This window comes from Cyclopterus lumpus, chromosome 22, assembly GCF_009769545.1.
Source record: "Cyclopterus lumpus isolate fCycLum1 chromosome 22, fCycLum1.pri, whole genome shotgun sequence".
NCBI lineage: Eukaryota > Metazoa > Chordata > Actinopteri > Perciformes > Cyclopteridae > Cyclopterus > Cyclopterus lumpus.
This window is the reverse complement of record NC_046987.1, coordinates 16814535-17054382: the sequence shown is the minus strand read 5'-3', so window position 1 is coordinate 17054382 and position 239848 is coordinate 16814535. Positions and strand designations below refer to the sequence as shown.

The 239848-nt window shown below is 40.9% G+C and overlaps 18 protein-coding genes and 1 long non-coding RNA gene across 29 annotated transcripts; 11 read left to right on the top strand and 8 right to left on the bottom strand.

Annotated features, from left to right (window-relative positions):
- Positions 1-4239: 4239 nt before the first annotated feature.
- On the bottom strand, positions 4240-10894 carry hhipl2 (HHIP-like 2). The gene is made up of 9 exons (XM_034525098.1): positions 10664-10894; positions 9077-9729; positions 8418-8561; positions 7422-7753; positions 7150-7276; positions 6158-6303; positions 5993-6074; positions 5320-5402; positions 4240-4793 (listed from the first exon to the last, which is right to left on the bottom strand). The coding sequence occupies exons 1-9, from the start codon at positions 10892-10894 to the stop codon at positions 4450-4452; spliced, it is 2142 nt and encodes a 713-aa protein (XP_034380989.1). The 3' UTR covers positions 4240-4449.
- Positions 10895-13539: 2645 nt separating this feature from the next.
- On the top strand, positions 13540-22248 carry wdr32 (WD repeat domain 32). The gene is made up of 7 exons (XM_034525180.1): positions 13540-14240; positions 15524-15637; positions 15811-16008; positions 16368-16570; positions 17233-17313; positions 17417-17562; positions 18302-22248. Exons 1-7 carry the CDS (start codon positions 13750-13752, stop codon positions 18671-18673), a joined length of 1605 nt encoding a protein of 534 aa, XP_034381071.1. The 5' UTR covers positions 13540-13749; the 3' UTR covers positions 18674-22248.
- Positions 22249-25455: 3207 nt separating this feature from the next.
- On the bottom strand, positions 25456-35466 carry LOC117751527 (probable carboxypeptidase X1). 2 transcript variants are annotated; one of them, XM_034563444.1, is made up of 13 exons: positions 35146-35466; positions 34272-34381; positions 33169-33308; positions 32956-33040; positions 32078-32228; positions 31891-31979; positions 30988-31111; positions 30018-30214; positions 29322-29501; positions 28136-28430; positions 27289-27428; positions 27091-27193; positions 25456-26677 (listed from the first exon to the last, which is right to left on the bottom strand). In XM_034563444.1, exons 1-13 carry the CDS (start codon positions 35432-35434, stop codon positions 26337-26339), a joined length of 2244 nt encoding a protein of 747 aa, XP_034419335.1. In that variant the 5' UTR covers positions 35435-35466; the 3' UTR covers positions 25456-26336. The 2 variants fall into 2 exon arrangements, with proteins under 2 accessions (XP_034419335.1, XP_034419336.1); XM_034563445.1 differs by lacking the exons at positions 34272-34381; positions 35146-35466 and having other exon boundaries at positions 33164-33233.
- A 2933-nt stretch (positions 35467-38399) lies between these two features.
- zmp:0000000662 (RING finger protein 145) lies at positions 38400-48343 on the top strand. The gene is made up of 11 exons (XM_034525506.1): positions 38400-38667; positions 38825-39196; positions 39483-39591; positions 40015-40106; positions 41104-41345; positions 41725-41900; positions 42027-42167; positions 43426-43608; positions 43711-43858; positions 44781-45137; positions 46321-48343. The coding sequence occupies exons 2-11, from the start codon at positions 39028-39030 to the stop codon at positions 46867-46869; spliced, it is 2166 nt and encodes a 721-aa protein (XP_034381397.1). The 5' UTR covers positions 38400-38667; positions 38825-39027; the 3' UTR covers positions 46870-48343.
- A 1141-nt stretch (positions 48344-49484) lies between these two features.
- On the top strand, positions 49485-55438 carry LOC117751368 (ubiquitin-conjugating enzyme E2 D2-like). 2 transcript variants are annotated; one of them, XM_034563186.1, is made up of 7 exons: positions 49485-49927; positions 50873-50936; positions 51563-51594; positions 51784-51861; positions 52190-52295; positions 52714-52807; positions 54875-55438. In XM_034563186.1, exons 1-7 carry the CDS (start codon positions 49904-49906, stop codon positions 54918-54920), a joined length of 444 nt encoding a protein of 147 aa, XP_034419077.1. In that variant the 5' UTR covers positions 49485-49903; the 3' UTR covers positions 54921-55438. The 2 variants fall into 2 exon arrangements, with proteins under 2 accessions (XP_034419077.1, XP_034419076.1); XM_034563185.1 differs by lacking the exon at positions 54875-55438 and adding an exon at positions 53339-54867 and having other exon boundaries at positions 49506-49927.
- Positions 55439-56682: 1244 nt separating this feature from the next.
- manba (mannosidase, beta A, lysosomal) lies at positions 56683-66720 on the top strand. 2 transcript variants are annotated; one of them, XM_034525437.1, is made up of 17 exons: positions 56683-56996; positions 57589-57683; positions 57754-57859; positions 57950-58123; positions 59157-59280; positions 59666-59835; positions 60006-60116; positions 60650-60801; positions 60894-61011; positions 61359-61445; positions 61680-61847; positions 62093-62311; positions 62755-62919; positions 63278-63422; positions 63553-63695; positions 64491-64748; positions 65890-66720. In XM_034525437.1, the coding sequence occupies exons 1-17, from the start codon at positions 56703-56705 to the stop codon at positions 66112-66114; spliced, it is 2754 nt and encodes a 917-aa protein (XP_034381328.1). In that variant the 5' UTR covers positions 56683-56702; the 3' UTR covers positions 66115-66720. The 2 variants fall into 2 exon arrangements, with proteins under 2 accessions (XP_034381328.1, XP_034381329.1); XM_034525438.1 differs by lacking the exon at positions 57589-57683.
- Positions 66721-67400: 680 nt separating this feature from the next.
- slc39a8 (solute carrier family 39 member 8) lies at positions 67401-77703 on the top strand. The gene is made up of 9 exons (XM_034563536.1): positions 67401-67404; positions 68089-68276; positions 68984-69146; positions 72266-72435; positions 72526-72648; positions 73299-73460; positions 75106-75313; positions 76226-76410; positions 77376-77703. The coding sequence occupies exons 1-9, from the start codon at positions 67401-67403 to the stop codon at positions 77520-77522; spliced, it is 1350 nt and encodes a 449-aa protein (XP_034419427.1). The 3' UTR covers positions 77523-77703.
- Positions 77704-79730: 2027 nt separating this feature from the next.
- Positions 79731-83580, top strand: nat8 (N-acetyltransferase 8). Of its 2 annotated transcripts, none has more exons than XM_034525288.1 (2): positions 79731-79887; positions 81112-83580. In XM_034525288.1, exon 2 carries the CDS (start codon positions 81121-81123, stop codon positions 81793-81795), a length of 675 nt encoding a protein of 224 aa, XP_034381179.1. In that variant the 5' UTR covers positions 79731-79887; positions 81112-81120; the 3' UTR covers positions 81796-83580. The 2 variants fall into 2 exon arrangements, with proteins under 2 accessions (XP_034381179.1, XP_034381180.1); XM_034525289.1 differs by having other exon boundaries at positions 81109-83580.
- Positions 83581-83589: 9 nt separating this feature from the next.
- Positions 83590-85643, bottom strand: LOC117725245. Its single transcript, XR_004608910.1, has 2 exons — positions 85423-85643; positions 83590-83762 (listed from the first exon to the last, which is right to left on the bottom strand). It is a non-coding gene; the product is annotated as an uncharacterized LOC117725245 (long non-coding RNA).
- Positions 83716-122463, top strand: dctn1b (dynactin 1b). Of its 3 annotated transcripts, none has more exons than XM_034525286.1 (28): positions 83716-83812; positions 91407-91658; positions 93627-93705; positions 96179-96210; positions 104344-104364; positions 105522-105692; positions 108401-108598; positions 109468-109672; positions 110208-110286; positions 111009-111168; positions 111364-111468; positions 112112-112303; positions 112390-112506; positions 112775-112927; positions 113063-113223; positions 113620-113788; positions 114396-114464; positions 115644-115856; positions 116007-116168; positions 116383-116514; positions 116768-116896; positions 117441-117583; positions 117662-117822; positions 118945-119069; positions 119440-119626; positions 120003-120076; positions 120166-120255; positions 120443-122463. In XM_034525286.1, exons 2-28 carry the CDS (start codon positions 91431-91433, stop codon positions 120578-120580), a joined length of 3693 nt encoding a protein of 1230 aa, XP_034381177.1. In that variant the 5' UTR covers positions 83716-83812; positions 91407-91430; the 3' UTR covers positions 120581-122463. The 3 variants fall into 3 exon arrangements, with proteins under 3 accessions (XP_034381177.1, XP_034381175.1, XP_034381178.1); XM_034525284.1 differs by lacking the exon at positions 83716-83812 and adding an exon at positions 87250-87323 and having other exon boundaries at positions 120443-122460; XM_034525287.1 differs by lacking the exons at positions 83716-83812; positions 91407-91658 and adding an exon at positions 93215-93230 and having other exon boundaries at positions 120443-122462.
- A 49-nt stretch (positions 122464-122512) lies between these two features.
- On the bottom strand, positions 122513-136180 carry alms1 (ALMS1 centrosome and basal body associated protein). Of its 3 annotated transcripts, XM_034525283.1 has the most exons (19): positions 135781-136180; positions 134481-134658; positions 134111-134231; positions 132102-133989; positions 131709-131868; positions 130225-131313; positions 129974-130089; positions 129034-129613; positions 128590-128844; positions 128174-128296; positions 127257-127412; positions 125702-126633; positions 124976-125093; positions 124606-124788; positions 124243-124481; positions 123642-123807; positions 123382-123439; positions 122897-122996; positions 122513-122801 (listed from the first exon to the last, which is right to left on the bottom strand). In XM_034525283.1, the coding sequence occupies exons 1-19, from the start codon at positions 135793-135795 to the stop codon at positions 122721-122723; spliced, it is 6558 nt and encodes a 2185-aa protein (XP_034381174.1). In that variant the 5' UTR covers positions 135796-136180; the 3' UTR covers positions 122513-122720. The 3 variants fall into 3 exon arrangements, with proteins under 3 accessions (XP_034381174.1, XP_034381172.1, XP_034381173.1); XM_034525281.1 differs by having other exon boundaries at positions 128590-129613; XM_034525282.1 differs by having other exon boundaries at positions 128174-128293; positions 128590-129613.
- A 992-nt stretch (positions 136181-137172) lies between these two features.
- LOC117751508 (RNA polymerase II-associated protein 3-like) lies at positions 137173-149163 on the top strand. 2 transcript variants are annotated; one of them, XM_034563421.1, is made up of 18 exons: positions 137173-137353; positions 137568-137620; positions 138407-138470; positions 139515-139675; positions 139784-139867; positions 139960-140016; positions 140127-140327; positions 141448-141642; positions 141970-142024; positions 142118-142208; positions 142296-142437; positions 142794-142898; positions 143233-143341; positions 143424-143610; positions 144116-144190; positions 144659-144761; positions 145345-145451; positions 145728-149163. In XM_034563421.1, exons 1-18 carry the CDS (start codon positions 137326-137328, stop codon positions 145861-145863), a joined length of 1953 nt encoding a protein of 650 aa, XP_034419312.1. In that variant the 5' UTR covers positions 137173-137325; the 3' UTR covers positions 145864-149163. The 2 variants fall into 2 exon arrangements, with proteins under 2 accessions (XP_034419312.1, XP_034419311.1); XM_034563420.1 differs by having other exon boundaries at positions 137174-137353; positions 145722-149163.
- A 23429-nt stretch (positions 149164-172592) lies between these two features.
- Positions 172593-174303, top strand: LOC117751539 (nanos homolog 1-like). The gene has a single exon (XM_034563458.1). It carries the CDS (start codon positions 172702-172704, stop codon positions 173386-173388), a length of 687 nt encoding a protein of 228 aa, XP_034419349.1. The 5' UTR covers positions 172593-172701; the 3' UTR covers positions 173389-174303.
- A 2849-nt stretch (positions 174304-177152) lies between these two features.
- On the top strand, positions 177153-180200 carry si:dkey-33c12.3 (uncharacterized protein LOC335380 homolog). Its single transcript, XM_034563632.1, has 3 exons — positions 177153-178305; positions 178719-178843; positions 179055-180200. Exons 1-3 carry the CDS (start codon positions 177301-177303, stop codon positions 179113-179115), a joined length of 1191 nt encoding a protein of 396 aa, XP_034419523.1. The 5' UTR covers positions 177153-177300; the 3' UTR covers positions 179116-180200.
- A 1048-nt stretch (positions 180201-181248) lies between these two features.
- mrps26 (mitochondrial ribosomal protein S26) lies at positions 181249-183103 on the top strand. The gene is made up of 4 exons (XM_034563633.1): positions 181249-181597; positions 182236-182382; positions 182507-182630; positions 182723-183103. The coding sequence occupies exons 1-4, from the start codon at positions 181377-181379 to the stop codon at positions 182852-182854; spliced, it is 624 nt and encodes a 207-aa protein (XP_034419524.1). The 5' UTR covers positions 181249-181376; the 3' UTR covers positions 182855-183103.
- A 2108-nt stretch (positions 183104-185211) lies between these two features.
- loxl3b (lysyl oxidase-like 3b) lies at positions 185212-208456 on the bottom strand. The gene is made up of 16 exons (XM_034563631.1): positions 208242-208456; positions 204142-204522; positions 203300-203463; positions 201365-201582; positions 198781-198846; positions 197483-197539; positions 196096-196303; positions 194766-194946; positions 192125-192279; positions 191227-191397; positions 188878-189037; positions 187674-187917; positions 187160-187275; positions 186685-186821; positions 186149-186260; positions 185212-186033 (listed from the first exon to the last, which is right to left on the bottom strand). Exons 2-16 carry the CDS (start codon positions 204512-204514, stop codon positions 185960-185962), a joined length of 2436 nt encoding a protein of 811 aa, XP_034419522.1. The 5' UTR covers positions 204515-204522; positions 208242-208456; the 3' UTR covers positions 185212-185959.
- Positions 208457-209406: 950 nt separating this feature from the next.
- Positions 209407-216327, bottom strand: pank2 (pantothenate kinase 2). 2 transcript variants are annotated; one of them, XM_034563679.1, is made up of 7 exons: positions 215962-216327; positions 215066-215418; positions 214247-214500; positions 213012-213188; positions 212324-212447; positions 211686-211811; positions 209407-211421 (listed from the first exon to the last, which is right to left on the bottom strand). In XM_034563679.1, exons 1-7 carry the CDS (start codon positions 216143-216145, stop codon positions 211371-211373), a joined length of 1269 nt encoding a protein of 422 aa, XP_034419570.1. In that variant the 5' UTR covers positions 216146-216327; the 3' UTR covers positions 209407-211370. The 2 variants fall into 2 exon arrangements, with proteins under 2 accessions (XP_034419570.1, XP_034419571.1); XM_034563680.1 differs by having other exon boundaries at positions 213045-213188; positions 215962-216326.
- A 639-nt stretch (positions 216328-216966) lies between these two features.
- mavs (mitochondrial antiviral signaling protein) lies at positions 216967-224119 on the bottom strand. The gene is made up of 5 exons (XM_034525405.1): positions 223989-224119; positions 222217-222339; positions 221467-221647; positions 218981-219546; positions 216967-218512 (listed from the first exon to the last, which is right to left on the bottom strand). Exons 2-5 carry the CDS (start codon positions 222337-222339, stop codon positions 217811-217813), a joined length of 1572 nt encoding a protein of 523 aa, XP_034381296.1. The 5' UTR covers positions 223989-224119; the 3' UTR covers positions 216967-217810.
- A 9168-nt stretch (positions 224120-233287) lies between these two features.
- LOC117751603 (G-protein coupled receptor 151) lies at positions 233288-238989 on the bottom strand. The gene is made up of 2 exons (XM_034563535.1): positions 238879-238989; positions 233288-234418 (listed from the first exon to the last, which is right to left on the bottom strand). Exons 1-2 carry the CDS (start codon positions 238987-238989, stop codon positions 233288-233290), a joined length of 1242 nt encoding a protein of 413 aa, XP_034419426.1.
- Positions 238990-239848: the final 859 nt, after the last annotated feature.

Below are 239848 nucleotides of genomic sequence, written 5' to 3'. Positions count from 1 at the left end.
AGATATTTCAAAGGTCAAAGTCAGCTTTATTTGTCATTTCTTCGATGTGCAAACATACAAAGATCTGAAATAATGTTTCTCCCCTTGTCCAACATAAAGTGATGAAAGTGATAATAATAATAATAATAATGATGAAGTGCAAAACATAACAACAAAGAACATGTAGACAACATATAAGTTAAGATTTTTGTACATATTAACTTTTTTGTACATATTAACATTAACTTTTGCTACTCGTATCAAATGTTCAGTTAATTTCATTTGATATTGTTTTCAACAATCTGTAGCTCTATATTGTGACAGTCAAATTGATTGATGAGAAGGGACTAAAAAGAAGAAAGTATCGGATAGAGAAAATCTATCGGCAACAAAAATGCCATAAACGTCCTTTTTAAATGACAAAAAATAAAAACTCCTCTACCGCTGCTTAAAAACATGCATCTTGTGAATTATGACATTTCTTTGAAGCATATGAATGTGATTCATGGTTGAGATTTTGCATAATTTCCTCTTTTGAAGTTTAATTATTTTATTTGTTTGTTTTTACTCTTAAATTATAATAGACCCTAACAGTACTCCATGCTGTGGTCCCTTTGAACATGAGCTCCCCTCATAGCCCACGTCACAGTAAGCGAATAGAGTTGGGGAACATATGTTCGGGTTCACCTAGAGCTTGGGAACCAGGCCCTTCTCATTCCTAGTTTGTCAAAAACGTACTTTTTCTAAACCATAGACGATATTTTCCAAAAACCTAACCAAGTATTTTTGTTGCCTAAACCTAAATGACACCAAGAGGTCCTGACCTATTGTCCAAATGTGACAAGTTGGGAATGACAACGGGGTTGGGGTAACATTGGACCCTGGGAGAGCACATAAGGAGATCTGGGAAACACAGACTCTGTGAACACAGGCCCCTTTCATTATTTGACGTCTACATCCTGGGAACAAAGGTGCCTTGCAACATAGGAATGACCCCTTAGCAGTGGCTAATTAGCACTAAACATAATAAGTACAGCTGAGGCTGAAGGGGATGTTGAAATTCGTCATAAATCAAAGTATCGGAGCTGATGCATAAACCAGTCGGGTTCACCAAAGTTATTAGGACCGTGAATCCTGGTAAGAAATGTTGTGCTAATCCAATCTATAGATGTTGAGACATTCCTGGATAAGTGAAAACTTTACCTGCCAAAAAAATAAGTAAAACTCAGGGGGAGACTCCAGCCCACCTGACTACATGTCTTTAGACTGCAGAAGAAAACCACCAAAAAACAGACGGTACACACTTGGAAATAAGTTAATTTCACTGGAATAACTAAAAAATAAATACAACTAAGTAAACATAACTTAAGACTAATAGTTATATTTACTTGACTTTTTTGAGGCAATCTGCACTCCAATTTGTTAAAAAAAAATTAAAAAGGCTCAAAAAGGATGTGTATGATCTCTACGTCAAGCGTTGTTGCATGTCAACATTACTGCGAGGAATTTAACAAAAATGATAAAACACTGAAACCTTTAAACATCCTCTTTAGAGGAGCTAAGTGCCCTTCAAAGGGCCGGCCCCTCCATCTAAACCGCCGCAGGTGAAGACAAACGGCTAATGGAGCCGTCGTGTCTTTAACTGGAGAGGAAACTGTTCTGTTTTTTTTTTTGTCAATCTATGTGTTAAAACATGAAGTCAAAGGTCCCAGAACCCAAGCAGCGCTTTTTAGTTTTTTTTTTAAATTGCAGATGTTTTAGCACAAATGAGTAGTTATGTAGGTCTGTAATTTGTGAAGGTCTTGAGTTAAAAGAACTTCAACATACACTTTAACCATGTAGAGGACACATGGTAGACTTACATTAAATCTGAGTGCAGCCCTGGATGTCTTCCGAACTACAAATCTAGACCCTTCTGTTTCTCATCACCATACTTTATGTTGTTGTGCATTTGCAGATGTGTTTCGGGACATTAAAGTGGTGAGGTGCTCCATGTGGGGTCCTACCAGGGCCCCGGAAGTTTCCAAACTAGCGTTACTTTATTTGTCCAGAGGCGTATAAATAAACAAATAAACTCTTTTTTCATACTACTACTTTGGTTTTAAACAAGAATACCCTTTAACTGTGAAAGGGAGCTGATAATAAAACGAGCAGATGAAGATTGTTTCTTTTATGGAGCTGCTGTTGTCTTCTTTTTCATTTCACGATATGGAAAGGTAAGTTCATGTCATGTCATCGTGTATTAATGTTATGTAACGATATGTCATTTATGCCATGTCATGTTAAGATGTAGTTTATAATGGCATGCAATGGCATACATGGTACAGTTACGATATGATATGTCATTTCAATGTATATTACTGTCATGCCATGCCCTAGCATGGAGTAGTACATGTATGCCGTTTCATGGTAGTATGTTAGAGTAAGTATTCTGTATATTATGATGCATTAAAGTTATGTCATGATATGGTATAATAGTACATTTATGCCATGTCATGGTATGATATAGTATCTTATGGTAAGTGTATGTCATGTCATGTGTATATTATCATATGTTAAAGTTTTGTCATGTTATAATATGGTATAATAGTAAATGTATAAGCCATGTTATGGTAAATGTATGCCATGTCATGGTATGATATCGTATCTTATAGTAAATTTGTGTCATTTTACAATAGATGATATAACTTCAATTGTTTGAAATCTTTAACATAAGTTTTCATGACTTGTCATATTTGTCGAAAAATGCTATTATCATGCTAAATGTTATCTACCTTAAAATATGACATCATATGACAACATTGTGTCATGTTATGGTATACATGGTACTGTATGTTAGTGTCACGTCGTGCTGTTATGAAATGTGTGTTACGTCATGTCATGAACTTTTCTTTCACCAAAGTCAAAACAACCGAACAAAAATGTAATGTTGGCCTCGTTCCAGTAAACATGAAACCCATAATGCATGTCTCAAGATTGGCAGCAGAGAAAACTCGTTTGTGTGACCTCTGGGTGCACAGCTGCACGTCGTCTTTACATTTACAGCAGTCATTATGCAAACACAGTTGCAGTTATGATCAATGGTGTGTAGATTAATTACAGAGAGCTGCAGAGACACACACACACACACACACACACACCACACTTTCTATTGTTTCTTTTTAACACTTGCATGTGTTGTAAAAAAAATGTACAGCAATTTAACTTAACGGCACTGGGCAGAAAGCTTCCAGTTTTCTGCTTATTTTTCCTTCTAACTTATTTGATATGCTTTAAATACAGACAGGGTGGTTATTAAGTTGGCTCAAGGATTTTACTACGGTCAAAAAATAAGAAGTAAAGGAAACAGTGTTGTCACATGCATGATTGAAAGCAACAGTTGTGGTTTGCACTTTAAAGGAGTAGTTTAATTAATTAATTTCAACATTTTGAAAAAAACATATTTACTTTCTGGCTTAGATGAGAAGATTGAGAGTAAACACGAAGCTCCCAAGATCAACCTGTTAGCTTAGGAGGAAACAGCTAGCTTGGTTATGTAATAAACAAACTAGCAATGACGTTTTAATGAGCTTTAAAGGGCCAGTGTGCAGCATTTAGGAGCATCTATTTGCAGAAATGGAATATAATATTCACACCTTGTTTTTGGAAGTGTATAAATGACCTGAAACTAAGAATTGTTATATTTTTGTTAGCTTAGAAAGAGCCCTTCATGGAGCTTCTCTTCACCACCATGTTTCTTCAGTAGCTTCCAAGCTAACCGGCAGCTTCATGAGAGTGGTATCAATCAATAAGCGCATAGCCCAAAATGTCAAACCATTCCTTTAAAACATGATATTCAACGAAGTTGGTATCACAAACAAAAATATACAAAATATAACAAAAATACACATTTTAAAGTGCTTCCTTCGCTTGCTTTCTCTTTCCCTGAAGTTTGTTTTGCATTGTTCGGTTCCTTCTCACATTCAAAGTTTGTCTTAGGCCACATTTACACATAGCCGGGTATTTACAGAAACAAATATTTCTGCCCCTCCGTTTTCAAAAATAACATTGTACACACAAGGTTGTTTTCAAAAAAGTTTCTGTTTATATGAACCCGCATAAATACGCCCCCGGGCGCCATCATAACTATGCCAAACAGGCCAAAAGGGTTTGCATTAACGCACAAATGAGCACTACCTTGACACCATCCATGATCAGTAGCCTAAGTAAACTAACATAGGACATAGGACGCTCACATGACGTGAAGCAGTTTTAGTCGCATACTGTGACGTTTGACAACCTTTGTGTAAATGAAAGGCCAAAACGCATGAAAATATATGCGTTTTCCCATCGTGTAAGCGATAGTTTTGTTCATGAAGGAATGATTTTGTTTGGCAGATTCTTTCAACTCAATGCTGTTTTTTCTGATGTCCGACTGAAGCAGCCACCTTCCTCATGGGGATTGTGCTTTGCTTCAGGCCGTTGTCTCTTTTAAAACAGCTTTGGCAGTTCCGTTACCCGTTGGTTTTTACTTTTCATCACCGCAGTCGTCTTTTTGGATTTCTGTCTCACGGCTTTCTTCTTCGTTCGTGCTTTAGCCAGCTGCTGCTTTTTTTTTAGCACTTTCTTTTTCTTCCACAGTTGCAACTTATTCACCTTCCTCGCTTTCTTATCCAGTGATTTCCATTTCGGCTTCACGGCAGCGCCCGTCGTGGCCTCGCTGGCGGCGGCTGTCGTAGGCGTGACGTTGCTCCTCGTCACCGTTGGTTTGGTGGGGAGTTTGAATTTTCTTGGTGGTGGTCTGGTCGGTTTTTCATTCGTGTCCAGCAAAGTCACTGAAATTGCACAGATGTCAGTAAGTAAGTACCCATTTTTACTCAACTCTGCACATATGTTGCATTTTTATACGCCTCGATTCAAAACGATGCTCCAAAAAAAAAAAAACATTCAACCGGAATGTTTGAAATGCGTTTCTTTTTTTGTCTCTTTCTATTTAAAGTCTGTTTGATGTAAAATAGGAGACTGCTTCTTCTAGTTTTATATAAGACCTAAGTGTGATTATACAATTTCGCCGCAAAAGAAAACATGAGTGTAGGCAATTTGTTAGCTTTCCAGAACGGATGTCTTCTTCCTCTAACCTCCAACATCAATTTAAATGTCTTGATAATATGTTGTGTGCATGTTGTTTATGTTTAGTGCACCTTGATTGAACCAAAAGAAATATTATAGTTCAAGGTACAATTTCAGAGGCTCCACTTTGTCTTCCAATTTCTCTTTCATATGGCTTCTGCACGTCATTAAAACGACTCATTAAACTTTTATGAAGCGATACAAACTCAAAGGTAAACTGACGTGACTTACATTCTCGCGGCACAAAAGGAACCGTTTTCCCCCTGACTTTGACAGGCAGCGGCTTCTGCTTACATTTTCCTGGAGGAGCTCTCCTGCAAAGGTCAACAAATGTCTCTTTATTAGAACAAATTACAAGTTTTTGTGGATTTGAAAAGGCAGAAATTACTGTAGTCAATGCAGAATGTTCATAACTCTCAATATCATGCACAATATAACTTCTGCTTTAGTTTCTATTATTCCAGTTTTGATATCTGTTGTAGTGTAGTTTTTAAATCATATTGCTATTTTAATTTGCACTTGTGTCAGTACTCATTCCGATGCACTTAATACATATTACTCTATTAAATGTTTATATTTTTACTGTATTGTTTTCTCTTATTCTTCTGTTGTAATCTTTGAAATCAATCTCTGGCACAATGATTTATTTGATCTTATCTTAAGAGAGTTTTGTCTCATGTTGAAGAGCATTTTTAACCATTACACCTGCCTGAAAACTCACTAATTTACCAATTGTATCCAGATTTCATGACTTTAATGAAAATCTTGAGACTGGAAAAGTCTTTACTTTAAATTAATAGTATTACAACATTTCCCACTTATCACCATGTTTCATTGATGATTTGTTGTATCTCCATTTGGCAAAATGTTAAATGTTAAATGTAAGCTGTGTCCGATACTTCACCTGGAGGGGTCCATGAATTTGAAAACAGTTCCATGAGGAGACGTGGCACTGGGGTACGCGGTGGCCAAAAAATAAAGTTCCCCTGAAACAAAAAAAAAACGGAAAACGGCTCATGAGTTCTGTTTCATTGGTGCAGAACTAGACGGCTGTGAGATTCACTGTTACCGGATTCATCCTCCGCAAACGAGATGATGAACTGGTGGTGGTGATTGATGAGTCCAGGAAATGAGCAGGTCTTTGTTTCCCCCATACAAACACGTCTCTCCTTCCAGTTTCCTGTTGGTTTATCTTCCTCCAACGCCATGACTCGACTGCGACATGGAACAAGAATCACGAACGGCGTCATAACCAACCAAAAACAATGGTTTATCACATTTAAGGCAGGAATCAATCATTTGTCTCTGAACTTTAACATTGTGAAGATGATGTAAACGCCAATAAAAAAGCCTGTTGACCGTGTTGTATGTATTGTATGATATACTAACTAGAACTCTCCACAAAACAAAAGAACAAAACCAAAGAACCACGGGAGAGGTTGCTTTCTTTACCTCACAAAACATGGTTTGAACCCCACTTCAAAGAATCCAAACTAACCCTTTTAGTTATTTTTAAACTTAGCACAGCTACGATGGACTCGACGAGTACCAGTATTCACATTATTCATAACCTTTTTGATTAGCTTCCTGCGGTAACCTACGTCACTGCTGAGTGGATGTTTCTGTTTCTGAAAAAACAGGAAAAGATGCTCCAGCCTTTCAGGAGGGTTCAGTGCAGCATATCATTCTGTAAAACTTTTTTATTTTTTAAATTACGAGCGCGTGGCTTTAGCTTTTATTTGTACTAGCTGTTTCCCTCTGTTTCCAGTCTTTATGCTAAGCTAAGAAGCTAGCAGGTGGCTTCAACTTCCTATTTGGCTTACAAACATGAGGGATATCAATCTATCAGTGGATCGACACAGATGGTCGAACAAAAGTAAAATTGTAAGTCAGTTAAACTTAATTAAAGTATTTTGAATTCCATCAGAAATGCATGTTTTTTTTCCAATAAATAAAAAAATGTGCAACAGCTGAGCAAACATGCTGTTCCTTCCCCCTTGAACAGTTTTCTTCCCACAACAGTTGGAGTACTCTATTTGGCTGAGATCAACACAATCTTACCCACTCATGAAGTCTCCAAAGATGTACAGTCCGTTCAGATTGGGTGACTCACATCCTCTGTACACATATCCCCCTGTCACAGACTTCCCAACATGATGGCTGTATGCAAATATGGGGAGGATGTCATCTGTGGTGGGAGAGAAAAAAACTGAGGCATCAAAATTAGATTGAAAGCGTGTCACTTTATGGCGGAAATAACATGGTGGTGAAAGTATGAAGTAAGCATTACAGATAGCTCTTGATTTTTATTCCATGAATAGGAAAATACTCACTCATGGAGGAGTTGTAGCACAGTTTAATATCATAGCACTCAAAGCCCTCTTTGGCTCTCCATCCGTAGTTTCCTCCCTTCACAATGATGTTGATTTCCTCGTAGCGGTTTTGACCCACGTCTCCACAGAATATCCGGCCCCTGCCGTAGCGGCTGACCGAGTCTCCGCGGTCCACAGAGCAGCGCCACATGTTCCTGACCCCGTATGCGTACAACTCTGGACGGGCCTCCGGGTCACGCAGGAATGGGTTATCAGGGGGGATCCTGTACTGCTGCCCACTGGAGTCACTTCCATCAACATCAATGCGGAGCACTTTTCCCAACAGAGTACTCCTGGGTAGGAAAGAAAATAGGATTCAGCAACAGGTGTGACTTTCTAGTGGAGTTATTCCCAACCTTGTAACCACAATCTATCTATCTATCTATCTATCTACATATATTGTCGGGGAAAAAGATAATTGCTAACTATTGCACATGAAAATTATCTCATACACCACACACATAAAACAAGGAAAACGCCTGAATTGAAGAGCACCTGCATGAAAGTCACCATACAGAAAATAAAAGCTTATTAATAGCCAAAACAAAAAAAGGGGAGGAACATCTGTGTGGCACACCGACATTTAGTTTTCATAATGTAGCTACAAATCTTTGGAGGAATCTTTTTTTTCTTCTTCTTATTTTGTAATGAGAATTTGTATTGAGGATTTTTGAAAGCGGCGGCTCAAAACAAACAAAAGAAGACAATTGTGAACCTTTATTTGGGGGGGTTGGGGATCCACATCATGATCAACAAAGGACACTTCTGTCACGCTGGATTAAAAAAAAAAAAAAAACGATTTGATGAAAAGTTTAGCGACGTCGTTTTTGTTAAAAGTGCATTTGGAACCTGATGGGGGTCGATGATGAAGGAGTACATGAGTTCATCCGCTGTTACTTCAGACAGAAAAAGGTTAGGAACTGTCTCTGTAACGAGGAGAAACCTGAAGCAGCTTACTTGTTCTGCGCGTTGCCGTACTTCCCAAATGGATCGCCAGCTTTTCCACCGTCTCCCGTGAAGATGTACAAACATCCATCGAGACCGAACAGCAGCTGGCCTCCGTTGTGGTTTGCGGCTGGCTCCACGATCTCGAGGATGGTTCTGAACGTACAAAGGAGGCAAGTTGAGAACAATCTCATCTGCTAAAGGTGATGCATATCTGCAGGTTTTCATGATTCTTAAGTCTGCCTTCAGGTCATGATTCATCCAGGAGTTACCTCTTCACTATGGATATTTTGGTGTAGCACAAACTTATTTAGTTTATAATAAATGACCACATTTGGGGTACGATAGCACTTTGGTATTTGGGAGCATTAGAATAACGTCAGCGACTTTAAATTCCTAATATCTTATACGGTTTTCCGTACTTTTGATATGTGCTTTCTTTTAATTGTTGCACATTAAATTGAGTGTATACCGTTTCTCGCATGGCCCCAAGAAAAGCTTGAGCAGACCCTGAAGTGATTTACAGTATTTATCTCAGAACATGTCTGTGCAAGGTTGAGTGCACGTCCCAGAGGAAGTATGACAGTGTAGTCAAAGGGTAATTACAGTAAAGATACATACTTATGCATCGTCAGCAACACTTCGATGCAATAAAAACATAAAAAGCTTACCTCTCTGAGTACGGATCGGCCATGTTCATATCGTGGGCAGACACCTTCATCTCACTGACTCTGACGTTCTCCCGCTCACTGTTGACCTGGATCGAGTAGTAGATGAAGAAGCGCCCGTTGTCCCGGTACTCGGGGTGGAAGGCCATGCCCAGGAAGCCCCTCTCGTCCCCCAGCCAGGGCGTCGTCATCACCTCCCCGCTCATGTCCAGGAAGGGCTGCTCCAGCCGGCTGCCGTCACGCAGGTAAACCCACACAAAGCCCACCTGCTCGGCGATGAACATGCGATGTGTGCCGTCGCTGCTGTGGAGCATCAACACGGGGTTCCTGAGGTTGTTGGCCACCTCTGTAAGGCACACCTGGAGACACCCTCTGGGGTCCTCCGCCACCCTTCCCAGGTTGCTGTTGAGGTTGGGGCTCTTCAAGACGTTGGGGTAGCAGTAGTCCCGGTCGGACAAGTCGACCAGGCTGCAGAACGTGGACGCGTCTCGCTCGGACGTGTCCTGCAGCAGCTGGTTCCCGGTTAAATATTTAACCGCATGGCGACATTTGCCGTGGAACTCGGAGCAGTAGGCGAAGCAGAGGCCAGGCAGCTCTCTGACAGGCGTGTAGGGGTCCTCGGCATCATAGAGGTGGGCGGCATACGGAGAGCACTCCTGGATGGTGCAAACAGGAGACACTTCAGTGTACTGACGGGTTTACACTGGTAAAAAAAATAAAAGCAAAGTTTTATAGGGGCCCCTTTCTGTCCCACCTGTCTTATAGTATCCCCATTAGCACGAGCACAAGTGTTGGCTGTTCTTTCTGGGGTCCACGCACACACACACACACGCACACACACACACACACACGCAGGCCGACTTAGACCACATAGACACAAGAAATCCAACTCATCTTGTTGAATCAACATCAGGTCCTGAATGGAAACTAAGTTGTGATTCTTTAACAAACTATCACAATTATATATCAGAATTCCTCTTTTCATTCCAAGAAAACTTAAAGAAAATAACTCCAAACGATTTATGGTATTTATAAACAATTCTCAGTCACACTTTCGGGACATGACGTTAGAACTAAGCTGAAGTGTCCCTTAGGTCAAAGACATATTCCAGCACATCACTGTTTTAGGAATATGGAAATATTTAAGTAATATTGACTTATTATCAAGGGGTAATGGGTCAGGCCTTCCACACATTGACAGTAGTTGCTGGAAGTTTTGGTAAATAGGATTTTTTACTTATTCCACTTTTTAAGTACAAACACTCTGGGTTGGAGTCCTTGTTTTGGGAATGGAAATCACGGGTTGCCCCCCTCGTTAAAATATAATCTCCTCTAAATTGTTTCTGTCCAACTGTTGATTACAATTTGGATTAAGAATGAAGAACATGAGTATCAATAAAACTATTGCAAATGAAATCAAACTAAAAGTTGCATGATGTCTAAACTTTGATATCTTTACAATTGTAGATCCATAACGTTAGATGGTTTTGATTAGGTTGATAGACTGAGCAATGTTTTATTCTGTGAGGTAACTTATTACACTGTTCATCGGGGACATCCTCAAAAGCATAAGAGCATATACATATTTACCTGGCACATGATTTCCTTCAACATGTCCTCACAGAGCTCGTGACCCGACGCATCCAGCTGGTCAACAATGTCCCAGTACCTCTCCGCTATCGTGTTGTCCGTGTTCTGGTCGCAGCAGCCAAACAGCTCGTACTGGGTGCAGAACTCCAGGTGCCACGGCGGTTTGAAAGGTGGCTCGAAGTCCAGACACTGAGGATGAGCGGACAGTGGCCGGACCACGACGAGCAACATCCCGGACATGATTAGGATGAACTCGGGAAAGCTCGCCGGCTTTTTGGATGACCTCGGACGCGCCGCCGTGCGTAAAAACGGGCAACGGGCTCCGCTTGGATGGAGCGCAGAATCTCGCAGACTTGTCATTTTTGACGTCTGCTGCCGAAGGAGTTCAACTGTTTGCTCTCCTTTATGCGAAAGACAAAGTCTACGTATGCGCGCGTGCGCGGCAATGCATGTGTTACGCGTGCGCAACGCGCCTCCGATGCAGCCGGCTGCTGCGCCTCATTTGCTCTCTGCGCGTCTCGCCACCTGCGCCATTCAGGTAAAAACGCGCCTCGTCTCCCATGATTTGAAACAATTAAAACTGAACAATTAAGTTCATTACAATCGTTATTTTACTCTTCGCAACGCACTCGCGAAGCAGTTGGCGGAGGAATGCGTACAATGGACTCGAAAGGGCACACTTTTACTCGCACAGAGAGAGAGAGAGAGAGAGAGAGAAACAACAGGGCACAGTGCCGAAGCAAACATCAACATACCACACAACACAAACTGTAATTTTGTCTATCGTTCATGAAAAGGCGCCTGCAGGCAGCAACATCGCGGCACCAGCTGTGCTTCATCCTACAGATCTGTGCTGCCCTGGCACGTCAACTGTCATTTGCATAGTCAAAGGTGTCTGTCATCATGTTCTGCTGGTGCCAATGGAAACATCAAGACAAACACGAATCTCTGTTTTTCTATCCCTGTTCTTTTTTTTCTTTCCCCTGGCAGAAGAGATGTTGTATCTCAACTGGCTTCAAGGTTGGAGGGAGAGAACACCAGGCGAGAAGACAGCTGGAGAGACTCCACCAAGGCAAAGCTGCAGGACTTGATGGCATCAGACCCCGGGTCCTGAAGACCTGCGCTATCCAGCTGTCGGACGTCCTGCAGCACCTCTACAACCTGAGCCTGAGGCAGGAGGAAGTCCCGGGGCTGTGGAAGATGTTGTGCCTGGTCCCTGTACCGAAGAAGATAACTCTATCTGGCCTCAATGACTACCGACCAGTTGCCCGCACATCCCATGTGATGAAGGTGCTGGAAAAGCTGGTCTTGGCCGACCTTAGACCGCAATTTGCTTACCAGCTTTGTGTGGGAGTGGACAACTCCATCATCTACCTCCTGCAACAAGCCCAGTCACACCTAGATGGAACCAGTGGCTCTGTGAGAATCACTTTCTTTGACTTCTCCAGTGCATTCAACAGTACAACTCGGGGTCATGCCATCTGCAGAAGTTCTCTGATGACTTTGCAGTGGTCGGGTGTATTAAGGATGGACAGGAATGGGAGTACAGGGCAGTAGTGGATGACTTTGTGGAGTGGGCCGGTAGAAATCACCTTCTTCTGAACGTGGCCAAGACCAGAGAGATGGTGATGGACTTCAGGAGGAAGACGACGGCTCCACAACCGCTGAGAGTTCTGGAAGAGGAGGATGTGGATATGGTGGAGGAGTACAGGTTCCTGGGTGTCTACTTCGACAACAGACTGAACTGGAAGGCCAACATCAACGCTGTGTACAAGAAGGGGAGGAGTCAACTCTTTTTGTTGAGGAAACTTCGATGTGTGCAGCAAGATGTTGGAGATGTTCAACCGGTCTGTTGTGGGCAGTGCTCTGTTCTTCTCGTAGTCTACTGGGGGAACAGCGTTGGAGCCGGAGACACCAACAGACTCACGAAACTGGTGAGGAAGGCCGGCTCCATCATTGGCTGCAAACAGGACTATCCGGAACAGGTGATGGAGAGGAGGACACTGAAGAAATGATTGTCTATATTGGATAACACGGACCACCCTCTCCACCACTTACCGCAGGGACAACAGACTGTCACAAGGACAGATACAGGAGAACATTCCTGAAAACTGCAATAAGACTGTACAATAAATCACCTATGACCATATACTCCTCATATGAACATCACTAAACCTAGCACTGCTTCACTTTTTACTTTAGATAAACATTTTTGACACATTTAATCAGTTTAGTCATAACAGGCTTAACAATATAGCCGCATTAATTAAATATATTTTCCTGAAGGCCTTGCTGGATCACAAACTGGGCAGCTTCCAGTTGCATCACACAATAACCAGTTCTAAGACTGGTAAGAAGAGGTTGTTGAAGTAAATTATATTTCATTTTTTTTATAATTAATTAATTAATTATACTTTGTTGTGATTCTCACAACATTCAATCAACACTGACATGTTTTTGCTGTTGTCCATCATGGAAAGAAGCAAAAGAACATATTTTTCCAGCAGATGGCAGCAACCAACCTACGAATGCATTTGAAAGTAGTCAGTAGTAGGAAGCGGAAACACGTATTTTCCTTTTATTTTGCGTTTGTTTTGGTGGGGAGGAAATGGTCAAGTTAGTTAGAATGATAACATTGAACTTCCGCCTAAACGCTTCAGCTTAAAATATTCATTGATAAAACTGTATTTTTTGGTACATAATTTCACGAGCAGAAACCGCAACAAATAAACACAAAAGCGGTTAACAGATAAATAAGTAACAATCGTAACGTGTTTTGTTTTAATTTAACACGCACACGTAGAATAAACTATTTTGAAAGTTTATTTTGAAGGCCGAGCCTGTCCTCTTCCGGTCACATTTAAGCAAACCGTGTTTGTGTTGACGCGCGCAGTCGCCAAGCCCGACAAAATACAACTTGAACGGAACCTATGCGGCGAAAAAACCCACCGCCATGGCGTCATAAACGGGTGGAGGAAGATACGGTTTTAATGCTCGGTAGGTGACCGGAGTCAGTCCACTTTGTTTCGCCGGAGACGCTGCGCCCCGAGACACAAACGGCTGTGTGGACGCCGGGAGAAGCTACAATGAGCTCGGAGCACCAGAGCGACAGCGAGGACGCGGACGAGTCGCAGGACAGGCCCAACAGCGGCGGCGGCGGCGGCGGCGGCGGCGGCGGCGACGACAAAGAGGAGGACCCCGACATCGACGACTCGGACGTGGAAGATGAAATCGCCCCGAGGGTTTCTCCCTCTCCGCCCGGGAGCGGCGGGATTAGGCCGGAGCGCAGAGCGAGGTCTTCGGCGTCGGAGGAGCGAGAGCCCCGCTGCGAACCGCCCGCGGCGCCGCAGACGGCGAGCGGCGAGGGCTCCTCTGGCTCGGACATCCGCAGGGGGAACAGCGTGTTTTCCTGGCTGCAGAGCAGGACTATACGGCGAGGGGTGTTTGTGGACCCGGCTAGGGATAACTTCAGGACAATGACCAGTTTGTACTCCTCAATGAATCCGGCTTCGGAGTCTGTCAACCTGAGCACTCAGACGCACGGAGCGGTGTTCAACCTGGAGTACTCCCCGGATGGGTAAGACAACACTCTGTATTTTAGGCCTTTCACCCGGAGAGCATGTTCACAGGGTTCTCACTATTCTGGAACATCTTTGAAATCTTAGACAGTGCACTTACCTGGAAAGTGCTTGAATTGCTCAAATCAAATCCATCCTCATCTCTATGGACACCTGACCGTCCAAGGACCACTTGTGTGGGGAAAGTCCACTGATTTTGATATTTATGTTAAAAACATTTGAAAGATTAGGCTCTAAACGGGACCTCAAAACATGACGGTTTGAAATTTCTCTAAACAAAACCTAGTGAGTCCTGCAGAAGCCACTCACAGCAAACTCAATGAATGACAACATGCGTGGTTTAAGCCTCGTGACCAGGCTGCAGACGTAAATCCTGCAGTGAAACCAGGTCAAGCTGTCCAGTCTGGGTCTGTTTTGATTTGTGGGCTGATTGTGACAGCGGGACAAAACGCATGCACATCCTGCACAATGTGGGAAATGCATGTGTTGGAGATGAAAACACCCAGAACCTGATTGGTCTCTGAGTTTTTCATCTTAAGGCCTTTTAATTATTCACATTATTACAACGTTTGGTATGCAATGCTATTGCATGGCAGTTTTTGCCAATAGATTTTGCGTTTTATGATGCGTTTCCTTATTTTATCTTCGGAGGGTCATTGATTATTATTATTATTCTACTATTATGTCCTTTCTGTTACCTCGGCAGCTGCGTTCTTGATCAAACCGGTGTCTTCAATCTAATTGTGTCCGGAAATAGAAAAAACAAGTCACTTTTTGTTTAGATATATTGCTAATACACCACCTACAATTATGGCATGGCATACGCTGTTATTTGAACTTCTGCCAATCACAATACCCAAAATGTGATATCTAACATTCAGATTGGACATCCGTCCTTAAACGATCTGGAAAGCACTTGCACATGTTGTATTAAAATGAAAGTTAGGCAGTAATACAAATTGGTAAACTGCCATTCTTAAGTTATGAGGAGGAATAGTTATTCATTTTGATACATTTATTATACATTTTCCCATCTTTCTTTCGAGATCTTTCTGCATCGCTGTCAACTGTAAGAAGAAAGATTGTTTCCCCTTCTACATATACACACAGATACTATGATGCTTCCCCATTAATACTTACACAATATTTTTCTGTGTACATCATATATGTTGGGTCTAAGTTAGAAGTTGTCTGTGTCTTTTTGGTTGAAAAGCACGATAAGACTCGACTCTTTCTCCTCTACCTGTATGCTAACGAGCACCTCTCTGATTCGTCCGCTCAGGTCTGTGCTGACTGTGGCCTGCGAGCAGACTGAAGTCCTGCTGTTTGATCCCATCTCGTCCAGACACATCAAAACCCTGACTGAAGCCCACGAGGACTGCGTCAACAACATAAGGTGCATTTCTCAAATCATCCTGGGCGGGTTTGTAAAGTTTCACCAGGCGAGTTGGTAAAGCGAAAAAGATTCAGGGTGGTGGCGCAATCTCTTAAATACGTTAGATGAAGCTCCTTGTCAGGGAATGCTTGATCACAATATTCCTTCCCCCCCCCACTGTCTGTGGCCTGCAGGTTTTTGGACAATCGTTTGTTCGCCACCTGCTCCGACGACACCACCATTGCATTATGGGATCTCCGTAAGCTGAATTCAAAGGTGTGCACGCTGCACGGCCACGCCAGCTGGGTGAAGAACATCGAGTACGACACCAACACTCGTCTCCTCGTCACGTCCGGCTTCGACGGCAACGTCATCACGTGGGACACTAACAGGTGCGTGTGGTTGGTGTGAGCATCAAAGTTTGAACTCGCGGACATTTCAAGAGTAAATATGAGAAAACCTGATCGATCTATTTGAGTCGGTGTCACCTCCGGTCTATCACGTGATGAGATGTAAATACGTGACTTATAAGATTATAATTACAACTGCAGCAAGTTATTATTTTCATTACAAATGTAATGATTAATCGCTATGTTTTCTACTGAAGAACGACTCAAAGATGATGATTTTCCGTAACTCTGTTTGTCTTTGAAGCCCTTTAACCAGATTTACACGTCGTTATTTAGGACATCGTACCTCCTGTTCCGCCTTCTGTAATCGTCCTCCCCCCCCCTCCCCCCTCCCCCTGCAGGTTTACAGAAGACGGTTGCCCGCACAAAAAGTTCTTCCACACCCGTTACCTGATGAGGATGCGTCTGACGCCCGACTGTTCCAAGATGCTCATCTCCACGTCCTCGGGGTATCTGCTCATCCTCCACGACCTGGACCTCACCCAGTCCCTCGAGGTGGGCAGCTACCGCATGCTGCGAGCGCGACGGACGCCCCTGAGCTCAGGTCAGACACTTTGAGACACAAAACATTCTGCCCACATGTCACATATTTATTTATCTCAGATTTATCGTTTTGGCCGGAATGTCTTTGGTTACGTAAAGCGAGTGTTCAATTAGTCAATTAGTTGATTACGACTTAAAGGCAGGTTACCGTCGCTGTCGCAGGCCTGAAATAAGCTCGTCCAATCATTCGAATGTCGAATCCTGCACGTGCACTCGTTGTGTGCCTCCGGAGTCTTTCGCACGCTGCTTGCTTAACAGCTGTGAGTACTGACAACAGTCACGTTTGCTTTTTTTATGTTATAACATAATGATCATTTTGGGGGGCGTGGCTTTGGGAGAGTTGTGCTCGTTCCTTTACGGTTGATTCGTTTCACTGATCAGCTTCACACAAAACTAAATGATACTACGACTAATTTATGCCAAAACTGCAAGCTTCATATGTGTAATTCAAAGCATCATTCCAAACTGGAACTTGACACATGTTGTACATATTTTGAAAATACTGCACGAATGAATTGAGAAGTTTTAAGTTCACTCTTTGTTTCCCATGTAACTTACCACGGGCATTGGTCATTATTATCGTCTCAATGGGGATTTAAAGTGAACATTACTGTTGATTATAGATTAAAGAAACTGATTTCTCACCCTGTTGTGACTCTGTAGATGGAGGCACGTCAGCGTCCAGGTCCGCTGGAACTCCTCGCCAGGGCAACGACTCCAGCAAGATCCACCCTCCTCGAGAAGGTCAGAAAAAAACAATGGCGTAAAACTAAATAATAGATGTTACCTGAGGCTCCGCCAAAATAATAAAGACTACAAATGTACCACTAACACTTTTATCTCGCAGGTCTCCCTCCGAGAAACAGCCTGGAGGTTTTGACTCCAGAGATCCCCGGAGAGAGAGACCGGGGGAACTGCATCACCTCCCTGCAGCTCCATCCGAAGGGCTGGGCCACGCTCATCCGCTGCTCCAGCAACATGGACGACCAGGAGGTGAGAAACGCCCGTCGCCTCCGACCCCTTTTTAAAGATGTGATCCGTGGTTTGATTTATTTAATCGCCTCACTGCACGTCTTCGTCTTCATGTTTTATAGATCTGAAAGCAAAATTAGATACCTTTTTTATGCATCAACGATGACGTCATCATCACTTGGAATTTACTAATGTCATATTGCACTAAAATATATCTATTACATATGGAGAAAAAAAAACTTTAGTTTTGGTACAAATACCTCAACAATACTTATTTTTAAAAATACTTTACATAAACGCGTCTTACTATATGTTTTATAGAGCGGGTTGAAATTTAACCAGAAGGTTGGCGGTTCAAAGTTGCTGGTGTACTTTATTATTTTAATAATAAATGATAATTCAGTAAATTTATAGCAGCTCATTCTGTCCAACCATCAACTATCTTTTTATTGTTTTGCATTTAACCTTAAAATCTGGTGTGAGTTTGTCCTCACTCTGTACCTTGTATGTATAACAAGTTAATAAAAATAAAAATAAAAAAAGACATGAGACCAAACCTTTATTCAAAACCGTTTGCTTTCAGTGCAGCGCTGCTGTTGTGTTATTCTGTGAATTGGTGTCTCATCACAAGTAGAAAGCCACTAATAGATGGTTGCTGTCACTGTTGGTCCAAGTGTCTTTGCAGTGACGACACCAACGTGATTAATAGTCTCTAGTGTGTGACGTTGACTTCACCTAAACCTGCGTCTTCTCTCTCCAGTGGACGTGTGTGTATGAGTTCCAGGACGGAGCGCCCACCCGCCCGCTGGTCTCCCCCCGCTGCTCCCTCCGCCTCACCCACTACATCGAGGAGGCCAATGTCGGCCGGGGCTACATCAAAGAGTTGTGCTTCAGCCCGGACGGACGTCTCATCTGCTCCCCCTATGGCTACGGCGTCCGCCTGCTGGCTTTCAACGAGAGCTGCGGCGAGCTGGTCGACTGCCTGCCCGTCCAGACCAGCTGCCTCAGGGAGGTCCGCTCCATCTACTCGCACAGCGACGTGGTGCTCACCACCAAGTTCTCCCCGACGCACTGCCAGCTGGCCTCGGGCTGCCTCAGTGGGCGCGTCGCCCTTTACCAGCCCAAGTTTTAGCCGCTGTCGGAGAACGTCGCGCCGCAGACCTGGGTGAAGAAGTGCTCATTGGGGGTTCCTGCAGAAATCTCCCAGAATGCTGTTCGTACAACCACGTTTCTATGATTATAAGATCCAAACATCTAATATATGCAGATATCTGCTGCCCAAGGACTCTATCTACAGAGTAATATGGCCATCCTGCTATCCTTTGTTATTAATTATATCAAAACCATCAAAGTAATTTAAGATTTTCAATTAATCTGCATCTTTAGAAACCTTGACAAAAATGTCCTAGCATTTGTTTTAAAGTGCTCAAGTGGACCAGCTGGGTGGGATTTACTGAATGCAGGTATTTCAAATAGTCTGACATGTGGTATAACTGGAATTTAGTGATTTCTCTGGACCCTCTGCCAGACTATCTGTTCGGAAAACTCCACCCATCTGGTACCCAAAAAAGGATTACAAATATATATATATATATATATATATTTGAAGCACTTCCAAACCCAGGTCTGCTGCTGTGAAAACGACAGTTTGGGACGGAGTTGTCAGCCGACACCTGAAAGGAAAATCAAAACAAACGAAGTTGACGTCAGTCTTGACCAGGCTGCAGGAGTGGATGCAAACTCTGACCCTGAAAAAATGACAAAGGAAGAATTTGGGGCTTTGAAAAGCAGACTCGCATCCAGAATGAAGAGCGTTTTGGAAGTCCAAAAAACAAATTGTGGCTCTTTTTCATACTAAAGATTGATTTTGGTCTTTAAAGCAGTAGAAAACTCTGATTTATTTTGAGACTTGACGGGACAGAAACACTAAGGATGCAAAACCCGGACAGATATTAACCCGACCAACAAGATCCGTCTGCGCGGATCTTCTTGCTCCGCTCTGCTCATGCCTTCTTCATAGGTGCTGCTTCTCTGCTCATACAATCTGAACTTTGACCCCCCCCCCCCCAACTTCAAGGACCTCATCATCAACGCCTTTACCCACCTGTTTCTCTTTGTTTTCCGTATCCACCCTTTTTTCTGCCTTCATGGTCTTTAGTGGTTCAGGTTTTTAGTGGTTTTATTGACGTATTAATGTCGGCACGTGTTCACAGTGTTCATTTGATTCTACACAATTCCCTTTTTGCCATCGTTTAGGTCGAGCTACGTTGGAATCTCTTCTCCTTTCTCTTCACAGTTTGTGTGTTTTTATTCAAAGCCTATTGCTGTCTGGACAATAGCAAAGTCCAGCTGATGTCATTGTCTCAGCTTTCAAAGTATCCCACCTCGACATTTTCCAGATCTATGCTATTGCAAGATTTTCATACTTTTTGCATTTACATATTTCTTCCCTTAAAGATAAGGCTGGCATTATTCTGCACGGTAGTCCGTATCTCGGGACCTCCCTACCTTCGCTGTGGCTCGCCGTCGGAAGCCCATTGATTCTTACTGTAAATGTAAATCTTTAAAAATGAAAAAGAAATCCGAAGGAAATTACTGAGCCTTTTAAAAACAATTAAACTGAGCATGCTGGCCACTGCAGTTTGTAGCAAACATTACTCAAACGGGAGTAAATTGTAAAGTTGTTGGGGACTACTTTCAGCTGTGGAGTAATACACAATTACTCCACATAGTATATAGGATTAATATAAAAACTACAATGACCATATCCAAAGAAGGGAGCGCTCTGGCACTGCATTTGGTCAAGCAGACAATATCAGTGTGTTTTCATGAGACTTATTGACTATAAGTAAAAATGTAGAATATTGCCAGCCTCATCCTTTAATCTAACAGCTTGCTTACTTTTTGGCCAACAACTTTCAGAAGAGGTTGCATTCATAGGATGAAGTGTTGCCAAGTAACATTGGACTTCATTTGGTTGGTTTTTGAGTGTTGACCCACATCAGTGTTGGATTTTTCTCTACACATTCCCCCCCCCATTTATTTGCATCACGTCCACTTTCTCATTTTTAGTGTTGTCATAAAGGTGACCAATCAGGTTTATTTCCCTCTCTGAGGGCCGAATGGATTTGCTTTGACTAGTATCGGCAATTGTTGCGTTTTATGTTTCCAACCAGTGTAGTATAGCTGCTGTAAGAGCCGAGCACGCGCATGGATGTCACACCTTACTGTCAACTGGTTGCAGTGAATACTGACTGACTGCAGAATAGATATTACGTAAAGAAAAAAATAGACATTAGCGTACATACTACTATGCATACAAGCCTTTATGAAGATTCACCGTTCTTATTTATGCCAGGGTGATGCTCTGTGTGGAACTGTCGGATGCCAAAATATATTTTGCTTGGACAAGGCAGTGCTTTTCCTCTGTAGTGTAATTGTGAGCTGAGAACTAAAGTTGAACATCTGCTATTATGGATTTGATAACAAAATAAATAGTCTTTACATATGGTAAAAGCTTGCATTGGAAAATAGTTTGGGGAATATTTTGGGAAATACGCTTATTCTCTTTCTTGCAGAAAGTTAGATGAGCGGATTGGACTTGAATATAGCTAACGCTGCGGCTCGCAGCCGGTTCGCTTGACTTTAGCGGTTAACGAGCGCCGTAAAAAGACGGTGATATATAATCCGCCTGCCAACACCTCTTACGGTCACTATGTCACATATTATGTATGTCGTTAGTTTTATCCGTAATAAAAAAAAGTGTTAAACTGAAAATTCGCCATTTTACGGGGGCCTATGGACCAGACTCAACCGGTTGCCTGTCAACCGAACGAGAAAAGTAGATAAATAGTCCGGGATACAACCCTGTAAACGGCTATTCGTTTTTATATTTCAGTTTTTTGTTCGGATGAAACAAACTGCTTATAATGTGTTTTAATTAGCGAGCTGAACATGTGTTGAGAGGGTTTTGTCACAGTTAAACAGAGCTGAGCTAAGCTAGCCGGCTGCTAGCTGTACGTAGCTAATGTTATATTAACCGTTGGTGTCCATCTTCTCGTCTATCCCGCTGGGTAAGATGGTAAAAATACACGATTATTTTAGAAATAAATTTCCATTTGAAGTAAAAAAAAATTAAAATGAAATCAATCTCAATACAGATGAAACTAATATTCATAATTCTCAGCTCGCAACACGTCCGACGTTCGTAATAAGGAGCGACGCTTTTAACACTTTGTACCTCAGTTTAACTGCTGTTAAAATGTGTGTATTTCAGTAACGAATGGAGTTCATTTAACTTTCAGTTCAGTCAATTCAAGGAACACCCATGCTGTATCAATGCTGCTTTTATTTCACTAAAAATCACAAGCTCTTTGGAGAGAAGTGTCCTATCTGCCATTTTCACTTCAGGTATAGCAACTAAAAACCGGGTTAAATTTGATGATTTTGTTCTTTTTCGGAGGGGGGGGGGGTTCAGTCTTGTTCTGGGTTTTAACCTGTATTCTGTTGTGTGGATTAACTGAATGTTGTCAGTACTTCTGGTGTTACCTGTGCACTAAACACAGGAGGAAGGGTGGAGAGACAGAAACGTGTTGAATTGCTCGCACCGTTGATCCCCTAAAATGGCTAAACGCAGCAAGTAATCCCAACAATGATACTAAAATGGTACTTATCATCACTGAAATAAAAAGGTTAGCTTCTTTTGCACTGCTGACTGTTTGGTGTTTGAGTCGAGTATTTCCGTGTTTCAGTGTTAAAACTGAGAATCGATTATATTAACTTGTTATACATACAAGGTACAGCGTGAGGACAAACTCACACCAGATTTGAAGGTTACATGCAAAACAGTAAAAAGATAGTTGATGGTTGGACAGAATGAGCCGCTATAAATTTACTGAATTATCATTTATTATTAAAATAATAAAGTACACCAGCAACTTTGAACCGCCAACCTTCTGGTTCAAGTTCAACCCGCTGTATGCTCAGCTGCTGCACGCAGTATGTTGAAGGGAATCAAAACCATCAGGTTCAGAGAGTAGGGCGAGGACCCGGAGCCGTTCGAGGACTAGCAGAGGACGAGGAGGAGGACAAAGACGAGAGACGCCCAACGAGGGACCGATCATCCTGGTGACTGTCGATTATGGTGGCCCAGCAACGTTCTCTCTACCAAGCCAATTTTTTTCCTCTTTCTTTCTTTTAGGTCGCGGAAACTAAACTCAATAGGAGGATGACACTAACGAAGAGGTCGGGAAAGCAAAAGGTAGGAGGAGGCGAGTGTCCTCCTACTTTTTGCTTACTCCGCCTCCCATTTACTAAGGAGTTAACTCCTTATTAATTAACTATTTATTAACTCTGGTTCTGTGCTCCGTGGCGTCACTGAGAGGTCACTGAGTTCACGTGATGTCACTGAGAGGCTACCTGGGCCTCTAGGTAGCCTTTGCAGACTAACACGGGAGCAAAGTTATTTCACTCCAAAAAGAGAAACGTGGACAGCTTAACCAGAGCTTTTAACCAAGAATGTACAGACTCTTATATATTTATTGTTCACAAAACATTTGTGTATAAGGACCTTCAGTAAATCACTACACAGGATTAAAACATTACGGTGGAGCGGCTTGCTGGAGCATTCATTTAGGATTTTGACAGCATTATCAAGAAGACTATTGCAACTCCCTCTTGGCAGGTCTTCCTGCTAATGCCATTCGACCTCTACAACTCATCCAGAATGCAGCTGCTCGACTGGTCTTCAACCGACCGAAATTTACCCACACTACTCCGCTCCTCCGCGACCTTCACTGGTTACCGGTGGCCGCCCGCATCCGCTTCAAAACACTGGTACTTGCGTACCGTGCTGCGAACAGATCGGGTCCGGTCTACATCCAGGACATGGTCTAACCTCACACCCCAGCCCGTTCACTTCGCTCGGCTTCTGCCAATCGGCTTGTAGCTCCTTCACTTCGAGCTAAATCACGACTGTTTGCTGTGCTGGCTCCTCATTGGTGGAACGAGCTCCCCATTGACATCAGGACAGCAGAAAGTCTCTACATCTTCCGTCGCAAACTAAAAACACATCTTTTTCGACTATACCTTGAATAGGTAGCACTTAAATGCCGTAGTAGCACTTAAATGTCCCTTACCGATAGCACTTTAGTAGCACTTAAATGGCACTTACGGATAGTACTTTGTAGTTTGACTTTATTGAAGAAATTGTACTTGCTTGATTCTTGTTGTTCTGAGTTTGGACTCACGGTTTAATGCACTTATTGTAAGTCGCTTTGGATAAAAGCGTCAGCTAAATGACATGTAATGTAATGTAATGTAAAGAGTTATCCATCTTCATGACGAAAATATTACTTGTTGATTGGCGACCAAAATCAGTGGGCACACGGTTCCCATTAAGATTCGACCCGCTGATCATGTCCTGCGTCTGACCCCATGTGTCTCCTGTACTACTGCTGAGCTTAGAAGAAACTGAAGCGTCTACAGAGTAGTATTAATGTAACACTCACATTAGTAAATATACCACTAATAATCATCATTAACCGCGTTTTCTTTTGTCACATCAACGTTAATGCACGTAGCTCACCACAGCGTGTGTTGCATCCCAGGCGAAAACAATATATACTTTAATGTATTTAAAATATACTGAAAATGTCAATAGTACATTTCAAATAAACTCAAAGAAGTGTACTTTCTGCAAATATATAAAAAGTATACTAAAGTCACGCTTTCACCTATTTTAAAAAGTATGCTTTTAACACACTTTAAAATAATTGTATGGTAGTATACTTTCAAGAAATATATTATAAGAAAAATATACTTTAAGTGTAAGTACTGTGTAATTACTTAAATGTACTTTGAACTTTGTTTTCTAACATATTTTTTGTATATTTCAAATATGTTCTAAATTACCATTGAAACAATGTATTTAAAGCACATTTGCTAAATATTTGTTGTAATTAGTAAGTAAACGTATTCTTGCTATTATTTTATATATGAATTGTGTTATAAATACATATGCTAAGTATATTTAATCTTAGCATACTTGAAGCCCTACTAATCATACTTAAAGTGTGCTATTTTGGAACCATTAATTTTGTAAATTTGTAATAAATTATTATAAATAGTAGTACCTTCAAGTATACTAAAGTATGCTAAGATCAAATATACTTTGCATATTTATTTTTCACCTGCAATCACATGTTTGATTTTGGCAAATGATGAAAAGGTTCACATTTTATTATTGTTAAAGCATTTTGTAATGTGAATGTTATATGCTTTGTTCTTCCAGTCAGCTTCTTCCCTCCGTGGCTTCGTGGTAGTTCAGAAGACACATTTTCAAACTGGTTTTGGTTTTTTGTATAGTGAACGGCACAACCTGGCATAGTTATACTGCGAGTATGGTCTCAAACAGCTTGCTAAACATAATTTAGTCACTAGCGTCAATTGTGTTTACTGCCAATCCCGTGAATCTGGCGTATATAAAGTATTGAGTATTGAATAATTCTCGCGGTACCTACGGTTCCTGAAGGCAACGTATAATAATATAATATATATATAATATAAAATCTGCTACTGAAAAATGACAAAATATATTTTATTTGAATCTAAATGATATTTAAAACACTTTTGATACACTTATTTTTATTTCAAATACATTATTGAATTTTTCAATGTTCAAGACCCAAACTTTTTTTCAAACGAACAAAACCATTGGTCTGGATTTGGCTCCATAAAACTCGACCAGCGGTTCCCAAACTAAGGGTCCTGGCCCCTCAGGAGGTCATGAGATGATTTACAAATTCAGAAGGAAAGGAAAATAAATATGTTTCCTAATTATTGCTTTTGTCTTTTTAATTAATGACTACTGTTGTTGCTTCATCCGCCCTTTTTCAAATAAGACAATCCCAGGATGAACGGGTCAAAATCAAACCATGAGGTGGCCGTTTGTATGCAGACATACTGGATTATATCTGCATTAGCACTTTGTCTTGTTTCCTCTTCTTTATGTCAATCATCTTGTCACCCTTCATTTTTATTTTATGACCCATTGAGGGGTCCGAACCCCCCGGCTTGGAAACCTCTGTTCCGTCAGCTTCTTCTACTATTCTTCACCCTTGTTTCCGATTTAGACTCTAGAATATAGATTAAGACAAATAAGTAATATTTATTTGAGATTTTTTTGGTCCTGTTGGACTTAAGTCAAACAAACAAGAACAGACACACTGTTAGAAAAAAGATGTCACACATCAGACCAGCTGACACTCGCACTCAGTCGTCAACAAACACTGTCACAGCATCATCAGCTATGATGTTGAATGAAACACTTCATGTACAAAAAACAAACAAAAACACAAGTGAATTTTAACTTTAACATTAAATGATGCCTGTCTATACATGTGAAGATGTCCATAATCCTTCAAAACGTTTCTGTACCTTTTTTTTTAGAAGTTATTCAGTTTGTGTCTTTTTTTGTTGTTTGTTGTGTATAAAACCTGCTTTTTAAATATGCTGTCAATGTCTTTAAGAGTTTGTGTGACGATTGTGGTTTAATCTGCCTTAAAGGGTCAATACACCCAAATACGTTGCTGTGTTTTTCTTTAATAATTAAAGTTGTGATGAGCACATACAACATCTCAGGGGCAGATATTTATATATCTGGGGCTATTTGAATTGGGTGAATTGACCCTTTAATGGTATGCTCTCTAGTAGGAACACATCACTATTCCCAGAGACTATTCTCCGTTTAAACTGAACTTCCTGAACCTATAACCCAGCTCATCTCTGAGACTTCTTCAGCGCCTCGTGCTAAATGCTCTCTGGCCTCCGGAGGACCAGGCTCTCCTCGCTCGCTGCAGCCGCTCCCTGCGCTGGTTGAGGACCTTGGTGCTGGCGCGAAGCATGCGGAGCCTCAGAGCGCGAAGACGCAGCTGCAGGTCCTGGGGGATCTTCCCTCCTTTGGTCTGGATCTCATTCAGCCTCTGAGTGGGCGTTTTGGTCAGGCCGAAGTCACAGATGGTGGCATGTGGCTCCCTTCCAACGCGGCACCGGCGCATGGACGGGTAGTAACCCTGGGCCCAAACCATCACTTTGTAGTCGCCCGGGTTCAGTAGACGCCAGTAGTCCCCGTCGGCAGCTGAGGAAGTAAAGATTAGACAAAAATAACAATTTATTTCACCTTCTCCAAAGCCAAAATGTAAATGTAGTGTATTTAAAAGTTGCTAAATGCGAGTTAGTGACTTCCTACATTTCCCAGAATGCCTGTCTGAGCATAATGGGGAGCTTATCAGAGTGATAGCCTAGAGCAGTGGTTCCCAACCTTTTAGTCATCCCAATGTCGCTGATATTTGGCCAATTATTCACACGAATAAGAGGAGTAACCTGGCATATGATAAAAATAAACACTTGGCTTTAACTTTGTTAATAGTTCTAGAAATATATCCTCGCGGTCGATGTACGTTTTGTAATTGTCCAGAGGATGGCCTTACAGTTGCAGTTCGTTAAACTCGCATTAATATTAAATGTAAAATATAAATTTGAGCGTCTTACCCGATCGGATGTCATGTTCGTGGTCCTCCACCCTGACGATAGCATCTTCTATTCCCTGTTTGGTCGTCTTGTCCCTGACCACACCCTTGATGCCTCTGTGAACCTGAAGAGGAAACGCTGCACGTGTGAGGCTCCCAAGAGAAGACTAAGGTGGAAATAACTGCTGGATTTTTTTAAGACTGACGCAGACTGACTGACCTGCTCCATGTAAATCAGAAGGGACTCCTTGTTGTTCTCCCACTCGATGGGAAGCTCACTGACATGAGGGAACTTGTCACAGGACAACTCCACTGTCACCTCGAAACAGTTGTTGTGCAGGTAACTGAAGTCATTCATACCTGCAGAAAAGACATGCAAGCCGAGAAATGTTGGAAAAATAGCTGTTTGGGAAGATTATTATTTTAGTCTATTATAGGAATGCAAAAAGCTGATTGCTTCTTTTTTTTCAGATGAGCTCAGTGCACGAGAGAAAAATAAAAATAGAAACAAAAAAATATTATTTACTACATTCTTTCAGTAAATGTAACATTCACAGACAACAATGTCAAAATAAAACTTCCCGATTTACTTTTTTTAGACAAAATAATACACTCTCTGTGCAAACTATTCCCACTTCCCCATGACTGTCCCTGTCCACCATGTTGCCCTCAGACGTTTCCACCTGTCCCAGTCCACCTGACTCCCACATCCACCTGCTCACCTGCGTCTCCTTCCGCTCAGCATCCCGTCAGTGCCAGATTGTCAGTGTTGCTTTGTGCCCTCCCCACCTGAACCCTGGAACCTGTACCTGTACCATGTTCACCTGTGGACTCCTATTTGGACCAGCAACCCATGCCAGTAAGCTTTTGTACCTCCACGCTTTCAACAATTACTTAACTGTCCTTGTAAGAACAGATTGTCTGCCTTTGGTTCCTGTCCCCTGTTACCTCTTAACCATGCCTGATAGTGATTTAAGGGTTTAAACACTTTGAATTTAAGAGTTTGGTGTTTTGTAAGGATAGTGTGCACATATAGTTAAATTCATTCATTCAAAGAGGGGACTCACTGCCGGGGACGGTGTGCCAGGCTCCGCCGTTGATGATGTTGTTGTGTGCCTGGAAGTCCTCGTAGTGGCAGATGCGGCGGTTGGGGTTGGACATCACCAGGTTAGTCGAGGCGTAGACGGTGGCCAGCCAGCGGAAGAAAGCGTTGTCCGCCGTGGGGGTGTCCTCCTGAGGGGCCCAGTCCCGGGTGCAGTCGTAGGGGTACGTGACCACCAGTTCTCCCCCGTGGAGGTTTGCACTGAGCACGAAGGGGATGTCCTGCATCCAGTTGATGACGGCTCGCGTCACTGGTGCAACCTGGGAGGGATGGACAATCTGGATTAGATTTGCGATGGCATTTTTTAGACACTGATGTGTGGGAAAGATTTTCACAACTAAACGCAGATGGTAAATGTGTTAAAATGTGATGATCTTTTTACTGTCCATCTGGAAGCAGAGTTTCAACATGTGTTCTGTTTAAGGGTCTCCAGGAAAAAAACTTTGTTTCCCTTTTCTTCAAAACTGTCCTCACACCACCCTCAAAAACACAAAACTCGCTTTTCTTTTTTTTTAAGTAGTAGAATTTGGTCCTTTGGTGCAGTAATCTGTATTTCATTCACACCTCTTCTCAAGTTTCATTTGTGTTAGCAATTCAATTCATAGTTCTCAGGCTGCCTAGAAAAGGTTTATACCGGAAAGTTGAGTTTTGGTGATTCTAGTCTCTTTACAGGCTGCCACTCCTGTGTTGTTCTTAAGAATACCACCAGATGGCGCCACAGTGATGGCTTTTTCACATCGTACACTTTGTTCTAACTAAATTCCTAAATGCTCAAATGCCTCATGGATTGTTACATTATTGTTACATTGCCTATAGTTGAAGGTGTAACTGATAACATGGGTTGCTCCTCAGGCTCTAGTTTCTCCTCCTCTCGTGTGATTGGCTGGTGACCTGCAGCCAATCATAGTCCACGTGTGGTTATACCGTGATTAGTGAGTTATTTTGTGGGAACACTCTTTTGTATGTTTTGGTCAGGTTAAGGTCAGAAATGTGGGCATGTTGCACAGTATAACTTCTCTTTTTGGGTAGTTTATTTAGTATTCAGTGTGGTTTTATTTCAAAGCGTTTACATCTGGCCATAAACAATTAAAATACTCCATATTCATCAAGTTGTATATACCTCTCCTCTCCCCTACACCACATGTCCTTACCATGGCGTCTTCCTGAGTGTAGTACTCTGGGATGGGGATGTAGTGGTTGGGGACTTTAGATTTATCTGCCGCCATCTCTTGGGTGTCCCACATGATGTTGTTCAGGTCTGGAAAGTTGTGATTCAGGTCGATTCCTTCAAAGTTGTATCGTCCTTCGGCCCAGCCGGCCAGTTCAGAGCCCTGCAGGGACATTCAAACTATTATTCCATCACTAGTTTTGTTGAAGAGACACTATGAAATGGGACTTCAACTTCCTGTTAAACAGGAAGTCGCTCTTCTGTAAACCTTTTAGCTGCCCTTCCCTCTTCTCCTTAACTAGCATTCCATTGATTCAAGATGTAAAGAGTTGCTTACAACATTGTGCACAAATTGGCAACGACACCATTTTTGTAAAACATTCGACCAGCATGCATGACAATGTTGGATGTGAGTTTAAATTAATTTGAGTGGGAATTAGGGCTGTCCGAAGTCTGTGCCTCGATCCGGCTAATCTGTGAATTTGAAAATGTTTTCCAATCTTATTATCCACCATCCCTGATTGACCAACCCCAACCTGCAATGCAACCTTTTTATCACCAAAGTGATGGACAGAAAATACAAAAGAAGCAGATCTGCCCTCTCTCCTTTTTTAAAACATCTTGGGTCAACTAAAACATGCCTGTCAATCCTGCACAAAATCCCCGTGACTTCACCCACCTTCTCATAAGCCTCTTCGTATCCATCAGGGTTCATGGAGGGCAGGAGGTGGATTCGAGTCTCGGTCACCAGCCGAACTATGCGCTGGTTGCCTTTCTTGTATTCTCTGCACAAGTACTGCATGAGGTTGAGGACGAGCTCTCGGCCCAGAGCCTCGTTCCCGTGCATCCCGGCCACGTAGCGAAACTCAGGCTCCCCTGCCAAGAGGGGAATAAAGGGAGTCGTTTCACTTGCCAAGCAAGGACATGTGGAGGGATTTATCTGGGCCCAACAGCAACGTGAGTCACACTAAACATGAAGCATTTGACATTTTGATTTTATTCAGTGGGTCAAAGTTAAAGCCCAGAGGCACATCAGGAACACATCTTGATTGTATTGCGTATTTGCCAATAATCATACATGGATTGGCCAGACTTGATGCCAGACATTCCTAACCCTGAGACTTCCAAAAGACCCACAATCTGAACTTGATACAGCTCCACAGAAATACAAATACAAAACCATTATTCCTCTTGGATTTGGCACCAGAGTTCGTTAACCATGAAACCACTGAATCGACTGTTGTCCATAATATAACCCAAATTCCCATTATTTCCAGTTTTGAAATATGTTCCCTGAGAAGAAAGAAAATCTTGTCCTCCGCCGAACTCATTTTTGGCAGATGTAATAAGGCCCGCATCTGAAAACAACACCACAAAGAAAATCTGTCTTTTTTGGATGAGAGATTGCCGTCTCCGATTTCAAATGGCCATCAGTTTGTTTATATGAGAGAGGCCTTCTCTAGAAGACACCCGAGGTGTGTTGCTGCTGCTGCTGCAGAAAAGAAGTCTGTATAAACACTGGAGGATGTTGAACTGGGTCCCCTGAGCAGCTGAACTCAGGGTAACCAGAGAAACAAGATGAACTCTGGTCCAGAAACGGAAGACTTTTAAGGTTTCAACTCGTGGAAGAAGAGTCGAAGCACTCTTACCTAGTTCGTGTTTGCCGGGGTTGTCTGAGATCTCCATGACGTAGAGTTTGAGGCCCAGGTAGCTCTTCCCGATAGTGTAGATGCGGGTGATGTCCGGACACTTCTCCGTCACAGCCTTCATGAGCTTCGGGGGTTAAGAACAGGGGTGGAGGAAATATTCAGACCCTTAACTGAAGTCAACATACTAACACCGTAGACGTGCTGTTACGAGTAAATGCACTGAATATGTTACATTAAGGCGCAGTGCGGGTTTTTGCAGCATCTTGTGGTGAAGATGTGCGTACGCGGGTCAAAGGTGTAGGAGAACTATGTAGATTTATGTAGAAGACACGATTCTACAGGTTATTATAAACTAAAGAAAACATACTTATTAATATTATATTCAATACTGAAAATATGTCCCTTTTAAATGTTAATTTATGTAGAAATGTGCAAGTATGATCAGGAAGATGTACTTAAAGTAATACAAGTAAAAGTACCCAATACAGAAAGATGTCCACTGTGACTTATTATTGCATTACGGGAAAGGCAGGATCTTACTGTAGCTCATTTTGAACTATTAACTTATTATTTATTTTTAAGGATTATTCTGCTCATTTTCTTTCTTCTCAATAAATCGATTGATTAAAAAATCAATTGTAAAAATAAAGAAAAATGTCCAATCGCCCCAAAGTGATACAGTAAAACATTTGTTTTGTCCAAACTGAAGTAGTAGAAGTAGTGTAAAGAGTCATGAAAAGAAAAGACTCAAAGTAGAAGTACCTCAAATGTGAGTAAATGTACTTGAGTTTGACTAAAATTAAACGGGGAGGAAATCTGCAAACTGTTAAGAGTCTGCCTAAAAACGTTGTCATTAGCTTTCGGGGAAACCAAAGTTCCTCATCATGCTCGTCACACTCGGACCTTTCTCATCTCTTTGTAGTTGTGCTGTCTGAAGTCCAGAGCGTCTTCTGATCCCGGTTCTTCCTCCGAGTAGAAACTGTTTGTTGGACCTACGAGGAAAGAGCACGGTTACCTCCTGAAAGACAACCCGGGCCTTCTGAAGACAATGGACAACAACGTACTGCGTTTGCTTCGTCCTGCAGCCTACCGTCGACTCGACAGCCGAGTATCTCGGCCCTGAGGCACACGGTGCCGTTGACGTACCAGGTCTGAGGGTTGATGCGGAGGAAGCGGGCGGCGGTGGGAACAGGAAGGAGTCCGAGCACCGGGGTCTCTGGATTCTGGTTTCCTTCAAATATCTGTACAATTCAACGTGTCGACGCGTCACCACACAGTGTTGAACATTTTATTGTTGTTATTTTGATGTAGAATAACAGAATCAGACATTCTCAGTCCACCACTCTGAAATATCTCAACAGCTACCGGACGGATCGCAGTTTGGTGGCGATATTCACGGTCCCCAGAGGATGGGTCCTAATGACGTTGGCGAGCCTCCATCACCAGGTCAGAAGTTAAAGTTAAGATTGTTGAGATGCTATAAGATAACCTCATGGCAGAAGAAATTACCTTAAAATGTTAATAATAAATATAATAATATTTAATTAATTAACCTCCAGCTCCTTGGTAAGATATCAGATGTTTAAAAAAAAAAACTGCAAACAAGTTGCAGGTTTGAATCAAACCTTAAATTTCTAATTTTCCATCTGCACGTTGCAGCTTACGTCAATGTTTTAGTTTGAATACACATTTAGTTTTTTGGCCACTGACATATGAGACGAAAGTATTTCTAATGTATATACTGTTACACTGTCATAATGCCAACCACGAGTTTCAGTTTCTTGCTCTCCTCCCCTCGTGTTTTCTCTCTTTGTCAGCGCTTTGGACTTTTTAGTTCACGGTACACTTTTCTTTTTTTTTACTTTGGCACAAACTCTTGGAAATCTGTTTTCCATCAGTGGGAGGTCCTCCGGTCACGGTCGCTACATTCCTTCATGTCAGAGAACACAAAAATAAATATGCTCGTACCGCTTCTTCTGTCCCATTCATGCAGGTCTCCCAGCTCACAGAGTCGTTGCTCAGCTGGACTTTGTAGGTGTGGACCCAGTCCCAACTGTAACAAAAGACCAAGATATGCATTTTTAATATGCAGACTTTAACCTGGTGCTCTAGCGTGTGTCTTTTGTGTGTGTTTTAGCAGCAGTTTTAAATAGCAAAAGCTGCTCAACCCTGATACCTGACCTCCAGATGGAGTTTCGGCCCTGCAGGATGACTCCGGTGAACAGGGTGAGGTGGATGGCGTCCACCTCCAGCCACTGGTGCCGGTCCTTATACTGTGCACACCAGGCTCCGTCGTACAGGTCGCCGTCCCCGATGCCAGACTGAAAATCACACATGTTACACAGAGGTTTTTTTTCTTCTTTTTTTTGGTGAACTGTAGAGTCCATTAAACGCTCTGCCTCAATGTGTGGCATTGCTTAAGATTTCGGTGTTGACCCTGATTGTGAAATAATTGCTTTCAGTCTGGATAATATGAAGGGTGGAGGGAGGGGGGGGATACAGATTATTATTTTTTCAGGGAATGTCAACCAGAGCTGGAGTTTTTATTAATTTTACAAGCTAACACAATCAAAGTAATAAAAAAAAGAGAGCTACTTTATTTTATAGTTTAAGAAAAATGCAGCTGAAATTATTCCCTTTAAATATAACATGATGATAGTGAATAATTTGCACAACTTTATAATGACGAACCACTCTTACTTACTTTAACATAAATGAAGATTTTAAAAATGTGAAACTTCACCTCTTTTGTGTGGACTTAAATATCTTATCTTGGAAGGACTGTTATGACATATTGTACCGATATTCACGGCCCCCAGAGGATGAATTTGAATACGTTTAGTGATCTTCTAACAGCCTCAGAGCTGTTATGTGCTCCAGACTCTTCCTCTTGGTCAACCAAAAATGCAAGATTTGCTACTTTCCTTTTGTCTTAGATGATGGTAAATTTAATATTTGTTTTTTTTTGTATGTTCTTTTGCCAAAACAAGTCATTTGAAGATATTATTTTGGGCTTCGGGGACGTGAGTTGATGAAATAATCCTTAGTTGCAGCCCTGTTATAATGGTATAGCTAAATTTGTTTTTGTGATCATCTCATAAACCTCAGCACGATCTTTCCAAAGGACAAAAAAAAAAAACTCGAAAGCTTCAGTATTTAGATGAAGTGACACTTCTCCTTGTGGAAACACACGCCCCCTTACAAGTTCCTGTTCCCTGTTATTCTTTAAACTCCCACAAGAAGCAGCTCACTGTACTCTGTGTTTGATCCAGATGTAGACCCACCTGGATATTCAGCCTCCCCCTGTGAGGACCCAGACCCATGCGCTGGTAGGAAGAAGCCCGGATCTGGTTGTCGTCGACCCGCAGGGACTCCAGGCCGAGAGGGGGGCAGTCTGGAAGGAGAGGGATGATCAAGTCCTCTGTGGGTTTGTGTGGGTTAAAAAACTCTCCCTGATGTGATTAGAGGTTGTTATGTGGAATATCTCTAATCATACCGGGTCAGTTCAGAGGAAGCCCGCAGGCCCTCTGCAGAGGAAACTGCAGATAAGCGAATCCGTGGAGGGTTTAAATGTAATTTGAGACAAAGTTGAGGCTTGAGAACCAAAAGGGAGTGAAGTCAAATGTCCAGCGAGGCTACAGCTGCAGGGCTTTTTATGGCTTTGTGAAGAAACAATAACAGCCCCATGAATCACATGCACTCAGGATCAAACCGTTCTCTTTCGGCAAAGGGATGTTTTCACTGCCACCTCTTTAAAATCAAATTTGATTTACTAATTTCACTAATTTAAAGACATTTTGATTAATTATTTCCACGTACAGCTGAAATAAGTAATCGATATAGGTGATCAAAAGAGTTTTTTCAGGTATTTTATAGACCAAAGACTCAATTGATTGAATAAGAAAACAATTTATAACAAGTGTAATTGTTTGTAAAGAAACTATTGGTTACTTTGGAGCATTGGATTAACTCAATTATGTAAAGTAATATTTATTTCACTCATCTTAAATGTTTTTACTTGATTTATTGTTTCACAGGTTTAGAAAAGCTGGTCAGGAGCTCAGTGGGTCCCTGATGGCGTCGTTCAACAAGTACACTTAACATTAATAATTGGTTTTAATCAACTTGTCCCAAGTCACAGTAAACGTGTTGTCCTACCCAGCTGTGTTCTCGTATCTTCTGTCTTGCTGTCATCTTCTTCTTCTTTCTTCTTCTTTTCTTCTTCACTGTCTCGGCTGATGTTTTTGGTGTCCAGCTGTTTGTCTCTGGACGACTTCGTCCTCGGTCGGTCTGTGGCGCGATCCTGCGCCTGCGCAGTGACAGACTCCGCTGCGCTCGTGTTGTTCAATAATGAACTGATCTCGGCTGTTGAATCGTTTCTACGCGCTGCGTCTAAAAATCCACCCAGAAAAACTACTGCAGCCAACGTGCACAGGGACTTTTCCATCTCCCTCTTTGTTTGCTGCTGCAGAGTGAGCGAGGAAAGAGCCAGACCTCCATCCACCTCCTCCTCCTCCTCCTCCTCCTCCTCCTCCTCCTCCTCCTCCTCCTCCTCCACCCCTCCCTCACTAAATTCAAACTGGAATCACAGGAGGAAAAATGGGATAAAAAAAACACTTTATTTTGATTGCAGTTTAGATGTGAGTTATTTGTACCCATTTATTCAACTGCCACATACAAATCTTAACTTTTGCAAAAAAAGTGTTATATTAAAATTGTACATTTCTGTACAATTTACACCACATTTGTTTCATCTTCTCTTCTTTTTCTCTCATGACAGGTTGGTGGAATGTATATTTTCGAAAGTACAAGTTTACTTTGTACTTTACTTAAGTATTTCCATCACTTCTGTTTGACACCCTGATTCCTTACTTTGCACATTCACATAAATAAGACAGAAAATCAGCTCCACTTTTACCAGCGTCTCTCACTTCACTTCAGAAACATTTGCATAATAAAGGACGGCCGCTGCACTGTTCAATTTAATTTGACCAATGCCATCCCAAACAACCTCAACGTTTGATATGCGTGATGAAAAAAGAGTCCAAACAACACTTGCCCCCAGTACAATATCAACCCTTCTAAAAACCTTTTAAACTGACATGTGGGAGTCTTTCCTAACTGCTGCCAGATGTTTGTGGGAGATCACATGTAACATTTTTACAAGAAGACAAAGACTCTGACATCTGGCAGGTGCATCGTGTCGCTGGTGATTCAGTGAACTGTCTTGTGTGTCACATGAGCAGCCATCAGTGTATGTGATGGTTTCCTTTGATATTAAACCACTCAGGATATTCATGTCTTTTTTGCCAAAGAGTGGGGACTTCTTCAGATAAATCTCTGATGGTTCAGTGTATTGTGTCAAGTTTATCAATTCTTTTCTTTGTTTTATTTTGTCTTCTCGCATGGTTCACTTTCTTCTCCATTTTACTGTTGACCTCAGGGTCATGTGGCACCATATTAGCCGATATCCCTCACCTTTATTTTGAAGGAACAGTGCCCTCCTCACCTTTTCAGTTTACTCCCAAGCTGCTTACTCTCCCACTCTGTGTCTGGACATGATCTTGTATCTGTCATGATTCACATCGTCCTCCACCTCCCTCCGCTGTCTGTAACTGAACTCCAGCTGGTTGTGTTCCCAAATCTCCTGCCGGAGACGGTTATATTTCTTCGGAAGAACCCATGCTGCACTTCCTAAAAAAAACAGCTGAAACGGTGTCAACCACCCAAATAACAACATAAAAAAACAGACCATAAATCCTCAGTGATTGTTGATGCATCTGGACCAAACTGTTGTGTATCTGTTGGTCTGGAGAGACGAGCTGAGAGTTATTATAACAACTGAAATGTACAGATTATTTTAAATTTAAAAAAACATCACACCCCTGTTTGTCTCCTTCCACCCAAACCACATCTTTTTCGGATCGTCAGCAAACCATCACATCTGTGTTGTATTGAACTCAAACCATCATGATCAACATCCGGTAAAATGAATAATGTTGCAATGCCAGACAGCATTAAGAGAAACAAGGAGTTTACTCTCTGAGATGCATGTGACACGTCCCCAGTTGTTCTGTCAGCATGTGAGCACAAACAGTCTAAACAGCGAGGCTTTGTCTCGTTTGTGTTTCCAGGTTGGACTCAGCTGTCCATCTCTCTAAGTGTGGTTATGATCTTCTCTTCAGTCAAAAAATACAGTGGAAATATTCCAAAATGCTGCTCCAAACCAGCTTAATGCCAGAAGTAAATATAGAAGTAAAATAAAAGAGGCAGAGAAAGCATTAAAAATAAATCTTACTTCAGTTTAGGTAAAGTGTGAGAGGATGAGGCAATGGAATATGAAACACATGGCCACATTAAATAGAGTATAAACACCTCATAATGTTGCACTTATTTAGTTTGTTAATGTGTGATTTTATAGCGCTTGCTCAAGTATTATAAATGGCATGCGAATATTGTACATGGCAGGGATTTTGGGAGGAATAGTTTTAGAGTTTTCAGTCATCAATCATTTTCAAAGATCATACATTCATCAACTGAAGGAGGTATGGGAAACATTGTTGAAGTCTAATAGTTTTTATTTAGGAGAGGATTTCTTTGCGACATGAGTAACCGCTTCCTTTCAATGTGCAGATAACAAACACAGTCAGGAAATGTTATTTTTTGTATATTAGTCATGAAATGCTCCCATTGCTTCTGCACTTTGCAACCAAATGTCATGACCTCAAAGATCCCGTCATGACAGAAAAGGCTTGTTCTGGGAAGTTAGCTGTAGGATTTCTTCCTCTGATGATATTCTATTGTGAGAGAACTTGTGTAGAGAAATCAGACAAATGCGGACAACGGGTGGATGATGGTAAGAAAGATGAATGCACTCACAGATATAACATGTCAATAAACACATTTTAAAGTTAATTATTGTGAAATCTCAGGTATCCTACCAAATGATGGTGATAAGTCCATCGTGCCTCATTATTTTCTCTCCATTTATTCAATCTAATCACAAAAATTACAAGAGAAGAAGAAAATACATTGTTTATGTAGACATGTAGACACAAAATGTAACATCAACAGATTTGGCTCTACATAATAACATATATGTTATTACTGAACTCTCCACAACTACATTGATTTCCATTTTGGGGGATTTAGACCCAATTAGACGAATAAAAGTAAAAGAAAACAATAACTTCAAGTATATTCAATGTATTTGTATATGAAGGAAAATTACAATATAAAGTGTAAAAATAGTGATTTTAAAGTGAAATTCCACATTACACCATGTTGCTAATATATGAGTAGTAGTAGTTGTAGTAGTAAAAGCAACAGTATCCTAAAACACGACTTTTATTGTGAAATCGAGAATACCCGAAGCTGATTGGTCCATTTCTCTCTGACGCTTCCACGGAAAAAATGGCCACGCAAGCGACTGGAATCACAACATTGCATTTGAAGTCTCTCTACTCGCCCTCTTATCATTTAATTCCAGCTGTTTAATTGACCCTTTCGCATTGAGGATGCTTCTAACTGTCGCTGAGGGGCAGCAATGTTACAGAAAACGTGAAGTCTTTACTTGCGTGTAGATGAAAACATGCTGCTGGTCGCTGTGAAAGCTAACCGACAGCAACACGAACTAGCTAGCAAACGGCTGTTCGGCTGTGATGTCTGTCACCGTGGAAAGTGAGTTAAATACTGTCGTTGTTTTCCAAAAGCCTTGTGATGCGTGCTGTTTAAAGTCACAAGATAGCCTCCATGGCATTACAAATACATTTAAAAAAAACAGCTATAATAATGTTCTGTTCAGAGGAAGTCATTTAAGTTGTGTGTTTTATTTCAGATGACAAGAAGACGAGGGAGACGGTTAGCTAGTTAACAGCATGTGACACACACACGCACACAAGCTGTCTGCTCACACACACACACACACACACACACACACACACACACACACACACACACACACACACACACACACACACACACACACACACACACACACATACCTCCTCCCCTCCCCAAAAACAAAGTTGGGTGTCAAAGATGCCTCGTCTGGAAGAGCTGGCCAACGTTGTCCTCAGGGTGCCGAGCATACTGGTGCTGGACCTGCTGTACAAATGTGACATTGAAGGCTTAACGGAGCACCTCAGGGCCAAGAATGACGACATGCTCTTCAAGTACAAATATGTCATCTGGAACATGTACTACTTTGGTAAGCATGCACAAGATACAGTGAAGAAACTTGCACTTGCATGCACAGTTTCAAACAGGGCAGCAGGGTTTGGACTCTTTGGCACTTAAAACTAAATCAGGGCTGAGCTGCTAAAATGTCAAGTATTGAGCCACTCAGTGTTCAGTCTGACTTAATGTTGATTCCTCCTGAATTTAAAGTCCTGTGAAGAAAAAAAGCAGACATTCAGAATTTGCCAAACATCTAATACTAATGATGATAGAGTTGGATGTGAAAGATAAAGCGAACATTTCCATTTGTCTCTCAGGTCATCTGCTGAACGTGGTGGTGTTGGTTCTGCCGTTGAGACACATTGTGACGCTCTACCTGCATATCCTCGCTGCTCTTCTCCTGTACATGGGGCATCAGATTTCCAAGTGAGATGCTATACTATTACTACTACTACTACTACTACTACGACTGCTTCATAGCTGGATCAGTTTTCTCTCCTCACAAAGCTTGGCTGCGGTCTCTGGGCCTCGTCTCTCTTTCTGTGTATCCAGTTTCCTTCAGCCCAATATTTAATTTTAGAAGACGCAGTATTGTATCATGCGTCGTAACGTGAGATCAAACAGTGGTATTTTCAAAGGCTTCAAGCTTGCTCTGTTAATTAATGTATTTTTTTATTTCTCAAACTGTTTTTAATTTATTTAAATAACCAGTAGTGATAATAATGTCCAAACAAGTACTGACTCCAAAAAACAAGCTAACGCTACGTAGGTTTTCTCTTCTTGGCACAAAACAAACAGCATACAGTGAATATATAATTATAAACCTGTTTATTTATGTTTATTTCACAGGGATTATGTTCGCGAGGAGCTGCAGAGCGGTTATGAAGGAGCGGTGTACCTTGATTCTCTGGCCTTCAACAGATTTGTCTCTGCAATGACGAGTGAGTCCCGGGTTGGAAAAATCCTCTTATTCCACAATGTCTGACAGAAAGAGATATTCTGTGTGAGCTTTTTGCACTTTTGAAAACTATCGGACTTTATGTTTTTGTGGCTGCATCCATCCATCAATATCCTAAAAGTCATGAGACTCGATTATACACATTTCTCAATAATAGATCCTGACATATGTTTGCTATCTTTGTAAACTTTAAATTCTAGAGAAGCTCAAGTTTTGGTCAGTGGGTTTGAACAGCAGGTCAACTGGTTCACCAGTACAGAATACAGAAAAGTGCAAACATTTATTAAGCTAAATGTGTGCACAAATAGAGGCTCTCAAAAGCGATATATATATAGTGTTGGAAATGCCTAAAAAGGCAGTTTAAGGGATGTGAGTCCATGCACGGATCCGATATCACGCTATCTATCTATTTAACCTTTATCATCAGCTCTGGGAAAATAACGATCGTTGTGTCTGATCGATGTTGGAAGCTGCTAACGAGTGAGCCGTCTTGCTTCTTACTCTGTTAAAAGTTGCACATGGGCAGTAACGATCGTACAGGTGCTTGCGGCCGACGCACACAAGTTCAGGTATTGAAATAGATATTGGGAATAAAATATTGTAGCTCTGTTGCATCTTCTAATTGGGATATTGAAAAACTCCCCCAAACGAAACCTTTTAACGGGAAAAAAAAGAAGATGGATGCCTCTTCTAGGACAGAAAGACATACACATGAGCAAATTATTATTGTGACCTGGGGGTTTGCCTGAAGTATACTGATAATACAGAAAAAGTGAGACACTGGGCTGCTCTTCCTCGGGACATTTGTAATACTGAAATATTAATTTCTACCTTGTTTTACCGCAGAAAACAGCGATGATGATGTTTTTAGTGCTAAAATAATCTAGTTATTAGTCAGCAGCACTCATGAATAAAGTTGTATTACATTTTTGTTTAGTCGTGAAAGCTTTACAGGGGTCCTAATGTTATTTTCTCTTCAGGTCAGATTATTCTCAGCACGCTGTGTGCCTTCCTGATGAAGACCAGAAAGGTGTGGTTGTTCTCCGCTCACATGCTCCCCCTGCTGGCCAGACTCTGCGCCGCTCGCCACGCCACGCTGCTGGCCGCCAACACTTTCTCCTTGGGACTGACTGGCGCGGGAATCACCGTGTTCCTCCTCTCGCATCTCTTCGTGCCGTATCGGCTCGCAAAGGCCGCCTATTCAGAGCTGCTGCAGCTGGAGGTGCTCTTATTCTGAAATAATAATATGATACATTATATCCTGTTGCAGAAAATGTCGAAGACATTTCTAAAGAAAGTTTCAATAAATTTCAACAAATATGTATATTATATTTATATATTTATACAATATATATATATATATATATATATATATATATATATATATATATATATATATATATATATATTATATATAGTTGAGGTAAATCAACACACCTCAGTTGACAAGTTAAGACATTTTGACTTTGTTAGTGTACTCAGGATGGTTCTTTAATCTTTTTAAATGGTTCATTCATCTTTTTTAAAGATACAAATATGCTGGTTATTCTTTATGTTTTTTTTTTCACACTCGTCTCGTCTCTGGTTTCCCTGTCTCTCAGGTGATCGAGCTGTACCGACTTCTGGCTGTGGGAATCTCCCTGTGGAACCAGTTTGCCGTCCCAGTGCTCTTCAGCGTCTTCTGGTTTGTTCTGTTTGTCGTCCAGCTGTGCTCGGACACCATGTCTCGAAAAACCTCAGCAGGCCATCAGGGAATCATGTTCTTTCTGCTCACGAGGTGTGATGTTATAATGCGGATTATTAATATTCCTTTGTGTGTGTTTGTAACACATGTTTAATTTAGTTTTTAAATATTTCGTGTTGAATTTAATGTCTTCTTTGATTGTTTCATTGAACCCTACAGTGTCTCCGAATGTTGTGCCACTCCGTACTCTCTTCTGGGTCTGACCTTCGTGGTGTCCTATCTCGCTCTTGGGCTGCTTAACCTATGCAAGTTCTACCTGGGAGGTTATGCAGCGGTTCAGAGCGAGAACGTCATGCACAGGTGAGATGCTGCCAACCGGTTTATATCCCCGATAAACTCCATTTTGGTCCACATTTTAATCTGCGATAACTGATTTTTTGGTTGGATTTGTGGCACAACATTGACGTATTATACAGCGAACATGTTTATTTATACATCCAGCAGTTATTCATTTGTTTCTATTTCTATGTTCTTTCTATTTTTATATCACCTTTTTAAAAACAAAGTTACATAATGCTTCATAGGATATAGATGCAAAAAAGAAAAAAAAGAAATGGGTGTCTCATTAGCTGCTAAATTCATCACATTGTTCACCAGCTAATCGCTAACTGTGACCGTCTGCTGTGTAGCAGGTAGCTGAGAAAGAATGAACCAAAATGATAAAGTTCATATCAGACATAAATAATGAGCTGAAACTCACTGAAGGGAGCTGCTGATTATATTTTGAAAGAAAATAGATGATTTAAGTATATTTACGTCTGTTGGTTTCTTCAATATTTCTGTTATTGTCCTTACTTATCTTTTAATTATATTACTCTCTATTTATTTACTATAGTATGTTCTTTGTTTTAATTATATTTTATGTGTGGATGTTCCTTTTTGCTTTTATTTATGTAAAGCATACTGTGTTCGAAATGTGCTGTAAAAAAGGTGTCAATTGCCTGTTTCTGATGGTGTCATGTTACCACCGGGGGGCGCTCAAGTCACAGAGTGGCTGCAGGTGATTTCTTGTAACTGCTCAGGGAAGGGCTCCCTTTTTGTCTACTTCCCAAATAGGAGCGTCACTGTGATCATTAAGATTAATATAACCAGAAGCTTAAATACATTTCTTGATTTATCGATTCTTGTTTTGTTTATAAAATTACATAAAATTGTGGAACATGTCAAAAATAATGTGTTTAACCAACAGTTCAAAACTCAGACACGCTACATGTCAGATATTTAATATCACATAAGACAAATAAAAACAGCCCACAGTTGAGAAGCTGGAAGTAGTTAATGTTGTATATGTATTCTTAAAAAATAATTAAATGATAAATTGATGATTGTATAAATAGCTAAAGTTATAATCAACTTATCGTAACTGCATCATTATTTTAACCCTGATTTATAAGAAGAAGAGCAGTTTTATTCATAAGAGATGAAGTAGCCAATAAGCACGCAGATCAAAGCAAAGCAAGCTAAACCATGTAATGGTATCACTACAGATGAACTCACCAGTATGTTACAGGTCTAAAGTTACGTCATGATTATAACTATTAACCCTCCTCTTCTTCAGAGGTGTGACCGAGGGCGTCACTCTGCTTCTGCTCGCTCTTCAGACGGGCCTGTTGGATATGCAGGCGCTGCAGCGCACCTTCCTCCTCAGCATCATCCTCTTCATCGTGGTGACCTCAACCCTGCAGTCAATGATTGAAATAACAGACCCGATTATTCTGGCCCTGGGTGCGTCCCGCAACAGGTAACGGTTACGGAGTTAAATATTTAAAAAGCACAAAGTACAAAACCTTTTTTGTAAAAAATAAAGATTTTGTTGTTCTCTTCGTTTCCTCTGTGCTTCCAGGAGTGTGTGGAAACACTTCCGTGGCCTCAGCATGTGTCTGCTTCTGCTTGTGTTCCCCGTGTTCATGGCTTATAAAATATCCAAGTTCTTCCACATGGACTTCTGGCTCCTTATCCTGGTGTCTAGCTGCATGCTGACTTCCCTTCAGGTATGACTTTACATGTCTTTCTTCTTGTCGCTTACTAAAATAAAATAAAGTTCCGTGACAAATAAATTAAATAACTAATAAACCTGCAACTTTAATTCTAACATTTATTCACATGTTTCTAACGGCTGAGATTTCTTTCTTGACATCCCATTTGTCAGGCATATTCCATCGCTTATTCTTGACAGTTTTCTCGCAGTCTGCTCAATCAACAACAGCAGTTTGAATGTGGGCAGTTGGATTGACACAGTCAGTGAATTATTTATTATATTTTCATGAAGAGTAACCAGACAGCGACTTGGTTCCTCTGACACATTGTAATGCCACTTTTACATAATTTACATTGATTTTAATTAGTTCATATTTTAATTAGTTTGCCTGAATTGACTGTTAACGTGTAGTGAATTATTGTAAATAATTTATAATATTTAAAATCACACCTAATCCAGAACCTTTGTATTTAAGAATCATTGGATCTTATTTCTTATATATTTATTAATTGACATCTTCACTGTAAGGTATGTCAAGACATGCTACACTGAAGGTTAATGTATTGTTTTACGAAACTTAAATGTACTCTTCATCAACAGAAATAAACAAGGAGATTATAAGAGGGAACATAAACATCTGTGTGGCGTATATGGAAAACCCAGATACCGTAAAGTTGCGCCCCTAAGCCTTGATGTTTACAATTAGATAAATCCTGACGCTGACGCCCCACAGTGGCCGTATCAAATATGACACTGTGGCGATAAAATGAACCCCCTACAAACAAAGATGTATGCCATTAGAAATAAAATAAAATTAAATCATGTAAAGATTCTACATATAGCACAACAACTCTCTCAAGTCCTCCCATTAAACGTTGCGAGACGCATCATATCCTCCACGAAGTGGATTATCTGTAATATTCTGTTGTTTCCAGGTTACAGGCACGATGCTGATCTACTCCCTCTTCATGGTGGAGCTGTTCCGCAGCGACCCCATCGAGAGCCTGGACGAAGTGATCTACTGGGTGAACGCTGTCAGCAGGGTGCTGGAGTTCGTGGTGGCGCTGTGCGTGGTGGCGTACGGCACCTGGGAGTCGCTGTTTGGCGAGTGGAGCTGGATGGGCGCCTCCGTCATTATCATCCACTCGTACTTCAACGTTTGGCTCAGAGCTCAGTCCGGCTGGAGGAGCTTCCTGCTCAGACAGGAAGCGGCGAAGAAGATCAACTCCCTCCCCAGAGCCACGGCTCAGCAGCTGCAGCAGCACAACGACGTCTGTTCCATCTGCTTCCAGGTCAGTCCCACTGGGAACTAACTGCACGACGTGATGACAAACATACATTTAAAGATTCATTCGAAAAAAATCAATTTTTTAATGTAAAAAAGGACATTTGGTTACAACACAAGATAATTATATGAACATCTAGATTGCTATATTACTGACAACATTATTGACTGATGTTATTGACTTATTGGCGTTATTATCTGAATTAAAGCTCAATGCGAAAACTTTTTATGACTAAAATATCAAAGTTTTCTTTTTCTCCAGTGTTGCAGTTAAAACTCCTCTGGTTCATAATGAAGCATTCTGTCTCATTGAAGACGTTTTCCATCTGTACATTGATGCAAGTGATTAATTTTTTTGTTTCTAATAAAAAGATTTGAAACTTTGATCTGACAAAACAAAGCAGTCGACAAGCAGTTTATTTTTTAAAGACATTCTGTCCTGCTCGTTATCACAACAAACAGAGCTACACAACTAGAATAAAATGTTTAGCTTTTCTTCACCTGAATGTGTTTGACTTTATTTATAGCCACATCCCCAAAATATCATCACAATATCCACATGGGGTAGAGTTAAACCGTCAATGATACTACCGGCAACTTACTAACATTGTGTGAACCTTCCAAGAATGTCGATCCCGTTTTTCCAGTTCAGCCCCACCTCTCCACGCGCTGCTGAGGCACGGATCTTTGGCCTTCAGCCATGTTTTTGGTGTTAGAACCGGTTAACGATGTTTGTTTGTACTTGACAATGACGACAAGTTTATTGTCGAGGAAGCAGCAAAAGAAAAATCTAGATAATAACAGAGAGCATTTGTAGATAAGCTGTTAGCACTGCCATTAACTCGCTCAAGTGGCTTGTTTTTAAAGGAAAGATAAATTAATAAAAGACTTTGTTAATCTTCATTGAGGAAATGTACTTGTTACAGCAGCACAAAGACTGCTGAGAGCTAAGAAAACTCTGTTCATAAATAAATAAAATTAACAAAGAGATTAATGAAAAGAGATGACAATAAAAAACAATATTACAATACCTAGTGTATGTATGTGTGTGTATATATATATATATAGACTCACTAGTTTAGTGAGTCTGTTGGTGTCTCCGGCTCCAATGCTGCTCCGCCAAAATCAAATAGTGTTATACAAATACATAAAGTCTATTCTTGTCAAGTAAAACATGTCTCTCCTCTCAGGAAATGACCGTGGCTGTGATCACATACTGTGGACATTTCTTCCATGGCAACTGCCTCCGCAAGTGGCTGTACGTGCAGGAGACCTGCCCCATGTGCCACCAAACAGTGCGACCCATCCCCAGCCCGGCTTCAGGCGACGCCCCGGCAGCTCACACTCCGAGAGACGCGGGGCCGGAACCGGCTGCACATCAAGAGGGAGCTCAGAACCAGGACGGCGGCTCTTCCCAGGAGACGCAGAGCAAAGCTGCGACTCCTCGTCCCACCGAGCAGCAGAAGGAGGAGGAGGAGACTAAAAGCTTTGAGGGGGGAGATAAAGACCAACCAGCTGATACTCACGGGGAAGCTGTCCACGGTCTTCGTTTCAGCTCCAGTGGAGACTTTGTTGGATTTGTCAGCCCAGTGTCCAGCTGCTCTTCAGGGGACATTTCTAGTTCCCATGTGCTGCTGGGTAAAACCTCTCCTAACATGAACAACGGAGGCGAGGACTCACCGCCGTCATCGACTCGCAACGATGTGAATGAGCGTGCGGTGGAGGACCAATCTGACTAATGGAGCAGAACTTGTAGACAGCAGTACTTTTTCTGTCCTGGAGAGCCACGAAACGGTGTTTGCGATGAACACTACAGCCGTGAAGGTACATCTAAATCATGGAAGAACCGTGGCTCACCAGAATCAAACAAAAATCACGAGGCATCTGGTACGAGCCTTGTGGATCGCCAAACGTCTGTCAAATTGTGTAATGGAAACTCAGAACTCTTAGACGGCGTTGATGGTCCTCAAAGTCATAAAGGTAGAGGCACATATTCAGACTTGAAGCCATACGGACTCAAAGAGGATGATAGTTTCCCACAGACGCCCCCGTCCTCCTCCGATGCCACCTTCTCTTGCACAAGCACAGACAACAGTGACTGACTGCCCTGCACCAGTGCCTTGGAAGGGAGTAAAAGGGTGATTCCTCCACAATGGGGAATCAAAACACATTTGCCTTCTCTCTGTGAACCAATCAAGAAATGTCTTTTTACCAGACAGTGTAATGAATGTGCTTCAATTTCGGCAAATAACATGCGTCCGGATTGAATGCAGAGACTGGATTATGTTGGGTTAAAATCGCACCCTTATTGTACAACTGTAAAGAAAATGTAAAGAGAAAAAGTACAGAAAAAAGATAAATATATAATTCATAGAAGTTATGTGTAACTATAAAGCAATTATCTTGCATCAATATTTACCAAACTCGAGCAGATTACAAGTAAAGATATTTAATTTGAGAAATTGCATTTGATTTATTCTCATTTTGTTCCAGTCTTTCCCGTTGTACTTGTGTCTTGCATTTTTGTGGCAAAAGGAAAAAATTCAGCATTTGTCAGCATTTGTCTTTAATCATGAATCAGCCTTTTATACTGCGACGGTTCTGTCTCCCAGTATTAAATTACTGCTGTGAACATGTACTTTTTTCCTGTAGTTTCAAAATTAATGACAGGTGCACAGGGAGGTTGACATTGCGTGCCATATTTATGAAGTCTAAACAGAATATTACTCGATAATCACAAAATGCTAGAAATAGTATTTCTCTTTAAATACGTTATGCTTGTTCTGACTTTTCGTTCTTTGCTAAACATTTTGGCAACGTGCTCCCTAACACACCGCTACTGTAGTCATGTATGAAGGATTTTTTTTTTAAAACAATTTTATATTCGCCAATTTCAATTTGTGTTGTGTTTTTCCTGGAATTCTTTTTTTTAATGTCAAATATTAACATGGAAATTTCATTAAAACTAAAATTGTATACAGTATTCCTATTCTGCAATGTTACACGGCTCCATGTCCGCTATGTAGTAATTTAATTAAATGACAAGTAAGCACAATATCAGCAGAAATAATTAAGTGTCTCTGGTATTTAGCCCACACTCACTTATATAAATGTGAGTATAACCCAGTACAATTGAACAGCATATTGAAACTACACCTGTCGAAAACAGACTGTTGTATTAGACTGCATTAGTTTTAGCCAGGTGTACTAATAAACCGGCAACTGAGTGTGTATTTTATGGCGTATCATCCACAGTATGTGCGATTAATAAAATACACTAGGGCTGCGATTAACTATTACTTCCATCATCGATTAATCGTCCTAATAGTGATACAGGTGTTTATGACATTTGTCCCTCACAATTTCCTGGAGCTGAGGGTCACAAATTAAAATTACTACAGTGAAAACCCCAAAAGATATTCAGTTTACAATCGTACAAAACAACGAAATGCAGAAAATCTTCATTCGAGAAGCTTAAATCAGCCAATGTTGGTCGTTTATTCATGAGATGTGACAAAAACAATTGATATAATTGAAGGGTTTATTTTGTTTATAATTAGTTATAGACTTATTGTCTCAACGATGTGTACCAACTAATCGTTGCAGCTGTAAATAAAATGAATAAGGCCCAGCTCCATTTTATTTCCCCAGTTGGCTGTGATGATAAATAGAGCTGTCAGACTCAGGAGCTTAAAATGGAAGAGGACTTCATTAAGAAATACTCTGGTCTTTTGCCTCAATAAAAGTAGTAGTACCACAGTGTATACAAACTTTCTTAGAAGTCCCGCATTTTAATGTCTAAGTGAAAGCATAATTTGCGTAATTTTGCAAAAATTGCCCATTTCAAAGCAAGAAATATATCATTTTTATTATGATGCATTTGTGTGTACATCACTTTAATATTTCAGCAGGTAAAAGTGGGGCTATTTATATACACAAGCTACCAACCAGTAGCTTGTGTGTACTTCCCTGGGGATCAATGACGTCCTATTGATATGTAATTTTATAATAATAATAACCTGAATCTGGAAAGTAAAGTAAATGTAGTAATAAGTGCAATATTTGCCTCTGAATTGTGGACTAAAATGATAGAGTAGCAGAAAATAAAAAAATAATGAAAATTAAGTACTTTAAGTTATATTCCACCACTTTATTTAATTGAATGGGACCACCCACTATTCAACATCACCAATATAACAAAAGTAGAGATTTTTTTGGCTACATTTTTGTTTGTCCATAACCATAATAATATTTTTTTAAAACCTATTGGAAGTAATTTTGATTCAACGCTGACCGGTCTGACTGCATCGCCACATCCGCCCCGTCACCCGGCTTCCATCTGGACCGCCTCCCCAGAATAAAGCCTCCGATACACGCGCACAGCCGCTAGTTGGCGAACGGCAGCGACCGAACGCAGAGGAGCTTTTTGTTGTCCGGGGTTACTTCACCTGGCACGCGCACTCATTCAGCCTCAACCAGGGGGGGTAAAGAAAATACGGATAATTCAATTTAAGGGCGTACAAACTACCGGAGAAAGCGACAGTTACCGAAGGACAACCGTTAAACGTCTGTCATTCGCCCGGCTATCTTTTGTCGCCAACTCCGCGCATACGTAGTTTTACCCCCGCTAGCTTCGAGAAGAAAGGCCGTCGAGTGGACCCGGCATCCATTAATTAACGGAGAGCGGAATCACCCTGGCACATTACGGTTGCCCCTCTCTGCGTGGATCGGACAACCTTCGGAATCAAAGAGGAACGAGCGTCGAACGAGAGGATGGCTTTGAAACGGATCCACAAGGTAAGGACGACGTCGTAAACCTCGACCTAAAATGTTAGTAGCGAGCGCCTGCGCTAGCCTCCCCACACAGCCGTTACCGACTACTGTATCCGGTGGGGGGGAAACATGGCGATGACACGAGCGTTAAGTTTGTGTGTTTTTAAACATTTTTTATTGAGGTTTGAGTGAGTTGACGATAGTTTTCCGGATGCTTCTTCACGTCTCATCGGCTAACGCCGCTAAGCTAGCTCGCACGAGCAGTTTCAGTTCCAGGTTCGGTGTGTTGGTCGAAGTAAAATGACGGATTAAAGAGAGAGAGAGAGGCCGCATGGATTGCCCAACAGTTCATACTTTTTACGTAAACTACCGTTATCATTGGACTGCTCACTGGTCTCTAGTGTGTTCGGCTTAAAAAAATTAAATAAAACGTGTTGTACTAGTGGCGATACTCGTCGTTACCAGAACCCGTGACTGCCATCTGCATGAGCAGTGGGAGCCGGCTTCATGATGCACTTCCCTGGTATGTGCTCGTATTTGTTCGGTGCCGTTGCACATCGCAGGGTGTGTTCTGGCAGTTAAATGGTGTCAGATTGGAGTAACACCCCCTGAAGTGTTCCCTCTGCTGTTTACTAGGTTCTTCTTTCAAGGAAACTCATAAACGTTCTTGTGAAACTGTGCCTCCACCTCACTCTGACGTAGATGTGGACCTAAAGTGAACATTAGAGGTTGTAGTTAGTGCACGTGCTCGGGTGTCTTCTTGTCTTGCTGTTAAACTGGGAAGGGGGTGATGATATAAACAAGAGGGGCCTTCTTTCCCTGGGTTGGTGCAGAGAAGGAGGAGATAAAAAAACAAAACATTCATACCCAGGATGTTAAGTGCTTGTCAGCTTTGGATCCTCATTGTTTCGGTTGTGAAGATTACTGTGGTCTAATTGATTTATTGTGCTTAACTTCTTCTCCTTCCAGGAGCTTAACGACCTGGCCCGTGACCCCCCAGCACAGTGCTCGGCTGGCCCAGTGGGCGATGACAGTGAGTTTTTAGTGATATTTTCACCTATATTTCAACTGCGTATCTGTCTCTTTATTGTAATTTTTAAATATTTCCTTAACGTTTATGTTATGGTTACCCACAGACCAAAGATCAACTGTCTTGTTTTCTCACTCAATGGTCCAAATCCAAATATATTACGTTTAACATCATATAGGAAAAAACCACAATAGATCTTCACATTTAAGAACCCGGAATACATTGTTTTTACTTTTACATTTAATAACCGTTTAACCCACAGTTTTAAGGTGGAGGAACCGCCAAAACTAAAATGAGAGGAAGTATATTTTGGAGATAGAACTTTTCTGAAAGCTTGAATTTAACAGAAATTAAATCTTGTGTTTTTATATTAACTTTAAAAGCACAGGTGGATGTAGGTTATCGTGCTGATAACTGATTACATTGGTCGTTAATACCTCCACTCTACGCAGAGTGATGGAACATATAGTAAAATGAAGACTTTATACCACCACAGAGTACGAACATGTTCTACAAAGGGAAACTATCTTACTTGTAAGATGCAAATACAACTTAGAAGACTAGTTCCAGCCAGATCACATACTTTCTCCTTTCCTTGTTTCCTTACATCTACTTTCTCTACTCCGCAGTGTTTCACTGGCAAGCCACAATCATGGGACCTGTAAGTAGATCCTTTATGACATAATTGTTCTCCTTTTTTTACATTTTCTACTTTAAACCAGCGTGATGTTATTCCTGGCTCCCTTTTTTATTTTTAAAGGTTAACATTTGACTTGATAATGAGATGCTGTGGACAGGTGGGTTTTAGATTATTCTATACTGAATATGGAAATGTCATTCTTGTTTTCAGAGTGACAGTCCATATCAGGGAGGAGTTTTCTTCTTGACGATTCATTTTCCAACAGACTACCCCTTCAAACCCCCCAAGGTAAACTGAATCGCACCCGAACAAAGACTCTTTTTTCTTTTTTATTATTGCTTTGATACATTGGTGATATAACTTGTTTTATCCCTACATTAAAATAATTCATTAATATGAACTATAAAGTGTTAGAAACTTTCCTTCTGAAGTAAAACAGCCCAGCAGTTTGGCGTCATGAATCCATTCTGTAATACCTCGTACAGTAATACCTGTCTTTCCAGTAGTTGATGGCGTCATCTCTTCCTCCTATCAGAATTTGCATAACATTGACCTGCTGTTCACCCTGTTTTTATCTGTCCTCACTGTGGTTTTTTGTGTTCTTATTTCCTTCCAGGTTGCATTTACAACAAGAATTTACCACCCAAATATTAACAGTAACGGCAGTATCTGTCTGGATATTCTCAGATCACAGTGGTCTCCTGCGCTCACTATTTCTAAAGGTACGGGCCGTCGTACGAGAACACCGTGTGCTCAAACGTCAATCTTGGCACCTGTTAGATGACGTCAGAAACTGTGACGTTCGCCCACAAAGCTGACAATTACTTGCCAAGAAAAACAAGGCATGACTGCATTCGAAATGTGTTTGGAATTTTTACCAGACATATTTAGTTAATGTGATCTGTAGACACTTAACAAATTAAAGCTTTTTAACCTGGTAAATATGATCTGTGCTATTAAATCTAAAATTTGTAAATGCTGTGTAACCTAAATGCTGTGTAATCTTGTTTTTTTTTTAACAAGACATTACATGGTGTCACACATTACATTTCATTCAAATGAGGCTGGTAAATGCGTATTTGGTATTTCATCTTTTCAAATATGGTTGACGTGTGTGTGTGTTCGTTCTCTTTCTTGTAGTTCTTCTCTCCATTTGCTCACTCCTATGTGACCCAAACCCCGATGACCCACTAGTGCCAGAAATTGCACAAGTCTACAAAACAGATAGTACGAGGTAAGTGTGCATACTTGCGTTTTTAACTTTTCTCCAAATATGAAACAACATATTTTCTCTCCCTAAAATGAACACCGCTCCGCATTGTACACTTAAACGTCCGTTTATTAGGTGCAGTTGGCTAAAGCCAATGTAGTCTTAATGCAACAGACCGGTAGTTTCATCACTTTTAGAGAGTTGTTACTTCAAATTAACGAGGACTTTGGAGGCGGCAGCTTGTTTTGCTGTTTTATTGCATTAAGCCCACTCTCTGAAATAATCAGGGTGGACAAATAATGGAAACGACTTTCCACATAATGCAGCAGAATTTAACAGCACTACAAACTACAGCCTCCAAATGACCATACATCAGCACCTCCCAAACAGTGAAGACAAAACTACTTTCATGAAGGATTTATTGCAGCACTGTTGTATTTTACTGCTTTGTTTTTGCTAGGTATACCTAATAAACTGGCAGCTGATTTATTCACAATAAGCGCGACCTTCAGACTCCTAGTTGAATGAGCATGTAACCTAGTTTCGCTTTGTCAGGTACAATAAACTAGCTCAGGAGTGGACAACGAAGTATGCCTTGCTTTAAGGGTAAGAGCCAGTGCTGCATCTTGGCTGGTGTTCTGCATCTTGCTAATGCGGGCCGGAGAACTGAGGATCCAGGTAGTCCTGCAACTGCTACGTTTTCTGTTGCGTGAAAATATAATGCAGACAAAGAGATTTTTGGTCGCATCTCATTTTTAAAACAAAGCTTATCTATTTGTATGAAAGGTGTCGTATCGGAGGAAAGGGTCATTTCTGGCAGGTGTTTCATTTTCAAGCCTTTTTCGGTCGATACTGATCGTTATCATCATCATCATGGATCCCTATAGTACATCACACCATAGTACAAAATATTCAAATGCTGACTATTTTCAGATTTTTTTTAAGAGACTTTATTTTTCAGTTATTGTAAGCTATTCTCAGCAGGGAGCGGATCTGAAATAGGGTTCATGGTGCTGCTTTCACGCACACGCCAACGGTTGGCTGCCAAACAGAACTGCATTCATGGGCTATAATGTCTGAAACTGAATCCTAGGACCGTTTGAGTTTGTTTTCTTTTGTATGAAAATGTTTCCGTTTGAGCAAATTATGAACCCTGCTTTTTTTTTTTTTTTTTTTCCTTATCAGTCCACTGGTCATGAAATGATAACGTTTTAAATAAATGCACCATGTAGTTTACTGTGACGTATTTGTATGCCCCAAAAAAAAGGATATGTTATTAGTTTTTTGTGGCGTCATAAGGTGCTGAAGCTACCCTGTATTTACTCAAACCTTTAAATCTAGAGCTTTAGCTTGTTTCCAGGTATCATGCAAATTGTTGCCATTAACAATAATTGTCATAATCTATTAATCTTCAGACCGTTCCCTAGCAGATTCATCTAGTGGAAAAATAATAACTGCCTATCACATTTTTATTGACGCCATCTAATCAGAGGTCCAAAACTCCAAGATGTCCAGTTTATAGTTACAGTATATACAACGAATACATTGGAGAAGCTGCAATCAGAATATGTTTGGCATTTTTGCTTTAAAAAAACCAAGCTAATCTTTGCAGCTCAATTCTCCGTAATTACCGGAAATGCACATCTACATATATTTGAGTTGAGCCTAAAAATATTATCAGTGGTTAGTTAACCGTTACTGAAACAAAGCAATGTGGTATTTGATATTAAAAAGCTCTTTATTTTAATTTTGTTTTAATATAATCTGGGAATGCGCTTTTAATTAACAGAAGCAGAGTTTTCTGTGCATGTAAGCATATTCACTAACTGCAGCATGAAACGGTTTGGTGTGGCAAATAAAATAATTATCCTTCGTCAAAGAAGTATTGCCGTTTTGAAATTTAAGAAGTTTATTTTTTATTATGTATTTATGCATTTACTGATGCAAAGCAATGTGCCAACGTGCTTTGACAAATACAGCTTTAAAAAGAGATCGTCATCAAATGTTTTTACGCCGAACATGAGGCGTGTTTGCTTGATGCTTCCTAAAGTAATTGTTCCGTCTTTTTTTTTTTTTTTTTTTTTTTTGCAGATACACCAAAATGGCAAAAGACTGGACACACAAATATGCAATGTGAGTGCATCATTTGGAAAGCTGGTGGAAAATGTTGTTGCTGGTTCAATCAAACAAAAAACAAAAAAACATGCGGGATTCTGTTTTACTTTTTCACTTTTCTTTTCATATATTTTTTTTTTGGGTTAATCAGAGCATTTTACCCTCCTCCTTTTTCCACCTGCGCGCTTATAAGAAGATAGTGTTTTCTCTCTAGGACACGTGCCAGTTTTCTGTGAAGTTTCGAAAAAATAAATACATTAACAAAAAAACCTCACCTCTGTTCTGAACGCTCGGCTTGAGCTGATGACATTTACTCTGCACACACTTGTACACACGTACAATCTGATGCGACGGGTCTCCTGAACACCAGCCGCCCCGTGAGGATCCAACATGCCTGCATCCGGTGCGATTTGATATTTACTTTATTCTAAGCTGGATTTCTCAAAGCACTTACAACAGAGAAGCCTGTCTTTTGCTATACCTGTAAACTCTGAATTTTAAAGTTTCAATTTGGTGAAATTCTGCTGCATTTCTTTTTTTGTGATTTAAAAAGCGATAAATAAAAAAATCGATTTGAAAGATTTTACAAAACTGGTTTAGTGGCTCTTGTATCCTCCTGGACTAATGTGATGTCATTATGTTCTTCTGATCTTTAGTATAGGAATCTATTACCCCGAGGAAAGAAGTGCATCTTATTCCACTATCAAAGTGTGTCCAGAGAAGCACAGCAGTATATATCAATGTTAAGGAAACGCAATATAAGAACTTCAATGTTGTATTTTATGCATGTTAATAAAAGTAGGCTATTATATCTGATATCTGCAAGTGGGTTGTAAGGCTGAACAGTTGGAGAAAATGTGGTTCCCCTCAAAGGCTTTCTATTTCTTTTTCTTTTAATTGGAAGCAAGTAGATGAGCTATTAGTTTTACGCCCAATCGAACACTGTCTTCTTGTAGCCCTAAAATATTGACTCAAAGCAAATGGTTGATAATCAACTTGTAGCTCTGTTTCTTTTTTAGTTTTCCCTTCAATAAAGTTACTTAAAAACCATGCAACAAATCGTATTGTTTTTTTTCTTTAATGTGAATATGTAGACGCTTGTTTAAAATACAAACGCTCTTTAAGACTAATGTCCTCGCTGTCACATTTTTAGTTTAGAGTTTATATCCCCGATTCATCCTTTTTGATAAACATTGTGCCTGTAAAACCAAGTGGGAGCGTCGTCAGCTGTCTTAATAAAGTCTTTAATGTTTCAGGAATCTTTTTTTTAATACTCAGTAAATTACTTTGAATATTTGATTTGACTCTCGGGGAAACTGCCCTATGATTTTGTCAAAAGTATGACTTCAATTTGCAAAAAACAAGCATCTCACTGATTATCAATAACTGACGACTACGTCAATACCTACACAGTACTTAAAGGACTCTTCTTACACTTGAAGTATATTTTGATGCTAATAGCTTATATAGTTTGAATGCAGCACTTTTACTTGTAACAATGTTTTAACGCAATGTAATTAATTTACTTAAGTAAAAAATACTTTGGAATACTGAATACAAATGCAACAGTATTCTATTAATTGTGCTTATAGTGTTTGTGATTTGATCAAAAATACTAAACTTGTTTTTGTTCATTACCACAAGACTATTATTTATTTATCAAACAATGTTATAATACCAATTTTCATTCCACACGCAACAAAAAAAAAAGCACTTGCCCACGTGATCACCTTTTTAAATTTCTTGGATTTAACTTTTTCCCACGAAGACTCCGATCACATGACTGTCACGAGGGCGGGGTCACATGACAAACGCGGAAGAGCTTGTTCAGAAACGACAACAGAGCCCAGATAGTACTACTGAAGATTACTTCAGTGACCTACCTCGTCAACAAAACACAACAAACACTATGACTCTGTGTGGAAACGGTATTTGTGTTGTGTTGTGTTGGTTTTTGGGAGTTTCGTCGGGACTTCGTCCAGTGGCTCTGAGTCTGGACGGTAAATGGAGTCTTTCCAACTCCGACTGTTCAGTGTCGCTGCCCGCTGAGGTTCCCGGATGTGTTCATTCAGCTCTCCAGCAACAGGGATTTATCCAGGTAGGTAAATAAAGTACTGCATTGTGTTATATCTACACCTTGTGGTTTTGTGAGTATGATTTCCCGTTATGTTTAATTTCAGAAGTACTATGCACAAAATATTAATATATATATATATATATTTGTACATATTTATTATTAAGATAGAAATACCAAGTAAACGTATTATTTATACATCTATTTTCACTAGAATCCATCCATCCATTTTCAATACCGCTTATCCTCATTAGGGTCGCGGGGGTGCTGGAGCCTATCCTAGCTGACATAGGGCGAAGGCAGGGGACACCCTGGACAGGTCGCCAGTCCATCGAGGGCATATTTTCACTAGAATAAAAAAATAAATAAATTGTAAAACACGTCCATGGGAATACAATTTATAGACAATATAATTAAGTAATTAACCAAGTAAACAAGATAAACTTATATAATGTATTCATTTTTTTAAATAACTTTTTTTGAGGCCAACATCCTGGATACTGTCCTTTTGTTTGGCATAAAAATATGAACACATGCTTCAGCAGCAGGGGTCAGTAATGTATCAGTGAGTACTGAGAGGAATTAAATAGAAAATCTTTTTGTACTTTTCTTTCAGGACCCGTACTTTAGATTTAACGATGTGTCTTATCGGTGGATTGCCTACGACAACTGGACGTACACGACCACGTTTGCCGGTTCCACCCAGCTGAGGTCGAGATGAGGATTGATTTAAGGCATTTCCTGTTTCCTGTTCCCGACTCACCTGTGATTTCATCCACAGAGCCAGTCAGAAGGTGCTGCTGGTCTTTGACGGCGTTGACACCGTTGCATCAATTTGGCTCAATGGACTCGCTGTCGGGAAGACGGACAACATGTTTCGTAGATATGTATGTTCACTGGAAAACAAGCAGTGTACGCTGCACTGTGCACATTTTCTTACATGCACCATTTGTTTGCTTTCTTTCATCTGTTTGTAGGACTTCACAGTCAGCGGCTTGCTGAAGGACGGGGATAATGTGCTGAAAGTGAGCTTGTTGTCTCCAGTTCTGTATGCGTCTGAGCGGAGGAAAGCTCACTCCGCCTACAGAGTTCCTCCTGAATGTCCTCCAGATGTCCAGAAGGGAGAATGTCACGTCAATTTCATCAGAAAAGTAAGAACGTCCTAAAAGTAAAACAATCGGACACATTTTATCCAACAGATCTTTTTTCAAATTATTCTGTAACAGGACGGGATTGGATCTAAAAGTTCGTTCCGTTCGCATCTGATTTGATTGGTGAATTTAGAAACAAAGATTTTATGCCTTTTTAAAATTATTTTATGACACCTGGCTCGCATGTTGGAAAGATACAGCCAGAAAAATTATCACTCTGGATGGAGAATAGAATGTTTTTTTAAAGTTTATTATTCAGAGCATTGAAACATATTATAGGTGAAAGGAATTGTTTTAATATTTTTGGGCCTATTTAATAATGATAAACAAGAGTTTTTTTTCCTTGCAATTCTGATTTTCAATGTGCAGAATTTTGTTTTATTCTTTATTGTTTTATCCCCTCATTTTAAACCTGCTGGTTCACAGAGTTTCTCTGATGTCCTTAGAGGGCAAACATATTAATACGTTTTCAGAATGTAACCCTTTAAATGCCTGTTTGTTTACATAATGCCACTGTTGAATTTTTATGGGCTAAATGCTAGGGGGATTTATTTTTACTTTTTTACATTCTGGGATGTGTCTATGATTAGCAGAGATATCGATTTTGATGCATTTATATTTTTTGTGCAGGAAACCTGAATAACATTTATTTTTCCCGTAAATATGAGAAATGGCTCAATGCGGTGAACATTAATAAAAACTACAATGTAGACAGCCTGATATCAAATTATGACTTTATGCTGTAATGTGGTTTTAATGGATTTCATTTATGTCCTTAAGTGGTCTGACGGTCAGTATTTTGGCTACAATGTTCATTATAGTTTTATTATAAGAGCTGAGGTTGAACTTCCAGACATAATTTAAAAAAAAATATTTGCCAAAATGTTTGCCGTATGCATTCAATTAAAAAAACAAAAACATGTCCCTAGTTGAGCACAAGGGATAATACATGTAGAACTCAGTCTCACACCTTTATCACCTTCACTCACATTTTAACTGCGGTCTAAAACTCGGTGTCTCTGTTCTGCTGAAGGAGCAGAGCTCTTTCAGTTGGGATTGGGGCCCTTCGTTCCCCACGATGGGACTGTGGAAGGGAGTTCGACTGGAGGCGTTTGATGTCCTGCAGCTCATCCAGGTTTCCTCTGTTCCTCTACACAGTACGTCTCGTCTAATCTTCATCACCAAGCTCGTGTTTGGGGAAAAAACACAACAACTAAAGAATACTGTTGAACGTCGACGAGGATTTGAGGCGATTTGAATCAACAGCACCACAAACTGCAGCCGATAAAATGTCCATAAAGAGAGTCTCATCACAACCTTCGTGACGTTGTATTCATTGAAGGACTGTTGTTTTAGACTGAATTAGTTTCAGCTTGGGTTCTCTAATAAGCTGGCAGCTGAGCGTAGATTGTAATTTTATTTAGAAAAGTCACATTTTAAAGTTATTTTTCTTTTTCTTCGAGGACTACTTTGTCTCACCCCAAGTGGAATAATCTAATATGTGTTTTTCTGTCTTTATATATACTCTGTTTGTCTGTCTAGATATCAGCCTCTCTCAGTGGAGAGTGCAGGTTGATCTTCTCGTCGATGCGGTCCAGACAACTAATGGGAAAATCATTCTCTCCATACCCGAGCTGGACTCCGAGCAGATCCTGCAGACCCAGTTTCTCCCAGGAAAGACCAAGAACAGTTTCACCTTGAACATCAACACGGTACTCCACACGCTTGTTTTAAAGAGGCTGCCCCGTTTAACTGTCTGTTATGTTTGCGACCATCTCACTGAGCTGCGCCCTCTTACGAGTGTGTTCTGACAGCAGTGACTCCTCAGTTCTTACATTTTCTAAAGTTTTGAAGTTTTGAGAGCTTTTCCTTCTTCCTCCAGAGCAGCCAGGTGAAGCTGTGGTGGCCCAACGGACACGGAGACCAACCCTGTTATCGTCTCACTGTCCGAGGCTTTCAGGGTGGGTTTCTGGTCCTCAATACAGAGTCAAAGGTCAGAGTTCACAAACAGTCTCCTGGTGTGTTATTTAGGCATTTAGCTGCAGAGTGTACTGTGAAATAAGTGCATCAGTAGAATCGTTTGGCATCCAACATAAGATAAGATAATACTCATGATGCCTTGAGAGTCCTGATAAATTACTGATTTATACAGCACACATTGTCACGCAGGAAAACAACAAGGGCCCTGGTTTTAAATTAGACATGTACATTTAAATCACAGCTGCAGCAGTTAAATAGAGAGGAGTTTCTTTCATGCTCCAGTGAGTGTATTTAAAATTCAGTTTTTTTGTTTTGTTCTTGGCAAAATTGTACTTTTACTATGTACATTTGTTTTGAAGGTTCGCCCTTTAGGAAAAGTTTAGGAAACTTTTGAGCCAAATTCGCTGTCAATTATGTATGTTTACTGACATGTTTTAATGTCTGAATGCTGAGGTTAAAAATCTAACTGAAATCGTGTTATTAAGGCCACAGAGCAAAAAAAAAAAAAAAAAACTAAATTTGTAATGACGAAAATCTCTCCTGCAGGTGTATTTTCGCTCAGTAGAACTGGTCCAGGAGCCAGTTGTCGGCTCTCCAGGCTTGAGCTTTTATTTTCGCATCAACGGGAAACCAATTTTCCTCAAAGGCTCCAACTGGATCCCAGCACACTCCTTCCAGGACCGCGTGACTCCTGCTGTGTGAGTTTAGTTTGAAAAGCTGCTTTTTTTTTGTTCCTTGATTCTTCCGAGTCCGGCCGAGTGGACCGACCTGCTCTCTGTTTGTTTGGCAGCTTAAGGAACTTGTTGCAGTCGGCCGTGGACGCCCGCATGAACGCCCTCAGGGTCTGGGGGGGAGGAGTGTATGAACAGGATCTCTTCTACAGCATCTGTGATGAGATGGGAATCATGGTAACTACCGATCTCTACTGGGATCAATATTACTTTAAAGTACCACCACACGTGCAGAAATAGGAATAGCAGAATAGGTCGCCTAAAATAAGCAATCAGTGATAAATGATATTTCCTCCCAATGCTGCCGGCACATTTGAGCTTTGTTTTCACTGCTTCACTTTGTCAAAAATAAAGCGTAAATCCAAAAGTAAAGTTCCCCTTTAATCATCACTGTAACAAACCAGAGGAAATGCAGAGCGTTTCAGGACCGATAATTATATGTTTCTGTATGATGTTGACTGTGTGTCATTACCTTGACTTATGAACATATTGGAGGCTCAACATGTTAAGATATGTGTCTTCAGGTCTGGCAGGACTTCATGTTTGCCTGTGCAATGTATCCCACTGAGGGCGACTTCATACAGACAGTCAGAGAAGAAGTCATCCAACAGGTGAGCGCTGTATTTATCTACTTTTATTTCATTATAGAAGATGTCATATCTGGAGACTTTATATCGCACCATGGAAAGATTACGAAAAAACAAATTTCACATGGCAAATCAAACCAAAACACATTTTAAAATGCCATAAAATACATAGAATTTTTGCCGCATTTGAAGACTTGAAGTTTTCGTTGTATCCTGTCTGGACATTAAATGTACTTTTTTTTTGTTTTTACTTTTCAGGTCCAGCGCCTCAAGTCTCATCCCTCCATAATCGCTTGGAGTGGGAACAACGAAAACGAAGCTGCTCTGGCAACAGATTGGTTCAACATCCCAGTTTCTCAGAGGCCCGCATACCTGAAAGACTATGTGACGCTGTATGTGGACAACATAAGGGCGGTCGGTCAAGAGGTGGGAGTCAAATGGTTTTATGTTTTTAATAGATAACTGATGCTTAAAAGAGTAATTTTCTTTCGGGTGGAGAGAAACCCTGAAGAAGTCTGTCATGTCGAAACATTGGTAAATATGCGTGCCACTATTTGTCCCTTTACACTTGTGTTTTCACAGTGTTCTCTGCAGCACTGCTGTGCATTCTCTCTCATCCCGGATTTATGTTTTCAAATCTGTAATGATGACCATCTTAATTTCTCCTTCAGGAGGACCAGAGTCGCCCGTTCCTCGTCTCCAGCCCGTCAAACGGGGCTGAATCGGAGCAGGAGGGCTGGGTGGCATCGAACCCCTACGACCCGCACTACGGGGACACACACTTCTACAGCTACACTCTGGACTGCTGGGACTGGAGGACTTTCCCTCGAACGCGTTTCGCCTCCGAGTACGGCTTCCAGTCTTGGCCGTCCTTCTCCACTCTGCTGCCGGTGACTGAATAAACCTTTTCCAGTTTGTTTTTCTCAGTGGTTTTCTCAGCAGATTTCAATCTAAAATCTGAGTGAACCTTTTTTAATGTAATCTTGACAATTTTAGATGTGTTTGCATCTCTTTTGAGCCAATTGTTTTTCTTTTCGCATTTCTGTAAGAAAAGTAAACAATGGGGTACTTTAATCAATTGTTTTAATTAAGAGGCAAGGATACCTAAAAAAAAAGAAGAATGCATAATAAAAACAAAATTTCGAGACAGGAAGATATTAAATAACACTAGATCAGATGAAACAGTAATGCTTTAGTTATACAAATAGTGAAGTAATTACAAAAGCAGCGTTTGAGAGGTAGATGCTGACTTTGTCCATCACACCCAAGAAGTTTATTTGCTGTTGTTTTTTTTAGGTGGCGTAAAGTTTCCGTCTGTTTTGTGATGTTTCAGGTTTCCATCAAAGAGGACTGGAGCTACAACAGTAATTTCTCTTCCCACCGTCAACACCATGAGGATGGAAACCTTCGGATGTTGCTGCAGGCTGCGCTACACTTCAACCTGCCCAACGCCACGGATCCCGTGAAACGATTTACAGATACTCTCTACATCACTCAGGTAAATCACACAAACTACCATGAACTTGTGTCAAATAATAACCCCTTCAAATGCAATTATTTCAGAAATATCACAATTTCTAGAAGTTCTAGATTCCAAATCGCAGCATGACTTTTTTGACGTTGTTCCTCAAGGTCTTGGTGTCCTTTTTTATGAGACATAAGTGAGTATGGGGATGGATGGCATTGCATACTTCCATCACAATGTCCTAAGCCCTTTTACACATTTTTTATTTATGATTTATGACGAGAACAACTTCTCGTCTACAGTTGACCTGTTCTCTCCCACCCAGGCCCGCTCTAGAACAAAGAAGTGGTTAACAGGTTTACACGTAGTAAAGATCATGTTTCATGTCCAGGTCATGCAGGCTCAGTGTGTGAAGACACAGACTGAGTTTTATCGGCGAAGTCAGAGTGAGATTATTGAGGGCAAAGGTCGCACCATGGGCGCTCTCTACTGGCAGCTGAACGATGTTTGGCAGGCGCCTTCCTGGTCATCGATCGGTGAGTGAACGCCCACTCGGCGCACACACATTTTTGGAGAAAAAGCGCATTGAGCTAAGTATGTTATAAGTAAAATATGTTCATGATCAATACAATAATAATTTCCGCGTGTGTGTGTTTGTGTGTGCAGAGTTCGGTGGGAAGTGGAAAATGCTGCATTATTTTGCGCAGAACTTCTTTGCCGCCGTCCTGCCGGTCGGCTTCGAGGATGGCGACACGCTGTTCATCTACGCCGTCTCAGACCTGAGTCACGACCTGAAGCTCAGGGCCGCGGTACGTGTTCAACTGTAAACGGTCTCTTTGCATTGCAGCCACTGTGCAGGCGGTGTGTGTGCAAACCACTGACAATGAGCGCATTCAAACTCCAAAGGAACGTAAGCTAAACCAACAAAGTGCATCCCTCTCAAACAAACAACTGAACGCGTATTCAGTGAGGCAACACAATTAAATAATAAGAAAAATAACAATGCCGTGCATTAATAGAAGACAAGATTACCAAACAGGCTTTTAATTAAATGTTTCCCCGACAGTTAGGAATTATAAGTCTAATTCATTTATTACTTTTCTCATTTCCTCCCTGTGTAGCTCATACCTACCTTACTTTTGAAGTGTTCAGTGCAGAATTTCATTAAACTTAAAATAGAAAGTCAATTTACAAAAGGGCAATTAACACTGGAGTTATTACAATATGGCGTGGTAACAGTACCTGTACATCTTTTGGATTTAAGATGCTAATTTGTGATGGTTTTCTTTAAATTGCATGTTGACATTTCACATTTAAATCCTGGATACTGGAGCAAAATTAAAAACATGACACAATAAATCCAAGCGAGTTGTTTTTGTTATTTTTGTTATTCATTGCACAAGTTTTTCATTGATTTAGCAAAAAAAAGCAACTTGTTTACATTGGACATAAAAATGTCAACGCTTCTTGTGGTGTGTAGATCATTGATCTCTAGATTTAACCATCAGTTCTTCACCTCCTCCGTTTTAGTAACATCAACTGGCTATTTTTATTAAAATGTGCAGAAACATGTGCAGAAACAGGTCTGTCCTTTTGTGGATCAGGTGTCCGTGTACTCCTGGTCTGATCTGGATCCGGTGTGCACGCTGAAGTCGGACCTGCACCCGATCTCCGGAGGCAGCGCCACAGCTATTTTCAAACAGCCAGTCGCCGCCCTGCTGGCAGGATGTGGAAGCTGCACCCGCCTCACCTGCCTGCTCACCTTCCACCTGGAGGACAGCAGCGGCCAGCAGGGTCCCCGCAACCACCACTTCCTGTGCTCACCCAAAGACGCTCAGGGAGTCCAGAGACCCAACATCACAGTAAGACACAGTGTTCAAAAGAATGCTTTTATCCATCTATCTATCTATCTATCTATCTATCTATCTATCTATCTATCTATCTATCTATCTATCTATCTATCTATCTATCTATCTATCTATCTATCTATCCATCCATCTATCCATCTATGTGTAGGGGGTGTGACACATTGACCTCGATGAAAAGCGTCATGAGGTCGAGGAAAGATGTGAAGGACAATTCATGAGGACGACTTTATTTATAACACATGAAACATTAGCGGCGACAAATTCAAGTTATGGAATCCTGTCAAAAACAGAATCGCCACTTCAAGGGAGAAAGGATGTTTTTAATTTATCCATAATGTACAAATAAACAGCGGATGTTTCGGTCCGTTTTCACCGCAGGCATTTTTATGTGTCATTTCGGGGTGAACACAGGTGTGGTTAATAACATTAATTATGGCCCTGTTCCATTTAGATGTGCCCTGGTGTTGTGCATGTTGAATCACTGGAATGACGGGGACACACTAAATGATTAATTTGATCAATTACATGACATGACAAAAAAAAAAAGCTGCGGGGAAAAGGGCTAATTGACGAACAAAGGGTGCGTCACTTTAAATGTTGCTGCCGCAAGGAGTTGTGGGACAGCATCTCCTCTTCTTTGTTTAAGGATGCTCCTGTGTTCCCTCTGCTAATGAGAAAGGACGCATTGAAACACCTTTCCTTGGCATTTAACGAATTCAACAAGCTCTTATGACTGCTACTTCGATACCTCCACGTCTTTTTACTCAGTTAGGAACCTTAAGCAACACAAGACTATTCGACCGCAGCCTATGTATTTCAAATCTTGTACTTCAAGTGTGTGTGTGTGTGTGTGTGTGTGTGTGTGTGTGTGTGTGTGTGTGTGTGTGTGTGTGTGTGTGTGTGTGTGTGTGTGTGTGTGTGTGTGTGTGTGTGTGTGTGTGTGTGTGTGTGTGTGTGTGTGTGTGTGTGTGTGTGTGTGTGTGTGTGTGTGTGTTGTGTGTGTGTGTGTGTGTGTGTGTGTGTGTGTGTGTGTGTGTGTGTGTGTGTGTGTGTGTGTGTGTGTGTGTGTGTGTGTGTGTGTGTGTGTGTGTGTGTGTGTGTGTGTGTGTGTGTGTGTTTCCCTGTTTCCCTGCAGGCCAGGGTGCAGCAGGATGAGGCCGGCTACAGCGTCACCCTCCACTCGGCCTCTGTGGCTGCATTCGTCTGGCTCGATGTGGGAAACGTCACCGGACGCTTCGGCTCCAACGGCTTCCTGATGACTTCTAGAAACCGGACGGTCCGTTTCAACGCTTGGTGTAACACCAGCGTCGAGGAACTCTCCAGATCGCTCACCGTCACGTCTCTAAGGGACTTGTACTGACCTGAGACCAGCCAGCCTCCGTCCTTTATAAAAGAGATGCTGTGACGGAGATTTGACCTTTTGTGGGTTTTTGAGTTTTTGAGAATTATTTTTGGGGGACTGAAGCTGACCCTTATTACCAATTTTCTAAATATTAAAACTTTCTTTCAACACTTTTTTTGTTGGTTTGGCAAGAAAGCCTCAGAAAAGCCTCAGAAAACTGCAGTTTGACCTGAACATTTCCAAACAAAGGAAACTATTGTAGGTGGTGTTAGCAGCTCTCGACAACAGGGTGACCCACTGTACTCTATCAGATGGGAAACGTTGGCACACTTTTACATAAAGCGTTCATTCACACAAAAAAACATCGGACGAAGGAATGAAATGAACAAGCCAATATAAATCTCACACGTCTTTGATTATTCAGCTGCTGAAACGGATGATTAATTAAATTAAATGACAAATTGTCTCATTTCCTGCTGATCCGGTGTTGGGCTTTCAGATAATTTTGTGTAAATGTGTTTTGTACTGAATGTAGATACATTTGTGTGGATTTGTTGTTGGACATGGAATAATTTTATTCTGTTTATCAATGTTTAAAAAAATTTTTTTTTATAAATAACTTGTAATTCAATAAATATTTTTTTATTAAATCAAATCGGCTTCTATTCTTATCTTTATATTCTTTTGTGTATCCCTCTCAAGTCCTCCAACTTAATAGTGCTTTACTAAACCTCTAAGAATCAGAAACGGGTTTATTGCCAAGTAGCTTTTCACATACAATGAATTTACCTCGAATAAACGCTCTGAAACAAAGTAAGAGAAAAGAAGAAAACAATAGAAGCAATGTTTATTATACGATATTTATAAATACGACTAATCGTCTAAAATACATCCTTGTCTGCTAAGACCGATTAGTTGTAAAAGGAGACAAAAAAGGAAGTAATTCATATTGAATGGGGAGCCAAAAGTAGTAGATAACTTTATGTGCAAAATATTGACTTGCAGCTTTAATACAAAAAAAAAAAGAAGTGATCTATGGCATAAAAAGAGTTTATTAATGCACCCTACTTACTTCGAGCCCTTTGATATGCTGTCTTTCATTCAAGGATTCAAGGATCATTTATTGTCATTTTGCTGCACAGGGATGCAACAAAATGCAGTTGTTGAACATTTGCAACACAAGAAAAATATGACAACAACAAAAACAGTTGTGTAGTGCATTTGTTTCTTCTAAATTGCATCACAAGGAATGTAAACAGCAGCAACAAAAACAAGTTATCTATGCAGACAATATGGTTGATAAAATGGGTGATAATATGGCTTAATACACACATGCGGTGATCATTAGCTGCCACCAGGGGGCGACGCGGACTCTTAAAAACACATGTTCCATGTTTATGATTTCTTCCCTCCAGCTGTTTCATAATTGAGTCACAGCTGTAAACGGAGTTAAAGGCTACACACATGTTTGTGTGTGCGTGTATGTATGTACGTGTGTGTGTGTGTGTGTGTGTGTGTGTGTGTGTGTGTGTGAAAGCATGTGAGTGTGTGTGCGTGTATGTGCGTGCGTGTGTGTGTGTGTGTGTGTGAGCGGGTTGCATACCAAGGGAGAAAGTCGGTCACAAAAGAAAGCTTTGAGCCCCAGAGTGCACGCGGTCGGTGCCCTCCATGTTTTTCCTTCACGGCTCTGCAGCCTGATCTTTGAACCCGATCTCCCTTCGATAGTCCCGACAGATCCCTCCGAGCTCATCACAACTGACTGCGGCTCCCTTTGAATGATCCAATCAGGCACATTGTCTGCTCCTTCTGTAACATGGATCTGATCCTGGACCGAGAACAAACTCCACGGATTTCTTGATTTTGGTTTTTTTTCTCTCTCAGTAAAATACGTTCAGAGCAGCAGATAGTAGCGGATTTATTTACTGAAGGAGACAAGCAGACAAAGACAAACAGCCATGTGGAAGTTAATATGTTTAATTACGTGCGTTTTAGTTTGTACTCCAAAGTCTCAGAGTAAAAACGTGACTGGCGCGGATGGAAACGTGTTTCTAGAGAATATTTTAAGTTATTATGGTCAAAATCAATCCATCTCAATTGAGAATCTGGATAATTTACTGCTGGTATTATCAGACAAAAAATCTCAGGCAATAACTGAGGGAAATCCACTGGCAGCCGAGGAGGTGAGATCATTTATGTTTATTTCAACTAATTAATGACAGACTGAATGGAATTGAAATTTTATGGCGTGAAACTCAGTGCGTATTACATTATTGTATAGAATTTGTTTTCTTTCTATAGTAATTAACACATTAATAAATGCCTGAGATGTCTAATATTTAATCTGACTGTTATCTGTTGGCATTTGTAGTTAAATGATTGGTGCTGAACATTATCATTTGGACTATTATTCTTCTAGTTTTTTTGATTGTTTTTAATTTTTTTTTAATTTTCACTTTTAATTTATTAATTGTTCTATGAGCGATGCTATACTAAATAAACACATTTATTATTATCACGTCATTATTATTGTTTTTCTTACTTAATTAATGCATTTAGTAATGCAATAATTCACAAAATATGTTTCTTTATTGAATTGGGATCTTTAATAACATTACACTTATGTAACTGTGTACAAGTCTTCTATTACAGTTTTACCTTCGCTCTTCTCTTTTATACTTTATAATATGTTATGGAGGACTTCATAATGTCATTCATGAATCCTAAAAACGCACGTTTCATACACAAAGATGAACCATTACATCTAAAAGAAAACAGATGCAAGAAAAAGGATCATTAAAATCAAAACAGGAAGGATTTTAGAGACAAAATAGAGATTTTAAGAACAATTTTAAAAAGTTAATGTTAATGTTGTCTTTCTGCCCCTCAGTGTCCCTCAGCTGAGCAGATCTTGTCCCACTTCGGGCTCAGTAATGTCAGTCAGCTGACTGTGGGACATCTGGGGAGGATCTGCCCCGCTGTGTTGACCCAGGTGCTGCTGCCCTCCTGCCCCTACATCGACTCCAAAGCTCTGCAGCCCCTCGACTACTCTGGTGAGCTGCTTCATCGCAACGCAGCTTTATTTGTTCGAGACCCCCGCCGATCAGATAATTCACAGGTCGTGAGGGTTTGTTGCCTTGAATCTGGCCGAGATTATTACTCGGTCACTGTGGATGGAGGATGCTCCTTAAACCCCTGAAACACAACAGGATGTGAATCTGGACACTGATTGGCTGAAGTTCAAATCAGAGCATTTTTTTCTCTGTTTCTTATCTTCACTCTCTCTTTTCATTGTTAAGAGATTATTTAAATAAACAACTAATTATTCAAACCTATGACACAAACATCAACCTTTTAATTGTTAGACTCAACAGACAGAAACCAATATAATTAGATAGAATGTAGATAATTATTACATTTTACTCACATTACTGAAACAAAACCCCTTAAGTTGTTATTGAATCGTGGCAACAAAAAGTAAATAAACCGACTAACTATGGAATAAATTAAATATGGTACTTTCCAGGTCTTGTTCATTAGCAATGTATAGGTCTGTATAGAGAACTTGTGGAAAAATATATAAACCTAAAAAGTTATTGAAATAGAATACAAGTGGTTCAGTTCAGCTCGACTATGAATATACAAAATCTATATTGGTTGAACAAGGGCATCTTGGAAAAATAATGGAAACTCAGTAGTTATCCCACACATCCTGATAGTTCTTTGCTATTAAGATTTCATTTCATTTCAGGAATAGTTTGTGAATATAGGCTTTAGTTTGGCAAAATAATCTCACCACAAAGACCAGTTTTGCCAAAGTTAAGCAGGAGCTTTCAATCTCCTCAACATGGACAGAGAGTCCTGCTCAGTAAAATGAAAGTGTTAACATCTACCGCCCCACATGTGCTGAAGTACATCGTGTGATGCGATCACAAGCTCCAGACACTAAATGGACCTTGTGGTTAAATTACGTTGGCAACAGCTGTTTCAAAGGCCAATAATTCACTCTGAGTTCATGTTAAAGGTGAGCGAAGTACCTCTAGGAATCAAATCATTTTGATCCATCCAGGGAGGAGATTTGGAGAGTGCAGTCAGTTTGTGGTAAGAAGGTGAAGGGTGGAGGAAGCATGTTGGATACTATTGAAGTCAGGGAGGAGCTAGATGTTTACAAGATGGCGTCGTCGGCATATAAATGGCTGTGAGGCCCACCTGCAGCACGAGCAACGTTCTTTATCTCGATTTTGAACGGACCCCTGAGGAACCCACTTGAACCGGGACAGTGGGTCAGAGAGGTGACCCTCAGCTCTCACAGATCCCCCTCTGACAGACCCCCGTGTCCTTGAGCCGATCGAGCTGAACGATCTGGTCCACAGAATCAAAGGCCGAGTCAACAAACGCAGTCACACAGTTTTCTTTTCAGTTTTCTTTTCTACTGCTACTTCTACAATTTGGAGGAAAATATTATACTTTATACTCTTTTACTTTTATTTGACAGCTTTAGTTACTGACCAGAATCAGATAATTCATATAAAATATAAATTAACTAATAAGTAATGATATATTATGACATATTATATTACCCAGCAGTAATAAAGTAGATAATATGAGTTCCGCCTTAATCAATAAAGTGATAAACACATGCATCATCAATAATAATAATCCAGTGATGCGATATTTATTGTTACAAAAGGGTCCATTCTGCATCATTTAGGTGCTTTAAGTATATTTTAATAACCATACTTTACTGAAATTTGATTTCGTAAACAGGATTTTTACTTCCAACAGAGTATTTCTACGCTGTAGTATTGAGACTTTGTAAAGTACAATATTTTTATCTTAATACTTCTTCTGGCTTTGTTGCTGCCAATCTGCTCTATTGACAACCCGTCAAGTCCTCTCTTTGTTTTGTTTGTTTCTAAGTAAATGAAAACGTTGACGACTGGAAGTGTTTGGTCGTCTTATTGGATCCTCATGTTTTAATCTTTTCGTCTCAGGTCATCTCTCTATCTCTGTATTACTTGGCTCCACTCATGACTTTCAAATTCAAGTCAAGTCAATTTTAAATCACAAACTTGCCTCACAGGCTTTACAATCCGTACGGCAAACATCATACTCTGTCATCTTCGACCCTCGCTGCCTACACATGAGTAGAACTAAATAAAGGTGGACCCGTCTCTCGCCGTGTCCTGGATCGACTCACAGAACCGCTGACCTCTCGGATTCAAACGCTCGCTCCTCGGTGCTGTTGACACAGTTACAACCAACTGTGACTGTGGTTCAGCGTGTTGTTCATGATGCATGCGGTTTCTTCACCGGACTCGTGATCAGAACCTCTCTCCTTTGCAAACAAATAGTTTTGTGTCTTTTGTTGAATTTAAATGTCTGTTTGGTAACTCGGTTGTAATGCATGTTTAAAAAAACAAAACAAGGTTTCCATCACGATGGAGGTGCTTTTGGTTTGGCCCAAATAATGGAAGATAATATGACAACAAAAGATACTTTAAGAATGTGGTTGAATTTAGGGATGTTGTAATCTTGCTCACTATCTTTGAGTCTAATTTAACAATCATAGCCACACATGCTGGTTCCCATGCTGTTGTAGAGAGCTGCAGGGATGATGTTGTTTTTCGGACCCGGAAGTTATCGTCGCACTGGGAAGGACAATGGGATTTTTTCATAAGATACTTGTTTGATTAGGATCCTATTAGACACAAGCTTTGACATTCATCAGCAGACAAATTAGTGTTTCAATGAGAGAAACAATTACATGTATCAATATCTTTTGAGATTTTTCTAATGATCAGAGACAAAGTCGTCCTAGAGCTGGATTAAAAGGGTCTTTGACCTCAATTCCTCTACAGTCTTTCAAATCTTCTACTTTTGTTATTTTAAACACGTTCCTGAGAAACAACAATCCCGTTAAAGTGACATAAAACCAACTCAAGCAGCTGCATTATTTTATAATGAAGAGAAGAACATTTGGTAGAAAAGATGAGCAGTGACACTCAATTTAGCTCATTGAATACGGAAAAAAAAGAGCTTAAAAAAGAACAGAAACTTCCCAAACTGGATGCAAAAACACCACAACAACTGTCCGAGCGCAATAAAAAATAAAATAAATGCAGCACCATATTGTGAACTAACTGTTAATCCTTCTTTTGTGCTCTGCCAGTGTGGGGTTATGGGTTTCTGGCGGTCACTGTGATCAACCTGGCGTCTCTGCTCGGCCTCTTCCTGATCCCCTTCACCAAGAAGCCTTATTTCCCCAAAATGCTGACCTACTTCATCGGCCTCGCCATCGGGACGCTCTTCTCCAACGCCGTGCTTCAGCTCATACCGGAGGTTTGTAAGCCGTGGTTTCAGGTTCTGAGGGTGTCGTAGTGTTTCATAAAAGGAGGTTTTGTTTGCTAACATTCTCCTGTTAATCCACAGGCTCTGGGGTTTGATCCCAAACTGGATAACTATGTGGGGAATGCAGTTGGAATATTTGGAGGGTTTTATCTCTTGTTCTTCGTGGAGAAGATACTGAAAATGTCTCTCCGGGTTGACGTTGAGGTAAGATATCGGTGAGGGAGTTTATTCAGTACATTACATGCAAAGCACTTTTCTTTTATTGCAGAGTGATATTCTTTTTTCCACACAGTTGTACAACTGCCACTGAATTTACCAACAAAATAGATAGGCTGCTAATCAGGGAAATTACACTTTATGGGAGGCATATATATTATCTGCTGTTGTTTCTGTTAATAATTCTGGGTCATGGACACAGGGGTCACAGATTGTGACCTCCAACAAAACTGAGATGTATATGACGGCACAGCTTCTGTATTGTTAACTTTAAAACGAACAGAGCTTTTAAAAATCAGGAAACAGGATGCAAAAAAAAATCAAAGTTTTTGTGAAAAAGTCGCTTAGAATAAAGATATACAGGACAAGAATAGTTTGACATGTTGGGAAATATGCTCTGCGTTTAATATGAAGCTAAGTCGGTTAGTAGTAGTTTGAATCTTTACTGTAAATATTTGCAGCCTACGTGTGTTTGACATATTTGTGTACTGCAGACTTAAACATTTTGATTACGCCATCAGCCTCCCGGTTCATTAAACCTTCATGGGGTTTCTCCCTGTTCCTCATCGGCTGACTCAATGTTCTTGGACATCAACTCTCCTGCTTATCGGACTTTGCTTTGTCTCGGGTGTCCTCAGCACAACCACAGCCACTTCGCTCCTGCCGAGCGGCCTCAAGAAAACTCCCTCCACAACGGAGACTTGGTGGAGAAAAAGGACTCCCTCGTTTTGACCAACATCAACACCATCACCACAGACAAGAGCAGCCTGAACCCGGAGGCGAACGCAACACCTTCTCAGGTACCGGTGCTCGCTCTCCGGGCTGAATGAAACTGTACAGATGTTGGATTTATACTTTTATTTTCAGTGTGCACACATGTCACCTTGACCAACACAGCAATCACCCTTGTACTCAAATCATCTTTTGTCTAGTGAGTCGTCCGAAAAGATAAGCTAATAACAGTGAGTCATCTTAAGTAGTTGTGTGTGTGTGATATCACAGAAGCACCTGACTGGACGCATCATGGACTATAATTTACATTTCGGCAACGTGAACAGTATTATAGAACATGTCCTTGCTGGTTTACCTGCAAGCTCCGACTTAAGAGTCATTTATTGAGCCGTTATCAGTGACACGAGGCGATTAGCGCTGCTGTTAATATTTAACGGTGAAATCTCTTGTGTCATGTGGAGAAGCCGGGCTTGGAAGGGATCAAAAGACTAAACAAACAGACGTGCCGCTGTCACAGAGGGATGAAGGCCTCGGGTCCTTCGTCTCCTGGTAAAGGCAGGAATTGTCTTGACTTGAGCACAGAGACTCCTTGTTGGGCCGAGCCTAATAAAAGGGGCGTTTTGTCAATGCCCACTGTCTTCAACCGAGGCCCAGAGGCTCTGTTCATGTCCGCCTGTTCTCCGGTTTCCCATTAAAAACACTTGTGCCATTATATTTGTAACTGAAGAGATCCGATGCGAAAATGCTGCACATTCATTTGGGGAGGAAGTACTTCCTGTCGTTTGATTAATTAGTATCTGTCACATTCGGTGGATCCAAGACGGACACGTTTTGTTGTTTAAAGCCTTTTGGATTTCCTTAAAGTATTGTACATGCATGGTCTCCAGAGGAGGAATCCCACTGACCCGCTGTTTATGTGTGTTAGACAGAGGAATCAATAAAGCCAAACTAGGTAAAAGATGATTGTATTTAATTTAGTTAATTCAGCAATAGTAAAGTGATCCGCTAAGTAAGTAAAATAAAAACTTAAACCAATCAGACACCATTTTTATTTATAATCTACATCTCTAGTTAGTAATATCAATGATAAAATTCTTTAAAGGAGACATATTACGCAAATGTTACATTACATTACATTACATGTCATTTAGCTGACGCTTTTATCCAAAGCGACTTACAATCATGTTACATTAATACACCGTAGACACAGCTACAGGGAACACTGCAGGGTTAAGTGTCTTGCTCAAGGACACATCGACTAGGGCGGGGATTGAACCACCAACCCCCTGCTTGGCAGACGGACCTGCTAACCACTGACCCACAGGTTGAACCACTGACCCAGGCTGAACCACTGACCCACAGGTTCATACTTGTATTTTGTGTTCCTACTGGAACATGTGTATATACTTTAATGTTGAAAAACAAATCCAATATTTTCTGACCTAGGATTCTCAAAAAAAGATTTTGGAACTCCAGTTACCCAAATATATGCAAGTTTTTTTTTAATTATAATAATAACTTGATATATGACTCGATATATACCCCATTAACAAGTTATTGATCAGATGCCAAAAGCTACATTTTCAACTTTGTCCTCTTTTCTTTGTGGCTCACTGAATCCACCCCACAAGTCATTGTTTACGTATCGCTGTCCTTGTAAACAAACAGCAGCTGTAGTCGTTGTGCCTTCAACTCGTCCCGTCTCTCTTCCAGGACGCCCAGGTGTCCCCTGTGATGTGCCACTGGCTGCGTGGGCAAGACATCTCCAGCATCAAGACGGTGGCGTGGATGATAACGCTGAGCGACGCGCTGCACAACTTCATCGACGGTCTGGCAATCGGCGCCTCGTTCACCGTGTCGGTTCTGACGGGCTTCAGCACGTCCACCGCCATCGTGTGCGAGGAGTTCCCCCACGAGCTCGGTGAGTGAGTCTCTGGACCGGCTCGACCCCGTCAGTCATTGCAAACATGTCCAACCTCGCTCCGATCCCAAGAATTCTATTTGGGGTCCTGGTGGAGATGTCCAAAGTGAACCAAAGATGAACACGTATGTCAGGCTGAATTTAGGGAAATGCGTCTCCAAGACATCTAGAATATCTACATTTGAATAAACATCACATAGCTCCAGTGAAGAGATGGAACAGGCTTCCACAGAATATGTGATTACGGGGAATACAAAAATAAATACATCTTAAACAGGAAAATGAGGATTTAAGGGAATAAAAACTGGTTATATCTTCACTTGGGATCTATAATCTTTATCGACCTCTACTGACATAATACGGAACTGCACCCAAACTTTGACTGAATATTCTCCTAAAATGGGTTTTGTTTCAACTCTGAATAAACTAAAAAGTACAAACCACTGTAATGTAATCCTCTTCTTTAAGTAAGGTGGACCATTTTAGAAAAACAACAACTGGACACTATTCTATTGCATTACATTTCACAGGTGTTTCTATTGTTATTGATAAATAAGAGTAGACAGGATACGAGGGGACAAACTGGGGTTTTATGGTATTTGTCTTAAACACTTGTTTCTCGGCTTTTGATTAGCAGAAATGAAAAGTGTGTTTGGGCTGTTTTAGGGTAATTATTTTTTGTGCCAAAGCTGAATAATAAATATCTGTAAAGTCTTATCAAACACCTCATGATTGTTCTTTGGTTTGCGGTTTAAAGTCTTACTGATTACATCCTTAAACTCAAATATTTAAGTCAAAAGCTCTTTTAATCAAACAGTTATATGGCAAACAGAGTAAAATGACTCATACTGCTTTTTAAAATAATGCTTTAACTGCCTGTTTAACGTCGTTGTGTGTTGCCTCTGTCTTCAGGTGACTTTGTTATCCTGCTGAATGCTGGTATGACCGTCCCTCAAGCCATTTTCTTCAACATGCTGTCAGCGGTGTCGTGTTACATCGGTCTTGTGTTCGGCATCCTGCTCGGAAGCAACTTTGCCCCCAACGCAATCTTTGCCATCGCGGGAGGAATGTTCCTGTACATTGCACTGGCAGACATGGTGAGTTAGATTACACGGCCGGAGGAAACTCTACCCGTCACTGTTCAGTTTTGCACTCTCCTTTTTACAAAACCGGTCTTCGGTTAGTGTTAGTTAATGTACATTTATATATTTGTTATTGTCATTAGATTCCACGAAAAAAGACCAAAACAAGCTATGTTAAGTCTGTCTCTTAAGACTTTCTGACTTCCCGACTGTCCCAGTGACACTCAGCCCAAAGTCCATTGATCCCTACTGAAGATGTAAATCTTTAAAGTGGCTATAATCAATATATTTAGCTTAACAAACACATTTGTGAAAGGTGTTACTTAGAGTGACGAACCCACAGAAAGTTATCCGCTGACTCTGCAGTTCCCCCAGCTCTCTTTAGCTCTCCTAGCGTCAGCGGGTGTAACATCATCAATCAGGACATTTTATTCTTGCAAAAAGGAGCAGGATTGAAATCACAACAAATTGCACATCCAAGTCTGCTCAAAGAACTGCCTGTAAGCTTGGTTCATACACGCACGCACGCAAAAAAAAAAAATCAAATCAAATCAACAATACTTCCCCTTTGTTACAGCTGGGTGCTGTATTCTTGACATTTTAATTTAAATATTTTATTTTAATTTTCTGTAATGATTCAAAGTCAACAACGCCCTTATTCTCTCATCAAGGTTAGATATTTCAAGCAAAGAGTGATTTATTTAGTGAAAATATTATTTTTGAGAAAACTATGACCTCTTTCTGAACTCGATGAGGCCAACATGCAGTTTTTTATCACCAGAAATCAAACAATGGGAACGTGAGCTCTTTTCTCCGGTTTTCCAGTTTGCATGGGAACAAAATAATACTTCCAGCCACGCAAATAAACCAATCCGCACTTCTTGTTTGTATGTATTTACTTCCCATTATGTGGACTGTTAAACAATAATGCCATTGTATTTATTTTTTTTTATATATGATTTCTTTTTTCTTCATCTCAGTTTCCAGAGATGGACAAGATATTACAGGAACAGAAGCGGACTTCCACCAAGATCATCTTCTTCGCGATCCAGAACGCAGGGCTGCTCAGCGGGTTCGCCATCATCCTGCTGATCACCATGTTTGCTGGAGAGATCCACCTGGGCTAGAAAGGCGAGAGACAGAGGAACCAAAACTAGAAAGCTAAATATATGTTCTCAATGAGCTGCTTCTGTTTCCGCTCACTCAGCTGGGCGGGACAGTGAATGTAAAGTGAACGAATGCTTTGTACAGACAAAACCAAAATGTTTAAAAGGACAAAATAAGGCTTTTTATCTTTTGACTATTGAGTTAGTGGAAAGTTTGCACCAATAAAAAAAAAGAAGGGAAAATCTTTACAATCATTTGATGTATGAACTCTAATCATGTTGTGTTTTTCAGGAGACAATAAATTATTTTTTCAGTCTTCATGTTGTGTGAACTCTCTCACATGTATCGTACCGATAAGCTTTGTTATTGTGACAACAGTTGTTGTTTTGTCTTTTGGCAGAGTTGTGACCTCTGGTTTTGTGACCTCTATGACCTTAAGTGGTTCTTTTATTGAGTTTTTGAATATAGTTTGTATTTCGGTGTTTCAGTTTAAATGACTCAGTAGGTGCAAAGCACTTGAACCTGGTTGATGAGCGGTTGCAAGTAGACCTTGGTTTGAATTAAAGGACCACAAGAACAAAAGGTTGATAATTACTGCTGCAGAGCATCATTAATCATCTGTTAAAATATACGCTGAGTTTCTTTTCTCACTCAAAGTAAATTATGTCTTATTACTTTTCGCCAACAACAAATCATTTTAAATCTAATCATACGTACACAGTGTCAGTTATGAGCAATAATTTAGGGTTGAACCACAATAGGCTCAGAGTTGGGTTTGCATTATGCTATATTTAATTTAATTCCCTTTTATATAATTTGGTTACACACTGCGGTCAAGCATATTTTATGTATTCAGTTAACCATAAAATATGCTTTCTGTACGTTTTATTTCCCAACGTGAAGGTCAAATTTAAATATGAGTCTAAAATGAGCTCAATCATAGCTTAGCAGCCATAAATCCTTAAATACGTGTCTCCAGGATGGAGAAATAGTGAAACAGATATATTGTTGTGACAATTAGAGTGGTGGAAGAAGTCTAATGTGAAATCAGTTTAATATAATTACTTTATATACTGCTGGGTGGCTTAACCTTGAATAATACATTGTGATTCATGATTTATTGGTTGATTATTATTTTTGTAAAAATAATCAGAATCTGCAATGTAACTAATGTTGCCAAATAAGTACAAAAATGTATTGGAGTAGCATGAAATGGAAGACTTGTAAGTTCTGATTGTTTGTTTTATAGTTTAGTCGAACAAACAAATATACACACATAAATACAGCAATGCCATGGTTGTTTTGTTTTCGGTTTGAAACAAAAAACGAAAATACGAGAGAACCGAACGAGATGATTTTGTTTTTTGCAAATACTTCTTTTGAAGACAGACGGAAAGCAAGGCAGGCGACCCGGAAGTACGAGCCTGTCAAAATAAAAGCCACGGCAATAGAAGGATTGTAGGCAAGTAGTTAAGATAGTTTGATCAAAGTCACATTTTAGTGTGTGAGTTGTTGCTGTTAGCACTAGTGTATGTTTCCACCGTATTTGGTCTGTTTCTTAACGCATAGCAGTCTTTAGGAGACGCAGAGTAAAGGTGTGTCCCGTAGTGGCGATTCAAAAATGACACAGCGACCTGTTCTCCACACACTAAGCACACAGCTTTACCGTTGACTTCAGTAAACAGTTACTTAGAAGTCCATGTTTTGTTAAAAACTCTAGATTCTGTATCAACCTGTCGTTTTTTTTTACCGTAAGAGGACATTTTCGAGGGCTTCTGTCGGTGAGGCGGCGTAAGTGCTCACACGCGCGCACACGCGTATAAAAGAAAATACGCAACTCGCCTTCAAAATAAAAGCAGTGCCGTTGTATTGCATTAATCATGGAATGCACTTATAAATGTTGATTGACCTCACGAGGGCTGGTCTGTAAAATGCCCAGGTCCGCCATACGCATTAGACAGGAAGTGATGCATGCTGAGTTCAGAGACATCCTAAAGCTCGTAATTATCTACACCTGTAGTAAAATAATAAGCATCACATCGCTTCAACCTATTTTACATACCGTATATGTATATACATATTTATATAAAGGGCGTATGTTTGATGAAGACTGACGTTTCGACAATATTAAACAATAAAACAATCTTATGGACGGAGTTTTAGATAACGAGAATCCCATACTGGACTGACGGACACTTGATTGTCCCATTCTATCGACAGTCCCTGAATCCATCCAATCCGAGGTTAGAGGGGAACAAGAGACAAACGAAATGAGACGTTACTGACTTCTGGAAACTTTGCTACCTTCAGCGACTCTCTCTCTCTCTACACCCATGCGCTCAGCTCACCCATAACCCACTGGTACAAAGCATTAAATACAACACGGTAAGTTGTGTTTACTTTAGTTTATTCCCGCAAACCAATAACAAATCCGCAGCAGCTTTGCGAAGCTAGCGACCGTTAGCTCCCTGTTAATCAGTGGACTTAGTGTTTGTCGTCTTTGATCCTAACTACGTTCGTTTTTGTGCTTTAAATATTAATTTAGCTAAATGTTGAGGGGCTACGTGATGACATTGTTCAATGGCGAGTAAAGTTGGCGTTACTGACTTCACCTGGCTTTTTGTTTAAGAGCAGTTATCACGTTTGAGGGTCATTGACACTGCTCATTTAACGTTACTCACATTCGTTTTTATTGATTAACGAGTTTGTCACGCTCCGTTAACAGTACAAACCATGCATTATTAAAGACACACACAGAATGTAACAGAAAGTCAGTATTAATTAACAGTTAACAGTATCACTGTGTTGTACAACAATAATGCCTTTTCTGAACATGGGTCGTTTTCAGACTCTTTGAATATGAATGTATTACAATGTAAGCACATTATTATCGATATTGTATTTGTGATCTACTTACTCCACTTGCAATTGGGTTCTTTAAACGGATCAATATTTTAGATAACTCATTACATTAACCTACATTGATGAGAATCGCTCAAATCTAATTGTAATTCATGATAATAACATTATTTAATTTCCACATTTTCTCTTTACTTATTGGCAGACACACATGCCAATACTGATGTATGTCTGCAATGAGTTTAAAGTAGCCTGTATATTGCACAACACAGTTTACTGGTCAGGCTTTATTAGAAGTATATGTTCAGCATGTAACATCTGTATTGGCTAAGTTCAAAAATGTACTGCATGTTCCTATCAAATGTTAAGAAGTACATAAAGTTTCAGAAATGTGCCAGTACTTCTCAGCTCTACTTTTGTACTTTATGTATGTTACTGTATACCTGCCACCTCTGATGCATACATTACAAGCTACCACAGCCCAAAGTGATATATTTAAGTTTCATTTCTAGTAGCTGAACCAGCAATCTAAAACTTTATACCAACTTAAATCTAGAATATGCTACTTGGGAAATCCCTGTAATTTTTTTAAAACTATTTGAACTACAGGCTTCAGAACACTGATCCTTAAAATACACAACATTAAAGGTCAAAGGAGTGCTTCTATGATTGCAAACTGATTTATCTAGTTGTTTGTAGTATTTTGTCACCACTCACATTGTGCCCTCCTCTTGCTGTTTTTTAAAGCAGGGCTGAGCCATGGCCAGTATTCAGATCCGGAGGTATCAGGATGCCGACGTCGAGGCAGTGAAGGAGATCTTCACCATGGGGATGAGCGAGCACGTGCCTTCGACCTTCATGCATCTCCTAAAACAGCCGCCGACCCAGATGGTACTTATGTGCGTGTTCTGTGCTCTCATGACCAGCTCCAAATCCTTCCTGCTACCAATCCTCGCCGTCACCCTCCTCCTGGCCGGGGCCAGGCAGTTCGTCGTCTACATCTTCAACCGTTACATCGACACCTCTCTCAGGAAGGACCTCGACGACATCAACGGAACCTACATGGAGAAGAAGGACTCGTGTTTTTGGGTGGCTGAAGTTGAAGACCGGGTGGTGGGCATCGTGGCCTGCCTTCCTAACGAGAATGCGCCAGCGTGCTTGGAGTTGAAACGCATGTCTGTACTCCGCAGTCACCGCGGAATGGGCATCGCTAAGACCCTGTGTCGGACAGTAGCCGGCTTTACCCGTGACAGAGGTTATGCAGCGGTCATCCTCTACACATCTGTGGTGCAGACAGATGCTCAGAAGCTGTATGAGCACATGGGCTACGAGAAGATAAGAGAGTTCGTTGTTCCAGAGATGGCTGCCAAAATCACAAACTTCACTCTGTTTGAATACAGACTCGATTTACAGAAAGATGGGAAAAGTGACTGAGTGGTCTTTTTAAAGTGAGACACGCAAGGACTGTTTGACATTTCGCGGCGACGATACTGTCCATTCACTCACTTTCTTTGCTTATGCCTAACCAGCATGCATTGCTCTTACGGCAGCCAAACACTCGGGACAGGTCATGTGACAGTATCCACATGAGGAACTGTTTACTCCACACACGTGCAGTAAAAAGGTCAGCATGTTTCCTCTCCTTTCAAACTATTCTTAGTTGATAGTAACATCTGCTAACGCTCGAAGTCATTTGATCATTTAATTACTTAGAATAAGCAAATAGATATGAACATGCTCTTACGATTTCCTAGCATTTGTTTATTTTGCATTACCACTAGGGATCCGATACTCTGAATTAATATTGACCATGATACTGATCTGAGTAAGCGGATCATGACATGACCAATCCACATAAAACACAATTTTGTTATTGATTTGGATTTATTAGGTCATGGCCAACTCCGTTTTAAGTCCCAGATTAATCGCCAGAATCTGTTACCTGACATAAAAATTATTCCAATCGATTTTGTGAGGTCTACAGACTTTTAATTTGGAGAAAAATAGAGCAGTGGTACTCGGTATCATAATCGGTAGGTAACGGGGAGAGGAGGTGGGACTCTGGCATCCCTTCCTGTTATTGTCCTGTGGTCAGTTTACCAGAACCATGTCCTGAGATTATGTTTCAGTACAAATTAGATGGTTGTGAATCTGTAAACAATAAAGTGCTTGAGATAGTTGGGAAGCTGCAGGTCTGATTTTAGGATATTAATGCTTTAATAGCATACTTCACACATTCCTTACACATCAGCATTAACAAAGGAGAGCCCATCCTGTGCTGCTCTCAACACTTAATGTACCGAGGTATAAAAGTATTGTCCTCTGACATATTCCATATACGTGTGTTATTTCTACTTCACCGTTTCATCTAAAAATAACCATTCTTTCAGTTCCCCATTTTCTGCTAATGAGCTGTGTTATATCTCCAGAGCAATCTCACCAGTTGTCAGATTTGTTCATACCAGGAATAGAAATGTGCTCAGGGAAGTTTTTTCCAGTTGCTCTCTCTGAAACAGCCCTGCAGCTTTTTTTTTTCAAGTCATCACATTTCTTCTGCTGGTGGCCGAAAAGAGTCGGTCACCCATTCAGCCAAACAGGAAGAACGAGTCTCTGCTTTATGCAAGCCGGAGGAAGGTTGTGGACACGGGGGGGCGAGGATCCTGCCGGCAGCTGAACCACATTTTGATGGGTTTGGGCAATACTGAAGTTCTGCCCTGGGCTTTGTTTTGCATCCCAGATGCTACACGGTTCCTGACTGATGCTCACAAGCTGGGAAGTTGTCAGATTGTTTTATTTTGGTTTCATATCAATCTTGTAAATTAACAACAATTATTAACTTTTGGATTCATGGTCCCCAAGGATACATTTGTCTGCCAGGTTATAAAGTGAAACAGAGAACACACACACGCACAAAATAATAAAATACAGCATAGAAGAAATGTGGATGCACAAGCAATGTAGTTTAATTGTCTTTTCATTAACATGGTTGATTTTGTTTTCATGTTTATTCTCAAATGTTTTTTTGGGGGGGAAATGTCAATTTCCCTTGTCTTTCTTAGTCCTTTGTATTATTTTTCTTATTTAAACATAATTTATCAAAGTTAATTCAACATTAATATTTGCCTTGCTTACAGTTTAAACACACGACAAAGAGTAACATGACATTGTGTCAGTGGTATAATGTACAAAATGATCTATTAAATAATTATTCACACGATATTATCCATCTGTGTTTTAACCTTGTCATTTTATTTAACGGTGAATTCGGCAATTACATATTTATACACTGTTAGAAATAACATATCGGGCTGCTCTGTTTGTGTGAAGCGGGCCTCGTCAGGCAGCAGCTTGGACACCTCAGGACGGATGTGTCCGGTCAGACCTCCACGGATGGATGTCGCCTGTCGGGGGACGAAGCTGAGCCGTTAGCCGGATTTTAGGACACAAACGGGTACGATTCAACACTTGCATGTCGTCAATGATCAATGGGCGATGAATCCAAAACGCACATACACCTGTTTAGAAATATAATACGTGCGCGTCTTGTTATTTAACTCGATATTTTTTGGTTTGAGAAAGCCAACCGAAGCTAACGGCTCCTCTTGCTAGCAGCTGGCCAGGGAGTGTCCCAACTGACACCTGACAGCGACTAACATCCGCCACAAAAGGTGATTTTAAACACCAGTCACACCCGTTAAAACACACAATTTGCACATTTAAAGGGCTCAATAAGGGAGATTATTAAAACATTTAATGATTATTGCTGGTGATTATTGAGGCTGTGTGGATCCCGATGGGCAGCTGTTAATTGGGATAATTAAGGCTTTATTCTCGTTTGGATTAAAGCTAGTTAAACTACAATCCAGATTGTTTTTCCTCGTTTCTCATCCAATTACGGCTAATCTGTCGGGAGAGAATGGCACGTGAGGGGGCAGCCACACCCATGCTGTGAATTACTATAACTGCCAACAGACATAACCTGCATATTATTGGTATTACTTAACTAGATTCTTTGGGGGGAATATACATTGCTAATAATGTAAAATAAATGACTGAAACATCATTAATTTGGTAAGTGAAGCTTTAGGGTATTGATGGACCTGTAGTCTCACTAGATGGCACCAGATTACAGATTCAGCTCTTTTAGACGTTTTTATTTACATTTTGTCAGGATTAGTTTAGTTAACCATGCTGTTAAAATTGAGCACTTTCATTATAATTTGATACAAATAGGCGAGAAGTCCGGGAATAAAATGTCTCTGTCCTTGTTTTTCTATGGATAACCTATTTTTCTCCATGATGGTGTTGAGACCAGGCTGAATATCATTAGCATGCATGTGGTGGAGAGGAAGCTCACCATAGCTATTTATTATATTACATTATATTGTCAATTCATCTACACATAATTGTGTTGGTTAATTAATCCTAGAAAAAAAGAGAATGTAAAAGTCTTCAAATTGCTTTTGGGACTGACAAACAATAAATTACCCAGATATATTTCATTAACTATAATCTATAATTATGAAAAGCAGCAAACCTACCCATTTGAGTGAATATTTAGTGACTGAAAACTATTTTAATATTCAAGAAATATTTAATTATTTTGTTTTATATAATTTATTGATAACATATATTGCTACACATGTTTTATGTGGCCTATATATTTATAGCATACTGCCTTTTTATATTGGAGCTAAAACAATTAGTCAATCAATTAGTTGATTGACTAATTGTCTTAATTAGTTGAGTTAATTAATTGACTTAATTTTAGTTGATTTCATATCTTTATAGACTAATAGTTTGTTTTTCTGAGGGTAAGTCAACAATCTGAAGATGTCACTTTGAGATCTGGAAGCTAACATTCAGTATTCATCATTCATGTTCATATCAAATGAACAAAGACTTCATCAAAAGAAAAAGAAAAGAAAAAAAAGATTCATTTCAAAGAAGAAATTGTCATTAGCAGCCCTAAACACACTGACGACACACTGACGACACAGCAGTTTACATATCAGCCCATGATTCAACTAGCTTCCAGGATGTAGACATGCTCATCTTTACCTTGTTTGGAGGTGTTCATTTGTCCCTCCTGGACCTGCAGACCGGTGCAGTTTGGTCGCGTTGCATCACCTCTGTTCCTGTAACCTTCCTGCGTTTCGGTCTGAAAAAGGCTCCCAGCAGCAGACGGCGTCTGACTGAGCTGGTGACACCCTTTTCTCTGCCATTGTGCTCCTTTTCTTTTAAGGAGGCAGTTCTTTGATTATTTGTCTGTCTGCTGGTTGTCTCCCTATTATTTCTTTAGTGAGAGATAAGGGCTCCCTCTCTCTCCTCTACCGCCCCCTCTCTCTTCTACCTCCCACAAATGTGATGCTGCCCTTGCATTTGCATAAAAGGGTGCAAAGACTGCAGAGGTTCATTAAAAAAAAAAAAATCCTCAATTGCATTTAACTCTCCCGCATCTGAAATCTTGAGCTGAATTTAGCATTTTTAAGATCTTTTCCAAACTTTATATATGTCCTTTTGGGAGTTTTATTTACAGGCCTTGAAGCCACAACCATACTGACTCCATCAGTACTTCCCCTACAGGAAGTACATGTTGTTGTCCTGGTTCATGTTTGGTTGCTGAAGCTTTATGAGTGTTGCATTATTCGGTAAAAGAAATATCTCCCCCCCCCTGAAGCCTGAGTCTCATGTTGTTCTGATGCTGAAATACTCTTACAACATCTCTTATCAGCCTCTAAGCTGAAGGCTTTTACACATAAACCCTGCAGCGTTTGCTTTCATTTCGAACAAAAAAAAGATGACAACACAGAAATAGAAGGGAATGAGAGTTAAAAAAAAAAAGCCCCAGCCATGCAGTTAGCTGATAAAAGCTGATAAAGGAGAGTTAATCCTCTCTCTGTGACGGGGCCACGGCACCAGGCGGGGCCCTAATGCAATCCGCTGGCTTTTGCTTACGGTGTGCTGCGTTACAGAGCATCACCTGGGTCTTTTGTGTACTACCACAATGAAACAGCATCCGATTGAGTCAAACTGGTTCTCTCCCCCCCGGTTGGGAAATGCTTACATGCCGGCCTGTGTTTTTGTTTCCTCTTTTGGTAGAAGAAACAAAGTGAAATCCTTCCTGTAGAAATTTGACAGTAATCTGCCTCGCGAGGATACATGTGGGCTCTTTATTAATATCCCATTGCTACATTGATGGTCTTAAAGGCGTTGTTTTTATTGACTGATTCATCATTCATAACTCAAGTGATTTTATTATGGCATTTTGTGCTTTAATTATTTGTCTTATCAGGACTTTAAATACTCTTTTATTGAGCATTCCTGCGACTCCAAACCTCTGCATCATCCCAAATGTATGCATGGGCATGCTGTGAGGACATGTAACGGAAATAATGACTGTCAAGTTTATTTTGAGAAGCTTTTAAGAGGTGTATTTGCAGGCTTTAGGACCCAGTTCCTCAGTCTGGGCCTGAACCACACTCCCTCCTGCAGAAGCCAGTGCAGACACTAGCACAGTGCAGTGCTGCCGCTCAGCTGATGCACTCACAGCAGACCAACGCTTGATGGTTTTTTTCCCCCCCCCATTCTTTGCTCTGCCGCTTTCCTCCGGTCCATTCATCAGGGCGGAGGTGGATCGTCCACCGTCTGCCCCTCCAGAAACTTTTCTGACGGAGCCCAAAAGCTCCCAGCCGGCTTTTCCTCTGGCAACAGCAGAGAAGAGGGACGGGGACTTTGGAGAGCCGAGGCAGTGCTGGATCAGGAGAGGGATGGTGTGATTCTGTTAAGAGAAAGAGAGACGCTCCGGCAGCATCATCTAACCCCCCCCACCCCACACACCTCTCCTAGACCCCCTTCTGTCTGTCCGACGCTCTCCCCAATAACACTCCTGCAGTCCAGACAGGCGGTCTGGGGGGCGACCAGGAAACATGTCACAGACTAGGAGGAACACGTACACCCGGGTGAGTGTGTACAAGGTGTTTATCCATCCCAGTGAGGTGAATGAATGGGCCCGGACTGTGCTGTTTAAGTTGGTCCTGATCGTTGTGCCATTGTTTCTGGTCTGTCGGCTCAATTTGTTTCACTCTGTCATCGGCTCCCTGTCGATTCCTACTTTGAATAGAAGGGTTTCTAATCCATTTCAGCGCTGCATTCCTCTGTCTGAATTGCCGCCTCTTTGTTTGGCTCAGATGCCCCTCCTGTTTCAACGTTGCCGCTGTGATGTTAGGATTCAGACCTCTGTGACGACTCTCTAAAGTAGGAGATGATACGTGACAGTAGGACCATCTGGCTTTTTGTTATCTTGAGACACTGGACACGCAATCCATGAGCACCGTAGGACTTCCTGTTTGTCATCCGTCTCTGACTCAGGCAGCTTTCCTCTCACTGGGAGGGATGACATCAGCGCTCGTACTGTACCTTTTCAGACGCTCGTTTCTTTATTCAGATCACAAGCAAAAAAAACCTCCTTACTTATCAAGGAGAGATGCTTCCTTTGTAATTCAGCCTACATAACATGGAGCCGATCTATTAAAATCGTGTGCAAGACAGCGTTTCAGTAGTTTACTTTAGAAAACAAAGCCATGCCGTCTGATACCAGAGCCGGATGTTACAGTGCTGCACATGAGCCTGTGTCACTGTTTTTCTTATCTTCTTTTAATCATTAAAGTCGGCGTGAGCTTGCGTGCTTTAAGAGTAGAGTGTCACTAAATAATTCAGCACGTCGTCTCTTCCTTCAGCACATGGCAAAACAGGTCGGAGCAACGATGACGGTACAACACCGAAGGCTTCGTTACGGACCGTCGGCTGGAGCACAGCAGCCCGTTCGAAACTCCCTTTGTTTGATTTGTTTTGTGGCTTTAAAGACGGCAGGATTCATAAACCCCCAAAGGTTGTTTGATTGTCAGGTGCATGTGAGTCTCACCGTAAACCAAAGATGCCTCCGTTATGAATCTGGAGTGATTTGATGGATTTAAATGGATGTCGAGTAGACTCAAGGACGCGTTTGCTGCACAGAACCAGTTCAAACGTCTTTTTCCATATTGGTCATGAATTATAAGCTAGGTTAATTAGGCTTTAAGTGATCATGGGAATTCAGAGTTTGTATAACTGCCGCTGCAGTGATGCTCATAAAAGAACCGCATCTGTTAAGTGATGTCTGGTTGTGTATGTCGGCACTAAGAAAGAGGAGAAGAACCAGAAGAAGACCTGGACCTTAAGATATCTTAGTAGAGAAATACACTGATACTGTAGCTCTGAGTTATGCCTGATAAGCTGACTATTAACTGGCCTGCCACATATTACAGTTTAATGTAAGAAATTGAAATTGAAGCAGAGCAATGTAAAAAATATGTTTTAGGTAGTCAGTCGTGGAAGAAGTAATAGTAATACTACAAAGAAATACTCTCACAAGTACATTTTTAACTGGTTAGGAAAATGTAATATCTCAATTGAATATTGATGCCTCTATATGACCTACATAAGTAAACCACACCAGGACTGAGCGGGGCAGACTGTCAGAGCCTGCTGCAGTAAACAGAGACTTTCTAAAGAGAATCTGGTGCTCGAAGACTCCTTTTGTCCACATGAACTGACAAAATACACACAAAATGAAAGTTCCTTAGGAGCTTTAAGTAGAAGTACATCTAAATTATTACATAATTGTGGAAAAAAAATATTTGCCATATGATGTTCGATTTTTAAAACTCAAAACTATTGATATCGTTATCAGCCTCAAACATGTTATTCATATGAACTAAATGAGTTATTGAAGTTTATGTTTTTACTGTTTTTGTCCTAGTTAATAAAAGGTATTCAAAGGACTGGACCCAGGTCAAAAAAGGTTTATTTATAAGTTGTCAACAAGTTAAGCAATGGAGACTAAAGGTCTAAAAGTAGAGTCCAAACTTGGATCATAAATCATGATCACAGAAACCTTCCTTGCAAGAGACAGATTATAATATTTCATATTTTAGAAGACCTTCATGTTGCTGCTGTCGGCCTGTTTTGGTTCACCGTCCTTAACCTTTGGGAGTGAGACACAAAGACAGTGTGTGTTTACAGTAGCTCAAGGAGAGCATGTTCAGTACTAACATCTGCTCCTCTCTGTTCTGCTGACTCACCATCACTTCTAGGGCATCTCACTGTAAATTGGGTTATGCAGGATTATTCGATTATAAAATATTGCGGTCCCGTCTTGAAACGTTTTTTTTTTTTTTTTTTACAGCGCAATTTATTTTGTTCCCCACACATCGTCATGTTGCCATGGATTTGTCACAAAAGCTGTGCGGAGCTTTTTTTTTTACTGTGATTTTGACAATGAGAGAGTGCAAGACGAGACAGAACTGCTTTTTGTTCAGTCGTTTTCCCTCAGCAGCTCGTCTCCGTGTGCTGACGTGGTCCTGTAGAAGATCCTTTTGATGCAGATGTGGAGTTATTATATGTATCATAGCAGAGTCAAACAGAGAAATGTGTGTTTATGATGTATCCAATAAAGCAGTGATTGAACCTTTAGCCAGACCATGGAAGCGTTACCTTTTCGCTTGAGGGTCATTCAATTCAATTCAATTTCAATTCAGTTTATTTTGTATAGCCCAATATCACAAATTACAAATTTGCCTCAGAGGGCTTTACAATCTGTACACATACGACATCCCTGTCCCAGGACCTCACATCGAATCAGGAAAAAAATAAATAACCTTTGACAGGGAAAAAAGGGAAGAAACCCCTGTGGTGGTGGTGATAACAACATGGAGGTGACGATGATGCATTTAACCCTAGCAAGCCTACGGTTATCAGGTTGGGGTGAAATTGTGCTTTAGAGAGTAATTGAATGCCACAAAATGTTTAATACGCTGTTAAAATGTACAATATATACATTAAGTAAACTTTCTGCCGTCTGTTCTTGTAGAAGCCGATATAGTTGAGCTGTCCTTTTTCTAAGAGGTTATCACTCAAGTTAGATGTCATCTTGTGGTTTGGAAATCATAACAACAACCGATGAAAGGTCTGTGATGCGTTTGGCCACATTAGCAATTAATGCAGTTTCTTAAAAGATGTTTTATGAATGCTAATGGACTAGACAGTTTGTATCATAATAGTACATTTAAATTAAGTTAGATTGTTAAGAATGCACTGGTCTTGGAAAAGCTAGATGTGCACATAGTTGTGAGAGGATGGTCCTCTATTTTATTTTAATAACCCTCACATGCGTCAAACAATCTTTGGCGGCCATGTTAAATCCCAGTTATAATGTTTTGAGTCAAAGCAGAGACGATATCAGACGTGGACATCGTGACGTCACACATTGGTTTGTGGACTGAGGTTTTAAAGGCTTGATTTCGGCATTTTGTCCGTACCCATCTTGGATTTCGGACGTCGTCATCTGGGATGTTTTGCAACCAGTGAACATAAATTACCATATTCAGACAGCGGAGGAGTGACGTAGCGACTGTATACTGTTCAGTTAGCCATCTGTCTATCACAAGGTAGCCCCACCCTAAAGCATACTCTGCTTTATGGTCTATTTGGCTCTAAATGGCCCATAATTTACTAAATGAACATCATTCTTGAATCTAGCAACTGAGACTTTACACTCATGTTTACTGAGTTAATACATCAAGAGAGAATTAGAGTCCTTTTTTCATAGACTTCTATACAATCAGACTTATTTTTGAAACCAGAGGATTCGCCCCCTTGTGGCCATTAAAGAGAATGAAAGTTAAGGCACTTCTGCATTGGCCTCCCTTTTCAGAACTAGTGGTTGTCACGTGGGTCCAAGAGACTGTCCTAAAGGGTTACTACAGCCATGTAGTATTACAAGTCGGGGGACTTATAGTCAAATTTGGCCAGGATGTCCCAACTTTAAATCCCTAATATTCATCAATCTGCAAAACCACGAAATCATACGCTATCCAAAAATGCAACTTGACAGTGTCTTTCGTTCCCTGTCTGGTAAACACCCACGACTTTCAAACGGTGCCCCTTTTTAACAGCACAGAGGCAAACATGTTTTAACAGTGTGTGTTTTCTTCATCACATCTCAGACCACCAGCAGCGGCAGCAGCAGGATGAGCTCGGACGGGGGCGGGCGGCCCGTCAAAGTGGGCTCCCTGGTGGAGGTGATCGGGAAGGGGCAGCGCGGCACGGTGGCCTACATCGGCAACACGCTCTTCGCCTCAGGGAAATGGGTGGGAGTCATCCTGGACGAGGCCAAGGGCAAGAACGACGGCACCGTGCAGGGCAAGCGCTACTTCACCTGCGAGGAGAATCGTGGGATATTTGTGAGACAATCGCAGGTAACAACTAAAATGTTTGTTTTTTTACTATACTTTCCTATCATGTCTAGTTCTATAAATCTAAAGCAGAGGATGATGTCGCTGTCTCCACCATCTAGCACCCAACCACAACGACCCCCCATCTATCTATTGTTTAGTTTTCTACTTCTGATTTTACTTTCATTTGACGCAGTGGGTTTGTGTGGGGGTTGATATTCTCCTCTGTTGTCTGCACGGTGCTATCTTTTTTTTTCTACTGCTTCAGGCTGCGTGTTTGCTTGTTTTTGGATTGTGAAACAGCTTTATCTTTTACTCCTAAAATACTGCAAAATGCCCCATGCATACTACATATTTAATGAGCTCCTGTAACTTTCTCATGTAAAAACAGTAAACACAAACTCATAGAGCACAATTGGCAAAGTTAAAGGTTCCTTTGCTCTGTTTTCTTGTAAACAAACAAAAATATATTTACATTCAGCACCAAAACACAATGTTTGTATACTCGAGGATAGAGTACAGTGTAGAATGCACTTGCTTCTTCTACATGCAACATTTGTGAAGACCATTTCGAAAGTATTTCAAATCCTGCATTGTTTACATTCAGTCTTCTTCTGCACTCTCTTTGCTGGTAAAGTGCAGCGTTTCTTTGGTGCGTTTTACTACCTGTGGTATGATGTGCAGCCATTGACAGCAGTGTGTGTGTGTGTGTGTGTGTGTGTGTGTGTGTGTGTGTGTGTGTGTGTGTGTGTGTGTGTGTGTGTGTGTGTGTGTGTGTGTGTGTGTGTGTGTGTGTGTGTGTGTGTGTGTGTGTGTGTGTGTGTGTGTGTGTGTGTGTGTGTGTGTGTGTGTGTGTGTGTGTGTGTGTGTGTGTGTGTGTGTGTGTGTGTGTGTGTGTGTGTGTGTGTGTGTGTGTGTGTGTGTGTGTGTGTGTGTGTGTGTGTGTGTGTGTGTGTGTGTGTGTGTGTGTGTGTGTGTGTGTGTGTGTGTGTGTGTGTGTGTGTGTGTGTGTGTGTGTGTGTGTGTGTGTGTGTGTGTGTGTGTGTGTGTGTGTGTGTGTGTGTGTGTGTGTGTGTGTGTGTGTGTTAGACAAACAACACTGCTACTAGAGGTCTGAATCTCCACAGGGCACCTTATAACACATCCGGCCTCATGCAAGAACATGTCGTACTCTAATCCTAAACCAAATTTACAATAGTTTTCTTCTGTGAGGTTTGGTTATACGATGTTTTGCTTGATTTAACTTGATGAATGCCACTTGTAGATGTCCAAGTAAAAAACGCTATCAGCAGATTTAAAATTATTCAGAATTATTCATTCATTAGAGAACAAATGTAATGGTGTCAGTATGACTTACAGCTGTAAATGCTGTGTCACCACAGTGCTGAGACAGAGATAGAGTAGGAATAGTCTGACATGAAGTTAGACACACAAAACGTGTCTCTTCTGAAGTAAAGCGTCCCATGAATAACACTCAAGGAAATGTGACGGTTCTGGAGAAAGACATGAACATATATTCCATCACAGGTGATGGTGCACCGTTGAGTGAAACAGAGGAAGTGAACTGCATGAAGACCCACAGGCATCTGTTGCAGCGTAAGAATATTCCCACCAACTAACCCAATACATTGTGGAAGTTCTCGTGCCAAAAAATGGATGAACTCAGACAACATACATTTAGTTCGTACCAAAGAGAAAATGGCGTTAAACCACAATAATTAATCTATTTAATCGTGTGATTCTTGCTAGAGTGAGCACAGAGATGAAATGTTACCTGCTGTGACCCAGCTGTTCAGGTACAGACACACAAACACACCGGTCTCTGCACTGCAGTTGTAAAGATCACCATGGAGATGGAAGAAAAAGAACGACCCGCTTGCTGTATCATCAATACGTTCTGTTTTTGGAGTTCCCCTTTAGCTCTGACAGTTGTAGCAGTAAAAGTCACTGGAGGACTTCACTAACTGTCTTACTGCTTTCCGTCTGTCTTAGATCCAGCTGGTGGACGACGGGGCCGACACCACGTCTCCGGAGACGCCGGAGCCCGGCACCGGCAAGGTTCCCAAGCGAGGTAAGGACACACGCATCCAGATGGTTCTGTCCTTGGTCGTCATTCATCAGCAGTTTTCAGTATTCTGTGGGTCTTTCTGCATCTTAAGACAATCAATGTTTTTTTGTCATCACCACATCATACATGTATCAGTGTATTAGTGCCCTTATGCAAGGCAGTGTAACCCCACCTGCTCTCCCACTGGAGCTCACGCTGGGTTCTGCTAAAGATCTGAAATATAAATGTGCTTCAGTAAATCTCTCATTACAGGGTCTGGTTTCATGTTGAGTGTGGCGCAGAGTGAGTCATCGGCTCTGCACAAGGTTGTGGGTGTGAATCCCTCTGTGTGCACTGCTGGTCCTTTAAAGCTCTGCAGATGTTCTGTTGCTGTCAAACTAAACTAAACACGTCGTCTTTCTATTTGCGTACAGCAAACATCTTTTTACCCACGTCGGAGTAAACGGGAGTTTGTCTTTATTTTTAGACAAAGAGATGAAAGACAAAACAATCATAGACATCCGGCACCGGTTTTAAACAGTTTTGGGTACGACTGACAGATAATAACAACTTAAGGAGAAATTAATTTAATACCAGTTGACATAACAATCTTCCCACATTGGCCATTTTTAGTTCTGGAGCTTTTGATTATATCGTCATCATCATCTGAAGAATATTGTGCAACAATAATAACAATATATTTTTACCTTTCAAACAAAAGTAACAGTGTTTTACAGTAAAAAACAATAAAATAAAAGATATAAAATAATCTAAATAATTATAGTTAAGAAGATATTTTTAATATTATTGTGTACATTTTTATTTTAATACTTTGGCAACATTGTTTTCTTCCCTGAAACATTCATGCCAATAAAGCCACATTTAAAAACAGTTGCGTTGCAGCTGTTTCCAAGTTCAAGAATTAACTTTCAATCTCATAAAGCTAAAGTTTCTAATGATTACATTGTATGTTTTAAAAACTTGATAACTTTAAGTACAACAACTCACTGTATATAAAATCCCTTATTTTCTAGCTGATCAATTTTATGAGAGTCCTTTCTGCTTTCAACTAGAGACAATAAGTTGACTATACTTTCCACATGTGGTCACCAATATGTTTTACATCCTTGAGAGGGTGGAGCTTCACTGTTTCCATGGTTGCGCCTCACTGCATCCCTCATCCCTCAATTTAGTAGCGTCCACTTCGTTCCCACTACTTTCAGGCAAATTGAGACTTCATTCAGATGTTGTTACCTGAAAGGGAGACGCAGCAGTTCATTGAACCAAATGGACAGATGGTCCTAAAACAAGAGAATTTAAATAGATTTTAATGTTTACACTTAAAGAAATGTACAGTTGATGCTCATCTCCAGAGGGGATTAGGACGTCCGAGTGAGTTAAAGCTCTTCCTTTTGTCCTTTTTGTCATTCACACATTTTACAGACTTACATTAATGTTCCTCTTGGTTTCATTTGTACAAAACACTCAAAGCAAACACAAAACAAAAGCATAGACACTGATGCATTTTAAGATTTTTGAGACTATTATTGTTTTGAATTAAAAATGATAAAACAATCAACTTTGGTTTTTGATTAACTTCACAGGACATTTTATACGTGAGACGAAGCAGAGAAACCAAACATGTGACCGGATCTACTTTTGCTCGTTCAAGTCTTCATTAATGACCATCATGAGCACCAGTGACGCTTTCTAGCGCTTCTCCCTCTAATCCACGAATACATTCTCGCATCAATTTCATCATTTACGTTATTAGAGAGAACAACATGCACAATCATTGAATGACACAACATAAGTTGTGACAAGTATAAGTTTATAAGTATAGGTTTATTTTAGATTAGCTCACATGCTGCATTTAGAATGTTTTGCTGGGTAAATATTCCACAGGGTTTACAATTCTTTCCTAGTTTATCAAACATATTTATTTGTAATTGTGCTCTCTCGCTTCACGTTTAACTTTGTGCTGCAGCAGTCTTTGCAATTCAGACTGAAAGAGATTTAAGGTGCGACTTCGCTAGATTGGCTTTCTCACTTGGATCTCTATTGGCAAAACATTTGCAACATCAAACATTTAAAAAACAGTGTTAAAAACATTTTCATATTTGGAGTTTTGTATAATGTCTAATTGCATGTTTTTTTCCTTTTTAACAAGATTTCTTTTGTCTATTTTCCTAACTTCTCCCAATTCCTTGTAGTGGCTCTTCTACTTGGCTCTAACAGATTTTGAACTACATATATCTAGTTATTTAAGCACCTTACACACTATTCCACAAAACACTGTTATGTTCTGCTCTCGCAGGCTGTTCCACATCCGACTGTCTCTAAAAGTATCCGTGTTGACAATAAGTCATGTTGACCGTAACCTGTTTGCACCAGGATCTTTGTGGGACTTTACACCTTGGTCAAGATGATAAACACTGATAATGATATTTACCTACGTTTCTTACTTTCTTTGTTTCTTTATTTTTAATCTCCTCAGAGATCCTGGAGACGCCCAAATCCACTAAACTGGTGAGTCGGATAACGATAAGTTCCCCTGCAGGAAATCACAAACACACACACACACACACACACACTCTCTCTCACTAAACCGTGTATATCGGTGATGAATGAAATAATGCCACACCTGCTCTGCTGTTTCAGACTTTATCAGAGAAATTCTTCCTTTTTTTCTTCTTTCAAATAGTATATTTATTTTATTCTACAGTGATTAAGTGCATTTATTTCACTCAATAGTGTGTTTTAATTCACTCTAAAAGAGAGTAACTGAAAATCTCCGAGTGCATTAAATGTGCAGTAGTTGTAATCTAACTTGGATGGAGAAGAATCTCCATTCATAAATTGAAATACAGATTTTAAACAAATGTATAAGAAATAACATTTTCTTCATCTTAATCTTTTGTGATTTTACCAAATGAGACAAATTATGTCAAAGCAAATCAGAGCGAAAGGTTCTGTTTTCATATCTGACCAGAAGAGGGCGACGTTTACTTGTAAATGCACTCGCTGTGTGCTGCGATGCACTGACAGATTATTTATTTAGTGAAAGTAAAGTGAGAGTCATTACTTTACTAAAATCCCATAATTCCAATTTAACTGCTAGTTGGTTTTAAGAATAAGTTTAAATTAAGACTTTATTTTTTTTTAATTGAACGAGGAGCAGTTTGATTTAACCCTGAACTTCATCATGTTAAAGCAAAAGATGAATAATAATGATGATATTATTAAGAAAATAGTCTCATCACATATGCAGCAAAGTCAATTTCTAAAGGATAGAGAGTAACTGCCATACTTCAATTCTCCTCAGCTTTAGATAATTATTAGTTAATAAATGTAATCCCAAATGTTTAAATGTATTGTCAGTGTTCTCTTGACTTAAATCTCTGTCAAACTATAATAATTCTTCTCTGCTGAAATCAGTCCAGGTTTTATTGGATTGAGGATTAAATGTCAACCGGTTCATAATGTTACAGTAATATTTATATGGATATAAACACATTCATTATTGTGACCCAAATTGTTATTGTGAAGAGCTCTTGGTTCTGTGAACTAAAACTAATTGAACAAATATTCATGCAGTAAAGGCATAAGAATCTCTTTCATATTATTTAATTCTACAATAATACATCAGACGTGTTTGACACGTTTTAATAATATTTATTTACGTGTCTGAAAATGAACTGAATGGAGAAATGTGTTTAAAAGTGAATGAAGATATGAAAAAAGTGTACTGTACATTTGATTGAGGTCTTTGATCCGCCATCGAACAGCACCGACTCACCTCAGTCCCCCGTCACCTCCAGCATGCCTCTCTTGACCTTTAACCTCCATCCTCACTCCCTTCCTCACTTCCTTCCCTTCTTTCCTTCGACCACGCAGCGAGGGATGAAGCCCAAAAAGGTGGTGCATGTTTCTCTAACCTCGGTACAGTGGTGATGTTATGCCGATGACTGTAGTAACCGTGGTCACCGTGGCTCTGAACGGCCTCGCTGCTGCATGACAACCGGGCCTCGTCGCTCATTTTCTTTAGCCCATGACCCCTCGCAGCTGCCCATCCGTGGTCTTGTTGCCGAACCGCTCTGATTTTATGTGAGAGTGAACGTGAGCGAATGAAACGAGCGAGAGGTGACCTCTGTCACCTGACCTCTGCTCACCGTGCTCTCTGCTCTGGTCTGTTTGGCTCAGCTCTGTGGCTCTTGGTGTGTGTTTGTCTGCATGCTGAAGCCATCTCGGCAATATGCAGTCAGCTTAATTTTTTTGCTGTGTTGGGTTCCCACTTGTTTTCTCTGCGATGTGTCCTGTGTAAAAGTAAAACAACATATTAAGACATGTGATATATATGGGGCTGGTTTTTAATTTTTTTTCTATGTATTGATTATATTTAGGTCATTTATCAAGTAAAAATCTTCGGATTTGCTTTTTTTCCTCAGTTTATGTGATTATAAATGGCATATCTTTGAGTTTTGGATTGCTGGTCACATAAAACAAGTCAAGCCATACATTTGTTGTTATATTTGCACACCGAAATATTAATCAATTAATCATAAAAATCACCAGATTCATTGAAGATTCAGATTAATTAAAATATAATTGTTGCAGTCCGAGTTTTGGGCCGTGTTATTGTGTTCCGGTTTACTCCTTTAGTATTTTATCTGTTGAAAGTTTATTGTACAAAATCCTTGGGAGGATATGGATTTTTAAAAAACCCAGTTTTAAACTTTTTACTGTACTTTTCCATGTGTTTTTGTAAAGAGAATACATGTTTGACCATCAAATCTATTCTAACTATCAAAGAATGAAATAAAGAAGTAACAGGTCTGACATTATAGCACAGTGGTGGATTTGTGGGTGTTCAACCCTAAACTCCTTTGTTTTCTTACATTGGGTCCTTGCAGCTTGTTCATTTTGAAGATTAGAAGATTATTTTATTTTTTAACATTCTTTGGGTCCAAAAGGGCACCGAGTCGAGTCGTGATATTTTATGTGGATTCATCTCGACTCGGTTTATGCCGACAGTCCACTTCTCTTTAACAATAATCCTCGCTGACTCATACATGCTGATAAATGTCAGAAGGTGACCGAGGTGAAATCCGACGCCCTCCCCGCCTGCAGAGAACAGGCCTGCTGCAGAGTATGGATTTCCTGTCTACTCGGTTCTACTTTATCGTCTCCCGTTTGGCTGACTTTCAACCTCAGCAGCTCAGTTTAGGCTCAACCACGAAGACCTGGATGTTCAGATGTAACTGAGGGATGTGAGCAGTTAAATGTCACCGACGTCGGTCAGAACATGCAGCAAAATGCAAAAATAGATGATAAATAATGAAGTGAAAAACTGAGTTATAGGACCAAAAACACGTTGATTTATTATCCAGTCTTTTACTTTAAATAAAAGGGATACGCTGTATTTATGGAACCACAAAGTGTTCAATAATTAATTAATTAATTAATAGATCAAAAGATAGATACGTAGATAAATGAATGAATAAATAATTAAATTAATAGATGAATGAATAGATTAATACATGAATGAACAAGTTAATAAATTAACAAATAAATTAATAAAATAAATACAGTGTGACTCAATTTAGTAAATTAACAAAATCATTATTATTCTTTTTTTCATAGTAATAAGATTATGTCTGTTTTCATTTCACAGCGTCATGTTTCATGACAGCCCAGTTGTCGTCAATAACTCTTTCTTTGTGGCTGACAACAATAAAATAGAGTGAGGGGGTCAAAGTGATGTAACTTTCAAATAACACATTTTCATTATTTTTATTTTTACTGATGTCAGATGCGATAAACTTCTTCTGCATCACGTTGCTTCTCGAGTTTCCCCCGAGCACGCAAAATAGCAGTCGTCGTTTTGCCCGGTCAGCACAAGTCGAGCGCGTCGGGCGATCGTGTGTGTGTGTGTGTGTGTGTGTGTGTGTGTGTGTGTGTGTGTGTGTGTGTGTGTGTGTGTGTGTGTGTGTGTGTGTGTGTGTGTGTGTGTGTGTGTGTGTGTGTGTGTGTGTGTGTGTGTGTGTGTGTGTGTGTGTGTGTGTGTGTGTGTGTGTGTGGTGTGTGTGTGTGTGTGTGTGTGTGTGTGTGTGTGTGTGTGTGTGTGTGTGTGTGTGTGTGTGTGTGTGTGTGTGTGTGTGTGTGTGTGTGTGTGGGAACTAGATACATCTCACCCATCATCCTCTCCGCCTGTCTCCCTGGATGTCGTCTCAGAGCAGCACTTAGTCTGTGTGCTGCAGAGAAAGTGAGCGCTTTACAGAGGAAGATGTTTAATATTTCAGCAGGACAGATTTCCCTCCGCTGCTCTGTAACGGATACGTGTAAACAGTTTTTCTCTCCGCTTCAGCAGCCTGAACTCTGAAGTTCTGCGTCAGTTTTTCTCTCTTAACAATCGCACTTCTTCTTTTCTTCTTCATCAAATATTCTGACAAAGGAACACAACCTTGCTGTATTTACTTTAGCCTCATCGAGTCTCATCACAGACGTCTCAAATTATTGACCGTGCCCACAATGTGAAAGTATTTCAGGTTTAAAGCTCACAGCTAATCAGAGTATTCCCATTTAATTAATCCTCTTACGTCCTTCTCTCGTCCTGCCGAGCTGTTGGTGCAGAGAAGGAGATTAGTGGAGCAGAGGAAGATATTATAAAAGCTACTCAAATGGCTCAAGGAATGAACTGACCTATTAAATCACTTTTTATACTAAAATCCCCCTTTTTTTTTTACTACAAGCAGTATTACATCTAAAGCTCAAGACTAACGTTTGGTTTGAGTCTTAAAACTCAATGTTCTAATCCATTTTGCATTGATTCTACTTTTATGGAAGAAGTAGTAAAAGTAGCACTACCAGTGTACAAATACTGTGTTACAAGTAAAAGTCCTGTGTTCAAAACATACTGGAAGTACCCAAAGTAAAAGTATTCATTATGCAGAATGAGAATAAGAATTCTTATTCTATCATTGGATTATAATTAGTTATATATTAATGTGTTGCAGCTGGAAAAGGTGGACCTGATTAACCTGTAATAGTACATCATAATATAATTAGTATAAAGTAACTTAAAATGAATTGAACTTTTGGAATACTTTATTGTTGTATATATTTATATTGCAACATACAATTACATGTTATCCATATTGTTCACCCATAATTACTGCAAATGAGTGCACATTCATTGCATTATTGAGATTCATGTAATTAAGGTATTAAACTCCATGACTTAATGTGAAGAATTAAATGGAAGTTAAAATGTGAAAAGAATGAGTCTGGAAATAAACTTATAGTGTCAAGAAGCAACGTGTAATATGAGCAATTATAATTAAGTTTAGGATGATGTTTTTTGTTTTGCAATTACATATATTTTCTGTTATTTATATTTTAACCTGCATTCTTTATATTTTCTGCGTGGTACTGCAACTGCTGCACAGCAGTTTCCCTCGGGATGAATAAAGTTCCAACCAGCAGATCATTTAAAATATGATACAAAATATGTATTTAATATATTTAATTTGTATTACAGATCAGATGTTTTTGTCAGCTTCATTTTAATGAGCCATAGGAGAGCTCTCTGAGTGTTGCTAGGCGACAAGAGAGGCTTGCAACGCCGTTGCTGCTCATTTTCCTCTCTCGCCTCCGTTTACAGCCCCGCCCTCCTCCGTCTTACATCCTCTCCTGTGTTTGTCACCCAGTCACACACCGTCTCACCCCCCCTCCTCCCTGTCTGCCTGTGGTAACGAGTGGGTTGAGGAGCAATGAGCATGGGGAGGGAGAGAGGGAGGAGGCTGCAAAGTGATGTAATGCGGGAGCAGGGCATTGGCTGGGCTGGAACATCACAATAAGCAGAGTGAGAAAGGGAGGGGGGGGGGAGTGACACAGGAGGGGAGGAGACGAAGGTTAGGGTAGGCGAGGCGTCTCCTGCGAGCAGAAGCAGGTCGGAGGCTCTCGGCGGCAAGATGTCCGAGTCGTAAACGGGAGAGAAAGGAGAGGGAGACGGTTTGCTCCGGCAAACGGATTATGAGAGAAGCTGAGGATAAAGGAGGACGATAGCAAGAGGACAGAGGAAGGGAGGGGGAGCCTGGGAAAAAATCACTGCGGCCATTTGCACCACTGCAGCTTCCCGGCCTGAGTGGCTGCCTGTCTGTCTGTTCGGCTTCAGCTGTCTGTCTGTCTTTCTGTCTGTCTGTCCGTCCTGGTCTCTGTGGATCCAGCATCTTTCCCTGTTTTATCACCTTCCTGTGTGTGTGTGTGTGTGTGTGTGTATCTTCTTCTCTTGCAAATATGATGAGACAGACTCCTGCACCCCGGAAGGTACAGAACTCCATATGATCGTCCTTATCTGTTAGGATGTTGTTGTTGTTGTTGTTGTTGTTGTTGTTGTTGTTGTTGTTGTCGTCACCATTCATTTTTTTTTTTGGCAGACCTGCTGTAAAGGTCATGCTTGAAAGTTTCAGTTCCTCTTGGTCTTGGTGGGAATTGCCTTTTTTTCCCCCTCAAGTGAAATCTGATTCCCAGTTTAGAAGCATAAGTGCAGCTGCAGCTTCTTAGTGCCGTCATTTGATCATTTTATTAGTTTATTTTGTGCTCAGCACTAATTTTTGCAGAATTATTCCATGCCTATACATGCCTTGTGCAGAATCTTTTTTAGTTTAGTTTCATTTCGAGTTCAGTTGTGTTGCTTTCTCAAGCTTTTGTCTTTTATTTGGCCTCATCATGCAGAAGCCTTTTTCTGACGAACTTAATGATTTTGTTATTTTGTTTGTCCATCAGAGGGGAATCAAATAATTTCACACTTGGTTGCAGATGTAGCAAACAGGCTGCAAGGGATTTCAGTGCAACCTGTTCTCGTATCTACAGCAGGACACTATAGCTTAAGAGGGCTGTCAGCTCTTATTTGGTACAGCTGTTGGCTCGGGCTAATTTCTGCTGAATGATCCGGCTCTAATCCAATAAAGAACGATAACTAGCCAAAGTGATGGCCGAGAGAGAGAGAGAGAGAGAGATTAGATAACTAAGAGTACAGCCTTGTAGTTTGATCACCATATAGTGTAGAACAAATGTTAAAGTGCAACATTTACTTACCTCAATATACAATCTTATATGGCTGTGTTTTCTCAAAATATTCAATATTTTGTAATTATTGAATCATCTATATTTAAGTTGCGCTTCATTTTTCAGGTCCATAAATTCCTCACAACTTCAATAGTGTCCTTTTGAGTTTCCTGGTAAGAACAACGTCATTTGTAACTACAGAAACGGTGTTCAGTCATCACACTTCTTATAAATATTTACAATGAACTGCTAAGCTGAACATGCAGAAATGTGCAATTTGTCTGGAAGAAAGTAAAGAATTTAACATAATAAATGAACAATGAATAAATATGTACTAGGCTTTAATCGCAGCTTTCAGACCTTCTTTCTAATTGCTTTCCAAGAAACTTTCTAGGAAATAAAAAGGATGAAGTAATGACGTATTACCAATATTCATTGATAATCCACCACAAATGGTGATCATTTAGACATCTACAGCACAAATTCATGAGCAAACTCCATTTGGTGAATGTCATGCGATACGATCTCGAGCAGCAACAAAGATTTGTTGAATCAATTAGTTCATTTAACCTTTTTCAAGCAAAAATGCCCAAAATAGGAAGTTTCAGCATTTCTAAGTTGTATATCAGAGTAAAAATCTTTAGGTTTTGGACTGTTGGTCAAACTGAACAAGACATTTGAACAGTTAATGGAGGAAATAAAAGTTTGCCGCAGCCCTCATATGATCGAAAGCCATTAAATGGATTGAGAGGTGAGATTATTCTGTCAAGGTCAAGAAGGAAATTTGAAACTCAAATTGACATTTTCCTTCGCATTTTATTTCAGATTTTCTTGATACAATTCTAATATGTAAAAATGAGAAGGAATACTGTGGAATTGCTGTCCAGCCTCACACACACATACATGTTAAAGTTGATATAAGATTGAATTGATCTAGAAACCATATCATCTATAAAATGAGTTACAAATCAGCCAAATAAATACATTTAGTGTTGGCTTTGATCTTCTCACAACACATTGTGTTTTAGGATGCTCTTCATGATGAAAGGCGACCGTCTCCAAGCAGTTTAATTAAAACAATGTAACCCAGGACTCTCAGGAGTAAGATAAGAACAAAGTGTGGATACATCTTTGTGGAGCTTGTCTAGGATAACAAGCTCTTATCACAGCGAGTGCAGCACGACAGGATTCGGCTCCGGTGAACCTCGTCTGTGAGACACAAAGCAGCCATTTAGGATACAATGGCCGTACCAGTCTCAGTGTTCATGTTGCTGCTGCATTTGGTCACGAGGGTGGAAGAGATGAGGCCCTGGAGACCAGCTAGGGCAAGAGAGATGAGGGGGAGAACACAGCAGAGTAGAGATCTGTTGGGGTGTTACACGATAATGGATTCATTGTGGTACTTTTTGCAGGTTTTTATTGTCAGTTTCATGCAACCATCTCGTCCTTTTGTCTGTGATTTCCAGTTTTAAAATGAACTTTGCCTACAATCACTAACCCTTACTGTTTGTGTCCTTCCCTTCCCTCCTCTCCTCCTCTCCTGCCCTTTGACCTTTTTTCACTTCCTCCTCTTCTTCTCCTCCCTCTCCTCAGACCACGGCCAGAAGGCCCAAGGTGAGCCCAGTCCTCAAAGTCGGCAGTTCTTCCTATTTCTATCACTTTGAGTCATGTTATTGTGTGTGATTGTTGATTTACTTCATGAAGCAGTGTGTGTGTGTGTGTGTGTGTGTGTGTGTGTGTGTGAGTGATGCCAAGACAGCTGTGACTACACATCCCCCGACATGACAACAAATCCATTCTATTTTCATTATTTTGGTTAATAGCAACAACATTTTTGCACATTGGTGTTTTTCTACTTTACATTTATATTTACAGCATACATTATGTTTCCTGTCTCTATCAAGTATTTCTCCGCTGCAGCAGGTGTTTTAATTAGTTGCACAGCTTTTTTACATATGTAATGCTTTGTTTGCTTTCTGAATATGGTTTTATGTGTTTTGTCATGGAGGTCAAGAATGGTCAGTTAGCAAATAAAGAAACGGACCAGATTGTTCTCAACAGTGATATGGGTATAGGTCAGTTTGTGGATTATATGAATGTGAAATGTAATAGTTTTATAAATGTGTGAGCTGTTATTAAAGTTGAAGCTTGAGAGGAAACAACTTAATTAACTTTAAGAAAAATGGTTAGCCTCTTAACTAGCAACTAATAAAGGAAAATAAATGATGTACGTTAGCATTCATCTGCTAGCTGCTACTAATGCTAGTTTAGTATCCAGGTTATGTGCACATGTACACATCAGATCTGGATGCAAGTTTCTGATCATTTCCTTGTTTGTAAGTTACATAGATAAAAATAAATGAATATATATATATATATATATATATATATATATATATATATATATAATGGTAAATAATAAATTAACTTAATAGGAAAGTCATTTTTTTGTTGTCATGTTTGATCTGATGGAGAAGCTAAATCCAGCTAGAAACTAAACCGTGTTCATCAATTGTTAAGATTGTTGCACCTGCACACATATTATCGGAAGCATACAGAGAGAAACAGCCAGGTTTACTTTATGTTAAACGTTAACATCCCGAATAAGACTCAAAACCAGAATGCTTTATGCATGTAAACCTGCAGTGAGGTATCTTTGTTACGGCCATTAAAACATCATCAGACGGTCATTTATACCCAGTGGGATCTTTTCATTATACACTAGTGTTTTTTTCTCATTATTTCTTCCCCTTGTTTTTGTTCTTTTTCAGCAGCCCAGCCGACCTGCAGGTGGGAAGGGGGCTGCGTCCGGCTCGGCCTCGGCCTCTGCTGGCGAGATGAGCAGCAGCGAGCCCAGCACGCCGGCCCAGACCCCTCTGGCGGCTCCGGTCATCCCCACCCTCCACTCCCCAGGAAACCCTCCGGCCCCCATCCCCAGCAAGGTCAGTAATCAGCTTTCAAACATCAAGCTGTGGTCACAGTTACAGGAAACGGCAGCTCGCCAATGAACTTAGGACAATTCAGGAAATACGTGGTAAATGCGTACATGTTGGATTTAATGGGTTTTTACATGTAGGGAACAGGTGAACAGGTGAGGGCTGCACGGTGGTGTAGTGGCTAGCACTGTCGCCTCACAGCAAGAGGGCCGCGGGTTCAATTCCCGGTCGGAGCGGTCCTTCTGTGTGGAGTTTGCATGTTCTCCCCGTGGCAGCGTGGGTTCTCTCCGGGCTCTCCGGCTTCCTCCCACAGTCCAAAGACATGCTGCAGGTTAATTGATCTCTAAATGTCCCATAGGTGTGAATGTGAGAGTGAATGGTTGTATGTCCCTACATGTGCCCTCGATGGACTGGCGGCCTGTCCAGGGTGTCCCCTGCCTTCGCCCTATGTCAGCTGGGATAGGCTCCAGCGCCCCCGCGACCCTAATGAGGATAAGCGGTATTGAAAATGGATGGATGGATGGATGGGAACAGGTGACTATTCCCAGCGATGATGAATCACTTTGCTCTATAAAACAATAGTTAAATGCCTGTTATCTGGAGTAAGAAGGAATGCACATGACACTGTTGTTTTGTAATACAATGCACATCGTGCCAACAAGATCAAAGACGTGTTAAGACTCTTAGTGCAGTGACGAGCCGTCGGAGCAGTGTGGGAGTTAAATCAGATGTGACATTTGCTTTTCTGTAGCTCCTCTAAATATACAGGCTTTTGAACACAGCTGTCAGTTTGTGTTGGTGTCATAAGAAAAACTAATCTGAAAGGGCACAAGGCTTCAACTGGTGTCTTAACATAAATAGAGAAATAAATAAAAAATGTTAACCCTGAATTTTCAACCTAATTAAAGGGTCAAACAGTAAACTGCACAACAGATTTGATTATAATTTGTAATGTAGCACACATTTTTTAGTTGTATAATCCATCTATCCATTTATTTTCTAAACGGCTTATCCTGGTCACAGGCTGGTCACAGGCTGGTCACAGGCGGCTGCAGTGTATCCCAGCATGCACTGGGTAAGAGGCAGGCTATTCCCTCACAGGTTGCGAGTTTACTATAGGGCTGATTATTATTTGGATGATTGTTTCTCTTTTTAAAATCACAAAACATGGAAACATATACATATTTTGCTAAGAGAAACAGCAAAGTAACAACAAAGTCTGTAGTGTGATCACACATGAAATGCAACAAAATAAAGTATTCTCAAAGCAGACGGTATGGATACTTAACAGGCTTGTTTTTGAGTGTGCCATTGATGCACACCATTCTCCCACAATGCAAAGCACAAAGGAAATGGAGGAGCAGCTTACTGCTGGAAAAATAAAATAAAGTGTGTCGTGACAAAAAGGTACAACAAATATTTTTCTTTAACACTACATTTCAGGAAAAGCATTTTGGTGTATATTTGGGAATTTTATTGTAACCCGATGTCACAATTAGTTAGTTAGTTATCTAGAGGTTAGTAGGTAGGTACTTTCTCTCCATACAAAGTCAAGTATGGATTTCCTTCTTCGTCATTTAATTGGTAAAACGGCAAAAAGCAACTAAGATCATTTTGAACAGTCCTTTGGATCCTTTGAGCTGTAGGAGGTTTCAGGTGTATACAGTGGGGTGTCATCTGCATAGGTGTGATGATTTTATTTATTAGTAGCATTGCTGAATGCTAGAATATACCAATGGATTTTAAGTTGGCCCAGGATTGAGCTCTGAGGGACACCACACTCCACCATGACTTGTATACACAGATACTACTGATTTTAATCTAATATCATTAGTGGACAACAGGCTCATGCTTTTGTTATGAAGTGGTAATTTGTGAGAAAGAGGAGAAAGTGATTTTCTATCATTTGTTCAGTTTCTGTCTTCTGCTTCTCTGAAATGAGACAAAGCAGTTTAAGTGATTATCTCTGGAGCACATGGCTAATGAAGCGTAATTAAGCTTAATTATCTGTGTTTTAAATGTCACAAATGACCATTTAAACATTTAGTAAAAGTCTAATTTAAAGGCCAACATAATAGCTCTGATTCATATTTCATCCCCTCAGGAGGACGTCACTATGGAAACACAGGTGCAGTGATGTGGCGTGACTTGATATTGAAGTGTTGTTTTTTTTCTCTCACTAACATTTTAACAAGCTGTCGAAGGTGTGACTTCCAGTCTTTAATTGCTGAGTGTGAGATGGCTCTGTCGCTGTTCACAGGCTGGATATGTTTATTTTAGGGTTAAATTAAGATCTCCTGCTTTTACGTAGTGTGTGTATGTGTGTGTGTGCGTGTGTGTGTGTGTGTGTGTGTGTGTTAAATGTGTAGAAGCACGTATGTTACGTGTGTCCTTCCCGGCGAGGCATGTGTGGGTCTTAATGCTGACTTTTTCCACTGAGTCACTGCGTGGCAAGTGGAATTAAAGCTTCCTAATACATAAAAAGATGAAAGTTGTTGTTACCTTAGATTGAAAAATTTACTCCCGATCCACTCACTGGAACGATTAAAGAAACAGTAAAGAATTTACTTTTTTATAAATGTGTGACAACTAATGAAATATCTCCATCTTCTCCTCTCCGTCCTTCATTTTCAAATATCTCCCGTTTCCTCACTGCATCCTTCTGTCGCACTCCGTCCTCCTTCTCCTTCTCCTTGGTATCGCCCTCCATACAGGAGGAGGAGGCGCTGCGTGCGCAGGTGAAGGACCTGGAGGAGAAGCTGGAGACACTGAAGATGAAGAGGACGGAGGACAAGGCCAAGCTGAAGGAGCTGGAGAAGCACAAGATCCAGCTGGAGCAGCTGCAGGAGTGGAAGACAAAGATGCAGGAGCAGCAGGCCGAGCTGCAGAAACAACTCAAAGAGGCCAAGAGGGTGAGAAGCAAGAGATGCACGAGGAGACGTAATAAAATACAATATGTACTATCAAATAAAATATAACACTGTGGTAGCCAGACAAGCAATGGTGAAATGTGTAAACACGTTGTTCACACTTTGTGCCAGAACTCTGCTCTCAGAAACTGTTTTTAAAGACAGATGCTGATATATTTAGTTTGAAACCTCTGATACTTTGCAGTGTTGTTCAGTGCCCTAAAATATTTATTTATTTTCAATCAATTTCTTAATCTGAACAATTGGATCCCACATGAAACAGTTTTGGTTATTTGTCTCGAAAGGTTTTAGTATTTGTGTTTTTGTTTTTTGCTCGTCCTGCTGGTTTGAAAACATACAAATACAATTCTGATGTTTTGGTTTATTTGTTTTATGTTTCCAGGTTAATGTCAATCAAATCTGATCAAACTTCACCCACACAAGAGTTTAACTCTTCATAAAATAAGGATGTTTTTCCTGAACTTTAACTTTGATTCTTTCTTATTTAGTTACAAATATAGAACGTTATAGTTTTATAGTTTTTATATAAACAAATATTAAAGGCAACCAGGTTTTTCTTCCAAAAACAGATGAGGCTGGAGGAGACACTATTTCAACTAATATGACACGAACGCACACTAAAAAATCGTATAAAGAATTATTATCTCCATAAAGCAGAATAGCAGCAGGAAAATCAAATAAAACACTTCCTTTTTAAATGAAGAATTAACTTATTTTAAAGGCACAAAACGAGCAATGAAGTAAAACAAAGTAATGCTTAAAGAGAAAAGAAATTCTTGCAGGTTTTAAAGATTGTATTAAAACGATATTCACAAGTGTACATAACTAACTAAACATAATAATCTGTGTAGGAGGCAAAGGAAGCACTGGAGGCGAAGGAGCATTACATGGAGGAGATGTCAGACACAGCGGACGCCATCGAGATGGCCACGCTGGATAAGGAGATGGCCGAGGAGAGGGCGGAGTCTCTGCAGCTGGAGGTCGACTCCCACAAGGAGAAAGTGGACGAGCTCACCATGGACCTGGAGATCCTCAAGCACGAGATCGAGGAGAAAGGTTCGGCTGAGACATGAACACACGTTTTATCATCTGTTCTCCACATTATTAACCCCGCATGTGAGAGCTGACGTGAGTTTTTTATCCAGAAATAATTTCATGAAGGCAACACTAGCTTTTCTTGCAGCTTCAATACTTAATTTGTTTGCATGTTTAAGGCGGAACAAAGAAAATTCTTAGCGAAGTTTCAGAAACTAACCTGTGAACAGAATGGAACAAAATTTAAATAATTATGTTTCTGCACTCGTAGATTATAAATTTCAAGGTTGTATAAAAATTTGTATGAATTATCGAGCCGCTCATCTGTGAACTCTGTCTGATTTATTAATGCTGCCTTCTTTTTCTTCACCCATTTGTTTTGTTTAATTACAACTGCAGCTAACGGTTATCACAGCCTACTTTAAAGGGGCAATTTGTTGAAATATAACTCATCATCGTCATTGTTTGCTGACCTACATTAGAAGTCATGCTAGGAAGTTTAATAATAACCACCGGATACTGGAGAGCTCAGTGGTGTGTTTTGGTTTTCTCACAGGTTCGGATGGTGCTGCCTCCAGTTACCATGTGAAACAGCTGGAGGAGCAGAATGGGAGGCTGAAGGAGGCACTGGTCAGGTGTGTGATGACAAGTCATGAATGCCTCTGTCGTGTTGCTTCATTTAATTTGACAATAAATAGGTATAAGAGAAGGAAATTCGACAAAATTCTTGATTCAGATCTTTTCTATTTTTTATAATTTATTGTAATTGTATTTATATTTCTTTGTATACACTTCCCACATCAACAAAACAAAGACTCACAATCTTAACAACAAAACAAAACACACGTTTACCCCACACATCAAATAAACAAGCTCTGTTACATTATCTTCACATCAAACAAGCTCTGAGAGGCAAGTGAGAAAAAGGTATTCTGATGAATCATTTCCTAAGTCGAATCTTAATGATTTTTTATTCCTTGATTATGACTGAAGAACCGGTGAAAACAAGTTTCCTTCCTTTTTAAGTTTCTTCACAAATGCATCCTGTGAAACGGGTGGAAGGAATATATATTCAAAATATAGTGTTCACTTAAACTTATCCAGATTTATTTAGGTGTTTAAAATATGTTTTGTTGCTGCCCTCATGAACCCCACTACAAAACATCCGTACTATCCCTTTAAGTCATAAAAAACAGGAGAGAAAATGTAAAAAAGAAATTAATATTTTGCAGTGTCGTAGTTGTCGAATGCTGTGTGGATTCCGGTGTTTCTTTTATTCATATTGTCTTCATTCCAAAAGGTTTGGATACTTCTTCCTGACGCAGATCCTTATGGTCTGTCTTCTCTGGTGTTTCAGGATGCGTGACCTGTCGTCGTCAGAGAAGCAGGAACATGTGAAGTCGCAGAAGCAGATGGAGAAGAAGAACGTGGAGCTGGACGCTCTGAGGAGCCAGAAGGAAAAACTGCAGGAGGAGATGACGCTGGCAGAGAAGACCATCGACGAGCTCAAAGAACAGGTCGGTGCTTTCATCACAGAGAGCTGCAGGGACATCAATCATTCTGCAGTCCGCCAGCATCGGCCTCTTTTCTGAGTAGTTCTGCTGCATTGCATGAGAGGATCTTTTTCAGGAAACGTATTGTTATGTGGATTCTTAAAGCTGTTGTTATAACGAGCCGAATAATAATATCGATGATGATGTGCTTTGATTCAGGTGGATGCAGCCTTGGGGGCAGAGGAGATGGTGGAGATGCTGACAGAGAGGAACCTGGACCTGGAGGAGAAAGTCCGGGAGACGAAGGAGACGGTCACTGACCTGGTGAGTGAAAATCATCAGTTCATTGAGTTTATATTAACTTCAATATGAGACATGAGTGAAATTAGGTTGATTAATAAAACACTAATGACTAGAGTCTGGTGTATTTTGCTGCTCAGCATCTCTGTGTGTAGTAACGGGACTGTAGGAGGTCGTATGTGCTGCCCTCTGGTGTTTGTTTTGTTCAGTTACTATTTGAATTATGGTTTAAATATAAAGGCCACATTTTTTAGGTACTATTAGTATTTAATTAGTCCACCTATGTCATCCATTGACCTCGGAACAAGTATTAACTTACAGTATGTGCAGATACTTTATGATAAACCAACACAGAGATATATGTTTTTGTTACTAGATAAATAGGTCGAAACTGGGAGTTGTATTTGTTTTACATTTTGCTCTCATATCAATAACACACAAAATTACCAAACTAAGAATACTAATGTAATGACGTCACACTATAATCAGTCATTTCTGACGTTTTAAACTGATGACTTGAGCTATTACATCATCACCCAAAGCATCGAGTGGGTTAACGAGCAGTATTAGTAAAGTAAAGACACGGATAGAGTATATTTATAAATGTGATTTTATATATATGATTCCAGTGAGGGGACGACCCTGTTCTGTTTTCTCCACCGTCCAGGAAGCCATAAACGAGATGAACGACGAGCTGCAGGAGAACGCCAGAGAGACGGAGTTGGAGCTGAGGGAGATGTTGGATCTGGGCACCACGAAGGTCCGAGAGTCCGAGAAACACGTCGAGGCGGCGCAGGAGACTGTCGCTGATTACCAGCAGACCATCAAGAAATACCGCGAGCTCACAGCTCATCTGCAGGTGAACACGCGGTGAACACGCGGTGAACACGCGACACGTAGTTTACGTGTTTCCGTTTGCTGATCCTCCTGTGTGTTTGTTTTCAGGAGGTGAACAGAGAGCTGACCAGCCAGCAGGAAGCCTCAGCCGAGCTGCAGCAGCAGGCGCCGGCGGAGATGTTCGATTTCAAGATTAAGTTTGCAGAGACGAAGGCCTACGCCAAGGTCAATAAGAGCTGTGCGGTCTGAATAATGAGTTCTGAGTGGTGTGATAACGTTGAATGGGATTCAGTGTCAACCGGAAAGTCCTTTTTTAATTTTTATATATAGCTTTCTTTTGATTTTCTGTGAGTTTAGAGGTTGGAAAGTTTTAATTTAGATTTTTTAATTTATTTATTCTGGATCCGGATATCATTTTTCATGTTTAACTGATTTTAAAAACTGTTGTGATACTGATTGTCTCTACGTTGTGTTTTACATCGTGTGCGTTCAGGCGATTGAGATGGAGCTGAGGAAGATGGAGGTGGGTCAGGCCAACCGACACGTGTCCCTTCTGACCTCCTTCATGCCCGAGTCCTTCCTCCGTCATGGCGGAGACCACGACTGCATCCTGGTGCTGCTGCTCATCCCCAGACTAATCTGCAAGGTGAACACCGCGCCGTTTACTGTTTTGTCCACGCTATTAAAGTGAACTGAGATATGGATTGTTCAATAAAAAGCCTCAAATCAATGCTTTAAACTCTTTAATGTACCTTAGTTGCATCTGTTTGCGTGTCCGCAGGCCGAGCTGATCAGCAAACAGGCCCAGGAGAAGTTTGACCTGAACGAGAACTGTGTGGAGCGAGCCGGGCTGAAGGGAGCCATCGGGGAGCAGCTGAGCTTCGCCGGCGGTTTGGTGTACTCGCTGAGTCTGCTGCAGGCCACGCTGCACAAATACGAGCAGTACGTTTCACCCAAGATGTTTCAGCAGGAGAGAGGCGGAGCGCTGAGAGATCACTTTTGGTTTTAATCAAAATCTGTAAACTCAGTTGCATCTCGGTCTTCTCCTCGGGGGGGGGAAGTTCTTTTGTTTGTTCTGCACACAACACGACTTTATCTTCAGCTTCAGTGACACTCAACACATCCACTCATTCATATTTTACGTTGATTCTTAAAGCTTGAGTGAAGAACAATGGATTGCATATATTTATTTTTTCAATTTTGTGCAGAACATTTGTTAGTAGAAGTAATAGATTACACAACTACAGTTGAGGCTGTTAATGACTGTGTGTGTGTGTGTGTGTGTGTGTGTGTGTGTGTGTGTGTGTGTGTGTGTGTGTGTGTGTGTGTGTGTGTCAGGGCTATGGCTCAGTGCAGTGTGGATGTCTATAAGAAGATCGGTTCTCTGTACCCGGAGATGAGCGTCCACGAACGTTCTCTGGATTTCCTCATCGACCTGCTGCACAAAGACCAGCTGGACGAGACGGTCAACGTGGAGCCGCTCACCAAGGCCATCAAATACTATCAGGTACACACACGCGCACACACACACACACACACACACACACACACACACACACACACACACTCACACACACAGTTTTATGTTTTGTTTAATTATTTCAGTTGCATCCAATGCAAAACATTTAAGAAATGTTTGTTTTGTTTTTTACAGTTAATGCTGAAACAGTTAACAGTCAATTAATTTACAGTGATAATAGTGATATTATGTGTGGGTCACACAGGAAACACTGAGATCGTACACATGGATGTGAATGATTCAGGATTTAAAAACAAATCTGCTTTACAAATGTTTTATGGAGGAAGAAAATGTTTGACCTCAATGACCTCTGGTAAAAAAAAGAAATTGACTCACAATGATTTCTGGTTAAAAAAAAATTAAAAACACTAAATGTAATAAGTTTTTGGGGTTTACAAGAACCTTTAAGTCACTTCACATTAAGTATGAAAACCTTACAGGCTATAAATCTGTCATTTCTGATGTAATGTATTGGAAACGTAATTTTCTCCTGCAGTCACGTTTGTATTACAACATACAGCATATAAGAACATCACAATGCCAGTGTTGATCTGCTTATGATAACATAAACATAAACACCTCACTCGTCTCTCAGCACCTGTACAGCATCCACCTGGCCGATCAGAACGAGGACTGCACCATGCAGCTGGCGGACCACATCAGAGTGAGTACTGCGTCGTCAAACACAAAACACTTATTCTGAGCTAACCCTTCGTTTACTGGTCTGTCATTTAGGTCTGGATTTGGATCTGTCCCATTAATACAAATAATATGCCTAATAGCATCTATTTCAGTCCAGTATTCAAAGGTTGAACGTTATTAGTCTCTTCTTCTAAGCTGGTTTGCTTTGTCGAGGAAACAAAAGGTTGTCTTCTTATACAAACTCTATAAAACAGACAAACAAAATAACTAGAGCCGTTCTTAAGACAACGGCTCTAGTTATTTTGTTTCCGGGCGTGGTTAATTCTCCTCCTTCTCGCAGAGCATCTCAGTCTCTGAATAGCCCTTGGAGGTTGAAGCCTATATAGGGGGCGGCTCTCTAATTGTAAACCACCTTATTGGAGCTCTCTCTTCCGTAACACCTCCTACTCTGGAACCTTAGAATAAACATTTTTTCAGCTACTTAGATTATGTTGTCTGTAAATGGTTTTCCCGCAGGTACTTGCCCTTTTTAAGTCAGGCTAGATGTTGTCCATCAGGCATCTGGAGGAGGCCGCAAAAACACGGAGTGTAACCTGGTTAATTTAGTTTTTACCCCAGTCTCACAATGGGAGTGGGTATTTTATTAGCATGAGTTTTTCTGTCCTTTTCAGGAAGTTACAAAAAATTGAGCACAGCCAAAAAAGCAGAACAAGCAACGAGCAACAGACAAACACCAACTGATACATCTCTTGTACAGGGTTATTTATAGGGGAGACGCTCTCTAACGCAGGCCCCAGAGGCCTTTGCGCCTTATCAGACGTGACAAGTATCACGTATGACTTTCGTGTACGGGCCTGCTCTCTGAGGCAAAGGTCAGAAATAGGTCCCAGAAGCATTTTAACATATCTGTATGCCCGTATAAGTACATGTCTCAGAAACCATGACCTCTGTGTGTGTGTGTTAGAAACCATGTATCAACGTGTTTTAACAACGTATGCACAGCGTAAATACAACAGTACCAACATCCCCGACGGGCCGAGAGGAATCTGTACTCAGTAAAAACACAAAATACAACCACCTCATCCTCTGTTTACATCACGTCTCACCTGCAGAATACATGAACACAATGGCTGTTTATTTAGCGGCTTGAACTGAGGCGTGTCCACCAGTTTAACGTCCTACTTGTTGTGTCCACGTGCAGTTTACCCAGAGTGCCTTGGACTGCATGGCGGTGGAGGTTGGTCGTCTGCGGGCGTTCCTGCATACGGGTCAGGAGAAGGCCGACCTCGCCGTGCTGCTGAAGGACCTGGAGACGTCCTGCAGCGACATCCGACAGTTCTGCAAGAAGATTCGCCGCAGGATGCCGGGAACCGACGCGCCGGGCATCCCGGCGGCTCTCAACTTTGGACAACAGGTAACCACGGCAACCAAACCTCCTCGCTGTCCACTTGCCGGCTGATTCGTCTCCTTGGTTCACGCCAGAGCTTACATTACTTTATCATGTCGGAAGCATTCTATAAGATTCTATGAAGATTAATATGTATATTTGACCTTTGGCCCGCAGGTGTGCGACACCCTCTCTGACTGCAGGAAACACCTGACCTGGGTGGTGGCGGTGTTGCAGGAAGTGGCGGCAGCTGGAGCTCAGATGATGTCGCCTCTTGGTGAACAGGAAGGGCTGTCAGCCGTCAAACTGGAGGACGTGGCGTTCAAGGCAGGAGAGCAGGTAATAAACAGTACTTCAGGTGATCTGCATTGGAAACAACTCTGAACAACAAAGATGAATCCAAAACAAAAAACATCTGTCAAACAATTGCAGTTTATGTTCATAAAATGTGTCGTAGTTACGTGGAGCAACAGAAAGACATGTTTTATTTGTAGCACTTGTAACGAGCAACACAAACTGCTCTGCTTATTGACGAGCACACCATCGTTTTCAGATTTATGGATCTCAGGGCACCAACCCCTACGAGTGTATGCGGCAGTCCTGTGGCATGGTTATAGCAACCATGAACAAGATGGCCACCGCCATGCAGGAGGGAGAATATGACTCGGAGAAGCCTCAAAACCAGGTGATTCAGTGACGAGAGACAGTTATGCATGTTGCATTCACACACCGTGGACACGGATACGGGGAGCAATTCGGGGTTAAGTGTCTTGCTCAAGGACACATCGACATGGGCTAGTGGAGCCGGGGAATCGAACCGCCGATCCTCTGATTGACGGACCTGCTAACAACTGAGCCACAGTCGCACGTCTTGGTTTCTCTCCTCGACGCGAATGCAGCAGGTTCTAGTTCTGACGTTCTGCTCGTTAATCCATCAGAACCCTCCACCCGTGGATCTGCGAGCGGCAGCTCTTCGAGCTGAAATCACCGACGCCGAAGGTCTCGGCTTGAAGCTGGAGGACCGAGAGACGGTCATCAAAGAGCTGAAGAAGTCTCTGAAGATCAAGGTGCGTGAATCATCCTTCATGCAGCAACATGAGAAGAACACACCGACTCTTTTATTTAGTTTACATAAATTTTCTTTAGTTTACATTAATTTCTTTGCGATCAAACCAGAGTGTGTACAAATAAAATGAAATGACTCATTCCTAACATACACTAAATACAATACAATCTGTATTATCTGGTGGTTTTATTTATGAGGAGAAAAGTTCACACCTGTCCAGGGTCTGAATAATCTGCTCAAATGTATCAATTACAATTTTGAAAACACAGCAGGAATTAAATTATATAACAAAACATGACTATTTTAATAGTTAATGTTCTTTGTTTTTTATTCAAAGATACCAAACGTTCTGTAATTCCAGGCAGAATATATTAACACTCTTTAGTCTTCTCAGACTTTTCTGATAAACCTGCAAAGTCTTAATTACCTTCCGACATCCAAATGATGAATCGATCAGTCCCAAAAAAATCAAATTGGCAGATCAATCAACAAGGAAAAATGTAAACATGCTTTATTGCATGAAGCCTGTTTGTGTGTGTTTTCAGGGAGAGGAGCTGAGCGAGGCGAGTGTCCGTCTCAGTCTGCTGGAGAAGAAGCTGGACAGCTCGTCAAGAGACGCAGACGAACGCGTCGAAAAGATTCAGACCCGACTGGACGAAGCCCAGACTCTGCTGAAGAAGAAGGAAAAGTAAGAACCGACGACCCCGACAGGAAGCCACGTTGCGTCACAGACTACAGCTGTGCCGTGTTGTCCTCCTCTCCGCAGGGAGTTCGAGGAGACGATGGACGCTCTGCAGGCCGACATCGACCAGCTGGAGTCGGAGAAGGCCGAGCTGAAGCAGCGAATCAGCAGCCAATCGAAGATGACCATCGACGGGCTCCGAGGAACCGGATCCCCGTCAGGGATCGCTTCCATCGTCACGGGAGGTGAGCGGCAGGACAACTACACAACATTTACATTAACAACAACAAGCTTATTTTAACAGACTAAAAGTCTATCTAACAAACTTCATTTTAGCTTCAAGTCCTCTTTTTGGCCTCATTTACGTGACTTTTTCTTCTCAATCTCTTACTTCTTTACCTTCTGCAGAGGAACAAAAAGGTATCGACCTGCTGGTGATCCTGCATGTGCATGCTTCTCTCATGAATAATTAAATGTGCACGCTGTGGCGGCCGTTAGATACTACATGCGTGTTATATTCAGGGTTTCTAAAAAATTAAATATCAAATGTTTTTGTTTTCCGATGCGCACTTACTACTAAAAGTGATTGTTACTGTAGATCACAAGCACAGGAGTCTGTTTTGTGAAGCGCCATCAGACCTGTAGCAAACACTGTAGTTACAGTAACGAGGAAGCTCATCAGCATTTAATTTTATCATTAGAAGTTATTGTTATATACTGCTGGGAAGCTCTGAAAATGTGACAATGAATACATATATTTAGGCCATATTGTCACTTCTGGTTTTCCATCGTACTTTTGTACAGGACAGTTTGAGCGCGGTATTAAAACGGTGTTAAACTTTAAAGTCTTGTGTTAAACCTACAGAAACCCTGTTATTAAACCATTATGAAAGGTGTTACATGTATACATTGCATGAACCTGCATCCTCTGGCATGTGCGTCATCTTAATCCATATTTATATTATCTTCGCCGTAATTATCGATAACGACACCAGAGAGGAAAAAAACCGAATGGCGATGGTTTGACACACGGGTGGAAGACGTATTCAGAGTCTTGACTCGTCGGGTCGTTTATTCTGCAACAATGCGTCCAGTTATATAAACACGTCACAGGATTAATCTCACAAATGTTAATCTGCAACGGCAGCCGTCGGATACAAAGTACAACGTTTAACATTGTTGCGCTGAAGTATGCACACTTGAAAAGTTCAATATTTTAAAATGTTGCCGCTGTAAACAAATAGTTGGTGAATTTTCAATTTAAACTGAGGTTATAAAAGGTTTAGGGTTACACGGTCGCTCCGTGTGTAAACGAAGGTTTGGGTTCAGTCCGGTGTTCATAACGTTCACCTGCTCTGTCCCTCCAGCAGCCAACGTGATGCCCGGCACCAGTTCCGGTGTCCAGGTGATCGACTCTCCTCTGCTGACTCAGCAGATTGAAGCACAGAGATTCTGCATCAAACACCTGAAGAACGACAACAACAGACTGAAGGTACGAACCCTCTCTCCACCATCTCAACGTCTCCCTTTATTCCACCATGAGGGTGGTAGTCACATCACACATGTCCCCAAGTTCAGGATGAACCCCATCATGATAAACCTGGAGATTTATATCCTGGAGTCTTAAATGTACATTAAATACCCTGCATTGATATTGCAAATAAAAATAGACAAACTAATAAAGTTTTGCTTTTATTTTTTGTTTTTAAGTTTTGAACCTTAGAAATCCAGTTTAACTGATAATGAATCTTTTGCCTTTTCAGATTGTCGTTGAACATGAGTTAAACATTTAAAATCTCAGTCTTTATCTATTTAACTGCTGTTTTATTTGGGTTTATTGTGTCCCACGTTTTGTCGCGCAGGCTGAGAAGATGCGCGCGCAGCTCGCCGCTCTTCCTCCTCTTCATGTGACCAAACTTCCCTCCAGAGACAGCGGTCGCCCTGAGGTGCTCACTAGCGCCCTCTACCGCAAGACCGACCAGCTGCTGGAGACTCTGCTGCAAATGAGTGCCAACGTCAAGGTGGTGGACATCACTGGGAAATCTCCGGGTATGCAAGTGATATGTTTTTATACCATATTATGACTTTTGACATACTCTACTGTGGCAGTTAAAATGTCATTTGTATTGACATGTTTTAGGACATACTGTACTACGATTTGTTTTGTGAATTTATTTGATTCTTTTTGGGTGAATTTGTACAAGATACTATGTTTTAACGACATTCAATACTATGATATTTTACAAAATAATTTGACATGCTATAGAATTACATTTTATGACTTTCGGATGACACTTTGTCGTAACTTTATAGTTTGACTTTATTGCACAGTAAACCATGAGATGTTGTAACATTTCCATGACTCTTTAATACACTCCATATTAATCCCTGAATGAAGAACAGATTTGTTATGTTTGTGCTGCAGTGACCCCTGGTGCTCAGCTGATGGAACAGACGGCTAGATTACAGTCCCTCAGTGACACGCTGGGCAGACTGAAGGTACACACACACACACACACACTCTTAAGGTACTCACCTTACAGGCTGATTCAGGACCAGTTCAAATGTCCTCTTGTCTCTCCACTCAGGACGAAGTAGCCGAGCACGTCGTGCACCAGCAGCCTGGAGCTCGAGTCTCGTCTGATTTTGCAACGTTCCCTTCAACCGGGTTTGTTAAGGTAAGAGCTTCAGGTGCACCCGTTTCTTTAGGGACTACTTTTAACGGTGTGTCTCGTCTGTATACGTTGTATTTTTTTAAAAAAACAACAAAAATAAATATGTCACTCCCAGTTAGATGTCTTAATAAACAAAAGTGAAAAGGATCTTGCCACAGGCCACATGCTGCACCCTTTTATTTGTCTTCAGGCGAAGGAGGAGAAGCAGGGCGACACGGTGCTGGTGGGCCGGGTCACGGTGCCCTGTAACCGCGGCCAAGAGCAGGTCCATCGCCTCGTCCTGTCGCAGGCTCAGCTGCAGAGAGTTCACAGTCTGCTGCAGACCTAAACTCCAGCTGAGATCCTGCCTGCTGCACCACCTGCACCACCTCCACCTCCTCCTCCACCACCACCACCACCACCACCACCCAACAGCTTGGCAGCCTGGTTTCCACTCCAGGGCCAAACAAGTGAAACCAGGAGGTATTTCAGATCACTAGTGGAGCGATTACAACCTGCAGGATGTCGTCTTCTTTGAAATGCAAGTTGATCTGTGACGTCAGGGCCGTAGTTTGAGACCAGCTTCATCTCAAGGTCACTTTGGAGCTCTTTGTTTTAACGCTGCCTCGCTTTGGGCTCAGCCTTCGTGGGTGAGGACTGCAGTAAGAGACGAACTGGGATTGTTTCTCAAATTTGCTGCTTTTCTTTCTTTTATTTTAGAACGGTAAACTAAACTAATCTTTGGGGGTTCAAAAGAAATCTGAAGAGGCCACTCCCTCAAGACGTTTCACTGTTTCTTTTTAGCATTTTAGTGACAAAACAATTAATCAGGTGATAAATGGTTATAGCCACTACTTGTAGGCCTAACTACAGTTGTTAATTTCAAAAAATATTTACACAAAATTCTCTTAAAATCAGGACAACAGCATATTAATTTAGAAGCGTACACTTCCGCAGAGCGAAACTACCAACATTAAATATCAGATTTGTTCTTTCTGTAAAACTTCCCAATGACATTCGGACATTTCAGATTATTCTGTCATTGACCTCAAATCAAAATCAGATGAGACTGAACTTGGTTTCCAAGGTGATTTGGAGGTTTCTCACTACAGCCCTGAACACTGTAAATTAAAGACTGGGCTACATTTAGTTTTATGGCCAGAATAGAAAAGGAAGAGATACTTGTAACTGCACTGCTGCATGCTGCCCAGATTCACAGATTATCTTTGTTGTGTAGTAGAATATTTATGAAACTCCTCGTTGGCCCCGGTGTGGACGCTGCACATTGTGGTTTATATTAGGCCAGAACATCATTTCTATGTCACACTGTTGAAGCTACACAGTATTAGAGGGATCATGACTGTGTTGTAATTTTAATCAGGTGTCACTGTCGTGTGCTCCATTTTTATAACTTATGTCTAAAGGGAAAGAAGGATTATGTGATTGAGAAGTTGTGGATATTTTACTGCGGTTTGATTAAAGAGACCTTTTGCACATATTTCAAGTCCCGAGTGGCCGATGGAACCACAGAGGAGAACGAAATCCTCGACGTAACTTTATTTTACTGACGTTTTGATGACACTGATTCTTCTTGTGGTTTGATTGGACCCGCGTGGACGGCACAGAACTAAAAAGAACATCTGATTAACCTCAAGGGATTTACTGTGTAAAAAAATGCGGATATTATTATTTTTGCTTCTACCGATTTTTCACGTTTTATTTAAAAACTCAAATGAAGCGTCACAAATTAAATAGTTTATTACACTTGTGGTGTAAAGTCCAGGAAGTTGTTACCGTCTACTTTTACACGCTAGTTGAACGCTACGGTAAAGTTGCTGAATTACAAAGAAATCCAGAAATGTGTGCATTACTTTTTGTTCTGCTGAGCGCCGCCTGCCTTACGTTTGATCGGTTCAGCAACAAGACATCTCGGCCAAAGAATCTGTTTCTCTTCACCACGGCTGATTTTAAAAAGGCATGGAGTTTATTAATCCATGCTAATCGTTTTATTATTGATTTGTTAGACTATGTTTACACATTATTGTCATCACTTTATAATTAATTGAATGAATGGACTTCTACATAACTGTAGTTGAGGAGGGAAAACGCAGACGTTTATTTATTTGTTATTTATCTGTGCAGCTGATGTGCAGCTCGTCTTCCCTTTTCCCTCGTGTGGCTTCCTGCTGTTGCACAACCGATAACCGATCAATAAAGACATTAACGCCAGTGCATCTTTGTCTGCCTTCACTGTCTCCATTCAAAACATGGAATTTAGCGAAAATGTTAAAAGAATCTGGTTTATTATTTTTTTTACATTAAAACACATTGTAGAAGTAGAAAAATATTTGTATCTAATGGAGTAAAATTCTACATAATCTTTCAGATATCAACTAAAACAATTTGGACGCAAATAAATAAAAAGTATCTTTTAGTTAAGTTAGGTAGTTTTGTTATAAAAATGGTAAAAATGCTTCCACATCATTGGTTTAATCTACATTAAAAAAGGTCACGGGTTTGATTCCCTGCCAGGCCGCTCTTCTTCTGCCCAGGACGCGGCTCGTGATCCTCTGAAAGACAGAAAAACACAAACTGGCTTTTAAAGAAAAAGTGTCGGATTCATTTCGTTTGACTTTGTGAATGAGAACAGCTGTTTGTGTTGAACCTTGTTGAAGAGTTGAGCGTTCAGCCGGTAAGATCGATACTCGGTTTGCCTCCTCTCCTCCTCTCTCCTCCGCTGCACCTCCGGAAGACTCTCGTAAATTCTGGTGAAGACGTTCAGACAAACAGTTACAAACAGTTAGTGCAACAAAAGTACTGCAGCACCAGTTTTACTTTCACTCGTAACACCTAACCATGTAATACAGCGGCTGCATTTGAAATGGCAGCTCATTAGTTACCAACAGATCTTATATTACTTGCGTTTAACCATTTAAAAACACTAATATCAATACGAAAGTCCAAATGGTAATATTTTAGACTCTAGTACCATTTAATGTTCCTGTGTTTTAATATCCTTTCATGCTTGCGATACAAATTGAAAACAAAAAAGTTTTTCTAAGTATTCATAAACTTTTTTTTTTTGTTAGAATAAATCAATTACTTTACATTTTTAAATAAAATGATATTCAAAGCAAATGAAAATTGTACTGTTTGGATCTCTGTATCATCTCTTTTCTGGGAACAGCCCTCCTGAGCAGAGCGGCGCCTGAACACACGGAGGAAAGAAGAAGTCATCAGTCCAGTTATTTAAATTAAACATTTTAAAACACAGTTGTGAGTTTTCGTGCAGAAACTGTAAGGAACGGTTATCTGGATACATAGAATATGTAGCAGTGAGACGCCTCAGTTAAGTACGCTAGAAATAGAGATCAAGTATCCAGTCGGTCCTGGTGGTCGTCCCCGGTTACCTGCAGGCTTCGGCAGCCTCGCTGGTCCTCCGGGCCGACTGAAGAGTTCGCGTCTCTCTCTGCTGAAGACTTCCTGTAGATTCCTCTCCTCCACTTGCAGAGCCAGGCGCCTCACTCTCTGCCTGGACTGAGAGATGAACTCTGGACGACGCATCTCCAGAGCCTCCTGCAGGGTTGAAGAGGAACATGCATTAGAAAATGTAAGATAAATAAGATTTGATTGTTTGAATATCAAAAACAAAAACTTCAGAGCATTACTATGGCAGCAACAACTACTGTCTACGTAAAGACAGGAGTAATGTCCACCTGAGCAGAGAAGAAGTCACTCTCCCTCTGTGTGTTGTAATCCGAGCTTCTCTGTGTGTTTGTTTACGTAATCTGCCTTTTAGTGTGAGGTTTTCACTTAAATCCATGTGAACAAGTTGATAACTTGGGAAAAGTTGTTTTCATTATTCATATGTCCATGACAAGCCAAGAAGACTGTGCAGGAACCAGAACAAAAGTTTGCCATCACAAAGAACATTTTCCTCTCACTTTTTAAATGTACAAATACACATTCTGCCCAAACAAGCAACGTTTTGGGAGGAAAAGGAAAAGTGACCTGAAGAGAGATGCGAGCCAGACCAGAAGACATCCTTTTGGTTCTTGGACCTAAATCGGGTTCAGCAGGTTCGTTCCCGTCCTCGTGGACTTGTCTCAGCGGTTCCCTCCATGGCTGGATTCTGCTGTACGGTTCAAACCAGGCGGTGCTCGGTCTCCACGGCGACTCCTCTTCCTCGGGCCGGTTCTCCTTCCTCGCCTCTGACCTCAGGTGGTCAGCAGAGATGAACCATGAAACGCCTGCAAAGGAACCAGGGAAATTCAATCCGGATTTAGTTTTACTCAATTAAAAGTATACTGTGTACATTTGTGTGAGAATACAGCGATAGTTAAGAGCACAGACACCAAATTAAATCTAACGTACCTTCAGGGAACGTCTTCGGTGGGCTTCTCTTGCTCTTCCTCTGTTGACTCTTCGAGGGGCTCCTCCGCCCTCCTCTTCCTAAGCCGGACGAGGAAGAGGAGATCTGGGTGGACGGCGAAGGGAAAGTGGTTCCGACATCTCTTGTGTGGCGTCGGGTCCCATTACTGACGAGCTCCGGGTCGCCTGAGGAACCAGAAACCAACAGTGTGAAGAATCTTTTCAAGAATGATAATTATGTTGCAACAAAAGTATTAAAAGCCATCTAAAACTGTAGAACGTGAAGTAAAGTTGCTTCCTGTAAATGAATTACTTGACTCCATCTCCATTTTAGCGAGGAAGGAACAGGTAACTCTTCTTGTGCTGCACTGACCTGCCTGGATGCCTCTGCTGACCAGTTTAACAGCCCTCTTGGCTGCCAGAGTCCTGGAGGGGCCGCGGTGGGACGGGAGGCTGGGAGTGCTGGTCGATGTCGTAGAATCATCTGCAACCTGAAGGCCAATGAAATGACTTTATTCTGCGCTCCATCATAGGACTTACACACCCGTTTGGACACGTGGGAAAAGACACCGGCGTAAATATTAAATTAATGATGGATGAATTCTATTTAGCTGCTTTAGTTTCTGGGAACATTGAATTCAACAATTACAACAATCCAACCTGCAAAAGAAAAAAATTCCCCAGTCACAAGACTTTGAAATTGTGTTCACGTTCCTTTGGTGAAATTTAGCAACTTGAACCGACACATCTGTGATGAAGATATCATAATGGTAAAAAATATATATTTTGATTGATCTCGTCAGACAAGAATATATGGTAAATTCATTTTTTTCTCTCAAACATTGCAGATGCTTGGACAGAAACAAGTGGGTGAATTATGGTTCCATGTTTAAATAAAAATGATTTCCAAGGCTCTTCAGCTTTACTTCATACTTAGTTTTTACATAAAAGCCATATATATTCTCAAATCCACAAGAATTGAAGGGCGATGACCAAATAGAGCTATGTTTATTGCACTGGGTACATAAAGATATGATTATTCTTATACATCTGGAATTACATTAGTTTTTTAAGGGCAACTATATGCAGATCTACTTACTGTGGACTCCTCAGTGCCGGTGGTCTCTAAAAGTGTGATGAGGTGAGGAGGCTCTTTGTGTCTTCCTCTCCTCTGTTCCCTCCCTTCTTTCTGCTTGTTGATGGTGCTGTACAGCTTACGGAGGCCGGAGCTCGTTTTCAGGTGCTGAACTCGGTGCGCTCCGAAGGCTCGGGTCAGCCGCTCCGTGTCCACGGTGGACATGGAGCCGGAGCCGGTGGACAAGGTCTCCGACTCGTCTCTGTCTGCGGGACAGAGGTGCCGACTCGGGGAGGAGATCTGGGAGAAGCTGGAGGTGAAGGAGTCCCGGCTGTCCTCGTCTGCAGATGGAGACGTTGTCTGGACCTGAAGCCTCTGCGTCCAGGCCTGAAGAGGGACCTCGGGAGGTTCACCTTCGACCTTTCTACCTCCTCTGACTTTCCTCTCCGTTCCTCTGGCCTCACAACCGACGCTCCTCTTCACCTCTCCAGCATCCTCTCCTCTCCACGCTGGCTTTCCTTCTGACTTGTTTGTACTCCGTGAGCTATGAATGAGACAGGACAGGCGTTCCAGCCGCTCAAGCAGCGACGCCTCTCTGTCGCTGGTCGGTCGGGACTCCTTCAGGCTCCACTGTTCACAGAAGCTCTCCCACAGCTGGTCCAGAGCGCCGCTGCTCTGCCGGGCAGCTGGGGGAGGGAGGCGAGAGTCCCTCCTCTCCTGGTCGAGCTCTCCTCCTACCTGGGGGGCGGAGCTTCTGCCCAGGCGACGGCCCGCCTTGTCGTCGTCCACATGAACGAGCTGAAATCTCACACGGCTTCGCTCTGGTTGGTCATGACTAGGGAACTGCACAGGGCTGGTCCCCTGGTCTCTCTTGGAGGCTCTCTGGTTGCTTAATGAAGGCACTCTGGTACCCGATAACCGAGGAGACGGTTTTGGAGTTGTTGGTAAGTTTCCATCTGTTGATACAGAGAGAGGGAGATAACAGGTGTTACTTCTGAATTAGGATAAGAGTTTAAGAGGTGTGTTTTTGGGGGATAATTTGTCTTAAAATAATATTGAAAAATATTAAGTTGAGTGGAAGAGGTAATGTTGACTTTCATTTGTGATAAAAAAATATAATTTGAGTTTACTTCAGTGAGAACAGTCTGCTGGTAACTGCAAACTTAATAATGTTTTGTTTCTTTTAATATGTAAATAACCATTTGCCAAGTAAATTGTTTTATACTTGTCTAGTCTAAATAAAAGTCTGGTAGGATCTTTATGAACGCAGAAAACAAACTAGATCCATTCATCTAATTGTGTTTTTTTGTGATACAACCCATACAACGCTGTCCACTGTATTTTATAGCTCTTCCCAAAAAGGTGCATCACAAAACACGGATTATTTCCCTTTCCTTACAGCACATTTACATTTGTAATGTTTCTATTATATTGATTTAATCCAACCAGAGTGCACAAATGAACAATTAACGGGAGGCTTTTTTTGGGCCAATTAAAATCGACAGAAGGCGCTTGTTTCACGGATGCATGTCACACAATACAACTTCATGCGCAGTGTTTGCGTGCGCGCTCGGCTCACCTCGGTGCCCCGGCTCGTGCATTTTGAAGGTGGCTGTTTTCAGCCTCTTGCTGTAGATGCCCTCCGAGTGTCTGATGGTGACTCCGCGGTCCAACCCGGCGTCTCTGTGGCCGAGGACCTCGCTGCTGAAGCGGGGGGGCACAGCGTCGTCTGAGCCTGCTCGCAATTCAAAAGTGTCAGTTTACATCGTGGTGCTACTCATAAGACCGCAAGACTAGATGGTCCTCATTTCTGAGGTGACAGGTGGATAAACGCTGCAGGGAAAAAAGGCACCAGAATTCTTCTTTTTTCCTTTCTTTCTTTCAGCTAGCAATGAACAGAAGATGGTCAAAGATATGTCTGCAGTGCCCTCTCTCCCTCCGTCGCTCTGCTGGGGCCCCTGCTCTGCCTTTGTCTCACTCTGCCCCTGAACATGAATAATTAATCCACTGCCTGGTGTATGTTACAATAGACCAGCTGCTCCCCACACAGGGGCAAAGAGAGCAGAGCCTCCTTATTCAACTGACAATTCAATTCTCTGGATTTAATAAACAGATTTCATGACCTTTTCTACTATTTGATGAGTGATAGCGGCAAGAATCAGTCAGGTTATTTCCCCAACAGCCATTTGTTTTCAGTTGTCTTGTTGTTCATTGTTATGATTTTACTTAACACCATTAATAATGTATTTTCTTCAACCACCAGTTAAGTATCAGTCCAGTGCACCTGTGGAGCCACTCACTTAACTCCTCTCAGACAATTTTAGCCACATATATTTTACCTGTAAGACCCATACTTTAATCCCTTTTTCATCATCTGTGATCTAAACATTCAGATTTCCACAGTCAGACTGACTTTTAGTCAGTTATGGAGTTTTGTAATGAAGTGGAAACGCAACCAAAGTTCAATGTGATCTCTTATATTTGAGAGGAATGTACCTGTGTGAGAGCTCTCCATGGTGGTGTCAGAAGGGTCGAAGGAGGAGACGTCAGCTTCTGTTTGAGGCATGTAGAAAAGCTCCTCACTTCCATGCGGTTTATACGGTAACAGAACAGGCACTGCTGTCAGGGAGGTGAGAAATCATCTTTACCAAATCACAGAAAATCTAGAATGAAGCCATGTTGACAACTTATGATCTAATTCAGCATTAGAACGTGTAGCCTCATCAAAAATATCATAAAACACAAATAAACTTACACAGAATGTTCTCGTCCATCTTCTAGTTTAGAACTCACCCGTCAGTTATAGTGTGATATTGATGGGCTAAAAACTGAACTATAAAACGGTCAAATCCTCCTGTTACTGAGCTAAAAATAAGTCTAATCATACACTGTACATTTCATAACAAGCCTACCTGGTGTTTCAGTAGTGAACGGTCTTTGTGACACAGCAACTCGCGGTGGAAAGCCCTGTGTAGATGTGGAGGTCATCCGTCCCTGAGGTGCAGCGGTGTTGTCGTACCACTCTGCTGGACTGGACAGACCGACTCCTTCGTCCGGACTGCTGGCGGCAGAAGAATGTCTGAGGGGGACGAATTCTTTACGTGGCAGCGCCGCGACGGCATCAACATGACTGGAGCGGACAGCGATGGCCGAGCTGTGATCAGGGGCTTTGGGGGACAGAGTGAGATGGACATGTGAGACGTGACCTGTCATGGCTGCGGGTTCAGATGCCGATGAACCTGTCGCCTGTTCGGCTTCATGACTAACACCAGAAACAGAGCTGTCCTGGACGGATAAGTCGTTATCTCGTCTGAAAGATTGTGTGTTGTCGTCTCCAGCGTTCACGTCCTCCCTACCTAAACCCAGCGAGGGTGGGGGAGGGCCTTCCAACTGGCCTCCTACAGTGTCTCGTCTCTTCTGATTCCCTGGTGCTGACAGAGGAGTCAGGTCACTGCTTGGTTCAAAGGCCAATGCCGGCTTCCTGGCTACCTCATCCTCTTCTCCATCCATTGAAGGGAGAATCACGCTGTTAACTTTAGAGTGTTCTACCGCTCTGTTGGAGAGCTCGGACAGGTGGAGCAGCTCTGGTGGTGGACTGAGGGGAGGTGCAGGTGACGTGGAGGGAGAAGGGGAGGTGGAGCGCCTGCAGCTGGTGATGGTGATAGATGTGAGAGCCTGAAGGCTCGTCCTAGGGAGGGTTACCCTTTCTCTTGCTGCGATCTGTTGTATCTGAGCCTCTAGATTTGGGCGAAGAGGGTTTTGAAGCTGCACACCAGAGCCAGAGAGCTTTATGCTGAGGCCCTGCAGCATCTGGGACGGCTGGTTGTTGGGGTCACCAAGGGGAGTGGGTGTCTCCGCTTGCTGAGGTGGATCCGGACCAATTAGGACTCGGACACTGGACCCTGCACTGCTCTCTGTATCTGTGCTCCCCAGACTCTGGAAGGAGAAGCAACATAAAGAAAGTATGTTTCAAACTGTGAGACCCAGCCAGGTGCTAGTTTATGTTATCCTGTGAATTCAATCATGAGCTGCAAACATCAAAAGGAAAACCTTTTGCACTGCAAAATTGCTCTGAAAACATTTAAAATTAATGTTTCCAAATGTCTGACACAACATGCCCGTTACCTTTAGCGTGAGACGTGTACTGTCCAGACATTGAGGGTAGACGTCAAAATGACAACAAATTATTTTCTGTCAATATTCAAAAGATCGAAAAAGGGAACTGCATGTCAAAATGAACATTTGTTATTGTTTATTTAGAGTACTTTATACACACGTTCTTCAACAGTGGTTTACCTGTATAGGGTTTCTTAACAGCAGCTCTCTCTTGATCTCTTCAATCCTCTTTCGGTCTTCTTTGTCCAACTCCAGAGGCTCACACTGCTGTCCCAATATCTTCAGCTTAATCCACTCTGCAACATGCAAACTATTACGCTCGTGCAGATGATTTGTTGGAAACGTTTAACTGGATGTTTACAATTAACCATGAAAACTTATCAAACTTAGAGTGTAAAACGTTAACGTGTTAAATGTGTGACTCTGGCTACCTCTGGCTTTGCTCTCCTCTTGGCCAATGATGCTGGATGTACTGGACCCCATTGTGGCTGGAGATTCACTCTGCAGCAACTTCACCACTCTGATTGCGAGCGAGCTCTCGCTGCTCCCGTCACTCGTCACGCCCTGATCAGTGTCCTCGGAGGTGCTGCTCCATACAGGACCTTCCAGAGTAGCCTGTTTTCCCTCCTCTGTGTCTGCAGGAGTAGATGTGAGCTGTTGTGTGCTCAAAACTGGTGAAGGCGTGATGAACGGTGGCTGTGGTGGGACTGTGTTGTCAGGGGGAGCAGCACTGCAGCCCTCAGGCTCTGCCCGCCGGGCTGATTGGGAGAGGACAATGGATGGCCCTGAACCTCTACTAACGGTGCCATCTTGTGGTCGTCTGTATGCACCGACATTCGGTGCAGCTTGTGTGAATGAATTATTGGGTTGCCCCAATGAAGACATACTCTCTTGACCAATGGAGCCTTCTTCCAGTTTCTCTGAGGTCAGCATGGAGTCCAACGTGGGCCTGGCCCACAGTAGAGCGGGTTGAGTTCTTGGCTCCTCAGTGGAGGAAGAGGAGGAGGAGGAGAATGAGGGGTCCTGGAGCCCTCTGGTATTCTTCCTCGGTGAGAGCAAGATGTCGTCATTGTCAGAAAGCAGATGGGGCACTGCAGGGTTGGATGAGGAAGCCTCAGAAGACCCAGTAGAGACCACGTTCTCCATCTGAGAGAGAAGTTTGTGGATCTCAAACAAGGCAGCGGAGCCAACGATAGAAAGATCTGCACTTTGCTCCAAACTACGGCTCGTTTGCGAGGGAGACTCCAAGTCTCCTAGCCGGATGGTATTCTGGCTGCTGGTTAAGCTGCTGTCTATGTGCTGTTGCTGGGTGGAAGGATAAGAGTCTTCATCAGGCAGGGAGGAGGTTGCCAGTCTGCGTTTACTCTGGATAGCTTCTGTGTCTGAAGAAGAAGCCTGTCTGGTCCAGTCTGGGACAGATAGACCTGGACCAAGACTGTCCATGCTCAACGATATGGATATACTGGAGTCCACTGACAGAATGCTGCACCTTGAAAACTCTCTTTTATTGGGACTGCCACCTGAAAGTACAATATGAGAGTTTTATTTTTGTAAATAAACCATATTGCTTCATATGGGGAATAAAAGTAAATTGACCAATTAACAGCTGGTAAAATGATCCATTCGTCTTTTAAGTGGAAGAAAATTAAAATTCTAATGAAATGTGTAACAACAAAGAGGAGACACCATTAAAAAAATGCAGGATTTTAAATATTGGTCGAGATATATATATATATATATATTTATTTACTTACACAGTGTATGATGGACTACAGGTAATGACATACACTCTCCTAGATATTTGGTTCTCAGCACAACCATCCCAACTGGTTTAGACTGGTCAAATTTTTATTGCCCAATGAAAAGTCTACCATTCAAATACAAGTCATATATTTTTCGTTTGTGGCAAAAGTACCTTCAGAGGTTTGGGTGCTCTTGGTTGGTGTTCCAACTGATCCTTGAATTGTACAGAGATCAGTGGGAGAGAATTCAGGCTCTCTGATTGGCCCTCTGGGTGTGAATGGAGTTAAAATTGTTGAGGGAGACTGGTCAATACCCAGGTTACGCAGATACAACTGCAAGAAAAATAAATACAATATCAGAATCAGCTATATACAAATCTTCACAATTATGCAATTGTTGACCCAAATTCCCTACATAGTGCACACTGAGTGAAATTAACTGTGACATCTTTTAATTTATTCTCTGCTGAAACTGTCTCTGCATTAACAACTTTATAAGTTTCCAGTCTTAAACACATTTAAATATATTTTTCTTGTTTATATAGGATTTTCAGTTTTTCAATTACCGGAATTCGCTCCTCAATGTTGAGCTCTCGCGGCTTGGGCAGAGGTGGTGGCGTTGATAGTTTTGAAGTCCAGTGCGGCGCGTAGTTATCGACCTCCAGGCTGACAACCGAAGACGCTCCGGTTCCTAATTTCATTCCACCGTTGTAACTATCTTGGGAACTTGAGAGCGTCAAATTTAGGTCGAGTGACACGTCACTGAAAGGACCGAGGCTCAGGCCAGGCGACGGTTGAACTGTGGCGCTCGGCTGACAAAGGACATCATCCTGAATCTGACTGTTCTCTCCTTCTGCAGGTCTTTTCTTCTGCTGATCGTTCTGGGCCGACGTGACAATGGTGCTAAGAGAGGATTGGGACTGTGACCTGCCGAAGCGCGAGGCAGAGGGTCTTGTTGCAGACCCAGTGTTATCGTTGTCACTTGGAGCACTGCCCACCGCCTCCCCTCTTCTTGAAGGAGAGCCAGAGGGAGCTGTGGAGGAGCTCTCTGTGACGTTCTGATTGACAGCACTTGAAACAGCAGGCGGTTGTAAACTCCTCACCTGCTGACTCAGGATGTGATTCAGGGGGTCAGAAACTGCATCGTAAGCTTTCTTTTTAGGAGAGATGCCAGAAAACCCTTGGAGTGCCAAGCTGTCAAATAGTGACTTGTTGCCTGAACTCTGATTTGCCCTCCAAGCGTCGACTTTCTGCATATAGTTGAGACTCGGGAGAGATTGGACTTTTGCAGAGGTAACTTCCTCTTGGCTCTGATTTGCTTTGTCTGGTGGATGGACATCAGCTATAGGAACATCTGGCTGTGGAGTGATCCCTGTGTTTGACTGATGAGAGTTATTATTAGATTCTATGGCAGAAAGTTGCCCGAATTTAGCCTTGGCGCTAGATTTGGGTGGAGCCTTGAAAACTCCCGGAGTGGACTGAGACTGTGGAAGGAAACCCAGGTAGGAACCATCAATCCCTGTTTGGTTCCCTGAGAACCACAGGTCTTGCTCTCTGTGACCCCGTTCTACTCCTGCTGAAAACGCTCCTGTCCATTGCGGGCCGCCCATATTCGTTCTGGTCGCGCTCTGCTTGCCTTCAGACGTCCCCGTGGGATATGGAGTGACAGATTGACCGGGCAATGTAGGACTTTTCCGCCGTTGTTTTTTAGATCCAGCTTCACGGCCGCCGCGCCTCTCGACCTCAGACAGCAGCTCTCTGTGTAACTCGTCACTACTGTCATCGGGTTTAGTGCTACGGAGCCCCATGGTGATGTTACAGGCCTCAGACGACGAGGTTCGTGATTGGTCAGAGTATAAATCTTTGTTGGTTTGTTGCGTCTGCTGCTGGGGAAGAGAAGCTTCACCCGGAGGACCTTCTCTTCTAACCATGCTTTGGTCAGTGGCTGGTTTACAAACTTCCGTGCTTTTAGATTGTTCGGAATAAGATGCAGCAGCCTTCACAGAGGTCTCTGAGTTGGAGGAAACAGCACTACTACTGCTGCTGCTTGGCATGCCAATATCTTTCTGAAGAAGTTTCAGAAGATGCTGGGCAGCAATATCCTTACTCAGGAAGAATGTCTCATCTTCAGCAGCCTCTCCTACTGGCTTATCTGGAGGGTCAGTGTGCATCTTAAAGTCCTTCTCTCTGCTACTGTCTTTATCTCTGGATGGTACTCCCGGTCTGTCAGTGGTAGCAATCGGTGGGGAGTGAACAGTTTCCTTATGTCTGCCTTCTTCTATGAGTGACACACTGTGCTGAGAAAGAGAGCAGCAGCTGCTCACTCCTTCAGACAGGATGGTCGCCTGGGCCAAAGGGTGCTGGGACAGTGAACCACACTCAGAGGCCAGAGTGGTGCGATCCCAGAGTGGAACGTTAAATCTTTCTGATGCCACGGAAATGTCTGGGTAGGCCCTTTAATAAAAGAGGAATAAATACATGTAGAAACTTCTGAACAATCAAATGACATGTTATAAAAAAATATGTCCACAGAACCAATAATTGTCTTTCAATCATCTTGTTGTTTTTTTTTTACCTTAAAGGGACAAATTCGTTGTCACTTTGCTGGAATAAAGAATATTCAGTGAAGTTGTGTTCCACTCCAGAGTTTGAAGGCAACAGTGAAAGAGCTGGAGACAGGTTACTGTCCTGAAATTCTGATGATAACAAAAATCCTGAATGTTACTCACAAGCAACAGAGTTACAAATTACAACTGCAGTATAAATCCTACAAACGTATATGATTAAGTTGTATGCAACTTTCCATTATCATATCAATGTTATGAATTATACATACCAACACAGAGATCATGAAATCACAAGACAAAAATACATACATACCATAAATGACTGTATATATTTTCATTTATTGGGTAAAATTCATTGTTTTTATTCAATGCATTTACCTGACTGTAAACGGCGCCCCCGTGGCTTTTGAAGCTCCCACTCATCTGTTTCCAGCCTGCGCTGCCTCTGGTCCTGACTGGCATGTCTATGACTTTGAGCCAGTAGATTTAAGGATGTTTGTCCAACAGACTGACTCGCATCTTCATCTGCTGGCAATGGAGAAGGCGCCGCCTCCCTCTGTGAACCAAATTACCAAAAAAAGTGACTCACTATTACGGTCCTCTTTTGCCCTTGAACACAGCTGAGCAAACAATGATGAACAGTTTCTTTGGAGGTTTAACAGAAAACGCTGGTAACAACTCTGCAGCCTCTTGAGTTGGCAGAGCAGAGGAGCTGCACAAACTGTGATTCATCCTGTAAAATAACCTGTTGGTCGAACAGCAGAGCACTTTCAACAATACACTTATTTGTCTTCTTTGCCACACACGGAACACAACATGAAGTCATTCCTCCCAGTTGCCATCACTTTGTATACAGTATCCTCTGTGTTGGGACTGGTTGCTCCTCTGTCAGCAGAAACCTCAACTTCATAACAATGAGACTGCTCTGCTGGATATTGTAATATTTTACTATGTCTGTGTATTCTGCACACACGATCATTGCCTGTCTGTCCATCCTGGAAGAGGTACATCTGCTCTGTTGCTCTTCCTGAGGTTTCTTACCTTTGAAACGTTTTTTTTCTTTATATATTTGAGAGTGTCATGCTGTACAGATTGTAAAGCCCCTTGACGCAATATTGTGTTATTTTGCTATATAAATTAAATTGACATGACTATCTACCCAGGAATTCCTGAAACCAATCTCATTTGCTTGAATATGATGGCAGACAAAATAATGTAAACACTTCATGGGACATTATTGATTATGCAGGAATGGTTACAGTTGCAAAAAAAAAGGAACTTTCCCATGAGGAGTTTAACTAACGTTAGAATCCTTATTTGATGTATCCCATGTAGCGTTAACTAACTAGTTGAGATGCATAGCAAAAGGTGGCAAGCGACAGGTTAGTGAGTTGAGACCTGGGTGACCTGCAAACAGCCAGTTTGGAAGCGCAATACTAGTTATATCTGAAGATTACTTTTTCAAGGAGAAGTAACGTTGTGTTGAGCGTCTGTCCTCCAGACGGTTAATTTGCTAGCTAACCAGTCGGATGGACGTTAGGTAACTGTTAGCAACGGACAGCGTTGGTTACACGTTGACGTGTGACAGATTACTCCGGTTATGATCGACACGGACACCATACAATGCGACACAACCTAATGTTCGCTATAGGAATAAAGTTATAGTTACGTAAATTACCTCTCGGGGCTCCATGTTGTTGTTGTTATTAATCCTTCACAGTGAGCGCAATGGCTCCTGCTCATGTCCAAGAAGCGTTGCTAGGAATTGTAGAGGAAAACCCGGAAACTAACGCGGGAGGGCATAGAGCGCGAGAGCGATGTGGCTGATTTGAACTGAAGAACGCAAAAGATCGTTTATTGAACAGATGGATCGCTCGCTCGGGTTTAAAGAAACATAATTATTCCGTTTTAACAAATTGGTGGGAGTCCACCCCGCCGCCTTTCAAGCTTCTCTCGTCATTGTAAAATGTCACCAAATATTATAACATGTTGTTTTGTTTTGTTTTTACTGTACATTTTTCAGTTCCTATGTTTTCTCAGAAATAAAACAGAGTTAAACCTCTTCGCGTGTTGCCCGTCTCAGAATTTAAATAGCAATAAACTTGTCGTTTTGCCATATTTCACCTGAAATTAACCTTGAATAGTATATTGGATTAAAATATATATATATATATATATATATATATATTATATTATGTAGTGAGTAGCACAAAATAATAGTTTTTGGGATACCTTGATTTAACAACAGAACAGAAGGTCCTATACAATTTCATCAACATAAGATATACTGTAAAGTATAGACAGGACTGTTATGTACACAAGTAGGGAATATATATATATAAGACTGAATGTATATTAATGGACTTAATGATTGTGCACAGTGTGTACATACAACGATGATTAAATAAATAGTGTGTAGGAATTATATTGACATTGACAGATTATATGTTCATTTAAAAAAGAAAAGTTCATTAAAAACTGTCAAATTAAAGTGCATAAAGGCAGCAGTGCATATGTTTGTGCTAGAGGGTTATTGACAGTGTGTGACTGCTCATCAATGACGGCCCAAAGGGAAATAAACTCCCAGGGGGGAGAAGTTGAAACAGGTTGTGGCATGGATCTGCAGTGGTGTTTCCTGAATTCATTTTAATAACAACATCTTATTTGTTAACAGTTCTAGTGCTTTTAAGAAAAATGTTTTGAAGTCCATGGCTGGAATAACCCATGAGGGTTAAAGCATGTTAAATAGTTTTGGAAATCGGATTAATTGCATAAATGGTAGGAACAGATGTCCAATATGTTAGATATTATAATGATTAGTTTTATTTAATTTGACTATAATATATATTATTTACAATAGTTCAACTTAACTTCTCTGTGGCACCATGACGGCAGAAACGCAGAGAGGAGTATTGTTAGTCCTTAGATTGCCTCCATCTCCACTTCCGTCTGCTTTACAATGATTGACAGGCACGACATCCAATCACGGCCCCTGAACTACAACAAAACTAACTCACTAAGCATCTGATTGGATCCTCTTGGAGGCGGCCTGAAAGCTTAAAGCCAGGCAATAAACGCTCTCTCAATCAAACACGGAAAGAAGAAAAAGAAAAACAGTGGTAGCACAGAACTACATTTACCTTCAACGAGAAATATACAAATAGCCTCAGTAACGTTTTGTAACAGTTGCGGGGAACCGACGCAAAGACATTTAGCTTCAATCATGCCCAAAAAGAAGGACACTGTTAAAGGTGAGACTGCGTCTTTTGGTAGTTTTGATGTTCGTCGCTGAGTTTCATTTCACTGTTACTGAGTCAAATGTGACGCCAGTTAGCTCCCTAGCTCGCGAGCTAATGATGTGTCGGATGTAACTAGCTACCTGCACCCCTTCTGAGTTGTAACCTTAAAGGCCGGCCTTTAATAAAACCATTCATGTATTTTACCCCTTTTTTTTAACCTTTTCAGGTGGTGCTCCTTTATCTAGAATTCGAGAAAACTCGAGACTTATGCGCACACACGTGAGTATGAGTCAAGCAGGCGGAAACCTGTATTGTGTTATTATTATTATTATTATTATTATTATTATTGTTATTACCAGTTCTACCTCTGGCAGCTTATTTTCACGAAAATAATATCAAAGATCTCTGTAATGCTGTAATACCGTATTACATATTACAGAAACATGGGAGACATCTAGTCTAAATTTTACAACATTAATATTACCTCCCAGTTCCTGTGGTAACTGCTGCAGATAACAACTAGAACGTGTAGTATTGTATGTCGTATACAGATTATTATTATTATTATTATAGCAGTAAGCAGTTAGGCACAGTTGTAGGGCTGCGACTTAACCGTTAACGGATAAATGATTATGTCTATATAATGTCAGAAAATACAGATGAATGTCCATTTCAAATTCTTAGATCTTCTAATTGCGGCATTTAAATAAAATACACATAGTAAATTTGCAGGGCTGTAATCAGTGAATGTGTAATTTTGCTTGAAAAATTACGCAAATAATGAATTATCAAAAAATGTGGACTAATGTATTACTTGAGCTCTGATTACAAAGTGGTTATGGTGCCAGAGGTTATCTTGTCTCAGATTTAAAATGGCAATCAAGCTCTTGTCGCAACTGCTCTGCATAACAACCCAAAAATATAACCTCACACACAGCAGATGTCTGAAGGGTTACACAGTACGTTACTTATAGCAGTATGTAGTTAATATTTTTGCACTGTGTGGCTACAGCAAGGACACGTTAATGGATGTATTTTAAGTCGCTGGTCTTTTCTCTTTCACAGGAATCTATGATAGATTTCATAAATGGACGTCAATCCATGGAAGTCATTGCCTCTGGATTATTAGGTAAGGTTATTTCTAAGTGACGGTGGAGATAAAACACACCCAGTATAAATGGATGTAAAAGTACATTTAGTTGATTTTACTTCTCAAAGATGTTCACTGTTAGACAGGTTGATGGCAGGAAACACCATTTTACTAATTTCTTGGTCAGTTCCTGAGTCATCCTGGGAGTCCCCTTGTCTGGGACTATATTGTTTTATATCGGCATCAGCAAGGAGAGGGCGTTCTGTGCCCTTCAACCCCAGCAGGCTACCCAGAAAGTAGTCCGGTCTTCTTGAAGCTGGTGTTCTTGTCAGGATACTTCTGCTAACTTTCTTGATCTTGATGGCAGTGCGAGGCTTAAACCAAACAGCTTATTACTAATACAACAATACAATAAATAGTTTCAGTAACATAAGATGCATATTTAGCCCGATTGTCCCTTTTCAATCGATCATTCATTAATGACCACCTGACCAAGATCGGTGTTGGCTCATTACAGCATAACGGTGATGGTGTGTGAGACAAAGAAGCAGAGCTTTTATCGGGGCGACCCTTCTCTTCTTTGGGTCAACGTTGGTTTTAGATCTAGAGGTATTGCTACAGTATCTCTCCTAAGTAATTACATGTTGTATTGTCAAGAGTCAAGTATCGAGACCAAAGTGAGCCTACCACACCCTCGTAATTAGTCTTGTCGGTAAAATGCAGATCCTGTTTAATATTTAACTGCTCTCCAGCGTTCATCTGTTTCTCCCGAGCTGTTTGCAAAGGGTTATGGGTTCACAGGGCTCCAGACTGCAATCAAAATTACCTTCTTTTTTTTTTTTGGTGATCATTTTCAGTGGTGCCCTACGCACACAGCACAGGTTGTACGTAATGAATCCATCCATTCAGCTCTTACCACGTTCAAAAAATGAAGTATTCTTGTAGCTTGTTTTAATAATACAAAATAAGAAGAGGGGAGGAGGTTGGTGGGGAAGGAGAGATGTCAGAAGATGGAGGCAAAAGGTTCAGATGGCACTAGAATAAATGAATGGCATCTTTTTTGTATTTGTCTTTATCTCCCAGGTTTTGATTTTTTAAGGACCGTTGCTGGCGAACTGGAGGACGACATCATTTATTCTGACGACGACTATAATGATGATGATGAAGATGATCACTTTTATGCACATAATGCTGCTTACAAGCCTTTAGAACCACATCCACAAATAAAACAACTCACTGACGAGGTATTACACTTCTGTTTCTCTTCTTTGAAAGTGAAACCAAGAAGTTCACTTTATTATGTATCCCTGGGTTGTAGAACGATACAACTTTCTGACTCACTTTTTTTTCAGGAGGCTGATAAACATGCAAAGGAACGGATAGAAGAAGAGGAACGACGTAAGGATAAAACGGAGAAGAACAAGCGTAAGAAATTGGTCAGTGTCATAATTATCAGGATTTAACATTTAGTGTCATCGTTTTTTTCTTTGACAGCGACTCACAGCATATTTTGTCTTTTCTGTTGCAGCGTAAAAGAGAAAAGAAACGGTTAGACAAGGAGAACGCAGTAAAAGACATTTTACCTGTAAGAATTGTTTTACTCGTATTGCTGTGAATTACAACAAATGCACATTCAGCCTGGAGATAAAATCCAGACAGTAAGGACATTTTAAGGTTTTCTTTTTGTCATTTCAGGAGGAAGAAAAAGGAGAGTCAGACTCCTCAGAAATTCAGGAAGAAAATCCTGTTATTGAAAGTATTGCAGAAGCAAATTATTCTCTTGAACCTGGGAGAACACAAAGTGGAACAGAGGCGGCTGGATGTGATGAGAACAATGCTAATAATAAAGAAGAAACCCCTGGGGAGATTATTACAACCAAAGATGGGGAGCAAAAGGTTTGTGGACATTTTTACATTTCTGTTTGTCACATTGGGAGCACTATTGTCGGTTTGTTTTTTTAAACAAACCCTTTAATTATTATTATTATTAAGGTGGCGCAGACATGTCTCATGACCAGTAATTAATGGGATGGTAATCACATGGGATGTGAAATTATTTCTCAAGAAGAAATAGTTGCAACACTTTTTGGAAATAGTTTGACGTGATCAGTTAAATAGTTTGGTCCTTGTTTTTAAAAAAAAATAATGCAGAAAGCAGTGATCACAGCTGGTGTCGCTTTCACAAAGATATAACCTGGTCTGTTGCGTTACACCCGTAGACTGTATATAAGAAGTGTTTGTGGACTACAATTTTGAAGCCTCATGATTGGCATCTTAGTTTTTTACAACCAGTAATGTCACCAGATGGTGGAGCAAAGTACACCTGAATACCAAATAAAACAAACTGTGAAAGAGTTAAAGTTGTAAGACATAAACACCGACAACTCCCAGATCAGACAACGCTGTGGTTATGACCTGCCAATCACAAGGTCACCCCGACCTAAAGCACACCCTGCTTTATGGTCTATTTGACACTAAATGGACCAACATTTACATCATGCTGTATTGAAGAAGACTTGAAACTAGAGATTGAGCCCAAACTCATGTTTATGATGTTTACTGAAGGAATAACTCAAATGAGAAGTAGGGTCTTTTTTATTTCATAGATTTCTATACAATCTGACTTCTTTTGGAGTCGCCCCCTGCTGGCTATTTGAAAGAATTCCAGTTTAAGACACTTCTACATTGGCTTCACTTTTCAGTCGGTTAAACCGGTTATAACTTTGCTAATGGTTAAGCTCAATGAGAGTTAAACTTATTTCCCAAAAATAAAACAAAATATTTTAAAGTCTGCCACATTAAGAAGCCACAGCAGCTCTTCAGGTGCACTGAGTGTTCACTGTTTACTACTGGAAGTTAACTATGCGGTGACATTCTTGCTGAATTTTTACCAGTTAAAAATGTCCTCAGATTTTGATCATGGTTGCCTGATCAGCCAAGTTTTTTACAACAACCAACAAGTCTTATTTGTCCGTTTGTGGATAATTATTGTCACCTTTTTCATTATTTTCTGCAGGATTTGGATTTAAATAATTCATATGCTTCTACAACTAAATTGGTGGCCGAGGAGGCGTTTAACGAGAGACCTGCGAGGGAAAGAAAGAAAAAAACTAAATTACTGGAGGTTTTGCCGTCCAGGGAGGAAAAGCCAAAAGTTGTGGAGGAACCTGAAATTCAAAAGAAGGAAGAGAAACATGAACCCAATAAAGAGGTGGGAACTATGAAAACATAGTATTTGCATTTATTTAAGGCATACAATTATCCAAATAATGACCTCCAGAATTGCTTTACCGATATTTTTAACTAAATATTTTAACTATCAGTCACATTATAAGAATGTCAGCTTGGGAATAATTTTTCCTATTAATGTCTCACTCTTCAATTAGAGTTGTGATTGTGCTTTTTTTATTATGTGGTCAAATGATAACCGATTGGGCCCTAAAAGCATCATAACTTGATATTTGACAGAAAGCTACGTGATGATGTATCGTTTCCCGTAGTGCTCGCCATACTTCAGACTAACTCCAACTTTTAACAGGAATTCATGGACCCCACTACAGAAGAGTTGGCCAAAAGAAGCAGAGAGCTCGCTGGTGAGTTATATTTCACATTAACGTCACTGAGACTTTGACAAAAACAAACGCATGAAAGCACTGAAGCAGGCACGACCTCGCTCTTCTTTCCAGGTATTGGAAATCGTTTGGCGGTCTCCGGACAGTACGAGATGGCCGTGAAATGCTTCACCGACGCCATTAAATACAACCCAAAGGAATTTAAGTAAGCACGTGGACTAGAATTGACTACATGTTCCCACACAGAAGCAGTGATTAATAATTACCAAGAATTTAATTTACTCCGTTTCAGGTTATTTGGAAATCGGTCCCTGTGTTATGAAAGAATGCAGCAGTATGAAAACGCTCTCAGGGATGCTGACCTAGCGCTCTCCATGGAGCCCAACTGGATAAAAGGTTTATTTAGGAAAGGAAAAGCTCTCTGTGGGCTCAAGGTAAATCACTGCTCCTGTATCCAGTTCACTCTGCTTACACTGTGATCCTTTCCGTTACCTACGGGTTCTCTTTTCATGTATAGTATCTTTTCTTTTTTTATGTTGCAACTGGCTCAACAAGTTCAGTAAAGCGCCTAATATTGTGGCAAAACCTGCAGTACAAATCAAATATAAAGGTGTGAGATTGTTAAGAAATGATTTAGTTTGCAAGCCACTAGTTTTTGTTTTCATCTACGATGTTACTTCCCAAATGCTTAACTAAAAGTTATTGTGCTTTTTAGTTTTTTTGCTTTCATTTTTAATTCACTAAATAAATGTAAGAAAAAGCAGATTTTGATCCTTCTCATCTTCTCCAGAGATACTACGAGGCCTCGCTGATCTATAAGGAAGTGTTGATGCTGGAAAGTTCGAGCGCTGAAGCCGTGAATGAGCTGAAACGAGCGCAGACCTTGCACCTCATGGTAGGAGAAGCTCACGTTTACAAGGCAAAAGAAATGGCACGCAAATGGACCAGTGACTCATCTGAGTCATCTGTTTTTTTTTAAAAAGAACAGAGACGGACGTTGAATATTATATTGTTGCGTACGTTTTTATTACCTTAGATTGAGCCGGACGCCATGTCTCTACAGTAGCCCAGAACGGCTGCTCTTGATGGGGCCGTTTGCGTAGTTGGTTGTAATCTGCAAGTTCACCACCAGATGCCGCCAGATCAGAACCAAAAGAAAAAGAAAAAGAAATTGTCTGTATGCTGGTATCACGGTAACTCAGGAGGATGTCTTTGTTCGTCCATTGTAGGAAATGGGATTCACCTGGGCGCAGAGCTTGGAGGCCTTGAAAACGCACGCCACGTTGGAGCAAGCCGTCGAAGCTCTGTTTGGTGATGAACGTAATCCGGGTCCTGGAGGTAAACACCCCAAAACCTTCCTCAAGAGTTGTGAGCGGTGTCTTCGGTGATGTTCTGCTAGTTATTTTTTATTTTTGTTCAGATGCCAGTGCCAGTTATGACAACACGGACCAACCAGTGGTGCAGGAAGAAAACGACGACGCGGGAGAGTGGGTTGTCCTCCAAACGAATCGTCCCAGAATGCAGCAGGTCAAAGAGTTCGATGCTTTAGTCCAAAGCAGATCAAACTCACAGTCTCCATCACCTCGTTCAAAGAATTCTGTGAAACCGTAAGACGGCATTTGAATAAGTTTTCTTTAGTAGTAGTTTAAAAAGAAAAACGTTAACTATTACAGTTTATTACCTTTTTGTTAGGTTTGTGACAGGTTGCTTATGTCTTGTAGATTGTGTCCTTTATGAAAGACAATTTTACAAAGCAAAATGAAAAGCCAGAAAAATCTGGGTTTTTAAGATTATTCGTGCCTCCCCTTTAGGTGGAAAACCGTAGCGCTAATGCTTATTGTGTATCTGCAAACCGTCTCTCACTTTGGAAATGCTGAAATAACAGATGTTTGGTAGTTCATACATACAAAGCAGTATATTTGTGTCTTTTGCAAACAACAAACTGTTTAACTGGATGTCAATTAGTAATTTTACATTTACTAAACAAATGTTGTGCCATTGAGCAATAACAGATGTTAATGTAGCGCGTTCACATATTTGGGGATTATTTGCTGATTTGTGCCCAGAGTGCATCATGATTTTTAAATGGTTTAATCTCTTCTGTTCTGAAAGGGACATTTTCTCCGTTTGGGTTGGATCCTTGGCTCCTGCTGTCACCTACTTGACACTCCACGAGCTCTTCAGCAGGTAAAGTACCGCAGTCCGATCTCCTTCACGCCTCCGAGCTTGTTTTTATTTGAGGGTGACATTCAGCACTTCGGCAGAATCGGTTTAGTTTCACAGGAGATGCGGAAGAAGAATGGAAAAGGGCAGTTTTGATAAACGAGAATAAACAGTCAAGCGGTAAAGTTACAATAAGATCCACATTTGTAGATATTTCAACGGCTGCAGTTTAAATTTCTGGATTATTCTCATTTTAGCGTTTAATTTAGATTCCAATAAATATTTCGGATGGAAAAATCCCATTATGCATAAACTGAATTATTGAGGATTTTGACCACCCAAAGGCTACAAATGTGTCGACTCTGAGCTTGTTATTTATTTATTGCTGCTGAAGCGACGTGTTGACTGTATTCGGCATAATTGACTCCGAGCTGTGAAGCAAATCGCCCTCACAGGGATGTTAAAGACCTTGTGTGCTGCCTTTTCTCTCAGAGCCGGGACGGTCTACAGCATCAAGATGCTGCTGGAACACCAGTGTGCCTTTGTGAACTACACCAGAAAAGAGGACTGTGACCGAGCCATCCAGTGTATTAATGTATGTATCTGTTTACTTTTACTGATATTTTCATATAATATGTTTTGGCCACGAGCTGATGTGTCAATCTGGAGCCACTTGCAGCTGTTGAAATGGGAGAATAAGCTTGTGTCATGATGTATCTTGTAATATTCTTTGTTGTAAATAATAATCTTTATGAGAGTGGGATTGCATGGTGGAAAGGCACATTGTCTTTCATCTATCAGAAGCATCACGCTCATTACATTTAACTTTGACCTAAATCATCTGGAGCCACAAAATGTATATATATATGTATATATATTTATAGGCAAATGTAAAATGTGTGTCTGTATTCACAATTTGGCATGTTGTAGAGCAGGAAGTTTGACATTTGGAGGAACCTATTTTTGATTGTATCCTTAAAACAGTGACTGACAACCGCATCTCTTTTAACTCTGTAAAGTTACTCATGGGTTGAAGTCTTGTCTGCTTCTCTAAAACAGTGACAGTATTTTCCCCATCACACAAATAAACATAAATCCCATCAGTTCGTTTCTACTCCTGTGGCTCTTCGGTTGAGCTCTGTTGGGCTTCAGATGGTAAATGTCCGTTTCCTCTCCAGGGGCTGGTGGTAGAGGGCGCTCCACTCTCTGTGCGATTTCCCAGTAAATTCCACACTGGACTCGGCATGTCCAGATCGGTTCCCTCGGGCCCCTTTACACACCTCGGGTAAGAACACACTATTATTATTATTATTATTATTATTATTATTATTATTATTATTATTTTCCATCTAACACATTGCTTTCAAGTGTAATGAGATTGGAGAAATCTATATTACTTGCATTAATGGTTAAAGTACAACATAAAATAATAATATAGTATTAGATTGTCTTTGTTCATATAAGTTATTCTGCTTAATTGTTCCCATTATTTAGAGGCGAAAAAGAGCCGTGTCATTTCACTGATGCATTTTAAACCTCGACATTGTTTTCCAAGTTGCAGCCTGTACAACAAGGAGTGCTTTTTCTGGAGGACCACGGGCTGCACGAGGCAGGACTGCACCTTCCGCCATGTCCCAGAGCACAAGAACCTTGACGAGGACAAATTCACCAGTAGAATGGGAAGTATCAACCAGTAGAAAATCAGAAATGAAAAGCATGCGTCTTTTCCTTTTGACATTTGACACAGTGGAGGTGCCAAAGCGAGCTGCTTTCAGTCGCCTCTAATTCCTCTTGGTTTTGGTTCTTGTGATTGTTTTGGCTGCAAAAAAAAAATACAAATTGTATTTTGAATTCTGTTGCATTTTTGGAAATGTTTGCACCATGATGGCCCGCCATTGTTGTTCAAATATAAAGAACGCATTAAACTACATCATACTACTGCATTTTAGTAATAATTAATGTGCATTGTGCTTTGAGCATTCCTTTGCTAAAGGATTTTGTCAGGGATTATTTTTGATGATCTAATCTATTTGAAGATTGTGTTAAAACCCTTAATTTTGTTTTGTTTTAAAATTGATTTAACAGATCTTTCTGTTGTCAGTCACCTCCAGGTGGCGCTGTTACCCTTTTTATCCCTCAACTTTGGGGCTGCCAACTATTCTGCTTTCATTTTAAAGGCTGTGATTAATGAGTAGTATTGCTATCGGCACATTTATTGTGCCAGGTTTAATTTTGAAACTGCTCTGTAAATCTGTATCTGGTTCGTTTGAGTTCAGTGGTTATGTAAATTATGTTTAAAATGTGTAATGCTATCTCTGTTGGTGGATTATAAGTGTAGTGATGTTTGGACACAAACTGTCATAAAAATAAGTGCCTTTTTAGTAGCACAGTGGCTGCAGTTGATCACGAGTCCGCCCAGAGGGAATTAAAGCCTCAACTTTAAAAGTGTTAATGTCTTGCCATACATTAATATACACAGTACAAGACCAAAGACTTGGTGCAGGTGGACCAGTATAGATGGGCCTGGATGGGACTCGCTACAAAGAATACTCAAGTCAGCCGCATTTAATTTGGGATATCACGATAAGGTCGGAGGAAGCTCACCACTAAAACATCTGCACATTAATCCCTGTAGCAGCTCTGTGTCCTTGAGCAAGAAGCCCTCGTCTCAGGTCAGCCCGAGTTAGAGTAAAGTGCCAGTTAAACGCCTGAAAAGTAACTTTTGTCCCTGAGATTTGATCTAAAGCGCGGTTCTTCTAAGCCTAAAATGCCTCCCTTCAATCTCCCAGACGGCATCTCTTCTCCTGTTAATGTGGGTGGGATTTGTGCAGATCCCTCTACCCTAAAGCACAGCGGGCTTGTTATTTGACTCAGGAGACAAGTTCAAGGTCACCTTTGTGACCCAAGTTATGTAATGTTTGTGGTGTGAATTACAAAATGTTCCCAAAGAGCTGAATAACAACTTACAAAAAAAAAGATGTTGAAGCAGTGGAAAAGGCATTACGCTGTGAAAAGTGCTTGGTCTTGACCTTACAGGCAGAGCAGCTGTACTCGTGGGCATTAATTGGCTGATGGTGGCATACCTCACAAAGCCCTCCTGATCTGTGTGAGATTTGAGAGCATGAAAGGCCTGTAATACTAATAACATGAACTCTGGTTGAACCCATAGAAAGCAGGGGGACATTACCAACTTGCAAAATGGGTCTATATTTAATCGTATCGGTCCGCTTGGCTTTGCTCCCGCTAGAAACCTGTTAAGATGCAGATAAAGACCGATAAGAGCTTTGAGTTCGACATCCCGGACGAAGCCGATCCCTAAAGCAAACACCGGGAAGATGAAGTGCATCTTGTTAAAAGGCTGCGTGGTTTGTGGAGCTTTCAACAGATTTCTCTTCCCGCTCAACAGGAGAGAAAAGGAGAACAGGAGAAACACAGTAACAGATGTGACGTGTTGCTCTCCCACTCCTTTTTGATCTATGGCGATGCAGCAAAAAAAAACCTCTAGAGAAGTTTTGAGTCTGGAGTAATTGAGTGCATTGCTTTTAGCACAGGGGATAGGTAATCTAATTTTTATTCTAATTCTTTGGTTTCTCCCTGCTGGTAACTAAACTATTGATGTGACATGAGGGCGTATAGCTGTATATCAACTGTCTGATTTGTTTCTTAGGAAGCCAAAATAAATGCTCCACTGCAGCTTTGCAGCCGCTCAGCTCCAACTTTATAACCTTCCCAGCAGGGCTGCTGCCGTTTGCGTGTGCTCCTTTTTTTTTTTTTTAAAGGAATTCCACTTCAAACATATCTGTGTTTATTGTGGAGCAACAAAGCTATCATCCTTTTTTTAAATTTAGCTTTCCTGTAAACACATACTTGCAAGAGGAGTTTTTAATACCCCATAAAGGTTATTTATCAATTCAGCTTCTTGAGCATGAGCAACAGTTTGGGTTTATTTCTACCTGTGCTCTTGTCTCTGGGTAACAGTCGAGTTTTATCAATGTTTGAATCTAAATCCTACAGTTATAGGGTTGTTACGTAATGCTGTTAATCAAATGTGGTAACAAGATTAGCTTTGTTTTTTTGTGTGTTCGAATCTTTTCCTTCAACTTAAATTATTAAGGAATATTTATTTATAGAGAATAACTTTTCTGAAGTGTTAATATTACAAAGTATTATCTTGTCAACACCAAGTATCTTTTTTTTTTTTTTTTTTTTTAAACATACCATTAACATTTGAAGAATTGAGATTTGTTTGTCAAATCTATTTAAAAGAAAAATAATTCAAGATGACCAATAATTTAATTTAAAAAGTGACCATCCTATTTATTCTGAAATGTCAATGTATAACTGGACCACACTATTGCGTCTGCAGATTGTAACGAGTGAGATGAAACTCACAATGGGGAGGCATCTGGTTCACTGCAGTGTCTTCCCTTTGCTGGAGTCTTTTGTTGCACTGTGAAATGAATACAGTAATTGTCACAATGAGAAATTGACCTTCCGTTTTAATCTAGACTGAGGCCCCCTTAACAAGTTAAAATAGCGCAAACCCAATTAGGGAATTGATTGCTTGCTTTCATATTCCTCATTTGCATCAGGGTCATATAGGGGAGATAAATGAATGTCTAGTCTTTTGTCCACACTGTCATTCCTGGTTGTGGAGCCTCTCTTGCCAAGAAATTAGCTGAAGGAAAGTCTTTTGTCTCCCGTTGATGGAGTCATCTCTGATAATCTGCTGTTAAACACCTCCCAGGATGAAAGACCTTCAGGAGATTAATGCTAACTACTTTACGAATATAGATGTTTTCACGTTACCAAGATCATTTGATGCATCATTCTGCACAGCTGTACTTTACAATCTTATTAAAGTTGTATTACATGTTTTGAATGTGATTATTATGTTAACCAGTTTCTTTTTTTTAATGAAAAACTGAAATGTTCTCGTTGTCAACAAATCCTTCCATGAAAAGGCCCAAATAAACAGTTCATTAGTTCATTGCTGACTTCTTTCCTACTCTGTCCCGTCCTTCCAACTCCTACTGGTTCCTACAAAATATGTACATTTTTTTATATTTTACTTTCATTTAAAAAAAAAAAAAAAAGGCTCAGATATTTCCTCAAACAGCTGGTCACTGTAGTTTTTAGTAAACACAAATGGAAGTAAATAATGCACATGTTGGGGGCTATTTTCAGCTGTGGATTAATACACATTTGGTCCGCTATCAGTATTTATGATGCATGAGTCAAAAATAAGCTGGCCATGGTTCAAGGATTTGGGGAGTAGTACCATGGTGTGTGTTGTTGCGTAATGTCTTTTGTGGGAAGTCAGATAAAAGTTAGAAAATAAGTGAGGGTGCCAGACCTCTGTAGCCGGCTCCTCATCTCAAGCTAGCAGCCCGGGGACACAATAGTTGCTCCTAGCATATCACAACAGAATAGTCAACCAAAGAGTCAGTGGCCAGGCTGCATTGTGGGTAATCTAGGCGTGATATTTTGACAATGAACAATAATGCATGGAATGAAAAAAAGTCAGCTTCAAAATTAACCATTATTTAAAAAATAACCATCGTGCAGTTCTCTCTAATCATTAGATGCGCAGCTGTGTGACTTGTGAGTTCTTAGTAGTTTTTGACAACAATGGAGCTCTGTTGCAGAGGAATAAGATATTTCCAGCTCTGGATACACAAACAATACTTCTTAGTTTGATCGGTTGATTGTTGATTTTAGTCTTTTCATGGGATTTGTTGAAGAAAAAAAAAATCACCAGATTTATCCTGTAAAAGTGTTAACATAATAAAAAAAAACACTGGTATGGATGGTCCTTGTAACATCCTTGTTTTCATGTTTAATAAAATGGTCTGCATCCATAGTGTATTTTATTTTTTATTACATCTCAATACATTATTAAAGAGTGCAGGTTTTTATGTGTATATGTGCATTTTAATGTGCCCCGACAGACTGGAGGATGACAGGGAGGATAATGGCAGTGACTCCCTTTGTCGTCTTCCCCTGATGAATGGCAGTTTAAAGGTTATATCCCGCTTCTCTTTCATCTCCTTCAGACGTGCACAGGCACAAATTCTAAGTCTTGTTACTTTATTTCGGTCTTGGTCTCTGATCGATTCAAGTGTTATTAACATGATTAGAGGCTTGTAAACAGAAGGAAAAAGGCCGTTGGCTTTGCTCAAGGCACCACTGAACACACCGTGATGTGAAGCCGGGCATGCCCCAACCTGTGTTTCCTTCAAGTATTTACGTGGCTTAATGGGCCAAGAAAGATGTGGCCTGTGTGCGTTGTAATCATTAAAACCTCCAGTCAGGTTGTATTTCATCCTGCTATTGACCTACGTATCTGGAGGCAACATGTTCAAGGGCATGAAAAATGTCACAGCCTCGTAAATCCTCTCATTGTTGCCTCAAGGAGTTTGACTTCCAATAATTGATGCCCACTTCCATACATCACCAGTGTTCATTCCTGCAGAACTCCTAATGCTAAATCTCACGCGGGCCTCTTTCACACATTGTCCGGTGACGTTTTGGGTCGTTCATTTTTCAAAAAATATATAACCCCCACAACACCAAACTAAATAATGTCACCATTAATCTGCAGGTTATTCCTTGGACTGTAATTTATAACAGGAGACACTTGTAATAAATCCTTGCCCTCCAGGCGTTAGTTACCAAAGAGTGAGCTTCCTCGTGAAATTAAACCTGCTTCCTTTAATACAGATAATGCTGAGTGGCAGGCCGGCTCAGTTCAAGTCTGAGGTGTTTATGAATGGACGTGGGAAATATAATTCACCGCCGTTTTTTGTCACTCACCGCGACAGCGTCGGCGCACGTCAAATTTGTCTTCATTACTGAACCCGTTTGCGGCACAGAGCTTCATTGTTTCAACACCTTGTGTGCGAGTGAGACGAGGCAAACGAGGCGGTTTGCTTTGTAGTGTTTACCACCCATTTAGGAAGCACTGAGGAGGCTGTTTATCTCTATTCTGGTTATAGAGGCCACGCAGCAACCAGGATGTCTGGGACGATTTAAGACTTCCTCCTGCTCGCCTGCATGCTTCCCCTCACCCCGTTTGAAAAATGCTGCAGAGGATCCATCTATTCCTCCCGTTGTAATGAACCTCCCTGGGGGCCTGGGCGAACCATGTGAAGATGCCACAGTACCAGAGCGATTCATTACCTCGGAAATGTGAGCTTTTGTTCCGTTTTCAGCAGAGCCCCATTAATCTTGGGCTGCCTCCTGGCATGCAGGTCAGGTACCGTTAGGTAATTACAGTTAATCATCATTCAGACGTGCACATGGACCGCGGGCTCCTCGTGGCAAATCTACGCTCTTGTTTACCCCACTCCTATCACATACAAGCTTCCCAGTTGCACAACAAAGAAGCCTCATTTCTTTCGCTTTTTAAATTTTTTTATTTTAGTCCCGGTAACCGAACCGCGGGCGTTTTTTGTTATGGTGTCCAGGAAAATCTGGCTCCAGTTGTGCAGCAGCCTTCCCTGCACAAACAAGCAAACATCCCAGCTCTGTTTCCCACCCCCCGGCCTCCCCTTCAAACATTTACACTATCCAGCTGTCCATGTTGCACGGTTACTGAAGCCTACTGTCCACCTGCCGTTCATGATTGCCATTAATGGACAGATTACAAGACGGATGATTTTCAGGAGCAACAAGCAGAAGCAGACCATCTGTATCTCGGCAGACACGGATAACTTCATCGCCAACGGTTTCCTACTGAAAACATGGACAGCCTAGAGCTAAAACAAAAGATCACTCCTTAAACTGAACGGCAAAGAATTAATCTGCAACAATTATGATATTGGATCCACTGTTTTAACTATTGGATGGATTTCCATGAAATGATGTACAGACATTCGTGGTCCCCAGAAGATAAATCTGACTGACTTTACCTGGAGTCATCATGAGATTAGCATTTAACTTTTATTTTACAACTATTGCATGGATTGGCATGACATTCATTGATTCTCTGACTTTTCATCTCCCATCATCTCGTCATAACTTTAATTTGTATTTGGTTCATGAACCAATATCTGCGAAACTACTGACTTTCCCATCAGCCTCAGCTACACTAATTAGCACATGTTAGCATGCTAACTCCCTGAATGAAGGTGAACATGTTGAACAGTATACCAGTTAAACATCAGCATGTCAGCCATGTTAAATGAGTCTGTTAGCATGCTGATGTTAGCATTTAGCTCAAAGTAAGTACAGCTTCAACAGCATCTAGTTTAGCTGTAGGTTCTTAGTCTTGTGTCAAGCAAATATGCAAAAACATTTAATAATTCCTGCTTCTCAAAGTAGAATATTTACTCTTAAAGGGATAGTTCGGAATATTAATAAAGGTATAAGTAAAAAAAGAAAACTATATGTGTTTAAGTGTACACTATATTCAGAATACTTTCTCAGCTTTGCCATCAGGCAGCCCTCTTCACTGGGGAACTAACGCTGTTATTTATGATCTCTTCAAAGTCACCAGACTCCTTTGACAACAACTGTAGTTTTACCTCCAGAACAGTGGAGTGGTTCTACTGCTGCCTCAATCTGTTAGTTTGTGTTTTTGAGTGACTTGTATGTGTGGTGAATAACAGGGGAATAAAGGTTTGAGTTCCCCTACGGTAAGGGCTGTCGGACTGCAAGGTAAAGTTGTGAAAAGATTCTAAATATTGCACTTTTGCAATATTTAGAATCTTGAATTGATTTTTCTCCTCAGGTGGCACCAATATGTTCACAGCAGTATATGTTGCTTTGCTTCTGTGCACCAAAAGCTGTTTGTTCCTCCAAATCACTGGCGATAATAAGAACACACTTCAACACATCCAAACTATCCCTTTACTATCTTTATATCTTACTATATTTGGGGTTTAAACTGCTAGTCAGACTAAACAAGCAATCTAAATGTGTCAACTTGAATATTGGGATGGCCATTTTCCCCTATTTTCTGATGTTTAACAAACCGGAACCATTATAATGCATGAAAACATATTAAAATACCAGTGAAAGATGGCTGCTGGCTGATTCAGTTGGAAGTGTAATAATAGCCCAGATTGCATTATTATATAATTCTACGGGAAAAGAAGATTTCCATTCTGAGAATAATAAAGCATTTCTTTTATCATTTATCGTTCATTATTCAGCATCTCTAAAATATTCAGGCAGTGAGACTTGCCAAAAAAAGGGGCATAAAGGAAAAATCTACTATGTATCATCAGTGTGTATTTTCCTTTTTGGTGTACCATTGTTTACTTTCAACTGTAGGTAATACTCTACATACACGTGGAGAGAAATACACTGGTAATATAGTAGGAAAGAGAAACAGGGCTATCCACTGTAGAAAAAAGACAAAGAACAGCTTGTGCACCAACTGCAACAGGAAATGTACCAGAATGTGTGTTAAGGGTCACAATTCTGTGGTTTACGACATAATCTTTGCATGTAGACTCTACTTTTGTTGTTTACTGTACTGAAGTCTTCAGGGGAACGTTTAGCCTCATCGTGAAAATACATCACAACTGCTGTGATACGCCCTGGAAGAGAAACGTTGTTGTTTTTTATTACAACAAAACCCTTCAGCTTTGCAGTTCCCCAGAAGACCATCCAGTCAGTCATCCATTCAACAGCAGCACCAAGGGAAAACTGTGAAGACTGTTGATCAGCTCGCTGTTGCACATTCCTCTAAAGACCCGCCACAAGCTCTCGGGGTATTGATTAACATTTTAGATATGAGCAAAGAAGAGAATCAATGTGCGCCGTCCTATTAGCCAAACGTGCCCTTTGCGGTTTGCTGTTTGTAATTTGAATGGAGATAATCCCGGCGCTTAAAGGCTGCAGCAGTAAATAAGATAGTTTTAGTCTGGTTGACCTCCTTCAAGGAGAACAAAAGCAAAATCAAACAAGACCGTGCTGTTGTTTGCTTTACTGGATAAAAATATATATATATATACAAAAAACGGAGATCGGAGTGATGGCAAAGTACACTGAGGACATGTGGGTCCCGTCTGTCGGAAATGAGGAATGAGTGAGGTTTGTTATCTGATGTCAGGGAAGAGAAGAAAGCTTCTTTTTTTGGTTCTGGTTTGTTTCGCACCTGTTGGGTTGCGTAAACAAAAAGGAGGGAGAAGCTGGAAGATGTCCCGACAGTGTCGTCATCCGGTGTTGCAGACTCCTGTGAGCAAGGAACCAAGTTAACTCCTTTGAGTTAATTAGATACGATCTTTAAAGGATCAGTCTGCTATTCTTAATGTCAACAAATCAGTGATGGTCACACACATTTTTATTGTTGAGTGAATTATGTCCCCTTTAAATGTTCTAACGTATAACATTAGCAAAAGGTAGTTTCCAGCCTGAGTTGGCCCGTTGTCAAGTAGGTATTAAGATAAAACTGAGAGCCGACATGGGTTAGAAACATACTTTTTGCTAATATTATAAAACATAAGGAGATTTCAACAGTGTTGCATGTCTTTGCGAGACACAAATCCCATTAAATCACTAAAAACCGAACTGCTCCTCAGATTCAACCTTTAAATTTCCATTTATCAGGGAAGACAACAAAAGGGGGTCAATGCCATTATCCTCCCGCTCACCCTACAGTCTCTGTGTGGGAACATAAACATGCACATATTCACATAAACACCTGCACACTTGAATAATTCATTCAGATAAAAAAGGAACAGGAGTGAACATTATGGATGCAGGCCGCCAGTATTCCTGAACATGCGTCATGTGCGGAAACATAAATAGCATCAGTGTTATGAGGACCACAGCCGTGTTTTGGCATTTTAAGCGACATAAACTACCAACATAAATATGTTGCCGCTGACATTTGTCTGTAGAGTTTCCTTTTTTCCCAGGCGACCAAGGGGAGGAAACAGTTTTAAAAGATAAGTCTTGTGATATTTTATAATTTTCATATTAACAATTATTGTGTGTATATCAAATCCTGACCTATCTTATTGCCATAGAGCTCCATTGTTGTCTGCAAATGATTGAAAACGAGTCACACCGTTGCTCTGGGTGACATTCATTACCATAAACACACACACCAGAGTTTATTTTGACTCCATCCCTCACACACCGTCCTGCTGCCTCAAATACTCACTAGGGCACCAAATGTGGATTAATCCGCAGATGAAAATAGTCCCCAACCAATACACTATTTACTTCTATTTGAGTGACACTTGCCACTAAATACCGTGCACTGGGGGGATTATTTAAAGGTGCATAATACAAGATTGGGAGCATTCCCATTGCGTGAGCCGGCGGCTCGTTGCTATCAGTGCTAACAGTGCAAACAGAACAAAAACTCTGGCAAGCGGTGTTTGCCTGAGGGGAGACCAGAGGGTGGGTGCTACACTCGGGACGCCATTATCAGCTGTGTCCGCCTTACGAGAGCAGTGCAGAGCAGCGGCCGTAAAGTAGCCAGAGGGGCACGCTCACGTGTACTAACGTGCACCCAAAGGCACGCTCGGCCGGCCCGGCTATGTCAACAAAGCGGGGAGAAGCTCACAGAGGGAGAGCGACTTCATTCTCTCACGTGGACATTACTCATCTGTGTCTTTACAAAGCTGCTATATATATATATATATATATATATATGATATATATCAATATATCGAAAAATGCTCTGAAAGTCGTATATCGGGCTGGTTGCATTCGTAGCTCTTCCCGCGTAAAATAATTGCGTCGTAACTCGTAAGTAGCCCACGAAATATTCTGGATGTTATCCATGTAATCTTGAACTAGGAAGTATAATTTATTTGTCACGTAACATGCATAATGCAGTCACTGCACTTCCGTGGTTATTTGAACCTTAACGACGATCTATTCCTAAAGTAGTTTTGTTGCCTAAACCCAACGCAGTAGTTTCCTGTGAAGAGGGAAGTTTATTGTAAAAAACATGTCTGCTTGGAACGAGCGGACATTTACACGTGTTTTTTGGCTTTCGTAGGAAAATACACGAAAAATGAGGAGAAACTTTTTCATACGAACTGTTGTATGAGGATGCATTGCATATGCTCCTTGAACTCTTTTAAAAGGACATTATGTATTTGTGAGGTGTTTTTGAATATTGACATGAACCAATGGTCTTGGGGAAAGAGAGCCACAGACAAGGAGGGAAGTCAGAAAGCATTGAGAGACGGATTGTCATGTTTTGGTCTTTTCATGGGATTTGTTGACAATGAGATTAATTAAGAATAACACCACCCTTATCCTTCATAGTTGTAGGGGTATTTGTGTAGGTATAATTCTAATATGATCAAAGTCATGCAGAAACAAGCTCCCGATTCTACAAGTTCAGGGCCATATCTTTCTCAATGAAGCCTCACCGATTGTTTGCTTTTACCTTTGTGTCCTCCTCACCCCGCTGCCACCTTAAACCGCAAGACACCTGTCCCTTTGTGTGGCCACACACACACACACACACACACACACACACACACACACACACACACACACACACCACACACACACACAGAAACCTCTGGGGGTTTCTGTCATTTGGCACATTTTTGATGTTGAATAAAAAAAAGACAAAATGAAGAGAGCGGAGGAGGGAGAGGGAGCAATCTAGGCTTTCCACTCCAGTGAAAGGCACTCTTTGTTGAGCACTCCTCTGCAAACCCGAGCCCCCCCCCCCCCCGCCCACACACACACACACACACACACACAACCCAACCCCTCCCTCCGTATTCACCCTTCATCCCCCTCCCTCCCTCCCTCCTTCTCCAAAGCCCGGGTGGATTTTTCATTAAATGCTATCACGAATGTGACTGGTCCTATTCATGGGCAGATGGAGGGCTGGAGACCAATACCTTCACTGGAGAATGACAGGAATCTGGGCTGTAGGTGAAGGTGCGGGTGGATGGACCTGACGAAGACAGGGGGAAAAAAAGGCTTTTGCCAAGGTTTTCTTTGTGTTCAAGAGCTTTCCCAATTCCAAATATGTATGATTTATTCCTCGGGACCGATGTGTTCACTCTGATTTTCTCCGGCCAGACCTCCTTTGTTTGCAGAGAAAAGAAAAACAACCTCACATTTGTTCCATTCAATGGTAGCTCAGTGTTGTCTCTCTCTGTTCTGAGGCTCTTCTAAGTAAGACCTCCTTGTCCTCATTTTCTTTTAAAAAGCTACTTAAAGAGTTAAGAGCACTCTGCCTAAACAAAACAACATATTGTGCTACTGTTTCCTCAGACAAACAAGGTGACCAGATCCATCCGCTGTTCATTTCTCACCAAAGGAAAGAGATGAACCTCTCATATTGTTAGAGAGCGGTCGATTATGTCGCGGGACAATGGGAGGCAGCGGGTTGGAAGAAAACACAAACAATGATTTCCGCAACAGCAATTTAATCCTCTGGCGTTAAAACCTGACACAAAGTGGACAAAGGCGAGGAGGCTGGCACGAATAAACCCCTGAATCTGAAGATTAAGCACAAAAAAAAAAAAAAAAGGAAAAAAGCGGATCCTTTGTGCAAAAAAAAAGGGCCTTTATCTGCTTTTGAAGTCTGTGAGACCTGCCAGCCGTCCTCAGCCTGTCTTTGTAACTGGCCCCCATGTCCCACAGCAAACCACCACCTCACTTTCATCTGCCCGTCATCTTAGGGGGCAATTAATGCCATTCAGGTCTACCCACTACACACAGACCCACTACACACAGAGAGAGGGTGGAGCGGGGAGGGGAGGGGGGCTCATCTACTTGTTGAAGCAGGGACTCAACAACAGTTTAGTGCAGCCTAATTTGGTGCATATAAGGCAAGTGTCATATTCGGGATCTGATGAAAATCTGCGCCGCTCTCCTCTCTCTGTTATTATGTATATTTGATTGTGCTTCGGTTTACGGGCAGGCAGCGTGGAAACCAGCCAGGCTGTTGCTTAATGAATATTTCACTGCCTCCACACAATAGGTCTCCCATGATAGCCCTGTGAATAACGCCCCGCTCTCCAGTAACTCCAGCTCATACTTGATGAAGCTGCATGTGAGGAGAAGCCCCGGTTTTTTTTATCGTTGACCTTTTCGCTCCCCGCCGTAGTTCCTTTACTCTAGGGACTCCTACTGTTTCTCCTCTGCCGTTCTAATACAGTGGCCCCGGCGCCTGCGTCTGCTAGAGGCAGGGGAAATAAAGCCTCCATTTGCATTACGTAATTTCATGCATTATTCAGAGCTTCGGAGAATCATTTCACCTCGACAGCTCCTCAGAGGGCAGTGAGGAGATAACTGTTACTGACAGGACTGGCTCATGAAATGCAGAGTGACTTAACCACCCAATCTGCAGATATTACCCCGGCCTAAATTGGAAATAGACACCGGCACACTCACGCAGATGTGCTCTGACAAAAGTACACACTCTGTGGTATTTTCACTGTTTCTCTTTTTATCTCTGAGGGGGAACAAGTGATATCAGATGCAAATGTTTACGGTATATCTGTTTTAAGATGCTCTTGATATTTCAAAGGATTTCAAAGACCACGGCACAGATGAGTAGCGCTGTGCGGGTGGGAGTTGATTCGGCTTTTTCTTCCTCACACAAAAGAGGCAAAACATTTTTGATTTCAGATACTGTTGGATAATGATGTTCTATTTCTGCCCGTGCTTCCCCAACACAACTCTTCGGCAGCCTTTAATGTGGTATAGTCTTTTCAAAAACTGGGGAATATGTACAGATTGCATTGTCATAATCTGTCCTTTTGTTTTTGTTTTTGTTTGAATGGGCTGCATTAGTTTGGGAGCAGAACTCGCAGCGGCAAGTTGGTCACGAGGCGAAGAGAGTGCAGACAGGCCAATTAGGGCAGTCAAACAGCCACTGTAGCACATAAGCTGCATAGCAGAGCTGCTCACAGCAACTGGACAGTGTTGCTTTATTGTCCAGGGCTCACAAACGAAAAAAGAGTCTGAAAGAGCCAACAGCTCAAACGGTGGTGCAGTTGTTATCGTAGTCGGGGAAAGCCACCACACAAGACTACTGAGAAATAAAGCTTTCTCCCTCTAATCATAGACAATGGAGTGTATTTCATTAAGCCAGATAATGGTGTGTGCATTTCATTACCATAGATAACTAGGGATATTTAGATGAGGGATGAGGTGCTCATAAAGCGCCGGTTGGTAGCCATAGTAACCTGGATCTTGGCAAACAAAAGAGTCGGGGAGAAATGCTTGCTAGGGGACGGGAAAGAAAAGGGGGAAACAGATAAAAGAGGGGAAGGAGGCAGACTGAGAGGAACCGCAGAGCTAAACACAGATCCCGGCCAGGGCAACCAGCTCAAATGCGTCCATGTTGTTTTTCCTTTCTGCTTCCAAAGGGGGACTCAGGTGACCACCGTGATCCCCCTTTGTTCTCAAAAGTTAAATAGGCTTTCCCTCTGTAGGATACCCAGGATAATCACATGCTAATGTAGCTGCGGGCCGTATAATAAACTTAATCACCCAAATGTGGAAATCAATGTGCAGTAAGAAAAAGCTATCCATCCATCTTCGCTCCGCTCCCGTGAATATTACAACCCCCATGTGCACCGCTCATGCTGCCTGTCAAACCTGACTTCATGTCGTGTGAATTTCAAATGAAGATACCGGCTGACAATGAGAAGGGCCTCTGAGCCTGAATCAGCCCAAACCGTGACCTTGACCTTGGGAGACGACACTCCATTCACCCTGTTTCTGAGCCGTCAGTTTCAGGACAGGTTATATTACAGTGGATGACATTATAGAAATGGAAATCCATTTATTTTTGTTGGCAGCATGCAACATTAAGCCCTGCTCCTCAGATATAAGTCTATCATTATTAAGGTTGAAACATAATTTGCAACTGGAAAATTAGGGGTTGGAGTGAGTGACAACTCAATTCAGCTGATTTGGCATTTGCAAAATCTAAACATTGATTCCTGCTACTTTTTTAAAAATCATAAATTGGCCAGTCAAGCTTCTGTACACTGTAATTACAAGTTAAGTCAGATAACTGACAGATTAAATAATCTTTTACACTGCCTTGTCATAGTACCTAAATTCATATTTTTCCTCATATAACAACTGAAAAGACATGGAGAATAAAGGCTTTTGTTTTCTTTTCTTTGGCTTTCTTTGTTAATGCACTTAGTTTATTTAATTAAGTAGTCCTTTTATGCATCACAAGCTTCTATTCCTCTTTTTAAATTCTGAACAACAGTAAGTCTACAGCATGCTGCAGGGTCGGGGCTCTGGGAGCTTCGGCCTAATCCAACGTTAGCAATCAAATGCTAACGTGCTGATGCTAAGCAGCTGTAACGTTCACCGTCTTGTTCTAGTCCGTCATTAAACACAAAGTCGTGATGTGGCTGATGGCAATGTTGTTAGTTTTGCAGGTTTTGACACATTAAAATGAAAATGATTGACCCGATGAACTAGGTGAAAAAATACCAGATCACCAAAGTGATGAATAAAGTAAATGTATCCTGAGGAGAACATGAATGTGTTTACAACATTTCTTGGGAATTCACCCTCAAAATCACAAATACCCACTTCATGGTGGGGCTAAAGGAAAAGGCATGAGTTCACTCAGGATCCATCATCTGGTGACCATGAATGTCTGCACAATATTTCACGGCACTCCGTTCAATTGACTTTATTCTCTGCCTGAACTAGGGTGCTTTCGCGTTGCGTTATTTTATAATCGCACGTCCAAATTAGAGTGAAAGTGGGTTTACTTTGCTTCACCATCTTTGTCATCCTCTAAAAGAGAGCAAGACAGTAATCATTCAGATTCCCAATATGTGAGAACAATTATTTGGACATTTACACCAAATGTTTTTGGAGTTGTGAGGAGCTGCAGGCCAGTTGGCATACCGACAGTGTTGTTGTAATTACTCTCACTGCTAGGGGTAGACACAGGTCCTCACCATGTTTAAACGAAGGGCTATTCAAAAATTATAAGAAATATAATCAAGAACCACCAATTTTATGATAGCTATGACAGACACGACAGGTTGGTTTAATTCGCTCGGTAATATTTTTTTATTTCAACTCTCTATGGGGACCTTTGTCTATCCTCTGGCAGTGAGAGTGATTACAAAAACACTGTCGACATATGCTTTCGTATGCAGAGTCTGACTGACAGATGTGCTGATACGCTTCACTACTTTGTAGTTCCTCATAGCGAAGACATCTACACCAAGACACGCTACAAAGTCATTACAAAATGTCCTCATGTGTGATTTCAGGCCATTTTCATACGTCAAATTCTGAAAAACACCACAGCAGATGACACTGATAGTGGTAAATAACCACACATGACCTGCACATGGAGTTCAGCCATTAGGTGAAAGCAGATAGGACTCCATATGGACAACCTCCTTCTTGTTACCCACAATACTCCACTTTAACAGGAATGTAGCACTGCTGTCAGACCTTTGATCTTAAAAACAAGAGTCAGCTTTTAAAACTTCATCTTGAGAACTGTTTTACAGACCATAATGAGTATGTTGACACTAACATCCTGCCTCACATTTAGCATCGATATTTGAAAATCTCAAAATTGTCAGACTGCAGCTGCAATGTGAGAAGCTACAGGAATATTATTTGTTTATAACATGCCTGAAGAAAGGGGTTGATATTCTTGTGTCAATATTTGTGTTTTTTGTAATGAATGTAAAACCAGAAAGAGGGAAAATGGGTCATATTCATGTATATTTTCCAAGACACTTCGATATTCATAACATTTTAAATATTGGCCGGTAGTTGCTCACAGCTAACAAGATGCAGATTCCTCCCTGAAAGCATACTGAGGGTGAAGCAGTGCGCACACCCAAAAACAATATTAAAAATGGCCCATTGCAAAAAAAACAACTCTCAGTATTGGCCTTCAAAGACTGTGTTGGAAAAATTAGGTGTATCTAGCCAGTTGCACATCCAGCATGTGAGAAACCTGAGAAGGCACCGGATCAGAATTCAGTTGTGTTGTTATATAAACATACGAAACCCGCATGGAACCTGATTTATCCGGTTTGAACAGCAATGAAAACATCTGACAAACCACACAGGTGAGAACCCCCCCCCCCCCCCCCCACACACACACACAGACACACACACACACACCCCACACCCCACACCCCTCCTCCAGGCTGCGACAGTGAGGCATGATAATGTGGATTCCCTCGATGATGTGTGTGTGGATCCAGACTCCAGTCTTGGCCCACAGTAATAGGATCAGCCTGTTTGGGCCCGACAGGCTGAGCCTCTCTCAGGGTGGCCCATCTGGCCAGCGCCCATGCCACGGCGCCAGCCACCGGTTCCACTGTGCGGGGACCCATCTGTGGTCCTGTGTGGTATCGACCATTACACTGCCAGGCTTGTCCCGAGCTGCACATAGGTCCACTGGTCTGTGTGTGTTCTGCAGATGGGATAGTGGGTCAACTAACAGCAGCAAATCACTCTGAGTGATTGTTGAAACCTGCCCGAGGTGTACAGATGGGCTGGATCCACCGCTGTTGTCAGTAAAGGTGTTTGGCGCAAGAAAGCTCAACTTGTAAAAATAGGTAACATTGGTGAAACTCCCTCAGTATTAACACACTGAGTCAGAGTTGTTTGACCACTTAGAGCCGCTGCAAACACAAAACGGCATCGTCCTGATTCACTTTGTTCATTCGTCTCCCAGCAAAAAAGAACGTTACAACAAACAAAGTAAATAATACAGAGATGCAGAATGTAAAGACAGATCGAGGCAGGTGCAGAACAGCTTGGAAATCTGGGATTGGTTGCAAAACAAAAAGGATGTACGAAAGATTAGCCAGCAGTGATTGTTCACTATGCAACTAACAATAGCTTCCTGCTATCATTCATTCATCGGCCCCGTTTGGGACCAGCACCACCCATTGCACCCACGTAATTTATTCAGGTCTGCCTTTCAGTGCCAATTTTTGCAACAGATAGAATAATCAAACACATCAGATTCAGTGGGCAAGGTTTCTGTGTGTTACTCTGTTTTTATCAGCCACAGTGAAATAAAGCCCAGCAAAGGCTTTATTTCATCAGGCTGCTCAGGAAAGCCGGTCTGAACCGTCGCCCTCTCAACCAGGCCGACAGAGGACAGGTAGAGAGCATCCTCACCGCAGGCATCACTGTGTGGTATGGGAACACCACACAGGCAGAGAGGAAGGCTCTGCAAAGAGTCATAAGGACTGCGGAGAGGATCACAGGGACAACACTTCCTTCCATGGACTCTATATATGTGCAGCGCTGTCGTAAAAGAGCAGAGGGAATCGTCAGAGACTCACTCCACCAAGCTCACTCTCTGCTCAGACACAAACAATGCTCACAACCTGAGACACAGCAGAGCGGACAGCATCGTCACCCATAGAACACGCTTCTTCAACAGCTTCTTCCCAGCCACAGTCAGACTGATGGCAACACAACACCATTGAAATATCATGTGCAATATGTGACATATTATTACTTAAAACTATATCATTTAAAACTGTCTAACTTAAAACTGTATCTCAAACTGTACATATTAGCACCTCTATTGTCCTTGTATATAGTACCACCCCTCTGTATAGTGTTTTCTTTTATATTTTATATTTTGTATTTTTCTTTTTCCTTCTTATTACAGTGTTATTTCTGAACTGTTGACTCGGAGAGCCCTGCGCAAGATTTCCAATGTGTCTGGACTGTTGGTCTAGGCACAAATGGCAAATAAAACCCTTCTTTTTTTTTAAACATACACAAAAACTATGAACTTGGTTTGCAAAGACCTCTAGTTCTTTATTAATAAAGCTAAAGCTACTCCTGTTGGACCAGGGGAACCCAGACTCAGTACAAAGATGCGAGGCATTCTCACAATTCACTTGTTAAACTATAAGAGGGACTTAAATCGATACTAAACTTCATGGTGTTTTTCTTTTTTCATTTCAAAAGATGGAATCTTTCCATTGTGTTTTTTTTCCATGACAACCACAATTGCATATGATATTGCATATGATATTCACCTGTGTTCATATATATATATATATATATATATATTACAACACAAAACAGACAGAGCTGGAAGCGTGCCCCCCTGGACTTCATTAATCAACCTAACAGTCAACTCCACCAGGTTCCAAACCTCAACACCAAAACACCAACAGCTCGTACTAATACAGTATCAGATTTGAGTTGACAAACTGCGAATGGGATTACCGTCCAGCTATGTCAGCAGTGAACTCAAGTATGTCGTATCTGTTGCCTATAAGTTTATAGTTTCTTTGTAATTCGGTTTAAGAATGCAGACATGACAGCAGCTGCATAGCTGAAAGATCCCAAGAGACCGCCGAGCATGAGCTAATATCAGACACATCTGCTGCTCTGATCTAATGGTCTGTGAGGTACAAGTACATGAACTTTACTGCGTGTTACTGCGGAGAACCTCCTTCACGTCTCATCAAGTCAATAAGTCTACTTTGTTTCAGGACCAAATGCTACTGAGCTTTGTGTTTAGTGCTACTAGCGAATGATAGCATGCTAACACACTACAACATTACATCCTCAGCTTTGTTACTTTAAGCATGTTTGCATGCTGACTTTAGCAGTTAGCTCAAAGTACAGCCTCACTTATTTCTCTGAAAATTACTGTTTAATAACTCTTAATAATTGTCACAATGTATGAATGATTAAAGACTGTAGTCTTTTGTTTTTGTAATGTTTCTGAGCGGGTACTTCCTTATGTCTTGAGGTTTGAGGGTTAACCTCTACAGATCATCTGAGGGACATTTCACTTATTATTCAATCGGTAGCCTACCTAATGTACAGAACTACAGGACAATGGGGATCACAAGGGGACATTGCAAGGTAATTTGGATGGTTCCTGTAAAACCTTTTACTTTACATATACACATTCGCCACTTTATAGCACCAGATTACGACCCATTAGGCTCCATTCTACTGCATATATTTTAGACATGGGTGGCCACAGTGGCAATTAAAACCCTGGTCGTGCTGGTGTTAGCATTATGTTCCAACCATAAAGTATCTGCATGTATCAGCGTTGTTTTAGTAACAGGTTATTTCTACCGGGCCGAAAATACTACAAGTAGACTTCAAACGCCTCGCAGTCCACTCGCCTGGCTGCACAGTTTAAAAGCTGGACATGGTGTGTGGGACAATGGCGGCTCTCGAAAGCATTGTGGTAATCAGGGACGATGGAATTTTCCCTGCATCATTAAAAAGGGATTGGTCCGCTCACTGCGTTCATGGGAAGTGCCGTTAGTTAACCCAACAAAGGTGCTCTGGCTGTGGACCCCCAGAGATGAAGGGCATCGCAGGGGCTCAACGAATCCACCTCTAATCCTCTCGGCCCCTTTGTGCCGATACACTCTAAACCCTTTGACCACTTCTCACTCTGATCTCTGCAGATTTGGGTGAGTTAAACAAGTTCCTGATCTGTGGGTCCACAACTTCCCCCTTCCTCCTCCTCCTCTTCCTCTGCTCACCTCGCTGAAGTTTTGTCACAGCAGAGATTTTTTAGTTTTTTTACAGTAGTTGCAATTTATCCTATTAAGACCTTTTTAAACCAGTATTACAAAGTACTTTTTAAGCAGTTACACTTAGAAAATGGTTCATCGAGAGACGAAACGATTTGTGGATTCATTGTTTATGTCCAATTAATTGTGCTGTTCTTTATCTAATGTGACGGTAAAGAGTATAATATGGGTTTTGGACTGTTGGTCGCCATTTGAAGACATCACATCGGACTTTAGGAAATGGAACACATTTATAAGTGGTAGATTATGATGATTAAAACAATTGTGTGCTGCAGCCTCGGTTTCAACATAATTAACAATTATAATTAATTTGGTTAAGAACAAATGAAGTAAAAAGCTGCAAAAATATGCTTCGACGGTAATTTAATTACAAAACAGAGGAAGACAGGGAGCTCTTCTTTTCGGGTTCATCAATATACAATCACTGAATGTTTGTTTAAACATTAAAAACTAATGTGGGACTTAAATATTGAATGCAACAATTACATAAACAGGGAGAAGCTGCACATTCTCACATTGGAGAAGCAAGACGCAGGGACTATTTCGCCTTTCTGCTAAATTAATTATTTAAAGAATAAATCAACAATCAAAATATTTGCCAAATCAATTTCTGTCCATCAACTAGTAGTTTCAGCTCTAATATGCAAGGAATTGATAACATAATATAGAAATGAAGAGTTAAAGATGTCAAAATATTCACATAAAACATGAATATTAATGTGCACATTTAGGTTTTGCTGGGTCTCTAGCTCTATGGACATTCATCCACATCACTGTCAGTTGCACCACTTTCACCATGTCAAGAGGATATTGTGTTTATGTGTGTGAATACATGAATGCCGAGCTGCTGGGATGAGAGGGCGGAGTTTTTCGGGTAAGTAATAGCAGAGAGCTGGTGGTCGTGACAAAGCACTTGACAGGCCGAAAGGCATCCCCTAATTTCGGGTTGACCTTGGCTTGTTTAGCATTCTCCCATTGCTGCTGGTGACGACGACACGTGTCTGGAGTTGGGTTGACTCAAGGAGCAGAAGGTGTGTGTGTGTGTGTGCATGTGCATGTGCACAGATGGACGGACCGTTAGGGATGCAGTCTCTTATATTCCCAAGAGAGGAGGTCGAGGTCAGGGATCAAAGCCCCAACTGACTCCCCACACAGCTCTGTGTCTGGGGACTTTACATCCAGAATGAAGCGCGGCTCCGGCCGGCTGCATTATGCAGTTTGTGCAAATTAATCCAGCGACAGCGATGGCAGGAGTGTTTGTGTCCGTGGGTGTGTATGTTTGCATGGAAGGGGGTGTTGTGTGTGTCTCTTCTGCCAGGCCGTTGTAGCGTGCACAATGTAGCAGTGCAGCTGGCACGTGCCACACACACACGCGCGCGCACACACACAGCAGAGTCTAGAGAGGTCTTTTAATTAAGGGATTTGTTAATTTTCTATTCAACTTGACAGTGATGAATGGGGGAGCGGTGCCTGCCCATCTCAGCCTCGGCTGTTCGGCAGACAGAGCTTCCTAGGAGGCCTCGGGGTGCGATCGTCACACTCTGAAAACTGAATTCACACATGAAGATTTTTTTTTTTTTAACCCTTTGAAAGCCAAAGCTTTAGAGTCACTGAAGCTGAAAAAAACAAAACCCTAATGGACGTGATTCACACTCTGTAGCAGCCGGTGTGGAGGCCAGATAGGCCTGAGAAGTAAACAGAGGGACACAATGGGAACACATTGTCTGAACAAAGCTGCTATTTGGCTCCAACGGAAGTAACTCCTTGACTCCTTATTGTTATCTTGGTGAATTATCATGCACTCTTTTTAAGTGCCTTTAAATGCCTTAAATGTACTTGAAGCCTTTTATTGCTTATTCCTTCTCATCAACTTTGAGGGGGGGGGGAACCAAGAAACTGTACTTGAAGTTCAAATAACAATCAGTATGTGTTTTGTAAGTATACACATGATTATAAAGACCATTACTGCAGCACATTCAGAATTATGTGGGAGGAGAACTGAGCACATTTTTCATATGAATACAACTAGTTTGTTTTAATGAAAACAGCAACTCATTGATGTGTTTTTAACTGTTTTTGTACAACAATAGAGGTGCAGGAGTGAGTCTTAAAGCATTGTTGCACGTCAGTTCCTCGAAGTCTCGAAGTTGACGTTTGTTATTTTTTACGCCTGAAATAAGGTTTGTGGTTAACACAAGCTTAAGAGATTCTAATGATTTGTTCTACAACGTAAAATACATCAGTAAATACGTACCCACTTGTGAATTTTGGAACTTTTATGCGGCTTAAAAAAGGTGGTCGCTAACAAGCAGATAAACTAGACTACTAAACGTCATAGTCAACCACTAGTTCGCCTTTATAGCTCAGCGGTGGTGACGTGAAACTTATGTGTCCACTTTTTTTACTTCTGGCCATTCTGTTCAGACTTCAAAAATCATAAAACTGGTGTTCGTTCGTATATTATCTATAATAAAAGATGCAGTATCATAAACAATATTTTCTGCAATAATCCCAAATCCAATAGAAAAATCTCAGGTATAATTTACTGGATGGCAACAGAAATACGTCATCTTGGCACCTCTCTATGGAGCTCTATGAGTATATACACACAATATTTGTCAGTAGGATCAATTCATTGTTGGGTTTTTCATGGAATTTGCTCACAGTAAGAAAACTATAAGACAATGACATTTAAATCCCTTAATACCCTATAATAATAATAATAATAATAATAACCCTATTGGGACAGATATGCTTAAAACATACACATAGCTCAAACTAATGCAGTCGATCACAACACGCTTTAGAGAAGTGCTGATTCAACTGCATCATCATTTTGATTTTGCATTAAACTGACAGGTGTTTCTAATATTTTGTCCATCACAATTACACCAACGACAGTAGGGTTAGTAACAGAAACATCTCTGACTATAAAGCAATACAAAATCCAACAGCAGTTCAAACTATAACCTCAAAAAGAACCAGAAGGTCGAATCAACACGTCTCTAAAACATTCAATTTATTACAGGACTGTCGCTTTACACTGCATTTGTTTACGTGTACGTGTGGCAACTGAGTGTATAAATCCACATGTAGGTAAAACCACCAAGCATCATGAAGCTGCATTTAGTTAACTCTTTTAAAGCTAAATTAAAAACTGTCTTGTTTCCCCGTGTCTGTGATTTATTTTCTCGACTTTATTACATTTGGGGTGATTTATTACCGCACTATAACTACACGGAAACTGCACTCCCTGTTTATTATTTTGTGTCTATTGTTATCTTATCTTACTCTTCTTTAGCTGCTTTGTTGTGTTTTCAACATTAATTGTTTCGTATGAAGAGCCCTTTTTTTTATATCTCTGTTTTAAAAGGTGCCATTCAAATACACAACAACTTGCCTTGACTGCTTTTTTCATACTAGAAATCCTTCTGTCAGAAGAGCTGCTGCCCTTCATCAAGTCATGGGACTCTGAATGAAAGTCTTCAAATGTATAAGTGAATGTATTTCAGTTGCATTATCAATACTTTCTTTGTTGCTGCACAGTTTGCATTAAAGAGTTATATAGGAACCCTGAAGCAGCAGAGCCACATGCCATATTGGCCCCAATGCAATTTATCTATTGTGATTTGGCAGCCATTCATCTTTTAAATGCTCTCTCATGATTTCTTTTGTGCATCCAGAGCTGGGGGTGACCTTGAAAATAGACCATGTGGTGTATTCTGATGATAATTTATTCTCACATACAAGAAACTGTCTCACTAACATGATTTTTCTTCATGCTTTGTGCCGTCTATGTCCGCTGGAAACTTTTATAGCAGCAGCCGATGTATTCTCTTTTCAAAGAATCCTTTTTAGGATTTATAGGGTCACACACATTTTTGGGTGAAAGCACGATTTAACGCCAGATTCCATCCTTTTGTCACACCAAATACAGGTCTCTGTACACAATGTACACAAACCTAAAACATACTTATTAAGTTATGATAAACTGGTGTAAAAAACAACAACATTGAATCCAGAAGTAGCAAGATAAAACTATATGGGTTTAAGTTTTTATATATATTTCCCTGTAACGTCATTTTCAGAGACTCTGGTCTGTGAAGGACTGATATTGATTAATTTCATCAATGAAAAGCTCCCAAAACTCCCAAAACTGGAAACTGGATCTTAGCTCCAATTTTAAAACACAAGACATTCAAAAGTCTTTTGTCTCAGCTTTGACTGCCTTTAATATTTCACTTGAGGGTCTTACAAAAATAGTAACATAGTCATTGTCCCAGCAGTCAGGTCAGTTATCAAGCTCTTTTTTGTGAGCCTGTCTTACTTACACACGCATGCACGCACACACGCACTCACACACACACACACACACACACACACACACACACACACACACACACACACACACACACACATGCGGCACACTCCATTTTAATGCATATTAATGAAGTTAAACGGGCCGCTGTGGAGAGGAGACAATGGAGCAGAGGAGGGCTGGTTGTGAGCACAAAGCCGTGGACTCGGGGGAAGCAGAACAGGTGCAGGGAGGACATGGCAGCTTCACGTGGAACAGCTCACTATAGGTTCATCAGACCTGCTAATGTGTTCGAATGCATGATGCTGATTTTTCTACCTTCATGGTCATTATTGTGTTGTCACTACCCTTTGTGTCTTAGAAATATCCTGTTCACCATATATATATATATATATATATATATATATATATATATTGTTATTTTTCTATTGCTGATGAATTTGAGCGCTCTTTTCTTTGTTTCTGCATTTCTTTTATTGATGATTGTTTTATCCTAGAATGCAAAGAAAGACTTATCTTAAGGGAGGCTCACGTACTTCTAAGTCTGTCTGAAAACGATACTTACATGAGTGAAACCTCTGAATACTGGCCATGAAGACTCTTCATAATCTAAAACCCCTCATAATCTAGTGTGTGGGCCAGTGGCTGCCAACTTTTAGTGGCTAGTCACAACCTAAAACAAAGCTACATGTTTATGTGGCTGCTTGTCAGATCGCCTCAGATGGTTTTCTTTTCTGAATAATGTTTCTAGTTGTGAAATGGTGAAGTGCACACATTAGAAGAAATAAAATACGACACAAGTGAGGAATTGTTCCCACTCTGCATGTTTCTTGATCCAACCACTGCAAACATCAGGCGGCACATTCGTGTCTATTGTCTGTTATCTCGGGGGATGCAGGAATAGACTGCAGTTGCAACAATATATTTTTTATTTATATTGTGCAAAGTTATCCAAAGATCTTTTAAAAAGGAAACCTCCAATGATTTTACATACAAAGATAAGTTTTCTAGTCTTGGTTAGTGTTGCTCAGCCTGTGAAAACAGTTTTAAAGTGTTTTTTTAGGCTCTAAAAGCTTTGTCAAGTCTGAGAAAATAGCCCAGTGATGTAATAAAGGCTTTCTGAGCTTAGCTTAGACCAATGTATATGTCCCTAAACCACACGTTTAGGGTGAGAGGCTATGAGAAAAATGTAGGATCCAGTGTTTTTGGAGCTTGAGCCTATAATGTGAACAAACAGTCAAGGAGTCTTGGCCTCTGCTGCATCGACTTTGACTTTTCCTTCCTGACTTCATTTATAACACAACAAAATAGTGGAGGGCCCCTTGAAATAAACTTCAGCTGGAAGCAAACTAAGTATCACGTTCTGTACATAACACAACAGACCTTCATCACCTGTACATTACATTACATTACATGTCATTTAGCTGACACTTTTATCCAAAGCGACTTACAATAAGTGCATTAAACCATGAGTCCAAACTCAGAACAACAAGAATCAAGCAAGTACAAATTCTTCAATAACGTTAAACTACAAAGTGCTATCAGTAAGAGACATTTAAGTGCTACTAAAGTGCTACTACGGCTCTACCTTCCCTATTCAAGGTATAGTGGAAAAAGATGTGTTTTTAGTTTACGATATGTAGAGACTTTCTGCTGTCCTGATGTCAGTGGGGAGCTCGTTCCACCAATGAGGAGCCAGCACAGCAAACAGTCGTGACTTTGTTGAGTGTTTAGCTCGAAGTGAAGGAGCTACAAGCCGATTGGCAGAAGCCGAGCGAAGTGAACGAGGTGGGGTGTACGGTTTGACCATGTCCTGGATGTAGACCGGACCCGATCTGTTCGCAGCACGGTACGCAAGTACCAGTGTTTTGAAGCGGATGCGGGCGGCCACCGGTAACCAGTGAAGGTCGCGGAGGAGCGGAGTAGTGTGGGTAAATTTCGGGAGGTTGAAGACCAGTCGAGCAGCTGCATTCTGGATGAGCTGTAGAGGTCGAATGGCATTAGCAGGTAGACCTGCCAGGAGGGAGTTGCAATAGTCTAGCCGTAAGATGACCAGAGCCTGGACCAGAACCTGTGCCGCCTTCTGAGTGAGAAGAGGTCGTATTCTCCTGATGTTGTACAGCATGTACCTACAGGAGCGTGTTATTGCCAACTGTAAATTGAACAACATTTGTTTTATATCAAGTACAAACTAAAACATCACTGTGTCAACAAAGCACTAACATATATTATGGGTTAACTTGACCAAGTATGTCAGAGGTGGCTGATCGTGAAGCCTTTGCCTTAAATGTGAAGATACTAAAACAACAACGAATGACGAGGACAAAAAAAACATCTTAAATAAAAGAATAATATAATCAGTTTATCTCCACCAGGATAGATAATTCTCTTTCAACCCAAAGAGATACTCTTTCAGTGATCATAGTCACATCCTGGGAGGGAAACTGATTTGTCCCCCCTTCTCAGCATAGTACCTCCCTGCTCTGCTCTGTGGACCCTCCTATGGGGCCATAGAGATAATCAACATGAACCAAACCACGCCCCCCCCGTATTATTCTGGGGCTTTATCAGCGCCTACATGTTGACTGCTGTGCATACTCGACCCAGCAAGAGAAGAGAGTAGATCCCCTCCGCCAGACCACTCATGCTGACAAACACACCGTCCGAAACGCCTATTCGCCTCCGTGGACGTTAGACTCTGCAGCTCTGACAGGATGGATTTCTTAGACAGTGGCTACCTGGACGCGCGCTCCCCATATGACAACACCTTCAATTTTTGGAACGACTACCTCGGCCTGTCGACGCTGGTCGCCAAAAACAAGATCCACAACCCGTCCTGCAGCCCCAACTCCATAACCGAGTCCCTCAAAGCCACCCTGGGCTTGGAGGACGACTCCCCGGTTTGCTCCTGCGTAATTAGGCACGGCAGGGACAGCGACGGACACCTGGACTGCTGCTGCTGCGCGGCCCCGGGCTCCCCGCCGATGTCCCTCTACGATCTCAAGGAGCGCATCTCGCTGCTCAGGCCGTACGAGCACCTCGCTGGCGACTCGCTGCCGGGAGACAGAGACTCGCCCTCCTACGGGGGGAGCTTCGCCGGCCTCGACCTGCTCTCCATGGACCGGAGGCGCAAACAGACTCAGAGGGGCAAGCCAGAGCCCAAGGTGTGCGTCTTCTGTCGGAATAACGGCGCACCGGAGGAAGTTTACGGCACCCACATCCTGAAGACGGCGGACGGCCGAGTCCTGTGCCCCATCCTCCGGGCGTACACCTGCCCGCTGTGCAGCGCCAACGGGGACAACGCGCACACCATCAAGTACTGCCCGCTTTCGAGGGACCAGCCGAGCCAGAGAGCGGCGAAGGGAGGCAGGCCGATCGGCAAACGGCTGAAAATCTTCTAAGCCAGGAGATGAGTGAAGTTTGAGTTGCACTGTAAATGAATGGTGTGTATGACAGTGGTGTTGCCCCCCTCTCTCCCATGTCATGCACACGACAAGCCTGGAGTGAAAAAGATTGAAAGAAAATTAGATTTTTATTAATATTGTTTTGCGTGCCACTGCTTCATTTGTAATGTGTCTATCTTGCAACTCTGTGGCAAATAGTTTACACTTGGATGCATTGCGCGCAACCCCCCCCCCCCCCCCCCCCCCCCCCCCAGCACTCTTAAGGACTTGGTGATAAAAAATGAACCAAAGTACTGTACAGATCGACCTGTGAATGACCACCTTCATGCTGTAATCAGAAGCACAGTGCAAGCAGCCCTGTGCATGTCAGCGGGCTGCTCTGGGTTTATTATTATTGCCAACACGAATGAATATGCAGCACTCCTGATATGAGATGAATGTTTAGTCCCATTGTAGTGCATTGGCCTGTGGATGGAAGAAGTCGGACAGGCCATGCAAGATATACTTCTTTATCTCGAGCACAGTTTTTTTCCTGCAGATAAATGTTTTCTACCAAAGGAATACACTTTTGTATTGAAACGTAGCCTAAAGGGGTCATTTCTGTATTGTTTATATGTTTGATCATGTCTTATATTCATGATGTGATTTCATGTGATATAGGATGTTGCAGATTTCAACTGAATGTAAAAGGAGATCTGAGACGCAGTTCACCTACATGCTCTTTAAGTAGCTCCAAGCTCTATTATTTCAGTTCACTGTTCAAAAACACACAGATGCTGAATAAATTCTCTTTTTTTTATGTGGAAATGTATTTCTGCAACTCTTGTAAATATATTAAAAGGGGTGCAACATTTTTAGCAATGCAAAGCCTGACATTCCAAAGTCTTTATCTGTCAATATAAATGTTTTATGTACTTTTCTTTTTACTTTATGTATCATTGGAAAATATATTCACTGTAAATGACTCTGAATAAACATGTAATTTGCATTTTTCTTTGACTACTTGTGACTACAACTAATTTTGATATATGACAAATCCCACTCTTCATCATGAAGGCGCAGCAGATGATATGACTGAATGTTATTTTTGAGTTGAGATTAATTTGTCACAACCGAATAAGCATTTACACAACTGTATTTCCTCTAAAACAGTCACGCTGCAAATGCGCCATCTAGTGTTCAAAACCTTGCATGACAATAACCTTTATTAGAAGAGCTCTACTGGACTAGACTTGGTTATTTAATAAAGATTATATAGTAATAGAGTCAATTAATTAATGATTATTATTCATGATTGATTGGTCTTGTGAGACGAGATAAAGAAGATCTTTTAAAGTCAGCTCTGACATCTCCTTGAACCTCAAAGTCCAGGCATCCATGTTGATAAGTTAATAATTTTGTTTTCATTACATGCAACAGTTTACAAACATAACTTTAGTATTGAGGGACGTCCCATCAAGAAAAACTAAACAATGTTATAAATGATAATTCACAGACCAGATTGGAGAGAGTTTCTTCTTTCTGTGCAGAGAAAAACCGCTGGTGCTCTGTGGATTGTTGCAAGTAGCCGTGTCATATTTGGAATAAGGCATTGACAGTAAGTGTTTAAAAAAAAAAAAGAATCCTATTTTCTAAATATCTTAATTGTCACTCACTGTATTTAAGGCAATTATAGCTGATGGCTAAAATACAAAAGCAACAGCAAAACACTGCCGCTAAAAGAGAGGGGAAAGATTGGATTCTGTTTTTATTGCTGAGCTGTCCGTTAAGAAATATTTTTTATTGACCATTATTGGCAACTATACCAACTCAAATGGACGTTATCACCCTCTACGACAGTTAACAATACACAGTTGTGTGCCAAAAGTTGGCTGAGCATTTCTACCGGACCGCAGTATTCATAAAAAGGATCAATATCAGTCGCTTTTGTGGCTTCCAGGCCGCCATCAATCTACTGGGCCTTCTGACAGGAGGAACCGTTCTCTAACCCAAACGTACCCTTAACCTGCCTTCACATCCTTTGGATGGAGCTGAAACAATAGGCTTTTACACAGCAGACATATGACTAGTCATAACATGACAAGCAATTGTGTTACTAAGTCACGACAGTTAGCAAACATGCAACTGGACCCTGAACTGGAGCAGCACAATGAAAGTCAACCATGACATGTTTTATTAATTTACATCTGAGCTCCACCCAACTGCCAAAATGTCTTCAGAGAAAAAGACTTATTGAGCATTGACTTCAGATTGACGCGTTATGGAGTGGTGCATGTCCCTGCTACAACAACTACAAATTGATAAACTACAGCTTTTATCGGAGAGAAACATATTGATTTACTTTTTTGGGTTTGGGAACAAAAACTGAAGAACAAAATGTGTCACGTGTTGACATTATAAAACTGCTTTATCATTTGCTGGCAGCTGTGTGGTTGGACTCCAGAGGATGGAAATACCTTCCCCCCAACATACCATACTTTATCAAAGAAAGCATGGTGCTTTATGCCCTTAATGATTTCAGGCCATCTTGCCTTCATCAGGGTGGTACTTTTGATGTGTTCGCTGTGTGTATATATTCTCAAACAAACACTCTGCCGATAAACTTTGTTTATCTTGTGCGAGGACTCTTAATTATTTTCCGTTGACTGTCAGGGGTCAAATAGTGAGTCCTTAAAGAGCAGCAGGATGACAAACCTGACACCCTCTAACTGTCCCATGTCTGAAATGTCTGCCACCAGAAACATGTCCTTGGGAAAATTACAATCGATTCCTGTACAAGAGGATCAGCTTGATGCCTCTTTTTCAACATTGAGGATAATTTAAAAGGCACCCTCTGGCTCATCTCTGGATGTTAAACAGGACTGTTTCTCTGTGTCAGCAGACACAGATTCTTCCTCGGCGGTGTCTCCCACACACTATCGATGTCAGGACATCAGTGACTCATCAATGTAGATAGAATCTAGATAGATCGAACAGATTCTCTGGAAACAATAGCCACATATAGAGCATCGTAAAGGGATATCTGCTAAAGGACATTCATAGCAATACAAGAAACAACGATGAGGAGATGAAAACGAGCGCCTAAGAAATTAGTAGTTTTAAAAATATCTGTATAAGTTAAAAAGCACCAGCCATCTGTTTAATGTTCAGTTAAAAAAAAGGCCTTGTTATCTGGGAATGTGTGGGAATATTCAATCATCGTTCATATGATTCACATAAAGCAGTGGGCACTTATCAACCGCATCAATCTATTTAAGTACCAAGCAATCAGTGTGCTAATTAATACATTGTTTTCTATAACATTAAAACCTTTAAGTGCCGGCCTGTTAAAGTATATGCCCCTTAACGCACTAGGTATCAATCGTCTCTATGGGTGGTGGAAAAGACTTTGTTTCCAGTCCTTTTCACATCGTTTGCTACAGTTTTTTTCACTGTATTAATGTGGATGGATTTATTATTTGAGAGATGCATCTGAGGCTGCATTTGGATACTGAAGTCGATGAAAAGATGCCTCCAGAAATGCATAGAGTTATGAGAGTAATTGATTGCAAAACAATTTTAAATTAAAAATTAAAAGAAAAGGTGCACGACCACATGAATTCTGCCTGTTTAGGCTGAGAGTGAGTCTGAAAACCAACCTCCTCTCTCCTCACTGCAGCAGTCTGCTATTGGCCTGGTGGATGCTGACAGCACTGATGCTTCTATGTGAGGGGGAGGGGGGGAGACTCACTCTATAAAAGCCTGGGATCTGCAGCATCACTGAGCTGGTGCAGTGCAAAACGCCTGCTCATCCTCACCGATGGTGTGCAGAACAAGGGGGACATAAAAAAAGAAAAACCTTCTGAAACTAAAAAACATCCACATCCTTTTCTTAAACAAACAAAAAAAATCCACAACTAAAAATTCACCATGAGCTACGATTCCTTCTCCTACCGCCGCCCTTGGGACAGCTACAGAGGCTCCCAATCCACCACCAAATCCTCCATGTCCTCCTCCCTCTACTCTACTCCTCGAGCTCCACCGTCTGGGAAAAGGATCCTGAGGCAGTTCTCCTCTTCCCTGCCATACGGGTCCGAGCGGATGGACCTGGCTCAGGCCAGCTGCATCAACACAGAGCTGATGGGCCTGCGCTCCCAGGAGAGGGAGCAGCTAGTGGACCTGAACGACCGCTTCGCCACCTACATCGACAAGGTGAGGCACCTGGAACTGCAGAACAAAGCCCTGCTGGCCGAGCTGGAGGCGCTGAGGAGGCGGCAGAACGACCCATCCCGTCTGCAGACGGTCTACGAGGGGCAGTCGCGAAGTTTGAGGGCCATGATAGACTCGGAGAGCGGTGACAAGATGCGGATGGAGGCGGAGAGAGACTACCTGCGTGATGTGTACGAGCAGATGAAGGAGAGCTTTGAGGAGGAAGCGAAACGGCGCATGGATGCCGAGGAGGGCCTGCAGAGTGCCAGGGAGGAGGCTGACAGGGCAGTGCTCTCCAACTGTGACGCCGAGGCCACCGTGGTCTCCCTCTGTGATGAGATGGTGTTCCTGAAGAAAGTCTTTACGGAGGAGCAATCAGAGCTGCAGGCCCAGCTGCAGGTGGCCAACATCAGCGTGGACGTGGAGGTGTCCCGGCCTGACCTCTCCACCGCCCTGCGAGACATCCGGGGACAGTACGAGCGGCTGGCCAACAAGAACATGCAGGCCGCCGAGGACTGGTACAAGGGCAAGTTTGCAAGCGTGGCGGAGATGGCCAGCAAAAACAACGAGGCCGTGCACGCCATCCGGGAGGAGACCACAGAGTACCGACGGCTGCTTCAGTCCCGCTCCTCTGAGATCGAATCTCTCCGGAATGTCATCGACTCCCTAAATAAGCAGCTGGAGGATCTGGAGGACACGCAGGACAAAGAGGTGGAAAAGTACCAGGTGAATGATCCTGATCTGCATGAATATTCACCCAATAGGGGAGTGTGTACCAGTATGCGGTACCTGGTCTGGTTATCTGACCATTTCTGATCCGATATGACGTGAGAAATGCTTTCAGACCAGGAGCCGTCTTCTCCTTCGACAGAAAGATAGCATAATATGGGTAATGGCCTCAAGGTTGGACACAGACATAAGATGCATAAAAAGTAGAGAAACAGCTTCTTTTTTCATATTCTCTGCTGCAGCGACACCTTCCAAATTCTTTAGAGTCAGCAGGAAATGATGGCAGGCTCACAGCAAGGTTACTGTTCGAATTAACTGGGAGTGCTAATCTCTTCAAGCTAAAATATAGTCCTTGTGTCATTAACTGTGATATTTGATAATAAATGTCTGCGTTTTCTAATCATCTATAGATAAGGATAAGTGAGCTGGAGCGGGATATCACTGACGCCAAGCACGAGATGGCACGTTACCTGAGAGAGTACCAAGACCTTCTCAATGTGAAGATGGCCCTTGACATTGAAATAGCTGCGTACAGGTGAGATCTGGCTTTTGTCACCACTAATATGTAGACATGTAGTTACTCTTAATCAAACGTGTATGATGTTATGACTTTTCTCTGGGGCACGGGGTTTATTTTATCTCTAATCTCACACGACCAACAAAAATTCAGTTTTCCATACTTTTAATGTGTAAATATATGCAAACTAATGCACAGTTAGCTCAAAGATCATCTGTTCTCTTTTCAGGAAACTTCTGGAGGGGGAAGAGATTCGTCTGGCTTACCCTTCCTTTCCCACCCTGAACTAACTAAATGCCACCAGTATGGCATTAACCTGAATTCTTCACCCCTTCATTCCTGCCCTGACCATCACCCCTCTCCCGCCCTCAATTCTTTTATGTTCCCCCTTCTGTCATGTCTCTCTCCCAAATACTTCCCTCCATCCGTTACCCCTCCCAAAAACAAACCGCGAACCAAAGCTCATCCTTTCTCAAGACAGATGCGCCCTTGTGCGAAACAAGAGGTCCACCAGAAGTCCCCCTTCTTCTACACACGTTCTGACACCGCACATCAAGAAGATGGCAAACTGTCAAATGCAGAGTGGCTGCACTGCATTAGTTACATATTAGCTATAAGTCGGACAGCTGTATTGTTTTGGCTGAGTTCCTCTCTGTCACACGCGCTAAGGTCCAAGCAGCAGAGTTACTATTTTACTCTTATGATCCCTCGTTGTGCAAACATTTGACCAATTGTTTGTAAAGGAGGACAAATATCCCTTTTTATCTCTCGATGCTTGGACTTTATCTGTGTTTGAACTGATGCAAGAAACCTGCAGCATTGTTGATGAGGAACTCTCCCAATCGATCATGCATTGTCCTGCACCCCTGGTTCTCTAGTAGTCAGTGAACCAGTGACCTTAAAACATTTATTTTCACGAACGTAAAAGACCCATTTTTTTCTTTTTTGGTTATTCTTCCTCTGCATTTACACAAAAACTATAAGTATTGGTGGGTTTAAAAACCAGAGTGAGTTTGGGTCTCTCTATTTGGCTGGTTATTTAAATTTCTAATAAAACAAGCATTGATTTTTGCATAAGCATTAGGACACGTAAATGCTTTGGAAGACTAAATTGTTACTGGTTTCTCCTTATATTCATGCAGTGTGTCTCACAGCTTATCTGCATTTGATTTGTTTTCTGTTCTGTGAGTTCATTCAAAGCTAAACAATGAAACTGAAAGAAAAGTGCAGGAGCTCCTTGTGGTTTATCTGCTGATTCTAGATCTAAATGGTGTTTTACATCTGTGAAACTAATATAAAGTCTGCACCATTACGCTCGGTGTACCTGTTACAGCCGGCAACAAGCTGAATAAACATATAACTGACCTGCAAATCAGTTCACATCTCCTGTCTTCATTTGGGACATTACAACATTACAACTCTTCATGCTGCTTAAAGTTCTCCTTACTTCCAGCTCTCAATGTCACAATGAACAACACAGCAGCACTGCACCATTACCCATCATGCCATGTTCCTGGCACGCTGACTGTAGCTGTAATGTGTTGGTACCTTGCCTCAGCATCATCAGTCACCAGGCTGACATCCCACTGCACCCTGAAGAAAACACAGAGAAATGCAGTAAAATAGCTCAGCATACATAACATTAAGTATTGTGTCTCTCTCTTTTGTTGAGAACATCAAATACAAATTATGTTATTCTTAGCACAAGTTTTAGGTTCAGGTTACTTTACCCAGAGAAAGATTTGGTTTGCAGTAGACGAGGCATCTTGACACACAAGTAGAATTTAGAGGTACTTTGCTTGATTAGTTCCATTTAATGCTATTTCAGAGTTGTAGGCTACTCCCCTACGGAAATACGGTACTTTCATTTAATAACTAAGTAAGATTCAGATTAATAAAATCAACAAAGGAAGTATGTGTTATTATAGGGTAAAATAAAACTTTATTGGTGCAAAGAGGGTCAAATTTACGAGCTGCAACATAAAAGTGATTAATTAATCAATAATTCAGTTATTTAATATTATTCTGATATTTTTAAACTCAATTTCTACTGTGGTGTTGGTACTCCAAGAATGCTTTTACTTGTAACAGTGTACTTCTACATTGGGATAATGATACTCTTATTTAATTAGAAGATCTGAGTACATTTTCCACCACTGCACATTGACATTCTATTAATTTGCCTGCTTAACTGTTGTGAAGCTAACTAGCTAGCTACCTAGCTTCGTAGCTAGCTAGCTACCTGTCATTATAGTTAGCACTATAACACCGGTGAAGGACAGCCATTAACTATGTTAATACATTAATAAGGAGCACATGCTGCTTCTCATATACGGCATATGACATATTGCTCATTACAAAAATATATTGTCTGTGACCTAAAGGTGGCAGTAGAGGCTAACAGACGCCTTAGCGAAATTACTTCCCCCGGTCAACGGTCACCAAGATGGCCGCCGCCTTCTGTCGATAACATTCCTGCCTCAATGTTAACGTTCAAATGCGTTGATTAAACCGTTACATTGAGCAACTTACAGTCCATTTCGACGCCGTCATGTTCCAGGTAATCGGCGGGAGGAGTGTCCAGGTGACCCGGCTCCTCGCACCCAGGAGAGCCGTGCTCGTGGAGGCTGTGCGTGGCAGAAAGTCACGCACAGACCCGGTGGCCAAGTCCAAAGAGGGGCGAATCAAAGTGCCTCCCCCGGTCGATCCGAGGGAGATGGTCGTCCTCAAGGAGAGATTCGCGGAGTACCAGTTGATCACGAGGGCGCTTCGGTACGTTAAACTGACATGTCTCGGGTCGGACTTCGACGTGCCACCTGGTGTTGTGGAAAATTCTGTTTCCCTGCTCAAAATCTGTGGCCACCAAACTAATTTGAGGTCGTAAATTGTTCCCGAAACTTAAGTTTGTTTTACCCTCAATCCTCATCCAATACATTAGTCAGAATTTGTCAACAGGTGCTGCAACATTTGAGGTATTCTTGATAAAATGTGCAAGCCTCAGCTTTGTCAAAGCTGGTACTATCTATAAGTATTTTACATTTGCATTTCCTATTTTGAATAAACACTGTGATAAAATGTGTATATTCTGAATGAAGCTGGTAAATAAGATTAGACTTTATTGATCCCCAGAATGGAAATGCGTTTTTTGCTGCGGCACAAAAATAGTAATATTTTTTTCTACAAGCTGAAAGCGATTAATCATAGTATAGTAACGTTATATATTCCTGTCCAAAAAAGATCAAATTTTTTGAAGATGGTAAACTGAATATCTTTTCTATTATGAGACAAAAGAAGCATTTTTCACAATGCGTGCTCCTGTATTAAAACCATGTACACCCCAACTATAGGTGTCTAACAAACATTGATGTTTGCCTTGATATTAACGTGGTTCTCTCCTCCGTGTCCGTCAGTCTGGAGTTTAAGGAGGAAGTGCTTCGGAAAAAGTACGAGGAGGAGACGGGCTCCCTGGCGGAGGAGAGGGCGAGGCAGGAGGCGGAGGAGCATTGTGCCCTCATGGCCTTTAACAACCAGGAGAACCTCCGCATGCTCGAAGTCCGGTAAGAAGAACTAACTTTAAGATGAGCAGAGCCGCTCTGGGTTTCGTGTCTCGTTTCCCATCATCTATAAAAGAAGGATTATTCTCCGAAAGTAACAGCTCACCGTGTCCTCTGAATCTTTCAGGACGTTGAGGGTCCAGAAGGAAAAGGAGGAAGCTGAGCGCAAGCAGGTGGAAGCTTCCGTTCAGCGAGAACAACAGCAGCAAGAATTCATCAAAGAAAAAGAGAAGGACATTTTGAAGTTGCAGGTCAGATTCTTTTTCAATCTTTGTTTATTTGTGTGTGTGTGCGCGCTGATCTGATCTCAAATGTGACTTTCTTCCCTTTTAATCTCTCACAGGAGGATGCGAAGAACTTCATCACGTTGGAGAACTTGGATCGGCGTATCGAAGACGCGCTGGACAATCCAAAGAATTACAACTTTGCCATTGACAAAGAGGGGAGGGTTGTTAAACAGACAATGCTGCAGTGAAACACCAGAGCGACCTCTTCTGTGACCAACATCGTTCAGGACCGGGAGCCGAGCCTCCCTGGAGGCCGATTTCCTTCACGTTCGGCGTGAGAAGATTATATACGATAATCTTTCATGAGCAGATAACTTGTAGATTAAAGTGACTCACTGTAATTTCCTCCTTTTTTATTTTTCATGTTTCTGCTTTGTATTCTTTCTTTTTTTTGAGTGCTGTACCATCAAAGTAAAACCCTGTTCCTTTGATCACTACTGTCTTCTCCTGATTTGTAACGTATGTAGAGTAAATTAATGTTACTGGAGTTTAAACTAAATTGGTCTGAATCGTATTCAACCGTATTGGAGTAAAATTAGATTATTTTTTTTTTACAATCTTTTTTTAATTAAGAATTTGCCTCCATTTTCTCTTGTGCTCTTACTCTGGCTGTTCTCATACATAGTTTGAAGCTTTACCGATAACGGTTATGTTCTATATTTGTATACAACCAACGTAGTCGTATGAGGATACTTTGACTCTTAAACAGAATAAGCTGCTTGTCAAATTATTGTTTTTTTCCCCTCAAATTTACAGTTTCTTTTTACAATGTTGTGTCAAACTGTTTCACAGAAGCATTTTAGTTTTTTATTTGAAAATAGAGACAGGAGGCGTTGGGAGAGAGAGAGAGGTGTAATATGCAACACAGATCTCACAGCCGGTCATTAAACTGGACATAAGGGTTTTGTGATAGAAGCTGCTAACACCAGGCAAAAAAAGTCATTAATATTCCTGTCACACAATTTCTTTCTCACTTAATTTTTCAGAATGAAATACTGCGTGAGTTCACCTCTTAACATCTATATACCTATAAACATCCATGAGATTTAACAATCACTTATATCTGTTCATGTGAGGTCATTCCCATTTAAAGAGCGGTCACAATACAATATTTTTTTCCGTTTAGTTTTGCTATTCTGGATTTGAATGCGTGTGTTTTTCACAATCACGTCCCTTTGGTCCTGCACATGCAGCTGCGGCCCTCTAGGGAGCGCTGTGAGCAGCTCCCCTCACTGTGGTTCAGGCTTCAAGCTTCTCGTGTGTGACAACGTGCTGCTTGAACCCCTGTGAGCCTCTTCTGTCACGTCAGGCGTGCAGGTTAATAAAGGGATGAAGAAACTCAGGAGCCCCGCAGCGGCTTTAGTGTGAAGGGGCAGAAATAAACATGACCTTTGAACTCAGGTGACACTTTGTGAAATACCAGACCTATGATCTTTCTCCCTCCTTGAAATTACTTCAATGTTTAGCTCCACAGTGCTCGAGCCACATTCACAGAAAGTGTACCAAAAAAATAATAATAATCTTGTCATTAAAGCCAATTTAAAATACTTCATCAATCAATAAAAATAACATAAAATACAAGCACTTTTAATTGAGCGTGTGGCGTAGAGCTGAAACAATACGTTCATTGACAGACAATTCATCTGCAAATATTCTTTTTTTAATAAATAATTGTTTCTGTTTCCGCAATGTGAGGATTTCCCCCCAATTTTATAAAATTGTAAACTGAATATTTTTGCGTTTATGTTTATGTTATTTTGGACTTTTTAGGAAATACTAAACATTTTTAGAATAAGAGATTTAATTAAATAATGTACAGATTAATGGAGGGTAAACCTACTCAGTACAGTAGGATGATAAAGAAAAATCAGATTCTTAATTTTCTGAAAGATAATTAAGGAATGTATGTATTCTCGTGGGTTTTTTCTTAGCCATCATCCGTATGTCGTGGGAAACATAGGATGGATGCATTGCACGCGATTAATGTGATCGGTAACTGAGGTTCATGGTTCAACCGTGGCAGCAACGGCTGGATTACTAGTGACACGGCAGAGCATGGAGATGAATGCTCAGATTAGCAGCACACAGCTAGAAATCCTGTTCTTTCTCAGTATCACTACATCAAGTTTTTAGTCCGTGGTAAAGATTATTTCTTTTATTAAGAGGCAGATCTTTCAACCATTTAGTTTCTTAAATAGAAATTAAAATGAAAATCAAGTTTGGTTAATACTAACAAGTTTATTTTAGGATTAGATAGATTGTTATCATGGAGAAAAACAAAACGTTGCCCTTTTCTATTTTTCTTTCTTTGAGATTCTGGATGACCTTTAAACATAATATATCCAAACGAAACAAGGACGTAATCAGATATATTGTACATCTTTACATACACATTTCCTACAATAATTTATATTTTTATTGTCAATTTTTTTAATTCCAAGCCTAACATGTTGAGAGCCACTGCCTTAAACCTGCAAGAATGTGACTCGACTCTGTTTCTAATCAAACATCTCTCTCACACAGCGTTATTATCATTCCTCTCCTTTTTATTTGGTGCAGCGGGTGAGATCACATCAGCATACATACAGACATTCTTGAGGGTAATTGTAGTTTTTTTGCCCGATAACATCTGTGTTCTGACCCTAAAATGACTCCTAATAGTAATACACACAGGCTAAAGCCAAAAGGCGGCTTCAAACTGGTCCCAAAGCAAATTGACGAGCACCTTGATTTTATCAATAAATACATTCACAAACTATTGTAACTCCAAAACCATTTCTGTGACCAAGATGGCAGAAAACTGAACAGTAGCTCATGTGAATCCACCCAGAGTGAATAATCCAGGTAACATGAACTGTTTTGGTCTGAGGCGGCGGGACAGTCCATCTCCTCTGTCCATGATACCCAGTATGAAGACCAGTAAGACTCTCACAGAGCTGCATTTCTTCCAGTTCCTGCCTCGGTCTTTTTATGCGTTACAGCTAACGCTAACAGTCTCTGCTAGATCTGAATCTACTCGCTTGGAAAAAAAAAGAAAAAAGAAAGAATAAAACACCTCATTCATAACTCGAAACATTCATAACAATCATTGTAATAAAAAATATAGCATTAGCTCACATTAGACTGACAAAAGAGAAACATTAGCACTTGAATATTCAAGTATTGTATGAAACACATTCAGGAAAATACTGTTGGCTCCTTCCATGACTCCTGATACTATTTGGGGGAATGCATTTTGGCACCTGAAAACAAAAAGGCGTGCGTGTCGCTGTTTGAGCTGGTGGAGTGTGTTTTTAAGGAATCTGGTTATTCAGCTGCCCGGGGTATTTCTCAAACCGCCTCTCGGCCTCCTCGCTGAACGCATCACCTGCGGGGATTAGAAACAAACGATCACCAAAGCAGTTAAAAACAAAAAAGGTTTGAATACAAGAGATGTGCCATGAACTAATCTGGTAGTTTGATTGTTTTTTTTGACTGGTTACCAATGTGGCAGTTATGGAGCCAGACTCGATGTCCATCATATTTACAGTTGCATTTCATGGCGTTGTTGGTGAAGTCGCTTTCAGACACTTCCTGATTTGGATTGATAACAATCTGAAGAGGTAAGAAACATAAAAGGAACATTTAATTATAACAGAATAGACATCTATAAAGATACAGTAAACACATCTGTGGTTAAAAGCTGGTGTTTGGAAATTAGTTGCTCAGTCTGTCTTTATTATGAAAGCAACAGGCAGAATTAATTAACTGTTTTGACAGTCTCGATTCATGTTAACAGGATTCTTGCAAAAAATATGTCCCTCTAAAAATAATCAACACACTTCACTCAATTATACAAATAGAACGTTTCCCCAACAGTCCTTTCCCCTCCAAAATTCTTCTTCTCTGAGAAAAATGTACTAAAAAGTAATGTATGCAGTCCTTTCTACTGTATTAAGTAGTTGTCTGAGTGTTATACATATTTAAATATATATAAATATATGCTTTGTGCTCTACAAATTGAGCTGCACATGCTCACCTGCAGAATGTAGTTTCCAGGTCTGACGTCCGTGATGTCGATCCACTGGCAGTCGATGTCGTGGCGGTACAAATCCCAGCAGCCCACCGTGATGCCCTGATCGCCAAAGTTGGCGCACTCGTAGCGCTTGGAAACACCTGGGAGGCAAATAGATACATCGATTTTAAGATGCGTTCCTGAATCCATAATGAAGCAAGCCGTGGTGATGACCCTTTGATTCGGTGATATTTAATTAGGCAAATAAAGGCAATTCCTTTCAACACGTGACATTTGATTTACTCACGAGTTGCCCGCATACACACACGCTCAACACCTCAGAGCACTCACGTGTCTTTATTATCGCTTGTTTAAAAAGGTGTGACAGCAGAGATAGTGTCACCCAACAGTGTCACCTGTCGCTCCGCTACTCAAAGACTGGACTCCACCCTTCTGACTGAAAACAGGCCCTGTGGTTTGACTCTAATCTCAGACTCACCCTCCTGGCAATCTGAGTCCTCCAGACAGAAGCTGGCTTTGTGGCCCTCGGCCACTCGGGTCCCGTTGGCGCTCAGCAGATCATAGTGGGTGAAAATATCCATGCTGTGGTAGTGGCTGTAAAATACAGAGAACACGTTGTTGTTCATGATAAAAAAAAATTGAAATTCTCTGTTGGCTTCTCCTTTGATAAATGACAACACAAAATACTTCTCATTCAACACCATTAAAAAACAATACTGTGAGTATGCTTTAAAAAAAAAAAAAATTGAATTAAATTAAATTAATTATGCTTTAACTCAATATGCATAGGAACACACAAGATACATATCACACTGTTAAGCTAGAAAGTGTGCGTTGTGTGTAAGATTTATGACAAAATAATGAAACTGCGGTGGTGTAAACTTCATTTGTGTGTGTTTTTCTTACAAGACACATGACATTATATCACCGCAGCATTGAAACTCCAGCTTGTCTCATCCAAACAGTTAATGGTTGATGACAGATAATATTACCCATGGCAGGCGTGCCAGATCCACGAGTGGCGCCCAGCCTTCGGCTTGAAGTCCGCCCGGCCGATGTTGTGGATCTGGGAGGAGAAGCGCAGCAGGCGTCGGTGTCCGTAGGGCCAGTCGGCCTTGGCTGCAGACTTTGACAGGCAGTCCTCCTCGGCAGAGCAGTAGAGCATGTGCAGAGGTCGATCCTCGATGTAAACCGTCTGCTGGACCAGAGGGGCGTTCAGGACGAGGTCAGAGGTCGCTGCGTAGAGGGGCAGCAGTAGGATTAGGCTCGAGCTACACTTGGGCTAATGTGAGGATTTGTTTTTCCTTAAACTTTATTTATTGACATTTGTTGTACGCTTGCTTCAACAACAGAAACATCGTGAAGGTGTCACTTTGGGCTCTGGGCAATTTTCTGAAGTTTTACAAATCGAATATATCGAATAGCGGAGAAAATAACCAATAGATTGATTCATAATGAAAAAAGGGACTCCATCTGAACCATCGACAACAGTAAAATCCTGCTTTTACATGAGTGTATGAGCAATAACAATCAATTGATATAATATATAATAGTATAACAGTCACAGGGGACCTTTTTCTGCATTGATTTATTTTACTTTTCTGATTACACTTATACATACTTTTACTGAAGAAACATTCTTAATGCAGGACACTTACTGCTAATGGAGAGTATTTTTTTTACAGTGTAGTAGTACTTAAGTAAAGGATGTGCCTACTACATCCACCACAAACAGAGCAATTTGTCTATTTGGATAATTCGATTTATTACATTCTTCTTACATTACTACATTATCAGACAATGTTAAGGTCAATGTTTTGTTAAATAAATGTTCACCAAAAAATAAATCGGTGGTTGTAGTAATGCGATATAATAAAACTACCCGGCGATTAGAATTACGAAGAAGCACATTTACTCAAGTTTGGTTTATTGTATAGCATATACATATATATATATATATATATATATATATATATATATATATATATATATATATATATATACTATATCAGTAGCAGCTAAGGGAGGACATTTAAAGAGAGAGCTAAGTTGTAACAACAGAAGGTCAAAATGAATGATTCTCCCATAAATGTTGGCTCTTGTTTCGGGCTTCTGTGTCTTTCTTATATACAGATCAATCCATCATGTGTGTGACTGTCGGTGAACAGAGCAGCTTGTTGAAAACCTTTCACTCACTGTCAGAGCAGATGACTCCCGCTGCAAACTTTGCCGCCGCTTTCTGGCAGCTGAGCGTTTTGTGATGCTGGCACTGACCCAGAGACATCTCGTTCCCCGCGCACTTCACGCCGCTCATTATCATCTCCGTCACGTTACTGCTGTCCCAGTACCACGTCTCCTTGGATGGGGTTCAGACAGAGAGAGAAAACGGAAAACAAACGCAGTGCATCGGTCAGGAGAGAGCTGCAGGGAGTTCGGGGAGATGTTCTGAAAAACAGATGTTCGTGACTCATTCCTGGTGGCTGGCTGGGGACACGGTGTTACGCTGAGTTTATGATCACGGCACTAAAAAACATCATTTTGTGATACAATAATCATTTAACTTACTGGAAGGCTTTTCTAATTATAAAACAAAATGAATTGAATTATCGACCGAGTATTTTGTATCATGTTGCTTTGGTTACTTACAGCTTTTACATTGTTTTTTTATTATGCAATCACTTTCAACCTTTTAAGCCCCATGGCGCCCAATTGGGTGCCTAGTTATACATCATAGTTAGACTGTGTAAAATCTTACAATAAACATGAGCACATATATTGATGTTATACATCAAATTAAACAAGAGAACTTGGGCTACAAGACTCAGTAAGCCATTTCCACACAACTCAAACACCAACTGAAAGAATTATGAAAATATCATAATCATCATTTTGTCAGGAGTCAGCCCACTCAGCACGTTTCTGGAACTAGCAACCCCGTAGCTCGGTGCTATCAGAAAAAGCCAGATAGCAAAAAGCAAGAGGACTCCACACAGATTCTAAATGTCTTTTCAAAATCCTTCTGCACCAAAGCATCTCTGAGATATGAGCCAAAGAACACAGCAACATGAATCGATTTAGCGCTTACAGTCACAAATGTTGCTTATTTTTTTCTTCTTCTAATCAACAAAGACTGCTATATTTGGATGTATTCAACACCATAAGTAATATAAAAGTGAAATATATGGTTTGGTACATGAGAAAATTCAAATTGCCCAAATGCCCATTTTGCCTAATTTATCTGTACTAAAACCTCTCTAACTTTGTTCTGCTTTACTTTATCAGAGAGACTGATCACATATTGTGCTATGACCTCTGATGTGCTTTGCTGTTTCTGTGCATCTTTCAAAGAGATAATCATCCTGAAAGTTTTTTTTTTTCTAGGCGAACCTGGAAATTCAACTTTTGCCGTCTTTCATCTTTATTTACTCTTAACCAGTAACATATATAATAATATGTACACATCTGAACAGAAGCCCACATGTGTTGCCTTTTTTATAACACCAACATTATTCAAATAGCCTTTGTGGTTGCAGAGCTACACCCTTTTTAGTTTGGGTATGATGTTTCGAGCAGAAACCTAGAAAATGGCTTGGGGCTTAAAAGGTACTTTTTTTTACTTAAGAGCAACTTGATTTTATCTAAGAAATGAGGCCTGTGTAAGTTTATATCATGATGCCTCTCGAGAGGTTTCCCCTTTAAATAATACATTCCTTCACCATATCATCGAGGAGCAGATGTCTTCATTCTTCGGTCTACTCACAGTGACGGCGTGCATGGAGAAGCCGAGCCCTAGCTGCCTGCAAACCACCATGGCTTCCTTTGTGGTCCAGCCTGTGCTGCACACTGTGCCCCACTTGGAGCCAACCTGAACCTCCACCCGGCCCTCATAAGTGGTCCGGCCTCCCACTATCCGGATCTGCAGAAATGCCCTGCTGGGAGTCAGTGAGGGACACACTTCCTGTCCTGTCTCTGAACTGTCTGGGCTGAAGCTAACGCTCTCAGTCACACAGTCCTCCGGCGGTGGAGAACGTGTTGTGGAAGCAGCAGTTAGGTCAGACGTTTCTAGGCGTGGGAAGCGTCACCGTGGTTTCCAGATGAGGTCACCACTTGGCTTTAGTGGCGAGTAGCTTTCTGAGTTTGATTAGAAACTTCATGCGAGTCTTTTTTGGTCTGCCCATTGAGAAAAGACCAAAACGGTATCATGATCTGGGAAAAAAAGAAGCTTCTACTCCACAATACATGCTAAGTATCTTCCAAAAATACACATATATCGAAATGATCATATATTTTAGGAAGATATTAGAATGTGTGACCAGATCTAATAACAAGTGTTAGTATGCTGCACATATTACATAATATACGACTGAATAGAAATATTGATTATATTTGAAGATATATGCAGATAATTTAATGTATGGACTGTAATGAAAGGAAGTTTTCATGACAGTATATTATATTTGCATATTTCAAATATACCAAAAGGCAACCCGCTGGTTGAAGCGGCTCTGCGGCAAGAAGTTGGCCTCAGTGGTGTTAATAACCTACTTGCACGCCCTGGTTAGCGTAGCCCAGGCCCAGCTGCCTGCAGACCACTATGGCCTCCTTGGTGCTCCAGGTCTCTCCACAGATCAGACCCCAGCTCTGCGTCCCGTTAGTGTCCAAGCGCAGCACCTCCACGCGGCCCTCGTAACGGGTCCGCCCTCCCGTTAGTCGGATCTGTGTGTGGGGCCGAGGGTGGTTACAGCGTGCGGTAGATACACAACGGGGCCGGGCGGGATTAGAAAAAACATTCATCTTTTAGAAGTTTTTTTTGGTTTTCAAATCTTAATGGTGACGTGGTTTACATGTCACGTGACCCGAATTGAAAAGATGAGCGTGAACCCTTGCAGAACTTTTTTAGTCCGGCCTCAGTGTGTATCTACAGGAAACACGGAGGAGTATCATCTGGTGAAATATCAACTGCACAACCAGAAATACTTTGTGTTAAAAAGGAAATCACTGCTGTCACAGAAAAATATAAATATAAAAGAATAATTTGGTCTGAGATGGTTTCAAGCAACTGAACTAATTGGGAACATACATGCCGATGTTTTTTTTGTGACAGCAGTGAAGACGTATTGTTAGAATTGTGTTAATATTGTGAGTATCAGCTCTTAATCTCATGTTAGGACAAACCGAAAAGACGTTTGGAGCAGCAAAGAGCTCAACGAATGGATAATACAATAAACACAATATATTACCAGACATTTTTCAAGGTCTTTCCTAGGCTACATTATTCAGAAGAAAGTCTGATGCTGTTCAACAACTAAGAATTATTATTCATTATTTGTGCCACATGGAATAATGAATGGTATAAAAACAGTATAAACCAAATCTACTTTTCCTGAAGTTAACAGAACACATTTTCAGATGAATCATTGCAGTAAGAAGGTTCCGCTCTGACCGAGTCCTCGAGTCCCATGTGGGGCACGTTGCAGCGGACGGAGGCGTCCTCCACGTGTTGACAGTCCTCCGATGTGATGTTTTTAAAGGGGCAGTTCCAGATGGACCTCTCCTGGCCGAAGCACTTCACCTCGTTCATGTAGATCGGACCCATTCCTGGACACACACGCACACACACACGCACACGCACACGCACACGCACACAGACAGAAAGCGGCTTCAAGGTCAAGGAAAGTTTCTTTCTACGACTATATTCACCGTTTCTTTTAGCAAATAATACATCGAGAGCTTCTTCAGATAGCCGCAAATACACGTTTTCTAGTCAAGTGTGGAAACCCAGAATCAACTGTTATCAAATGACAATTCATCAAATTACAAAATTAGGAAATGAAGTTGTCAGCACTCCCAAACAAGTGCGTAACACTTTTAAAGATGCACAGCAGTAGAAGGAAATGCACGTGTTTCAGCACGAGGCTCTCCTAGATCTCTTTTCATTCATCCAATTAGCCAAGCTATTTTAAAAATACTTTTAAGGGTTATATAAAAATGTGTTTTAATGGGCTCCACACTGTGTTTATGTGTTGTTTCTGGAAACCCTGCAGAGGAACCTCCTCTTAGAATTAGCTATTGGACTATTCGACCGCAACCGAAGTGATGTCTTTTTTAAATGTTCTGCTTGGAAACTTTATTTCCTCTTTCATGTTTGTTATTATTAACCATGATAGCTGCTACAGGTCATGTCCATCTTTTACTTTATTCCAACTATGCTAAAGGAACTACTTCGAGAAAAGTTGAATGAACTGAATGCAGGTGGAATCCCTGTTTCATTAAAGCACAGAGACTCAAATGAAAATTAAAATGTCACAGGTAACTCAAATAACATCAAAAACAGCTGATGACAAAAGGTACCCCGAGGCACATTAGGATCCTCAGGATTTACAGCACATTTGCTCTTTGTGATATTAGTTCAGATTTCTATACCCCTGATGTTAAATTCTTGATTCCATATACAGAAGTGGTAGTTATGGAGTCCAGTCTTTTATAACCGGAGGCATGTTCACCGAGCATGCATGTTCTCTGTGAGCGAAGCCCTGGTTTACATTCACTCCATCACGACCAAGTCACAGCACCATGAGGTGATTGTATCACCAAGTTTCCGTGAAAGGAATTCCTTCAGCCGTGACGTTTAGGAACTTTTCTCGGATTAATTCAGCCAGGTGGGGGTCCGACGTCCATCTGAGCACAGAGCAGGTTCTGCTGCGGCCTCAGAGAGTCTCCCCGACCGACTTCCTCTGCGGTTGAAATCATAACGCACACACACGGGAGAAGACTTCCCCACCCAGCGTTTCTGAGAACTGCCCTTCAAAAGACTGCTTGTTTCTTCTCCGGTGGAATCTGTGGGCAGTTTACCCAAAAACAACTACACACTAACTCCATGAATAAATGATGGACACAGAGCACACACACACACTACTAGGATACATATTTTAGCTTAATTCCGAGTGGAGTGACAACCCTCACAGTAATGTTTCACTTCCTGTGCCCTTCCCCTCCTGCAAGTTTTAAGTTTTTTCAACTGCACATTTGCACCCTTTTGGGTGCTTACTTGTTCAGGAAAATGAGCCGCATATTTGTTTTCCGTGGTGGGCGTCTTGCTTTCATGTGTTTTTATCTTTGTTTCTTTTCCTTCGCCATGCACAGAATTCCTGAACTTATTAAAAATAATGAGGAATCTGTGTAGGAATGTGCCCTCCGTGTTGGAGCTGACCTGACAGATAAGACGGGCTGCAGCTGGTCCCGACTCAGGCGACGGGTTTAGAGAGATTTAATGCAAAGCACAGAACATTTAAGAAAAACAATTATATGAAACTTATTATTAGGTAGGGCTCTACCCAATGTTTTTTTGACTGCAGTGAAATTCTTGTTTTTGAAAGGCTAAACGCCTACAAATATGGATAGCTGTAGATCATTTAATTTGTTAAAAACATGTTGTGAATTTCTTTACTTTTCAGACTGAAGTTATTGGAAATGTTGGTATCACACAAGTCAGAAATAATCCTACATAGCTACCACTGGGATTTACTAGTTAATACTGGTAATACTAGTTTATACTGCAACTGTGAAAAATAAACACAATAAATAGACATGGAAAAAATTATTGTTTGAGGAGCATTAAAATCTTGATCCAGAATTTGAATGTCAACGCTATGAATGGAGCGTCTAACTATTCAGTCCAGCCCGACATACAAGTCAACATAAATGTCTTGAACACACATTTTACATTTGCCAGGTTTTGATTTGTAATGAGGCGTAACTTCTCATTGGAGCTCACAGACTTCACATTTTACTCCTCAAATATGATCAAAGGATGCAGAAATAACATCACAGGTGGAGGTAAACCTCTGTAGGTGGAGCCAAAGATCTGATTATTTGAGAGGTTAACCAAACTGGAAACTTCTCTATAAATACAGGATGAAACTTTAGACCCTTGAAAGGGATAAAGCGCTGCCTCTTAATGACAAGGCTATAAACACAAGATGTGCCAAATCACACTATTACAATAGTTTTTTCTTTATCATTGTAGTTACCAACATATGGGTGGGCTGAAATCAAATACATTTCCAATTTCCTTTCCAACTCACCTTGTCCCATGCGGCCTCCAGTGAGCGCCTCCTTGGCGCTGCCGAAGCCGAGCTCCCTGCAGACGACGCTGGCCGACTGCAGGTTCCAGCGATCGTCACACACGGTTCCCCACTCGTTGTCTTTCAGCACCTCCACCCGACCCTCGCCCACCCTGGCACCTCCCTTCAGCCTCACGTTGCTCTAGACAACAAGCAGACACATAAAACTATATGTTTTTGTTTATATCTACCTTAGGCAGGTCAGTCCTCTGAGCAGCCTGGGGGAGGGACCAACAGTAATGTTACCAGGCTATTAGACGGCCTGCTATTGGCTAATACGTTTTAATAACTGTTTAATGGAGCTATCCCTCAAGAAGATCTGATACAGAGAATGTAGTATCCTTAATTTAGACTGCTTCAGCTATTAAAAGATATACAAAAAAAAAAGTAGATCCTTATGGGATACAAAATCGTTACTCAAGGGCCACTAACTAACTTTTCCTGGAGCTTTCAACCATATCTCACAGTCAAAAACGGAGTTGTCTCCATGGCAACTGAGGAAACTGCTGGGGAAGCTTTACCTCGAGGTACGATTGTTGGTCAAAGTACTTTTTCCATAATCAAGGATGACATTTCATGCACAGTAATTTAATTCTGCTATTTAAGGTAAATGTTCCATCTCAGTCACAAACAAAAAGACACTAAACGATATTTACTGGGGAAAATAAAAAGAGTCGCCGATAACTAGATGATGTCTTTATACTGTATATTGCTATATATTATCAATACAGAAGGCCTTATTTAAATGTAGTCTTCCTTCATTACTCAACATTACAAATATTTCACAAAGAACTTTGTTGTTGATATTTTGGGACAATAAAATAGCAATTAAACAAACTCAAGGTCCGCGGACTGCTTTCTCTTCATTAAAGAGCATAACGTGACCAAAGTTGTCCATTACAACTGAACAACATCCATCTACTGAGGAAGACCATGAGACGTAGTCGAAAGCTGTTTCCAAGGTCAAGATTTCAATGTAATGCTCAACAGAGTAATGAAGCTGTGCTTTAAATAAATAAAATACACGTTTCTATCAGAGCATAACCGCCCATGGGCCTTTTTTTCGTAGTCGGAAAAGCACATCGATAAATAACCAATTAAGATGTTTAAATTCCATTTAGCTGCTTCGGTTTCGGGGTCCTGGTATTGTCTCGACTTACTTGGGACACTTGAAAAGAGCAGAGACATTTTTAATGAAAACTCGAAACACTGGTGCTTTTCCTCATATAACAAGTCAAAATATCTGCTGAGCAAAAAAGGACAATTTAGAGCGATTTACAGAATACTTTACCGAAGTTTTAGTTTTCTTTTTCAAGGCGTTGTTCTGCATGAACAGCGGCCCCGGCATGCAGCTGACGACGGCCGCCATGCCGCCCTCGCAGGTAGACGTCGCGTTCGGCTTGCTGAACTCCAGAGGACACGCCGCCAGGTGAACCTCCGTGCCCGTGCACGCCACCGAGTGAATGTGGAAGTGGTTCTTCTGACGCTCCAAATACAACCTGGAGGGAGCGGAGACGAGGACTGTGAAGCCATATCTGTTATATACAGGATGTATTTACTCATCATCATAGAATATTGTTTAAACAGTTAGTATAGAAAAGCAGAAATGTGTTGGAACGCTAAACTTTACAAAGGTATCAAAATGTTTAGATTGAATACTTTTTGTTGTTCAAAGTTTCTTAAGGAGCTGTTTCCAGCTATATTTATTTTGTGCATTGCATTGTGGGAGAATAGTGTCCATCAACAGCACACTCGAAAATGTAGTGTACTTAGCACTTAGTTCCTGCTTTGAGAATATTTAATTTTGTCTCATTTATAGTGTGAAGTTTTGATGAGAATTAATCAAAAGAATTTAAAAAATGACCACACAAAAAAATGAATCATTGAAAATGAGGCAACATAATGTTCCTTATCTACAAAGAAAAAAAAACTAAATACATGAGCTCAATGAGAATGCTGTAGGCTTGTTTCAGGTCCTTACAACATGCACCACCATCAGCTCATATTCTAGAAATAATTATAGCACATTGCACAAACTATCACAGATATCAGTCTCAAATTATAAAAACATGTTGGACAAAAGGATGAAAACACAGTAGTCAGGATTTAACAGTCCATCGGTGTCCAGTAAAGACAAATAATAAGTGGAGCTGATTGTATAAATTGAACTTGCAAAACCATTAATTAAAAGCAGTTTGACTTTTTATTTTTTTGTCACAGGTTACCAATCCGTTCAGACTGTTTTATTATATTTTATTTTATGGGCCAAAATGCAAACACACACAAAACAAACAGTTATTTGTCTCTTATTGTTTCTAAATGGAGCACTTTAAGTCGATCAGATGTCTGGGTTCTACCCACATGGTTGAATGTATTTACTATAAGTTGCTTTGGATAAAAAGCTAAATAAATGTAATGTAATGAGTGAATTTTTTATCAAAAGTCCTTGGAATCATTTGCATATTTTTAGCACACAAGGTGTTTTTAAATCTGCACATCGATCCCAGTTGTACTTTGACCAAATATTCAAACAACTAACACATCTTTCTGTTTTTATGAACACACAGCTAACATTGTTTCTGACTTTCTTATTAGTTGAAAGGACATTTGTTGGTCAGTCTTGTGGAAGTGTGCGGATCTTTTCAGACAACTTGAATTTCTGTTCATCCTCAGATTACCTTTTGCCAGCGCTGCTCTGTTTAGACTTAGAGTTAGCTTTAGCTTTGGAAGTCTGCCTGCAAGGTAAACACGGGTTAGACTGCACGGTCAGGAGAACACGAGGGGACAAAGGGAAAGAAATCAGACGAACAAAAGTTTCATGACGCACAATTATGTAAAAGATTAAACTGAAGGATGTGTCTCCTTCAACATGGTTGTTTAAAAGAGTTAACTTTTTTTATATAGTGTGTTATATATAAGACACATCCCTTTTAAATGCATGTAAATAAACACAAATACAATAAAGAAAATGTGGAGATTCAGCAGTTATTTGACACTCAACACTGGCTCATATTCACTGCACGGCCAAAGGTAGGTGGACACCTGTTTGTTTTTGTTTGGGAAAGAGATCTTTTTTCCAAAACATTTGATTGAAATCTTAATGTTTTAAGTTCATAAGGACATGATTTTCCCAGTTTGGTGTGGGAGAAATGGAAGTGTTTGGTTGTCCATCTACCTTTGGCCACATAGTGTATGACACATAAAGCATGATCAATAAATGTGTGTTAGTACTTCTAAATAACCAATGTGAACCTCAAGTTACCACATTGATTTAGTTTGACGTATGGCAATGCTTTTAAACTGAGGAGGTAGGTTTAATAAAGAAAGCATGATATTTAATATCATAAACCACACACACTATATGTTGATTGGTTCTTCAACTGTTTCCGTACAGCTATTAGAAATGCAGTTTAATTTAGGGAAACAAACCTCAGATGACTCTGGTGCAGAACCGACTCATTGAGAATCTGCAAATTATTATTATCTTGTTTTAGCATGACCTCCAAAAAGCATGCCAAACTGTTATGAGGAATGGGATTTCCAGCTGTTGCATTAAAGGACTAATCTGTGGAGAAATGAATCCCCGGTAACTGACGCAGCACAGATTAACGACGTCTGTCTCATCCAAAAGGGCCTCAAATGGTAAAAAAATTAAAATCAAATTGACTTCATTTTGAGAGCAAAGATGAAAGATTGTTGCGCATTTAATGCGATTAGTATCAATTTGAATTTGACGTCTTTACAATCTGTGCCATGTCAGTGGAAATGTGAAAGACAATAAACAGAAATGAGAAAAGAAAAAAAAAGCAACCAAGAGCTTCAGCAGGGTAAAATAAAAAAAACTACAACCCATTCACATGAAAGAGAGCAACTAGCTAGAAACAGGAGCTAAATGGTTATTGTCTACCATACCAACAGGAAACCCCCCGTCATAGCTACAGAGAGCAGACGGAGGGTTTTCCTGGGGACAGAGTACCTTCCACCGGCTGAAACATTGACCTTTGGCCTGGAGAGCGTCTCAGCTGCTCTCTTTTTCAGAAGTCTGCAACAGTGAGACAGCCAGATTCCATCACATACAAGAGAGAGACAACACACACCCACACAGGCTGCATATACAGCACCTACAAACTGTCTCTGAGCTGCACACACACGCACGCACACACACACACACGCACACACGTACACACACACACACACACACACACACACACGCGCAACCTCCAGTACTTCCAGGTAAAGTACTGGAGGGTCAGCGGTGAATAGCATTCCTCGAGACTTTCGTATATTGTATTACAGAATTTAGGTCACCGAGGTATGTTCACAATCACAGAGCTATTCAAACTATTCAGAATATGGTGGCTGTGTGTGTCTCATTCAGCAGCTACAACGCCTCTTTGATACATACAGTATCTACGGCTGCTATTATCATGGCAATCCAGTGACAGTAACAAGGTGAAAAACTGGATTTCTCTTTAACATTCAAACATTTTAAATTACTTTAGGTGTTTTCTTTTCACCTAAAAGTCTCCCTTAAGTTTGTTCAGTGGTTTCATGTCATCATAGACTTCACATGTACAACTGAACCCACAGAAAATCATGTGATCCCTCATTTTTTATCTGATAAATGGAAGGTTTTTAGCAACAACGATATGAGTTTTTGTTTAAATCTAACATAGTATCTCATCGTAGGAAAATCCTTAAATATGTGAGTTAATGGAAATTAAATTTTAAAGTCAGGTATGACGTTCAGATCAGGAGATAAACAGGAGTGCAGTGCTCAGTCTATGAAGACGATGCTTAAAGAGGAGTAAATAGGAGCCAGTATTATTATTATTAAGGATCACGCACAACACATATAAAGACTCAACTTAATTAGTTTAATAATGATGTCATTATTTACACATAGCACAGCCTTCATCTTAATATTATATTAAATTCTTCGGAAAATGTTTGCCTTGTAAAATCATCTGTAAACTGTAAGAGCAGATTCAGAAAATGTTTAAATACCAAACCTAATAATACAAAGAAAATGCTGTAATAACAGCTGGCAATACATTATTTCAGTGTCAGGGGACTTAAGAGTCCTGTAATGGTTTCAATGCTGTTCTACTTTGACAGTCACGCTGATTTGTTGCCATGAGAATGGTGAAATATTTGGGACAATTGCAAAATAGTCTCGGTTAGTATATGCCTTTAGCCTTTAACCTTTAAGACCATACTCAGAGGTACATTTTAAGTACTGAAGTGAAAACTAAACCTCATACAATACAACCAAAAAAACCTAAAAATGCCAGAAGGACAGAGACAGCACACAACAATGTGACTGGGTGCAGGTTGGCTTCTCTCCAGTCGTTGTTGTCTGTTCATTATGTGATCTCCCAACCCAAAGCCTGGACCCATTCCTCTCAGCCTTCACACATGTTTGAGAGAAGACACACATTTCCCCTCGTACTACTGTGAACCATCTGCAGGGGATGAATAATGTGTGCAGTCATGCTGGAAGAACAAACTGGGAAGAAACAAAGTGGAGGTCTGAGAGTCCACCAAAGGACTCAATGGTCTCTTCAATCCAGAGTCTGTGTTGTTTTAATTTGTAAAGAAAACAATGTGAATAGGTTTTAAATGTAATTGGACCATTATTAATTTGGTTCTGTTCAATTGTCCTATGGATGCATTTTAAAGACACATTATATTAACCCACAAGATAGTGAAAGTAAAAGAAAAATATCATGGTTCCCATTTAGATTGTAAACGACCTCTAGTGCTCTGTAATAATTGCGATCATATTTTTTGGGCTACAGCCCTTAAATATTATTCTCCAGGACTCAAACAATTAGTCGTTGTATCACTAAGTTTTTATTATTGTAGGCTTAATGTGGTTTGGGAATGCTGGTCGGAAGAAGAAACAACCTGAAGATATCACGCTTTAGTAAATTGTGATGGAATTTTACAGACCAAACGATTATTTTTTTTAATGTAATTCATGAACTGAAAACCAAAGGTGATGTCTTCAAGCGCTTTACATTTGAAGATGTCCAGAAAAAATGACAACTATAAATTATATAAATCATAAAGAAACTGCACATCCTCACTTCTGAGCTTTACATTTTGGGCTAATTAAACAAATAAAACGATGAATCGATACTTAAGGTTAGTTGCCTGTTAATGTTCTGAACTATCTGTGACAAACAAAGCCCTGCAGATATACAGGGTACACCTACCAGCACCTAAAAAACATACAAAAAACCAAGTGTGAAAACCACAAAATGTGGTTTTCCGGTGCGTTATATGCTGGTTTCCAGTCTTTATGCTAAGCTAACCAGCTGCTAGCAGTAGCTTTATACCTACAGTAACGAGAGTTGTATCAATCTCATCACCTAAACTAAAACATATCAAACCAAACCTTTAAGTGGCCCAGAAGATGAGCTCCAGTCTGTTTCTCCTAAATAAAAGAATATACATTTGTCTTTTTTTATGATTTTTCTCTGTATAAATAGTTGTAAGATGCAGCTGAACCAGAATCAGAGTTTATTGGTTGAAGTCGAGCAATTATTTCTTACTTGTAGAAGTTCTTGTTGACTTTCCTCTCGTGTGGGAATCCCAGCATGCCGCAGACCACGTGCGTGTTTTTGATCGTCCATCCCAGGTTGCAGATCTGCGCCCAGCCGTCTTTGTGTTTCACCTCCACCACGCCCTCCGTGATGGGCGGCTTCTTTCTGGACATGGTGACCACGGGCCGGAGGCGCACCTCCTCGATCTTGGTCTCATCGACTTGAGCCTGTTACGGAAAAAGAATTTGACTGAAAACTCAGACGACAGAAAATCTTTCTTCCTCACGTATCTTGTGTGTGTAGATTCCTTTCAAATCCATAATGATGATAGTTAAATGACGTTGAGAGGATTAGTTTGCAGTTTCTTAATAATAATGGTCCTACTGACACAACATGCTCACAGACATGTGCGCGTCTCTTTAAGACTCTTGAATGAGAGGAAAAGACTAAACAATGAGTCACAGCTATATTGCAGTCATTTTAGGTGCAAACAAACAACTCGTAAGAGTAAACTTTACGATCTCGGATCGCCGGCTTTGCAATGAGTCACTTCCGCTGTGGTTTACTTGAAAAAGAAAAACAGGCTTGAGGTCTCAGATTATAGTCTGTAGACGGAGCCTGACTCACAGTAACGGGCCAGAAGAGGGAGAGTCGTTCTGCCTCTGGAAGGCCGCCCACTTACGAAACTCTTATGAAACCCTTTTCCATAAGACCCTTCTATGTAACAGAGACACCTCATCCAGTCATTCAAGCCGTTTCCTGGAGTCTGCGGAGGACGAGTCTCCGCTCTAACCTTGTTCACCTCGGACCAGTCACTTAGACAAATGGACATCAAAAAAGGACAAACAGAAAGACTTATGAATGGCTGGAAAGAGCCCACATCCCACTGAACAGTGTTTTCTTAGATTAAGATTCCAACCTTCTCTCAGTTTTACATTTTTATTCATTCAGGGAGGCTTTACTGAGCACGCTTTTCTCTTACTATGATTATTGTGACTGTTTCTTGGATGTAAAAATATATATTTGGAAATTAACTGGTTTCTTATTCTGAAGTAATATCACTTCTTTGAAATTAGGTGAGTAGCGATATACAGGTATTGATGATAACCGTGATATTTAAGGATGAGAGAGATGAGGAATGCAAACCAGTGTTGGAGAGGTGCTGACCACAGATCATAATCACAATGTAAATAATATGTAATAATTTACCAACGTTTCGACATGACATCGTCTCCTGGGTAATGCATTACAACCGTGACATGTTAAGAATTAAATATTGATGTCAAGATAATAACACACATATGATAATACAGTATAAATAATACAGCGCCTTTTAAATAATTTAATCTCCCTCCTCAAATGCACACACACACACACACACACACACACACACACACACACACAAATGAGTGTAATTAATTGACCTCTCTGAAAAGTGAACTGAACAGTGGCAGTAAAGGCACGCCACACAAACTGTTCATCTCCTTATAAATAAACACAAAAAGGAACTGGATGGATAAAGAAACGCTTTTTAAAAGGACTTCATCCGTTACAATTTCCCCTGATTACTAAACCCGAACTGGGAGTTGCTGCTGAAAGAATGGACTGAATTTTCACATCTGACCCGATGACCTGAGTTCACAACCTCGAACCAATCAGCCACAGGAGCTGATGCTGCACTCTGTTATGGAGCGTATGTCACACACTACGTCAACGGGAGGACAACATATATGGAGAGCCTGCTGCTTTAACAGGCTCACACACATGGTGTAGAGGATCAACACCATGTGTGTGGCAGCTCCAGGTGGAGTAGCACCGAGACAATGAAGGTCTTCCATGTGGGTTAAACCGTACAATATATAGACTGTGGAGCCCTGAAGGGCTCAGTTTATGGGCTTTTTAACAGCTTCTAAATGCACATTATTTTTTAATCTTACAACTTACGTCGATAACGTTCGAATCCACAAAGCCGGGGATCCTCTCGTCTTTGCACACAACTCCGGCATCCTCGTCGTGAGTGCAGTCGCTGTTGCCCCAGCCGCGAGACTTGCAGAGTTCAATGCTCTTCTCACCTCCGTTGCACAGCACGTTGTCCAGCCAGATTTTCCCTGAACAGGCAGCAGACTGTTAGTGTGGCCCCGGCACATGACCAGGCCTTTCGGAAAGTTTATTTCTGTATGTATTTACCCAGGTACAGTGCACTTTAATCAACAGGTCAGTGTCCAGCTCAATGTACATGTGCCAAAGTTAGCTAGAGAGCTCATTTTTGTCTGCACCACCTTGAGCTTTTCACCTTTAACAAAAGCATCTGGTTGGTTTCATTGTTAAGAACATACAGACTGTTTTTTACACATCTGATATATGGGCAATAGCTGTGGTTAGTTTGTTTTTAGCATGCACATAAAGAACTATGTCATCAGCATACATTTGAATGCTAAACAAAATCGGGCCCAGCATTACCAGTATTAAGTAATTAGTCAAGGCCTCGAAGATATACTTAGTGCTCTGGGAACTTATGACGTCAATCTCTTATTCCAGACAAGAGGCTGAATAAAGGATAAGAGTCGTTAAAGTAAATTTATTTTATTATTTTAACCTGCTTGAATTGCTACAACTGCCAAACCTTAAACTGATTAAATATTACATTGACATACAGAATTCTATGATTGCATTCTCTGAATATCCTGCGTGATAACATTTTGGACATCATAAATGCCCGTGTGTGATAGCACACAGTGTATTAAGTCAGAAGCTGAATCTCAGGAGGCGGCTGAGGTCACTCTTACCTTGGCCCTTGCCGTATTTGGCACTGTGGGTCCATCCCGTGGCCGAGACGAAGCCCAGTTGGCGACAGAGCACGTTGGCGTTATGTAATGAGAAGTCGTCGTCACAGATGGTTCCCCACTCCCCCTTGTGGAAAAGCTCTACCCGACCCTCGTTGTGTTTTCGGGGGTATCCAGACAGTCTGACCTTTAGCCGTGCGGTCGGGGACTGGGGGGACGGCGACGGGGACGGTGTGGGCGTTGGCGTTGGCGAGGGCGCCCGCGTGGGTGGCCGAGTGGTTGCGCTTGATGGTGTCGTCAGGGCCAGAGAGCATGGTAACCACAGCCCAAAGAGAACGCTGAATACTAACTGCTGCCTACATCTTGACTTCTCCATTATTTCTGCTGAGCATGAAGAAAAAGAGAGATATGTCAATGAGGATACTTTTTAAAATCAATTTAAATACTGAATAGTAGCCCCATTCAGGTAGAATGAGATGCATGTATTTCAAAATGACTGCGTTAGCAGCAATGACGCTCTGAATTAAGGAGAAAGCAACTTCTTCAGACTAGACCGTACAGAGCCCCTAAAGGGACACGGGACACAATGTGTCTGGTGCATCAGGAAGTCTCTAGAAACCATTTTTAGAGCTCAGAAAACACCATTAAGCTTCTTCTAATTACCCAAAATGGCAACAAACCTGCTTATACACACCTGAGAACACAAATTATCATCAGACAACTAAAAAATTACGAGTTATAAAATCACACCTTTAACTCGTTCTGGTGCATCCCAGATGGTTTCTAATATGAGATACTGATGTCACATTGGAGTATATTTTAAGTAGGGGGGATAAACATGATATAAAAAACAGAATGAAATGAATATGATCAATGAGCATTAAATGGGAAATGCGCTTACCGCTTGCTGGCATCGTCCGACATAACTTTCCAACCAACAATACGTTCATATATACAACTTTTTATTTGAGAGCTTTAGGACTATTTGTTGGATAATTCTGTTTCCTTCAAGCAAAGCCAGGCAATCATTTTCCTTCTGTTTCCAGTGTATTTCTCACATTCACACATGCAAACACTTCTGAACTGGCTCTTTTTTTCTCAGAATTCATACCATTTTGGGACACTTAATTACCATTTTGTGCTATTCTGATACCCGAGGGAGGACGTTGAGCAGCCTAAGTTGTAGTTGTTCCCCCAATGTCTCTCCGCTCTGCACAAACACACTTCTGGTAGCACTCTGGTCAGCCCTGGAGACCCCTAAATGATACTCTGACTGTTCCTCATGAGTAGTTGTAGCTAAAACCAAGAGGTAGCTGAAAATCCATTCACCATATGGAAGAACTGTAAGGACTTATGTAACAGTGCAGAGTTGCTCCAGCAGTTTGGGTCAAAGCATCTGGCCAATGTTGGGGGGAAGAATAACAGGGAACATTTAAAAAAGGCGTAGACCTCAATAGCCACACGAAGAGGCCGATCACAAAGGTCACATGAATGTTTATATGATATCAACAGCTGCCCTTTTTACAGTAGGTTTGCCCGTTTTTTTTGTAGTATTTCTTTTCCCACCGTAGGCGAGCTACTGTTCAGTTCTCATTGAGCAGACATCACTGTCATTCAGGGCCTTTTGATCCAGGTTCATATTCATTCATATTTCTTGATAAAGCCACCCTTTCCCTACAGAATGTCCCCCCTTGGTCTCTTAAACATTCCTGACATAGGCTTGCTATTGATAACTTGACAGCTACACTCCTTCTTTGCTTATAGAGAGTGGTGGTGGTGGTGGGGGTTGTTCCTCCAGAGACACAAATACAGTAGTGTGATGTGTTTGTACAGAAACCACACAATTAAGGTGCCCTTTTCCAAAACATGTCTGAGACTGACTGCGTCGTCTGAGTCCAATTTCACGGCGTGTGGAAGGACACACACGTTCACACTAAGCCCTTAAAGGCACAGCCACTATAGGTTTGAACTGAAGCCATGTGGGGACACATTTTGAGTTTATTAAAGCTTGTTTTAAGGATTCCTGCCTTTATCAATGTTGTTGATGGCAGAGATCAGAAATCAACACGGAGAAGGAGGGGCAAAATATACAAAGATACCCCAAAAGAATATAAACAAACTCAGCTTGAAGGACTACTCCAACAATTTGAGACAAATACGTACTGACTGATATACAGTAAGTACGCAAAGGAAAGCTGATATACAATAGATCTACAGACCGGCTTCCTCATTTTTTAAGCTTTTCTGTTCAATGAGGTATCATTATGTTGGGGGGGGGGGGGGGGGGGGGTTGTGGCTCAGGGGTTTGAGGGGGTTGACCTTTAACCACATGTCAAAGTGTCCTTGAGCAAGACACTGAACCCCAAGTTGCTCCCCGGGCCCGTCACAGCAACCCACTGCTCCTAAAAAGGCTCGGAATGGGTTAAATGCAGAGGTTGAATTTAATTTGTATGTATATGATTTTTCTAAGTGTAATTAAACCGTCAGACCAGCTGACCTCTCGAGGGTTTACATTTCGGCAAAATCACAACGTTTCCAAATCTCAGCAATTACTGGGTCAGTACAATGTTATCGTAACTGATAAAGATCATACCCAAGTTGAATTAAGTGGGTAAGTATATTACACACAGAAGATTATTAGTATTTACAAATTGATCTGGTGGCGATCATGTGAGGCCACACAGACAGGCAGGTAAATCAGATTTTAATCAGTCTAACCTTAATTCAAATCAACCCTCTCGCTCTCTCACCCCCCATTGAACTGGTTCCCTTCCCATCTCGCCCATCACTCCATACCAATGTGCACATGGATCAGGTCTTGTGAAAGGCTCAAATCAACCAGCAGCAGCATGTTCTCCGCATCAGCGCAGCTCTTTGCTTTAATATACAGAACACTTTGGTCATCAAAAAGTCTTCGCCTGAGACACTTTGCACACATTCCCACCAAAACAAACAAACAACTCTGAATCTGTTAACGGATCCATTTCACTACCAGAGTTCTGTAGCTCGTTGTGCTCCTGTAGCCCGAAACAGAAAGCTTCCTAGGCAACAGAAAGAAAAAAATGTCTGCCTTGTTGCCGCATGTTGTTGACCTCAGAGGAACTTTGTGAAGCTTTATGTCTAATTGAGTCACCGTGAGCGCGAGCCACAACGAAGAAAGAAAGTGGACGGAAGAAACCGCATCACAGAGGAACACTGGGTGGTGAGCTGGGTCTCCATTTCAGAAGCAAACACAAGGAAGATCAGGAAAAAAGGGAAAGTAAAGTCGCTCTAAATGGAAAACAGATGGTGGTCAAACATTTCTTAGCATGTAGGGTTTATGGCTTTGTTGGCAACAGAAACATTTAACACGACCTCTTTCTAATAAGGGATCCTTTCAAAGCTATTACGTATTTTAGCTCTTCAAGGCATCAGGACATCATAATTTACCACTTATATTCATAAAACAACTGCACGGCATCTGGACCAAAATCCTTTTATTTACAATATACATAAGTTTAAAAACCACAGGCTTGACGGCTTATCAGTAAGGAGTTATTAATGAATTACCAAATAAAAAACACAATCAGAAAGGATTTTACAACCCAAATGTTGCTCTAAGTTGTGTAGAGGACCAACAAGGCATTCGTGAATACTTAATTGTTCATTAAATAATATAGCTACAACTTATTTACCCCCTATGAGTGTGGCTAATTAGAAGGTTGTAGCAATTTAACACATTTCAGTGTATCACATCAGATATTTTGTCAGCAAGGATTCCTGTGAATACACTTCAGACTCTTTTTCTAAGTCAATATTTGGCTTTGGGAGCACATCTTGTTTCCTGTTGCAGCATTCCTCACATGTTTTCCATCTCCAATATTCAGCATCCTAAAAGTGAAAGTGTTTGTTGTACTAGTATATACTGTATATTATGAACGGGGCTTAATTTGGTATGAAGCCACTTTAAAGCACAGTCCTGCCTCACAGAGTATTACATGTAACTTGCTTTTTATTGTTGTTTTTACTGTTGAAACAGAGCTAAATTACTTCTTTTTTTTTTAAAGCAAAATCTCGATTCCACCCTGCATTTCTAACTCAAACTTCCAACAGATCTGCCTTACCTTGTGTTTCCAGTATGAGGAGGTTATAACGGTTCCAGTGGAGAGGGGAGGGGGATCTGGGTCTCCAGTTTTTGTTGATCCCAGAAAGTTCACAAACTGAGCCCCCAAAGGCAAATATGAATAAATATCCCAGTACTTTGTGCTAATTCATCTCCTCCTTCAAACACGGGTCCAATTTGCGGGGCAGTGGTCCATCTAGCAGCCAATTTCTCCTTGCAGCCGTATTGTCTGTAAATTGCCAGCTGTGCAGCCGTCACTGAGGAGGAGGAGGCGGAGGAGGAGGAGGAGGAGGAGGAGGAGGAGGAGGAGGAGGAGGAGGAGGAGGAGGCTGCAAAGCTGCAGTGGGCTGGCTTTATTCCCTAGAAAGACACTAACTCTTTCATGGATGGTTCTGTAACAGGCGGGTTCTCCCTTGCATTAAAAAAAAACCTAAATGTCAAGTATTTCGTGAGATACGTGCCTGAAGATTTACAACCTGAACATAGCTGTAAATAAACTCCTTGGGAAAACCTTGTGCTTGTAAAATCCATAAGAAATAGCATCATATTGACCTGCAGTTATACAGGCAACGTTAAGGGGACTTAGGGGACTAAAATGTCATCTTAATGTCCCATGATACCAATAAATAACTTGCGGATATTAATTAAGTCAGCGTGCTCATTAGCAACTGTGTAAATAATTAATCCTGCTACTTACAAAAAGAACAACACGTTTCTCCCCCTCGGACTGACTTTCAGTCTTATTTGCCGGTAAGCAGGTAAACCCTCGTCAAAAACCACCACGACACTTTTTTTTTGGATTGGCTTTACGGCAAATCCCTACGGGGTTTCCAGGCGAACTTCGCCCTCATTAGCAAAACGTTCCCCCGTCGACTGGAATCAGAAGCGAAGCGCTCGTGTCTCATAGAAAATTAATGGGGGCGAACTCCACGTTAGTTTAAGTATATTTTAATGCTAATACTGACTTACTTTTAAAGTGTTGAACGTTTACTTGTAACAGACTACTTCTACACTGTGATATTACTACTTTGACTTAAGTAAACGACATGAGCACTTCTTCCACCACTTCACAGTAAGATAAAGCTACATAAAATAAAGCTAAATCCAGTAGCTGGTTTTCTTGGAAAGGGAACAAAGAAAGAAAAAACAACATATTCCTCTACAAGTTGTCACAAAGATATGAAAAAGCGTGTATTTATTAGGAACAACGCAGTAGCGAATTTGTAATGACTTCTTTGTAATTTAACATTACAAGCAAATAGTGGGACACCTACAAAAATCACAGACCCGTTTGTCTAATTTCAAATCACATTGCTGAACACATTATTGTATTCTATACAAAAACATGACAGGCACTTTATTTTAAAATCAACTTACTGTATAAAGAACTTTCACATACATTTTATCAAGTAACTAACAGCTGAAAAACTGTCCAACTAATTAGCGAGTCAAATCTCTTAGGTAGTGGAGGATTCATGGTCCCTGTAATCCATTAATGGAGCGATTACTGAACAAAGAGATGACATTAAAATTGGACGGATAAGCATTAAATGAAATGATGGGACAAATAACAACTCTGACAAGAAGCATGTCAGAAACACAAGGTTGACAATTTTTCAAGTTATACCTTACTAAAAAAAACTAAAATCAGGAAGCCTGACCAAGACATACAGTGAATTTAAAACATTGCCTCCATTGGAGGGATGCATCAAGTTTCTGCATTAAAATAATGTTTTTATTATTATTACATCTGGGGAAAATTCAGGGATATAATGCCCTAAGTTTTACCTCAATTTTCACATTCATCAAAATCCATATCTTTTTCACTTTTCACAATGGTTCAAGGGCACTTCAGCAGGGCAGAGAACAGGGAGGGACTTCAATTTATCACTTTTCAGTCCAGTCTCACTAACCTCAAAACTGATTTGTCTAGTTTTACTAGATACACGGTTACAAAAAGACAGCTTGGGTTAAATAATTGGGTTCAGAAACATAACAAACATTAAGCATGACTCCTTTGAAGATGATATGTGTTTGACCTTGTGTGGATTTCTTTTCTTTTTTATCAATTATGTTGACAGTTAAGAGACTGAAATACAGGTTTAAATGTCAACATTCAGTGAGGAAAACCTGGTTGTTTCATTCACACTCTCATTTAAAGTCCAAAAGATGACGATGAATAAGTGCTCAAGGATGATAAAACACAAATAATTAGTGGTTGTAAATGATTCTCAGTGTTTTGCTTAAGTTTACGATTATCAGATGGGAGTACCATCACGACAATATCTTGCCTTACAGTCTTTACATTTTAGTTCAATTGTCTAAAGTCTCAAGATTTCATCCATGACTGACAAATTTGACCAGTGTTGATTTCCTATATGTCGTTATTGAGGACTGCACATATGTAGAGCTGAAAGGATTAGTCAATCAGTGATAATCAGCAACATGTCCTCTTTCTAGCTTCTGAGATATGAAGATTTATTGCATATCACCATCTTATATGATAGTAAACATAATATATTTTGGTTTAGAATTGCTGTTTGGACGAAACACGCATTTTAAAGAAGTCATATTTGGCTCTGAAAACCTAAGTCAGGCATATTGAGCTATTGTCTGATTAATAGCCCAAACAATTAATCCACAACATATTTAGGACATAAGCAATGATGAATGATGCTTTACTGGTAAAACATTTCCTGTGGTTATTTTTAAGTTCTAGCAACCATAATATAAACTAATATCGTACAGATGAATTGAACAAACGCAGTTCATAAGACTTTGTGATGACGAGTACATTTTAAGAGTTTCAGGCAAACGTTTCAGACCCAACCCGGCTGGTTTCAGCAAATTACTTTGCTTCATAAGACTTTAGACAGGGCAGGAAACTCTTCTATCCAGACTGCAACAGCATGTGAATCACAATTTCGATTCCTCTTTCACAATTTTACAAACCAGTTGATTGCCGAAAATGTAATAGGACCCCCAAATGTTTGACAGTTTGCCTGCCAAACAACCAAAATGGACCAGTAACTGGCTGGTGGCGGACACAACATTAATTCTGGACAGTCTAAAGTGCTAAAGGTTTTTGCAGCAGATTGACAAGTACTTCTTTGGATGTAGAGGGGATGGATTAGGCCGGATGCAGAAGCTCCAACAGGGCCCCAACTGCTCCGAAGTAGCCCTAAAAAAAGAAAAGAAAAACAGAGTTGGATATCATTGAGCACATCAAAACACAAAACTGCCATTTTGGTCTCTGAAGAATTGGTCTCTTTAAATCTTTTCTTAAGACCAACTTTTACCGTATGACTCATTTTGTGTTACCACTTGGGTTCTTGATCTTATTTGCTTACATATTTCATTGTGAAAGCCCTTTTTTATTTTTGAAAGGTGCGATAGCAATAAAGTTGTTAGAATTATAAATAATAAAAGGAGTCGAGTTATTTACCTCATGCTGCAGGAAGAGCGCCTTGAGCTGTCCTTTAGACCAGTAGTCCATGGCGTAGGCCAGCAGCTTCATAGAGAGGGTGTTCACTCTCAGGAAGTTACCAACAAACACCACTCTCTCGATGTTCTTAGTGGGGAAAGAGAATGGGGGATAAAACAATTTGGTTAATAAGCAAGTTTATTATCTGAAACAGTAAAAACACAAAATGACAAATATCCATGTGTCAAACTGTGAAATTCTTTGAGGCAGTTATACAACAGCCAAATTCAGCAAAGCATAATGGTAAATATCTATAGTTTTTAAACCTAAAAACAAAATACATTTATTTGACCGATTAAAGACTACTATTTTGTCTGCTAAAGTAAAAAACACACATCGTTCATAATTTCGGGTTTGTGTGTCTAAATGGTTTTGGGCTTGGACCCCTTCTGCTTTAGGTGTTGAAAGACAAGCGGGTAACGCAGCGTACGTCCTCTACGCCTTCATAGCCCTGTACAATGCTGCTTGATCAAGATGCCACAAGGCAGCACCGTAAAGAGGCTGAACGCAAAGAGGAAACGACCAGCAGGGACACCGCGTTTGTCCACAGAAAGCAAATCTTTTAAAAAAGGTGATTTAACTTGAACTTTATCACCAACCTCATTGAGAGCACACATCCTGGTGATGGAGCCGATGTTATTGGTGATGGTGACCAGTGTCGCCCTGGCCAGGTCCTCTTTGGACACAGACTCCCTCTTGTCCTTGGACATCATGTTACCAAAACTGTCAGATCAAAACACCAAATTAGATGAACACATCCACCAACGTTATAAAACCAAACAGCTAATCCCGAAAGTAAGATTCCGACCAACTTCTTTTTCATTAAAACATATTTAGAAGTTACAAAGTGGCTGAGATATGTTGGTATACGCTGATCCATCTGAGGATAACTGAAATTCTTCTTTTTCACCCGAGATAGACACTAGGAGTGAGAATCTCTAGGTACCTCACGATTCGATTGGAGTCAGAGGGCTACGAATGATCTTAATGCAGCGGTAAGAAATGGACATCCCATTGTCACAGAATTGTTAGAGACGATCATAACGTTGAGAATTGAGTATTACATTTCCTATTATTGAGTTTTCTGCTTCAAGTCTTTAAATCGCAATGCATCCAAGAATTGATTTTCTTTTTCCCCACCCCTAATAGGAACTGGAGTACATTTAGCACTGGCATAGTTCCCTGTTTCATTACAGCTGTGACTGTGTTTATGCTGGAATCCACCAAAAAAAGGAGTTGTGACCCACAAAAAAAAAAAAAAAAAAAAGTCCCTGCTGTAAACCGCACCTTGAAGCTACAGCCCAACCTGGCAGCCCAAACCTCTCATAGTTTCCTCCATAGATGTCCCGAACCAGCTTGTCCACTCGGGTGCTCTCCCCTTGAGAAGCCATTTCTAGAGCTTCCTCGAATGTAGAGCAGCCAGTCAGCAGGCAACACAGGCCCAGGAAGGTCCCACCACCGAGGCTGTAGACACAGAGTAACAGAGAGATGATTTATGAGCTATTCATATTCTAGAAATGTCATCAGTCGGGACTGAGAGTCTAAAATGAAGGGGAAAGAAAAATGTCTCTACCAAAAGTAATATTGACTACTTAAAGAAAAGGTTTTGTACATTATACAAACTCCAAATTCCAAAACTCTCATCTAGTGTTTCTATCTCAGCACAAAGGGCTATTATGTCGAGGGACGAGTACGCATTCATGAGTCCCCTGTAAAGCCACCAGACAGAAAAAACCACATGCAAACAAACCAGCAGAATGTCGGGAGGAGGAAAAACGGTCAGTTCAATTGATATATTTTCAAACTTTTAAACTAAACTCAAATCAAACTAACAAAGAACCATTTTGCTTCGACTCACAAGCAAACAGTTAAGTGAGGGAAGTGGTTTGGTAGCTGACAGCTAAACAAATACTCCTACTTTTCACACAGAGGCACTAGGGAGACACAAGGGGAAGGCGTCACCAAGAATGCCACCCACTTGACTGGAGTGCACCCACCTGCAAATCCCTGCATCCCTTTAACCTGGTATCATCCTGCATATGGCTCACTAGTGTCAACTCACCTTTTTTTGTCCAGTTACACAAACAACCAATACGTCTTTTAAATAAATAAAGTTTTGTTGTTTTCTTTTGCTTGTTCCTTCAAGACTGGAGAATATTATCTGACCTCCAAATGGCTTTTTAAATTGTTCATCTGTGGCAGACAAAGGCCTGACTCATCGTGAACATGAATTAAATATTCAGAAAAATCTAATGTGATATTTGACCTCAAAGTCACTTAAAATTGAGTCTTAAAGTACACCTCTGCAGCATTTGTATGAATTAGATTTTGATTAAATGGGAGAAGCCTGCATAAAGAAAACTGCAACAGGCCTGGTGGATTTTCCCTAACGTCCTACATAAGCATGGGCACCTTATACCTAAATGTAAACAATTACATGATATAAATGATATGAAATTAGTAATAGTCCACCAGCCAACGTGGCCAGCAGAGTACAGTAGATCCCCATCACTGATATTTACCTGGTCCCTGTAACTCGTTTGTAGTTGGTCTCAGAGTAAACGGCCAGGATGCTGACCCCAGACCCTATGTTGACCAGCAGCAGAGGGTAGGGGTTCTCCAGTGTGTAGGGCTTCTGGATGCAGCGATCTGGGTCAGTGGGGTTTTCAAAGTAGTAGCACTCTGAGGGTCCGCTGGACACCACCGAGTCGATGTACAAGACCCCTCGAATCAAACAGTCCAGCTCATCCAGCTTGTGGAGCTGTAGGTCCGCCATCTTTTTTTTTGGGTGGTATGGAAAGAGAACAAGGATAACATTACTGAGGGGATGTGGTCAGGAGCACAGAGGCAGAGAGTTAAGAAAACAGGAACCTTCATTTCAAATTGTATTGCAACGCATCTTGTTAAAAAGAACAATAACAATTTCACACCAACAGATTTCTTCTTGCCTATATTAGGAGGTAAAATACAGTTTAATAACAATAAAGCACGTTAGTGCAACAGTCCTTATTTATCTCATTGTAGTCACTGTTTAGTTTGTCCAGATTAATTAACTGATGGTTTTTCCTCATGGTCCAGAAGGAAAGAAATATGTTAAATGCGTGTCAAAACATGCATTTGCTTTGATTTCTAACCCAATTGCAGAAGGACATGCATGTCCTTCTTGTCTTTGTAACCACTGGCAGTATTGCTACACATTTGGATTTCAAGCGTTCTCCATCACTGGCTGTTCTGTTCAGATTATATCACATGCTATAAATAGGTTATACTTCACAACTCTGTCTGCTCTTTCCTTTCTGACAATCGTCGTCGTCCAGCCTGTAAAAAAAAAAAAGACCCACCGTGCGGAAATCAGACTCAAACTTGTACGCCCCCCCTCCTGTGGCGCAGAGGGTGGTGTGGAGGCTGGAGAAGTGCTTGTTGCGGCCCATCTGCAGGAAGGCCGGCAGGTCATGCGTGGGGAAGCGGATGAAGTGCAGGTTGCCCGTCCTGCCGCACAGCGTCAGGTCCTGCAGCTCCAGGTGCACATCCCTGATGCCCGTTTTCCCATAGGCGGTGTTGGAGGTTAGGTAGCGCCGGATGCTCTTCAGGTTCTCCACCTCTTCCTGCTCCTCCTCTGCTGTGATGTCTTTGGGCTCAAAGTACACCAGCTTCACTAGAGTGCCTCCAATGTCCATCCCAAACCAGGGAAAGGCTGCATTATGTGAGATTATAAATGGGAAGACATTAAAATTAAATCACTCACCAATATATATATATATATATATATATATATATATATATATATATATATATATATATATATATATATATATATATATAAAACATGGCATAATATGATATAGTGAGGACAATGGAGCTGACGTCTCAATAACGGCGAGGAGCTTCATCCACTGAAGCAGAAGTACAGTGTGTACCCATAGTCTGTGTACCGAGAACGCCATCTTGTTGCAAAATAGATCCTGGCTATATTTACTGCCATTACAGCTTACCGATATTACATTGTAATACCAATACTTTAAAATGATTCGTCAGCTTTAGCAAACACCCGAGCCCAATATATAGACATTTATCATTTATTTTGAGGAATTAATGCCACTCGTTAGAGGATACTCTTTCCAAATGTGCATTGCCACTATGTATTTTGTGGGGAACGCCTTTTGAATTTTGCAGACATGCAACGATGCGTTTCCCAGCGAATACCCTGAGCCCGATGCTGGAAACGGTTAACACCTACGCGGCCTTGTTTTCTTCACAGAGTCGCTCCGATGCCTCGGCGTCGAGTTGGAGCTCCGCCGTTCGGATGCGTCTCTTCCTGCGGGCGCGGCTGCCTCATTGTCGGGCTCGTTCCGTGGCTGCTTCGTGGGCGTTAGTTCTTCGTCGATATTTTCATCCTCGCGTTGGTGGCCCTTGAACGCCATTTTACTAACTAACTCACTACATGCATGCTACAGTTTATGATTAAATAAAACAACCTTGAAAGATAATGATTTGTGTGGACAGTGGAGTCCAACGGTCTACGAGCTAATTAGCCAGCTAAGTGGCTGTGTCGTTAACGGTCGGCGTACATGTCCGTCTTATGTTCGCTGTCAAGACTGTGGTGGGCGGGGTCACTCGGTGATTGAAGGACTCCAGAACCAATCAGAATGCGAACCCACCAGTCAGAAAACCAAATATAAAAAGAGCCTGATGTCCCATTTTTTCTTGAGTGAAAACAAGCACACTTTTATAATCATAAAACAAACATCTTAAATAAATACTAACTACAGTACATCCCACCAGATCCTATATTTTATTTATTTATATTTTATTTTTTATAGATTAAACAATACACGTTAATAAACCTTAACAATGTAATTTAAAAATGTAAAAATAATAATTCACTCTAAAGAAAGGATATATTTATAATGCTCGGGCAATGGATATTTAATTTACCAAATAGCATTACAATTTAAAGAATGTTGTATATTTCTGCATCTTGTGTTCAATGTGCAAAATGGCATTTGTTTGATGAGCAAAATAATGATCCAGCTACTCCCAAATAATCTATAATACAAGCACTTTATATTTCTTTTTACAAAATAATAATAATACAAAAGGATTCAAGATGCACCCTGACCCGTAAACTTATGATTACTCTGCAGGGAAATAAACATGCACACTCAATAAAGGATTTATTCTTTTGTATTTTTTTTTTATTTATAGGATTGTCAAGTGCATAGCTAGAGACTGTGACTCAACATTTGGACATTTGATATTTAATTGTTCCATAATGGCAATACATTTCATATACAAAGCATATTTGCAGCTCAAATATCTTGTTCTTTTCTGAAATTTATTATGTTGACAATGCTATTTACAATTAAATGTCATCACACAGAACACAAATTCTCAAACGTGCTTCTATTTAAAGGAGTTAATGAAGCTACGGAGAATGTCACAATTAACCCTCTATGGTTTTACTGGTATGCTATTTAATTATGCAGTGTTTAGCTGACTGATTCTTTGGGAATTGAATGCTTTGGTACGTTTTTGAGACATCCGTTTATCTTAAAATACCTATATAATATATACAAATACAAATAAATACAGACAGTGCACTAGCCATCATTTACAGAGTGTGATGCCGGTACTCTTTCTTCCACAGTCCACATCCAGTAAAATGCAGGTCCTTTGTACACTAATCTTTACCGGATGACAGACAACAGTCTTATCTTAAAAGTGCTTATCAGACAAGTGAACATACAAACATTTCTATCACTAATACGCAGCTTAAGTGTATCATAACATACCACATATTTATGCAGCAAGTGCATAAATGACCTGGGATCTCAACCCCAGTTCCATGAAGTTCCATAACTAAAATAAGAAGGGCAGGTTTGGTTTTTGCTGACTACAGCAAACTTCATGCTATATTCAAAATAATAAAAACATAATTAATGACATGATCAAAGGTCGGGCAAATCAGCTCATATTACTATCGGTAATTATTAAACAGCTGCCTCTCGCCTTTCCAGTTACGACAATAAGGCACCATAACCTTAAGAACCTAATTCTCTCTTCCTTTAAAAAGGTATTACATTCCCTTATTTCCTAAGCCTCCACGCCAACAGCAGTGCACAGACGCCCACTCCTGCAGCTGATAGAATGTACTTTGTATTAGCTGGCGGGGTGCGAGAGGTCGTCTTCTTCTCTGAATCCTGCAGCGTCACCGACTCTGGTGAAATATCAGCGGGCGCAGGCTCAGAGGGGGGGCGGTCCTCACTGGAGGGGGTGTTTACACTCTCCTTGGTTGCTTCACCGTTATAGAATCGAGCTTGTTTTGGGCTCTGGCCGTCGAGGTCAAGGATGGACGGCTCCTCGGACACGTGCACCACATGCGTCAACACCCGGTGCATCTCCAAACCCCGACAAGGGGACTCGTAGTGGTTTTCCTCCGGTTCATTGTGGTTCAGAGAAATGCCGTTCTCCTGGCACGGCAGTGCGGACGCTGTACTCACCGTGGTGGAGCTGAAAGCGGAGCAAGAAGGAGGTTGGGTGGAGGTCACGGTGTCCGGTACAGAATCGCTCACTTCCAGACGGCCGCTGTCACCGGAGTAAGGCTGCACGGGGGCGCTGGGTGCAACGACAGTGGGGCTGCCATTATTTGGTGGGTTGATGCTGATGAGTTGGCCGGGCTTGCTCAGATACACTTCGTTGTCATCACGGAGAGAGGCGTCTATCCCAGAAGCACCCGGCAGTGGGGAGGTTGTAGCTGTAGTTTCTGTCTGTGGGCTGCTTTCAACGACCTGCAAAAGAAGTTTAGTTATTAAAAAAGAAGCTGGTGTTTTTCCTCTCTCAGGTACGTGAATGTTGTTTGAAAAGACATAAACTACTAAAGCTTCAATTTCAATGCTATTAAAATGGTGGTTAATCGTTTGAGAAGATAAAGAAATACACATTACAGACTCAAAATACACCAGAATGCAATGAATCTACATCATGAATATCAGTGGGTCATTGGAGGAAATGTAGGAAATCAATTAAAGGAGACACTTAGTTGTAATAGGTAATATTTACCTTATCTTATTGGTAAAAACTTTAGGTGAAACAAAAAAATAATAATCTGTATTCTATTGTAATAATGACGTTTCAGTCCTCAGACCTTCACCAGGTAAAATTCATGAATTCAGCTTGATGAAGATTTGACGACCAAAACAAATAAAGTGTGTAATAGAGGCATAAAAGTCTTTAAATTAACATATTTTGGTATTCACCTGTGTGAACGGAGGTTCAGAGGTCTCTTCAAGCTGCAGGACAACAGCTGGAGGGGTGGTGTCCTGGACCGGAGGCCTCTCTGAGGTGTCTGTTTTACACGGGGTTGGTTGAGGTTCGGCCACGTGGTCGATCGATACCTCGCTGTTTTCTGCACTTTCCCAATCAGGGATCACCCCATCACCACCAGAGATATCCTGGATGTCTGATTCTGAGTTTTCTTCCGGCTCCTGTTGGGAGGTGATCTCCCTCTCAGGCGCTGAACTTGTAGTCGCCGGAGTGTGTGGACTCTCAGGGGACGCGGGAGGTGTTGGTGGACGGGCTGCCACTTCAACCTGAGTTGACTGTGGAGGCTCAGGGACCGGCTCGGGGGGAGAAACAGCCTCAGGGACTTGTGGCTGCACGGGGGTTTCCAGAGGGGCTGAGGCCCGGGCATCCAGCTCAGCCGGTGGAGCGACAGCAGCCTGACTGCTTGCACCACTCTCTGGGATGGGCAGACGACCGGCAGGTGGTGCTGGATGGACGTGTGCGCTGACGACAGACGTTGGAGGGGAGCTGGGGGGGGGATCTAGGGGGAAGCAAACAACGTTGTCACTTAAATCCATTTTGAATGCATGTGACTGAAGCTCCTGAGGGGCTAGCTGACTGTAACCATACAGTAATTCAGTTATCATTTACTGGAGCTTCCAACAGCAGAAAAAAACAGCTTTCAAGTTCACAGGAAAAGCAGACATGAGCTGTATACATTTATCTATTTATGTTGATTTATTGTTTTTATATTGTCATTAAGATCTAGTATATGTCCTATTGGTGTATTTATGAATGTGAATGTATTGTTTTTATATATTTTAAATTCCATAAAAAGATGTGATATATGTCCTACATGTGTATGTATTCATGTGGAAGTAAGATTTTTATATTGTTATATGTGCATTGTTGTGCATTCCCAGGGACAACAGATGAATCTGGTGTAATGTATGTATTGTATACTGTGAACTAATACAGAAAACGAATGGATGAAAAATGCAGCAGATTATTGCTTGAAGCATTTTGTTGAAATTACACAAAACCTCACGTTCAATATATGATTTTATAAATCATACTCATAATAACATTAGTGAATATAAAATGATAATACAAGTGATTCCTCTCACACATTGCACATGCACTTTTACCCTCAGAGGGATGTCATAAATAAAAAGACATCAAAGAAATGTGGACAGCAAGTCTTTTTAATGCAATTAGAAAGTTGACTGCATCCTCCTTATAATTTCATAAAACATCCAGATGTTTTTTCTGTATTTATGATTTTCTTTTTTTTAATCATAGTTTGTTGATACTGTGTTTCTGCTGTTTGTCATAAACATTGTCTTATGTTGTCATTTGTATTTTCATTTTAATGCTGTGTGGTGAAACCGGGGACAAATTGCCACAATATGGTCAATAAAGTTCATAACGAACTAAAAACCTTATTACCATGTGCATGAAGTTCTTCCTTCAGTAAAACATGACTTGTGCAGGTGTTTGAAGCTACTGACTTATCTCCACTGTTCAGTATGTTACTTACAGATATCCCAAAAACATACACAACATTTCCCAGGAAATGTATAAGTCTAGGATTTTAGAATCTAGAGTTTCAAGTTCAGGTCAAGATGGTCACCACTCTCTCACACGTCTCTCTCACAACACAGTAATCTCTGAAGGTCACACAGCTGTTTTGCTTCGACTGTATAAATGAGCTTATAAAGCTCCGTAAGTCACATGCTCGTCTGTTAACTGTCCACGCAGAGGCCACTCAATTTGATGTTGAGTCCACACACTCAACCAAAAAGTGCAGATAATAATGAAGATATTGTATATTAGAACCACAGTACGACTGTTTGGCCATAAACACCTATTATAAACAAGCGAAAATTCAATGGACTTAGCCTGAAATGTAGCCATTGCTGTAACAATGAGATAACCTGTACCACCATCAAGTTATTAGTCAAAAAATGATTGGCAGGAGATTGGATGACCCATTCCTCAATCAAACTCTTGCCGAAGCCAGTCGAAAACATCTTTTCCATCCAGAAAATCAATTTTTCAATTGAATAATACTCTCCATTTCTGATATAACAGATGTTATTGCAGCATCTACACTAACCCACATAGGAGCCACCATTGTTGAGAGCCACCAAAGAACAGTTGCCTCTCTACATCGTCTCAAACACACCTAAGCCCCGCCCCCAACTCCTCACAGGATGCTGATTGGTCAGTGCTCTGGCTTACGGGACACAAACGCATTGCTTGAAGCCTGACTAAATGGATTTTGGTCTCTTGAATTTGTTCAGGGGTTAAATACTGCATTCCTTTATTATCTTATATACGACTTTGATCACAGGAACCCTCACAAATATTTTGATAGAATTAGTTTGAGGTAGTGCTTAATATTTTCTCACCAAAAGAGAAAAATACACAGCGCTAGATACTTGACCTGAAGACTTACTGTTGCTGCCTCTCAGCATGTTGTATTCTGCTCTAATCTCTGCTGCTAGAGTTGTCTGCTCACACGCCTCGAGTGCATCGATGAACTGCTGCGGCCAGTTTTCTCTTCTCTTCAGGCAATCCAGAAGAAGCACCATGCTGTTGTAGTTCCCACACATTTCTCTTTTTGCCTCTATGGTTTCCTAAAATGAGATTAAAAAAAAAACATTTGAAAAAAAACACTGTACTTGAATTAACTGATGATTTTCAGTGAGTTTGGTTGTTCAAAATGTCATCAGTGGTAATAAACATTATAAAGGCCGAACAATAACCCAAAAAAATGTTCTGATAGGATGAGATGTTTTATCAAAAACAAAATGCTGGCAGATGTTATTTCTAGACTCAATGGTTTATATAAATATTGGCCAAAATAAACCAGTATTGGTCGGGCACTAATGCTAACAGAGCTATGTCATGCCTGCTTATACTTGTACTCTTAAAGCTACTATTTGTCACTATACCTGACAGTAGTACACAAGACCAAAAGCAGGTTCCCCTGACTCCTTTTAAAGCTTGTAATGGCTTATGTAAGATTCTACCACACCATAAGAAAAACAACCAATCAGAGGCGAGGAGTCTGTAACGCAGCTGTCAATCACTGAGCAGGGATCAAGCTGATCAAATAGGATTCATGATTCTGTTACTACAAGGCCTTTTTCAATATCAGTCAAGCAAATCCCCGCCATAGTGCTTTAAACCTAGTGAAACTCACCTGGTCGTGAGGAGTCAAGCAGGGCAGATGGATTATTATTTCTCTCACTTTCACCTTGCTCACAATGGCCCCCATGTTCTGCCGCAAGTACCCATTGTACAGCTTGTCATTGATAAATGACATCTATGAAAGTGGACAAAAACACAGAGAGAATAAAGATTGAAAAACATTTTGTTTTTTAAAATATAGTTTCTACTCCTGATATCTACGCTTTTTCCATGTGAGATGGGAAAGTACGCAAAAAAAGACAATACGGCAACCGGATCTTTATCATCTGCAATGATCACAGAGTCCCTTATTCTGGACTTTTTGCTCAGTGAAACTGAAAGTGAATGTGAAAATGAAACATCCTGCAATTTTGTAGGAAAAAAACATTTCCCTTTCGTTACAGGTTACAAGAAACACTTTTTAAACTTTAAAGTGTAACTCAGTCTGCACAGCTGCAACTCTTTTCTTCTCTATTTCAAGGTTGCTCTTGTCTGGCATACGAAGAAGGTGAACAGGCCCAGACTGGTCACTGATTAATCACCTCCCGACTTGTGCAGCATGAACATCTCACTCCATTCACACCCACACATTCTTATGGCTGAGCCGGGGTCAAAATATAAAACCTGAGCGAACTTGTTTTGTATTGAATACAATTTAAATCCTTCCCTTTGTTTCTATCTAAACAGTCAGGTGAAGTAATCTGTGTGTGTGCATGTGTGTGTGTGTGTGTGTGTGTGTGGGGGGGGGGGGGGGGGGGGGGGGGGGGTTGTCAGGATTATCTGTCGTCACTGGTATTCTCAAAATGGAGCAGTACCTTCCAGTTTAGTGTAAACATGGGGAACCAGCGATCAGGAATAAATGTCAGAGGCACAAACCAAAGATCAAAGTCTTCCTCAATGTATCATTAGCCCTCAAGAGGCCGAGGTTTACCTGACACACACATGCACACACACACACACACACAACATGTCAGGTCGATAATACAGCAAGTTTGTGGGTTTTATTTTCAAGCATGGCTCTCAGTGTAAAGTGATGAGAGATTTTAGATTACCAAGGCAAGGGGAGTGGTGTGAGAGATGAGGGTGGGGGCACCTTGGCAAGACAGCCAATTATGCAGAGCTGAGCCAAGTGAATGACCTCTACACTGGTCGGTCATGGCAGTCCCTTTTTCTTGCCAGTCTCCTTGGCTTTTCAAGGGTCAAATTTCATGCAGAACAGATCTTATAAAATCTCTCACCTCAGTGCTTAAAGTCTTATTTAAAGTTGCAGGGACTTTGCGATAGTTCTGATTCAAAATAACTTTATTGTCCAAAACAGGAAAACGGAGACATGAAGTTAAAGCAGAATTATTCAGATGTATAAACTTGCATGAGGAAATAGTTCAAGTTTTCCAGTAAACATATGATTAAGAAGGGAGGACCAGGCTGCACACAAACAACAAGGACAATAAAGACTGATAACTGCCTGTAAAAAATTAAAATAATTTTCAAGCTTCTTTTTGGGATAAAACAATTGCAGGTTTGGAAGACAAAAACAGGCCTCGTAGGAACAACAAAAACGACTTAACTAATGTTGGTAAATAAAGCCAGCGAACATGAATTGGCATTAAAAAGTCAGCTAACGTTACTTTAAATGAATAAATACGACACCACCGAGATGGTGTCACCGCTGTTTCCAGAGTTGACTAACTACTCACACAACACTCAACGAAACACCGATTCTATGTTATAACACACGTAATAGAGGTTAAATTGTCGTAATGCCACATGATATATAGCGCTCACCTTTCGTGTTTTGGTGCCTCCGCAGTTCGTGACTCCACGTCAGAAGCTATTCCTGCTCTCACTAAAACCTGCGCTGTCTTCCTCACGCACATCTGCGCAGCGGTTCTCCCCCAGCTCCCTGTCCTCCATCCCCATTGGTCGAGAGCGCCGTCAATCAACTCTTGGACCAATGGGATTGAGGTCAGGCTATAAAGAAGGCGAGGCGTGCTTAATCGTGACCCTAAACGTGACTTTTTATTTCCTGTGCTGGGATGGGATGGCAGCAGAATTAGATTGGATCTAGACTTCTGCTTTACATCTGTCTTTAATCCCTGATCCTAATCCCTTCACACACACACACACACACACACACACACACACACACACACACACACACACACACACACACACACACGCACACACACGCACACACGCGCACACACACGCACACAAAGGGGAGGGGAATACATGTTTTATTTATACATGAAACAGAAGATATATGAACATTACAATTGTATTTCTTCATGAAAAAGCTGGTATTCAACAGCAGCCAATCCAGGAGCATTAAAACACACTGTGGTGGGATGTAAGTATAATGTTAGTGTCCTAAAGTACACATTTGAGGCGTCTTTCCTCTTAACTACATTTGATTTCATCAAAAACACATGATGATCTTTTAAAAATGTCTAATTACAGATTAAAAGTATCTGCATGAGATAAAGCTCCCCTGCAACCAACTTTTCAAAGTAAACCTTTTTCAGCAAACACTTAGTAGTGTAGTGAAGTATAAAGTACCATGAAATTGAAACCTCACTTTAGTACAATACTTCAGTTAATGTGATATTCCACCATTGCTCATATTATTATATTAGAGCTTTTATCATTATATATGCATATTTTAGTATGCAGCACAGATTAGAAATGTACTAATCCGCCTTTAATCATGATTAATCTGCATGAAACAACTATGCGACCTCTGTGGCAGCATTTGTTTATTTATTTATTTGTATTTATTCGTAACCTCAACATTAATCCATACTTGGATTCTCTGCGTAAACCCCCACGACGGCTGCCTTTGGAACCCGTGAGAGCAAAACATAAACACTATACTGGCATTTATTCCAGTAGAAGACAGGGCCAACATATACATAAACATAAAACGTTTTTTGTGTGTTTCAACTATGTTATATTATTTTTGTTGTTTCTTTAATATCATCATTTATTTTGTCTTATAATTGTCTGATTTCTGTTCTCAACCAGGAACACACCTTATTACTGAAAACTTTCTGTGTGGTTCTTTATTAAAGACTTTACGATGGAAACAAGATAAGATTCAATGTATTGATTTGATTAAGGGAAAGTGTGTAATTGAGAGTGTAGAGTGTGTAAAGGGGGAAATCAATAAGTGAGGCAACAAACAAGTCTGCTGTAGTCCAAAGATCTGCTGAATAATAAAAACACAAGTTACATGAGTTTAAATTATGGCTAAAACACAAGTTTATAGCACCAGAGCAGCAACATGGTTTATGCTCATTTCGAAACACAAGGCGGCGCCACTTCCTCACTCGCTGAGTCAGCAGTGTGTAATCCTGTTCACAAAGACATCCTCTGAATAAAACGAGCATCCACTGATGTGCATCAACAGGAGATCCGTCTTTTGTGTCACAATAATCTTATTTAATGCAAGAAGCAAGTTAACAACATGAAAAGGGTCCCATGTGATCTGAATTACTGGAGGATTATGGGAAGGATAATGACATCAGGCAGGCTGTTAGTTCATTATATCGCAGGTTTGTCCAACAGGGATTAAATGGGCTCAATGTTTGAGTGCACTTCTGGGATGTAAAGTTTTTTGTTTTTTGAATCCTTTATCATGCAAACGTCCCTGTAAATACTTTACATTATTCACGTTAAATGCATTGCCTCAAGAAAGAAAACTACATCTATCATGAGTTATGATGCAAAGAGGAAAAACCCCGGATCACAATGTTTTGACTTTGTGCTCGACACAAATCTGATTCTTTAGCAGATTATTTGGATTTATATTCTGTTTGACAATTGACAGTTTCTGTGGGGAAAGTGACCAATGGAAAGAGATTAAACACCTGAATGACTTTTGTTGATTGGACGTCAATCTACCTCAGTTTATGCAAAAAGGGTACCAAAAAAAAGGGTTTTGCCGCTTGACCCATAATAGGCACTACAAATCTGAATCTTTTAGCCGCTGATATTTTCATATTGACCTTCAACTTGTGACGGTAAAAATATGTTCTTTGTTCTTCTCAATTCTTATCCAAGACATTCACACGGTTTCTTCGTTTGTCGTCATAGTGGGCCCTGGAGGGGGGTGCATGTGCTTGTATAAATCACGATGTAATACAATGTATGAATGAAGAGATTTCGGCAGCTCACTGAGATACGTGGCTGTTGAACCCTTTTCCCAGCTTGCAAGCTTGAATAAACGGAAAGACAACTTTGATTCCTTCGGAGACTCTGTTTGTTGCAATTCAATATTTGAACCACAACTCTCCACCTGATCAAACATAGAAATCTTCCACCACAACTTGGTGTCAGAAGTGAGATCGTTTGAAGCTCCATCGGGACTCCGAGGTCGTCCGGGTTGGGATCCCTTCAGGATACATCAAAACTGATTCTGCCCCATACCTCATTAGACAAGGAGAGAGGGGACCGGCTTCCAGAGAGACCTGATTGACTTCACAACGATCCAAAACAAAGAAGTAATTTCTTCAATCCGGGTAAGAAGTTGATATTCTAAATTTCAAATTGATTTTAATGCAAACAGGAGAAATACAAACTCTGTTTAGTAATTAGAGTCTCTAATGATGATAATTTGTCTTAACCGGATACTTAAAATGTGTATTGATCAATAAAATAAGTGTAACAGGTTTCTGGTCCATCATCATCCACATTTCTTTTTACTTGGAAGATAGGAATGATTGATACGTTATCGTATTTAATCACGACCTTGACCAACAAGGAAGATAGGAATGATTGATACGTCACTTGGATGAATATTAATTTGTCTAAGATCGTATTTAATCACGACCTTGACCATAGAGGAAGATAGGAATGGTTGATACGTTAACGATTGCACTTGGATAAATATTATATTTGTCTAAGATCGTATTTAATCACGACCTTGACCATAGAGGAAGATAGGAACAATTTACGAACTAACGATTGCATTCAGACAAAACTCGTATAATTGCGACCTTGACCTACGTAATCGATAAAGAGTATACTCCTACCACACCTGAAAGATGGGTGGTACACAGGGAAAAAGTAAAAAGGAAATGAATCCTCCGGAGGGTCTTATTGTGGGTGTGATGAAACAGAAATATGAGGATGAATCTTTAGACTGTTTGCCTGAGTGGACAAAAGTGTTTGGGTTTCCAAAAGATGGTTTCTTTTATTAGAACAAAACTGGGGATGAAAAAAAAAAAAAAAAAAAGAGGGGAAAATGTCTTTACACATTACTGGAGTAACGCTTTATGTTTTTAACCTCAAAACAAAACATTTCCATTAAAAAGTCTGGTTGCCGCTCAGATGTGCACATCCCAGAGATCTCCAGTCAATAAAACCACGCGGGCGGTGCTCGTCTGTGACATCTCCTTCCGTGCATTCCCTTTTGTTGTTTCTGCATGTAAGGTGGTAAATCTCTTCTTTATCATTTGTCTACATTATTGTTCAACTTCTTTTGTTTATTTTTTAACTTTACTGAACTAAATGTAAAGCATGGCACTGCCAGACGAGGGTCAGAAGAGACAGTCTGTGTTTAGAAAAGCAAAGTTGTTACTTTTATTATATTTGATCGGAGTAGACACTAAACAACACAAAACCATCTTTATACGGTGAATCCCACCCTCTAACCCTCCTCGCAGCTCTTGCTGAAACTATTAGAGAGTTTCATTTGGTCTCAAGTCTGCTTCAGACCTTTTCATATCTTGCAGGGCAATCATTCCTTTGCGAGACGATAGCTACAAATAAAGCCACAGCGAGAGCCTGAGGCAACATGAGCAATCTATCACGGTTGAGTGGGGAGAAAAAACAGCAGCTACATCTCAATAAAAGAGCAGGAAGGTTATGTTTTCAGAGGCCTTTAGCTTTAAAACTACAGAAAGAAAAACATGGAGTCATAATGTACACGATTCTCACGTAGCACCACGTGTTTCAACTCAGGCTTTAGTATTGGTTCAATGTATATAAAGGATTACAAGTAATAATGTTACTATATTAAATATTATATCATTGGATTATTATTACTGATGCATTAGCGGGAGCAGGAGCTCATTTTGAACTATTACACTTTTCATTATGGATTAATCTGCTAATTATTTTCTCCATTAGTCGACTGATTAATTGAGTTGTAGAAGTTCAAAATATTGTTAGAAATGCCGTCACAATCATTCAGAGCTGGTCCAAAACCGTATCATTATTTCAAACACATTCAAATGATTACAGTTATTAAAAGGAAAAACAGCAAATCTTCATTTAATCATTTAAGAATCTGTAACCATGACATATTTTGCATCTTTGCATTAAAAATGACTTGGAAATGTTGTGTAGTTTAATCATTCGAAACCTCTTGATATATTTTGTATGCACCAATAATATGTATGGAAAATAAGAGTACAAGTATAAAGTGACATGAAAAGAGAAGACTCGAGTCACACCTTGTTTTAATTCCCTCTGCCGATCCAACATGACTGCTTTTTCTTTTTATGCAAGTTCAGATCTTGGTTAAAGTTCGTCAATTCAGTCTTCAGCGGCTGTCTGTATGAATGATGAATGAGACGGCTTTCATTAAATATGTGCACATTAAAGGAAGCTCTCTCATGTGTAGAAATGAGGCCTTATAGACTTCCCCCCCCCCCCCCCCCCCCAGAGGCAGTTTAATTTCTTTTATGCCGGCGTAAAGTGAACCAAGCGTCGTGGCTGCACTACACAACAGCCTATACTGCTTTTTAAACACACTGCACCTCTGAGAACATTACACATCTGAGACCAAAGAGTTGGATGCGCCGTGTGAGGGGTGCTTTGTGAGCGGTGTTGTGCAGTGACATGGACGAGGAATCACCCAACAGGACTCAGATAGCACTGGGTGATAATAAAAGTGTGTCAACCTCGAAAAAACCCAGATCCTCTGCTGAGCGCATACAGGTTGTGTCAGCCTGAAGTGTCTGTGATCTGGATCCTGGATGTAGCTTGCACATGCACTAACTCCTTCAGGGTCAAAGGTTGGATCTTTTATTGGGGTTTTAACCTGATAAAGGCAGCAGAACACCACCAGCAGTGGAGAAAAGTAACAGTAACGTACATTTCACTTTTGTCCAAGAATTGACCGTTTACCTGGATTCTTCTGGAGAACTAATACCGTTAATAAATCTTCACCAAATCAACAATATCAATAATATAACACATGAGGAGGTGTGGTGGAAAATGGCCGCGCTGTACACCATAAATATTTGATTCGAGCCAGCGATAGTGATGCATGAGGGAAACAGCTTATCCACATTTATCCATCTAATAGTCTATTCATACAATATAAAATGTATACAGGTTTTAATTTCTCTTGATACTTGAAGTACATTTTATGTTTACAATACTAATACTTTACATTACTAATACTTCAGTACAAAAACACGTAACTGAATTGACTGATCACCGTCTGGTTAGTCAAGTCCTTGAAAAGAGAGAAGCCAATGCGGAAGTGTCTTGAACTCGCATTCCCCCTACTGGCCATCAGGGGGCGACTCCTCTGGTTGCAAAAATAACTCTTGTATAGAAGTCGCTGAGAACATGACTCTACTTCTCACTTGATTTATTACCTCAGTAAACATTGTAAATATGAATTTATGTTCTCAATCGTTAGTTCAAAGTCTTCTTTAACACAGCAAGATGTTCATTTAGTAAATGGTGGTCCCATTTAGAGATAAATATACCATAAAGCTGATAATGATTCACGGCGGGTCTACCTTGTGATTGACAGGTTGCGACCCAACAAGAGCCGCGTACGGCGTCTCTACGTCGCTTCTCCGCCGCCCAAATATGGTCAAATGCCAAGATGAGCTATACCATGGAGCCACACTGTCACTAACTGCACTCCCTGCATTAATATAATGACAAAAAAAAGGGTAAACAGTCATTTTTTTAAGGATATATCCAGGATATAAAACTCATTCAGCGGCTAAAACAGCCTCAAAATATAAAGATAGGAGCTTAAGGCTGCAGATCACAGTGAAGAAGTGAACCATCACATCACCATGGTGATCGAGACAGAAGACGATGAAATTAAAGAACTCTGATCCTGTAAAGTCGGGCAGGTTTTTATTCAATGGGATGATTGTGGTGGAAATTAATGTTCCGTTACCTTGTGAGAAATCAAAAGTACTTCATTAACGAGTTTACAAGTAACCAACCATGAGCTAAAGTACAAACAAGTCATGAAACATTCATGAATGGAACATCTCCGAGCCTCCAAGCGAGACTATCAGAAATTAGTGCTGTCGTTCAGTCCAAGATCTCCGTCCTTTGTACGTTTACAGAAGCCCAGTAGAAGAATAGCTGTGTTTAATCTACTGGGAGATGATAGGACAAGGCCGTCTCTCTCTCTACCGCCCCGGGCCTCTAGAATGGATCATGTCTGGCTTGAGTCCACTAAGATAAACCCCCGGACATGTCGGTCGTCTTTGGTGTCCCGTCACCCAACCTTTGAACCTGTCCGAGTTCCTTCAGACACATGTACATAAATGGCATATCAAAGGAGTTGCACAAGCTATTACATGTCATTTAGCTGACGCTTTTATCCAAAGCGACTTACAATAAGTGCATTAAACCAAAGTCCAAAGTCAGAACAACAAGAATCGAGAAAGTACAATTTCTTCAATAATGTTAAACTACAAAGTGCTATCAGTAAGAGACATTTAAGTGCTACTAAAGTGCTACTACGGCGCTACCTTCCTTATTCAAGGTATAGTCGAAAAAGATGTGTTTTTCAGAAGACAAGAGTTAGGTTTTTTGCCCCCGACAATGATCATTAGAAAGCAAAAGCAGCATGTGTTTACATACAGCTCGGTACATTATAATTTCTTCCCTTGGAGGTTACAAGCCCACAGTTGTCAGCAGCACAGTGTCTTAATATTGAAGGAGAGATGTGGGTGAATTTATTTAGTATATTTAGTATAATAAATAGACTCCTTGATTGGCTGAGAAAAAGTAAAAGATGTCTGTTATTCAGTTTCTGATCTGATGGGGAACTTTATAAATACAGTGAACAATAACAATGAAAAACCAAGTGACCCAAGGGCAGACATTTGGAGACATTTTGAGACATTTGGAGACACGGTTCATTGTCAATGAATAAATTATGCGCCGGAGCACAATCATGATGAAGAGCTTTAGAGGCTTGTTTTGTTTTCTTCTCTTTGACCTATAACCTTTCTTTTCACTCAGGCAGACTAAAATGTCAAATCTGCTGGGGCGTCGGAGCCACAGGCGGCAGCTGCTTTACTGGTAAACACACAGACGACTAAAAGCAGGTTTCTTTTCACGAGCGCTGAAAGGTTAGACTGTTGATGCAGGTCATGTGGGCTGGAGCTGCGCAGCTGACCATCCTCTCTATCTATTACATTTATATCTGACCAAATCTATTTATATATCAGGAAACATTGGTTTGAAGTCCCTGGCTTCTTATTTTCACCATGTATGTAAAAATGAGAATACAACGTTTCTACAACACAATAAATCGAAATGAACTCAAACTAAACTTCGGTGAAGACTCAGAGACATTTATATCACTTTATTTCTACTTTGATTTATTTGTATTGTGCCTTTATTGTGTTGTAAGTTAATTGTTGAATACAAACAATGTGAAAAACATTTATTTGTAACTTTACTTCAATCCATTCATCAGCTACAAGCTATTTATTAACATACAATAAATCCTTTATAACACTTTATAACACTAAAATATAATTATAAGCAGATATGAGGATCTTTTAAAGTGTGTATTAATGTATTTACAACCCTTATAATAAACACTTTACTTAAACTGCTCCTATCTGTCGTCTATAAGCAGTATTCATATTTAATAAAGGTGTTATAACACATGGTGTTGTATGCAGATACATGTTTACATACTTCTACATCTCGGTGGGAAATGCTTTTGACTGTTTTCTACAAGTTTAGTACATTCAATTAGAATAGTAATGATGCAAAATATTATTAACAAATAGATTATTATATATATTATTATAGACTAACCTAGAAGTATTTAAAGTAATTACAATTAACTCCATATTTTCCAGCTGACACATTACAATGAAAGCAAACACTTTATTACAGAAGTAACATTGATGCCATTCTGCATAATGAGTATATACTTCTACTTTTGGTAACTTAAGTATATTTCCTAATGTTTTTGGACTTTTACTTCAATATCATTATGAATGCAGGACTTACATGTAAGAGAGTATTTCTGCGCTGTAGTATTTTTACTACATCTGATCTGAGTACATCCACCACTGCTAATGCATTATGGGTAGGATATGGTTTAAACATCACTGAAGTCCAACTCCCTGGAGGTACTTTAACATCTAAACTGTGAAAATAATACTGCATGATGCACTTGTATGGCAACTTGGCTGTTTATGACTGAGACGTCATTCATGCTGAGGAAGAATAAAGACATAAACATTGACCAGCTTGGACACCACTTACTAAAACGGGCAAAATGTCTCTTTCACTGAAATATTATGATTGACCTAAAACATGCAGCTGGATTAGTTGTGATTTTAATATAGAGAAATGATCTCTGCAGCTCTTCTGAATTAAATGGAGAGATTTGATGGCCGAACTGTATTTGATCCGTGATTAAGGTAGACTCAATGATTGTATAGCCTTTGGAGAAGAAGAAAAAAAACAGAGCAGTCCATATTTGTGAATGTTTTAATATCAATGTTATGCACCACACGTACACAATCACAACTCACTCCTCGATGCGTGAGTGGATATTTACATTGGCTCCGTGTCACACAAACCTCCTCTAATAAAGGTGTTCTACTTTACAGTGCACCAATGCTGCAGGCAAGAACAGATATTCAAAATAGAAACATGTGTTACATCAAAAAACATGATAGTGTATAAGTTTATTTTACATCTAATTAAGCTCACGACAGCAAACAGCCGTTGAACGAGGGTCGATCTGCACTGTGGGTCAACACACTAGAAACCAGCTGAGAACAAGTTGAACTCTAGGAAATCAATAAAACAATAAAAAAGACACTTTCACATCGGATTCACTACAACATCTTCTCCTCTCTCTCCCACGGAACCGGATCCTGCTCCTCCTCGACGTGCGTATTCCTGCGCCCTGTCCAAAAGTGCTCCACATCTGGGAAGGTCTTCTCCTGCTCCTGCGAGACCGCGTTGACGACGGCGTTGGCTCCGACTTCTGCTCCGTTCCCCTCCGTTTTTGGACACCTGACGCTGCGGATGCGTTTTCTGCAGGTGGCGAGGAACCAGATGGTGATCAGACCTTGGCGCACGTCGTCGTACATGGTCATCAAGATCACCGGAGAGAGGGAGCTGCATGCGTAAAGAAGGATCTGCCCGAAGATGATTAAACCCACGGGAGGTTTGTTGTGCCCAAGCCTGATCCACGTGAATGTCCCCCACTCCGGCAGCAGCATGAGGCCGAGGGCGCCGCTGAGACACAGTAAAACCAGGGTAACTTTGCTCTGGTGCTGCGGGCTGGGTGCGTGGTTCACCGCGGTGTGCAGCGCTTTTGTGTAGTAGGCAAGTGTGAAGATGACGGGCACCACGAAGGCTGCAGTTGGATAAATCTTGTAGAACAAACTCATGAAGTCAGACGCGCACTCCGGCATTTTAGAGACGCAAATAGTGTCGCGGCCGTGCGGCACCAGAGAAGCGAAAAGCATCTGAGGGATCGGAAACATCATTGACACAATCCAAATGAACGCCAGGGCTCCGTGGATCCACGTCGGGCTGTGGAGGGGCCCCGTGGCGGTGCTGGGCACCAGCGTGTGTTTGGCTCTGGTGGTGACTGCAAGGATTAACGTTTTTGCAATCACACAGGAGTGCTGGAACCAGTCCGTGGTGCTGCAGACAAAACTCCCCAGGGTCCAGGTCTGCTTGTAGTAGGTGACGGCGCGCACTGGGGCGCACAGCAGCAGGATCACCAAGTCCGTGGAGGCCAGAGAGGCGAGGAGCGCTTTCACCTCGGAGCCCTTTCCGTTTCTAAAGTCACGGATGAAAATCAGCAAAACGAGCAAATTCCCAACCGCCCCGGACACGCAGATCCCGATGAGGAGGACAGGTATGGCCGTCCTGGTGTCCTCCCCCTGGAGAAGTTGAACTCCTCCGACGAAATCAAAAAAGGAAACATTTGCTGTTCGATCAATAGCCATCTCCTTCCAAGAGACGTTAAAGTTCGAGCTCCTCGAAGTTGGGGGAAGAAGAAGAAGAAAAATAGCAGTCAACAAACGAAAGTAAATGTTTTGGTTTCTTTCGGGTTCCACAGATTTGTTCAGGTTCCTGGAAGAAAAGGAGAGGCAGGAGGAGCTGTCCAGGGCGCCGCGCTGCTGAAAACGCTGCTGACGGGGTCGTGATCGTATCAGCAAGTGGGTGAGCAGGCTGGCAGGTAGGCTATTTCAAGTGCTGCCATTTAGCATCGTCAACCACCACGTCATGTGTTATCAGTGTGGCTCCAGGCTGCAGCCAGCACCAATGTGAGCGCAGCGTGATGCGATTTACATAAAAAAAACTCGGAGGGATCCCGGCTGGTGTGGCGTGTCAGAAATATGTCAATGTGCCAACATTATCTGACTCCTTTGGATATCTGTTATTTATCTCTTTAGGTTCAAATGTATCAGGTGGAAAACAGGATGTGACCTTTACTGGAGTCACTGGCCAGTAACTGACATTCATAGCATTTATTTGGCATATGTAAAGTGTTTACATCACTTATCATATGATACTGCAAAACACTGTAATGTCTTCATTAGGGACAAACTTCCCTTCAATACATTTTAAATAGTCTTAATGCTGTCTCAATATATGAACATCATCAGAACAAGTAACGCCTCACATTTCCCATATGCAAACTGAAAGAAGTGTTCTTTTAAGACACCTCAAGTTCAGTCAAGGCCAACCATTAACCTTTTACTTAATTAAAGGAATCACCATCAACATGCCATAGGTCAAACGGAGAAGAATAAACAACACCATCGGTATTAAGTCTGTTACGGCTCAGTTACAAGCCGTTTTTATGAGCAACTTTTGGCACCAGATCTGCCTTGTGATTAATCAGCTGATATCATACAACATGTGTTAGGGGCCATTTAATAACATCTATTGTGTCCAGTTTATGTTTCCAATGTAAAATCATCAGCTCTGTACACATTTTAAACACAGTTCTTTAACAACATCAAACGTTCTCTTTCTCTGTTTATTCGACATGCTCATGTTCCAAAATGAATACAAGCAGATCAGTTGTTACCAGATTTTAAAAGACGTCCGTATTTATTTTAAACGTGGGGCTTTATTGGCACACATATTGTGAACAGTCCACATGACACCTCTCCAGTGAACTGTTGGTCTGCTGAACCTTCTGGAAAACATATGCATTTGACTTCACAACATTTAGTTACTGCAGACGCGATGTCTTAGAAAGTAAGAAAACCAGTGAGTATACGTAATAATGGAATACCAACCAACATTATTATCAAATAAAAAGTAAGGATCCAAATGTTCCCTTCCAATAAACCGATTCTGAACCTCTGGGAATCTGCTGATGGAGATCTGATACCATATCTCTTTTCCCTAAATGTACCTACATGTACCTCCTTGCAATGATTTGTTTTTAATAAATAACACGAGGGATCGCTGTGGCACATAAAACTGAGTTAACGACTTGCTGTGATCTAATGAATGTGACTGATAGAGGAAACACTGAATTTTAATAATAACATTGAATATCAAACTGTATTTAATGTGGATTACGTTAAGTCATGCATCAGAACCACAAATAAATGTTAATGAAACGTAATGTGTTAGAGGTATTCACACATTCAAATATTTATGGTTGAAGTGAAAAACGAAGTGGCAATTGAGGCTCATTATCAGTCTTTCATAGTGCATGAAGCAGACTGTACCACACAGTGAGGTGTGTTTACTTGACTTGAAGAGCATCCGGATAATGAAAGGGAGGAAGGGTGAGGGTGTGGGGGGGGGGGGGGGGGGGGGGGGTTGTACGTGGAGAGGTGAGGGTGCCCACTCAAATGCTGTCACCTCTTCTAAGAGAGTTGGTTGCTAGGAGACCGGAGCCACCATCACAGTATGGGGTTAGGAAGATGTGAGGCATCATGAAGTAGTGCAAGATATATGGACGGATAGAGAGGCATTAAAGCGACTCTGGAGCTTCAGACGTAATGAATGAATAATAACAACGCTGTGATTGCAGAGGGGGAAAAGGCTTTGGTGATATTTAGAGGGATAATGTAATAGCACATGCGGGGATGCAGCAATCAGGGATAATTTATGTTATGGACTTTGTAAGGCTTAGAATACAATTAATTGTCAGTTCCCACTGATTTTGCTTCTATAAGTGTAACACACATGTAACACTCAGTTCTGCATTTCTTTACACAACATCCACTTGTAATATTCCAGTGTCCCCCTGCAACATATTTCTAGAGTCATAATTAGTCACTTTCATGCAGAGAGGAAGCCTCACTGAACACGATGATAAGCTAAATTTAGCAGAAAACAAAGTAACACTAAGCATAATGTGTTAAAACAATAGTATGAACCATTAAAAACAATAACCATGAAACCAATATAAATCATATAAAGACATATTTAGACCTGAAAGGTTGGGATTATCCCAAATTAAAAAAAGATAGATCAAAGTGTTGGCCAAATTGAACATTTGTCCTAATGGTGGCGCTAGAGGAAAAGTTAGTGAATCAAAGAAGTCATTAGGATTTATCGTGTGAGGATCATGAATATCTGTAAAAGAAAAATGTTCACAACCCATCTAATAGTTGTTGAGATAGTGACATTGCCATCTCTATACTTATTGGTCAAAATCCTGAATGAAACATCCTGAGTTGGATATTTATGTAAGTAAAACCGGTAAGAGGAGCATTCAAAGATAGAGAGTTGTGTATCATTTGTATAACAGTGATATCTGACGATATTACAAGTAAAAATGTTGCCCATATTTAGCATGTTTAAAGAACATAATGGGGCCTAGTACGCTTGCCTGAGGAACCCCATAATTAAAATCAAATGAGATACAAGACCTCTTTTTTTCTAAAGTCTATTCATTAAAACGAGGTGATACATTCTGTGTCATGCTGTCCTAAAGTCTTAAAGAATGAGGACAGCCACTTCACTGGAATCAACATAAACTCAATCATTATTTTATATAAAGCAGTTTAATAGTTCTGGTTAGTCCGATAGCCAGACCGGAATCTTTAGCCATGCTAATTACTTTGGTTTATTTGATAAGGGACAGTGCACATTAATAAAAACATTTCTGTAAATGTGCCAGAGTTAGCCAAGAGGCTATTTTTCATCTGTAGTCCCGAGAGGCAGATGTCACAAAACAAACCTAAAAACAGAGATAAGTTTACACATACAAGGTTTATACACTATTGGCGTTTTTCAAACAATAAATAGAGTGAGAATATTAGTATACGTAGTATCATCATTCAGGAGACTCTTAGACATTGTCAAGTACTAACAAGACATGCAACACGGAGGCTCACAAATTCAAAACATACAAAGCAAATAAAATCAGAGACAACTGGCGTCTTTTAGGTTGTCCACAATGTTAGTCCAAGCTCAAATGTCTTATTGACTATTTGATGGATCGGTTACACTTGTGGAGACATTCATGGTGCCCAGAGGATGACTCCTGACCAATACGGCCTCCCTGGCTGTAGTCTCGCTATAAGATATTTTGTGATTCAATGAAACAAATCACGACCAATTCAAAAACTCTATTCGTGATTAAGAAGGTGATCAAATTACTTGAAAATCTTACCCGTATGAGGTTTTGTCATTCTGTCAATCATGACAGCTATTATCCATCAAAAGCTGCATTCATGTGTTTTGATTTTCTGCCCTGTGTCATTTTAGTAAGTAAGTCAGTTTTCTAAATGGCGGCAGTCTCATCCTGGAACAAAACAGTTTCTCAGCGGGGTCTTGAAAGCATGAAAGAGACTTCTTTTTGAATCGTGTGTGCACCTACGTGTATTGTGTGCTACTTCGGTCTTTTTTCTTGGGAAACAACCCAGACCCACTGAGATACAAGAGCAAATGACCATGAGTTGTTGTTTTTTGTCATCTCTGCCTCCACCACTCCAGCCGAGACTGAATCAGTATTGTGTGAGAGTGGGATCCCTCACATTCCCCTGAGGCGTTTACAAGGCCAGAGAAGGACAAAATAACCCGAAAAGAAGAAAAGGAGAGAGAGGGGGGGGGGGGGGGGGGCACAAACAAAAACCCAGAGCTACGTAAGAGCATATGAACTCAGTAATGTTCCCTTTGGAGATATTCCAGAGTAGAAACAAAGATGAAGTACTTTTCCGACCACAGGGATATCTACCCTGAAAAGCAAACCTTGCCATGGTACATTTCGGTCCCAAATCCCTTGATGCAGAAAAGGCTTTTAACGGTATCAAAGAAAACAAACGCAGGTTGTTGTTGTCATTAGCGTCATTCAGAGAGATCAAAGGTAAAAGGGTTTCCCCAGGTAACCGCAGACATGAACCGCGTTGTTATTGATGTTATTGCTCAGAAGTGGAGAAGCGATTAGCAATTTGTGGTTAATGTGGCGACCTTGTTTTACATGAAAACTGACTGATTTCAAGTTGCCCAGCGCCATCGAACGCAGCTCGAGATGGAGAGTGATGGCCGACAACCTATGGATGGAAACCACTTGACTTGCAACGCTGCTTGTGACTGTCTTCATGCTTCGGTTAGCATAATAAATCCTCTCGAACAGTTTTGATTTTCCCTGCTCGTGGGAATAAATCTGTGTTTCCGATTTGTGATGAGCTGCGAGACAAAATGTCTTTATCGTTTGGCTTGTTTGTTTCAGGCATCATGCAAAGAGATAAATGACCCCCTTTAGCAAAAGGGCAGACTCCCGCCTGCAAAATAGCAAATAATTAATGTCAGGCTTTTTTCTTTTTTTCTTTTTTTAATAGTGCATGTGGGAGGGGGAGCAGATGGAGGCTTTTCTCTTTTTTTCTTCTTAAATCATAAATACATAAAAAGCAAAGACATGCGCAACTGAAAACATGGAATCAGTAGACACTGTATAGATTATATGTTTAATGTTTATTACTCCCATCAACTGCTTTTTAATGATTCGCTACTTGTTTCCTCTTTTTTTGAATGCAGATTAATATCCCCTCTATATGCTGCTACCTGCTGAGCCGGCCTGCTGTCTGCCACCGTGACCCATGAAAGCAATGCAAAACAAACAGTGGTGGAAGGGAACTAAGCACTCAACTACAATTATCAGACTATTTTACTTTACATGCATGCTTAACCTTAACCTTTTACCTTGCTTCTATGTAGAGCACTTTGTAAACCCTGTTTTTAAAGGTGCTATATAAATAAATGTATTATTATTAACATTAATGCTATTTTACACTCCAGAGGGAAATATTGAACTTCACTTCACATTTGAAATCTTTAGTCCGTTTTCAGAATAGTGTGTTACATAATAAAAACCTCTGATTAGTTTGTAAGCTATGATGCATGGTCATTGTTTAATAACGACCCAAAGTATAAAGAAATGATCTCTGACACAACCGGCTGCA

What these genes read in the sequence shown, in the direction of transcription:
- manba (XM_034525437.1), top strand. Translation starts at nt 56,703, where the DNA reads ATGACAAACGCGGAAGAGCTTGTTCAGAAACGACAACAGAGCCCAGAT. An exon ending in TTCCTCTGTTCCTCTACACA is followed by an intron (nt 59,281 to 59,665) that starts GTACGTCTCGTC and finishes TTGTCTGTCTAG; the next exon opens with ATATCAGCCTCTCTCAGTGG. An exon ending in ATACTCTCTACATCACTCAG is followed by an intron (nt 62,920 to 63,277) that starts GTAAATCACACA and finishes TTTCATGTCCAG; the next exon opens with GTCATGCAGGCTCAGTGTGT.
- loxl3b (XM_034563631.1), bottom strand. Translation starts at nt 204,514, where the DNA reads ATGGAGAAGTCAAGATGTAGGCAGCAGTTAGTATTCAGCGTTCTCTTT. An exon ending in CAGAGCAGCGCTGGCAAAAG is followed by an intron (nt 196,304 to 197,482) that starts GTAATCTGAGGA and finishes CGCTCCCTCCAG; the next exon opens with GTTGTATTTGGAGCGTCAGA. An exon ending in ACATGGGACTCGAGGACTCG is followed by an intron (nt 191,398 to 192,124) that starts GTCAGAGCGGAA and finishes CCCCACACACAG; the next exon opens with ATCCGACTAACGGGAGGGCG.
- dctn1b (XM_034525284.1), top strand. Translation starts at nt 87,291, where the DNA reads ATGTCACAGACTAGGAGGAACACGTACACCCGG. An exon ending in AGGAGACGGTCACTGACCTG is followed by an intron (nt 111,469 to 112,111) that starts GTGAGTGAAAAT and finishes TCCACCGTCCAG; the next exon opens with GAAGCCATAAACGAGATGAA. An exon ending in AGCTGGCGGACCACATCAGA is followed by an intron (nt 114,465 to 115,643) that starts GTGAGTACTGCG and finishes GTCCACGTGCAG; the next exon opens with TTTACCCAGAGTGCCTTGGA.
- pank2 (XM_034563679.1), bottom strand. Translation starts at nt 216,145, where the DNA reads ATGGCGTTCAAGGGCCACCAACGCGAGGATGAAAATATCGACGAAGAA. An exon ending in TGTGAAGAAAACAAGGCCGC is followed by an intron (nt 215,419 to 215,961) that starts GTAGGTGTTAAC and finishes CACATAATGCAG; the next exon opens with CCTTTCCCTGGTTTGGGATG. An exon ending in TTGAGTCTGATTTCCGCACG is followed by an intron (nt 214,501 to 215,065) that starts GTGGGTCTTTTT and finishes CCAAAAAAAAAG; the next exon opens with ATGGCGGACCTACAGCTCCA.
- alms1 (XM_034525281.1), bottom strand. An exon ending in ACATTGAGGAGCGAATTCCG is followed by an intron (nt 131,869 to 132,101) that starts GTAATTGAAAAA and finishes TTTTTCTTGCAG; the next exon opens with TTGTATCTGCGTAACCTGGG. An exon ending in GAGCACCCAAACCTCTGAAG is followed by an intron (nt 131,314 to 131,708) that starts GTACTTTTGCCA and finishes TTGTACTTTCAG; the next exon opens with GTGGCAGTCCCAATAAAAGA.
- wdr32 (XM_034525180.1), top strand. Translation starts at nt 13,750, where the DNA reads ATGAGCTCGGAGCACCAGAGCGACAGCGAGGACGCGGACGAGTCGCAG. An exon ending in GACTGCGTCAACAACATAAG is followed by an intron (nt 15,638 to 15,810) that starts GTGCATTTCTCA and finishes TGTGGCCTGCAG; the next exon opens with GTTTTTGGACAATCGTTTGT. An exon ending in ACGGACGCCCCTGAGCTCAG is followed by an intron (nt 16,571 to 17,232) that starts GTCAGACACTTT and finishes GTGACTCTGTAG; the next exon opens with ATGGAGGCACGTCAGCGTCC.
- LOC117751603 (XM_034563535.1), bottom strand. Translation starts at nt 238,989, where the DNA reads ATGAAGACAGTCACAAGCAGCGTTGCAAGTCAAGTGGTTTCCATCCAT. An exon ending in CGCTGGGCAACTTGAAATCA is followed by an intron (nt 234,419 to 238,878) that starts GTCAGTTTTCAT and finishes GTCTCTTGGAAG; the next exon opens with GAGATGGCTATTGATCGAAC.
- si:dkey-33c12.3 (XM_034563632.1), top strand. Translation starts at nt 177,301, where the DNA reads ATGAGCTACGATTCCTTCTCCTACCGCCGCCCTTGGGACAGCTACAGA. An exon ending in AAGAGGTGGAAAAGTACCAG is followed by an intron (nt 178,306 to 178,718) that starts GTGAATGATCCT and finishes AATCATCTATAG; the next exon opens with ATAAGGATAAGTGAGCTGGA. An exon ending in ATTGAAATAGCTGCGTACAG is followed by an intron (nt 178,844 to 179,054) that starts GTGAGATCTGGC and finishes TTCTCTTTTCAG; the next exon opens with GAAACTTCTGGAGGGGGAAG.
- LOC117751368 (XM_034563185.1), top strand. Translation starts at nt 49,904, where the DNA reads ATGGCTTTGAAACGGATCCACAAG. An exon ending in AAGCCACAATCATGGGACCT is followed by an intron (nt 51,595 to 51,783) that starts GTAAGTAGATCC and finishes TCTTGTTTTCAG; the next exon opens with AGTGACAGTCCATATCAGGG. An exon ending in ACCCCTTCAAACCCCCCAAG is followed by an intron (nt 51,862 to 52,189) that starts GTAAACTGAATC and finishes ATTTCCTTCCAG; the next exon opens with GTTGCATTTACAACAAGAAT.
- mavs (XM_034525405.1), bottom strand. Translation starts at nt 222,339, where the DNA reads ATGTCATTTATCAATGACAAGCTGTACAATGGGTACTTGCGGCAGAAC. An exon ending in CATGCTGAGAGGCAGCAACA is followed by an intron (nt 219,547 to 221,466) that starts GTAAGTCTTCAG and finishes GCTTCCCCCTAG; the next exon opens with ATCCCCCCCCCAGCTCCCCT. An exon ending in CTGAACCTCCGTTCACACAG is followed by an intron (nt 218,513 to 218,980) that starts GTGAATACCAAA and finishes CTTCTTTTGCAG; the next exon opens with GTCGTTGAAAGCAGCCCACA.
- nat8 (XM_034525288.1), top strand. Translation starts at nt 81,121, where the DNA reads ATGGCCAGTATTCAGATCCGGAGGTATCAGGATGCCGACGTCGAGGCA.
- slc39a8 (XM_034563536.1), top strand. An exon ending in GCAGCCCCTCGACTACTCTG is followed by an intron (nt 69,147 to 72,265) that starts GTGAGCTGCTTC and finishes GTGCTCTGCCAG; the next exon opens with TGTGGGGTTATGGGTTTCTG. An exon ending in CTCTCCGGGTTGACGTTGAG is followed by an intron (nt 72,649 to 73,298) that starts GTAAGATATCGG and finishes GGGTGTCCTCAG; the next exon opens with CACAACCACAGCCACTTCGC.
- zmp:0000000662 (XM_034525506.1), top strand. Translation starts at nt 39,028, where the DNA reads ATGCCTCGTCTGGAAGAGCTGGCCAACGTTGTCCTCAGGGTGCCGAGC. An exon ending in ATGTTCTTTCTGCTCACGAG is followed by an intron (nt 41,901 to 42,026) that starts GTGTGATGTTAT and finishes TGAACCCTACAG; the next exon opens with TGTCTCCGAATGTTGTGCCA. An exon ending in TCTGTTCCATCTGCTTCCAG is followed by an intron (nt 45,138 to 46,320) that starts GTCAGTCCCACT and finishes CTCTCCTCTCAG; the next exon opens with GAAATGACCGTGGCTGTGAT.
- LOC117751508 (XM_034563420.1), top strand. Translation starts at nt 137,326, where the DNA reads ATGCCCAAAAAGAAGGACACTGTTAAAG. An exon ending in CATTGCCTCTGGATTATTAG is followed by an intron (nt 138,471 to 139,514) that starts GTAAGGTTATTT and finishes TTTATCTCCCAG; the next exon opens with GTTTTGATTTTTTAAGGACC. An exon ending in TACAACCCAAAGGAATTTAA is followed by an intron (nt 142,209 to 142,295) that starts GTAAGCACGTGG and finishes ACTCCGTTTCAG; the next exon opens with GTTATTTGGAAATCGGTCCC.
- hhipl2 (XM_034525098.1), bottom strand. Translation starts at nt 10,894, where the DNA reads ATGTTGCTCGTCGTGGTCCGGCCACTGTCCGCTCATCCTCAGTGTCTG. An exon ending in TGAAGGAAATCATGTGCCAG is followed by an intron (nt 9,730 to 10,663) that starts GTAAATATGTAT and finishes TGCACCATCCAG; the next exon opens with GAGTGCTCTCCGTATGCCGC. An exon ending in GCCGATCCGTACTCAGAGAG is followed by an intron (nt 8,562 to 9,076) that starts GTAAGCTTTTTA and finishes TTGTACGTTCAG; the next exon opens with AACCATCCTCGAGATCGTGG.
- LOC117751539 (XM_034563458.1), top strand. Translation starts at nt 172,702, where the DNA reads ATGGATTTCTTAGACAGTGGCTACCTGGACGCGCGCTCCCCATATGAC.
- LOC117751527 (XM_034563444.1), bottom strand. Translation starts at nt 35,434, where the DNA reads ATGGAAAAGTCCCTGTGCACGTTGGCTGCAGTAGTTTTTCTGGGTGGA. An exon ending in ACTACAAAGAGATGAGAAAG is followed by an intron (nt 31,112 to 31,890) that starts GTCCGAGTGTGA and finishes TAACCCCCGAAG; the next exon opens with CTCATGAAGGCTGTGACGGA. An exon ending in TTCTGATTTACATGGAGCAG is followed by an intron (nt 27,194 to 27,288) that starts GTCAGTCAGTCT and finishes TTTCCTCTTCAG; the next exon opens with GTTCACAGAGGCATCAAGGG.
- mrps26 (XM_034563633.1), top strand. Translation starts at nt 181,377, where the DNA reads ATGTTCCAGGTAATCGGCGGGAGGAGTGTCCAGGTGACCCGGCTCCTC. An exon ending in TTGATCACGAGGGCGCTTCG is followed by an intron (nt 181,598 to 182,235) that starts GTACGTTAAACT and finishes CGTGTCCGTCAG; the next exon opens with TCTGGAGTTTAAGGAGGAAG. An exon ending in CTCCGCATGCTCGAAGTCCG is followed by an intron (nt 182,383 to 182,506) that starts GTAAGAAGAACT and finishes TGAATCTTTCAG; the next exon opens with GACGTTGAGGGTCCAGAAGG.